This window comes from Pongo abelii, chromosome 15, assembly GCF_028885655.2.
Source record: "Pongo abelii isolate AG06213 chromosome 15, NHGRI_mPonAbe1-v2.0_pri, whole genome shotgun sequence".
NCBI classification, from domain to species: Eukaryota; Metazoa; Chordata; class Mammalia; order Primates; family Hominidae; genus Pongo; species Pongo abelii.
In genome coordinates this window covers 68,838,752-69,071,024 of record NC_072000.2, presented here as the reverse complement: position 1 = coordinate 69,071,024, position 232,273 = coordinate 68,838,752, and the positions used below count along the sequence as shown (strand labels likewise).

General features: G+C 47.9%; 2 protein-coding genes across 7 annotated transcripts; one reads left to right on the top strand and one right to left on the bottom strand.

Moving 5' to 3' along the window:
* Window positions 1–27,497: 27,497 nt before the first annotated feature.
* SPTB (spectrin beta, erythrocytic) lies at window positions 27,498–161,415 on the top strand. 2 transcript variants are annotated; one of them, XM_054530214.2, is made up of 36 exons: window positions 27,498–27,593; window positions 84,176–84,374; window positions 102,460–102,611; window positions 103,769–103,942; window positions 105,230–105,321; window positions 105,713–105,793; window positions 106,151–106,266; window positions 106,680–106,792; window positions 107,614–107,801; window positions 109,701–109,818; window positions 110,819–110,977; window positions 111,895–112,197; window positions 112,938–113,088; window positions 113,698–114,568; window positions 115,707–115,844; window positions 120,384–121,140; window positions 121,591–121,793; window positions 121,907–121,997; window positions 123,142–123,288; window positions 124,962–125,225; window positions 127,579–127,785; window positions 128,265–128,354; window positions 132,114–132,392; window positions 132,997–133,127; window positions 134,100–134,304; window positions 134,570–134,944; window positions 136,395–136,639; window positions 137,794–137,932; window positions 138,404–138,488; window positions 139,661–139,857; window positions 140,169–140,218; window positions 140,719–140,794; window positions 153,778–154,034; window positions 157,526–157,699; window positions 157,984–158,026; window positions 158,206–159,871. In XM_054530214.2, exons 2-36 carry the CDS (start codon window positions 84,227–84,229, stop codon window positions 158,371–158,373), a joined length of 6,987 nt encoding a protein of 2,328 aa, XP_054386189.2. In that variant the 5' UTR covers window positions 27,498–27,593; window positions 84,176–84,226; the 3' UTR covers window positions 158,374–159,871. The 2 variants fall into 2 exon arrangements, with proteins under 2 accessions (XP_054386189.2, XP_024087557.3); XM_024231789.3 differs by lacking the exon at window positions 27,498–27,593 and having other exon boundaries at window positions 83,944–84,374; window positions 158,206–161,415.
* Window positions 161,416–163,335: 1,920 nt separating this feature from the next.
* On the bottom strand, window positions 163,336–205,191 carry PLEKHG3 (pleckstrin homology and RhoGEF domain containing G3). 5 transcript variants are annotated; one of them, XM_024231790.3, is made up of 18 exons: window positions 205,064–205,191; window positions 179,696–180,085; window positions 178,572–178,669; window positions 177,375–177,444; window positions 176,975–177,021; window positions 176,714–176,864; window positions 176,494–176,625; window positions 176,119–176,301; window positions 175,856–175,948; window positions 175,482–175,568; window positions 175,199–175,232; window positions 174,758–174,856; window positions 170,731–170,769; window positions 170,254–170,273; window positions 169,459–169,815; window positions 168,828–168,941; window positions 165,227–166,646; window positions 163,336–164,699 (listed from the first exon to the last, which is right to left on the bottom strand). In XM_024231790.3, exons 2-18 carry the CDS (start codon window positions 180,044–180,046, stop codon window positions 163,978–163,980), a joined length of 4,017 nt encoding a protein of 1,338 aa, XP_024087558.3. In that variant the 5' UTR covers window positions 180,047–180,085; window positions 205,064–205,191; the 3' UTR covers window positions 163,336–163,977. The 5 variants fall into 5 exon arrangements, with proteins under 5 accessions (XP_024087558.3, XP_054386190.2, XP_024087560.3 ...); XM_054530215.2 differs by lacking the exon at window positions 205,064–205,191 and adding an exon at window positions 191,419–193,424; XM_024231792.3 differs by lacking the exon at window positions 169,459–169,815.
* Between the last annotated feature and the right edge of the window lie 27,082 nt (window positions 205,192–232,273).

The window sequence follows — 232,273 nt, the reverse complement described above, 5'->3', positions numbered from 1 at the left end:
GGTAACTATATAAAATAAAATTTGCAAAATCAATTTTATCTTCTAATAGAATTTTCTCTGGGGCAATACCCTGCCTCTATGGGTCTCTAATAAATATGTGATGTCCATGATGTATATCAAACAAACCATGTTGCAGTTTACGTATGAGATCATCTCTTGTAAAAGGAATTGATTAAAGAAAATCTAAATGTTAAAATGGCCCTAATTGCTGTCTCAATTACATGTGCTAAACTACATCCCTGTGGTAAGATGAAAATTTTCCCTAAAGAGTGCATTTTGACTCTCCTTTTAACACCTTCTTTCTATTTTTTCTTTTGCCTTATGATGTCTTAAGCCAAGAGGCTGAAAGGACGACACAATGCTGATCATATCCATTCTTTTCATCTTTTGTTGAAAGGAGCAAATAAGTGCCCCAGCCTTTATGGTAGTATACTCAGACCCATTTCACAGACGGAGTAGAGGAAGCTCATCTCCAAGCAGAAGTTCCTCTGCTTGGTGAAGGTATAGGTCATTCATTCCATTGTTTCAGGGAAAGTGTGAAATAAGAGTCTGTGGTTGTCGTCACCTGATGTCACCTGCCTGATATGAATGAATTAGTAGCATTTCTGGGTTAACACAGTGAATACAGGTGAGCCTGGATGAGGACAGGTACAAAAGCACTCCTAGAAGTTCAGGTCAGCAGGTTTTTTCTTAGCTCAATGGGAGAGTTAGACTTTCTTCCCTTTAGGGTTCTCCTGCCCAACTTCAGGCTGCTTCCCCTATTCAGATGATAAACTCAAGCCTTTCAAACACATTTATTTATTTATTTTTTGCTTTTTAAAACTTTATTTCAACATAACTATGCTTACAGAAGTACACTCATATTGGCTAATAGAATGCAATTTAAGTTTAAACTTACCCTGTACAATTTGAATAAAAAACTTGGTACGTGGTTTAGTATTTTAAAAATGATTTGCAGTCTGGTTTATTTTTTATCTATTACAAATGTATAAAAGACACTCCATCAAATTCTGCTAAAGAAGGCAGCAGAAACTTGAGACAATTACCTTTGGTTTGTCTTAGAAAAAAAAACAGGCATTGCACTGCTTAAGTTTGTAAAATTGGTGCAAAAAAAATTGTAATGCTTCAATGCCAGTTTAGAAAGTTCAGCAACCAATGGATATGGAAATGGGTGCGAAGGAGCCTATATACACATGTGAAACTGTAAATATCTGATTTAGGTAATATTGCATGTAGATTATAAATCTACACACACCAAGATTCATATAATTTCTTCAATCTGAATTAACAATATCTGTTCACTTCATCTGCTGAGGTCAATCAGGGAACTGGACACAGTAGTTGTTTTTCTGATGTATGCAAAAAAGAAAATGGAATTTCTTCCTCAGCTTTTCAGTCCAGAAGTCAGTATACTATTGGCAAGGTGTTTCTTCCATTGTCAAGATTCATAGAGTGACACACAATGAGGTCTACTTGGGTTTTAATTTGTATCAGCACTCATATCCAAAATAGTCTCCAAAGTTAATGACCACATGACTTTAGAAGTGACTCCAAAAAATAAAATGGCCCTGCTTAGAAGATTAGAGCAAAGCAGGCGGCAATATTTATAAGAAGTCATATCAAAAAATGCAGCCCCTTGTGAATTACACCTCAGTTTTAAAAAGTAGCCCCCAAATAAGAAGTAGCTCTGAAAAACAAAGAGGAAAAAATGTAACTTAAAATATCTTAAAAACCGGCAGGGCACAGTGGCTCACGCCTGTAATCCCAGCACTTTGGGAAGCCGAGGAGGGCGGATCATGAGGTCATGAGATCGAGACCATCCTGGCTAACACGGTGAAACCCCGTCTCTACTAAAAATACAAAAAAAAAAAACAGCCAGGCGTGGTGGCCGGCGCCCGTAGTCCCAGCTACTCGGGAGGCTGAGGCAGGAGAATGGCGTGAACCCGGGAGGCGGAGCTTGCAGTGAGCCGAGATCGCGCCACTGCACTCCAGCCTGGGCGACAGTGCGAGACTTCAGTCTCAAAAAAAAAAAAAAAAAATTAAAAACCAATGTGAATATAGGTTCAAAAAATGATAGTTAAAAGGGATTCATTTTATTAAGACTACATAGGATTAAGACTTATAATGTATTCTAGTATTTCAAGTTTATCGCTAGTTACTAAACATAAATTTACAAATAACATGTCCATTTTTTCAAACATATAACACTTAAAAGCAAGGGAATAGCCATTATTTCCCTCTGATTCTGTTTTTTTCGCTTTCCTCACTTTTTTTAAAATACAGATTATCATTTCCGTATGAAGTTTTCACCATGTATGTCGAAATCTCAAATTGTAGCTTCTGGGGAAATATTATCTCTGAAATCTTGCATGGTTTGGGGTGGATTTTTTAATATTTTATGTATGTATGTATGCATATAGAGATGAGTCTCACTGTGTTGCCCAGGCTGGTCTCAAGCTCCCGGGCTCAAGCAATCCTCCTGCCTCGGCCTCCCACAGTGCTGGGATTAGAGGCATGAGTCACCACAACTAGCCAGAAGGAATTTAATAATCGAAATGCAGTTGGGTTTCAGATATTTTATTGTGGGTTTTTTTTACCCCAATGTGTGCGTCAAGGACATAGTAAGACTTAGAGCAGACTTTTATTCTCTTCCACCTCTGTGGACTCTGAGAGGTGAAGAAGTTTGGAATTTTTAGAGAAACCAGGGAAGTGAGGAAAGGGAAGTCAATAGACTTCTGTTTTGTCCTGGAGAATGGCTAGCAGATGGAGGGTTTACTTCAAGGTAACCCGGGCACAAAATCCATAGAAATCAAAAAACTTGGGTAGTGTTGAAAAGAGTAGTTTTGACTTGGAATGGAGAAGGGGTATATAGAAGCTGCAAGGAATATTTGGAAAATAACATGGTGATTTAAAGTTAAAACATTAGATTTTAGTCCTCATTGTAACTTAATAACTCAAGGACCCTAAACAAGTTGCTTATTGGCTGGTCTTCAATTTTCTCATCTGTAAAATAATGACAATAATAAATATACCTACCTCATAGGCTTGCTTTATAAAATGATACGCAAATGTTTTCAATATATGTGTTTCTACATATGACTTAAGGGTTTTAAGAAAAGTAACTCTGGCCTTAAACCTGAGGTGGTAGAAGGGAGGATAATAAATTAAGGAAGAGGACTTGCAATAACCAAACTGCCCGATGTGTGAATGTGTGCCTGCTGACGTGGATAATATGAGACTGTGTACTTTAACAAATTTGTACAAGGTGATTTGTGTGTAACTGGAAAAACTGAGTAAGCATGTTGTGTTGGAGAGGATGCTGTGGTAAAAGGGTCGTGTTAGGGAGGGAAACCACTGGAGATGGAGAAGGAGAAAGGCCAGGCTCCTCCAGGAAGTGGATTTGGAAAGTTACCTCAAGGCACAAAGAGAAAGGGAGGCTTCCTTGTAAGTGCTACTTTGGGCTCTACCTCATGACAGATTCCCAACCCTTCTAGTTCTTTGTACTTTTTTCTCTTTACAGTATCTTCTTTGAGAACTAATGAGAGGGCCGGGAGTGGTGGCTCACGCCTGTAATCCCAGCACTTTGAGAGGCCAAGGCTGGCAGATCACTTGAGGTCAGGAGATCGAGACCAGCCTGGCCAATATGGTGAAACCCTCTGTCTACTAAAAACACAAAAAATTAGCAGAGCATGGTGGCGTGTGCCTGTAATCCCAGCTACTCAGGAGGCTGAGGCAGGAGAATCACTTGAATCTGGGAGGTGGAAGTTGCAGTGAGCCGACATTGTCCCATCGCTCCAGCCTGGGCGAGAGAGGGAGGCTCCATCTCAAAAAAAAAAAAAAAGAACTAATGAGAAAGTGCATAGCAAGGTTTGAGAGAACTGAGGTATATTATTAAGCAGCTACAGTAGACAGCGCCAAGAATGTAACAGTTATCATAAATCTCATTATGTCACTACTTTAAAAGCTCCATGATTCCCTATTGACCCCAGGATAAAGACCAAATTCCTTCCTACAGCACCCACGGCTTTTTAAAAGTTGGCCCAGTCTACTTCTGTAGCCCTGTGTCCTGCTGCTCCCTACCTCCCTTCCTGCTGTCATCCCACATTTCCTGTTTCTAGCCTCACCAATTCCTCATGGCCCTCACCACACCAAAGTCTTCTTTCTAGCTTTTTGTGTGCTGCTCCTTCTGCCCAGAATAGCCCTTTCTCTCCTTATTGAATTCATATTCAGGTTCTCAGACATGGCTGAAACAACACCTCTTCCATAAAGACTGCATATTAGTATCCCTTTCCAAGTACCTACAATAACAGTTTATTAATTCCCTATTATAGTATGCACAGTCAGCTCTTGACTGCAAACTTGAGAATCATGCTTGTTTCCCAGGATTTAACATTATACCTGACATATAAGTGCTCAGTAAGTATTTTTTGATTGATTACAAAAGCTGAACACACAGTTTCACCCTTCCCACGACTTTACTCCAAATTCTATAACCGAAGGCAGTTACCATTCCACCTGTCTCATTTGGATTTTGCTTTGTTCACTCCAGGTCTTTGCTTTCAATGGTTTTGAAATTTGAGAAAGAAAACAAACAAACAAAAATTAGGAGAGTTTTGGTTAGAAAATAATACCTTTTCTTCTAATAAATTACCAATAATTTAATTGCTAAATCATGTCTTCATTCTTTGCCCACCAGAGGGAAGATTCTGCCTAAGACATGGGTGACTCAACAAAGAGAAGGACGTGCCCTAATATCAACCAATTTAACACCTCCTTGCTCTCTAGGAAATGACCTATAAACTTAGCAGTTTGCTACTTCATTCCTGGAAGTTTAGCAACAGCTTCCTAACTTCAATTGGTTCTTTTTTTTTTTTTTTTTTTGAGATGGAGTTTCACTCTTGTTGCCCAGGCTGGGGTGCAATGGTGCAATCTCGGCTCACTGCAACCTCTGCTTCCCAGGTTCAAGAGATTCTCCTGCCTCAGCCTCCCAAGTAGCTAGGATTACAGGCATGTGCCACCATGCCCGTCTAATTTTTTACATTTAGTAGAGATGGGGTTTCACCATGTTGGTCAGGCTGGTCTTGAACTCCTGACCTCAGGTGATCCACCTGCCTCAGCCTCCCAAAGTGTTGGGATTACAGGTGTCAGCCATCACACCCGGCCTTCAGTTGGTTCTATACACTACTTTATGTATCTCTTTTATAAATAATTGGATCCAGCCAGGTGTGATGGCTCATGCCTATAATCCCAGCACTTTGGGAGGCCAAGGCAGGAGGATTGCTTGAGCTCAGAAGTTCAGGACCAGCCTGGGCAACATGGCAAGATTCCGTCTCTACAAAAAATACAAAAATTAGCTGGGCAGTGGGTGTGGGGGCGTGTGCCTGTAATCCCAGCTACTTGGGAGGCTGAGGTGGGAGGATCATTTGAGCCTTGGAGGTCAAGACTGCAGTGAGCTTTGATTGCACCATTGCACTCCAGCCTGGACAACAGAGACCTTGCCTCTAAATATATATATACATACATGCATACATACATACATACATACATACATACTTACATACATAATGGTTTTTGTCGACTTGGGCTGAAGGAAGGTAGTGACTCTTCTACAGGCAAGGTGTCTACATCAGAGAGCGTTTCATTTCAAAATTCAGAATGGTGCTCAAAATGTAAATATACCTGGAAGAAGTAATATGATTATATTAAAGCTCAGGAAGTCAATTTCACTCATAATGTTTGGGGTATCTGCCTCATGCCCACCTTTCACAATCAGGGAGAAAGGCAAGAAAAACCAGTGATCACAATACAGTGTAATAACTGCTCTTCGGGATGCTCCTGGGGCCCAGATAAAGGGCAGCCTGGGAGAGGTCAGAGAGAGGAGGGGACACAGTCTCAGCAATGATTTTCCAGAGGCGTTGATCCATCCACAGACTCTTTAAGCTTAGACATTAGGGAATGTTGGGCAGGGTGTTTCCCCGACACAAGGAACAACATGTGCAAAAGTGCAGAAATGCTGAGAAACAAGTTTGGAAGGGGTGGTACATAGGGGAGTTTGCATTAATCTAAGTAATGTCACATCCTTTCATGAAGAGGATAAAGTTTTGACCCTTTAGTCAGGGGATGTTGGCTTCATAGTTATGCCTCGGCTCAGCGCTTGTGAAGGTTGTATAATGGATTTTAAATTGCTCAGTCTTCTTCCTACCATATACCAGGATCACATTTTCTACCAAAGTGGTGGTATGGAGACATACAAATGTGGACTCACAGCCCAGCTCTGTGACTTATTAGCCGTGATGAAACATTGTGGGAAAGGTACTAACTTCTCTGTTCCCTTTCCCTCATTTGCAAAATGGGAATGCACCTTCCTCATGGAGTTGCTGTGAGAATTAAAGGAGAGAATCCACATAACACACAGTCTGACATATGTATTAAGTATTCCATAAATGTTAGCTATGATGAAGATGATTCCAATGGACCTAATAAAGATGTAAGAACAAGTGGCTAGTAATCAAAGGATGGTAATTAACTGCAACCAAATCCCAGAGCTAAGAAAAGTCTTAAGAAGTCACTTAATGTACTCCTTTGCATCTAAGATCAATGCTTAAATCAACACTGTTTGACCCTACCTGCCACCAAGGGCTCTAACTATACTCAAGGAAAGATTGGGAGTAGAGGGAAAGGGTGAAAGAAAATCACAAGTAGAAAGAAGGGAATGAGAGATAAAGGGAAAAGGAAGCAGAATGATAGGACAAATGAGATAGAAAATACACTTTTGTGGCACATCTACTATTTAAGTTGCCTATTCCTGACTTCAGTCTTCCAAGGCAAGTGATGACTTCATTCAAGTTAAAGAGAACCAAAGGAAGAACTGGGAACTCCAAGAGGTCAATATATCCAATAATTCCAGAGAGGTCCAGGTATTAAAAGATCATAAGTAGAAGGAAGTGTTAAGAGTCATCTTTTATCTTTTTTTTTTTTGTTGTTGTTGTTGTTGTTGTTGTTGAGATGGACTTTCACTCTTTTGCTCAGGCTGGAGTGCAGTGGCATGATCTTGGCTCATTGCAACCTCTGCCTCCCAGGTTCAAGCGATTCTCCTGCCTCAGCCTCCCAAGCAGCTGGGATTATAGGCGTGGGCCATCACGCCCAGCTAATTTTTGTATTTTTAGTAGAGACAGGGTTTTGCCATGTTGGCCAGGCTGGTCTCGAACTCCTGACCTCAGGTGATCCACCCACCTCAGTCTCCTAAAGTGCTAGGATTACAGGCGTAAGCCACCGCACCTGGCTATTTTTTATCTTTTCTAATGAGCTGTGTGTGTGTGTGTGTGTGTGATGTTCTCTCACCGTTGCCCAAACTGGAGTGCAGTGGCGTGATCTCGGCGTACTGCAACTTCTGCCTCCCGGGCTCAAGCCATCCTCCAGCCTCAGCCTCCTGAGTAGCTAGGATTACAGGCGCGCACCACTTTGCCTGGCTAATTTTTGTTGTTGTTGTTGTTGTTGTTGTTTTTAGTAGAGATGAAGTCTCATTACGTTGCTCAGACTCTAAGAAGCTCTTTATCAAACTTGAGAATATTTAGAGAATCTCTAGACAGATTATTGTGTGTATTAAGACTATTGATGTTATGAGGGGCTCAGAGACTCTTGCAGATACAAGCAAAAATGCTAGACCAAACATTTACAGGTGAAATCTCTCTGAGAACCAAATTTTAGAGGAGTAGTCAAAGGGAAACATCCTTATATCATCCATGTACAAATCAATGAATGCTACTAGTCATCACCTATTTGATAGGAGGAATTTTAAAAGGGCCCAAACTGTCAGTAGTTTGAACAAAATGGTGTTGCCTTCTGGGGCTTTTCAACATCGACTCACACCCCCATGTGATTCTGACCTGCTACTCTTTTGTTGCATTATTTGTTAAGTATTTACTCCTGAGAGATTATTCTGTCCTAATTATCTCTTACCCACATGTGTTTCATTTTTCAGTTTGTGTTCTAGTTCATTTTCAGAGTGTTCGCTCTCATGACCGCTGTCTTTCTTTTGGTTTTTAGATCTTCTTCCTTCTCTTTCTTTAGTTGCTGGTAGTTGAGCAGGGATAATGCTGAACTGGGGCCAGGTGTTAATTAGGCAAAATAAGTCAAGCAAGTCAAGACTTCCAAGTATTTGGTTTCAGGTGAGTTAGCCACCACAGCATTTTCTTAGATATAATTTTATTTTGATTTGATTTCTGTAAGTCCTCTGGTTGGGGCTGTTATCTTTCTGCTGTGTGACAAAGCAATGCAAAGAGGATGCGTTAAGATACAGACGAATGACATTATTCAGCAACAAGGCAACAGGGCAGAGCCTTGTGCCAGAGGCCTCAATCCAGTCCTCAGCAAAATCTTAAGGACATTTTTTGATGTCACTATCTGTTTCTGGGGACATAGTGGTTTTTGTCTTTTTGCCAGAAGGAAAATTGGGTAGTGAATTTTCTGATTTTGAAAGTTTATTCCTAACCCATGTTTCATTCCTAAATAACAGAGTAAAGACATCATCATGATGAACAAACAACTTTTAGTGTATTTTATGTGTAAGACGCTGGCCAGGCACCAGGAGGACACACAGAGAGAATATATAATTTATACTCAGATGATTTACTATCTTGAGGAGATTCGATATATGCATTTAAATACATACATACATTTTAACAAACAAATAAAAACTACCAGATAACACATACCAAATGCCAAATGGGTAATATATAAGTAGGTTGACCATATGGCCCAGCTTGTCCTGGACAGTCCCAGTTCATACCTGTGGTTTCAGAGTAATTGTGACCCTTTTAACTAGCAAATATTACAATCTGGATGATAAGTTATATGGTCACCGTATGTACAGACCACTAATCTAGGAATCAAGAGGAGGGGGTGATTATCAATGGCTGTGGCAGTTGGTGGTGAGTTCATGGAACTGGTAGAACTTGAGCTGGGCCTTGAAGGAAGAGTTAGAGCAGAGGCAAGGGGCAAGTAGTCTATAGGGAGAAGACCAAGAACAAAGGCACCAGCCAGGCGTGGTGGCTCACACCTGTAATCTCAGCACTTTGGGAGGCTGAGGCGGGCAGATCACCTGAGGTGAGGAGTTTGAGACCAGCCTAGCTAACATGTGAAATCCCGTCTCTACCAAAAAAAAAAAAAAAAATTAGCCAGCTACTCAGGAGGCTGAGGCAGGAGAATCGCTTGAACCCAGGAGGCAGAGGTTGCAGTGAGCTGAGATCGCGCCACTGCACTCCAGCCTAGGCAACAGAGTGAGACTCCATCTCAAAAAAAAAAAAAAAAAAAAAAACAACAAAGGCACCAAAATGGACATGGGAATAAAGTACAGTCACTGCACTACTCCAGGGGACAGTGTTCACATTATATTCTCTGTGAATCGTGTCCTGTGGAATGTGCAAGTGTCAACTCTAAGGGTATGTCATATTTGGGAGCAATTGGAAAATTAGCTGGAGAAGAGAATTTGTGTAAAGGATTTGTGTAAGGTAAGAATAGAAATAAGTATTAGCTGGTTGTGGTGGCGCACGCCTGTAGTCGCAGCTACTTGGGAGGCTGAGGCGGGAGGATCACTTGACCCCAAGAGGTTGAGGCTGCAGTGAGCTAAGATCATGCTACTGCACTCCAGCCTGGGTGACAGAGCAAGTCCCCATCTCAATTAAAAAAAAATTTTAAAGAATGAAAAGAAAACAGATAGTGGAGGATACTAAATCCCAGGTTAAGATATGTAACTTTCATCCTATAGGTGATAGGAATCTAACTGAAGAGTTTTGAATAAGGAAATGATACATACAAGAAAATATTTTTAAAAGAGTAATATTCCCAATGAAACTGTTGAATGTATTAAAAGGAAAAGGAAGACGAAGGAGAAGAACTAGTTTCAAAACTATTGGAAATGCATAGGAGAGAAACGATGAGTCTGAGCTACAGTAGTGGCAGTGGGAAAGAGATAAGAAAAGAGACTTGAGAGAATTTGCAAAGGCAGGATTGATCAGAGTTTGGTAACTGGCCAACTATGCAAGGAGAGGGAACAGTCAAGAATGACTCCAGATTTCAAACCTGAGTCACTGAGAAAATAATGGTATCATTGATAAATGTGGAGAAGTTGAGAGGAGGGAGGACTTAGCTTTGAGGGGAAAGATAAACACTGCTCTAGACATGATGAGTTTCAGACATCCATTTGGAAACATCCAGTAGGAAATATTAAGTTGCAGCTGAGACAGGAGATCATGGCTAGAGATGTGGATTTAGGAATTCTGTGGAGCATTGAATAATTGAATGAAAAAGTGTTTTCCTTCAAGATCATAAGTGGCAGACAGCCCAAGATTATCACTTGGGTTGCAATTTTATTGGTAGAGTAGATAGGAATATAGGTTGGAAAGATAGCAGAAGAGACCCCAGAGGTGGAAGTAAAAAGACAGTGTGGTACGTCAAGACAGCGAAAGGAAAAAAACATTTCAAGCTGGAGAGGTTGGTCTACAGGGCCAAATGCCGGAATGAGGTCAAGGAAGATGAAAATTGAGAAAATTAATAGTTTTTGGTGGTGAGGATGACACTGTGGACTTTAGAGGGTATGATTTTACTGTGGTTATATAGATGTGCTCCATGTTTTAAGGGTGAGGGATGAATAGGTGGCAAGTCAAGGTAGATAATGAATGAAGGCTGATTTTGTGAGAAATTTGGCAGTAAAAGACGAGAAAAATGGGATGAAACTTCAAGGAATAGCCACTATTAAGAAAGAATTTTTTTCCTTTTCCCGAGACTGAGTCTTGCTCTGTCACCCAGGCTGGGGTGCAGTGGCACCATCAAGGCTCACTGCAGCCTCAACCTCCTGGGCTCCAGCGATCCTCTAACCTCAGCCTCCCATGTAGCTGGGACTACAGGTGTGTGCCACCATGACCAGCTAATTAAAAAAATTTTTTTTTAGAGACAGAGTCTTGCCATGTTTCTCAGGCTGGTCTTAAACTCCTGGGTTCAAGTGATCCTCCTGCCTCAGCCTTCCAAAGTGCTGGGATTACAAGTGTGAGCCACTACTCTTGGCCAAGGAAGGATTTTTAAAAATACATATGATAAGGAATTTATGTTATGTGTTGGACTATAGATAGCCCTTTGTTTGCTTAGAATAAATTCTGATTTTTCAAATTGCTCACAGTACCTTTTCCCTCTGAATTCTATGCGAGAAGTTTACTACAGCAAGGGAGGAAGAAAATACAGATAGAACAAGATCTGATAAAAGATTAAATAGCTACTTATCAAAAGATTAAAATGGACTTAATCTCTTTCATGTAGCTGGGGCCCTTTTCTATTCAGGCAGAAATTTAGGTTAGAAGAGGATATCTCTAAAATACTGAAGATTTTTTGCTTGCTTGTTTTTTGTTTGTTTGTTTTTAGAGACAGGATCTTGCTCTATCACCCAGGCTGGAGTACAGTGGTGTCATCTTAGCTCACTGCAGCCTCAAACTCCTGGGCTTAAACAATCCTCCTGGCTTAGCCTCCCAAAGTGCTGGGATTACAGACATGATAAGCCACTGTGCTCGGCCTGTTTGTTTGTTTTTTTTTTTTTGAGAGTTTTCTAAAGCCCCCAGTGCACTCCCCAGTTTAAAAACCTTCAGTGGCCTACAGATTCCCCAGCCTGACATCCTCATGCTTTCCGCTTTCCCAGCCACCATCGTTCAGGCCCGGATTACCTCTCCCCTTGACGACTATAATAGCCTGTCTCCTATCTCTCTTCACTCCAGCCATCCTACATACTGCTGCTAGCTTAATTTTCCTAAAGCACAGTTCTGATCCTATCTGTGCCTTGATAAAAGCCTTCAACAAATTACCATTGTCAACTGAATTAGGCACAGGTTCCTCTACCTGACTGTTAAAGCCAGCCACAATATGGCTGTGGTTCACCTCTTCCGTCTTAATTTCTCTACTTTCCATATATATAAACTGATCTACAAGCATAAAAAATAATGGATCACCTGGTCCTTCTATTCAGAGTGGCCATATGACATTTTCCTATTAAAAAACAAGTAATTTACACACAAAAGAGGGAAAAAGAAGGTGTGAGGGTCATTTTTGCTTGTTTTTTGAGACAGGGTCTCTTTTTTTTGAGACAGTCACTCAGGCTGCAATGCAGCAGCATGAGCATGGCTCACTGCAGCCTCAACCTTCCAGGCTTAAGTGATCCTCCCACCTCAGCCCCCTGAGTAGCTGGGACTGCAGGCATGCACCACCATGCCTGGCTAATTTTTTTGTTGTTGTTGTTAGAGACAGGCTTTCAATATGTTGCCTCAAGCAATCTTTGAGTCTGGACTCAAGCGATCCTTCTGCCTCGACCTCCCAAAGTGCTGGGATTACAAGCATGAGCCACCATGCCTGGCCTTCATTTTTCATTTCCTGTTAAATGTGATCTTGCTGTCTGAACCCTCTCCCCAGAATTTTCTTTGTAATTTTTATATGGCATTTACCAAATGCTGCCTTATATTAGAATCATTTGTTTCCTTCTCCTATCTCCACCCCACTACAGTGAATGCAGCCTGAGGACAAAGACCATATGGACAATGTGAAAGACCTTGCACATGGGGCATTCAATAATTTTTCTAAAATTTCCTGACTATATTGAAAAGAGGTTGTATGTTGCCCTTAAATAACTCTGCCATTGCTTACCATTTCTCAAGATGTTCTTAACCTTTCCTATCGAGACGCATGCTTTTTTTTTCCTTTGATGTAACACATGTATGTCCTTATATGGCTATACAAACATTATTTGTTGCATTTTAGGTAGCTAGAAGACAGGCAGTTTTTACTGTTTAATCTAGTTTATGGAACGCTCAATTGAAAGATTTGCAAATATAAACTCTGACTAAATCTTTTATAATAATAATTTTAATCATAAATCTACTTACAGAAGATTATTTTATAAATCAAGCATTCTTAAACCAGGATGGAACTATATATAAAATTAAGTATTTATGTATAAATGTATATTTTTCTCTGTAGAGAGGGTGCATAGCTTTCATTACATACAGGAGTTTGTTACCCAGAAAGAGTAAGAACCATTCTTATGAATCACTACATCTACAGCAATGTTTTTACTTTGTCCCAACTCATTACTTGCAAAGGAATTTTTTAAAGTATCAGTAGTTTTTTCATAGACAACAGAACCAGTCAAAGAATCATTTAGGATAGTTCCTGACACTACTTCCAAACCTCTACCTTGTCCCCACTTCGCTACCAGTCTTGCCTTCAGCTTAACTGAAGAACAAAATAATGACATCACACACATGATGTACAAAGACCTCACCATCTGCCACATACATCTTCCTCTTCATGCCTTCTTTTGGAGGCCTCTGCTATTTTCACAGGAGATTTTTATCCAGATTCCCACTATCAAAATTCTTAAATGAACCCTTCTTTCTCATGCCAACACTTCTGTCCAATCCTACAGTTTTAGATAAGAGTTTGTTTTAAGACGAATAAAATCTCTTAGCACCAATTTGAGGTGCTAGATCCATTAGCTTTTCCTGATAAACTTTAGAAAAAGGGGATGGGAAGTAAACTTCTGGCTTACTGTTAAAAACCTGCTTCTTGGTCAGTATTCTGCAAAAGCTGTCTCTCTTTCTTCCTCTCTCTGGTGGATTATTAATGATTTTTCTGTATCTTTCTCCTTTCTATCTTACTCCTTTCGGGATTCACTCTTCCCCAGTGATTTAATTTAGTTAATGTTCTAATTAGTGCAACTTCCACTCCAGGAGATTCCCTGACCTTTCACATCAGTGCTTTTCCACATGATAAACTCCATTAACAAGTCTCTGAACATTCAAGAAAAAGGAAGCAGTTGTTTAATGCAATAGTCTCTACCTCATTTGCCCCTGTCTTCTCGTCCAACTTTCTCGGCTATTCTGGAGCTTCATCAGCAGATAATTCAATCAACAGAGAAATAGGGCTGAGCTTTTTCAGTACGTACGGTCCCTATCATCACTGTAAGTAAAAACATATTTTTATACACAAGGAAAACACCATCCCTTAGAATGGCTTTTTTTTTTTTTTTTTTTTTTTTTTTTTTCTGAGACAGAGTGTAGCTCTCTCGCCCAGGCTGCAGTGCAGTGGCTTTCGATCTTGGCTCATTGTAACCTCCACTTCCCAGGTTCAAGTGATTCTCCTGTCTCAGCATCCCAAGTAGCTGGGACCACAGGCACGCACCACCACACCTGGCTGATTTTTTTTGTACTTTTAGTAGAGACAGAGTTTCACCATGTTGGCCAGGCTGGTCTCGAACTCCTGACCTGAGATGATCCACCTGCCTTGGCCTCCCAAAGTGCTGGGATTACAGATGTGAGCCACTGCGCCCAGCTAGAATGGCTTTTTAAAATGCTGTTTTGTTTTGTTTTGTTTTGAGATGGAGTCTCGCTCTGTCGCCCAGGCTGGAGCGCAGTGGTGCAATGTCAGCTCACTGCAACCTCCACCTCCTGGGTTCAAGCGATTCTCCTGCCTCAGCCTCCTGAGTAGCTGGGATGACAGACATGCACCACCACGCCCAGCTAATTTTTGTAGTTTTAGTAGAGATGGGGTTTCACCATGTTGGCTAGGCTGGTCTCAAACTCCTGACCTTAGGTGATCTGCCCGCCTTGACCTCCCAAAGTGCTGGGATTACAGGGGCGAGCCAACATGCCTGGCTGAGATTTGTTCTGATATACTCATCTTTTTCTTCCAGTCTCCAAGGATTCCCAGACATAATTAGGAGTATAGTCTAATCTGGACTGTGAAATCAAATAGCTAAGTGAACCACAACAGACTATTCAATCTGATGTTCTAAGCAACCGTTCTTAACCTTAGTTGCACATTGAAATCAACTGGGGAGCTTAAAAACATTCATGATTGGGTCTCATCCCGAGAGATTCTGATTTACTAGTGTAGGATGCAGCATAGACAGTGGGGATTTTTAAAAGCTAATATAGCAGTAGGCAAAGATGAGAATCCACACTCTAACGTAGTCAGCATGACTAACACAATCAGCTTCACTCAGTGAAGCTGAAACAGTGTCATAATACTGTCATAAGACAGCAGAGGGCAGAGTTGGCTCACATTTACATAGAGATAAACCATCTTACATAGGAAATAGTAAGTAGTTAATAATGTAATTTTAACTTTGTACTTTGTGGTTGTCTTTTGCCATAAAGCTTTCCTTCACTGTTAAAGCAAAATTACTTTTTGTACATTGGAATTTACTGGGAAGCCCCTGGGGGGCAGCTGATCAATAAGGTCATTGTATAATTTATTGTCCAAATCAGTACATTTCTGAAAGTGCCAAGGGAGCACTATTAATGATTATGCCAGGACAACAGGTGCAAACCTGTTTTGGGCAAACTGGAACATATGGTCACCATGTCTTATGTGGGATCCAGGAGATGAGCTAGAATCTGTAACATAGCTTTATTCATTAAAGCAACTAGTAGAAACTATGTACTTATGCTGTGTACTTATGCTTATTAAAATCTTTAGCATTATTTTTGCATATGCCCTATCTATCTATCATTGTTTAGTTTCATACTAGGGATCTTGGGCAATAGAAGAGAAACTTTTTAAAGTATCAAGCATTATATAATTTAGTTGGGAAGAGAAGACTGATACAGAACTTTGTTCTGGTAAATAAATCACAAGAACCCCTTCAAAAATCCTTTCAGTAAGCAGAATATAACAAGTAAAATAAATAATGAGTTAGTGAGAGATAAACTGTAAATTATTTGCATGCTGTTCTTGACTTGTTGTGGCTCCACTTAGAGTTTCTGGTCATGGTCCTTGCATGCCTCCAGCTCTTCCAGTAGGCAGAGACCAGTTGATTTCCTGAGCTGCTCTGGGTCTAAATCTTAGAAATTCTCTTCCTTGTGAGCATAGCTTCTCTATCCTCATAGCTTCTCTATTCTCTATTTTCATAGCTTCTCTATGCCCTCGCTAACTCCTTAGTTAACCTCTATAGCCATTGATCCCCAAATTGAGTCAAGGAATTTGAGTATGAAAGGTATGATACAAATGGCAAAAAGCAAATAATATACTATTAACAATCATTTAAGTCAGCAACAGAAAGATTCCTCAAGTAGAGAAGTTTAGACCCCGTTTGGACACTCAGATCGCCCATCACACATGGAGATCCAGATCCCCCTATTGGGTGTTGCAACCACACACTTTTTGACTGATAACAACCACAGTGGTGACCTGTCTTTATGATCTCCCACAAGATTTTTTTTTTCTACCAATTTTCAACTTCAAAAACTGTTATTCACTATTTTGCTTTTTTTTTTTTTTTGAGATAGAGTCTCACTCCTTCGCCCAGGCTGGAGTGCAGTGGCACGATCTTGGCTTACTGCAACCTCTGCATCCTGGGTTCAAGTGATTCTCCCACCTCAGCCAGGATTATAGGCACACACCACCATGTATTTTATTTTGTATTTTTAGTAGAGATGTAGAGACGGGGTTTCGCCATGTTGGCCAGGCTGGTCTTGAACTCCTGACCTCAAGTGATCCACTGCCTTGGCTTCCCGAAGTGCTGGGATTACAGGTGTGAGCCACTGCACCTGAGCCACCATTTTGCATGTAAGAAGCTTATTCTCAGCTGTGTGCAGTACCTCACACCTGTAGTCCTAGCTGCTTGGGAGGTTGAGATGGCAGGATTCCTTGAGCTCAAGAGTTTGAAACCAGCCTAGGTAACATAACAAGACTCTGTCTCTCAAGAAAAGAAAAGAAAAAAAAAAGCTTATTCTTCTTCTTTTGCTGACTTATCTTGTATGAATTCCTACTTGATATTTAACCTATCTTATAATTTGTTCTGCATTTTTTCATGTTTATTTGAGTAATTAATATAGTTATCAAGGTTAATTAGGCAACCTTAGGAAACTCAAATAATTAAAGCACAGTAGTAAAGAAAACAAAGTTATAAGATCAATCCTGTCATAAAATGGTTAGGGTTTGCTATGGTTTGAATGTGTTCCCCAAAGTTTGTGTGTTGGAGACTTAATCCCCAGTGCAACAGTGTTGACAGGTGGGATTTTTTTTTTTTTTTCGAGACAGTTTTACTCTGTTGCCCAGGTGGGAGTGCAGTGGTGTGATCTTGGCTTGCTGCAGCCTCGGCCTCCCAGGCTCAGGTGATCCTCCCACCCCAGCCTCCTGAGTAGCTGGGACTACAGGCATGTACCACCATGCCCAGCTAATTTTTAATTTTTTTTTGTAGAGACTGGGTTTTGCCATGTTCCCAAGGCTGGTTTTGAATTCCCGAGCTCAAACGATCCGTCCAGACAAATGGGATCTTGAGGGAGTTATTAGGTCATGAGGGCTCTGCCCCCATAAATGCATTCATTATTTTAGGAATTATCTTAGGAGGGCATTCAGTATCAGGAGAGTGGGTTTAATAAGAACAGCCCCTTTTGCCCTCACGCTTGTTCACTCTCTTGCCCTTCCACCTTTCCACCATGAGATGATGCAGCAGGAAGGCCTTCACCACATGTTGGTGCCGTAATCTTGGACTTCCCAGCCTCCAGAACCATGAGCCAAATAAATTTTGTTTATTATAAATTACCCAATCCATAGTATTCTGTTATAGCAGCACAAAACGAAATAAGGATTGTTTCTTTCCATAGCCTCGGGTTGTGTCTAATGGCCAGTGTGATGGCTTGGCAGGTCTTCCCATTGCTCATGGGATGGACTGGTAAGGGGCTGAGCATGAGTCAGGCAACTCCTTCTTCCACACTGGCGATGGGATCCCTGAATGAGCAAAACAGATCAGCTGTGCCGGTTTTGATGCGATCCCTGAATGAGCAAAACAGATCAGCTGTGCCGGTTTTGATGTGATCCCTGAATGAGCAAAACAGATCAGCTGTGCCGGTTTTGTATAAAAAGAATAGTTTTTTTTTTTTTAACCTTTGAGGCACAGTTATTTCATTATCTGAGTTATTGATGAGAATATTCAGACCTTTTTTCCTTTAGTTCACTGCTGTTTTGTTCTTGTTCTCACCATACTCTCTATCAAAGCTTGTTCGCAGGTAAGGATCTCATACCTACTATTTATATTTTACTATATTTTCCCCCACATTGAAAACAACTTTATTATTTATTATAAAATATTCTATGCTTATGAAAGACCCAAACCTCATAGAAAAATAGAGAAGGAAGTAAGAATTACTCTAAATCTCACCATCTAGAAATCACTTAGATCTTTTTGGAGTATCTTTCCTGATATGAAATGTCTTATTTCTTAATCAAATAGAAATTATTTAGAGCCTACTTAAAAAAAATCAACAGTATGTCATGACATCTTTCCCTATCAGTAAATATAAAACCACATCACTTAAATGACTACATAGAATTTATATGTGTGTGTGTGTGTGCATGCGTTCACACCATAATTGGTTTAACCAATCCCATTTTGATGCACATTGAAGTGATTTCCAATTTTTCATTATTATAATGAACATCTACTATGTTCTTAGCATAAGTGTAAAATATAGAAAGCTAAAGCTAAAAGAATCCTTAGAGACTAGCTAGTTCAATGCCATCATTTCGCAGAAGAGAAGCTGAGGTATACAGAGGTTAAGAGGAAGTAGAATCCAGGTATTTTGCCTTTACATCTACTGATCTTCCTGGTTTACCCTGCTACTATCTTAAAAAAAAAAATTACTTGGCTCTTAAAATGTCACTAAGTGGAATTGGCTTTTTTTTTCTTATGCCAATAGCCAAAAGATCCTACGATCCTACCTTAAAAGCTAACTTCTCCCGGGTTCATTGCATTTTAAGATTTGTGTTTTTTTTTTTTTTTTTTTTTTTTTGAGACGGAGTCTTGCTCTGTCGCCCAGGCTGGAGTGCAGTGGCATGATCATGGCTCACTGCAAGCTCCGCCTCCCGGGTTCATGCCATTCTCCTGCCTCAGCCTCCCAAGTAGCTGGGACTACAGGCACCCGCCACCACGCCCGGCTAATTTTTTTTTGTATTTTTTAGTAGAGACGGGGTTTCACCTTGTTAGCCAGGATGGTCTTGATCTCCTGACCTCATGATTTGCCTGCCTTGGCCTCCCAAAGTGCTGGGATTACAGGCGTGAGCCACCACGCCCGGCCTAAGATTTGTTTTTAAGGCTGGGCGTGGTGGCTCACACCTGTAATCCCAGCACTTTGGGAGGCCTAGGCAGGTGGATTACCTGAGGTCAGGAGTTCGAGACCAGCCTGGCCAACATGGTGAAACCCATCTCTACTAAAAATACAACAAAATTAGCTGGGCGTGGTGGCGGGCACCTGTAATCCCAGCTACTTGGGAGGCTGAAGCAGGAGAATTACTTGAATCTGGGAGGCGGAGGTTGCAGTGAGCCAAGATCTCACCATTGCACTCCAGCCTGGGTGACAAGAGCAAAACTCTGTCTCAAAAACAAACAAACAAAAGGTTTGTTTTTAGTTATGAAATAAGTTAGCAAATTCCTGTACAGTCTCTGGAATGAAGGCAGGATAGGGATATGCTGAGTATTTGAAATATATGGGGCTGGTGCCTACCTGTTTATGCCTGGCAGTATTTATTTGAGGAGAAGGGTGAGGGTGGAGAAATAGAGTTAGGCAGCAGTTGGGGTCAGTGATGGAAAACAAACTCCTCCCAAAAGAAGGGTCTACAGCTTTCCTTTGCTTCAGTTTCTGCTATGGAAGGTCAAGAGCTGGGTGCATAAGTGCATTTTGATTACTAAGATGGAGATGGAATAGAACAAGCAGCACAGAGTTGTTACTCTGTACATGCTTAGCATAATGTGGGGCTAAATTCTTGACTTAATTAATGACTTAAAATATTAGGTTATAGTATGAATCGTCTACATTACATATCATGGGATTTGTTAATTTAAAAATCATGAGATACTGCTCCTTGAATAAATGATGGTTTAATAAGCAGAGATTTGGATTTCTATGTGATCTTTGTAAAACTACTTAAACTCTTTCTTAATTTCTTAATATAGCAGTAAGGATAATGATAGCAATTTACTTCAAGAAACTGAATAAAAATGATATAAGGCATTTGGAAGAAAGAAAATGATAAATACACTTTTAAAAATAGAATTTTTCATACCAAAAAAATGAGGAAAATGATATTTCTGAGAAGACCCAGTTATATTCTGTATGAATTCTATAAAACATATCATGTTTGAATTGAATCATAGTTTCTTGTAGACCAGACCTTAAAGCATTGAAGAAATATCCAAACAGAAATTGAGCTGCTGTAGAAATATCCAACAGAAAAGAAAATGAGATGAATTTGCAGAAGTAATGGAGTCTTTTATTGCAATATCTTTCCAAACTTTATTGAAAATTTCCCAAAGGTCTTGGTTAATATTAAGAACAAATATTTGTGAATTTGGAAACTGCTCACTAACAAATAAAAGCAATTAACAAGACCATTTATGCTGGCAGTAATTATCATATAAACACAAAATTGTTTTATTGGTTAAACTGTTAGAATTCCAGCTGTCATTCCATATTAACAAATTTGATTTTTTAAAATTATATTTTCTACCCTTGATTTGAGTTCCTGGCTTGATAAATATTAGTAAAGGAAGAGAACAAAGTTTTCAGGGTTAGTTACTCTCAGTTGTCTACTTGCAGACTACCCACTCTCTGGAGTACTCAAGGTAGAGTGTTAATATCAAAACAACATTAACTCACTCCTTATAATGCGTTTGGATTCATCTTCCTATGTTCTTAATCCCGTGTACTCAAGGCTTTGGCATATTGGAGTATGGGAGTTGGAGCAGGGCCATTGCCCAAGGATGAGGACTGAAAATGACACTGAGAGGGTGGAGCGGACAGAGACAAAAGCTAACTGAATCATCATTATTGTGTTTGCTATCCCTTGTTATAAAGACGTTGGAAGATGGCAGACCCCTGCCTCCATAGATGAGCTCAGTGGTAGCTGTGAGCATAAAACCTACTCAATTGACTCCATTTCTCACCCATAGACAATAAGTTAGGTATGGATACATCAGGGTAGCTGAGGACCTGGTGAAATTCAGGCACGAATATTGCCAGCTATGTTTCAGGTAATGTGAATTTATTTAAATAACCTTATTAGAACATAGATAGGAAAGTTAATCTCCTGAAAAAAATCACAAATATGCATTTTTAAGCCAAATAGAAATGACTTTTTGAATTACCTACTTCTTCGGTTGATCTCCAAGATTGCAACCTCCTTTAATTTCCGTAATGCGTTCATTCATTTATTTACTCATTTGCTCATTAGGCCTTTATTGAGTATATCTTTTGTGTCAGATACTATGCTAAGTGCCGGGAATCTTAAAACTATATCCTGAAAGCAATGGGAAGCCACTGGCTGATTTAAAGAAGCAGAGTGACAGGACTAACCTTCCTTTTTAGAAAGTGTACTTTGGCTACTATGTGGAAGCAGAATTGAAGGAGAGGGAAACTGGAGAACGGATGAACAGGTAAGAGGCTCCAGAAGCAATTCATTGTGAGAAAAGATTAGGCGGTGTGATGGACTAAATTTTATCCCCCTAAATTCACATGTTGAAGTCTTAGATCTCAATGCCTCAGAAAGTGACTGTATTTGGAGATAAGGCTTTACAGAGGTAGTGAAAGTAAAACTGAGGTCATATGGATGGGCCCTAACCAAATATAACTCATGTCCGTATTAAAAAAAAAAGAGATTAGGACATAGGTGCACATAGAGTGGAGACTATGTGAAGACAGAGGGAAAAGACAGCCCTTTACAAGCCAAGGAGAGAGGCTTCAGAAGAAATCAACCCTGCCGAAACCTTGATCTTGGACTTCTAGACCCTAGTACTGTAAGAAAATTAATTTTTGTGTTTGAGCCACCCAGCATATGGTACGTTGTCATGGGAGCCCTAGCAAATCAATACAGCCTTTGGAACAAGGTGAATTAGCACCTACAGACCCCAGTTCATCAGATACCCCAGTGTAAGTCTGCCATTACGTCTACTCAAGCTCATGTGAGGTGACAAAAAACCTAATCCTGTGTGGCAAGGAAAGATCAGGAACTGCAATATAAGAAAAGATGCAGCCAGGCATGGTGGCTCACACCTGTAATCCCAGCACTTTGAGAGGCCAAGGCAGGTGGATCACGAGGTCAGGAGTTCGAGACTAGCCTGACCAACATGGTGAAACCCCATCTCTACTAAAAATGCAAACATTAGCTGGGCATGGTGGCGCATGCCTGTAATCCCAGCTACTCAGGAGGCCGAGGTGGGAGAATCACTTGAACTCAGGAGGTGGAGGTTGCAGTGAGCCACTGCATTCCAGCCTGGGCAACAGAGCGCAACTCCATCTCGAAAAAAAAAAAAAAGAAAAGATGCTCACTAATTTCCAAGCCTGGTTAATGCTTCCGTGGACTAGCAGATGACAGGATGCAAATCTTGTTTTGCTTTTTCCTGTTATTGGTGGAGGGAAATTTGAAATTGGTGTCATCTGCCCCTTCAGAGGATGGTTCATCTGGTATTTGCAAACTTGCTGCAGGCTTTCAGGTTCCTTCCGTAACCATTCTATTTGAGGCACCTGAAGGGCAAGTTTGGTCCCTAATCCTTGAATCCTCCATATTGTAAATGGCAGGCTTTTCCAGTTGGTCCTGCTGCTGCTTCGTCTTTGAAAGTTGTGGAGAATGTGATGCCTCTAGATGTTTCCAACAATGAAATGGAAATTTCACCTTAATTTTATGAAATGCATCTCTTTGCAAAAGGGTAAAGAAGAAGGGAAGTAATGATTTTTGAGCTATGGGCACTATTCTGATGATTTCTGAACACTATCATGAGTTCTTGATACCTCCATTGTTGTTGGTGGGGATTTGAGTTTGAGTTGAGTGGAACTTCAGGTTTGTTTGGTTTGGTATTTACATTTTTCAGTAGCTTTCCTACATATATATTCATTTCTGAATTCAAGTGGTTCATTTATTTCACACAAATAACTTTGGTTATGTGATTCAGTTTTTTGTTTTTGTTTTTATTTTTGTTTTAGATAGGGTCTTGCTCTGTCACCCAAGCTGGAGTACAGTGGCTTGATCATAGCTCACTGCAGCTTTGAACTCCTAGGCTCAGGTGATCCACCCACCTCAGCCTCCCAAAGTGCTGGGATTACAGGCATGAGCCATCGCACCCAGCTCAAAATATTTTTAGGATCAATTTAATTCAAGGCCAAGTAAGTTGGTGTAGCTTATTATAGTTTTTGGTTTATGACTTATTTTTATTCAATGTCTTGGGTTTTATAAATAAAATCATAAACTTTAAAACTGTTCATAAAACTGTGAACTATATTTAAAAATCATCTGGCTGGCAACTCAGTTGGTTTTTATAATCTGAAAATTTATGCTTTTCTTCAACTCTGAGAATTTCTATTCTACTTTCCCATTATTACCTTCTTGTATTCTCTTTTCTTTCCTTTTGTAACTTCTATTAGGCAAATATTGGACCTTGGGGGATTTTGCCTACATGGCTTTCAACCATTTTCACATACTTTCCATCTCCTTTGTCTTTTGCCCAGTGTTTGGGGAAAATTTCTTTGGCTTCTGTTTCCACTAATTTGCCCTTCAAGTAGGTCTGTTCTGCTTCTCAACTAATGAATTTTCAATATCAGAAATGACTTTTTAAATTTCTAAGGTTTCTCACTGATTATTTGTTGTGGATACAATATCCTTTTAAGACTTGCTGATTAAAATTAAATTATTTAACATTTATCTTGTTCCTTTTATTAACTTAGTTTCCTCTGATATTATTTCCTTCTATTAGTTGGGTTTGGTGCTTCTCTTTCATGGTATTGGTTCCCCTTTCCCCATAAGATATTTGGTGGGTGTCCCATCACCCCTTAATGTGGGAATGGGCTTGTCTCCTCTTTCTGCTTATCACAGCCTGTCTTCAGTGGCTGTGAAGAAGGGTCAGGACATGCTATCCCAAGAGAGTGAATGGTTTCCGTCATTTCTTGGGGTCACTAGATCCCTGAGCTCTGCCCCTTGGGTTCCAGGATCCCCATTAACTTTTTTTTAATCCCGCAGGCAAACACCTGATATTTAATGTGAGCAGGACAGAGGAGGCTCCTAAGTGAATTATTCTGTCTCAGGGCCCCTCCTCCTCTTGTATCCTTTAACTCTTGCTTGCAACTTCCCTAAACTATTGCTCCTCCTGAATCTGTTTTGGTTTCCTCTGATTTTGTTGCTCTGTGAATCAGATCTTGCGTCTTTTCTGTATCTCTGGATTTCTTGAACATTGTTGGAACACTGATCCCCTTTTCCTTATTTTCCTGCGCTTTTAGACGCCTGTTTCAGACATATCTTCTAATGAAATTTGGGGTAGAAGAGAAGCTAAATGCATGTATTCAATCCACAATCTCCATCCAACCTTTACTTTTTTATTTATCATCTCTACTTATTATCAAACAATACAAACTTATTGTGAAAAACTCAAAGACTACAGAAATGGAAAGTGAAAGTTCCCTCTTATGTTAGATGACTCTAACATAAGTCTCAACTTATATCTTCTTGGCCTCACCTGTTGGTTTCAGCCAGACCTGAGTAGACAGTTCTGTGAAGGCTTACCCCCCACCCTCTGGCTGTCAACATCTATTCTCAAATGCACACCTTCTCTTCTGGCCCCAGAACTCTTCCAAATCTGCAGACTGCCTGTGTGGAGCTTACTGGGTAGCTCGGAAGTGTAGGTTTTCAACATGGGTGGGAGACCAGTGGGGGCAGTCCCTTGTCCAACCAGGATGAGGGTTAATCTCCAATCCTTCACATAGACAATTCCAAGAGGTATTCTATACTCTTCTGAGGAGGTCCCTCCAGATTTGAACCCTATTGCCCATAATGATGACCTTGATAATGAACCTATGTATGTGTTTCCTTCTCCCTTATTTATTTATTTTTTTTTTTTAGACAGAGTCTTGTTCTGTCACCCAGGTGGGAGTGCAGTGGCGTTATCTTGGCTCACTGCAGGCTATGCCTCCCAGGTTCAAGCGATTCTCCTGCCTCAGCTTCCCAAGTAGCTGGGATTACAGGTGCGCACCACCACATCCAGCTAATTTTTGTGTTTTTAGTAGAGATAGAGTTTTGCCATGTTGACCAGGCTGGTCTTGAGCTCCTGACCTCAAGTGATCCACCTGCCTTGGCCTCCCAAAGTACTGGGATTACAGGTGTGAGCCACCATGCCCAAACTTTCTCCCTTCTTTTATTCTCCTAATTTCTCATTCCTGGCCACAGAGATCTGTTCCCCTTTCCCTATTATTTGACAATGCCCTTTCCTCACTGCAAGCCTAAATTTCCTCTCTCCCTCAGTTCTGATTTATCATTTCACTGTAACTCTATTAGCTGTAAAGCATTTGGGGATGCTGTCAGGATAACACGCTCTGTAGCAAATGAGGTTGTATTGAATTATTTAGCTTTCAGCTAAAGTGGAGATAACTAAAGCAGCTGAGCTGGTTTGTAAAATGTTGGGGTAATCTGTCTGCTGGAGCTTTTATCATATTAATTTTTTCTTATGGTTGAAAATTACAAGTTTTAAGGCTACAAAGAAAAATATGTAGGCAACTATTTAGTTCAGTGCCACAGACCTATAGCTAAGGAATTATCTGGCTTGCATAGTATATAATTACGTAGCGGCAGAACCACCATTCTAGAGAACCATGAATTTATCTAATAAGTTTATTCATACAAGATTTTAAAAAACCATAAATACATAATTTCCTTCCATTTTTTCTATCAAAAATAGATCAAGGATTTCTGCTTGAGATATATAATAGTCTCATCTTTTGAAATTGGCCTGTTTTTCTTGAGCTTTCCTTGCCAGAATTTGACTTTTAAACATTTTTTTCCACAAAACAGAACTTTCTCTTTTTAACTCAGTAATAGACAAATGCATTCTTAAATGTTGTCAGCAAAGGGGAGGAGGGGATCACTGCTAATCTATCGATGACCATGAATGTTTTTGTAACCTCTTTCCCATATTACTAGTGTCTCTTGGAAAATTGAGCTGTAATAAGGGTCCAGCCAAGAGGAGCGCGGAGTGAAGAATTCTGTGGCTTTGTAAGACCTGGGGCGTTTGTCCCACTCAGCACATCTCAGTGTCTAAATGCCCACCCTCAAGAAGTGGGACTGCAGCAGGAAGTGAAGTATCTTTGCATATGTTCAATATATAAACTAAACTCGAACATCTGGCAATTAAACACCCCTTTCCTGGGTGAATTCTGGAAAATAGCACAATTATACTCCCAAGCAAATAACTCAGGAGTAAGACTGTTCCCTTGTTAAGAACACCAGGCAGCATCAGTAAAAGTTAAAACTTCTTCCTGCATCTATGCGCTTTTAATCTCCACGGCCATTTCCATAATACCTGAGATTACCTGCGTTGATAGCTGGTGAGAAATCATCCCAGGCACCGCAGGTGGAAAAAAAGAGATGAAAGCTACCTCAAGGCGTACCCGTAAACCTTACTGAACAATGACCTTGTATCGTTAGAAAGTCAAGAAAATGTACTGCCTTGCAAGCTGCCGGTGTTCTGTTGAGTTTCTCTCCGGGGGCAACTCGGAGATGCCTTTTTGGCACCATCGGTTCTAGTATTTCCTCTGGCCTGCTGCGCCGCGCCTCATCCAGGCTTGTAGTGAGGCACCCCCACTCGCCCGGAGACCCGGGCCGGCCAGGAGGTGCCAGTGGGCAGGTGTGGCAGCCTGCCTGTTGATTACAGTCCCTACAATGTGCGAGCGCCTTGGGACTGCAGGCTGCGCGCCGCCAGCTTTGCCTGGTTCGTCCTGATTACACTAGGTTTTCGGGCAGAAACAGCGACACTGAGCTCGGGCTGGGGGTGGGGGCCTCGGGCCCAGTGCCCGCCCCCTGCCCTCCCACAGCCAGCCGAGAGAAGCCCGCCCGGGAGCGCGCTTTCTAATGCACCAGCCCCCGGGAACAATCTGTCCCTCCCAAACCCGCCACGGCGAGGATTCACCGCCCGGGTACCCGCCGCGCCCACCCTATGGCCTAAATGTCTTTTCATATGTTTTAAAAACCGAACTGTGTGCAGTGGGGATGCAGGGCGGGAAAGGTTGGAGGGCTCATTTTCGCCACCAGGCTTGCCTCTCCGGGCGCACGAATTAGGCCCGAGCTAGAGTCCAACCCCCTTCCCGCCTCAGAGGGCTCGGGGTGGCGCCGGGTTAGGGGCAGTGAACGACGATGGGGGCGCCCCAGGCTCAGCGGCGGGCGGGGAGGCAGAGGCGGGTTCCAGGAGACCGGCTGAGGCCCGGCAGGTGCCCCCAGGCGCGGAGGCTGATTGGCAGGTGCGTGAGTGGGTGGGGAAGGCGGGGGCTGGGCCTGGCGCTGCGGGAGGCTGCGGCCCCGCCTCCCCGCCCCCGCCGCGGGACTATCTGGTCCCGGCAGCAGCGATGTCCCCCGGCAGGAATGTCCCTCCTCAGATAATGTTATTTATATCTCTGGGCGGGTCCGCGGCTCGGCAGCACCAGGCGCCCGGCGGCCGCTGTGCCAGGAGCCCCGCGCTGCCCTCCTCCCCCTGCGCCGCCGCCGCCGCCACCCCCGGGCTCGGGGTGGCCCGCGCTTCAGTCCCAGGGCAGGTGAGTCACAGGAGGGCCCGGCGGCCAAGGGAGCTGGGTGCGGGTGCGCAAGGCTGCGACGCGCGGCGCCAGCTCAGAGGAGCGCTGGGCCCAGGGGGCGCCTGACGCGCAGGGCCCAGAGGACCGGGTGGGAGTCCAGCCCCGGTTGTCGGGCGTGGGGTGGGAGGGGTGCGGGGCCCGGGAGGCCCGGCAGCTGCGGCAAAGATCATCCCGGGACGCGGGAACGCGCGCGGGCGGCCGAGGCACTTGGTGCTAGCTTTGGAGAGCGGGATCCCGGAGAGTCCGTCACCCCGGGACGCAGGGAGAGGGTGACGGGGGTGCGTGTTCTCGTCCGCCTTCTCCAGGACCCCGGCCTGGGAGCGAAGGGGATTGCGCCTCTAGCCCGTCCGACCGCCGCACTGCTCTCTCTACCTTTTTCTATCCGGCTTCTCAGCCTTGTGGCCGTTCATATCCCTCTTCTGGGGAACTTGGCTGCGCTCTCCTCGGGCCACCCAGCGCCCAGGCAGGAAGGACAGGTGAGGGCAGCAGAGGGGGCCGGGCCTCCGGGCGCTGGGAACCACCCAGAGAGTGACCCCGTGTAGACCGAGGGAGGAAAGATCCTAGTGCCCCAAGCCATACTTCAAGGACCCCTAGTCTTCCTCTCCCAAAGAGTTCCTCTCTTCCTCTAAGCTTCTCCAGGCTACTCTACCCTCACCCTCCTCTCCAGTTTCCCCTCTTCCTCTAACTTGGTCTTGAGAAATAGCAGAAAGTGGGAGAAATAACAGAAGCTGTAAAACAATCCCCAACTCCCACCAACTCATCCGTACTTCCCAGGCTGGGGAAGCAGCTGCGGGGCTGGAGTACTGTTTCCCTGACAACGAGCTTCAGGTAGGGCCTTGAGTTATAGCCTATTAATATCCAAACCACTGTTTTCAGTGAGCAATTAGAGGCGCCAGCCAGGAGTAAGGAAAATGAAAAGAAGCCACTGTTTTTTGTACCTCTAAATTTTAGATGCATCAGATTGGGGGGTGGGGTGGGGGGATATAGTGACAGTCTTTTTGTACTGAGAATTTCTGTGGGGAGAGACTAGGCTGTCACCTCCAGGTAGGAGGCAGTCATGCAAAACCCCTGCCTGGAGGTAGTCACGATCCGTATTTTAGTTTCTAAGGAAAGAGATTCAGGCGGTTCCCTAATGAGAGGAGTCTGCGAATCAAAGATTTTTAGGCACAGCTCAACTGTCCACTGTCCTATCCTTAGCTTCCCAGATGGCTCTGAATTTTATTCTAGAATTCCCTCTTTGCCCACCCCTTCCCCCACTATAACCCAAGGCAGGTCATTTCTTATTTCAGGATCCAACTTTTATTCTTTTGCTCTGAGTCTCAGGTTCCAAAATGCAATTGAAAACACCTTTTTTTCCTAAGTGCAAAATGATTGTTAATGTATGCTGAATGTCCAGCACCTGACACAGCTAGGCCTGTGCTTGCCTGGAGGCTTGCAGGCTAGCCAGGAAAGGGAATGTTAAACTTACGTTGAAGAAGAGCCCACCAGCCTTGAAACCCACCAACTCCAGAGGTGGGTCATTTATAAAGAATTTTATCAAAAACTCTAGAGTAAAGCACCATTGAAAGACATAAACGCTCATGAAAATGTGGCTTTCAGACCCCTTAGCTGTTGCTCTTAGCTTTATCAGTGCCCCAGTGGCAATGATTGGGGATGAGCCAGTCCTATTAATCTTGAGTTCTGGGAAGACTCAGAGTCCACTCATGGAATTGTAAGCACCCAAGGACTCCCAGGCATCCAGGATGGGCCTTGTAGCACAGGCATATCAAGTTCTCCTGAGCGGCTTGCCCAGAGGAGAGTTGGGATACCACCTTTGGCTCTGATCAATGCTTCTTCCAAGTGTTCTGAAGGTGTCCTATAGCAGAACGCCTGCTAGATGACTAGTTTTGGGGGTGAAGGTATGACAGGAGCAAGATTCCTACCTGGGATCACATTTGGCAAAATAAAAATGAGTATTTTAGGCAAGCTAGGTGTGAATGAAAGTTTTGAACTAAAGTCAAAGTTTGACAGGTCTGCTGCAGCTCTGGAAACAAACTGTTTTTGGTAAATAAAAATAATAATAGCTTTTATTTATTCTGTCTTTTATGGTGTTGTACCCAGTACTTGGATGGTAGTGGAACCTCAGTTAACCTTTGTTGAATGAATGAGGAAACCAACAAATGAATGCTCAGCGTTTTCTCTATATTATCCAATTTAATTGTCATGGTAACTCTATAAGGTAGCTCATATCAGCATTTTACAAGTCAGGAAACAGGTTCAGGAAGATTAAATAACTTGCCTCATATTACCCAGCTAATGAGAGATGGGTCCAGGATTCAAACTCAGTTTGTTTGGTTCTACCTTCTTTTTAAGGTTAGACACTCAGCAAGGAATATAGAGTACAAATTGGGAAGATTTGACTCTTTGTCTTCCAGCTTCATAATCTTCATTCCTAGGACCTCAGGTAATAGTTCTGCTCATATCAGAGGAGCTTAAAAAATATTATCTGAAGACAATATTGGGCATTTATTTGCTCAGAGGTTTTTAGCCTTACCCGTTATTTTCAGGTCATTGTTTCAAGGACAGAACTATAATTTTGGCAGGAGTCAAAGCATGGATTTTTTTTTTTTTTTTTTTTTTTTTAAAAGAACAGATTTTCCTTTCAGTCCTGGAAGTGGCCAGGAGGGCTTGATGATGCATAGGGACAGTGTGATAGGACAGAGGATGGCTATAAAAAATTCATGAGGCAAACACTATTGGAGAGGGAAGGGATTTTGGAGGTCACTGAACCCAACCTTCCATGTGCATACTTACTTGAAGGCAAGACCTAACTGAATGTACCTGATCATTGATGTGTAGCTATGGCACCCATACTTCTTATTACTCGAGTTCACTTCTTTTCTGTCTCACTCTCAAGGCCAATATGGTTTATTTCCTGAAGTTCTGCCTAACCAAACTACTGAGATTTTATTTCCTTTGGAGGAGATTATGAGAGGATGTGTTTTTAATATCTAGTACTTTTATTTTAGTGCAATCTTAAAGAAAAGGTATTGAGGATAAGCAGGAGAGAAGGCAGTCTCAGGCTTTAAACTCTAAACTGTTCTATAATCTCCTCCCATTGCTTGTAAGGTGTGCACATGTATACATTTTAAAACAATAGTTATACACATTACGATCTAGAGACAAGAAATCTTAAGTAATTATGTCCATTTTTGGGGGGCATGAGGAAGGACTTTAGAGAACTATTGAGACCGTCAGATACGTGTTTTAACCTAAACCCAATCACCAAATTGTTCTTGAAGAGCAGCACTTTAATTTCAAAATCAAACACAAAATTTTACTCTCTGCTCAAGACCTGAAAAGGTAGGAAACATGACCAGTGGGAGATTTAAAGTAGAGAGGGGGTTTCACCATGCTAGTCAGGCTGGTCTCAGGAGTTCGAGACCAGCCTGGCCAAACCTATCTCTACTAAAAATACAAAAATTAGCCAGGTGTGGTGGTGGGCACCTGTAATCCCAGCTACTCGGGAGGCTGAGACAGGAAAATTGCTCGAACCTGGGCGGTAGAGGTTGCAGTGAGCCGAGATCGCGCCACTGCACTCCAGCCTGGACAATAAAGCGAGACTGTGTCTCAAACAAACAAACAAAAAATTGATATAAAAAGCCAGGTATAGTGGCTTATGCCTATAATCCCAGCTACTTGGGAGGCTAAGGGAGGAGGATTGCTTGAGCCCGGGAGTTAGAGAGGCTGAACTATGATTGTGCCACTCTTCTCCAGCCTGGACAACAGAATGAGGTGCCATCTCTAATTCATGAATTAATTAAAAAGTGATTTAAAATATATTTCTTTGTTATGGAATTTTAAAATTACAGAATTTAAATAACCTCAGACCTACAGATTAACATTTATCAGTGAACTTGGGAGGATCAAGAGTGAAAATAACTGTGCTATGTGGGCTGATGAGAAATTTGATTATATAATGAGGACTGGCAAGGAAGTTCATGGATACTGGGTTCTGAAACCATATGGATATCACAAGCCAAAAATGACTGTGGAAAGAAGAATTTTATCTTTGAAGTAGCTTGTATTGACTCAGTTGATTTTACCAGACAGATCATAGGTTACTCCTCTGTTTTAGATAAGAAATCTGAGGAGGAAGAGTAGAGGCAGTGGTCTGTGTGCCAGAATCATCATGTGGCATTTGCTGGGTTTATCACAGAGATGCTTCCTTCTTCACCCCATTAGGTGAAGGTCACCTGTTTTGGAGATGGAGATAGTGATTGAGGAAGAGCGTAGGAGGCAGTCAGGAGAATTCACTGTCAGATTTGGCTCCGCTCACGGATTGCCAACTCCCCTTGGTAAATATTTAGGAAATGCCATAGTGTGTTTCCCTCTGTTGCTGCCTGTATTTCTTAATTCACAGCCAAGTGATCAAAATTCTTCCATTTTCAGCCAGCCTCAGCTGAATATCAAACCACCAGGGGATCCCTAGCCTTTATAGCTCACGTAGTCTTAGAGGTGGTCATAGACAGAAAATGCTTCCTTAATGAATTGTCTGGCTAGCTTATCAAATTCCCAGACCACCTTTCATTTTTCTCTTTCCTTTTTCCTGGTTGCAGGAAATATTACAAAGCCCTCTTCTTCCTACCTCAGCAGGTGCTTCTCAGGCTTTGCCATAATGTTTTATTTCCACATCATACCTGTGCAGACCTGGCTGAGGGTAGAATTACAAGGGCAATTAAAACTCAGACATATATCATGTGAGCAGTGGGGGCAAAAGTGGGCTTCCTTTCTTTCATTTGAATGTTGTAAATTTAGCAAGTGAAAAGGCACAGGACTAGAAAAAAAATAGGCTTTGCGTTGAACCAGGCTCAGATCATCCAGGATATTTGTGAAGAGAATAACAGGGCACCTTGACAGCTAAAGAACAATAATTGCTTTGAATTATAGTCAATTTAGGAGTTTCCACCATTGTGAAAAGGAGAAGAAACTTGAATAATTCAAAAAATGAATACTTTGAAAATATTTTCCATTTGTACCAGACTTAAATATGGCATGTCTCATTTGAGAATGTACAGCAATTCAAATAAAACAGAGCATACTTTAAAGGCATAAATTATGTGGACCAGAAAGAAGTCTGTAACCTTATTCTGTCCCTCTTTCGAGTCCCAGCCTGTTTCTAGAAGAACCCTAGGAGTGGTCAATTAGCTTCATCTTCCAGCATATTTCCAGAAGGGCGGAAAAGCAAGAAAACCCCTTCATAATACTGACTTCGAGTCATAAGTCATAGAGAGTTAGAGGTAGAAAGGCCCGAGAAAGAATTGAGAGGTATTCAAAAAGAGCAGACATTGGGTGTCTACCACGTGTCTTACACTGTTATGTGCTGAAGACACACAAAGAGATCAGATGGAGAATCACTGATCTGGTGCGAAAATGGCCTTGCAAACAAGCAGTGATTCAATAGGATGCCTGAGAGAGAGGGTGTACAGGAGGAAACATCTCATTCAGGTTGGGGAAATGAGAAGACCTTTGAAAGTGCCTAGGATTTCCATAATGGAAGAAGGGAGGATGAGGGGGCCTGCGAGTGGGGGTTTAGGCAATTGCCCAGCACAGACAATAAAGCATGATTAGATTAGGGGATGAAGCGTAGTTCCACATGGCAGAAGTGTGACCAGAAAGGTGGTTGGGGCTCAGCCTGTGAAGAAGTTTGAGCCACTGGAAGTTTTTAAGTCATAAAGGGGTGTGATGAAATCTTTGTTGACAAAGCTCACCAGTGGCGGTGAAGAGAAAGTGAATTAGATCCCAGCCAGTACAAGATGATGATCACAGATAACTATAGTCCACTCAATTTTCAGCATGCCTTTGTCTCCACATCATCTTATTTTATCTTATGATGAGCATGTGAAGGGAAGATCTGATTATTCCTGGTTTCCAGTTACAAAACAGGATTAGAAATGTACATTTATATACTCAAGGTCCCTCTAGTAGTTTATTCCAAAACCTGACTTTGACCCAGTTGCCTAGTTCTGAGGCTGGGGCTGTTTCCAGGTCTTCTCAGTGGAGTAATTGAATATTCTGGGCCTTCTGGTTGAGACCACGGTTGCTTTTTTTCTTCAACAGAATATTCCACATAAGTTCCTTGGTTCTGGAGAGAAGACATTTGTTAATGGTATTACCCTTTACCATAGCCACAGAACCTCAAGAATGGCCCTCCAGAGTATGCACAGATGATGTTCCAAAGCATGAATTAATGGATTCTCAGTAGCATGCTATAGATGAATGAAGGGTTCATCTGCCTGTTAATTGATGTTTTGGCTTTTTCATTCCTTTACCCCAAATTTACTGGGCATTATTGTGCTTATGCTTCATTTTGGACTTCAGCAGCCGCTTTTTGTCCAGTGATCTTGAGGGCCTTGATTTGTATGTCAGTCTTCAACAAATATTTACTGAGTTCTCGTTTAATTTGCCAGACATGCTGTAGGCCCAGGGAATGTAACAGTGAATGTGGCAAAAATGTCTGTTGTCATAGAGTGCACATTGTAGTTGAGGGAGAGAGGAACTAAATGACAAGCAACAGACAAAAATATATATTGTAATTTCAATTGCTGAAAAGAAAAATAAAGCAATATGAAGGGAAAGAAGGGTGGTTCTACTATTTCAGGTAGGGTGGTTGGGAAAACACTATCTGATGGGGCTTGATTTGGGCTGAGACTCAAATGAAGTGGGGAGAGAGGCATGGGATGTTTGGGAGAAGAGATTGAGGTTGAGTGGTAGTCTGTTCTCACACTGCTAATAAAGACATACCAGAGACTGGGTAATTTATAAAGGAAAGAGGTTTAATTGAATCACAGTTCAGCATGGCTGGGGATGCCTCACAATCATGGCAGAAGGCAAAGGAGGAGCAAAGGCATGTCATACACAGTGACAGGCAAGAGAGTGTGTGCAGGGGAACTGCCCTTTATAAAACCATCAGATCTCATGAGACTTATTCACTATCACGAGAACAGCACAGGAAAACCCACCCCCGTGATTCAGTTACCTCCCACCAGGTCCCTCCCACGACATGTGGGGATTATGGGAGCCGCAATTCAAGATGAGATTTGGGTGGGGATGAGATTTGGGTGGGGACACAGACAAACCATACCAAGTGGGAAGCCCCCAACGTGGGGCCACTGCTGTGTCCAAGCAATGGCAAAGAGGCCAGTGTGGCCTGAGTGCAGGGTGTCATGGGGAGAGCTGACCACAGTGCTGGAGAGAAAACCGGGTCTTGATGGTACAGGCTTTGTGACCTTTGAGTTTTAGCCCAAGTGTCATAGGAAGCCACTGGAAGTTGTGGGCAGGGGAGTGACTTGTTCGGATTTGTGTCTCAAGCGGATCTTTCTGGCTGCCCTAAAGAGGATTGATTGTGGGGCACAAGAGTGGAGGCAAGGAGTCCCATGAAAGCTACTGCGGTGGTTCAGGACTGAGAGGATGGATCAGGATGATAGTGCTGGTGAGATGCAGTTGGGTTCTGAGTGTAGAGATTATAAGATTTGGATATAGAGGATGAGAGAAAAAGAATAAGATGATTCCATTGTTTTTGGCCTGAACAACTGGATGAACAAAAAGACCATTTACTGAGATGGTGATGTATTTTATCAAATGTACCATGGGCTATTTTTTTTTTTATTTCTGTTTTTGTCAGGGTGTTGACTTGGAATAGTCTCGGCAGACTTTTCATTTAAATACACCAAAAAGGAGATGTTTTTATTTTGGGATGATTCATGACATCTGTTTGAAGTGAAGCCTTAGATGTGCTGTGTACTTTGTACTGTTACTTTTAGATCAGTCCCACAACGTTTATACTGTGTGATGGAGATTAAGATATGGGAGAAACAAGATTGAAATATATTTCACTTTATTTTTAGAAATGTTTTGAATTGGCTGGTTAAAGCCTAAATATTTTTTGATGCTTCCTGGTTGTCATATTTAAAAAACTTTTTAAATTATAAAATAAATTCATGTACATGGTTAAAACATATATCCATATTATACAAGGGTATACAATGAAGAGTAAAAGTCTTCTCCTAACTTCAGCCCTATTTCTAAGAAGGTACCACTGTCAACAGTTTCTGTGTATGCTTTGAGAAGAATCCCATTCATGTTCAAGCATTTGGCCTGATAACATTTTAAAGTCATAGCTTTAAGCTAGCAGCACCGCGTGTTTTGTTTCAGATTTAGTAGGCTTTGTAGTCACCTTGGTAGCCCTCAAGTTGAGCGACCTGGAGTCCACTTTCTATCAACTAAGGATCTCCCTCTCCAAACCATCCCACACTGAACCACTGTTTTCATCATATAACACCCCTTCTCAAAAGCCACCCGTGGTTCTTCTCTGGGTAGAGGTAGAAATCCAGACTCATAAAGTTGGCTTTTAAGAGCCATTGTATTCTGGCACCAGTCTTTTTTTCTACTCTTTTACCACTTTCCATCACAAACCCTCTACTTAAACTAAGTTTGTCCACTTCTGCTTACTGAGTCCTGAACATTTCTCCCAGATTTGGAGTGTTTTCTATCAGAACCTGGGTTCAAGGCTGTGTCTTCTTCCTGGAACATTCCACTTCACAGTAATCTCTCCCTTCTTCAAACTTGCTAAATTAGGGCTAGATACATGCACCCTATTTGAACATAATCACAAATTCTTTTATTATTATTAACTTTCCTTGTATCTGTGTATTATTTGCTCAAATATATGTGACATAAATTTTACCATTTCAACCATTTTTAAGTGTACATACAGTTCAGTGGCATAAGCACATTCACATTGCTGTGCAGCCATCACCATCATCCCTCCCCATCATCATGAAAAAGGTGGACTTTTTTCATCTTCCAAAACGCAAGCACTGTGTCCACTAAACACTAACTCTCCATTCCCTCTCCCTCCATCTATCTATAGACACTTGGGTTGCTTCTACTCTTGCCTATTGTGAATAATGCTGCTGTGAACATGGGTGGGCAGATATCTCCTTGAGACCTTGCTTTCACTTCTTTTGGACATATACCTCTATGTGAAATTGTGGGATCACATAGTAATTCTATTTATAATCTTTTAAGGAACCCGTCCATGCAATTTTAATATTTCCCCTTGGTATTTAACATCTCCAAAGGAAAGGGAAAAATTTATTAACATCCTCATTTTGGGGGCCAAACTGAACTTGAGAAGTGTTTATTTCAGAACACTGTCTTTGGGTGATAGTTCGTCATCAAAGTTCTTGAATTTGTTCATTTATTAGTGTGCCTATTTTTAGATTGTAGACTTTTAGAGGACAGGCAGGAGATGTTTAATTTGCTTTGTAGAGCATGTAGCCCAAGCTCAGGTGGGGAAGGGTGTAAATATTATGCAATGTTTTATTTCAGCTAAAAAATCTCCTTGAGCTAGATGACAAGAGTCTGGGTTGCTTCCAGCTCCTTTTCTCTTGCTGTTTGCCCTTGGGAAAAGAACTTCCTCCATCTCTGACTTTTTTTTCAGGGCTTTTTGTGTGTGTGATTGTGATGGTGCCTTAACATTTATTACTATCCTTAAAATTTTCCTTGTGGATTCGTCTGTAAAACTTACATGTTGCCTTCTGTTTGTAACCTTGCCTGACAGCCCCTCTTCCTTACCAGGTCCTGGGGGTAACGCTGATTGCTTCCTCCTTGTATTTTTACAGTACCCTTTTCATTCCTTTCTTACAGGTGGATCATCTTGTTTTGTAATTGTCCACTTGCCTTCTACACTGTTAGTTCAAGCTTCTTGCAGTGGGGAACTGAGTCTCACGCTTAAAAACAAAACAAAACAAAACAAAACCTCAGCACCTAGAGCCATGCTTTATACACGGAGGGGAGTGTCTCAGAAATATTTGTTGATTAAAAAATTAGGCTGGACACGTCAGCTCACGCCTATAATCCCAGCACTTTAGGAAGCTGAGGTGGGCAGATCGCTTGAACCCAGGAGTTTGAGACCAGGCTGGGCAACATAGCAAGACCTGTCTCTACAAAAATTAAAAAAAAAAAAAAAAGCTGGGCATCGTGGCAAGTGCCTGTAGTTCCAGCTACTCAGGAGGCTAAGGTGGGAGAATCACGTGAGCCCAGGAAGTTGAGGCTGCAGTGAGCCGTGATTGTGCCACTACATTCCAGCCTGGGTGACAGAGTGAGACCCTGTCTCAAAAAAAAAAAAAAAATTTTAAAAATCTGACCAAGCACAGTGGCTCACACCTGTAGTCCCAGCTGTTTAGGAGGCTGAGGCCAGAGGATTGCTTGAGCCCAGGAGTTCAAGGCTGCAGTGAGCTACGATCATGCCACTGAACTCCAGCCTGGACTACAAAGTGAGACCCCATCTGAAAATAAATAATTAAAAATTTAAAAAAGAATAAAGAATCATGTGGCCAGTTAGCTCAGTTGGTTAGAGTGTGGAGCTCATAAAAAATTAAAGAATGAATGTTTGAAATTACACGTAACTAAGTTCATATAATTTTAACTTGGATACAAGGCATTGTTATGCTAATGAGTTTATTATAACAATAAGTCAACATTTATTGAGAAAGTTATGTGGTAAGCACTATGCTGAGAGTTTTCATGTGTATTTATTATTTACAATCAGACTTGGAAAAGTTAACTTACCCATGAATACCCACTGAGTAAGGTAATAGCTGGACTTGAACCCATGTGTGTCCAATATGAACACTGTGCCTGCTCATATTGGGGTGGAAGCCAACACTACATGACTCTTTATTCTCAGCGTTTCTTTTTTTTTTTTTAATCCTGCATCTTTAATGGTTTGAAATTACAGAGGTAATTAGTTGCATACCTTTATATATTGCTTTATATTTGCAATGACTAAACCTAATAGACTTGAATCCCCTTATTAGCTTTTAATAAATAATTAATGTTCTGAATCCTACTTCCAATGTAGTTATTTGACATCTGAGGATGGAGATGCTAATTAGTACTGCACAATATACCCACTCTCATAAGGCAGCTGTACCAAAACCACTTTAGAGAAGGTCAGAATTATTGTGAAATGCAATAGCCTCCTTCCAGACCCAAGGTTTCCAACTTCTCCACAACATTTGACCACTCTCCCATTGAACCTCTGTCCTCTCTGGGCTTCTGTGACCTGGGCCCTCCTTTTTTCCCTCCTAGCTTGTTTACCACTGCTGCTGCGTTTGTTGTTGTTCCTTCCTCTCTGCCAGCTTTTACTTTTTGGGATTGCCAATAGGTCTGAATCCTTATCTCTAGTCTGACCTCCTCCTCAGTCCCAGATCAGCTTCACAGCAGTCTGCTGCTGTCTTTATTTGCTTCTGTAGAGATGTCTCAAGCTCACCATGTCATCCTGGGACTTCTCGCCTACCTTCTTCACCCCACATCTGCTTTTCTGCCTTGTTCTTTTTTATAGCTAGGTTCATGTTGTCACCATCCCCCCAAGTAAGACTCTCACACCATTTTTGGTCTTTCTTCCCCGCCCCCCCCCCCCAATACTTCCACAGCTGCTTGGCTGCTTGTTTTTCCTCTAAAATTTTCAAATTAGTTTCTTTCTTTTAATTTCCACTGTCACTATTCTTATGTTTGAATAATAATTGGACTTTAGGCCTTCAATCTCTACCTTTCTAACCCATCCCACACCCTGACCTCAGAATTATTTTTAAAAACCTAAGTCTGACTGAGTCATTGTACTGCTTTAAAACCCTCAATGGTTCCCCATTGCCCCAGAATAAAGTGTAAAGGGGCAGGCACGGGCCTCCACAATCTGTTCTGACCTCTCTTCCTAGCTTCATTCCTTCTCCATTACCTTGCCTTGGATGCTTGTGACTTGCTCAACTTCAGGCTCATTTTCCTGCCTCCATGACTTTGCTGCCACTTTTTCTATGCCTAGAATCTTTCTTCTCTTTCCTCAGCCGTGAACTCTTCTTTATTTATTTATTTTTTTTGAGACAGAGTCACCCTGTTGCCCAGGCTGGAGGGCTGGAGTACAGTGGCATGATCTCGGCTTACTACAGCCTCCACCTTCTGGGTTCAAGTGATTCTCCTGAGTAGCTGGGATTACAGGTGCCCACCACCATGCCCGGGTAGTTTTTGTATTTTTAGTAGAGACGGGGTTTCGCCATGTTGGCCAGGCTGGTCTCGAACTCCTGACCTCAGGTGATGTGCCCGCCTCGGTCTCCCAAAGTGCTGGGATTACAGGCATAAGCCTCTGCACCCAGCACAGCCATGAACTCTTACACATATATGCCTTAAGACCCCCATCAGCTATAACCCCTTTTTGAAGCTCTCCTGAAACTTCTTTCCCTCTTCTGTGACCCCAGAAGACACACATTCCTCTTTTGCTGTCCACACTGTAGCCTGGCTGGTCATGGACAGGTCTGACTCACCTCTAGATTATGAGTTCCTTGAGGAAGAGACGGTGTCTGATGTCCCTGGGGACACTCGTGCCCAACTCAGGGCCTGGCTTACGTGCAGTGCTCAAGAAACAAGTTGAATTGGGTGATAGAGGGAGGTTTCAAGAATATTAGGCACTGTAAATAATCCAGAAATTAATGACCTATAGAAGATTATGAAGAGGGGCTAATGGAAGACACTATGGATGGGATGGAGGTGAGGAGGGAAGAGGATTGCTTTGGACTTGAGTGGAGGCTGTCTTCCACCTCTATATTCTCCACTGTTTCCCATTTATCGGAGGAACAAGTAACGGCTGATTTTAACTTACATCGTCAGATATGTCTATTGCTAGAAAAATTTATTCATCCAGAATACAGTCACTCCCACCTCATTTTTCAGTGAATGTTTGAAGCTGACCCTCAGAATGCAGCTATGAAAGGCTCTTTGAGTGGGCGTTTCAGATCCATGGACACAAGATTTGTTTCATAACAATAAAGAGTTAAGAAAAGCACTTCAGAAAAAAAAGACTGAAAATTCCTGTATAGAGGTTTTATTTTTCTGGATACAGTTAATCTGTTTATTGTTTGTCCTTAAGGCATGTCAAAGTAGGAACTACCTTGTAATATATTACAGTATTTTTTGGTTGGCTTGTTCTGCCCTCATTTCTGCCTTACCCAGACAAAAAGTGAGCCTCACCAATGGCTGGACTCACCCGAATTCTGCTTGCTCAGGCCTCTGAGCATGTTTTGTTCCTTTCAACAAAACTCTCTGTCATGGATGCACTCCCACTGCAATCCAGCCGCTCTCTTCTCCTGACTCGTCCTGCACCCAGTGACTGATAGGAGCTGGTATTTAACTTCCAGAGGCGGTGAGTGGAGCTACGAGGCCTCTGAGTATGTGGTGGGGTCTGAGATGAGCTGATAAGCGGAAGGCCCTCAAAGGCCTTGGCAAGATGTACCCGGGATAAAGAAGGGCAGGGGACAAAGTTAGGCCTTGTGAGGGGGACCTAAGGGCAGCGAGACAGAGGAACGGACTCAGCCAAGACAACTGAAGACCCCATTGAGCTCTGACGGGTATCTTGAGGCCAGCGATAAGCAGACAACAGTCAGCAAACTCGATGGAGAGCTGACAGTGAGGGTGGGATAAACAACTAGCAGCTTCTAGAAGCTCTGGAATGTCATGAATGCCAGTGATCATCACCCCATCTCAAGGATGACTAGGTGCCATAGTGAAGGTCACCAGTAGGCTGACTACTAGTTAGTGGCCTCACTGCATGCTCTTCGAGTGAACAGTCTTATTCATTTCATAGATGTTTTACTTTGTGGTGTTTTAGCCACACCATGGTCTCTGTTTTTCTCATTTAAAATCCAGGCTGCTGCTTGTAGAGTCAGTAGAGCAGGCTCTGCCTTTCTCTGCAAGGTGGGTGTTTGCATTCTGTAACCGCTTTCTGGAACTATTGGGAAATCTTGATGCCCAAATGTTCAACCTAAAGTTGACACAGGAGGGTTCTTCACTGTGTGAAGCGACGGGAGGAATGAAGGTGTTTGCAGGTTCGGGGAGTGAAGTAAGATGGTAGAATCAAAGCAGCTGCTCTGGGAGAGGAAGCCAGTACCCTCTGCAAGGCAGAGACCTATACCTGTGAGGGCAAACTGGGTCATTTGCATTTCAAAGCTGTGCGAAGTCACTTTGCCCAGGAGACTGAAAGAGTACTCCTTGGATCCAGGCTAGCCAGGCCCTTCTTACCATGGTCGCTGGTGAGCCCAGTGGGTGCATGGTAGAGCTGGTACTCAGTACGGTGTCCTCAATGTAGCAACTCCATTGGCAGCCTTGGTTTAGCTGCTCTCACTGCATCTGACCCAGAAAACGCTCAGAAAATGACTGCAGTGAAACGCATCTTCAAGGTGAAGCTTTCAGTCCAGGTGGGGGAGGGATGTGGAGTTGATACCAAGGGTTCAGTACTTCTAAATATGCTGGGAGTGAGCTTTGTTTATGCTGTGACCCAGAGGAAGTCACTTTACATTTCACCCTGCTTCTACCAGTGTAGAGTGCCTTCTGCTTGTTTTGCATAAGCTGTGTGCCTCCTCTGCAGAAGAGGCACAGAATGAATTGGGAGCTATAAAACTCCTGGCAGTCATAATTCTTTGTGAGCAGCAGAGTCTGGTGAGCAGTGTATTTGGTTGGCAAGTGATCATTACAGTCTATACTTGGTTTCTCTGTCTGTAAGACGGTGGGAATGTTTTCTCACTGAAATGTGAAGAGGGTCAAAATGAAATCGTGTTTACATTGTCCTTTCTCTAAGACCTGATGCTTAAAGCATCAAGACTTATCAAAGAGAGATGTTCTATAGATAAAATCTACTCCAAGCATCTTGTAAACATTATCTAATGGAAATTGTCCCTGAAGAGCATCTTGTTCAGCTCCCTTATTTTACCAATAAAGGAGATCCAGAGGGGAGTGATTGGCATGAGCTTGCATAGTCAGTGCAGGACTCTTGAGTGAAACCCTGGTCTCCTGATCCGTGGCCCAGACCTTCTTTCCTGCCTGTATCTCTCCTTCCCTCTCCTTCTTCATCTTCTATAACTTTTTAAAACCCAGTTTTTAGAAATTATAACATGAATATGTTATTTTTACCCAGGGTAAAAATAATTCAAACAGTACCAAAGAGTATAAATGGCACTCCTAGACTTATTACTGCAGAAGAGGCACAGGTAACAACTATTAACAATTTCTTGTCTATGCTCTAGAGATTTTCCAGGCACATATAGACATATACACATAGATACAGATATGTGTTTGTATAGGTATATATATGTATCTATGTGTATGCTGTGGTCATTTATTTTTTCATACTACATTGTAACTTGTCCTTTTGACTTAATGATGAAACACCTTGTACGTCTTTCCATATTAGGACATAGAGGTTGACCTCTTTCATTTTTCTGTTTTTGAGATGGGGTCTTGCTCTGTTGCCCAGGCTGAAACGCAGTGATGCAATCATAGCTCACTGCATCCCTGAACTCCTGGGCTCAAGTGATTTTTCTGCCTCAGCCTCTTATGTAGCTAGGACTACAGGCATGCACCACCACACCTGGCCTTTTTTTTTTTTAAGAGATGAAGTCTCACTGTGTTGCCCAGGCTTGTCTTGAACTCCTGGGCTCAAGTGATCCTCCCGCCTTGGCCTCCCAAAGTGTTGGGATTACAGGCATGAGCCACCATGCCTGGCCTGACCTATTTCATTCTTATCAGCTGTGTAATATCTTATGTTCCTTCTATTTCTTCATGTTGAGTTTCAGAATTATAAGCAGCATCATGGAATTTGAGTCCTGAATTCATGATGCCAAAGTAATAATATGAGAAATCTGAGACTCTGCTTCTATTTGCTGATGCTATGTACTTAAGGGCCCCTGTCATATGCCAGCTGCCATACTAGGGCTTCAAATACCTTCACTCATTTAATTTTCACAATAGTCCATTCAGTGTGATATTGTAATTGCCATTTTACTGAAGAGGAGGCTATGGCTAGTCAAGCGAAATTTGCTTTAATTCACACAGTCAATTAAGTGCCTGACTTCAGATTTGTACCCAGATCTATTTGACCCAAAAGCCGATGCTATTCTCACTGTCTGAAATCTAGGACACTAGGGAGAATGGTTATGGTGAATTGAAACCAAGCATTTTTTAATGGCTTTCAAGTTTGGCTAGTTAAGACCTAGAATCTACTATGTGCACAGCAATGACATGGAGGACCAAGTAGCAGTGGAGCAGAGACAGAAATGATGCAGGGAGGTGGGGACAAGAAGCGGCTGCTCCTCAGGACATGTTATTGTCTGTTATATGCCAGGCTGTGTGGAAAGCAAAGAGGTCATTGGCTAAGGCACAGTTCTCTGCTCTTGAGAGGTTTGTAGCATGACACAAAGTGGAGCCAGGTAGGTGCCATTGTGGGGCTGGCTGCAGAATGCTCCAGGGTCTACACAAGCTTGTTTAACCCATGGCCTGTGGGCTGCATATGGCCCAGGGCAACTTTGAATGTGGCCCAACATAAATTCATAAACTTTTAAAAAACGTTATGAGAATCTTTTGCAATTTTTTTGTTTTGTTTTAGCTCATCAGCTATCATTAGTGTTAGTGTATTTTATGTGTAGCCCAAGACAATTATTCCAGTCCAGCCCAGGAAAGCCAAAAGATTGGACACCCCTGGTCTACAAGAAGCCAAGATTTGTTTCGACCAGGGACCCAGATCTTGGGGCACCATCAAAACTTTCTAACAGGGGAGTGACATACAACCAGCTATGTTTTAGGACACCCTGCAGAAATATAACAAAGGACTCAAGAGGGTCTAAACCAGGGCAGTAGGAATGGAAGGGAGGTGGTGAATTCAAGAGCTTCTAAGAAGTCAGAGTATCTGTACTTTCTATGTGAGGTAGGATCCAGCGTCAGTATTTTCAGGCCCTACCATGTAAAGGACCAGAGATATTCAAATTTGCCAATATCCCATATTAAATATCTTGGGGTGTGGTTTTTTTGTTGTTGTTTATTTGTTTTAGCTTTTTGTTTGTTTTGTGACAGAGTCTCACTGCAACCTCCGCCTCCTGCATTCAGGCGATTCTCCTGCCTCAGCCTCTCTAGTAGCTGGGATTACAGGCGCCGACCACCACGCCCAGCTAATTTTTCATATTTTTAGTAGAGACGGGGTTTCACCATGTTGGCCAGGCTGGTCTTGAACTCCTGACCTCAGGTTATCTGCCCACCTCGGCCTCCCAAAGTGCTCGGATTACAGGTGGGAGGCACTGTGCCCAGGCCACCACCTTAAGTGCCAGTGGGCACAAAATTAAGATCATATAATCAAAATTAAGAATAATTCTAAAATCCTTTCAAATATTTCCAAGAACAAAAATGTTTTTACAGAGATGGGGTCTCACTATGTTACCCAGGCTAATAAAACATTTTTGTTCTCAGAAATATTTGAAAAGCTTTTAGAATTATTCTTAATTTTGATTATATAATCTTAATTTTGTACTTATAAGATAGTGTTTTTCAAGTCTTAAAGCATTTTTGCAGGTGCTTAAAAAACTTGTAGATGTGTGGTGCCCACTGGCACTTAAAGGGAGGGAGAGAACCGCTGAGTGTGGCTGGAGTTTTCTAGCTCAGGTACCTGGGAGGTTGCTGTTGCTAATTTACTGAGATTAAAGTCTTAAAAGAAAGAGGCACCCTGGGAGTAGGGAAGAGGTACAAAGAAAGAATTCAGTGTTAACTGTGTTAAGTGGGAAGCAGCTGCAGCGTGTTCTGTGGAGCTGCTGTAGCAAGTTGAGCCCAGGAGGGGCCGGGCTGGGGGTGTCGATTTGACAGCTCTCAGCACAGAAAGGGGAGAGGATCACATGAGAGAAGAGAAGAGAGGCCTTAACTTTGGGTAATGCCAACATTGAAGGGGTGGGTGGAGGAAGAGAATCTAGTAAATGTGATTGTGATATCACAGCACAATGAGGATGAAGAGCCAGGAGAATCCAAGGCCGTGGAAATCCAGCTTTGAGAAAAGGATGGTTAATCGTGTCTAACATTGGAAAGGAGCGCGTGAAGGCTGTTAGCCTTGGAAGAGGCTCAAGTGACCCTCAAGAAAGCAATTTTCGTGGAGGGATGAAACTCGATGATCAGGAACTACAGAGGAAAGCCGTGGCGAGGAGGAGAAGACAATGAATGCAGATTGCTTCTCTGAGAACTTGATGGTTTGAGAGAGAGGTCAAGAGAAGTTTTGTGCAGTGAATAACATGATTTTGAGGCCAAGAGGGTGGGGATTCCTTGGAAAGAAAGTGGGGATGCTGAGGTAGCTAGGGATGGAGAAAGGGTTGGTAGATGCTGGAAGTCATCAAGTGGGTGAGGGAGCCGGTCAGTGCAGCCACGCGTGTGCCCTGCTGTAGATGCACAGTATCATTTCGAGAACACTTCACATACAAAGAACCACGATAGGTGGCCCTGTGGCATTCCCCACTTATATAAGGCTTGAGTGTATGCTCTCAAGGGCAGGGACACTTTTTTTTTCTCCTTTATTTCTTCTAAAAAAAAAATGGGATACATGAACAGAACGTGCAGATTTGTTACATAGGTATACGTGTGCCATGGTGGTTTGCTGCACCTATTGAACTGTCCTCTAAGTTCCCTCCCCTCACCCCCAACCCCCGATAGGCCTCGGTGTGTGTTGTTCCCCTCTCTGTGTCCATGTGTTCTCAATGTTCAATTCCTACTTATGAGTGAGAACATGCGGTGTTTGGTTTTTTCTTCCTGTGTTAGTTTGCTGAGGATGATGGCTTCCAGCTTCATCCATGTCCCTGCAAAGGACATGATCTCATTCCTTTTTATAGCTGCATAGTATTCCATGGTGTATATGTACCACATTTTCACGGGCATTTGGGTTGGTTCCATGTCTTTGCTGTTGTAAATAGTGCTGCAATAAACATACATGTGCATGTGTCTTTATAGAGGAATGATTTATATTCCTATAGGTATACACCCAGTAATGAGATTGCTGGATCAAATGGTATTTCTGGTTCTAGATCCTTTAGGAATCGCCACACTGTCTTCCACAATGGTTGAACTAATTTACATTCCCACCAACATCGTAAAAGCGTTCCTGTTTCTTCAGGGCAGGGACTTTTTGTTCAATGCTTGTTATTTGTGAATAGAGCAGTGTCTGGCACAGAGGGTGTGTTTCTTGACAGACTGATGAACTTATTGCACCTGTCCTAGAATGTCCTGAGGCAGGCTCGATCCTTTTTTCTGTTTTAGTGTCCTACTGTGGGATATATGACATATGGATTAGAATATAAGTCACACACGTGTAAGTTTTGAAGCATAGTTATAAAAAAAAACACAGACCTGGCTTCCACGCATGTGCGCCTACCTGGGTGCTCCTCCCCTTTTCTCAGAGCCCTGCCCTCTCAGGTCCTATTTCTCTTGGAAATGTGGACAACTGAGTTTTTACTGGGACTCCTCCTGTGCCTCTCAGTGCCCCATTCTGGGGCACCAGGATGTTCTGTAGAAGCAGGGAAAGAATATATGACGATCCTTTGGGGGAAACAAAGGGGCTCATTCAATGAGTGGGTGAAAGATGAGACTCCCAGTTGATGGTGATAAGAGGATCTTGTTTCCTGAAAGTTCTCTGGGTGTGAACACACTTTCTTTGCTTGGTTCATGTCACTGGGGGATTTCCTTCTTGCCCAGTGAACAGGAGGACTCTTTGCTAAGAAGTCCAGCTCCTGCCATCCCAAACTATTTTTGGGAAGGTCAGAAGCTCAAGGATCAGGCCATATTTGCTGCAATTCTCTTAGATTCTAGGGAGAAAAAGTATTTTATTCAGTTGGAAGCACCTGACTTCAAGTTTTAGGCAATTTTACCTTTTCTCATTGAGATGTGGTGGGAGATTTAACTTTTTATTCGCAGTCCTTTCAGAAACAATTTTTTTTTCTGATCACAAATGTAATACAAAATTTTACTAATGTAAAATATTACAGAAATACAAACCATAGAAAATGAAAGTTCTTCATCATCTACCTTTCTTAGCCCTTAGATAATCATTGACCATAATTTGATGCATATTCCTCCATATTCTTTCATACATATACTAATACTAATTATATATATAGAGAGAGAGAGAGAGAGAAAGAGAGAGAGAGTCTCCCTCTGTCACCTGGGCTCAAGTGATCCACCCACCTCAGCCTCCCAAATAACTAGGACCACAGATATGGACTACCACAGCTGGCTAATTTTTGAATTTTTAGTAGAGATGGGTTTTCTTATGTTGTCCAGACTGGTCTCAAACTCCTGAGCTCAAGCAATCTGCCTGCCTCAGTCTCCCAAAGTGCTGGGATTACAGGCATGAGCCACCACGGCTGGCCAATTGCTATTTATTTTTACAGAAAATTTTCTATAGTTTACATACTATTTAACAGCTTACCTTGTTTAACTTACCAATATATAAAGATCATCTTTCCGCATATGCATACCTGTAGACTTACCTCATTCAAAATTGTTCCACTATATTTCATGATATGGAAGAACCATATTTTATTTAACCAGTGTTATTTTGTTTTTTTCTTCTGAGACGGAGTCTCGCTCTGTCGCCCAGGCTAGAGTGTAGTGGTGCAATCTTGGCTCACTTCAACCTCCACCTCCCGGGTTCAAGCGATTCTCGTGCCTCAGCCTCTGGAGTAGCTGGGACTATAGGCGCGTGCCACCACGTCTGGCTAATTTTTTTGTGTAGAGATGGGGTTTCGCCATGTTGACCAGGCTGGTCTTGAACTCCTGACCTCAAGTGCTCCATCTGTCTCAACCTCCCAAAGTGCTGGGATTACAGGTGTAAGCCATGGCACCTGGCCTATTTAACCAATTTTAAAATGATGCCTGATTAGCTTGTTTCTGTTTTTTTATTTGGCTTTTGCTCTAACCAGTAATACAGAGCTATTTCTAAACTGCTAGAGGTGGATAGTCTGTTTAAGCTAATGGGGCTGGTAAAATAAGGCCTTTTTTACTGAGGAAAGGGAAGGCTGAGCCCCAAGATTCCCCTGATGCTCTCCTGACATCCTCTCCTAACAGGCAGACAGACCTTTCGTGTAGCCCAGGACATCACCTGCCCCTTCTCCCAGGCAGGGTCCAGGCACCAGCCTTTTATTAGGATGCATACTTAGACCAAATGCCACTGTCATTTGTTTGGCGTTTCCCCCTTCTTCCCTCCTTTCTTGTCTTCTTTTCCTTCCTTCCTTCCCTCCCTGCTTTCTCTTACTCACTTGGTGTCCAGTTGCAGCTTCTGCTGTCTCTCTCCTCTCTCCTTCCAGTCACCTGTGGGTGTCCAGGCTCTGCTCGCTTCCCTTCCCCACAGCAGGGCCTCCTACTGCTCCTGACTGTGATCTCATTTCATACCTGCTCGAACTTCTAGTTTCTCTAGATGGTGCCTTTCTTAGTCTCTGCTGCTTTCACCTATCATCTCTGCAAAATGTATTAAATCTACTGCTTTCCCAAGTACTTGCCCTACCCTTTAAAGGATTTAAATAAGAATCAAGCTTAACACCGCTGCTGCAGCAGCCTCTTTACTCCATGTTACCTAGCTCTTACCTGCACCCTCTGTTTACTGTACCGTGAGTAGTAAATTTCCGTTCCTCGTGAGGTGACTTCATTTGTAGTAGAAACTCCTGCCGTGTGGTGTGGCAGAGACTACATGCTTTGGCTACGGTCTGACCTGGCTTCAAATCCAGGTTCTAACACTTGCTAGCTGTGTGGCCACAGCAGGTAATTTAATCTTTCTGATCTTCATTTTCCTCCTCAGTAAAATAGGGAAGAATAAATAATACCCACCTTGCAGATAGGATTGTGCTATGCTGTGGATAAAAATGTGTGTCAGATGCCTGGCACATGACGGGTGAACAAAAATGCTAGCTACTGTTGTCATTATAGCTCAGTTTCTCTTTTGCAAATTTGTTGATTTTTAGCAGATCTCATTATGTGTTATAAGGGATCAAAGAAGTGATGTATCCAGGGTCCTATTAGAAATGGATCCCATAATGATTTACAGTTTTGAACATAAATATCTTTGCCAGCAGTTCCCATCTTTCTAGCAATAGTAAATAGAGTAATTAATAAAACAACAATTTAGAACAAGAACTTAGATATTTTCTTGAAGTCCCTTGTGCTAGAAATAATTTATATTTTTCAGAGAATGGCTGTTCCCATTCACCCCAAATGATTTCCAAAATCAGGATTTTTTTTTTTTTTTTTTTTTTTTTTTTTGAGACAGTGTCTTGCTCTGTCGCCCAGGCTGGAGTGCAGTGGTATGATTATGGCTCACTGCAGCCTCAACTTCATGGGCTCAAGTGATCCTCCCACTTCAGCCAAGTAGTTGGGACTATAGATGCATACCACCATGCATGGCTAATTTTTAAATGTTTATAAAGATGAGGTCTCACCATATTGCCCAGGCTAGTCTCAAACTCCTGGGCTCAAGTGATATTCCCGCCTCGGCCTCCCAAAGTGTCAGGATTATAAGCGTGAGCCACTGTGTCTGGCCCGGGGTTGTTTTTTCTCTCCTAGATCCAGCAGTTCTGTTGGATGATGCTCTTTGTGGTTTCATTATTGCCACAAATATGCACCAAAGGCTTTCTAATCCAAGACTTGAGCAGTTCATTTGAGGGTTTGCTATAGATTAATTTGGCAATAGTTCTCTGGTACCCTCACTATCAAATTTGTGTATTGCAGTCACATGCTGCATTTTGGGGTTTCATACACAGCATTCTGGGGTTACTTGGTTTGGAGTCCAGTCTTTACTGGTTTCTAGTGCTAATCCCTCAAAGGGTTTCACAGGACCATATGAACAAATGATAAGGAAATTAAAGCATGGACTCGAATTTTCTTTGAGTCTCAGAGGAAAATCAAGAACTTTGTTCCCTTCCCACAGAGGCAGTGAACTTGTCCAAGGTCTCAAGCATGTCAGCAGCAGCTGCCACTTGTGTTTTCTCTGGAGCCATCCTTCCTTGTGGCCTGTAACAGCAGCTCTCCCATGCTTGGGGCTTAGTTGCCCTCCTCTGAGACCAAACAAGGAACAAATTCTTGAGGACTCCCACCCTTCTCCCTTGAGAGTTTCTGAGCTCCATAAACCTTGGGAACCTTTCATTGCCCTAGGGAGGGTACATTCTGCCTGGGAGGAGTTAATGAATGCAAAGGCATTTGATTTGCAAAGTTTGCCCTGGCTAATACATTTGTGGGCAAGTTGGGTAGTATCATCTCTTCCTTTTCAAATGGAAGAAGGCTTGGTGAGGAAGAGAAATGACTTGCCCAGAGCATCCCAAAGTTATTAGCAGGACTGAATTTTCCCTTCCAAACCTTGAAACTCTTGCTTCCTTGCTGAACTTGGCTAAGCATCTTAGGGGCATGATGCTGATGGCTCAGGGGCAGGTCAGCTGTTCTGAGAACGTGGATAGTCTCATGGAAGAAAAGGAACTTGGTGGTGAGCTCCTCTCTCCCTACAGCCGGATCCTCCCTCTCAGGTGGCAGCTGTGAAGAGTCTTGGTGAGGGAGGTTTGGGAAGGACTCTTGGCCTTTAGCATGAGCATTGGGAAGCTCCTTTCTCAGGAAGTGAGCTGCCTTGTGAAACTGAAGCGAGATTCCTGGAGAGACAGGCTTCTGGGCGTTACTGTGCTTTATCTGCTTAAGCCAGCAGGAGCTACAGAACCCAGCATTAGCACATTGTTTTCTTTTCTGAAACCTCCACTTTTTCTTAACCTCTTTTTCTCCCATTTCTTCCCTCCCCTGAACCAGGCAAGGAGGCTTGGGGCCAGCTGGGCTGTGTGTGTCCTTGCCATCTGCCAGGCCTCACTCCTCGGGCCGGAGCCTGGGCTTCAGCCAGTGCTTCCGCAGCTCTGCCCTGCAGCCCAGCCCTGCGAGCCTCTCAGTGGCACTGAGCAGGTGTCCTACCAGAGTGCCTGGTGCTGTGATGCCAGCCTCCTGCTCCAGCTCTACAGGAAGGGGTGGAGGCTTGAGAGAGGCTCCTCTAAGGCAATCTGGTGGAGAAGGGGCAGACCGCATGCCTGGAGCACCTCCCCTGCTGGTGCTCTCAGGCACTCTGGCCCCAGCCCTCCAGTTTCTTTCTCTGCTGTATATTTATTTTTCATGAATTTTGTGGTTCCAATAGCAACAAGAGGAATTGAGTGGAAAATCCAAATCCAGAAGCACTTACAAAGAAGATCCACATTTCTCTCAGGCAATTACATTGTGTTTTTCAGGAGGCCAAGGTGGGAGGTTTGCTTGAGCCTAGGAGTTCAAGACCAGCCTGGTCAACATAGCAAGACCCTGTCTTATGAAAAGATTTAAAAATAATAATAATAATAAATATTATGTCATGTTAGAACACAAGGGATGATGAATATTTGGTGTCTTGTGATGGAAATATTTTATCTAATACGGTTTCTCTTTTTTCATTTCCCCGAGCCATAAAGAATAACTTCTTAGAGTGTCATTTTCCTATTTCATAAAGAATGGTGTTTTGAGTGCATTCTCCTCTGGGAATGGGTCAGGATCTCTAGGCCGGCGTCTTCTGCTGATCCACCCTGTGGTGAGAGGAATAGTTCTTGCTAGACATTTTGTCTTCACATGGACACCTTGTTGACTGTCTTTCCTTCCCTTTCATTCTGTTTTTGCTTTTCTTAGCTTTGCTGCTTTTTCATTTTGTCTATCACTCCTCACTTGTTGGGAGGCCCTTTGCCTGGTAACTGGCGCATTGGGCACCCTTCTCTTCCAGAGAGCCAAGTGGTTCCAGGTGTCTCTGCTGTCATTTGACCACAGAGTGGTTGTCAAAGGCACTTGTTTTCTGGCAAGTTGCCGTAAATTAAGGGCAAGGGCCCCAAGGATGATCTCATTCAGGCGCCACTTCCTGAAAGGGGTGATCATGGAGCCTGGCCCATCGGAGGGGCATCAGCAGCCCTTCCAGCCAGCCTCTCTGTGCACAGAGAACTCATTTGTAGGGGAGTTTCTGGGGTGAGGTAGCACTACTACTTTGTTCACCAGGAAATAATACCAAGTTTCTCAGTTTTCCCCTCAATGGAGGGCAAGGCCTTGGAGGCCTTGGCCTGCCGGCATCCTGGAGGATGGGATGGGGTGTAATCCGAGGAGGTTTCCCCTCACCCATGTGGTTTTCTGGGCCTGGCTTGGCCCAGCAAATGGAAATCCTACACGACTAGCTGAGGCAGAACTAATATAGAGAGTCCAGAGTTGGACCATCTAGTGGAGAGAGAGCTGTCTCCAATCAACAGTCCGGAAAACTGGCCGGGCGCGGTGGTTCATGCCTGTAATCCCAGCACTTTGGGAGGCGGAGGTGGGCGGATCACAAGGTCAGGAGATTGAGACCATCCTGGCTAACACAGTGAAACCCCATCTCTACTAAAAATACAAAAAATTAGCGGGGCGTGGTGGTGGGTGCCTGTAGTCTCAGCTACTCAGGAGGCTGAGGCAGGAGAATGGCGTGAACCTGGGAGGCGGAGGCTGCAGTGAGCCAAGATCACACCACTGCACTCCAGCCTGGACAACAGAGTGAGACTTCCTCTCAAAAAAAAAAAAAAGAGTCTGGAAAACTATTGACTGTTTTTTTGGCCCAGTGATAAGGTTGTTTGTTTGTTTGTTTGTTTTCTTTTTTTTTTTTTTTGAGGCGGAGTCTCGCTCTGTCGCCCAAGCTGGAGTGCAGTGGCACGATCTTGGCTCGCTGCAACCTCTGCCCTCCGGGTTCAAGTGATTCTCATGCCTCAGCCTCCTAAGTAGCTGAGATTACAGTCACCCGCCACCACGCCCGGCTAATTTTTGTATTTTTAGTAGAGACGGGGTTTCGCCATTTTGGCCAGGCTGTTCTTGAACTCCTGACCTCAGGTGATCCACCCGCCTCGGCCTCCCAAAGTACTCGGGTTATAGGCATGAGCCACTGTGGCCGGCCAGTGATAAGTATCTAAAAAAAATTTTTAATAAATGTCTCGAGTCATACCAATGATAAGTGTTAAATATTACTAAGCTCCTGATATGTGTGAGATCCTAGGCCAGTAGACACAAGAAATGTTCCCAAACACTTCAGGGCTGCACAGAACATCTGAATCTTCAATCCTTCCCTCTGTCTTGCTATTTCACTCTTGCCTATAGACAAGTTCAGGTCTTTCCCATTGACTACAATTGTCCCTCTGCCCTGCATGCCTGTCTGCTTACCCTCAAATCCCCATACCCTCTCCCATCAAACATTTTGAAGGAATGGGCTACATTCATCATTGTACTCTGATTTATTCCACTCCCTGCTGCCATGGGTTCTTGTCCCCATGCTCTACTGAAACTGTTCTCCCTGTGGTCACCAGCTGTGAATCACTAAGGCTCTCTGGGATATGGGACAGTGTTGTTTGCTCCTTGCTTCTGGAAATTTCCTCCCCTGAGGCTTCCTGATATGGTTATCTCCTAAATTGCTTTGTTCTTTGATGGCTTCCTGGGCATATCCTGAGGAAGGGGTTCTCCAGGGTTCACCCTCAGCTCCTATTCTGGGCAGCCTAAACCCTCTTTGGGGACAACCTTGGCCCCTTTTGGTGTTCCTGCTACCACCTATTTACTGCTAATGACTCTAAATATCTCTGGTCTCCAGCCATTCATTTCCACAGGTTCAGGACTTGGGTACCCAGCTTCAGGTTAAGCATTTCCACCCAGATATCCCATCGGATATCCAGGACTTTTACTGCTGGCCTTGCACGTGCTCTTTCCCCATTCTTTGCCTGTCTCTTATTTGTCCCATTGCCTGTCTCTTATTTGTCCCATAGGTATCCATTCAAAGGCTACTTCCTCAGGGAAGCCTCCCCACATCCCCCAGGCTAGTGGAAACCTCCCTGTTAATGCTTGCCTAGTACCTATACGTCTCCTCGGCAGTGCTCTGCAATGTGTAAATTATAATTATTTGTAATAATTTGCTGGCTATTTGTCTTCCTCGCTGGACTGAAAGCACCATGAGAGCAGAAAGCCTATCTATTTTGCTTCATTATTGCATCCCAACACCTAACATTATGGTGAGCACAGGGTGAGGGCTTGCTATGAAATTTTGACCCATTGAACTCGTCCTTTATCCCTGCTAAACTTCCTCCTTGTCTTGTAATCACTGCCTTGGTTGATAGGACCATCATCCACTTGAGAAATCATTCTTGGCTCTTCCCTTTCTCTCACTTGCTGTTTCCACTCACCTACCAGTATCCTACACAGTTTTGTAAGCTGATTGCTCCTCACCATCTTGGCTACCAAAGTCCTGAGTTCTTGCCCACACTATCTCATGTCTCAATTACTGCAGTGACATCCTAATCAGTTCCCTGCCTGTAATCTTGTCCCTTCCCCTTTGAATCCATCCCTCCATATGCCTGCCAAAGGGATCTTTCTAGAAGGCAAACCTAGCCACGCTGTTCCATTTAGCACCCTTCACTGACTCCCCACTGCTCAGGTTCCCCTTATCTGGCCCCTAGCCTTATCTCTCACCCCTCTCTGAACTGGTAGCAGTTTCCCAGGATCTCCAGGCTGTTTCTTCCATCCTTCCATGCCTCCACGTATGCTTTCCTCTTACTTCCCTGTTGTGCCTGCCTCCACTTCTCTGTTGCCCCCAAGTGTGCCTGGATAACTCCCGTTCCTCCCAAAGGCTCAGCTCTGATCCCCACTCATCCTTCACCCTTGCAGAAGGCCTTCTGTGTGTCTACTCTGCTCCCATAAAACCCCAGGTACTTCCGTTTTCTCGTTGTCACCTAGCCTGTTTTTACAACTTTTCAAATACTCAACTGCAAGCTACTGGGGGCTTTTAAAATATTTTTATTTTAAGTTCCGGGGTACATGTGCAAGATGTGTAGTTTTGTTACATAGGTAAATGTGTGCCCTGGTGGTTTTCTGCATGTATCAATCAACCCATCACCTAGGTATTAAGCCCAGCACGCATTAGCTATTTTTCCTTTAGCTCTCCCTCCCCCCTCCACCCCCCACAACAGGCCCTAGTGTGTGTTGTTCCCCTCCTTGTGTCCATATATTCTCATTGTTCAGCTCCCACTTACAAGTGTTAACACGCGGTGTTTGGTTTTCTATTCCTGCATTAGTTTGCTGAGGATAATGGCTTCCAGCTCCATCTATGTCCCTGCAAAGGACATGATCTCATTCCTTTTTATGGCTGCATAGTATTCCATGGTGTATATATACCACATTTTCTTTATCCAGCAGGTTTATATCATCTTTGTAACCCTCATGCCTAGCAAAGGGCCTGGCACACAACATGCCTTTTAAGGGAAAGAGGGAATGAGCCCAAATAATGGGATTGAGGGACAAACTCATACTGCTGCTGCTACTACTACTACTACTGCTACTGATATTAACTCTTTCTAGGTGCTAGGCATTGTTCTGGGTATTTTCCATATATGAAGTCTTTAATATTCACAACAACTCCATAAAGTAGATAATGTTAGTATCCTTGTTTTATAGGTGAAGAAATGAAGGCACAGAGAGGCTATTTTGTCCAAGATTACACAGCCAGTAAGTGGCAGAGCTGGAATTTGAACCCAGGACACAGGAAATCTGCTCATAGCCCTGCCTCTTAATCCTTGTACTGCGTTTCCACTAGCAGAAATAACATACTTGAACATTTTAAAACTATGCATCTGTTTTTTTCTTTGTGTTGCTCACTGGGTCTGTAGTGTTCTCTGTCCTTGGAAAGTAAAAAGAATCTAAAAGTGGCTAACAGGGCAAGCAGTGGGTCTCTCTGGACATTTCTGTATAATCTGGGCTGTTACCTGGGAAGTTGTGTCAGGTTCATAAAGAATATGACATGTACATAGACAGAAAGAAGACCTGGATTGGGGCCAGCTTAGTCCTTCTATTTCTCTAATGTCTCAAAGACTGCGTGCAATGAGCTGGTCCTTCAGTTGTCACCCTGTTGAATGAGAATGGGAGCACATCAAACTCTGGCTGTCACTGGTACTTCAGAAGAACAGAGTTTGACAGAATGAAAAGGAAGGGGAAGAGTGAGCAGGAAGAATTGTGGAATCATTGGGAATGGAGATCACGAAGAAAGGAAGGCTGGAGTCACCATAAATCACATCACTTACTGCACCATTTTCACGATGACAAGTAACCCAAATCATGGGAAGAAAATAGGAATTATTGGCATTCTACTTATTTCACTTCTCCCAAGAATTGAACTCTTCATTGTTGGGGGGACAGGAGGCAGGGGACTCATGCCTTAGCCCAGGCCATGATGACAGCACAGGTCTGGGCTCTGAAAGAAGCCAGGGTTTGTGAGGGAGCCCTTGTGAGAGGCTGGAAACTTGAGTATATTGGCCAATATGTCTGTCTGGATGTAATGGGAGGAAAGGAACTATCAGAAAACTTGGGCTTTTTGAAAAATCAAGGCTGAGGTTGAATCAACTACAGTGGTTCTGAAATCCTTCTGGAGAGTCTCATGGTGGGATTCTGAAGAAGCCATCCACAGGTATGTGTGGACAGCCTCTGGGGAGGCCCTTATCCTACCACTCCTTTGGAGGTCACTCATTTACCCACCTGACGTCCCCTGTCCTGTGTCCCAGTGGTGATGCACTGAGTAAGGCATCCGATGCTTAGTAGGCATTTGAACAGTCAGTCCTTCTTCTTGTCCTCTTCACAGGTAAAAAGCAGAAGTCAGAAAGCTTTTTCTATAAAGGGCTAGGCAGTTTCTATTTTCAGCTTTGCGGCTGCATATGGTAGTCTCTGTCACATATCCTAGTTTGTTTTACAGTCCTTAAAAATGTGGATTGTAGCCATGCAAAACATACTGGGGGCTATCCTTTGACCCCTCCTGGTCTATAGTAATAATCCTGCAGCTTCAAGCTCTGCCACAGGTGGAATGATGCTCAAAAGGCCCCAGGATATGTTGAACTTTGTCTTTGAAGAGTACAGCCCATGTGGCATAAGATGGGTTAATACTCTAGACCAAGGGTCTGCAGACGAGAGCACACAGGTACTCCTTGCTGTAGTTAAGGCGAGTAGAGTGTTAGTAGCCACATAGCCCCTCTTACAGCCTCCTGATTATAGTGACGACAAAGGTGACTTTTGGTGGATTAAAACAAAAAATGTCCTTACTTTACTCTGAGGGTGACTTCATACTAGGAATGGCCCTCATCTCAGTGAGTGAGATGGGAATCCCTGACATTGGAGTTGGAGAAATGACCTGAAATGAGGAAGATTCTATTCAGGAGGTGAAAATGCAAAATTCTGCTCTGAAAGAGGAGATGCACAAATATTGTTTTGTCTGAGTTGAGTTAGGATGAAGTGTCCAAGGTTTAGTAAAACGGGGCCAGAATATCCAATTATATTGTTGCCATTGTCCCTATCTTTTTTCGAAGGGACTAGGTTAATTTAAACATTGCTGTGACACATTTGCTACCTATAAAGTAGTTTTTTGCGTTGAGAACTAATACAGTAACAGGGCTAACCCACCTCTTGCCTAGTCCCCCACTCAGGCAGTGGGGAAACTTTGGCTTGTGCCGTTTCCCTTTTCATGTCATTTTCAGGTCCATGGTTCCTTGTTTGAAGCCAGTTGAGGATATGTGTTTTCAAATTCAGAACGTTTTAGATTTGGAAACATTATACAGTGTTTAGGACAGCATCCCATAATCAAACATGTTATTATTTATGCAGCAAAACTTATGAATATCTACACAAAGGAGGATAAATAAAGGCTGTAACTTAACCTACTTAACCTATTCAGGGCATATTTTACTGCCAAATTAATTATTTAAAAAACCTTCTTTCAGAGCTTTTGGAAAGAATTGTTGCAAATAAGGGATTATGATCCATATGATGTCTCTGAACTTAGACTCAAAGCTCTGTGATTGTAGGGGATGTATCCTCCTCAATGCTTAGCGTAGGACATGCACATAGTAGGTGCTCATTAAAAGTCAATTGATTTTTTATTAATATAAATATGATTACATAAGTCAAGAGTATTATGTGGCTATTAAACAACTAGTCCTTATCTTTCCATTTTTCTAATTTCATAATGTATTTTTGAAAATGTTGGAATTCCCCTATAAGCTATAATTAAACCAAAAGCTACCTTGATGGAGCATAAATTGGAAAGTAGTAAATAAGGTAAAAGCTATTGGACTGTCTGTGTGTTAGTGGGTGAATGAGTGATAAATTAGTTAACTTGTGGAGCTGTCTTGCAGTTTTGTAATTCAGCAATGTAATATGCACAATAATTAACTTATCAACAATAACGATGAAAATTGAATATCAGAGAAGGTTTATTGTGCCCCAGTACCGACTACTTATTTCAACCATGAGCTGAAAATGACTAAGTGATGTAATAGCAATATTGAAAATGGTACTATCAGCAAGAGAGAAATGATGAGGTCATCCTCTCAGAACATCTGGCCAGCTCTCTACACAGGCCCGAGTCTCATTTGGGAGCTCCTATTAGAAACAAATGAGGAGAATTTGGAGTGGGTGTTAATGAGAACAAAGAAAATTAATGTGATTTTTAAAAATGGTCTCCACAATAAAAAGCAAAAGAGATTTGGATCATGACACCAGAAAGCAAAAAGAATGGGAGTGTCCTCTCTAAGTGTATGCCTCTAACCAGATTTCTACCTTTGTGGAAGGTAAAATGGGAGGAACCATCATGTGGTGGTGTTTCTTAAAAAGTAGATTTAAATGGCAGGGAAGGAATGAAAGCGAAACATAAAACTTCTAAATGTGAAGATGGTGAGTCGCTGGAAGAGATAATCAAAGAGGGCCATGGACTCCCCTATTCTCAGGAGACAGTGAAAAGCAGCTTTGTATGATTGATCAGCATAAATATGAGGATACAGATGAGAGGGATGAAGGCATTCACAGGTGAAGGATGCATGCGATCACCTGGCCACGGATGGTGGAGGAAGTGGAGGTGTGGAGTGCCTCCCTTTGTCTCACTCCGGATGGGGTTTGCGGTGGGGGGCACGTGGAGCACCGAGGAAATAAGGCATGCTTCCCAAGAGCTGCTCTGTGCTGGCTGACACGACAGCAGAGGGTGGCATGCTGTGTTAGGCATGAACTCTGCAATGAGTTTCAAGTGGTCTATTTAGAATCTGGCTGGAAAAGGAAGGGAATATAACAGGTCAGCACTTCCCACCAGCTGGCTGGTATCTCATGGTAGTCAGTGCTCTCATCTCAGACTTTCTGGAGTCCTGCTTGCTGTTCTGGCTTAGGAGTGTGGTGGTTGCTCCCAGGCCCTGGATTTCTTCTTCTGAGTTGACGTTCTGATACAAAGCCAATGTGGCTTGAAAGGAGCTAGCACCAACCTGGGAAGGTACCTGAAGGATAGATAAATAGGCTTTTCCCTACACATCTACCCCCTCCTCCAATTCCCACTGGACACAGGTTGGAAAGTTCTCCCCTAGATGCCCACATCAGGGTCGTCTTAGCCTGAGACATGATACGACACTTGGAAGAGGGCTGTCTGATTTGTTCCGCCCATTCTTTTTCATGTGGATGGAGCATGTGTTCTCACATGGCCAGGATTTTGGCCTTTGATGTGTTTTAGGAAAGAAGACCGCAGCCCAGTTGGGCTCTCTTCGCTGGCCTTTGGGATCCTGTTTCCTAGTGATATTCTGTTTTAATTTTTGGAGCTTTGAAGATTAGGTCCCGGACCAAGAGCCGACTGAGGCTTGAGGCTTCTACGCCAGTGAACAACAGAGGAAATCACACCCCGAGGTGGAGCTACACATAGACAAGGGGCTTTTATGACTGTTGAGAAACATGAGGATGGAGGCACTATGGGTGGGTGACTGGCTCCTGATAGCTTAGTGGGCTGGCTGTGGACCACTCTCAAGCTTGACACCGTGTTGCTGGTGAGTACCTTCCCTTCCCACATGAACCACTCCTCTGCTCTGAGGCCGTGGATGGAGCTCCTGATGTTCTCTCTCACCTTAACAGCTAAACTGTAGAGCAGATTGGAATCCGATAGTTCAGTTGACTTCTTCTACTGTTAGCATCCAAGAATGTGAAGGATCAGTGGGACAAAGGTCCTTTCTGACATATATTTAGACCTAATTTAAACAAGCCATGAATGTATATGATCCAGACAGTACCTGAATATACTCAGTTATATCATCTCCCAGTGACAGTAACTCATTGTCTTACTGTAATGAGATCATGAATTCCTTGAAGGTGGGAGACACTGTCTTTCTTGCCCACAGTATGCTGCCATGAGTCCTGCAGGTGCTCAATAAATATTAATTGAATTAATCAGCTGCCACAACACAGGTGCATACATTTATCTGCCTCATGCTGTCATCCAGGTACAAATACTGACGACCTATGCGTTCTGCTGCCCTTTCAGACGCCTTGGTGCTCTCTCTCTATATCTGTGCAGGCTTTCTGCAGCTGTGTGCTGTCTTAGCCCCTTTAGCTGAGCACATTCTGCAAAGTGTGAGGCCCTGTTAGCCTTGTACATGCAGCCTATATAATATATAACCCAGCTTTGGGGTCTTTGCAATCTCCCGTGTCCCTCCTACCCCTCCTGATGTTTTCTGACCCTGTCAGAGGGTTTAAGGTGCATGAGTCCACTCTACTTCTGGGGCAGGGTTTTTCATTACCGTGTAGTCTTCGTTCTGTTGTTGAGATCGGGCTTTTATGTGTAGGGAGAAGGGAATTCCAGTCATCCTGATGCGTTATAATCAAGTTACTCACCGCAAGTCAGGAGTAGCAGTTCTCTGCTTTCATCCTGATCACAGAGGTGATACAGGAATGTAGCTTCTAGTGTTTCACTGGGTGCATTAGGCTGCGGTTGCAACAGTGCTTCACACTGGTGATTTTCAGTCTTTTAAGGACCATGAAGTCATTACAAATTTCATCTGAACTCCATAGTCTACCTACTTTATGCATAAAATGTAGAGTGGGTTTTTTTTAGAAAATCGATATTGGCCCGAAATGCCTGACCATGAAATGTATTTCATAAATAACATACACACACATTAAAAATTAAAATGATAACATTTTAAAAGAGTCGAAAATAATTTGACTCAACAATGAAGAGAATAGACGAGCCCATGGCAGAACTCATTTCACAAAGTTGGGGAAACACACAGGGAAACTTCTGATCCCTAAAACATGATAATTTCAAGCTGTACCAAGGCTGGTACAGCTTGGCAGCTTTGTAAGTTGGGTGATCCTGCTGTCTCCTGATACTGGTGTCACAACCTTTTGCTTTTCATCTCTACAGTCCTATAGTTTGGTAAAACTTTAAGTTTGAGAGTTCAACACAGTGCTTAGAAGATATTTGTGGGATGAATTCATCACTCATACTCCAGTTTGGTTCTCTTTTTCTAATTGATGGGGATGAGGAGACTGGCAGGTATTTTCATCAAAGGGCTAAGACTATAACTTGTAAATAGGCTTATAGTTTCCAAAGACACACAGCCACTTGTGCCACACAGCCAGTATCTGCTCTGTATTCATGAGCTTTACATCTGTGTTTATAATGTTTGTACCAATGGGCACACACAGAACTACCAATCTTTTGGCGGGCTAAGCGGCTACTTCTGTTCAAAGGAAAAAACTTGCTAAGTGGCTATTTTCTGATAAGGATGTCCACATGCAATGGGTGTAGCAAACTGTGTAGGGCGCAAAAGAGATAATGACAGGGAGCAGGCTAGTTCTGCCATGCCCAGATAGTGAGGATAGGAGGAGCTGATTCTGTATAGCCAGTCTAGCCTGGTTTGGTTATGGATTACTTTGGATCTTTCATTTCTCAGTGCTTTGCTTGTTTTCCATGTCCATCTCTCTCTTTAACAAGGGAGTATTGTATGCAGCGAGAGCAAGAGCTCAAAGACTTGGGATTCTGGGTCTTATTTCTGGTCAGGTTAACGACATGAAATGCTCAGAGGTTTTAGGAAGATCATCTTCTCCTCCATCTCCAAAGTTGCATGCTGCGATCACAAAGGGAATGGGAGGCAGACATCTTTCCAAACACTGAGATCAGGTGGAATCTCCGGAATGTGATTTGGATGTATTTTGGAAATGTTGGGCTATTTTTAGTAGAAATGGGGTAGGGAGTTGGGGAGAATAGTAAATCTGACTTGCAAAGAGTAGGTGTTTGTGGGAAGTCATAGCCTCTTCTTCATGTTATTTTTCAATTAAAGCCCTGCTAAATGTTAATGTGAATTACTGGACTGTTATTAACAAAGCTGAAATTTATCATTGGAGACAATTTATCCTAAAGTTCTGCTGTCAGACCAGGGTCAGGCTTCTCACAGTTGTGTGACTTTGGGCAAGTAGCTTAACTTCTGTGAGCTTCAGTTTCTTCATTTATAAAATGGAGAAGTGAAAATCACTCACAGGAGAGCACTGATGATGAAAGGAGGTATGTATGTCAGGCACTTAGCATGGTGCCTCACATGTTCTAAGTACTCACTAAACATGGTTGTTTCATTCTTGGGGGTGATGGTATTCTACAAATGTCTGTTGTTGGGGATATAAATTCCTATTGTGTGTTGGGACCTGGTCCCTTCACACACAGGTGGGTAATTCACAACTGAGGACATGCGTTCGCTGGCAGTCCAGGGTAACTATAATAATAAAGACAGGCTGGGCTTTCTAGCTCTCTTTTTTTTTTTTCTCCGTGACTCCTGCTAAGCACTCTTGGAGATCATGGTCATCACATTCTTCATGAAGATTCTCTACCCAGCCTGGATGTACCATTTTGAGGATGGGTAGGTCCACTCTTGTTGGATCTCAACTGTAGCCTTTTTTTGTTGGGACTTGCTAAAGACCTGGCATATGTCACTTTCATAATTAAAAACAATTTAATAAACAGATTAATGTGGCTGAAAGGAAATATCCCAAATTAACAATGGTCCTGTGTGAACATAGGCTAATACACAGCTCTGTGCTGGGATGGGAGGCTGGTGGTGGTGATGGTGCTTAGAGAGTCCAGTCAGGAGAATGGGTAAATTCTGCATTGAGCACAGAATGGTTCAGGGCAAGGCACATGGGCTAATGCTCGGAGCAGGCGGTGACTATTGCTGTGCTTCAAGCCTGGCGAGGGGTGTTGCCAAGGTGAGCAGGCAGCATTCCTGTCTATTCACACCCACTCTTCTCATCCAGTCCTGGTCCTCAGGTTGGCTTGACAGCTGATGGCCTTTATTCAAAGAAAGCAGCTGCTGGAGCAAGACTAAAGCCTGTCCTAACTCTTGACAAAATGTCACACTTATGCCTTTTTTCCTAGTACCGGAGACTAAGGGTTGTGATGGAAACAAGGGAGCTGCGATGGGGCTGTGACCAAGGAGAGAGTAAGGAATTTACTGCTTTGCTTGTTGTGAAGAATGGTGGCAAACATTCAAACGTTGGTTTGGGTTTTTCTCCTCCAATGAAGTATAAAAACGTCTTTTCCCCTTTTTATGGAGGGAAAGGAGGGGGCAACAAAGTGACAGACCTTGAGTAGTAACTGTGTGACCGCTCTGCATCCTGCCCTGAGCATCTCTACTGTAGACGTGTCTCAGGCATCACAGAAGAGATGTGGTTGCCTCTGCGTGTCTTCTGCTGGCCCTGTAAAAGCCTTGAGAAGCACAAAATATAGGCTATTTGTTTTCATCAGAAACCTGTCATCCAGGATTTACAGAATCTACACAGATGCCCAAAAAGGGCAAGATGGCCAGTACCCATGTAAACGCTGGATAGCCTATGTCTGATGATAAAAAGTTTCTGCTTCTACATGTCTTCCCTCCCTCTCTTTTTTTTGAGACAGGGTCTCATTCTGTCACACAGGCTGGAGTGCAGTGGTGTGATCACAGCTCGCTGCAGCCTCAACCCCAGGCTCAAGTGATCCTCCCACCCCAGCCTCTCAAATAGCTAGGACTATAGGTGTGTGCCACCATGCCTGGCTAATTTTTTATTTTTTAGAGACAGGGTGTCTCTCTATTTCCCAGGCTGGTCTCAAACTCCTGGGTTCAAGTGATCCTCCTGCCTTAGCCTCCGAAAGTGTTGGGAGCCACTGCATCCAGCCTATATGTCCCCATTTTTAAGTGCCACAAGTAGAGGGGGGTGTAGTTGCTGTTTTATAATTGGAGAAACTGAGGCACAAAAGGGGCTAACAATTTGTTCTTCTGAGCTGTGGAGATAGCAGCAGCCTTAGAGCAATGTTCGTAGACCACACAGATTCAGAGCCTGTATACTCCGTGTCTGACACGCTATTAAGGACTTTAAATACATTATCTCATTTGATCCAAACAGCAGTGCTGTGAGGTGATGACTATTATTAACTTCATCTTATAGATGAAGAAATAGAGGCTTACGGACTTTAAGTAAATGGCCTAGGGCCTCCCAGCTACTAAGTGGCTAAGTCCAGAGACATCCCCAGGCATTCTAACTCCAGATATACCTAACCACTACCCCGTACTGCCTGGTTCACGTCCCCAGATCAAAGTCACCTTAGTCTACTATTTCTGCCATGAAATCCCCTGCCTGCTACCCTCTGGCTCTTTCTGGAAACTGGCTCCAGCCCTTGCTGAATGAAGGAGTACTGCTACCACATACTAGGAAACGAACGAGGTGTGGCAAGTGTTTCAGAGTTGCTTACAGACTATTTTAGCAGTGACCACTCACTTCTCTGCACCTTTCAAATGACCTATGCTGGCTTATGTGTCCACCACTGTGGCCCCACACATGCGCCTTCCTGGGAATGGCAGGCACTTGGCAGCTCTTCTGCCCCTTGCTCTAGGCAAGCTCTTTGGAATCAGGCCACTTTAAGAGAGGAATGTGGTGGCAGTTACTTTGCAAGCAGCTCAGTGTGACTATTGGTAAGGCACTGACATGCCATTCAGTGGAACTTCTGAGTAGCCCAGTTACTGTGTTCAGAACTGGGGGTGCTCTTGTCCTGGGTGCTTCCAGATAACATTTGCCACGCTCTTTAACAGATATGAAGAGAGCATTATCAAACTGCAACACCTTGGGGCACCTTCTGCAAGAAACCCTCTTCTAGTTCCATACGCGGGGGTTTCCCTTCTTCTGCAAGTGGGTAAATGTGTGCTGTGTTAAAAAAAGACCCTAAAAAAAAAAAGGGGGATGTCAGAGGGCGGCTGGGAGATTAGACGTAGACATTTCCCTCTGACTCTGCCACTGGTCTGTCCTGGGAACGTTACCCACAATGCTTTCCTATCTTCTCCATGTCTGTGTCGATTTGGGGGAAAAGGTGCTTGGCAATCCTCACAAGAAATGTGGATCTGACGCAGGCTAGAGACCCAGTGCATTCTGTGTTTTGAAATCTCGGGGTGTGGATTAGCTGTGACCCTGAAGAGCCTCCTGGGCCTCCAGTGCAGATCATCTTTCTTTCCTGTTGCCTTTCTTGATGCTCTTGTTGCCTGGTGTTGAGCTAGATGTGGAAGAATTCGTCTCAGATGATTTAAAAACTGTTTATAACCTTCCCGCTCCTTTGATCTCCACATTCCTTCCTGCAGAGGGCTTGGGTCTGGCTGGGTTGACAGGGCGGTGATCACAGGAGGTAAGGGGCAGGGGCTCTGACCCAGACTGCCTGCATTTGAATCCTGGCTCTGTCATTTACAGGCTGATGTACTGGGGCAAGTCACTGAACCCTCTAAGCCTCAGTTTCCCGACCTATAAAATGGGGATAAGGAGAGTGGCTTGCACTCAGCATTGTTCTGAGGAGTCAATATAATGGAGTTTGCAAAATCCAGTGCCAGGCACAAGGTAAACTCTCAATAAATATACAATGACAATGGCTTCATAGCTGGAGAAATTTACTTTTAACTGGGTGAGGAAACTGGAGCACAGAGAAATGCAGTTTTTCCAGCTGTGCCAATAAGAAGTGTTTAAATTACCTTCCTGACTATAAGCTCCTTGAGGATAAGGAACACATATATAACATCCCTTTGGGAAATATTTGGTTAATTAAATTGATGTTTATAATGGTACTGTCTTGTATGGCAATAGCAGCAAGTTGTACAGGCCCTACCCACCTCTCTGTCCTGTGGTCTCCTCCCCAGAGGACTCTGCTCTACTGCTGATCTCCCTTCTGTGTAGCCCAGTGTTGATCACATCGACAGACTCCAGAAGTAAGGAGCTCAGTAAGTGTGTGGGGATGGTGAAGAAAGGGCTCTGTGGATCACAGCTCAGCCAGGTGAGGTGTGTGAATAGGTTCGCTCCTTCAGGTAGCAAGAGGCTTCTTAGAATAGCCTCATAGTTCTTTTTGGGAACTGGTCCACTGCAATAATGAGTGCAACTTTAATAATTCACTCCACAAGTTCTGAGGTTGCATCTTACATGATTTCAGGATTACGTATTTGACCATGCATTTGCAGCAGTCCTTGTAACTTTCTAGACTTTTGCTTTTTTAGTATTTATAAAAGATGCTTTGAGACCTTTAAAGCATGAATCTAAACAAATGGCACAAAAAGTCTTTACTCTCTTGGCTTTTGCTTTCATAAGCAGGAAAGACTCAAATAAGGATGTTAGCCTCATGGGGTATTCTCAATGGCCAGGAGAAAGGTGAGAAGTAGCTGATTCACTTGGAGGGATCCTAAGGTGGAAATGGACCATTAGCAGTCTTTCCCCGCCTTCTGAAAACGCAGAGCTTTTCTTCTGAATGGGTACGTCATGGAGCAGAGCACATAACAAACTCTCAGGAGACATGAGTTCAAGCGTTGGTTCTGCCAAGAAAGGAACTTGATCTCTAAGTCTTAGTTTGTTTAACTGAAACTGAAATTAATAGTACCTTTCCCACCTGTCTCACAGGGTCATAAGAGGATCAGAGAGAAATTGCAGGAGATAACTTTCTGATAGACATTGTTTACATAGACAGTAAAGATCATTATTCCCTTTTATCAGCACCCAACTCAGATGCCATCTCTTCCATGTAGGCTTCTTTAATTTCTATAGCTTAAAGTATTCTCTCTGCCTCTGAAATTCTATGGCACTTATTTATGCCTCTCTCTTGACACTTGCATAGGTCTATCTTGTTGTATCATTATTTATACCACATGTTAGTCTACCTCAGGAAAGAATTCATAAACTTCCATTATAGCACCTTGCTCAAGAAAACTCTTGCAGTATTTAAAAATAAATTATAATAATTATTCTACATTTTTCTCATCAGAGCAGTTTATGGCAATGGGACCGCCAGGTGCTCCATAATTATTTGCTTTTAATCTTTTCACTTATGTTTATTTATATTTTTAGTTTTAATATGTTGCTTTTAGGTCTAACAAAGCATAATTTACATACAGTAAAATTCACTGTTTTTAGTGTAAATTTCTGTAGGTTTTGACAAATATATGTAGTTGTATCACCACCATCAAAATCAGCCTCCAAAATTCCCTCATGCTCCTTTCTGTCAACTCATTTCCCCAACCCCACAATCCTAACCCCTGGCAACCACTGATTTGTTTCCTGTCCCTATAGTTTTGCCTTTTCTAGGACAGCGTATGCATTTAATCAGACAGTGAGCAGCCTGTTGAGTCCAGCTTCTTTTGCTTAGCAGAATGCATTTGTGATACATTCATGTTGTGCATATATCAATTCTTATCTTTTTACCACTGAGTAGTAGTCCATTTTGTAAGTGTACCACAATTGGTTTATCTATTTTTTCCAATTTTTAGTCAGTATAAATAAAGCCACTATAAATATTTGCATACAGGCTTTTATTTGTTGACAGAGTTTCACTCATGTCGCCCAGGCTGGAGTGCAATGGTGCGATCTCGGCTCACTGCAACCTCCGCCTCCCGGGTTCAAGCAATTCTCCACCTCAGCCTCCCCAGTAGCTAGGATTACAGGCACCTGCCACTACCGCAGGCTAATTTTTGTATTTTTAGTAGAGATGGGGTTCCACCATTTTGGTCAGGCTGGTCTCAAACTTTTTACCTGAGGTGACCCACCTGCCTCGGCCTCCCAAGTGTTGAGATTACAGACGTGAGTCATCACGCCCAGCCCTAAATGTTTGCATAGAGGCTTTTGTGTGAACATGTTTTCATTTCTCTCAGGTAATACCTGTCAATGGAATTGCTGATTCATATGGTAAATATGGTATGTGTAATTTTATAAGAAACTGCAGAACTGTTTTGTTTTTTTTTAAAAAAGCCATTCTAATAGGTATAGAGTGGTGTCTAATTGTGGTTTTAATTTACATTTTCCTAATGACAAATGAATTTGAGCACACTTTCGTGTGTTTATTTGCTATTATATTTCTTTTTTTTGGTAAAGCGTCTGTACAAATCTTTTGCTCATTTTAAATTGAGATTTTTTTATTGATGAGTTTTGAGTTTTTTATAATTCTGAATACAACTACTTTGTCAGATACATGTTTTGCAAACATTCCAGCTAGTCTATGGCTTGTATTTTCATACATTTTTAATTTTGATGGTCAAATTGATCAAATCTTTATGATACCTGATCTTTTATGGATTATACTTTTAGTGTTTAAAATGTTTTGCTTAACCCAATGCCACAAAGATTTTCTTCTGATTCTTTTTCTGGAAATTTTATGGTTGTAGGTTTTATATTTAGATCAATAATCCATTTTGAATTAATTTCTGTATATGGTATGAGGTATGGGTCAAGGTTCACTTTTTTTGCATATGGATGTCCAGTTGTTCCAGATGAATTTGTTAAACAGACTACCCTTTCTCCATCAAGTTGTTTTTGTACCTCTGTTGGAAATAATTGGCCGTATATGTCAATCTATCTCTGGACTCTATTCCATTGATATATATGTCTATCTTCTTGCCATACTATTCTGTCTTGATGACTGTAGCTTTGTGGTAAGTCTTGAAATCATGTAATGTAAGTCCTCCAGTTTTGTTCTTCTTTCAAAATGGCTTCGTCTATTCTATTTTCTTTGCCTTTCCATAGAAATTTTAAAAATCAGCTTGTTGGCCGGGCACGGTGGCTCACACTTGTAACCCCAGCACTTTGGGAGGCCAAGGCAGGTGGATCACCAGAGGTGATCCAGAGGTCAGGAGTTTGAGATCTGCCTGGCCAACATGGTGAAACTCCATCTCTACTAAAAATACAAAAATTAGCCGGGCGTGGTGACAGGCACCTGTAATTCCGCTACTTGGGAGGCTGAGGCAGGAGAATCGCTTGAACCTGGGAGGCAGAGGTTGCAGTGAGCCGAGATCGCACCACTGCACTCCAGCCTGGGCAACAAGAGCAAAACTCCGTCTCAAAAAAGTAAAAATAAAATAAAATAAATCAGCTTGTTGATTTCTCAAAAAAAGTTCTCCTGGGATTTTGACTGGCATTGCTTTGAATTTATAGATCAGTTTAGAGAGAAGTGACATCTTAACAACATTGATTCTTCCAATCCCTAGGCATGGTATATTTCCCATTTATTTAGATCTTTGGTTTCTTTCTTTAATGTTTTTAGATCTTGCCCATATTGTCTTATATTTATAGGTAAGGATGTAATAGGCTGTAGGGTGCTGTTGTTGAGTAAATAGTTGAATTCATGAATAGATAAAAGTGTCAACCTACTTGTGAGTACTTGCGTTGGTTCCATAATTAAATATAAGATGCTAGAATAGGGTTGGAAAATTTATCAAATCTCTTGGTTATGAAGAGGCCAGCAGTGAAACTAAGAGGTCTGAGCCTCCAAGAGACAGGAAATCTGGGCTTCGTTCTGACACCCTCCCCACCACTTTCTTGAACCTTGGACAGCTTCTTCCCCCTGCCAAGGGTCTGCCTCTTAGCACAAGTTGTACATTGAGAAGTCTGCATCTTTCAGGGATTCTCTGGGCGGAGCTCATTATCTCTGCAGCTGCAATAGACAGTTGCCTTTCTTGCATGATTTGAAGGTGCTGAATAGCCTGTCTGACCAGCCATTTCTCACCCATTGGCCTGGTTTGGCTCCTAAATTTCCTCTTTCAAAAGACATCCCTCCTTTGAGTAATGTATTATATTTCCATAGGCCTTTATTCAGATGTGTTCCCTGAAAGGGATACTCTGGCTCCTTAGGAAGGTGGATAGTTACATCTGTTCCATCCAATTAACATGTACTAATTGAGTACCTACCAAGTGCAAGGCACTTTTAAGACCTCCAGGGTGAGAATGGCATCCTTCCCTTCAAGGAGTTTACAATGGAAGGAAATTAGGTTGTCAAAGTCAATTTTGTTTAGAAGTAGGATGGCCGCTAGGTCTGAAGGAGCAGTGTTTGGGTCATTCAACTTGGAGGTTAGGAGGGCAAGGATGCTTGAGGCAGGGATGAAGGAGAACGAGGGTCACAGAAGCGGCAGTGGGGAAATGACAATAAACCCCACCTACCGTACCCTTTTTTTTGTTTTGCCATGACAGCATATTGAGCAGACCCACAAACTCAATACCGAGGAACACTGCATGTTATTTGTAAATAATACCCTGAGGCAATCTGGTACTATACAGTTTATACATTATTTTCATATAACTTCATTTAATCTGTGCAGCAGCTTTGTGTGTTAGGTGGTGAGTGTATTAATTAGGGCACCCTAACTGCTCCAGTAAAGAACTCCAAAGTGAAATTTTATTTTTTGCCCAAATCATAGGTTAGTAAATCAATGTAAATAGAGGGGGAGGCTTTGCTCCTGACAGTCATCCAGGAAATTTGGTTCCTTCCATCTTATGGCCCCATCCTCTAGGTCCTAGGAATTTAGAGCAAAGAGTAAGAATTATGGGGAAGATTTTATGGCTAAGACCTTGAAGTGATGCCCATCATTTCTGCTCATTCGACCTCACAGCCTCACCTAACCACAAAGGCAACTGGAAGGTGTCTCCAAGCTGTGCATGCAGAAAGCAGAATATTGATACTGGTAGACCCCACCAGCCTCTGCCACAGTAGCACGGGATGTTTTCCTCCTTTTACAGGTAGGGAAACTGAGATACAGAGTCGTTAAGTGAGCTATAGAAGAACACATCACTGCTAAGTAGGACAGGATTTCAATTTAGGTCTTCTGTTTAGATAGAATGGGAATAATAATGGCAGTAATAACAATAATAATGTCTAACAGTTTGTGAGTGTTGGTGGGTATTCAATGGAACAATATACATAAAGGACTTAGTATGTTCCAAATTCCCTTTCTAGCTCTGAGCTCTGCCACACGATCCTATAAAGAGCCAAGTATCTCTCCTGAGCAGCAGAGTGACAGCAGGAGCTGGTAGCTGGTGGCTGCCTGTCAGCAGAGCCCAGCACAGGGCTGAATCGACTCTAGTGATGGAGTGCTGCTCTCCCTGCAGACCTGGGAGATTATGCATACCAAGAACTGACTCTGGGCTGGGTGAAGTGGCTCACTCCTGTATTCCCAGCACTTTGGGAGGCCAAGGTGGGCAGATCATCTGAGGTCAGGAGTTTGAGACCAGCCTGGCCAACATAGTGAAACCCCGTCTCTATTAAAAATACAAAAACTACCCAGGCAAGGTGGCGAGTGCCTGTAATCCCAGCTACTCAGGAGGCTGAGGCAGAAGAATCGTTTGAACCCAGAGGTGGAGGTTTTAGTGAGCAGAGATCGCACCACTGCACTCCAGCCTGGGTGACAGGGCAAGACTCTGTCTCAAAAAAAGAGAATGGACTCTGCAGGGCCTGAAGAAGCTGGACTTAATTTTGCTCAATACCAAAGCTGCCTCTTGCAGGCACCTTCCCAAATGTTCCCAGAGGACAGCCCCACTGAGTCAGGCTAGGCATGCTGGCCAGGGATGAGAAAACCTCTAGCCAACACCTGTTCCCTCAGAAGTCCTTGTGGGCCCAAGCAACTTTTAAAAGATGAATTTTCACTTAATTCTTTTGAAAGCTCTAACATGAATGAATAAGTAAATTGGCACCCATAACTTATATATTATTTATAGGTTAGACTTCTAAAATAGCTCTTTTTGTTTGTGAGGCAGAGATGTATGGATGGAAACCATTCTAAGACTGACATTTCTGTGACATGAGAAAGAAGCTATAAAAGACTTCTCAACTAAGTAAGGTAGGGCTTCCCTGTCTAGAAGAGTTCTGTGTGTGAAGCTGCTGCTTTTATCAATTTTTTGGGTGAGGAAATTGAGGCGTGGGTTGAGTCAAAACTGTTGTAAGGGATTTCAAGATTTGTAGAGATTCGGGCCAGGCACGGTGGCTCATGCCTGTAATCCCAGCACTTTGGGAGGCCAAGGTGGGTGGATTGATTGAGTCAGGAATTCCAGACCAGCCTGGCCAACATGGTGAAACACCGCCTCTACAAAACATACAAAAATTAGCTGAGTGTAGTGGCATGTACCTGTAGTCCCAGATGCTTGGGAGGCTGAGGTGAGAAAACTGTTTGAGCCTGGGAGGCAGGGATTGCAGTAAGTAGAGATCATGCCACTGCACTCCAGCCTGGGCAATGGGATTGAAACGATGTCTAAAAAAAAAAGATTTGTAGAGTTGGTAGGAGTTTGGGCCCTGTTGCCACTGCCCATCCCTTTTGCCACACAGTCTAGCAGGAGAGGAAGAGGTGGTTAACAATGTGAGGTTGAGCCTGGCACGGTGGCTCACAACTGTAATCCCAGCACTTTGGGAGGCTGAGGCAGGTGGATCATCTGAGGTCAGGAGTTTGAGACCAGCCTGACCAATATGGTGAAACCCCATCTCTACTAAAAATACAAAAATTAGCCAGGAATGGTGGCGTGCACCTGTAGTCCCAGCTACTTGGGAGGCTGAGACAAGAGAATCGCTTGAACCCGGGAGGCGGAGGTTGCAGTGAGCTGAGATAGTGCCACTGCACTCCAGCCTGGGTGACAGAGTGAGACTCCGTTTCAAAAAAGAAACAAAAAAACAAAAAACAATGTGTGATTGAGGCAGAAGGAGTGACAGGGACAATGTCAGGGCATTGATGATGAATCCACAGTGCTACTGCGACATGCTATGCTTCCAACCTTCTCACCACCTTGACCTCCAAATTGGCCTCCACATGGTGTGTCCTCTGTGGGAAGTGCTTTTATCCTCTTAAGGAGCAGCACTCTGCATTTCTCAGTTCTCATCCATTTATTCAACAAACGATCTTTAGCTTATTTCATGTATCTGGCATTATGCTGGGCTGTTGGGATAAGAAGAATGAATATGGATGGTCCCTGACCTCAGGTAGCTTACAGTCTGGGAGAGACAGAGAACTAGATTATGATGCTACAGTGTGGCAAGTGCATTGATGAAGATGAGCACAAGTGTGATGGGAACACAAAAGAAACACCCCACCTCCGCCTACTGCAGGGGATGGTGGTAGAGGTGGGAGGTTTCTTTTTTTTTGAGATGGACTCTTGCTCTGTCACCCAGGCTGGAGTGCAATGGCCTAATCTTGGCTCACTGCAACCTCTGCCTCCCGGGTTCAAATAATTCTCCCACCTCTGCCTTCCTGAGTAGCTGGGACTACAGGTGTGCGCCACCATGCCCAGCTAATTTTTGTATTTTTAGTAGAGCCTCTGTTTCACCATGTTGTCCAGGCTGGTCTCGAACTGCCAACCTCAGGTGATCCACCCGCCTTGGACTCCCAAAGTGCTGGGATTATGGGCGTGAGCCACCGCGCCCAGCAGAGGTGGGAGGTTTCTTGAAGGAAATGAGGCTGGGCTGAGTTCTGACACAGAAGAAGTTATTCTGTAAAGGAGCGAGGATTTTTCGGGCTTAGGAAACAGCATGTGCAAAGAACGTGTCCAGAGAGAGCCGGGGACCTGAATGGAGTTCCTATGGCTAGATGTAGTATTGGAGAAGTTGGGGGGTAGGATTAGATGGAAATAGTAATCAGGGAGGGACTAGATCACAAAGGGCTTTGTCTGTGATTTATTATGGGTTTTAAACTTCCTTCTGAGATAGAGAAGAGCTGTTAAAGTACGTAAGTGATGTCGTCTTTGTATTCTAGGATGGCCTTTCTGGCTTCAGTGTAGAAAATGGGCTAGTTTGGTAGGCCAAAGAGCAAATATAGATACAAAGACCAGCAGAAACCACTAGACTTAAGAAGGCAGTGGCCAGAAGTGTGGGGAGCGGTGGAGTTAGAGAAGAACAGAGATTGGAGAGATAGCAAAGGGGCAGGTGTGATGAGAGGGAAGAAGGGCATGGAGCATGATCTGAGGTTTTGGTTCGGGCCACTGGGATGTTGACAGACAGGAAGCATGGCAGGAAAAATGGGAAAAGGATGAGGATAGATTCCACTGGGGGTTATGGTGAACATGAGGGGCTTGTGGGCCTTCTTAGGTGGATGTTCTGAAGGCAATTGGACATGATGGGTTCAGAAGATTTGAAAGTCATTAGCATAAGATGGTAATTCAAGTCATGGGAGTGAAGGAAATAGCCTAGGAACAGTGTGTAGACAGAGGAAGAAGTGGAGGGGCCCAGGAGATAACTTGGGAGCATCACTATTTAAGAGGCAGGCCAAGGAAGAGTAGCCCACAGAGCAGGCCAAGGAGGACGGGCCACAAAGTTAAGAAGGGAACAAGGAACATGTCCTGGAAGACAAAGGAAATGATTTCAGAAGATTTTGGAATGGCCAACAGAGCCTAATGCTGCTAAGGAAGATAAGACCTGAAAAGCATCTCCTGCTTTAAGTAACAAGGAAGGGAGGTATCAGTGACTTTTGGCAAGAATAGCTTCATGGAGTGAGGGCGGAAGCCAGATTTCAGTGAGTTGAGGAGTGACTTGAGGATGGGATGAAGAAGCTAGAAGCTACCATGAATATAGATAAGTACACTGTATCTATGTTTACCTCTGGAGTGGAGGGCTGAGGTCATCATACTTCTCAGTTCATCATCATTTTCCAGCCAAGGCCCTTCTCTGTGGTTGGTTGATTGGTTGATTTCGTTTTATTTCCATTTTCCTTTTCTATTCCCTTCACTCCACCTAAAGACAACCATTTTTATGTGTTTAAGAGTTTTCCTTTAATTTGTATATGTCCTTGTATGGGTATTGGCTTATATGCACATACTTTTAAATTATGTAAATGATGTTATAGATCTCATTCTGTTTCCTGTGTATTTTGTTCAGCACTGTTTCTATGATCCTCCAGCATTGCCATGTGCCCTCCATTTGTTCATTCACTGCATTTTACCTGTCCCTGGCCCAGTGGTGGATGCACAGGTTATTTCCACCTCCCCGCCACCACAATCAATGCCTCAGTAAACATTCTTGCATATGTCCCCTTCTAGGCCTGTGTGAGTAGAGTCACACTTAGCCTGCCTGAGTCCTGGCAGACAGCCTGCCAGAATGGCTGGGCCAGTCTGCACTCCCACCAGCAGTGCACAAGGCAGCCCCTTTCCACATCAGCATCTATATTCAGCATGACCCAGCTTGCTAATGTTTGCCTGTGGGGTCTCCTTGTTTTAATCTGCATTTCTCAGGTTACTCATGGGCTTGAGTATCTCTTCTTAGGGTTTTAGCTTTTTAGGTTTTCACTTCTATGAATTACCCATTCATGTCCTTGGCAACTTTGTCAAGAATTTTGGCTCTGAAAGAAAGGAGAGAGAAGATGGCAAGAAGGAGTTTTGCTGAAGATAAAATGAAGGCGGAAGAGAGAAAAACCTAGAGATTCATGTTTCTCCCAGGATTTGAGGAATGGGCAGCAGAAAGGAATGCAAAGATCTGACCTCCCTTGGCAGTGGCAGTAAGGTTGGTGGGGAGGAAGTGGCAGTGAGGTTGGTGGGGAGGAAGTGGCAGTGAGGTTGGTGGGGAGGAAGTGGCAGTGAGGTTGGTGGGGAGGAAGTGAGACTGAGGAGGGGGAGTTGGTGCATGGGTCACCACCAGCTTTCCCTGAGCCCATCTTGCCTGCCCCCTCCACTTGAGGGGGAGAAGAAGCAGTGGGGGATCCGTGGGGTTGGATAGGCGGGAAAAGGCAACCTCACTCAGATTCTGAGAACATGCTATACATGTGTTTCTAAATGTTTGAAATTGTATTTGTTTTAAATTTTAAGGGGATGGGAGAGGTAGCTAAATATCAGGGTATGGGATGTGACATAAAGTTGTCAAGGCACATGACACCATGGTGGGGACAGGGGCCATGTGAACCCTCCTGACTAGAGCAGAGTTCACATAAAGGAGAGTGTGAGCTCAGCACCAAATGGTGCAGGGCTTAGAACTGGACTGCACTGCTGAAAGCTTACAGGGTAGGGGTGTGTCAGCATGAGGGACCGTGCAGGAGGGACTGTGAAAGGGCTGAGCACAGACAGAGATGGACCAAGTGGGAAGAGATGAGGGCATGAGTGAAGTAGAGCTTTAAAACATAAAGAAATGATGAACGAAAGACCCTTTCAGAGGCTTAGTGACTGGCCTTGGTGATGAATAAATATTGAATAAACACTCAATACATGTACATGGGATAACTGAGTGCATGGGTCAGGGAATATGGTGGGATAGAGGGCTTTAAAAAGGCTCCAGAAGGCAGAGGTTGCAGTGAGCCGAGATCGTGCCACTGCACTCCAGCATGAGCAACAAGAGTGAAACTCCATCTCAAAAAATAAAATAAAATAAAATAATAATAATAATAATAATAATAATAACAAGACTCCAGAGTTTGAGATCAGGTCTGTAGGAACAGGATAATATTTATTGAGTAACTACTAAGTCCCAGGCCCAGTACTAGGCACTGGAGTAGAATAAAGAAAAAGACAGACATGGCTGATGCCTATAAGGAGCCTATGGTCTAGGCACTGAGAGGAAAAGAAAAAAAAAAAGAGGAAACAGACAGATACATGAATAATTACAATTATGATAAGTTCTGTAGAGTTAAGCAGAGTGTCAAAAAGATTGAGGCTAACAGAGCAGGGAGCTACCTTAGAGAGGGTGACCAGGGAGGACTTCCACAAGGAAGCGACGTCTGAGAAGAGACCTGAGGAATGAGAAGGAGCCAGACATGCAGAGATGCTCCAGGAAGTGTCTGGGGCAGAGGGCACGGCATGCACAAGAGCCCTGAGCTGGGGAGGACATTTCAAGTTTGAAGAACTGAAAGAAGGCTGGCAGGTTACCTGTAGGGGGTGTGGGGAGATGATCTTGGAGAAAATGGGAAGGGCATTAGGACCATGGGAAGGGGTTGACTTTTATTCTAGGTTCTAGTTGTGCCTAAGGCATATGACTGTATTTTACAAATTTAATTTATTATTAACTGCCAATTTTATCAAAGTTTTTATTATACAAAATTTCAAGGATGTATAAAAGTAGAGAGAATAGAATCAAGAACCCCCATAAGTAGATCACTCCAAGTCAATAACCTGCTTCTTATTTTGCTGAAGCACATTTAAGCAAATCCCAGACATCATGTCATGTCCCCCACTACATTTTTGAGCATTGCAAAAAAAAATTCATTTTCTTACTTAACCATAATGCCATGATCACATCTAACACAATTGACTAATTCCTAGATACCAATCAATATTGAGTCTGTAATTCAGATACCCTGATTGCCTCAAAAATGTGGTTTTTTTTAATTCAAGATCCAAACAAGGTGCATTATATTTGATTATTTCATCCCCTGAGTCTCTTTTGATCTACAGCAGTCCTCATTCCCTGCCTCTTTTTTGTCTGTTTTAAAGCCTCTAACTTGTTGAAGAAGCTGAGTCAGTTGTCTGCAGAATGCCCTACATTCTGGGTTTGTTTCTTTGCTTCCTCGTGTTGTTATTTATCTTGATTTCCTATAATTCCTATAAATGGGAAGTTAGCTCTAAAGCTTAATTATTAATAAATTCAGGTTCAACTTTTTTGGCAAGAACGTCATAGGTCATGATGTCCTTCATGTTGCACCATGTCAGGAGACACACGTGTCTAATTGTCCTGTTCTTGGTGATACTAAGATTCATCAGTGAGTTCAGGTGTTGAAAACTTGATCCCTCCTTTGTAAAGTTCACCGATCAACCCATTATCTGATGGGTTTTTAAAATCTTTTCTGAATTAGTTATTACATTATAAATATCACTTCAACGATGATGTCAAATAAATTATTCCAATCTATTCTTGACTATTTCCAATGCTGAGACCTCACTACAATGTTGAGACCTCTACCTACCTCCTGCAGTTTTCATCAGAGAAGAGAGAAGTTACTATAGATATTCTACAAAAGTCCTCATGGAAGAAGGGAAATTGGGCATCCAGCTTTTCAACTCAACTGCCATAAAATGTTACTTATTCTGAGAGAGGAGGCCAGTGGCTATCTTGAAAGAAGTGAGTTGAGAGAGATAAGAGGAGGTAGGACTGGGTCACAAGTTTCTGTAAATGTAGATATTAAGCCCAAGAATCCCAATAGAGGATAATGTTCGAAAACTATTAGGTTGGTGCAAAAGTAATTGTGGTTTTTACCATTAAAAGTAATGGCAAAACCCACAATTACTTTTGCACCAACCTAATATGTATATAAGAGTATCATCTCTCCCCTCTCCTTTAATGGTTCCCAGTGGACATTTGCCTCTGTGCAGGATATGAAGTGCTGATAGATACTGTTGTTATGATAGAAGGCTGATGGGCCAGTCCCTACATCAGAGCTGAGCAGCACCTGTTCCCCAAGCAAATCCTGTAAGAACTATTGGAGCTATGATCCCATCCACCCCCACCCCTATTCCAGCAGCTGCAGCATAACTGGAGCCAGTTCTTGGTAGGAGATTTTTCCATGATGAGGGTGGACAAGTTGCGACATGTAAAGCCCCTGCTGGGTGACAGAAACTAGAGAAGTATCTGGTAAAGGCCTCACCAAACAGCAGTGGACCAGAATGACCAGGATGTTGCAGATGCATGGAGATCCCTAAGTAGCAACCATGGGTGGTAATCTTGGGACTTTAAGCACCCCAAACCACAGTCCATCAGTGATGCACTAATAGCCAGACTTGGTTGGGATGGGAACTGCAGCGTGAAAAAGCAGAATGTGCTCTGGGGAGGGGAAGTGGCTTGTCCAGGAACTGCTGGTGGTGTCCATTGACTGGAAAGGTCACCCATAGGTGGCATGCTTATCTGGGCCACACCGTTACCCCATGATACTGAAACTCTCTGGTTCTGCTGTCCTGGTAGCCCCGTGCTCAGTCTTAGCCATATTGAGACTGAGCTGTAATTTCTAGGTGGAGATATCTGGTAGGCAGATGCAAGTGCCAGACTAGAGCTTGAGAGTAGGGAGGAGGTTAGGGCTGCAAATAGACTTAGAGTAAGTATTCTGCACTGCACGTCTTATTGCTTCTCATTCTAGTGAGTGTGTGCACGTGTGTTTTTGTGTATTTGACTATTCTTTAAGGTACCTGTGAATATGCAATGCGATTATGATCAGAGGGAGAGGAAGGATGTTCCTTTTTTGGTGATGGATTGACAGAAAAATTACCAGAGAAACTTCAGGATTTAATCTCCTGACCAGGTTGCCACAATACCAAATTATGTTAAAAGCAGGTTTGAGGTAGCATAAGGGGGCAGGACAAACTAGAAAACAGGTGAGGGGGTCAAACCTTACAGGTAGAGAGAAGATAACAACACAGTGGAAGGAGCAATACTGTTTAAGAAAGACAGTGTCCTTGCTATTGCAACAGCCTGCTCCTCAGCCCTGCATTATCCTGTATTCCCCCGGTTTCCCACTTCGGAAGTAGATCTTTGTGCTTTGTTGCTTCTCACTTTTGTATGACCCAGGGAAGAGGAGAGGATGCTGTTTACTTTGTTGGGGGACTAGAGGATGGAGAAAAGAGAAGAGCTGCCTCTTCTGCTCGGGGCTTCAGCGAGGGCTGACATGAGGCCTAGCTTGGGCTCCGTCAGCACCCTGCAGGCTGAGAGAGGAGCTGCTACCACTGCTTTCTCAGTTCTTAACCAACCCAGGGAGTAACTGGATATAGCACATGAGGTTGAGGCTCTGAGCCTAGCATCTGACCTCAAAGGCGGATGTGAAGTTTGGAGCTGTGGGTTGCATCAGTGGTATTGTGAAATGCATTAATAAGTACACGTTCCTTCTGTGAGCTGAGTCCTCTGTGTGATCCCATGAGCTTCTCAGTGCTGAGCTGTGGGCAAGCCTTCACAGGTCCCATCCCACTCAAAATATAGCCTGGGGTCGGGGCAGGTAAGGATGACTCTAGACTGTGCATTTAGAGCTGCTAGACGGGCAGGTGGATGGACGGATGGGGCAGGTGGACCTCTCTGGGCAGAGTCACGGAGACCAGAGAAGACCCACCTACACTTTGACGAGGGTCAGGTGGGTTCAGAGAAGGAATTTTGGGGGACTTGTGGGTGAGTCGGGGAATGAATGGACAAGGAAGTACTTATGCCTTTTTTCCTGGGTTTACTGATGGGCCTGAAGTGCAATTTAAGATCTAATTTTAGCCATGTATTTGCGGTCCTCCGTGACTCATGGAAGGCCACTCTAGATGCGCAGATGACTTATATCTTTGAAAATGAGACCAGATCATCTCATCTCCAAGTTCCTCCCAGGTAGCAACTTAAATGTCATTTCCATGACTCCCCATTCGATTAGGTGTCCCCACCATGAGCCCCAGCGTATGCTGTTTTTTTCAGTCATGGTCGTCCCTTTATAGCCAGGCCTTTGAAGGGCCATTGTAACAGTATGGAAAGAGACATGGTGACGCCGAGAATGGGTTAAATCTGGTTTTGGACAGGCATATCTTCGTGTTTGCTTTTTGTTAACTATCTGTAGCTTTCCTCTTCTCTTATTTATTTCCTTCCTGCCTCTTAACACTTGATTCTCCGAGAGCTTCCCTTCCTGCATGGACTGGCCCCTCCCATGACCCCCTTGACTTTGATGGAATGCCATCTGGGCAGGGCCTGGGGTGGGCATGGCAGGGGAAGAGGGGAACAAGGAAAGGGGCCTCACTTTCATTTCTGAATCATCTTTCCTTGGTGTTTGTTTTCAGGGACCTGACTCTTTCCAAAACAAAAACAAAAAAAACCCTCCAGCTGTATATTTAGACACACATATACATCTCTTCCCATTCCTGGCAGAGCTGCTGCCCGGCTGCTGCCTTCTCTGAGCCATGGCCGCAGGAGGGATGGCGTTTTTAAGCAGGATGAATTGCTGTCGAGCCGCTGCTCTTCTGCACCCGGGGCCATCAATCTTGTCTTGAATGCCGGGCCTGCTGGTCGGCCTGCTCAGGCTCATCTTTCTGGGGCAGACTTATTTACGGAGCCATGGCAAAGGTAATCTCACTCTCCAGCCCCACGGCCCGGGCCTCTCTCGGCCACTCTTAAAAATAGCCCAGGACGAATCAGGAGAGCCAGGGTCCGGTTACTTCCTGCACTCAGGGTCTGATCTCACCTCACCTCCTGCGTCTGGCAGCTCAGCCCTTCTCAGGGGCTGCTGGACAGGCTTGTGGCCCTGCAGGAGGTGGTCAGCCTGTCAGTCCCTCTCTGGCTCAGAGACCAAGTCAGTGGTAGTTTCCCTTAAGGGAAGTAGGGAAAGGTGTGGGGCCGGGGGTGGGGGGTATCTTTCCCGGCTATTGTTGCCCAGCCAGTTGGGTGCGAAATCTCAGCCCTGGAAGCAGCAAGTCCATCTGCAGAAAAGGACAAGCTGTTCAAAGGGACAAGGGTGGTCTTGGGCACAGGTCTGGCATCATGGGGTGTCCTGTGTTCGGGATAATGACGGTTTTCCCACCTTGCACCTTCCCTTCTCTTGAGTGGCAAACACTTTTGCCAAGCCCTGGCTGGGAAATGCCCTCTGTCCCCATGCACTGTGTCCTTTCCCCACCTGCCCTCCTGAAACCCGTCTGATCGAGGGGGACAAACTGTGCTCCAGTCCTTTCCCCCACCTGCCCTCCTGAAACCTGTCCGGTCGAGGGGGATAAACTGCGTTCCAGTCCTTTCCCCACCTGCCCTCCTGAAACCCGTCTGGTTGAGGGGGATAAACTGCACTCCAGTTTGGCCTTTGGTCCCAGCCGCAGTCATTCCACCGGATGACCCTGGGGAGGCCTCCTCCTGCAGCAGGCCTTGGTTTTTCTCCCAAGGCAATTAGGGTGGGTAATCCTGGCTCCTGTCTTACCTCACAAGGATGTGGTGGGATGGATTCATCAGGTTGGGGAAAATGCAGTCTGAAGTGAGTCTGTATCTGAAAAATAAGGCTGTAGCCCTGCCGCCATCTCACACTTGGGCTGGTGAATGTGCTTCAGTGCCTCCGCAAGCGTGTACCTGGTGGATGTACATGTGTGTACTGGTGTGTGTCAGCGTGTCGGATGTGAGCCTGTGTGTGTGCTGTGGGTGCACACACCCACAGAGGGAGTGGTCTCCCTCACAGCTCACTGGCTGTCAACCCCCATCACAGGTCTGCCTCACAGCCTCCCTGCCTCCCGCTTTGCTCTCTTGGTTGTGAAGGCTCTGGGTCCCCTATTCTCTTACAGACTTGATCTTGGAGTCCCTTAAGATCCCTAGAAAGAGGACCAAATGTCAGGTACAGATGAAGAAAGCTAATAGTTTTCCTAGGGCCCAGGGCATTGAAGACCGAGCCTGGCTCCCCTGGCCCCCTCCTCACTTTTCTTCCCTGACTCCACCCCTGCCTTCCCATTACTTCTTAAAGTTCTCAAAGCTTGCTGTGTTCTTTCTTACCTTCAGGACTTTACACCTGCTCTTTATTCCCTTTGCTTGGACTCTTGTCCTTTCCCACCTGTCCCTTCATGGGTACCTCCAAGCTTCCTTTAGGAATAAGCTTCAACTTCCCCTCCCTGACACCAGTCCCCGCCGAGTCCCCACCTAAGCCAGCCATGACACACATCACACCTTCTTGTAGTTGCTTGTTTAATTGTGTGTCTCTGCCACCAGAGTCCAAGCTCTATGAGGACATGACCTTTCCTGTCTTACTTGCCCCTGCCTAGTACAGTGCCTGCCACCTAGTTGGAGCTTGGTACATATTTGAATTAACTGTGAATGAATGAATGAGTGAGTAGGAATGATTGATGACGGGTGAGGGAGGACCCAGTGCTCCTGATGCGCTGGTTCATTGCATGGACTCGCAATGCACGGTTCCATTGTCCATGGGATGCCCCAACTGCCACGTGCTTGATGGGACTGCAGGCTCCTCTGGGTTGTTAAATCTGTCCTGGAATTCAACAGGAGACCTCATCTGAGCACCTGGTCATGCTCCAAAGAAGCCCTAAAATGCAAGGTCAGCTTTCTGAATACCAACTGCTAGGAAGGAACTCAGAGGGCTCTCGGAAAGCCTCCAGGAGGAGCAAAGTCCCCCCAGTGCAGCTGCCCCAGGCTGGTGGCGTCAGTGGTGGCTTAACTATCTCATCCATCTCTCCCCATGGTTCCCATATGGGTCAGACTCAGCCTGTTTCCAGCCTCTCCCTTCCCCTGGCCTGTCCCCATATCCCCCACCGGGTTAGGTCCTGGCCCAGTCCTCAGGGTGAAGGTTGCTTTCCCCAGCTCGTGCCCTGCTGCCTCTGGCTCCCAGGAGAGCTTCCTCTCTCCCGGGGTGCTCCCCGCGGCGGGGCGGCGGGTCTGGAGGAAGCAGCTGGCTGCGACTGACGTCTCCACCTGCTGGCCGTCCTGACCCTTGCTACATGCAGCTCTCCATCCCCGCCACCGCTGTCGGTACTGTTGCTGCTGCTGCTGCAATATTTTATAACAAACGACCCAGAGACCCCGGTAGGAAGCATGCCCAGGCAGATGACACGGTGTTCTGCTCCCGCCAGGATCTACTCACGTTGGATGCTCCGAATAAGTTTCCCCTGAGAAAAAGTCTGAGGGGGCAGAGAGATAACCCTCTGACTGTGTTGCTGTCCCCCAGGGATCCTTCCATGAAGACTGAGGCAGGCGGAGCTGCTAAGAGCCTGCTGACATGACATCGGCCACAGAGTTTGAAAATGTGGGCAACCAGCCACCTTACAGCCGGATCAGTGCCCGCTGGGATGCCCCAGACGACGAGCTGGATAATGACAACAGCTCAGCCAGGCTCTTTGAGAGGTCCCGGATCAAGGCCTTGGCAGGTACTGTTTGGGGCCACAAGGGTTGGAGGGCATTCTCTCAGTCACAAGGTTCACAGCCCTCCCCACCTAGTGTGAATCCTCTGTGTGTGTTGGGTGAGCCCTGGCATGGCAGTGATGGAGACGTGTTTGCCGGGCTCAGGGAGGTGGGGGTCCCCTTGGGAGGGAGCTCAGGCAGCCTCTGCCCCCAAGGGCCTCTGAGAAGCAAGAAGGTGCTGGAGCTGGGACCAGGTGGGGCCTGCCCTCTGCCTCTGTCCTGAGTGACCTGCGGCCAAGTGAGAAGTACGAGAGTCTGGGCAAAGCAGTGTCTGAGGGCTGGACAGCCGGGTGTAGGTGCGCAGGGCCTCCTGGTTAACCCCAATTTCCTGCCTGGGCCTGGAGAGAGGAATTATCATCATCCTCTCTGTGGTCCCAAAAGGAGTGGTTGGATAGGAAATCGAGAGCAGATAACATCCTCCCCACTGCCTCAGGAAGGATTTTCTTGATGAAACCTTTCATCCTTAAAGTGGAATTAGATTTTTGCTTAGCAGGTTCATAACAGATCTCTCTCTCTCTCTCTCTCTCTCTGTGTCTCTGTGTGTGTGTGTGTGTGTGTGTGTCTGTGTGTCTGTGTGTATCCCAAGAATCAGACCTCAGCCAGCAGGGGGAGGAGAAGCCATTTCTACTAGAGATTTAAGATATTCTCCACCCCCACCCTCTCTCTCTCTTGCTGTGTGTGTGTTTGTGTGTGTGTGTGTGAGAGAGAGAGAGAGAGAGAGAGGGAAGGTGGGGGTGGAGAATGTCTTAAATCTCTAGTAGAAATGACTTCTCCTCCCCCTGTTGGCTGATATCTGATTCTTGGGATTTTTTTTTTTTTTTTTTTCCCAACTCCTGTGACTATTGCCTCCCTGAACTTGACCCAGGGTAACTATATTCCGACCCTAAGTCTTCGGCCAATAAGAAAGTTTGAGTTACATGGGGTTGTGTGTGTATGTGTGGGGGGTGGGTTCCTTCACCTGATCCACCAGTCAGCAGCCCACACTGGACCTGTTTCCCTATCATTGACTGTTCCCGTCTTCCACCTCCTAAGAAGAGTACAACCTTCCCCATAAACACTTTCTGGAGTGATTCTCCCACTGCCCCCATACCTTATGGCCCAAATTGAAGGTTGTAGTAATCCTCTTCCCCACTCCCTCCCTGTACTCAGCTCCCAGATACCACAGTCCCTGGCTGACCTTGAAGCCTGAGCAGGGCCCTGGACCCCTCTGGGACCGTAATGACCTCACACCTTGGGAGTGTCTGGGCTTCTCATGCCGGGAAAGGAATGCTGCGGTGTCTCATCTCCCTTGTCATGACAAGGAATCCACTTGGGTCTCAGTCATTACCCCTGGTGTCCTTGCTCTTTACAGGAAACTCTCTTTCTTCTTCCTTCATCTCCTTCTCACCCTCCTTGACCCCACAAAATTCTCCCTTGGTTTCCCTTGGGGACGGACCATAATGGTGACCCATTGCTTTTGTGTATGTTAATTTAAGCCAACCAAACTTGGAACCATTGGCTTTGTCAGTCTGCTTTTACCTTCTTATATCTCTGTGCTGGCTGGATCTAGCTGCAGTGACCCTGGTGATCCAGGTGGAGGGAGAGGGGTACCATATTCCATAAGATTTGCCAAAGCAAGGTAAGAGTGGGGACTGGCCTTCGTGCAGAGATCCTTTTATCTTTTTTAAGAAACCAAGGTAAATTCTATTTTAACAGTTGCTTGTTGTACTCCTACTATGTTTAAAGCTAAACCCCTGGCCAAACATGAAAGGGGAGAAGGGGAACCACAGAGATGAATTCAATACGGCATCTGTCTCTCAGGAGTTCACAATCTGTTAGGGAAAAATGAACTATGTTCACAATTAATTAACATGAGTGGAATTAGAGAAGAACTGTAGGAAGGGCACATAAATTAAACAGCAATGAGAGAGCCAAGAAGAGATGCAAGGAAAATCAGGGAACAGTTCATGGAGGAGGCAGCCTTTGAGCTGGGAATTGAAGGGTGTGTGTGATTCTGGCAGGCAGAAGGGCCCCGGATTTCTCCAGTTGGCCTGTGTGTGTTGTCACCAGGTCTGATGAGCTGCTTGGGAAGTTGGTGGAGACAGGTTAAAGAGCCAAGCACAAAGCTGGGCGTGGTAGTTCATGCCCATAATCCCAGCACTTTGGGATCCTGAGGTGAGTGTATGGCTTGAGACCAGGAGTTCGAGACCAGCCTGGCCAACAGGGAGAAACTCCATCTCTACTAAAATACAAAAAAAAAGAAATAGCTGGGCGTGGTGGTGCATGCCTGTAATCCCAGCTACTCAAGAAGCTGAGGCACGAGAATTGCTTGAACCCAGGAGGCGGAGATTGCAGTGACCCAAGATCATGCCACTGCACTCCAGCCTGGGTGACAGAGCAAGACTCTGCTTAGTGGTCAGTCCTAGGTTGATCAGGAAAGAGGCTTTGCTGACCTTGGCTGTGCCTAGGTGAGCCTACTCCTCACCAGGAGCATGCATCTGACTTACCAGAGAATCTGAATGCCCCCAAGGGAGAGGAAAAGCCACAGAGCATAGAATTGTATGCCTGGGCCTTAACGATTCAGAACATCTGGCCAACAAGTAAACATGCAAGTTTGAGGTCCTTTCAAGATTTTCAAAAACAAACAACCTAAGTGGTTTACTGGCTTCCTTCTCCTGAGAGTCCACTCTAAGTGACCTGGGCTTGAGCCTAAAGCATTGGAAAGGTCTGAATAGGGTGGCCAGATGTGCCCATTCTGCTGGGTAGGCAGAATGAAGAAAGGGAGCGTGTCAGCCTTCCTAGTCTCAACGTCTTGACTTTTTTTCCCTTCAGTACTGTCGTTGGGGCCACCTTAGCAGCCTAGGCAGGGGTCAGTCTTTCAAAAGAAACATTAGGGAGCAGGAGCGCTCAGCCACTCTCCCACTCACAGGAATATTAAGGCAAGGAGGGCATTCAGCCCTGATTTGCTTATAAGATAGCAGTGATCTGCTTTATAGGTATATGTGGCAAGGTTGGGGAGACTGGCCTGCCATCCTCTTCTGAAACTGAAGGTCCTGGGGTGAGGAGGAACATGTCACAAGATCCAGATTCAAGTCCTGATTCTGCTTCTAATGCCACCGCAGTGGAGGATCACTGACTCCTTTTCCATTTGTATAAAATGGGGATGATAGTATTTTCTCAAGGTTGTTGTGAAGAGCAAATAAGATAAAGTTTATGAAAGTTTTTATTTATAATAAAATGCTAGGTGAATGTTAGATAATGTTAGTACTAAGAAAATTTCCCATCGGTGTTTTCTGTCCTTTCTCTTTTCCCAACTTTAGACATTCAAGATCATGAGCTTGGTCTTTTTCCTTGCCTGTTGTACCTTGGCCTGTTCCGGGACCTGTTTCTTCCTTCTTAACCCCCACCCTCCTTTGCCTTGGAAGTCTGAGTTGGAAGGAAAAGCCAGGGACCAAGGAAACCAGGCTAATGTTTGTGCTTGGAGCTCTGGGCTCTTTCCCCTTCCCCCAGACCTGATGCCCGTGAGATGAAGCCCCATGCCATGCAGGTCTCTCTCTCTCCGTAAGACTATCCAGTCCACGACACTGGCTGTGTCTCCGCCATCTGGCTGGGTGACATGGGAGGCCCAAGAAACCGAAGGATGATGGGTCTTGTCAAATGCTTTTCCAGATGAGACAGTTTCTCTAGGTCCATCTCCATTTAATGACCTATGGTTGGAAGACCTGAATTGGGGTGACTGGACGTAATCTTTTCTGCTTCTTAAGTAAAATTCCTCTCAACTCCAAAGGAAATACTCCCTATTCTGCCTTTCATACCACTCCCAGGTCTTCCTTCCTGGACCTAAAGAAACAAGCCATCTGGCTAATCTGTCCTAGTACATAAAAACCTGACCTCTCTCCAGAATGAATGACTTTCTTTATGAAACTGGGAGGCAGCCTAACTAAAGTGAAAAGGAAGAAGGGTAGGAAAATGTTGCAGAAGTCTCCTGTAAGGGGGTGGATTTGACCTTGGCAATTCCAAGGGGAGGGCTGGGATCCCAGCAGGAATATTTGCCCTGTAGATCCCTGAGCAGGTTTTAGCTTTTTAACATCAGTCTCTAAGTTGGCCGCCTGTCATGAGGTTAAGTAGCAGGTAGCCCTGAGGCTTCTTCCTGGACTGGAGACCATGCTTCTCTCTTTTGATGACTGCCTCTGGCACCTTCCTACTTTCTGGACCTGTTTTGAGGGATTGCAGGAAGAGCAGCAGCTGAAAAGCTCAAGTTCCTATCCTTCCAAAAGGTTCCAGCCTTCATGTTTCAATAGAAAGGCTCCCCCCATCTCCTAGAGTCCCCCTAATTGTCACACAGCCCCATTTCTTCTCCTTCCCCTTTTCATACTGGGAGCTGCCAGATGAGCATTCGTGGCCATCTGGATGAAGAATGAAACACTGCAGGCTGCAGGGAACTTACCAGTCAGAATGCCCGTCCTCTGTCTCCCTCTCCTCACCCCAGAGGAGGCATCTACCTGCCTGCACACTCCTCCCCTCCCCTGCACCTGGGTACAGACTCCAGTGACTCCAGTGAGGATGCTGCCTCAGGGTAGATGTGGCCCAGAAGGGAGAGCAGGGAGTGGAGGAACCCCATAGAAAGATGCCCCAAAAAGAGAAGCCCTGTGCATGAGACTGACTCCCCTTTTCTCTCTTCCCTTCCCTCCCTCCTTCCACTCCCCTGCCTTACCCATGCACACAGCTTGGCATCCGGCATCCCATGTGCCACCCACTGCATGATTTACAGCTCCTCGGCTCACAGAGGCATCTCGGAGGCATCTTGCAGTGCAGGGAGCAGTCCAGAGCCTCCTGCGAAGGGCCTGTGGGAAAGAGATGGCCTTCGTGTTCTCTCTCAGTCTTCCTCCTGTTCTTTGGCCTGTGGAGCAATCACCAAAGGATAGACTAAGCAGGGCCTCTCATTTTAAAACCAGGTGCACAGAATTGTGTTGCCCGCTCAGGTTTTGCCTTTACATTCAAATCCAAGTGATGCTGCAAGCTAGAGATGACCTTCTTTCCTGCATTGTCTCTTTGTAGCCTTCTTCCTGGAAGTGATATGAGGCTGAGGGGTGAGGTTGGTTGTGGACAATTCCGAGACTGCTGCGGGACAGCAGGTGCACTACAGCCTGTGTCTCTGCACTCTGAAGCACATAGTTGCTGCCACTCTGAACCTTAACTGTCTTCTGGACCCACTGCGTGCGGGTCCCGAGGTTAAGTTCTGTGGCTGGCAGACATTCCTCGGATGCTGCTGCTCCCCGTCCACCTCCTTGGCTGCCAGGAACTCCCCAGGGAGGGTGGTACAGGCCTCTTCCTGACTCTGCTGCTGAAAGGCCCTGAGAGTGTCCTCAGGACATGTTTGGCCTCTCCCTCGGGCCCCTTTCCCCTTGTGTACAGGAGGATGCTGATCTCAGGTGCCCCGGTTGCCTAGGAGGGCTTCGTGTCCAGAGGGCAAGTGATTTCTTAGGGAGCAGGGCCTCACCCCCGTGGACGGGCATCAGTAGCTTCTCTGTTAAGTTGACAGATTCAGGTGCAGCTGCTGGAGAATAAGGCGCCAGTTGTCCATGGTCCCCCTATGTCTGTCTCCGGGTACCCGTAACCAACAAAGATGGTGGTGTCATTAATGGGAGGTTTGTAATGTTTTTTTCTTCTCAGATTTCAAAACATAAAATGGAGTTTTATTTAGAGACTACATATTGGGAAAACATACTGTCCACAGAAATATCTATCATTGTCAGCAACCATTTTAATGTCAGAGGGAAAAAAATTGGATCAGCCGCTTTCTCTGGGAGGTCAGCCATGGTGAGATTGTCCCCCTGCCCCCAGGCAGGACAGAGTGTAGATAAACCTGCCAGTTACCTGTGCAGATAAACCTGCAAGAGAGGTCAGCATGCCACCTGCACTGTGTGGCCCAGGGCAGGTTTCTCCTGCCCAGGACATAATGCCTTCCATTGTCCCCTTACCACTCTTGATAAAAGCTATTATTCTTCTCTCAGAACTCTTTACAGAACCAAGGCTGCTTCCCTTCTGTGGGTGACTGCTATCTATCATTGTGAAGATGCTTTATCAAATATTAATACACTGAGGTTAATAATAAGACTCTGTTCTCTCCCCGGGCAGTGCAGTCTGAGTGAACTATGTTAATAGCCTCCTCCATCTTTGGGACATTTCTGTGGGATTTGTTCCCAACGGCAAGCTCTGACCCCAGGCCTTGACTGTGTTTATGGCTCTCAGGAGCAGCCAGCACCCATTCTTCCTGCCCCATGTGTCCCCCACATGCTGCTTGGCTGAGGAGGTGCCAAGGGTGTTGTTTTCAGAGCATCTGTAGCAATTTTCCATTTTCCCTTTATAACATGTCACTGAGACAGAGTGACAAGGAGGCTAGTAGCAGTCGAGTCTCTGGGAGCATTTTGCCTCCAAACCCTTTGGCCTTCAGACTCGGGAAAGTAGATCAACCAGAGAATCTCATTTTACAGTCTAGTGAGACAGAGGTAGATCAAATAATCCCACACGTGTCTATGTGCATAGACACATGTGCATAGCAAATTATGACAAATTTGCTATGAAGATTTGCTGGGAACTGTAAAGTTTGTAACATAAACTGCAGCTCAGTTCAGAGGATAAGCATGTTTGAGTCAGAGTGCAGGGTCGGTGGTGGTGATAGGAGGGCAGGCAGGGGCCACCTCACAGGCCTGATAGGCCACTGCTATTGCCAAGGTCCTGGGCAGGAAGCAGAGGAAAACTCAAAAGGGGTGGCTGTGGAGTTTAAGGAGAGAATATATATTGATTTAGGGTAAATTGATATCTTGATGATGTGGAGTTTTTTATTCAAGACCTTAGCGTGTCTTTGCATACAGTGGCGGGGTCGAAGGGTCTGAGAGAGGGAGCATTAGCTGTGGGCTTCAGGACAGGAGCTGAGCCTTCAGTAGAAGGTGGAGGGCAGGAGCTGCTGCCAGCCCATCAAGGTACTTTCAGCAGGGAAATGACACGGTTAGATTTGGGTTTTTAGGGCTTGCTCTGACTACTAAGGATCACCCTCTGTAGGGAGAACAGGTTGTGGGGAGGCTGTGCAGAAGTCCGGTAAAGAGAAGATGCTGTTTGAGCTAGCTTGTTACCCATAGGTGAGGAGAAAATGGTCTACCTGGCACTATCACTCTTCCGTCCTCCTGCCGCTATTGTTAGGGGACCTTGATCAAGTCACTCTTCTGCTCCTCGGGGCCTCTTTATCCTCACCTGTAACACCAGGGGCTTGAACTAGATGATGCCCAAAGCCCTTCTAGTTCTGACAGTTTGAGCAGAAGCCACCTATGGAGTGGTGTTGACAATGTGCCTCTTTACCCTGAACCATGTAGCTTTGGTTCCTGGCTTGGGGAAGGGAACTGATCCTTTTCAGCAAATCGGTGCTTCTCCAGAAACTCTCTCTGTTCACTAAAGGCATCACCCAGGCTGAGGTCAAGTCCTGGACCGTCTTGAATTTTGCATCCCCATGTTCTCAGTGAGTAATCTCTCTATGCAGCCACTACCTGCATGCGAGACAACAATGCCTGATATTGGTGCAGCTGCTTCATGTTCTAGGTGCTTTTGTCCAGGTCATCTCCGTGACCCTTCACCCACTCTGCGAAGTGGGCAGGGTATAGCTGTTGTCATCTCCCTAGAGATGAGGGAGGTCACAATGCCAGGAAGTGGCCAGGACAGGACTAGGATCCTAAGGTTTTAAAGTCATCACAGCGCTGCTTGGGCTGCAGCCCTCGGGCCCCTGTTGAATGTTCTTCATTCTTACCTCACGTGCTCCTTCGCGCCTCACGGGAGATGCCCCTTCCCATTTTTCCTTCCAACACCAGCCTTTTGAGCCTCTCGGCTCCTGCCTCTCCTCTGTCCCCTTAGGATCTTTGTCTTCCAGCACGCTTTTGGGAGGTGCTGCTTTACTTAAGAACCTACAGGCTGTTCTGTACCTGGACTATAATGTTCACATTCCCTAGACTGTTCTGCAGCTGCCTGGCTCTGGATAAATTCACTGCTTGTCACCCCCACTCCCAAAACCTGCATACATGCACACACATGCACACACACACATACACACTTGCCAGTTGCCACCTGAGGGGCTGTGAATATGACCTCCTTTTTCTTCCCTGTCATTCTAAAACCATTATCATCTTCAAACTCCAGATGAAAACTAGCCTTCTTCAAAAATAAAAAAAAACTTTTTGATTTAAACTGGTCTACGATAACTTGTTTTCTTTTGCAATAATATATAAAGATCCTATTTTATCTAAAAATGCAATAGGAGCTGGACGCAGTGGCTCATGCCTGTAATCCCAGCACTTTGGGAGGCTGAGTGGAGAGGCCAGGAGCTCGAGACCAGCCTGGCCAACATGGCGAAACCCTTTCTCTACTAAAAATACAAAAAATTAGCTGGGTGTGGTGGCACATGCCTGTGATCCCAGCTACTTGGGAGGCTGAGGCACAAGATTTGCTTGAACCCAGGAGGCAGAGGTTATAGTGAGCTGAGATCACACCACTGCACTCCAGCCTGAGCGACAGAGGGAGACGCTGCCTCAAAAATAAATAAATAAGCAATAAGATAATTACTTTGATATCTTTTTAACATTTTTATTAACAAGAATATATATTTAATATAGAAAATATGAGAAAAACAGATAAAGAAAACCAGAGATTTTGTTAATGTCTCATATAGACATTTTAATGTCTATAGATGTATGACTATAGGTCTGTGTATATATTGTGTCATCTATAATATTATAATCTTAGACCCTCTTTCATGTAACAATATGCTATGAATATCTTTTCACGTCAGCAAACATGCAAATTATTTTAATGGCTATATTGTCTCCCTTTGAATTACTATACCCCAAGCTCAGCCTCCCAAGTACCTGGGACTATAGGCATGTACTACCACGCCAGGCTTCTGACCACTTTAAAATCAGTCTTATGGGCTTTGTTCTTGCATTTGCATTTTAAGATATGTAGTAAGCATCCTAAAGTTCCATCTTAGAATCACCCCTAGCTATATCGCAAATCCTTAAGGGTTGGGGAAATAGCTGTTCACAAAACCAGTGTGATGAAAGTTGGTTGAAAGGAAAATTCCTCCCCAAACTGGTTAAACAGAAACCGTAGAATTTGTGCCACCATCATTTATGATGTGTCCCTGAGGGTCTGCCCCATGCTAGGCTTTATTATGGATTGGCGTCTGTGTCATTGAGGTTCATCACAAGTTCATGGCAGTTAAAGTATGGCTCACTTGGCCAGGCACGGTGGCTCACGCCTATAATCCAGGCACTTTTGGAGGCCAAGGCAGGCGGAGCACCTGAGGTCAAGAGTTTGAAACCAGCCTGGCCAACATGGTGAAACCTCATCTCCACTAAAAATACAAAAAAATTTAGCTGGGCATGGTGGTGCTTGCCTGTAGTCCCAGCTACTTGGGGAGGCTGAGGCAGGAGAATTGCTTGAACCCAGGAGGCAGAGGTTGCAGTGAGCCAAGATCGAGCCACTGCACTCCGGCCTGGGTGACAGAGGGAGACTCCATCTCGAAAAACAAACAAACAGAAAACAACAACAACAAAACAAAGCATGGCTCACTCTGGTTCCCCAAGCTCTTGGCTTCCTGGCATGAGAAGGAGAGAAATCCCAAGTTGTGAACCTGCAAAGAGCTCAGCATGAAATGATTGTTTTCAGAAGGTTCATGGTCCATGGGCCTCCCATGGTGCCTTTGCTCCTGCTTATCTTTCTGACCTCCTAGTTTTACCTGTAGCTTAAGGCTGTGAGCAACTGAAAATGCAGACTTCCTCGAGAAAGAAACTTTTTTGACTTTTCATCTATTAGTCCTCAGGGTTTATGAACTTTATATCCTGTTTTTCTTTATGACATCTGTTGTTTCATATTATAAAACCAATGTATGCACACTGCAAATATTTTAGAAAACAGAGAAAAGCAAAAAAGAAGAAAAAGTTACCCACAATCTTACCATCCAGCTATAACAACACCCAGCATTAGGATATAGGTTTGAAAATCTGAATTTTCCCCCAAAATGCATTATAATATCCTTTCCTGTCATTGAAATTTATTCAACAACCGTAATAGTATCCTCATTAATATACCAAAATATTAAATCATCCCTTGTTTTCTATTATTTAGGTTGCTATTTTCTATTGTTGAAAGCAAATTTTTTTTAACAGAAAAAGGAGGGAGAGGCACAAAGCCCTCAAGGAATGTGATAGAAAGCTATGGAAGCAATAAATAGATGGACCCAGAAATGGGAGATGAAGCTTCCAAAGATAAGATACTTCAACTTTACCGTTTGGTTTAAGGACAGCTCCTATTTTTAAAACAGCCCCACTAGGGACTTTTGATGGTGAACTTCCCAGATGCCCGTGACATCAGGAGGAGAAGCAGGTGCTGCAGTGGGTGGGGCTGGAAGCTGGTGTGCTGCTCACCAAGAAGGGAGGAGGGAGGAGCCACAGGGAAGCCTGGAGAAGGAGTAACACAAGAAAGAGACTGAGCCGCGACCCTGTGGGGAGACATGTATGCTTTAAACCCCCATAGGGAGTATTCAGAGGGCAGAACCTCAGACAGTAGCTTTGTGGGTGTCAAGAAGGTAGAGCGTTCCTTGCTCCTTACAGACCTCACTCCCCTTTTGCATCCAGGGGCCAATGCTCCTGCCATCAGCCTTGCTCTCTCCTTTTCACTTCTCTTATGGGCTCAGATGGTTAAATATGCTTATGATTTTGGCCTGGTGAAAAATCCCTAAGGCAGGAAAGCACACAAAAGAAACTAGGCTATCTTGGAAAAAGGAAGAAAATAAAAACATGTTAATATTTTCTTTAGGCTGGGTGCGGTGGCTCAAGCCTATAATCCCAGCACCTTGGGAGGCTGAGGTGGGCAGATCACCTGAGGTCAGGAGTTTGAGACCAGCCTGGCCAACATGGTGAAATGCTGTCTCTAATAAAAATACAAAAATTAGCTGGGTGTGTTGGCACATGCCTGTAATCCCAGCTACTCAAATTTTTTTTTAATTAAAAAAAATTTGTCAAAAGATTTTAAAATTTAAAAATGCAATGAGTTTCCAACTTCTATGTAGATTTTTTTTTACCAGTGTATGAATAGATCTGTAGGATAAATTCCTAGAAGTGGAATTACTGGGTCCAAAAGCACGTGCATTTGTAATTCTGATGGGCCTTGCCAAATTGCCTTTAATAGAAGTTGAGCCAGTTATACCCTCTCCAGCAACACATGAATGTTTTTTCCCCACATCCTTGCCAACACAAGTATTTTATCAGACTTCTTGATCTTTGCCCAACTGCTAAGTGAAACATAGTATGTTCGTGTACTTTCATTTTATTTTTTGGCTTTTATTATGGAAAATTACAAACTGGTAAAAAAAGAGAGACAAAAGTATAATAGGGTCATTACATTATCACCTAAATTTAACAATTGTTGATATTTTGTTATATTTGCTTATCTATTTTGGGGGTTGAAGCATTGTTAAAGTAAATTAAAGATCATCATACTTTGCCCCTAATTACTCTAGTATGTATCTCTGAAAAACATGAAAATTTTCCACCTAACCATGATACCATTATTACACCTCATAAAATTAACAGTAATTCCCTAAAAATATAACCTAATATGTACTGGATATTCAGATTTTCCAAGTTGTCTCAAAAATGTCTTTATGATTAGTTTGTTCAAACAAATTAAGGACCATTATTAGATTGTGTGTTTGCCTGTGTGTGTGTGTGTGTGTGTGTGTGTGTGTGCACGTGCATGTGGGCTTTTAATTTGGACTTCTATTATGAGTGACTTGTACAATTTTTTATACATTTAAGAGACTTGTTATTTTTTCTGTTAACTCTTTGTTCACATTATTGGTCTTTTTCCTTCTTAATATGTAGGTGCTTTTTGTATATTAAGTAAATTAGCCCTTTATAATGTATGTTAGATATATTTTTGCTCATTTGTTTGACTTTGCTTGTGGTGTTTTATCCAATACAAACTTTTTTTTTTGAGGTGGGTCTCAATCTTTCACCCAGGCTGGAGTGCGGTGACACAATCATAGCTCACGACAGCCTCAAACTGAGCTCAAGTGATCCTCCTGCCTCAGCCTCCTGAATAGCTAGGATTACAGGTGCATGCCACCACACCCCTCTAATTTTTAAATTTTTTTGTAGAGATGCAATCTTGTTATATTGCCAGGCTAGTCTTAAACTCCTGGCCTCAAGTGATCCTCCTACCTTGGCCTCCCAAAGCTCTGGGATTATAGGTGTGAGCCACAATGCCTGGTCCAACACAAACATTATTTTAATGTAGTTGAACTTTCAATTTTTTATTTTATAGTTTTTGGATTTTGTGTTATATTTTGAAAGCCCTTCCCTACACTAACATTGTAGAAAGCATTTACCATGATTGATTTTTTGTTGTTGTTATTGTTGTTTTGAGACAGGGTCTCGTTCTGTCACCCAGGCTGGAGCACAATGGTGGGATCTCGGCTCACTGCAACCTTCAACTCCCAAGTTCAAGCGATTCTCATGCCTCAGTCTCTTGAGTAGCTGGGATTACAGGCGTGCACTGCCATGCCCGGCTAATTTTTATATTTTTAGTAGAGACAGAGTTTCATCATATTGGCCAGGCTGGTCTCGAACTCCTGACCCAAAGTGATCCACCTGCTTTAGCCTCCCAAAAGTGCTGAAATTACAGGCGTGAGCCACCATGCCCAGCCTGATTTGGGTATTTTTATAGTTTCATTTTTTACATTTCAATTTTTGACCCACATGAAATTTATCCTGGAGTATGAGGTATGAATATAACTAACTTTTCCCGCTTGGCCATCCAGTTTTGCCAATACTCCTTATTGAGTAATTCATCTTTCCCCTTCCTATTAGAAATGCCACCTCTATCAGCCATTAAATGCCTGTATGTACTGGGACTATTTCTGTCCCATTGGTATATCCATCTTTTCATATGCTAGTACAACATAGTTTTACTATAAGTTTACACTATTCTTTGATAGACAAAACATCTAGAAAGGTTGGTAGCCCTTTATTACTCTTATTTTTTGGAATATTCCTATTTTTGGTTGCATGTTTTTTCAGTGAAGTTTTTAATCATTTATCTTTTTTTCCCCACAAATTCAAATTGTATAATTTAAATATATTTAAAACACTATTAAATATATATTGATTTAGGGTAAATTGATATCTTGATGATGTTGAGTTTTTTATTCAAGACCTCAGCATGCCTTTCCATTTGTCCAGATTTTCTTGTGCATGCCTCAGGAGCCTTTTAAGGTTTTCTTCGTATGCATTTTGCATACTTCCTTTGAGATGTAATCTGAAACATTTTGTGTCTTTATTAACATTGGGGGCCTTACAAATTCATATTTCAGGAAATGACCCTGTCACACCTTCAGTGCTTCCTTTTGCCTCTAGGATTAAATCTGACCTTCTTAGCCTCTCATTCAAAGCTTTCCACATCCTGTTTAAAACCTGCTTTCCACTGTAATCCCAGCACTTTGGGAGGCCAAGGTGGGCGGATCACAAGGTCAGGAGTTTGAGACCAGCCTGGCCAATATAGTGAAACCCCATCTCTACTAAAAATATAAAAAATTAGCTGGGTGTGGTGGTGCATGCCTGTACTCCCAGCTACTTGGGAGGCTGAGGCAAGAGAATCGCTTGAACTCGGGAGGCAGAGGTTGCAGTGAGCCGAGATCACACCACTGCACTCCAGTCTGGGCAACAGAGCGAGACTCCGTCTCAAAATAAATAAATAAATAAACCAAAAACCTGCTTTTCTCTAACCTGTAGCTATTCCCTGGCCCCTGAATAAGCTTTGGCCTTTTTTTTTTTTTTTTTTTTTTTTTGATACAAAGTTTCGCTCTTGTTGCCCAGGCCCAGGCTGGAGTACGGTGGTGGGATCTCGGCTCACTGCAACCTCTGCCTCCTGGATTCAAACGATTCTCCTGCCTCAACCTCCTGAGTAGCTGGGATTACAGGTTCTTGCCACCGTGCCTGGCTAATTTTTTGTATTTTTAATAGAGATGAGGTTTCACCATGTTGGCCAAGCCGGTCTCAAACTTCTGACCTCAGGTAATCCACCTGCCTCAGCTTCCCAAAGTGCTGGGATTACAGGCGTGAGCCACCCTGCCCGGCCTAGCTTTGGCCTTTTATGCCTGTCTGCTTGGACTTACTCTGTCTCCCTGGCTCCCCTCCCCTTCTGATGATCCAAAGTAGCTTTCTTCACCAGGTCCCCCCTCGACCACTCCAATTGGAAATGACCTCTCTCTTCTTGGAACCCTCGAGCATTGACCATATGTGTCATGTACCTGATATGGAATTCAGTATTACCCTGTGATGGCTTTTGTGTTATTAAAGTGAACTGCCACTTATTTATTATGTGCTTGCAAAAGTTAATTGGTGGGTTTGAGTATTGTTTCCTCAACTGTATCTTAAGGCCTTGGAGAGAGTGAGCTGCCCAATGCCCCTGCAGCACCTAGGACAGGGCCCACTAGTAATAGCAGCAGTAGTAATGACGATAACAATGAGCGTTCACATGACGGCAAGCTTTCTCTGTGCCAGCCCATTCCATGTACGAACTCACTTATTACTGGATATATTTGAGGGTTTTAGTGTCATGGGCGTATTTGACCTGAAACTAAACCTTTGAAGGGTTTTAGGTCACCCAGTCTCAATACTCAGACAATAATTCTGGGTCAGAGCTGATCAGGGAGGAAGATGAGTTTTCTAGGCAAAGACCCAACACATAGCAGGGAATGAGGATGGCCACAACCCGGGAAGGAAAGGGAAAGAAAGAGGAACAGAGAGGGCCGTGCACTGTGGCTCATGCCTATAATCCCAGCACTTTGAGAGGTCGAGACAGGCACATCATGAGGTCAAGAGATCAAGACCATCCTGGCCAACATGGTGAAACCCCGTCTGTACTAAAAAATACAAAAAATATCCAGGCGTGGTGGCACACACCTGTAGTCCCAGCTACTCAGGAGGCTGAGGCAAGAGAATTGCTTGAACCCAGAAGGCAGAAGTTGCAGTGAGCCAAGATTGCGCCGCTGCACTCCAGCCTGGCAACAGAGTGAGACTCCGTCAAAAAGAAAAGAAAAGCGAAGAGGAACAGAGAGGAATGAGATGCCGGGGTTTGATGGCAGCAGAGGCTGTGAGCCAGTCCATGCTGGTGGACTCACCCCCTTCCTGCACTGGCAGGGTTAGTGCTCTGGAAATAAGGCCTGGCTCCTGGCAGGGCTGTGCTGAGGCCTCCTTCCCATGGTGGGTACCAGTAGGATGGCCTGGGTCCCCTGGGGACAGCAGGCCCAGTGCACAGCCACCTCTCTTCCTGTCCACACTACCGGGGGTCCCAACCTAGCTGGCTCCAGGCCACTGCCTCTCCTGCCCTTGGAAGGCTTGGGATGAGCGTCTGGGCTGTGCGGGAGTGAATGTGCTGAGCATGCCAATGCCAGGCGGCCGGAGCCAGCCAGCTCATGGAAATGCCTCTCACCTTGGGGCCTTTTCTCCCCCTCTGATCATCATTAGCCTCTCGAAATCTTTCCGTGTCTCAACATTGCAAAGCGTTTCGGGGCTCTGGGGATTCTGGGTGATTTCACTCCAGCCTTCAAATAAAAGGCAGCTAGGAGGCCACCTGCCTGTGCTCAAAACCTGTGGCTCCCATGTTTGAGGGTCCAGGGGGCATCATTCATGTGGTGAAAACTGGGGAGATCTAAGGGTGCTTTCAGATATTTCTGCACCAATAAATGCACCAGCCCAGTGGCCTAGAATTAATCCATGTTCCCAGCTAGAAGCACTCCCTTACCCTTTGCCAAGCACAGATAAATAGGTCTCAGCACCCATGTAATGAAATGTTTGCATTCTTAAAGACAGGAAAAGGAGGATGAAATACTTTCACTTTGGGGGACACCTACCTCTAAAGGGGCTAAAACTTTCATCTCCCTTAGTCAGAGGCTCCGCACCTGACCTGAAGGGTTAGCTACTTAAAGAATAGATCTGGTTTCTAGGGAAAGAACTGTGGGAATGTGACTGGTCTGTTGAATCTAAAAATGCCCCAAAATAAATGCTATTGCTTTCCGTCCAGTATGGCATCAAACCCCCTTTAGTTACATTTTGCTGAAGCAGCATTTGAAATCAGGAAAATGGTTTGATTTGCTGTTGACAAAAGGGTAAGGGGAGTTTTCTCGCTGAAACTTTGCACAGAGGCCCAGAATAAATGAATGCCGTTTAAATTTTACATGTATTTAGGATTCACACAGTCAGTAGTAGTACTTTTCCTCTTCTTGGAAGTCTTATTTAGATGGCTGCTGTAGAATTCTTCATGTATGACTCAAGCCCTCGTCATATTTATAATAGAGTCTGTCTGCCTCAAGGATAGGGACCATCAGTCTTGTCCTTGAGTTCCCCACCACCACCCAGGGCCTGGCACCTGACGGTTATATGGTAAACATTTGCTCAATGAGTGCACAGAAGAATCAAGGGTCTGAGTTCCTAATACCAAAATAGCCATGAAGCAGGAAGGCATCTGATGCAGCAAGCCTCAGGAACTGCCAGGATTCTACCCTTGAGGCAGAACTGGCTGAGCTCCTCTTTTTGTTATTGTTGAATCATATATTTAATAATTTAAAAAGCCAGCCCTTTCACGGTTGAGGCTCAGTCGAGCACACAGCCTGCTCCAACCAGGCAGACCCTGCTCCTGGCTAGGCCACGCCAGGTATGTCCTGGCTGTGATCTCCCCCTCCACTGCCATGTACCCTCCCCAGGGATCCTCCACAACCCCCAGGCCCAGCCTCACTGCCAAGTCACCTCCTGCCCTGAATCTTCAAACCTAAGTGCCCAGAAGCCAATTGCCACCAAACTGTTCATAAATCCAGAGAGGGCTCACCCCTCTCTTCTCACCTTCAATTCTATCTTATTTGTTTTTCTTCTTTTCTGCTACTTTTCTTTTTTTCTCCTTCTCTCCTCCTCTATCCTTTTCCCTTTTTTTTGTGCCATCCCAGTCTTCTGTCCTCTCTCCAGCATCTTGTCCGAGCTTCCCCAGGTAATGCTGGTGCCTAACTTGGACAGACCACCAGCATTATTTGTACAGAGGCAGTAAGAAGTACCCCACCTGAACGGGTACAGCATGGGCCAGGGGCTTGGATTGGGCTGATGCTGATTTAGGGTGGGGGTGTCATGTCACCTTCCCAGGTGTGAGAAAGATAGCATAATGCCACAGAGAGCCCTCAGCCCAGACCTTCATTATCCTTACCCCTACATGAGTCATACATTCTACATATCCTGTTCCCTTGCTCATCATTTTCCTCCGCCTATCAGGAACTCCTTGAGGGCAGGAAATTTGTTTTACCTCTGTGTGTCCTCAGGCCTAGCACAGCGCTGCCACATAATAGGAACAGAATCAATGTTTGTACAGACAGCCACAATACAGCTATGGAGTACTGATGGTGCACCAGGCTCCAGGCCCCGGAGACAGAGAAGTGACCAAGACAGATTTCCCTGGGCTCAGGGAGCATCTAGGAGAGAGAAGGAAATGTAAATGCAGGGAGCAGGGCACATGAAGGGAGACCCAACCCAAGCGCCACTTATACCAGCTCTTAAAGGATGAATTAGTGTCAAGTGAAGGAGGTGGGGTGGAGTGGAGGGGCTGAGAGAGAGCATTCTAGGCAGAGCGAATATTTGATGGGTTGATGGGTAAGCCTGGCATTGAAATCTGAATTCAGTGGCACAACAGTACAGAGTAGTCTGACTGATACAGGGAAACAGATGCTGAATTAGAGGTGTCCTGATACTGTGCATAGAATATGGTGGCAGTGGGAGTGATCTCCTTATTGCCTCTGTTCTGGTGGCATGTGGACCGGTATTGCTATGCCTTGATGGCAAATGCTCCCAGGAAGGGAGTGGAATGAATACATCGACTTCCTCTGCCAAGCATGGGGGTACCCTGGGCTTAAGGTAAAACCCCCTGGCCCCATGTCACACTGACCCTGCCAACCTCAGTCACCTCACCAAGGTTCTTCTCTCCACCTAGATGAGCGAGAAGTTGTTCAGAAAAAGACCTTCACTAAATGGGTGAACTCGCACCTGGCTCGAGTGTCCTGCCGCATCACGGATCTCTACAAGGACCTGCGAGATGGGCGCATGCTCATCAAGCTGCTGGAGGTGCTTTCTGGAGAGATGCTGGTAAAGCCCCTTCCTTGGGCCCCGGGGCTGCTGCCATTCGCCCCTCTTCAGCAAAGGCATGGTTTGGGGGCATCTCAAGTTCTCCTGGCCTTCCTAGTTTTCTCTCTGCTCCTTTGGGAGGCTCTAATACTTAGAATGGGAAGCGTCCGTGTGACTGACTGGTTTCTCTGAATTCTTCCCACAACTTATTGCCTCCTCTGACCACTCCCACCCCTTTATGCTTCTCCCAGAAGCCATGCAGAGCTCCTGACTTTGGGCTCTGGGCATCTGTAGCTGGCCTGTGATGGCCTGGCCCTCAGTCTCCCCATCGGGCTAAGATGCATCCCTCTTGGAACCAAGAAGAAAGCGTGGAAGCCATTTTACTGTGTGTTTTACCACCCTTGCAAGTGGAAATTTATTAGAGGCTGTCTCAGTTGTAACCCACCAGCAATACTGTTGACCCCAAAGAAGAAGTAGATGAAGGTTTATGTTTTGCTCAGCACAGAGTAAGCTTTGTGTCCTTGGGCCTATCAGGCAGGACCCTCTTTTCCTCCATTTCCCCCATGTGTAAAATGAGGGCAATGATACCTGTACCTGATGAAGTTATTCTGAGATCCTCAGAGTTTGAATGAAAAGGCTTGAATGAAATATTGCCTTTTCAACTCCATGCTGAAGTTCTGCCTCTCACCTTGCATTGAAATTCCACTAGAGAGAGTTACCATGGGGAACCCATCAGATGATGCAGTTATCATCAGGGGAGAGGAGAAGGTTGATTGGCAGGGATGAACCCATTATCAATCACCAAGCTAAAAATTACTCTTAACACTGGCTGGCAGTAAACAGTTCTTAGAACTGTGCCTGGCACATAGTAAGTGATCAATTAACCATATGTTATGTTATCATAAGCAAATGCCACTTATCGCCCACTCAGAGGGCTTTGTTCAGCCCCAGAAGGGCACCGATGCAGCTGGTTGCTGATCTCTGGGTGCTTGTTGGAGGGAACCTCTGAGCTTTGCTAAAAGGAAAGCATTGAATAGTGTCAATGAATGACCATGGGACTTGGAGTTTGGCCAAGAGGGTGGAGGGTGGGTGCTTATGACAGGAGCTGGTCCAGGCTGCAGCCTCTGGGATGACTGTGCAGTCCCTCCATGCCCACGGGGGCCACTGCTCTCCCCCAGCCAAAGCCCACCAAGGGGAAGATGCGCATCCACTGCCTGGAGAACGTGGACAAGGCTCTCCAGTTCCTCAAGGAGCAACGTGTACACCTGGAGAACATGGGCTCCCATGACATTGTAGACGGCAACCACCGCCTGGTCCTGGGCCTCATCTGGACCATCATCCTCCGCTTCCAGGTGGGTTCCTGGGGGGCAGAGGAAGTCGAGGGAGCCCTCAAGGCTGCCCAGGGCCTGGGAATCTTATAAAATGGTGAACAGAGTGTGGGTGTTAGTGCACATTCTGGGAGGCTGTAAATCTGCCATATGGGACAGTGCTTGTAGGAAGGAGTAACCATCTTCTGTATCACCCCAAGTCATTGAAGCTCAGGGGGAGCTGCTCACTCAGTAGTATGGTCTTTTCAGGGAGAATATAGAAATTAATTGGTAGCTGGGTTGATATCTGGCTGGAAGATTAGCTTTTTAGCCTCCTCCCCCTACACAAGTAACTTCTTGGTTTTTGAAATAGATATAGAAATTGCAAAAATTGTATAGAAGATCTGTGTGTATATTTTCCAATCTGAAACTTTTCTCTTCTCACCCTGAAATTCAAAGTCCAGATTATTTGTAAGGAAATTTAGAAAGGGGAAGGGGAGAAAAACAGGGTCTTGCACCTGCTGGTTTGGGGACAGAAAGAACCTTGCCCGAGGAGGTGAGGACAGGAGAAAGAAGACAGCATACAACTCGCGGACTAAAGACCTCAACCAAGTGATCCCGCATGTCCAATCTCACTCTCCATGGGTGCATAACATTGAACAACAATAGCAGCAGAGTTCAGGAGAATGGAAAGGCAAGAGGAGCTGCTAATGAAAGTATAGTACTCACCAGCATTCATGTTGTTCCACAGCCTCAAGGGGCATTGCACCTCCAGAGGAGGAATCGGGGCATCTCGTCACTGATTCTCTGCATTCTATTAGAGTTATCCAATTACAGCTGTCTCATCCCTGTGCCGTTTTGGCTGACTGAGGCAGGGAAGCAGGCTGCTGGGGCACAGGGCCTCAGGATGTGGTGTTGCTGTGGGGCTGGCGGCTACTCCTTGAGGGCAGGAAATTTGTTTTACCTCTGTGTGTCCTCAGGCCTAGCACAGCACTGCCACATAATAGGAACAGAATCAATGTCTGTACAGACAGCCACAATACAACTATGGAGTACTGAGGGTGCACCAGGCTCCAGGCCCTGGAGACAGAGAAGTGACCAAGACAGATTTCCCTGGGCTCAGGGAGCATCTAGGAGAGAGAAGGAAATGTAAATGCAGGGAGCAGGGCACATGAAGGGAGACCCAACCCAAGCGCCATTTATACCAGCTCTTAAAGGATGAATTAGTGTTAAGAGAAGGAGGGACGAGGGAGGGAGCCTCCTAGGGACAGCTGGAAAGCACAGATCCAGATGCAAATCCTCTTCAAATCTCTCTTGTTCTGCTACCCTCAGATTCAGGACATTGTTGTCCAAACTCAGGAAGGTCGTGAAACACGCTCAGCCAAGGATGCGTTGCTGTTGTGGTGTCAGATGAAGACAGCAGGGTATGCCCTGGGAACCAGCTGTTAGCACATCCACCACCAGCCCCTTGCTCCCCACAAGCACTGCCATCTCCAGAGGGACATTAGACATCATCACCCAGAACTACAGCTGCCTCCCTGTAATTGATGCAAAGTCTGTCCTGACCTGATTCTTTGAGGCCTGGAATACAGGATTCTTTTCCAAAGTTGCCTGCAGGCAGACTGGGGGGTCTGTGTGGTGTTCACATCTGATGGGGGAGCCTCTGTGTGTGGTTAGCTGCTGCCCCCTCTTGGTGACCTGGCTCAAGAAAGGACAGTTCCATTTCTCTCCTGGTATATTGGCCCTCAGTTTGTACACTTGTTTGGGACTACAAAAAATCTAATTCTTAGCTCTTACTGTTTCTCTTGGATGCAGCTACCCTCATGTCAATGTCACCAACTTTACCTCCAGCTGGAAGGATGGCTTGGCCTTTAATGCCCTGATACACAAGCACCGGTAAGAGGGAGGGAGGGGACAGCCATGGGGACTGACTGAGACAGCCTCCCTGGGAATATTTGGACACATTGCACTTAACATGGAGTCACAGAAATGTGACCTCCGCTGTTCCTTCTCCTCTCCCCTTCAGCACCCCATAGCACCCTCGCTTTCCTTAAATCCCAGCATGCCTGCCGCCCACTCCCCTCATGTGCCAAGGCTCACACCTGCCGCCTCTCCTCTGCTCCCGTCTCCTCCTTTCACTCCTCCTGCCTGACCACCTCCCTGCCTCTGTACAGTGTCTGCTTCACGCTAGGGCTGCCCTGCTGGCGGGGATGCTGTGGCCACTCCCTTTTCACAGTTCAGTTTTGTCCCCAGGCCCGACCTGATCGACTTTGATAAGCTGAAGGACTCCAATGCCCGGCACAACCTGGAGCACGCATTCGATGTGGCCGAGCGCCAGCTGGGCATCATCCCGCTCCTCGACCCCGAAGGTGAGCCACACCCACCCCTGCCAGCCTTTGCTGCAGCGATGGGGGATGCACTTGCTGTGCTAGAGGAGCTCAGCCGCCAGGGCTTCTGGAGGCCAGCCCAGGTGCTGGGTAAGCTGTGGGCACAGTGAGGGGCAGTGGCCAGGCCAGGCTCTGCTCTGGGCCTGCTTCTCTGCTCCGTGCTGGTTCCCATGCCTCCCTGGTCTGTTTGGAGATGGACTTTGGATCCTTCTTTTCTTCTTTTGTAATTTGTGGTTCTAAAATGGATTTCATCACACTCTTCCATTCTTGCTCTGTTGGTTGTCACTTGGTGCCTGTAGTTGAACTTGATGCTGGAGGAATGGGGAATAAATCCTCTGAGCCTGACTTTCCTGGCTTCCAGTTTGGTCCTGAGAGTACACCCTTTTCCCTAACAGATGTCTTTACGGAAAACCCTGATGAGAAATCCATCATCACCTATGTGGTGGCGTTTTACCACTACTTCTCCAAGATGAAGGTGCTGGCAGTGGAGGGCAAGCGTGTCGGCAAGGTACAAGCTGTTTTGGAACCAAAGTGTCACTCTTCCCCTGTTTGTCAGGTCCAGACAGAATGGCCCCCTTTCCAACCAAAGAAAGGGTGAAGAGTACAGCTCACCCACCCCCCAACTTCCTCTAAAGCTGACCTTGGCAGCACTGATGGCTCCTGAGCTGAATTCCAAAGCAGGTTGATGGTCTGTCCTGAAAGGTACCATAGCCGGCTGCTCTGTACCTGGCGAACACCTGGTCCACCTGAGACCCATGTCTCATGGACATCCCCACAGGAACCCTCCAGGCTTTTCTGTGGTTTGTTTATTGTGATTGCAGACCTCTTAGGCACCCACATTGTACCAGAAACTCACCCATCGGTATAGACCCTCATGCCAGATTCCTTTCCTCTGCTAGATCCTTAGCTCCTAGAGTATAGGTACTGTTTCTCATTCATCTCTGTGCCTCGTGTTTAGTAAAGACAATGGCTGGCAGCCTTTGAATTCTCATGAACATTTAAAAATAAACAAAACCCTGGCTCCCTAGTGGCTGGCATCCTGGCACAGCAAGCTTACCAATCTTCTCTAGCACTGGGGAAGGGAGCTGCTCCCAATCCTTAACAGGCCAGCTCACTGCCGATTGGCAAGAGGAAGGCTTCACCCACTTCCAGTCCACTCCTTCTGCCCTACCAACACACTTGGGCTCAGGGAACAAACCCAGCCTAGAGCACTCCAGGGCTTAGGAGGTGGGAGCCCCATTTCGGGGCACCTTGATTGTGGTCCTCATTGGTATCCTCAGTGGTGGCATTGCCCTTCTGATGAGAATAAGTAAGAAGGTGATTCCTTAGGTTATTGACCATGCCATTGAGACTGAGAAGATGATTGAAAAGTATAGTGGGCTAGCCTCGGACCTGCTCATCTGGATCGAGCAGACCATCACTGTCCTGAACAGCCGCAAGTTTGCCAACTCGCTGACGGGCGTCCAGCAGCAGCTGCAGGCCTTCAGCACCTACCGCACCGTGGAGAAGCCGCCCAAGTAAGGTCCCTGGCACATGGGAGGGTGGTCCTCAGTGGCTGGTAAACTGACCACCAAAAGGTAGAGCCAGGTTCTGGGCCTTATGAAGTGTGTCCACGAGGCACACCCTCAAGATTAGAGAGCTGCACATGTGTCACCTGAGTCGTGCCCTTCTTCACCACTCTTCTGCCAAGCCATCAGCTTAGAGAAACCAGCATTGATGAGAAACCTCGACTCACGACCAAAGACAGTGGCTTCTCCCAGATATCCCTGAGGAGGAACAGGGGGGAAATCATAGGCTTCTGAGTCTCTTTGAAGAACCCAGGCTGGAAAGCTCCTCTCTGGTCTGCCACTGAGCTGTGGGCTTGTTTTCTGATGATGACTTCTGTGCTCTCAGCCCCTGAGCTGTCTGCATGGGGCCTTATGGATCATCAAGCTCATCCTTCTTTTTCTCTCCCATCTGTCACTGCTCAGCAACAGAGCGCTTAGCCTGTTTCTCAGGACCTCTGCCCCACCCTAGTGTGTGCAGAGCCTGTGTGCATATGCTTACACACATGTGCATGCAAACAACCATGCACACACATGCATACCTGCATACACATAACCATGCATACACACAACTGTGCACCCATGAACATGCGTGCACACACAACCATACACACACAACCGTGCACTCAAACACATACACATAACTATACATGCATTTGTGTGTGCACACAACTATGCACCCATGCACATATATATGCACACACAACCACATGTACAAATGCACATACATATATACAACCATGCATGTGCACACACACACACAAACATGCACACATACACACAGGGCATTCCAGCTTATCTGTCATTAGCTTGTCCAGATCCTCTGAAAACAGGCTTCTAGCTCATTGGTGGTACCTTCTGCTCTGCTCTTCCCCCCCCCCCATCCCCCACACTCTCTATTCATGACTCTCAAATGGGGAAAGGAGAAATGCTGAGTCTAGGATACACTATAAACAAGTATCTGGTTTCTAGTCTGACAGTAACCCATTTCTGAAGCCCTAAATCCAATACAGTTAGCATCCTCTATGAGTCTACCAGTCACTGCACACAGAGGTGTTATCTCTTGGCTGTGTAGACAGTGCTTCATGATCACAGTTCTCTTAAGTGCCTGTGAGCACTGAGATCCATTAGGCTGGGCTCAGGGTGGGGACCTTGCATATAGCTGATCCTTGACTGCCAGGTCAAGGATGCAGAAATGGGTGAACACTTAGGTACATGCAGAAATGTGGAAGTACCTGATACCTGGAGCCTGTACCCCATATGCTAGACACCGATCCTGCTGCCAATTCTTGTCTCCTACACCTACAAGCCTCTCAGAGCCCAGCCTTTCCTGCCTTCTGGGAAGCATCTGGCCTGTAGGACTTGTCAGGAGATCAGGCTCATTAGGACCTGGGTGAAAGCTGTTTTCAGTGCAGGATGCTCTCCCACGGAAAATGGTGCTTCTGGGGTTTTATTGACTCACTCAATAAGAAACTGACCAGAGAGCTAGTAAGAAGCCCTCATCACTTTCAGAACAGAGAAAGGTTTTTACAGTTTTTTTTTTTATGGATCCGTACAACTTGATATTTACAGGAATTACCAGAATACCTCAGCTTCCCATGTAGAAGCAAATGATAAATGCTGTGGTGGCCATTGTGTTTTCTCTGGTTTATATTGTAAAGACCCAAACCCCTATTAGATCTCAGTTGGTGAAAAGGATAGCTGTTTTAACAGGTAAGCAGACCTATAGATTCTCTTTGGTTTTTCTGTTTTTAAGGGAAATATGCTTTGCTATCTACGCTTCAAGATGCCACAGTTCCGTGTTGACTTCAGCAAAAAAAATTTGTCCATGAGATCTTAACACCAGTCTTCCTACTTCTGTTTTCTTGACAGGTTTCAAGAGAAGGGGAATCTGGAAGTTCTACTTTTTACCATCCAGTCCCGGATGAGAGCCAACAATCAGAAAGTGTACACACCCCACGATGGGAAACTAGTGTCTGACATCAACAGGGTACCACAGCATTTTCCATTATGCATTGACAGTGGATTGATTGAATTCCCGATAAGGACACAGTGAATGGTCATTGGACCAGATTAAACCAAGCCACTTTCTTTGATGTTATTAATCCACATGTTGACTATTTGGAGGAGTTATCTGAACCTGGTTCTGAGGGGTCAGACTCTACTCCCCCACCCTCCATCAATCCCCCTGTTCAGATGCCCTGCATCCTTGAGTCCTTTTTTTTTTTTTGGAGACAGGGTCTCACTCTGTCACCTAGGTGGCAGTGCAGTGGCACAATCACAGCTCACTGCAGCCTCATCCTCCCGGGCTCAAGTGATCCTCCCACCTCAGCCTCAGGAGCTGGGACTACAGGCATGTACCACCACACCTGGCTAAATGTTATATTTTTTATAGAGACAGAGTCTGGCGATGTTGCCTAGGCTGGTTTTGAACTGGGCTCAAACAGTCCTCCCACCTTGGCCTCCGGCCTCCCAAAGTGCTGAGATTACACGTGTGAGCCACCACACCCAGCCTCCGAGTCCATTTTTTTGGAGCCAGTTTTGTAGCCTATCCTCTGTAGAACCTTGAGTTTGTCTTTGAAGATGGAATATTAACTACTTATAACCAAAGGGAAATGCCTATGACATTTCAGAGGCTTGGAGGCTTACTACCACCTGGCAGTTCATATTGAACGGAGGTAGCCATTAGTCAATAAGAACTTACTGAACATCCAGAGAGGTGAAAAACATTATTTTGGGCCAAGAGTCTGAGGCAGGTTTAGGGGAAGAGGGAAGTGAGACTCATGAGCAGTGCCCTCTGAATCTTTGATGGGCCCAGACACGAAAGCCAAAAGGCTTTTATTGATCTTTAATCTGCTACCACGTCACCCAAGAGCATCAGGCTGTACCTTGATTCCAGAAATCACTCATTGTTGGGTGAAAGAGGTGGAGCCCCCAAACTGAGGTGTTTCTCCTGTGCCCCAAGAATTCTCATTCCACCCTTCGTGCAGGCCTGGGAAAGCCTGGAGGAAGCTGAGTATCGGCGGGAGTTGGCCCTGAGAAATGAGCTCATTCGGCAGGAGAAGCTAGAGCAACTGGCCCGGCGCTTTGACCGGAAGGCCGCAATGAGAGAGACCTGGCTCAATGAAAACCAGCGCCTCGTGGCCCAGGTAATGAGGCACATGCTTTGGGTGACAGGAGAGGGGACATTCTTCAGAGCCCCCAGCTCTTGGCTGGGCTGGAGTCCAAGCTGGCTTCTCACAGCCTCTCCTCGTGCCTTGCAGCACAGCTCCTCCGTGATCTGGTGGATCAAGATTTGCATCTGGGGAGGAGCTTTCCAGGATTTATTAAATCTCATTTTTAGGAAAGAGCCTTGGAGTCTAGAACTGGCCACTGAAGTTGTCTTATGTGGGCCTGTAGCGTCAACTACAGCTGGGGAATGAGTTGATGTTAAATCGTGGTTCTTGGGGGATATGGTGAAGTCACAGACTGCACCTTGTCTGTGTCGGACATGCCTTTTGGACTCTGGCCTCTGGTGCTGTGACATAATTCTAGCTAAGAATCGACCCCAGGGCTTACTCTTCATCAGAGCATCTGTTCCCTCTCACTTAAAGCTTGGAATCAAATTAGATTCTGTCCAGAAAGCGGGCAACAAGTATTCTGAGAGCACTGGAGAGTGTATGCGCACCCCAGATAGCATGTGGATAAACCATCTGTTTGCTGGTGCGTGGGTTTCTGAGTGAGAAACAGCCCCTTCCTGCCCAAAATCCAACAGGTCCACTCGAGGCATGTGGGGAGTGCCAGCGGGCCACCAAGGGGCTCCATTAGTAACACGCAGGCTGCATCTCCCACGCGGGTGTCACGGGGAGTAAAATCATGAACTTCTCTTAGAGGCTCTTGTGAGACATTACTTTTTGGAACTTGGGTCTGATAAGACAGGCTGCAAAAGGAAGGCAGAACTAGCTGCTTCTTGGGAATGTGCTTTCCCATCTAGCACTGGTTCTGAAGGGAGCTGCCCTTTCCCTGAGTTTGGGGATGAGCCCCTGGGTGTCTGACTGAGCTGCCTGTTTTTCTCCCCATGGGGCAGGATAACTTTGGGTATGACCTGGCAGCTGTGGAGGCCGCCAAGAAGAAGCACGAGGCCATCGAGACCGACACGGCTGCCTACGAGGAGCGGGTGAGAGCCCTGGAGGACCTGGCTCAGGAGCTGGAGAAAGAGAACTACCATGACCAGAAGCGTATCACGGCCCGCAAGGACAATATACTGCGCCTGTGGAGCTACCTGCAGGAGCTGCTGCGGTCCCGGCGCCAGAGGCTCGAGACCACCCTGGCGCTGCAGAAGCTCTTCCAGGACATGCTGCACAGCATCGACTGGATGGATGAGATCAAGGTGGGCCCTGGGGGCCGCCCCCTGCCATACCCTGCAGTGCTCACCTTGGGTCTCAGTGGCCCTGCAGTTAGCATAGGCTTCCTTAGACACCTCCCAGCCAGTCATATCTCTGAGTCAAAATAGAGAAACTGAGGCAGCAGAGTGTCTAGCTGCACCTGCCTCTCTGCCTCTTGGTCCACTCTGCTCCAGCAGGTGATACCAGCCCAGGTCTATGGTACCCTGGTGACCGAGAAATCTTGGGTTTGTGGCAGCGCCGGTGCCAACCTTCAGGGCCTTGAAGAGACAGACGTTAATCAGGAACCTGGAGAATCAAGCTCTTAGTAATTACAATTTGACTCTGGTTAGAATCCAGACCTCCCAGCATAAGGGCAACCTCTCCTCTCTCTCTGCCGCAGTGGGTCTCAGCTGAGGACACACATCAGACTGCCCCTGGAGCTTTGTGAAAATACACATGGCCAGACCCCAACCCTGAGACCGATGCAGTAGATGAGTGTGGGGCTTGAGCATCTGTAAGATGTTCTATGGATGATGCTGATGGGCACCCCCAGTAGGCACTCCCCCTCTGGAGCTTCTTCCATCCTCAGCAGCAGCCCTTTTCTGGCTGCATTCGGCTCGCCCTTTCTCAGATACTAGAGACATGCCCTTTGCAGGGGTCTCTTCTCCTAAGGTGTAGGTCTCTTCTCCTAAGGTGTAGGTCTCTTCACTTCTCCTCGTTTCCTTTCTGCTCTTCTCTTTGCAAGGCTCACCTCTTGTCTGCTGAGTTTGGGAAGCACTTGTTGGAGGTTGAAGACCTGCTACAGAAGCACAAGTTGATGGAAGCTGACATCGCCATCCAAGGGGACAAAGTGAAGGCCATCACCGCAGCCACCCTGAAGTTCACCGAGGGGAAAGGTGAGACCAAGTCTGTCTCCCCTTTTGAGGCTTCCAATGCCAGAGCCTCACCTCTGGCCTAACACCCCAACTTGGATAAATCTCCTGGAACCAACTTTAGAGTTCTGTTACTTTCATCAAGTAATGGTCCAAGAAAGAAGCTTCAGGGACCAGCCAAATTCTCTAGAGAGCAGGCAACTGCTTCGGTAACCTATAATCCCCAAGGAGGCACCCTCTATCCTTCATTCTCCTTGCTAGTTCAAGTTATGGCTGAGATAATTTAGGTTTCCAGATTCTTGTTTTAAATAAGAGACCTCACTGCCTCTTTCAAGAATGACCTTGAAATTTTTTTTAATTAATTAAAAAAATAATTTTATGTTGTATATTTCTATTAAGAACTAACCCCACTTTTTATCTTCCTTAACCCTGAAGTTCAGTGGGAAATAATTATAAAGAATCTGTCCACCCTCTGAACAACTGGGACCCCCCTGCCTCCAACGCCCCTGCATCCATGCCCCAGTGACATGGCAGCTTCAGGGTTGTGTAGTTCCAACCTGGCAGCTTATTTGAAGCGTGCCCATAAATGAAGCCCATCCCCCACTTTGTCCTCCTTCCCCCTATTTCTTCCAGGGTACCAGCCTTGTGACCCCCAGGTCATCCAGGACCGCATCAGCCACTTGGAGCAGTGCTTTGAGGAGCTGAGCAACATGGCAGCTGGGCGGAAGGCCCAACTGGAGCAGTCCAAACGACTCTGGAAGTTCTTCTGGGAGATGGATGAGGCTGAGAGCTGGATCAAGGAGAAGGAGCAGATCTATTCTTCCCTGGACTATGGCAAAGACCTGACCAGTGTGCTCATCTTACAGCGCAAGCACAAGGCCTTTGAGGATGAGCTCCGTGGGCTGGATGCTCACCTGGAGCAGATCTTCCAGGAGGCTCATGGCATGGTTGCACGCAAGCAGTTTGGGCACCCACAGATCGAGGCCCGCATCAAGGAGGTGTCGGCTCAGTGGGACCAGCTGAAGGACCTGGCTGCCTTCTGCAAGAAGAACCTCCAGGATGCTGAGAACTTTTTCCAGTTCCAGGGCGATGCGGATGACCTGAAGGCTTGGCTGCAAGACGCCCACCGGCTGCTCTCTGGTGAAGATGTGGGGCAGGACGAAGGGGCCACACGGGCCCTGGGGAAAAAGCACAAGGACTTCCTGGAGGAGCTGGAGGAGAGCCGTGGGGTGATGGAGCACCTGGAGCAGCAGGCCCAGGGATTCCCCGAAGAGTTTCGGGATTCCCCAGATGTGACCCATCGGCTGCAGGCCCTGCGGGAGCTCTACCAACAGGTGGTGGCCCAGGCGGAGCTGCGTCAACAGAGGCTGCAGGAAGCCCTGGACCTGTACACGGTGTTCGGGGAGACAGACGCCTGTGAGCTGTGGATGGGAGAGAAGGAGAAGTGGCTGGCCGAGATGGAAATGCCAGACACCCTGGAGGACCTGGAGGTCGTGCAGCACAGGTCAGAGTTAACTCATCTTTTCCTCACCTCCCTGTACCCAGGCCTGGGCACCATCTCCCACCTAGTTTGGTAATAGTCTCTGGATCAGCAAAGGTCTCTTTGAGAGGTTCTAGGATGCCCTTTGTTGCAAAGTCCTGGCATTGGGAGTCATAAGTTCTATTCTGGCTCTGTGGCCTGGGGTACTTCACCCTTTGGGGCCTTGTGTTCCTCAAACAAAGGGAATTTATCTAGTCCAGTTATTCAATTACTTTTCAGCAATAGCAGTCTTTGCTCAGATGAATTGTGTATGGAACCCCCAGGTCACACAGAGGAAAAATGGAGCTACTCTGGAGAAGGAGGTTGAGAGGCCAGGACCCTGCCAGCTCTAGCTTTCTGTGGCAGTCCTTAAGCCAGGAGACTCTGAGGGGCCACAGAGAGAATTTGCAAACCCCCTGTCTACAAGGCCACTCTCACCCCTGGTGTTCTGATTTTATCAGCACCCCAGACGATGAGGCATGCCCCAGTCTGTGCAGCATCTCAGCAGCTGAAGCACAGAATTCAGGGAGTCAGGAGGAGAGGCTGCTCTCTAGAACAGTGCCAAGGTGGTGCTGCACGGATGCTGGAGAGTCCTGGGCGCTTACCCTAGAAGGATCGGCCTTCAGAACCACAAATTCCCCCCCGACCACCACCCCAGCAGCTTTTCCTTATCTTACCCAGGAATGGAGCACCTGGCTGGAAAGGGTATCTTTTGGGTTGAGATGTCAAGGCATTGGACTCAGAGTCCAAAAGCAACAGCCGGAAGAGCAGAGGCCTGGAAGGTGGCCCTTGTGACAATTGACATCCCCCACACAAATACACAGTAACCTCTCTTCAGCCCTCCCTCCCCTTCATATGTCTCTGTTGAGCCAGAAGGCCATGTAGGAAATAACTGGCTGTCTCCTGGCCTGTTCCAGGCGATGCTAACTCATGAAATCCAACCCACGAACCAGAAAGGAGGGCCAGCATATCTGTTTTCTTCCTCCTGCCTCACCTGGGCAAATGGTTTAGGCAGTGGAAGGAGAAAGCAAGAGCTACATGTTCTGGAGACTGGGGGTGCCACTGGCAAGGAAATGTCTGCTGCCGCCTCACCCATCTTCATATTTTCCTCTGCCCATATCAGGTTCGACATCCTGGACCAGGAGATGAAGACTTTGATGACTCAGATTGATGGTGTGAACCTCGCTGCCAACAGCTTGGTAGAGAGTGGCCACCCACGCAGCAGGGAGGTGAAGCAGTACCAGGACCATCTGAACACCAGGTGGGGTGTGGGTAGGGCATGGGGCGGGGGGCATTGTCTCTCAACATCTGACACACTGCTGGGGGCCAGGCCCAAAATTTAGTCCACCTAGTATGCACCAACACTTCTGTACCCTCAACATTCCTGTCTTTTTTTTTTGAGACAGAGCCTCGCTCTTTTACCCAGGCTGGAGTGCAATGGTGCGATCTCGGCTCACTGCAACTTCCAACTTCCGGGTTCAAGCTATTCTTGTGCCTCAGCCTCCCAAGTAGCTGGGATTACAGGCATGCGATACGATGCCTGGCTAGTTTTTGTATTTTTAGTAGAGACGGGGTTTCACCACGTTGGCCAGGCTGGTCTCATTCCTGGCCTCAAGCGATCTGCCCACCTCAGCCTCCCAAAGTGCTGGGATTACAGGCATAAGCCACCGCGCCCCCACCGACATTCCTGTCTGTCTCAGCCAGGTACCCTTCCCAGTAGTACTGGAGCTGTAGCAGCAAGGAGGAGTGATCGAGGTGGTGAACAGCCCAGGGAGAGAGAGAGACGAGTCCTGGGAGGCTCAAATGCTGTGCCTGGGGAGGGCGGGTGTGTGTATGTGTGATGGAGGGCACATCCCAAGTGTGCCCAAACTTAGAATCAGGCCATATGCTTCTCATGCTATATTTCCCTGGACATTCTTGGGCAGAGAAAATTGCTTTCTGAGAGCTCTTAAGTACTGTCCATAAAATAATGCTCCTGCCTCTGCCAAATGCAGTATCGAGAATGAGGCTGGCTCGAATGAAGAGGAGAATTAACAGGGAGCCTTAAGCAAGCTTTGTGGCCAGAACAAAAAACAGGCCCCGAGGAGCCTTTAGAGAGGGGGTGCTTTCAGTGTGGGGTGAAATTGCCCATGAGTTCCTGGAGGATCTTTGAGGACACCGCAAATGCCTGCATTCCCTGTCTTTACCCTGGGCCCTGCACATGTAATGCCACGTGTTCACCACCTCCCCATTACCCCAGCCCCTTCCCCACACTTGTGCCTGAGCGTTGCTCTGCCTGAGGCAATCTGGGAGGTGGGCCTAGGGAAGACTCCATTGTAAAGAAAGGGATCAGCATAGTGGAGACTTCACTGGGGGGCTAAGGGGAGGCAGCGATGACCAGAATTCTTTAGAGCCACTAGAATGGGATGATTGTTGTAGCAGCCCAAGCTGGAGAGTGCGGTTCAGGAGATTCCTTTGTCAATCTGATGTTTTACAAAGGAAGAGAATACCTCTTCCCTCTTCTTTCGCCTTGTAGGTAATGAGTTTGTGTGTGTTGGTGGGCAGCAGGTGGTAGAGATTATTGCAATTGCTGCATAATTGAGGAAACTAGAGCAGGTCTAAACCAGAGAAACTTCCTGAGAGGAAGAACTCATCAGCTCAACAATGAACTAGAGGCTGAGAATGTTGATCTTTACAGACCCCTAAAACAGGCCCCATCCCCAAGTGAAAAATATCAAGGTACCTGCCATCCTTAAGTGAGAAAAAAACCTGAGGCATGAAATTAAATTTGAGAGTTGAAAGGGACCTGAGAAGTCACCCAGTCTAGCCAGTGATGGGGAACTCACTCCCTCATCCTGCAGCCTATCTCATTTTTGGGCAACTCTTTTTGGTTAAAAAGTTTGCTCTTCCATTGAGTGGAAACCTGCCTCCTTGAAATGTGTACATATTGATTCTGGCTCTGCCCTTGAGAGATATCAAACTTACCCTGCTTCCTCTTCCGTGTATAGCTCTTCAATTATTTTTCAGAACAATGCCCATTCTATACCTCCACCCCCAGTGTCGCCTCATGCCTCTGCGGTTCTTTCTCTCAGGGTGCATTCTCCCTCCCTCTACATATTCCAAATCCTGTCTCTGCACAGGCCAGTCCAAGTCATTTGCTTTCCAGTTTTCCGGATGAAAAGCCATCTTTTCCTCCTTTGTACTAGTTTTGAGCTTCACATCCTATCTTATATTCGAATTATTTTTGTCCCCAAGGTTTCCTACTAGACTATGTAAGCAAATGAAGACCTGTATCTGTTTATATTGCCCAAGGGCTTTGCACACCTAACACATTTTTGGAGTTCCTGCTGTTTGGAATATTATTTTCCTAGCTATGCCCTTGGCTTACTCTTTTTATTCAGGTCTCAGCTCAAATGTCAGCTTATTGGCGTGGCCCCCACTGACCACCCCATTGAAAGCAGCACATCCTCCCTCTCACTGACCCCCTTGGCCTCTATATTGTTACCTTCTTTTATTTTTTCTTTGCACTTATCACCACTTGATGGATTACAGACTTGTTTATGTCTCTAACCACTTGAATAAAAGCAAGGACTTTGCATTGTTCTTTATTAATTAATTAATTAATTAATTTTTTATAGAGACAGAATCTCACTCCATTACCCAGGCTGGAGTGCAGTGGTGCAATTTTGGCTCACTGCAGCCTCAGCCTCCCAGGCTCAAGTGATTCTCCCATCTCAGTCTCCTGAGTAGCTAATGCTACAGATGCACACTACTATACCCAGCTAATTTTTTGTTTTTTTGTAGAGATGAGGTCTCACTATGTTGCTCAGGCTGATCTTGAACTCCTGGGCTCAAGAGATCCTTCGGCCTCAGCCTCCCAAATTGCTGTGATTTACAGGTGTGAGCCACTGAGCCCAACCTGCATAGTTCTTTGCCATATCCCTAGTGCCTAGGTCAGTGTCTGCCACAAGGCAACTGACAATTGCTTGATAAACGCTTAGTACATGAGTGAACTGGGAAAAAACTAAAATTTTTCTGCCAAGCTTATGTGTGAGTCATTCAAACACTTGATGAATGTGTGATCATCTTTCACCATATGCATTCCAGTTGAAGAAAAACCTGGCCCAGGACCCAGCCTGGACTGTTGATGTTGCCTGACCAGTGCTAACTAGAGTGGCTCTATCAACCTCCTCCATCTCAAAGACAATGCAGTGGAGGGGGCAAGTCTAGGTTTGGGAAGCAGACTAGACCCAAGCTCCAGTGCATCTTCGTGTGGCCTCCACCCAATATCTACAGTGAGGCCACTCCAGGAAAGGCCTGGAAAATCACTATGGGGCCTCTTGCCTGGGGACACAGCCAGACCCTCTCCCAAGAACACTTCTCTGTCGATTCCAGGGGTTTCAAACAAACTTGGAGAAAACCCCTTGATTTCCCAGCCTCAGAGCACCATCTGTGTGCCGGACAGGCATGGAATTCCCAGAGCACGGGTCTTCATGGTCTAGGATGGGAGCCAAGAAATCTGCAGGCTCTCTCTCCTCTCTTGTGTCCCTGGTCTCTCCCAGCCTGTCTCATATCTCTCTGCAGAGCTTTCAAATCACACTGGCTGCTGTTGTCACACCTTGGGAATGCACAACAGCACCCTCTGCCCCAGTCCATCTCCTAGTCCCTCAGCCTCCATCCCCTGAGGCAGGGGACAAAGACGAATGAGAGACTTGGTCCCGTCTTTTGATTGGTCACTCCAGTGGAGGCACTGGGGGTGTGTTCACTGACTGGGGCTTTGTGTCCAGTGATGTGTTGTATGGAGGTCACGTGAGCAACTGTCACCCCGTTGCTCCTTCCAGCTCCCTTAATGCTCCTCTCTGCCTGTTAGGTGCTGTGTACATGAAACTTTATGCTGTGTTATTTGTGAGCTTGTCTGACTATTTCTCTAAATCATACACCCTACAGGGCAAGGTCTGTTTATGTCTGTATTCTCCCAAAGGCCAACAAAATGCCTTATACCCCTGTGGGTGTTTGAGAAAGATGGGTTCGATTAGAGAATGAGCATTCAGCCTGCATATTACAGTGATGCAGAATGAGTGAACCTAGGCCCAAAGGCAGTGTCCCTAGTGGTCTGGCCCGGCTGATGGGCAGCTCTTTGAAAGAGGCTTATTGTGTACTACAGACTGACCCCAGCCCCCGAGGCATCCGCCAGACCTTAGCACATTTCCGTATTTCATAGCAACACTGCACTCGAAGGTTAAGATTATGTTAGTCATTTAAATTATCATCACAGCTTATTCCTCCTCATTCTCTTCTTCCCTCTCCTCTTCTTCCTCTTCTTTTTCACCAGGGTGTCTTTTCTCTTAGATCCAAGGTGATCTTTTTCAGGCCCTAGGAGACTTTGCATGTGGCCTTGGGCATTTACTTGGTTCCTCTAGGGCAGCTGGGGACCCTATGTCCTGAAGCATTCTTGAAGTTAATGTGAGCCTTTTAATTATTTTGATATTTCATAAACTCTGGGGAAATTATATATTTGCCTGAAATTCAACTACATGCATAGCCTTTGCTTTCATGTTCTTTTACTTATGGTTGGAATCACATCGTTAATTGCCCCCTGCTGATCAAAAGATCTGATTGACAGTTATATATGTCTTGAGTAAAATTGGATAAGTGAATTTTGCTCATCTACACTTTGTTAGGTAGATTTTTTTTTTCTTTTTATCATACAAAGTCTGTGGGGGGAGACTTGTGGGAAATGTGGGAAGGGGTCAGGGTCTCCTATGGGAAGAGCTAAGGGAGGAGGTGTATGTCTCCTCCCGGCTGTGTCCCCATCCGGCAGGTGGCAGGCATTCCAGACCCTGGTGTCAAAGCGGCGGGAGGCTGTGGACTCAGCCCTCCGAGTGCGCAACTACTGCGTGGATTGCGAGGAGACCAGCAAGTGGATCACGGACAAGACAAAGGTAGTGGAGTCCACAAAAGACCTGGGGCGGGACCTGGCAGGTGTCATCGCCATCCAGCGGAAGTTGTCAGGGCTGGAGCGTGACGTGGCCGCCATCCAGGCCCGTGTGGATGCCCTGGAGCATGAGTCCCAGCAGCTGATGGACTCGCACCCTGAGCAGAAGGAGGACATTGGTCAGCGGCAAAAACACTTGGAGGAGCTGTGGCAGGGCCTGCAGCAAGCCCTGCAGGGCCAGGAGGAGTTGCTGGGGGAAGTCAGCCAGCTGCAGGCCTTCCTGCAGGATCTGGATGACTTCCAGGCCTGGCTCTCCATCACCCAGAAGGCTGTGGCCTCTGAGGACATGCCCGAATCCCTCCCGGAGGCCGAGCAGCTCCTGCAGCAGCATGCAGGTATCAAGGATGAGATTGACGGGCACCAAGACAGCTACCAGCGTGTTAAGGAGTCTGGGGAGAAAGTGATCCAAGGCCAGACGGACCCAGAGTATCTGCTTCTGGGCCAGCGGCTGGAGGGCCTAGATACTGGCTGGGATGCCCTGGGCAGGATGTGGGAGAGCCGCAGCCACACCCTCGCTCAGTGCCTTGGCTTCCAGGAGTTCCAGAAAGATGCCAAGCAGGCCGAAGCCATCCTCAGCAACCAGGTAGAGAGGCATTCAGGGCTGGGACAGGCGGGTCTCTCAGGGCAGTAGCTCTTGTGGTGAGTCCACAAATGTGCTGTAAGGCTCAGGGACAAGTACTCTTGTCTTGTACTCTGTATTCACTCATGGGGGAAATCTTTGTTTCTCATTAGGTGCCTTTTCCAGCCTTGTGTCCCAAACTACGCCTTGTTCTTGGGTCTATGAGAGGCTAGAGAAGCGCATTTTGCCCTGGGTGGTTAGCCTTCCATGTGGCTTTAGGCGCACTGTTTATTGTGTGCCCCTGGGGTAGGGGTGGGGGCAAGGCCTGGGGAGTAGTGCCTCCTCCCTGTACTACTCTAGGGGGCTCATTCATACCGTGGCCTGTGTGGCTGCACGTGGTGCTCCCGCTTGGTATGTGTGCTCATCACCTCCTCCGTGTGTCTTCATGCCTTGTCTGGAAATTTGTTCCAACAGGAATACACTCTGGCTCACTTGGAGCCCCCAGACTCCCTGGAAGCTGCAGAGGCTGGGATCCGGAAGTTTGAGGATTTCTTGGGGTCTATGGAGAACAACCGGGATAAGGTCTTGAGTCCTGTGGACTCTGGAAACAAGCTGGTAGCTGAGGGAAACCTATACTCAGACAAGATCAAGGAGAAGGTGCAGCTGATTGAGGACAGGTACTCCCGGGCCCCAGGGCCACGAGGCCCCCAGAGCCACACGGGGGTAGTGGTACCATGCGAGGACCCCAAGCTCGGCACTAATGTGACTGTGCTTTTGGCTTCCTTTCCAGGCACAGGAAGAACAACGAGAAGGCCCAGGAGGCCTCTGTTCTACTGAGAGACAACCTGGAGCTACAGAACTTCCTCCAGAACTGCCAGGAGGTGAGGCTCCAGCAAGGAGTGGCTGCTTTCCTGGAGATTCCTTTCTAGAAGCAGAGTGCCCTCAAGGCAGGAAGTCCACAGGGATCCTTTCTAGCTCAAGAGCTGTGGGATTCCATGAGCGGGGACCTCTGGGTACTTAATTGGGTCATCCTCTAGAATGTTCAGTTGCACTATTTTTTTTTTTTCAAATCTGAAAAGTCATCCTTAACCTGTCAAGTCTAGGCCAGAGTTTCTTAAGAGTAGCCTAGGGACAGTCTATTTTAGAATCACCTAGGACCCAGTCCGGGCCAGCTTCGAGGATGTGTGACCTGTGTCACACCCTGTGCTTAGCTTAGAAGGGCCCTGGGCTCAGGTTAATGCTCTACTCTTGCCATCTTGAAATTCTTCATGCTTTTGAACAACTCCATTTTGTACTGGGCCCTGCAAATTATGGAGCCAGTCCTGGTCCTAGTTAAAGCAGACCCCTGGGTCCCACTCAAGCCAGATGAATCAGAACTTTTAGGGGTGAGACAGAGAAAGAACATTTTAAACAAACCTGCCAGTTGGAAAACTGCTGGCTCAGAAGGTCCTTGCTCAACCTGGGGCCAGCTGTACAAGGAAGGTCTTTAATCCGCCTTCCCAGGTCCCTCCATTGACAGTACTTTCTACATGGAATGGGGTTTTCCCTGACTTCTTTCTTGTCATACTCCTTTTCTCTCAGCCCAGACAACTTTGTTTTCATTGACCTCTGTCCTTGGCTTCTTCCTCAAATAACATTTTTTCCTGTGTTTATCAAGGATCTCTCACCCTACTGCCAAAGGACGGATTTATCCACCTATCCAGTATACACTCGTTGGGTTCCTAGAATATGCTAGGCCCTGTCTTAGGTCCTCAAAATACGGAGAGAAGAGTAAAGTATCCCTGGTCTCACACCAGACACACTCCAGTGGGGAAGATGCACCTGTGCCCACATTTTAGCCCTGGCCTGTCGTGGGTAAAGTTGCCTGTACTGGTACAGAGGGATCCGGAACTGCAGATGGGTTCTCTTCTGTGCTTACACTTCCTCCCCATGGACTTCTTCTTCTGCAGCCAGGGATGGGCAGCAGGTTCTGCCCTGCCAAAGAAATATACTCAGGGATAGTCAGCCCACTCTTTATGCACACAGCTCACTCTTTGGATCAACGACAAGCTGCTGACATCTCAGGATGTCTCCTATGATGAAGCACGAAACCTTCACAATAAATGGCTAAAGCACCAGGCATTTGTGGCAGAGCTGGCTTCCCATGAAGGGTGGCTAGAGAACATCGATGCGGTAAGTAAAGTGATTGGGCGGCGGGGGGTGCTCTGCTCAGATAGGCTTGCCTGGATGGGCTTCACCCAGGGTGTGGACCCTGCCCTAAAGCTTGCTGACAGTACAGAACGTGGCAGCGAACAACTTTTCTAAATAGTAGCTAAACCTTCAGAGCTCCTGATATAGTACACCTGGTCAGAATCAGTGCCTCTTCTGGGTCACCTGAATCTGGGGAAGCCCAGGACACTGAGGACATCTAGTTAGAGCTTCAGTGTCTAGTGCCAGGACAGCAGTTATTGTTTGCTTTCCATTGCCCTCACCAGGGCTCCAGCACTGTCCTGCACAGGGCTGGAGGAATAGGCAAGATGATCACAGTGGTCCAGGGGAGCCATTAATCCTCATCATTTGGATGGGCAGAACCACTGGGGAGTGGTCATTTCCACTCCTTATAGATGGCGAACCAAGGGACCCCTCTGTAGTGAGTTTGCCCAGTGGACAAGTCCAAATGTGGCTGGAATTAGATGTGGAAATCACTACCTTTGCTCGTCTCTACCATGGCTGTCCATGAAAAAGCAGCCCTAGGATCAGACTGACTTCTTAACCTCCCTGTGCCTCAGTTTCTTCCTCTATGAAATGAGAGTAATAATAAGACCTTCCCAGTGGAGTTGTGAGCACTAAAATACTTAAAGACAAATGAAACATTTAGCATAGTACTTGGCAATTATGAGACACTCAATAAATATTAACTATTAGGCCAGGCATGGTGGCTCACAGCTGTAATCCCAGCACTTTGGGAGGCCGAGGTGGGCGGATCACCTGAGGTCCGGAGTTCGAGACCAGCCTAGCCAACACGGCGAAATCCCATCTCTACTAAAAATACAAAAATTAGCTGGGCATGGTGGCATACGCCTGTAATCCCAGCTACTCAGGAGACTGAGACACAAAAGGGCTTAAACTGGGGGGCGGAGGTTGCAGTGAGCCAAGATTGCGCCACTATACTCCAGCCTGGGCAACAGAGACAGACTCTGTCTCAAAAAAAAAAAAAAAATTAACTGTTATTAGTGATATAGGTTCCTAAGTCCAATTTATATCACACTGTGCCCACCCAAAAATGATACATCTATGCAGATGAAAACCAGGTAAGGCAACCTCAGTAACCGAAGGAGGTCAGCGAAGGTTAGTGTACAACCTCGGGAACTCACGGGGCAGTTTCTGCACTCACTGTACCTGGATGGGTCTGGAATCCTTTTTCTCACAGCAGCTGACCCTTGTCTGCAACTCCCATGCTGCAGTCTCCCTGAGTCATTGCCCCCAGCACTGCTCTCCCTGCCCAGCTTCCCCTACCAGCCATGTCTAACCCTTTGAATATGAGGACTTTTTCCTTATCTGTGGTGGTGCATATCATGAAAATTATGCACAGACTTTTTTTTTTTAACTCATCAACTATTGTGTTAATGTATTTTATGTGTGTCTCAAGACAATTCTTCCAAAGTGTCCCAGGGAAACCAAAAGGTTGGACACCCCTGCTAATGCTGGGGATTCAGAGTTCATTTCAGTTGAGTCTTACCCATGTTCTATGAAGATTCTTTGCCTTACTGACCTCCTCTTGGGTAGCCTCTTGCAACTATCAGGAGCAGGGCTGATGCAAGGCCCAGTCAGCCCAGAATGTGAGCTTTCCTCCTTCTTGCCCCTAGGAGGGAAAGCAGCTGATGGATGAGAAGCCCCAGTTTACAGCCCTGGTGTCCCAAAAGCTGGAAGCCCTGCACCGGCTCTGGGACGAGCTGCAGGCCACCACAAAGGAGAAGACCCAGCACCTCTCGGCTGCCAGGAGCTCCGACCTGCGCTTGCAGACCCATGCGGACCTCAACAAGTGGATCAGCGCCATGGAGGACCAGCTGCGGTCAGACGACCCGGGCAAGGACCTGACCAGTGTCAATCGGATGTTGGCTAAGCTGAAGGCACGTGAGTGGGTTGTAGACTCAGAGTATTAGGATAGAAGGGATTGTGGAAGCCAATCTGACACCTTTATTTTTAATTTTAGGTTTGGGGGTAGATGTGAAGGTTTGTCACATAGATAAACACATGTCATGGGGGTTTATTGCACATATTATTACATCACCCAGGTTTTAAGCTCAATACCCAACAGTTATCTTTTCTGCTCCTCTCCCTTCTCCTACCCTCCCCCATCAAGGACACCCTAGTGTCTGTTGTTTCCTTGTGTTCATAAGTTCTTCTCACTTAGCTCCCACTTATAAGTGAGAACATGTGGTATTTGGTTTTCTGTTCCTGCATCAGTTTGCTAAGGATAATGGCCTCCAGCTCAAGCCATGTTCCCACAAAAGACATGATCTCGTTCTTTTTTCATGGCTGCGAAATATTCCATGGTATATACGTATCATATTTTCTTTATCCAGTCTGTCATTGATGGGCATTTAGGTTGAGTCCATGTCTTTGGTATTGTGAACAGTGCTGCAGTGAACATAAGTGTACATGTGTATTTATGGTAGAATGCTTCACATTCCTCTGGGTATATACCCAGTAATGGGAATGCTGGGTCAAATAGTAGTTCTGCTTTTAGCTCTTTGAGGAATTGCCATACCACTTTCCACAATGGTTGAACTAATTTACACTCCCACCAACGATGTATAAGGGTTCCCTTTTCTCTGCAACCTCACCAGCATCTGTTATTTTTTGACTTTTTAATAATAGCCATTCTGACTGATGTGAGATGGTATCTCACTGTGGTTGTGATTTGCATTTCTCTAATGATCAGTGATATTAAGCTTTTTTTCATATGTTGTTGCCTGCATGTGTGTCTTTTGCGAAGTGTCTGTTCATGTCCTTTGCCCACTTTTTAATGGCATTGTTTGTTTTCCTCTTGTAAATTTAAGTTTCTTATAGATGCAGGATATTAGACCCTTGTCAGATACATAGTTTGCAAATATTTTCTCTCATTTTGCAGGCTGTTTACTCTGTTGATAGTTTTTTTTGCTGTGCAGAAGCTCTTAAGTTTAATTAGATCTCATTTGCCAATTTTTGCTTTTGTTGCAATTGCTTTGTCATGAAATCTTTCCCCATTCCTATGTCCAGGATGATATTGCCTAGGTTGCTTCCAGGCTTTTTATAGTTTTGGGTTTTACATTTAAGTCTGTAATCCATCTTGAGTTTATTTTTGCATATGGTCTAATGAAAGGGCCCAGCCTCAATGTTCTGCATATGGCTAGCCAGTTCTCCCAGCACCATTTATTGAATAGGGAGTCTTTTCCTCATTGTTTGTTTTTGTCAGCTTTGTCAAAGATCAGATGGTGGTAGGTGTGTGGCCTTATTTCTGGACTCTCTATTCTGTTCCATTGGTTGATATACCGGTTTTTGTACCAATACTATGCTGTTTTTGTCACTGTAGCCTTGTAGTATAATTTGAATTCAGGTAATGTGATTCCTCCAGCTTTGTCCTTTTTGCTTAGGATTGCCTTGGCCATTCAGGCTCTTTTTTGGTTTCATGTAAATTTTTAAATAATTTTTCTAGGCCAGGCATGGTGGCTCACGCCTGTAATCCCAGCACTTTGGGAGGCCAAGGCGGGCAGATCACCTGAGGTCAGGAGTTCGAGACCAGCCTGACCAACGTGGAGAAACCCTGTCTCTACTAAAAGTACAAAACTAGCTGAGTGTGGTGGCACACGCCTATGATCCCAGCTACTCTGGAGGCTGAGGCAGGAGAATCACTTGAACCCAGCAGGAGGAGGTTGCAGTGAGCCAAGATTGCACCATTGCACTCCAGCCTGGGCAACAAGAGCAAAACTCCATCTCAGAAATAATAATAATAATAATTTTTCTAGTTCTTTGAAGAATGTCATTAGTAGTTTGATAGGAATAGCATTGAATCTGTAAATTGCTTTGAGCAGTATAGCCATTTTAATGATATTAATTCTTCCTATCACATGAGCATGAGATGTTTTTCCATTTGTTTGTGGCTTCTCTGATTTCTTTGAGCACAATCTGAAACTTTAAAGTAAGCACTCCTACTCTTCCTCTTAACTGGACTTGCTTTTATCTTGCAAAAATGTCTCCTGGTTTCTAATCCTTCTCCAACCCCTTTTGCAGTGGGTAGGCCAGAGACCCAAAAGGATGCATGAGAAACAGAACAGGCACTCAGAGGAGGGAAAGATGACTGGGAGCATCCAAGGAGACTCCTTGGAGGAAGTTGAGCTCAAATTGGGCCTTAAAGGATGGGTGGGATGCAGATGAATGAAGAAGATGGAGGGGCTGTGCAGGTGCCAAGGCTGGTGCTGACACCGTCCCCTTGTGTCTCAGCGAGTGGAGGACCAAGTGAATGTGCGGAAAGAGGAGCTGGGGGAGCTGTTTGCCCAGGTGCATTCAATGGGAGAGGAGGGAGGAGACGCAGACTTGAGCATCGAGAAGCGGTTCCTGGACCTCCTGGAACCCCTGGGGAGGAGGAAGAAGCAGCTGGAATCATCCAGAGCCAAGCTGCAGATCAGCCGGGACTTAGAGGATGAGACGGTGCGTGGGCCACAGCTTCTCCTTACCCCTGAGGCTGAGCCACCAGCTGCCATCAGAGTAGCTGGCTGCCACCCAGAGCAATTTTTGGCAGCAGATGACTGGTCACCTCACCCCTTATCTCATAGGGTTATTGTGAGGATTACATTAAATGGAAAGCTCAAGCCAGTGCTTTTGTTGGGAATGCTCTGTTCACTTGCTAGTATTGCTCGGTGAAGAGCATGGACTTTGGGGTCAGACAGACTTGGGTTCGAGATCCAGCTACGTTACCTTCCCACTGTCTGACTAGGAGCAAGTTATTTGGAACCTCAGTTTAAAATCCCCAAATATTCTTATTTATAAAATGGGGGCAAAACCCTGATGGGGTGTTGGGAGGAACTGGGGAGACACTGCCAGCAAAGCTCTGCCCCACCCATGGTGAGCACTCGGGAAAGGTTGGCCGCGATTGTCATCAGTTCTCCCCTGCCTCCTGATCTCTGCAGCTCTGGGTGGAGGAGAGGCTGCCTCTGGCTCAGTCAGCCGACTATGGCACTAATCTGCAAACTGTGCAACTGTTCATGAAGAAGAACCAGGTGAGTCCTGCCTCACCTCACCAGCCCCACCCACCCCTCCTCACCCCCACCTGGCCCCACGGGGGTAGGCCCAGCCCTGACCTGCAAAAGGCTAGCAACAGCAGATTATTGTTCTTGTTGGTAGCTTTGAGGTCTCCAAACCGTATTGGTAATCTTATAGCAGAAAGAGCAGGTTTTTGTGATTACAGAGCAAATTCTGGGAGGATCACAGAGGAGGGAGGAATCCTGGTACTTGGGGATTCAGGGCCATTCAGCCTCCATCAGGCACAGGTGAGTGCAGGATCTCGGGGGCCTGGCCTGGAGGTTGATGTGCTTCAGTAGCTGTATATTCAGTGTATCCAGTGGTCTGCCTGAGAGGGCAGTAACTCCTGGTCTGTCTCCCACAACACTGCGTTGCCCCTCTTCCAGGGCTGAGCTTGGCGTGTGTGGTGTCCTTGGGGTAAGTAGGCCCCATTTCTCTCGACATATGAGGATACTTGTGGGGCTCAAATTCCATTAGGAAGCCACTAACTTTGGACTCTGAGCCCTTGGAGCAAACATCCCTTTGCTTTTTGGTGCTCGCTTAGCCTTGATTGGGAACTCCTGTGGCCCTGGTCAGGATCCTGGATGTGAGCAGATGCCAAGCACTCCCTCTTGGGTCAGGGCTGCAGTTGGAGCCTGAATCATGTAAGGAAGCCGGCTGTGTGGGGTCGCAGCGGCCAGGGGAATGACCATAGACCCTTCTTGGACAGAGAGACCCTCCCTCTGCATGCTCTCTGGGTCAGCAAGGAGAGCCCAGGAACTTAGATCCCAGATAAAAGTGACATGTCCCAGAGTGCCCGGTTAGTATTGCAGCTCCTTGAGGAAGGAAGGTCATGGCAGACAGCACTCCCTTCCCCCAAGTTGGCAGCAGCTGACATCTGCTCACATGACCATGTGAGCCCAGCAGCAGTGCAGAGGCCTAGATTATATTCAGAGAGGTTTCTTCAAAGCTGCCTTAGGCCCTTTGCTTCTGGTTGACACGATCTAGTCGCAGAGGCTCCAGAAGCCACACGCAGTGACCTGGGCTAGAAGATGATAGAAATCTAGCCTCAGTTAATGCCACAACCTTCAGCTAAAGGTGGAAGGCTGGTAGGACACGGTATCCTTGGGACCTCAGTTTCCTTAATTGTAAAATGAGCCAACTCTAGTCTTTCCAACACTAGGATTTTTGATTCTATGCAGCCTCTATAAGTGTTATTGTTCAAAGGTTTTTAACTCCCCTGGCTGGCAGTTGCTATTTCGGGAAAAGGGCAAGACAAATATGGATGGGGTTCCCCTAACCAAGAAGGGAAAGGCAGCCTCTTGGGAGAGCGTGACTGCCCTAATGAAGACTCTTTTAGGCTCACCTGGCTAAACCATAAATCCAATTTTATCATTTCCTCACTTAAAACCCTCTATTGCAATGGTTCTCAAACTCCAATATGCAACTCCTTTAACAAGCCCTCTGGGTGAGTTTACACAACTTAACCAGATGAAACCCCCAGATCCACTGCATCAAGCTCTGGGGATAGAGCCTGATAATTTGCATTTCCAACAAGATCCTAGGTGATGCTGATGCTGCTGGTTCAGGACTCCACTTTGGGGACCACTGTTCCCGGGGCTATTCATTGCAATTAGAACAAATTCCGCAAGGTACTACATGAAGGGTTCTCACCCCTGGCTGTACACTCAAATCACCTAGGGAACTTTTAGACAGATGAATGCCCAGGCCTCACCTCACATCAGTTAGGATCTCTGGGCGTAGGCCCCTAGCTGCATCTATTTCCCTGGATTATTCAGTGGGCAATCAGGATTAAGAACCAGTCTTGCCTGATCTGGCCCCTGCCTGCTTCTGAATCTCAGCTCTTCTCACTTTGCCCTCCTTCACAGTATTCCAGCTCTTCTGGCCCTCTCTGTGTCCTCAGACGGTGCCAGCTCATGTCCACCCCAGAGTCTTTGCACTTGCTCAGTCCTCTTGCCAGGAACACTCACCCCTAGATCTCTGTGTGGTCGCCTCCCTCCTGTCATTCATGTCATGGTCAAGTGTCGTCTCCTCAGAGACACTCTCCCTCACTCCCTTAGCTAAAGTGGCTCCTGCCACATCACAGCAGACATTCTTCATCCTACTGTTGTCTTTTCCTCGTAGCCCCCAGGGAGGAAGGTCCAGCCTTTGTTTATTCATTTATTTGCATGTTTACCTTCTATTTCCTCTACCAGGTTGTAAGCTTTAGAGTGCAGGGATTTTCATTTCTCTTGTTTCTATATTGTCCCTATTACCTAGACCAGGGTCTGGTACATAGAAAAGAACTTAATACATAGTTGTTGAATGAATGAAGATAGGGAAGAAGACTTTAAATGTAAGTACCCTGCACAGATACTAGAAAGTAATTGCTTAAAAGAAAGAAATACCCTTTTAGGCCGGGCACACTGGTTCACACCCATAATCCCAGCACTATGGGAGGCCGAAGCGGGTGGATTGCCTGAGCCCAGGAGTTTGAGACCAGCCTGGGCAACATGGCAAAACCCCATCTCTACAAAAAATACAAAAAATTAGCCAGATATGGTAGTACATACCTGTAGTCCAAGCTACTTGGGAGGCTGAGGTGGGAGAATCATCTGAGCCTGGGAAGTTGAGGCTCAGTGAGCTGTGATTTTGCCACTGCACTCCAGCCTGGGTGACTAGAGTGAGACCCTATCTTAAAAAAAAGAAAGAAATTAATTTTTAGGGCACCATGCAGAGGTCATAAGACCTCAGAGTAAACAAGCAAATGGAGCTGAAAACATGGGTTGTTTGAATGCAACTGCAGAGACTACAGGAAATTGTAAAAATTGAGGTTCTGAGCATAAAGTGTAAAAATGCATTTCAGCAGGTTATGTGACTTGTTATTTTGTATATATTTTAAATGCTGGCCATCATTCTGCTGCTCATGTGGGCTGCTCATGCCCCTGCCTTCCAATTTTAAAGGCCACGGGAAAATTATATGGAGAGGGAAGAAACAGGTAGTGAGGTATATGGAGCTCAGGAGCCCACACTCCAGCAGCAGCTAGCCCAGTCTCTAGGACCCAGAAGACAAGTAGCACGTGTCAGGGCCTCCTGAAGAAAAAGGTGACCAGCCACCAGGGTGAGAGGAAGAGGCCATGTTCATGACCAAAGGCTCAAACAGGGACTAATGCAAAGCTCACAAAGGATTTGAGAAATAGAAGTAGGGAAAAACAAAAACAAAAGCTGAGACTGTAAGCAAGGGGCTGCTGTCACCTGTTCTTTTAGATGGAAGGCAAAAACTGTGCCCACCTGAGCTGCTGGGTTGGGCGGATCCTGCGTAAATGATCCTGCATAAATCCTGCCAAAGCTGTTAGAATAAGGTATCAAAAAGGCCATTTTTCTTTTCCTTCCAACACATACACCTAAGGAATCAAGCTCTGCTGAAGCATAGGAAGATAGGGGACAGTCAAGAGCACAGGCTTCCAGGTCAGGTGGAGCTGTGTTCAAATCCGGCTCTGCCACTGAGTGACTTCACTGCTGCATGCCGGTTTCCACATGCTTATCTCAGCAGGCCACCTGAGGGTGCAAGAATGGTGCACGTGAGGTGCTTAGCAGCCCGCAAGAGGTCATTGGTAGTTCTTACCGCCATCACCTGCTCTGCTCTAGCAACAGGGGGTGAGAGGGTCGAAGGGTGTCAGAGCTGTGCTGCCACTGCTGAAGCAGCCTCCCCCGCATGGTGGGAAGGCCCTGCCCCGAGCCCTTCCTTCTGGCCACAGACACTGCAGAATGAGATTCTGGGCCATACGCCGCGGGTTGAGGATGTGCTGCAGAGAGGGCAGCAGCTGGTGGAGGCGGCGGAGATCGACTGCCAGGACCTTGAGGAGCGCCTGGGGCACCTGCAGAGCTCCTGGGACAGGCTGCGGGAGGCAGCGGCCGGGAGGCTGCAGCGACTGAGGGACGCCAACGAGGCACAGCAGTACTACCTGGATGCGGACGAGGCCGAGGCCTGGATTGGCGAGCAGGAGCTCTACGTCATCTCCGATGAGATCCCCAAGGTCTGTTTGGGCAGGGGATAGCAGCCAGGGTGCGCAGGCAGAGAGGAAGAGTTGAGGCTGGCTGTCGGTGGAGAGCCTTGTGAGTCCAACTGTGTGAGGAGTGAGGCCAGGGGAGGGGCACAAGGAACCCACAGACTCCCTGCCCTCCCTTGGTGCCTCCTTGAACACACCCCTGCAGGGCACACACTGAAGCCAGGTGCCTCCTGTTTACCCACTTAGGTTTGCTCTAACCCAAGGGTTCTCTACTTTTCTTTACCATGGATTCTGTACTGGTGAACTGCTATGAAAGAGATGGGGTGAGAGGTGACAGGTGGGGGTCTCTCAAAGCTGAAATGATATAGGATGTTTTCATGGGGACAGGGGTTAGGGCACGAAAGGAAGGGTATATGTCAGATACGAATCAGGAGAGTCCAGAGAGGAAGCTAGGGCATGGGCATTGCTGGGAAATCAGAAAGGCAGGAAGGAAACGTGTGGCTATCCTGCGGGTGTCCCACAAGCCTGCTCCCCTCCTCCCTCGGGCACCTCCAGGAGCGGGAGCACAACTTGCCTAGGGAGGGATCATGGCCAGGCTGAGCTCTGGCGCTGACCGTCTGCTGCCCCCTAGGATGAAGAGGGCGCCATCGTGATGCTGAAGCGGCATTTGCGGCAGCAGCGCGCAGTGGAGGACTATGGCCGGAACATCAAGCAGCTGGCCAGCCGGGCCCAGGGCCTGCTGTCTGCAGGCCACCCTGAGGGGTGCGTGTGCCCCCTGGGGTGACTCGGTCAGGAGATGGGGATTGAGCCAGGGGCCCACCAGCCAATGTTCCTTCAGATTTAAGAGGAAAATGGAAACAGTTTTCCCATCAAATAGGGCTGGAGAAAATTGCTGCGGGACTAGTGATGGATCCAATTTCATTTTATGCATCGGTTTTGTGTGAGTCACTTCCAGCTGGGCCAACGAGGCCCTGGTTGGCAAAATGATCAGAGAAGAGGTTAGCAAAACTACCCTCTTGGTGACCTGAGAGCACCAATTTTCCAAAGGGTTACAATATGCTAAGGGACACTGAAGACGACTTTAGCTTTTATTTTTATGGTCCAGAAGGTCTCCAGGACTTCACAGTCCGGACAGAACCATGATGTAGGAGTGCAGGTGGAAACCTGTGCCCACCTGGGCTGCGAGGTTTTGTGGATCCTGCGTAAATGGAAGCCCACTGGGCCACAGACCACACACTGCCCCCAGCCATGGCCCTGTCCTCAGCTGCCATTAGGGTGCCCACCACTGTGGGTCCTCAGCAGCCACCCCAGACGTTTCCCTGGGAGCCACATTGTCTGGGCCCCTAGTACGTCTTCTCCCTCCCTGGAGGGCTGAGCAGAACTGTTGCTGCAGGAGCCCCACTCAGGTAGTGCTGCTCCCCCAGCCTCTCTGGAAGAACAATGGAGGCATTCCCCATTTGCACTTGTCCCTGTAAGCTTGCCAGAGTGAGGGGCACCATGGGAAGCACCCCTCCAGGAGAGAATTCCGGGACACAGTGTGTCATCCCCTGAGGCTAGGGTGTGGCCCCTTCTCTCCCCAGCTCTTCCCTGGCAAAGCCCCTGTCATTTCTCCAGAGCTTCACTCCCTACTTATCCCTGCCAGGGGGCTGTGGTCGGCATATGTTGGCTCCCCCGAGCCACTGCTCTGGGTTTGTGGCTGCTGTCTCTGAGGGCCTTCTTGGTTTTGAATTCCAGGGAACAGATCATCAGGCTTCAGGGGCAAGTGGACAAGCACTACGCAGGGCTGAAGGACGTGGCAGAAGAGCGCAAGCGCAAGCTGGAGAACATGTACCACCTGTTCCAGCTCAAGCGGGAGACTGACGACCTGGAGCAGTGGATTTCAGAAAAGGAGCTGGTGGCCTCTTCTCCGGAAATGGGGCAAGACTTTGACCACGTGACTGTGAGTAGCCACAGCTCCTGCTGTCTTTATCTTTCTCTAATGCGGTAGACGCAGCCAGCCGTCACTCAAGACACACAGAGTGCTGCATAGGATGTAACCTCCCCAGTGTGAGGCAGGACCGGCGGATGCAGGCCTGCCCTGGGGAAGGTGTGACAGCGCAGCTCCCGGAGCTGCAGTCGCTGCCTGGGAAAGTCTTTGGCTAAGCTGGTGACACCTGTAACCCCTGTGTCCCCCACAACCACATTTCTGTCTGCCCCATGCCTAGCTTCTGCGGGACAAGTTCCGGGACTTTGCCCGGGAGACCGGAGCGATTGGGCAGGAGCGGGTGGACAACGTGAATGCCTTCATCGAGCGACTCATCGACGCAGGCCACAGCGAGGCGGCTACCATCGCCGAGTGGAAGGACGGGCTGAACGAGATGTGGGCAGACCTGCTGGAGCTCATTGACACGCGCATGCAGCTGCTGGCCGCCTCCTATGACCTGCATCGCTACTTCTACACGGGTGCAGAGATCCTCAGCCTCATCGACGAGAAGCACCGCGAGCTGCCCGAGGACGTGGGGCTGGACGCCAGCACGGCCGAGTCCTTCCACCGGGTGCACACAGCCTTCGAGCGGGAGCTCCACCTGCTGGGTGTCCAGGTACCTTCAGCCCCCTGCCGCCCACCTTCTACCGATTTCCAGGAGCCCCGGGTGTCAGTCCCCACCTGGCTGTCAGCGGGGAAACCTCTAGGATGGGTGCCAGGAGGTTTTGCCTCCTTAGACAGCCAGGAGCTCAGGGCTGGGAGCAGTGGCTTTCAGATGTTCCTTAGCTTCAGAAGTCATTATTTAAACTGAATCCTCACAAAAGGCCAATGAATACAATACTGTACGGTGCAGTTTCTCCAGTTGTGCAGTATTATTAGTGAACACATGCACAGCACTTTTCTAGCACCAGGTGCTCTTCTGAGCAATGTATGTAGCCGCTGGACCCTCATGGCCGTCGTCTGAGGTAGCTACTAATATTCCCTGCACTTTGTAGATGAGAAAAGGGAGAGGTAGAAGACCCATAAGTTTCCCAGGAACATGTATGTACGAAGTGGAGCCAGGGTTCAGACCCTGGCAGTCTAGCTATAGACTCCACATACTTAGCCACCGGGCACTTCAGCCTTTCCACATGGGAGCTGGAGAGCCCCCAAGTTCTACTGTTCAGACCCCTGCCCCATCACTGGAGTGCCCTCCGCAGATCTGTAGGGTCCCCCAGAGCTTGGTGTGATAGAAAGGGCAAATGCAAGGGGGCCCCTGTTGCTGAGGGCTCCCCCAGCTTCCAGTGCAGCAGGGAGAGGTAGGCTGGCTGTGCAATCCCAGGCCAGCCCAGCAGGGCTTGGGGACAGAACAACAGGGTAGGCTGGGCCCCTGGTTCATCCAAAAGGGGTCCTCTTAGGGATGTGTCCTCCAGCTGGAGTGGAGGGCCTGGTATGTGGCTGTTGCATTTGGGGATGCCAGGGCCCCTGAGATAGGTGTAGCCCCACTAAGGTCTTAGGAGTGAGGTTTCACTGTCCCCGGGACCAGCCTCAATCAGGGGATCTGGTGCAATCGCTTCCTAGGAGAGGCAGCACACAGAGTGGTTAAGAACAGGGATTCAGGAGCACGGTGCAAATCCCACCTGTGCCCCTTTACTAGTGTGAAGGACCCTGGACCAGTTACTTAGTTTCCCTGTGCCTCGTTTTCCCCATCTCAGAAACAGCAATAGTAATAGTACCTCCTTCATGGGTTTGTTGGAAAGACGAAGAGAGTTCATCAATAGAAAGTGTTTAGAACAGTGCCTGGTATGTAGTTCCTCTCATTAGTGTATTGTTGAGGAGATCAAAGGGCATGGATTTCCTCTCACTCCCAAACCTTCACAAAGTTCAAGAGGTATCTTGGGTAGGCAGAGGTGTCAAAGCAAGGAGCCTTCTCCTACAGCACCCCCTGGGTGGAGGCTGAAGATCCTACCTTCCAGCAGTGCCCTGGGCAGGGAGGCCAGGAGGAGGTAGCTGCCCTTCCAGTCCTAGGCCCACAGCACCTAGGGAGCAATGTCCAGGGAACAATGTCTGATTTTACCTGACCACAGGTGCAGCAGTTCCAGGACGTGGCCACCCGTCTGCAGACAGCATATGCTGGGGAGAAGGCAGAGGCCATCCAGAACAAGGAGCAGGAGGTGTCTGCCGCGTGGCAGGCGCTACTCGATGCCTGTGCCGGGCGCCGGACCCAGCTAGTGGACACAGCGGATAAATTCCGCTTCTTCAGCATGGCCCGTGACCTCCTCTCCTGGATGGAGAGTATCATCCGGCAGATCGAGACCCAGGAGAGGCCCAGGTGAGGGGAGTGTCCTCAAGGCAGAGGCAGCTTCTCTCTAGGCCAGAGGAGCCCGGCCAACCAGCGTGCTGCACTGTGGCTCCTCTGTGAAGGGACAGTCCTGGACTATCGGTCCATGAAAATCCCTGGGGGACACTTGAGGCCTGAGGCTGGATCCAGGCAGAAATGGCCTGGCTCAGCTTCCGCTGGGAGGACCAATCGCTGCAGAGTCAGGAGAGTCCTGAGTGTAGAGAGAAAGAGATATCTGTCATTCAGGTTCTCTGATGGGAACAGTGACCATTGTTGTCAGTGAAAATAAGCAACTCACATGTCCAAAGCTGGGCAGGTCTAAGACTGCGCATTCTTCTCCCAGCCCTGGGATGTGAGGGGGCCCTTCCCCCAAAACTCAGGAAGAAGCTCATTGTCCATGAGAGGAGGAGTCAGGCATGTGGGCAGTGAGAGTCCCTGCAGAGATCAGACCACTCTGCCCAGTCTGTGTCACTTCATCAGTTATTGCTGATCCATCTCCATCTTATTGCCCCTAGGGTGTCTGTCCTGATGATCTTACTTTTAACATCCTTATGGAGATATAATTCACATACCACACTTCATCCATTTAGGGTGTATCATTCAATGGGTTTTAATATATTCGCTGTTACACAGCTATCCCCACAATCTAAGGTTAGAAGATTTTCATCACTCCACCCCTATTAGCAGTCACGATACCCCTCTCTTCCCAGTCCCTGGAAACCACTACTCGACTTTCTGTCTCTCTAGATTTGCCTGTTCTGGACATTTCATATAAATGGAATCATACAGTATGTGGTCTTTTGTGACTGGCTTCTTTCCCTTAGTATAATGTTTTCAAGATGCATCCCTATTGTAGCATCAATCAGTACCCCATTCCTTTTTATTGCCCAATAATATTCCCAGGCTTCTTTGGGGATTTCTGTACCCACTGCCCATGCTCTGGCCACTGAGCAATGGAAGATACCAGGGCATCTGTGTTCCTGCTGGGGCTGGGCTGGCGGAGGACCCCCTGGCTGGCCAGAGAGAGAGGAGGGAGCAGGGTCAGACTCCCACAGGAAGGGGGAGGTGGGCCCCTCTGGTTGGGACACAGAGGCAGGCCAGAGTGACCCAGAGTTCCCTTCTTCCCTTGTCCTCCTGTGCCCCAGGGATGTCTCTTCTGTGGAACTGCTCATGAAGTATCACCAGGGTATCAATGCAGAGATTGAAACCCGGAGCAAGAACTTCAGTGCCTGCCTGGAGCTTGGCGAGTCCCTGCTGCAGCGGCAGCACCAGGCTTCAGAGGAGGTGAGGGGATTGCAAGGATGGAAGCGAGCCCTTCCATCTCCGTCCCCACTGTGCCAGCCAGGCAGCCTCCTGGGAGGGAGATGAGAGCTGCAGCTTTTCTGAGGAGCTTGTCTTGCTCTCACTTATGGAGATCGGGGCTACACACAGGCCCGGGGTTTGGAGCCCCAGCAAGCGCACTCCCAGCCTTAAGGAGCTGGCCACTCAGTAAAGGAGAGCAGGCTCATAACCTGCCTAACACCCACAGGTGCACACACTTTGGAGTTGGTGACCTCCTTTAATAGGAGAGGCGCATGGGCCTCAGAGAGGTTAAATAACTTGCCCCAGGCCACACAGCTGGCAAGTAGTTGGGCCAAGACTTAAAGCCAGGACTGTAGGACCAAACCTGGCATTCTTTGCAGGATCCATCTGCGCACTGCCTCAGATGGGGAAGGGTGAGCCAAGCCTGAGCTTTTATCCCTTTCCTCCCCATAGATCCGTGAGAAACTGCAGCAGGTGATGTCCAGGAGGAAAGAGATGAATGAGAAGTGGGAGGCCCGCTGGGAGCGGCTCCGCATGTGTGAGTACAGCCCTGGAGCCAGGGCCCAGGGGCAGGAGTACCCCCCGTGGGAGTAGGGGAATGGGGAGGTGCCACAATGGGTGGATTTTCACTACTGCCTAGAGAAGAGCCCCCCACAGCACTGCTCTTCAGCAAAGCTCTGGGGCCAGGGGCCTCAGCGGTCCAGGCAGAAGGTCAGAGTGGACACGCTGCTGGAAGCCTCACTCTAACCAGCCAGCGTGCCCCTACTCCCTGCCCATCCTCTACCCCTCTTGCCCCCAGCCTCATTCCCGGGCTGGTATGCCTGCAGAGCTATGGCCTGGGGAAGGGGCTGGGGGCCTCGGGGAGGGGCTGGGGGCCTGGGGGAGGGGTTGATCGGGGGAGGGGTTGGGGGTCTGGGGGAGGGGTTGAGGTAAGGCTGTTATGAATCCCAGACATTCCTCATGAGGAATGTCAAGCACAAAACGGGCTCTTCCTCCTTCAGCTGGGTGCTGATGAGAGGTAGGGAAAAGCCACCACTCAGGGAGGAGCTATGAGCCTCCTGAAGGGCCAACTGGTCCCCTGGCCACTCATCCAGCATCATGTGAGACAGCCAAGGGCTGGAAAGAATGTTCAAGGCAGAAGACTCCTTCTCAGAGACATCTAAAATACATTTTGTTTTCAAAATAGAGTTCTAATTAGTGAAAAATATAGTTTAAAAAATATAACTATTGGGCCAGGCATGGTAGGTGACATCTATAATCCCAGCACTTTGGGAGGCCAAGGCAGGAGGACTGCTTGAGCTCAGGAGTTTGAGACCAGCCTGGGCAACATAGGGAGACCCCATCTACAACAACAACAAAAATTAGCTGGGCATGGTGGTGCACACCTATAGTCCCAGCCCCATGGGAGGCTGAGATGGGAGGATCACTTGAACCCAGGAGGCTGAGGCTGCCATGAGCCACAATCACGTCACTGCACTCCAGCCTGGGTGACAGATTGAAGCCCTCCCTCTAAAAAAATATAACTATTGTGAAGATGGGTTAGGGGCCCAGTGTGGAATGGGGTGGCTGCGGGCAGCAAGGGTATCCATGTGGCCTAGGGACACCTATTCAGGCCACCTGCCTGACCACTGGCCCCAATCAGGAGTGAACGATTGGGTGCTAACAGGCCCTGGGCCTTGTGGGGGGTCTGTGTCCTGTTCCCCCTGGCAGTGCTGGAGGTGTGCCAGTTCTCGAGGGATGCCTCTGTGGCCGAGGCGTGGCTGATTGCCCAGGAGCCCTACCTGGCCAGCGGGGACTTTGGACACACAGTGGACAGTGTGGAGAAGCTCATCAAGAGGCATGAGGCTTTTGAGAAGTCCACGGCCAGCTGGGCAGAGCGCTTTGCTGCCCTGGAGAAGCCCACCACGGTGAGCAGGGAACAGTGCTGGGAGGCTCAGGAGGGTGGCAGCTGTGCCCCCAGGGGTCTCATGTCAAGAACTCCAGGCCAGTTGTTAGGTACTTAGAATGGTGTGACAGGCTTGGCCAGCAGGGACAATGGGAAGGAAAGACAAGTAGCAGGAAGTACTGACCTCCGAATGCAAAAGACAGAAGGGGCTGACTCTAGAAGGAACAAGTGCCAGGGCGTGTGGGGGTGCAGGGCTACGTCCAGAGGGAGATCATCTGAGAACACAACTCGCCTCTGTGGCTGCTCTGACCCCTGGGCCTTCTCCTCCTCTAGCTTGAGCTGAAAGAACGCCAGATTGCAGAGAGACCCGCAGAGGAGACTGGGTGAGTGGTGGCTGTGTGTCCAGGGAGCTGAATGCTCTGCCAACTGGGAGTAGGGGGTGCCTTTCATCAGAAACCTGACATTGGGACCAGTTGCATTTGACCTCTCACACTGGGCACCCTTGTCAGGAAGGCCCAGAGTGCCTGAGCATGAGGGCAGAGGAGCTTTTGCTTCCCCAGTCACGGGCGGGCTGAAGGCCTGGTGCGGGAGGAGGGGGCTGGGAGCAGTGGCTGCCAGGCGAGGCCCCGCCTCGGAGCCACCTGAACACGGGCCCCACAGGCCATTCTGCCTGGAACCTGGCTCCCTTCTGAAGAATCTGCCTTGGCTTTTCCGAAGAAGTCTCTGGGCGGCTCCTTGCCGAGCACCATCCAGGCTGCCGGCTGACTGGAGGGGGAGCTATTTGGTGCTACTCCCTGTGGGCGCGGGTGAAAAGCCAGGCCTCGCAGGAGGCACTGGCCTCAGAGGGGTGCTTGTTTCTAAAGAGAGACTGTGCCTTCCTTAGGCCTCAAGAGGAGGAAGGCGAGACAGCAGGAGAGGCTCCGGTTTCCCACCATGCGGCTACCGAGAGAACGTCCCCGGTCAGTCTCTGGTCTCGTTTGTCTAGTTCCTGGGAGTCACTGCAGCCAGAGCCCTCTCACCCCTACTAGAGCCCAGGCGAAGGCGAGATGAGCTGGCGCAGCCCCGCCCTCCATCCTCCCCACATCCCTGCAGCCACCTCCCAGCAGAGCAGGCTATGTCCTCATTGAGGTGTTCTTCATGAGAGCACTAGCCTTCTCCACTCCTCCCCTCAGCGCAGAGGAAACAGGCCAGCCCAGTGACATGACGTTATTAGTTTTGTTTTATCTAATCTAATAAATTTTATTGTATAAATATATCACCATTTACATGAGGGGAAACACTAGCCAGAGATGATTAGTGCATTTCTGTACACTGTCCTTTTCCCCATTTTCCAACTCCTTCCTCTAGGCAGTACTCATCCCCTGCACCCACACCTACACATATGCACACACCCACACACACATGCATGCACACACAAATACCCACATGCACACACACCACACACCCCATATATACATACACCTCACGCACAACCACACACCCACATACACACTCATACACACAAATACACATACAAACACACCACACCCACCCACATGCACCACCCACACCACATCCCCATACACGCATCCACACACCCACACACACATACTCATAAACACACACCACACCCCCATACACACACACCTCACACACACCCACACACACACATACACACTCAGACACATACGCACACACACCACACCCCACACACACCACACCCCACACACACGCATCCACACACTCACACCGACACACACGTACACACTCATACGCACACCACACCCCCACACACCCACATGCACACACAACCTCCCCACACACACACACACACACTCGCACACACACCACACCCCCCACACACCACACCCCCACACACACACCCACACTCACACACACACACGTACAGCAACTACTCGGCTGTCCCATCCCACCTGCCCCACTGCAGGCATCTTCGGTGGTGAAATGGGGGTGCCTATCCATGTAGGCGATTCTTTCCCCCTATGCAGAGCCCTCTCCTCTTTCCACCGACCTGGCCTGAGGCCTGTGGGTCAGCGAGTCTGGATATGGAGCTGGTTCTGGGACAAGAACAGACTTGAAGGAAGCCTGCAAAATTGAGGAGAATCCCAGGGCTTTGAGTAACAGAGGTCAGCCCCCCAACCTGTAGGAAAGGAGGATGAACCAGAGGCCTGGCTCAAGGGACAGGGAGAGCCCAAGACAGCAGCTGCCAGAGGCCCAGGGCATGCACCTCAGGACCTTACCTGGAGCAGGCCCCTTAAGACCCCGTGGGGTCAGTGCAGGGAGCCTGGGAGGCTGTCACCCAGGCTTAGGGAACTGCTCTGGGGAGCAGCTGACTGAGAAGAAAGCAAGAATTCAGCACATGGCTTGCATGACTTCCCCCTGCATGTCCCCGCTGTGGCAGGCTGCACTGGGGGTCAAGGGAGCCACAGATCCTTCCTGCAGCCCACTTCTCCAGGTGTCCCGTGAGCCCGCCTGAACCTGGGGGTGAGGTTAGGAAGACTGGCATTCCAGATGGAAGTTTCTGGTACACCAGTCACCCCCAGAAACATGTACAGATAGTGAGGCCTCCCTTTTTCAGCCCCTCTCACCCTCTGAGAGAGACAGATGCCCTCCCCGCCCCCCCCACCCGCCACATGCGCGCGCACGCACACACACCCACACACACACCCACACACCCACACACACACCCACACACGCACACACACACCCCTCTGTGGCCTCCAGTCTGGCCAGAGGCCTCCCTTTCCTAGCTGCACCAGCCCACCATGCCCAGCAGAGGGCACTGCTGGACTCCTGCTGAAGGGTCTCTCCCAGAAGTTCCCTCCGAAGCTCCCGTCGTCGCATGTGGGGTCGCCTCCCTGTCTGTGGTGGACTGTGTCCCAGCCCCTTTTTCCCAACAACAGCCCCTGCCAGAAGGAGAGCAAACTCTGGGGGCCCGGCACAGACTGCAGACACGGGCTGGGGCCATCCCTGCACCCTGCGCCCTGCGCCCTGCCCCCGCCTGCTTCTGCCGTGCGTCCCTGTGTGTCTGCATGTGGCGGTGTCCTGGTGTGCGGGCTCCTCTGTGAGCACCAGAGCGACTCCATCCATTGTCTGTGTCGTGTGTGTCTGTGCAAATGTAATTACTTGTGCATCAGAGCCGCCTCCAGCCAACACCTGAATGTCACTGGGTTGGGGGGAATAAAATCTGTTTGCACCTGATGATCTCTTTGGGGGAAGAAGTGAGCCCACATTTGAGACCCTTTCCGGAGAGCCAGCCACTCCAGCAGATGGGAAGACTGGCCTGTGCCCGGTACCAGAAAGAAACCAGATGGTGACTCAAATGAACACCAGACCCAAGGCCTCGCGCACAGATTTCCTGCTGCTGCTCCCTTCTGAGCCTTTTGTTAAGTTCTCATGGGGATCCACAAACCTCAGAGGGAGGGCCTAATACCCCATCCGCCTTCGATGCAAGAAAGAGGACAGAGCCTGTCGGGAAAGCCCAACCTGGCTCTAGAAGGCTCCTCGCAAGCCCAGCGGCTGGTGCCTCCAGCCTGCCTGGGACTACCCCTTCACAGAACCGCAGGCCTTTCCCAAGGAGGGATGGCCAATGGCTGCGCCTCCCCTCTGGGATAGTCCTGGGGGACGGTGGCTCTCCTGCTGGTCCTCTGTGTGTGGTCTGGTGTCGGTGCCCTACAGAATAGATCCATGCAGTGTTGCTTCATGTACAACCCCTCACTGTGCATGTCGGCTTCCTGCTGGGGGGAACTGATGGGAGTGGACCAGGCACCCCTGCTCCTGTCTGGACAGCTGCACACCACAGGGCGGCACCCCACCCCAGTCCTCCCCTTCCCTGCGTGTGTGTGCACGTGGTGACTGGAGCTGCCATCCCACACATCAGCCTCTTAAGCACATCACTGCACAGTCCCACCGCCTTCCCTCACCTCTTGCCTTTTCACATTAGAGCACGTTCTGGTAAAGGCCAATCCATTCATACAGGTAAGTGCATGGGAGGCCAGGCAGAAGAAACAAGACCTCACTCACAAAAGACAAAACTGCTGGAGGGGAAGTCAGGACATCTGGGTTCTAGTCCTCAATTCTGTTGGAAATTTCCCGCATGATTTTAGATAAAAACCACCTAATCCCCTGAGTCTCCACACTCTTATAAAGCCTTCTCTGGAGAATTACCGAAAGTCTGGAACATTCCTGTATGTCAGCAATTTAGCAAATTACAGGGAGGGGCTGGGAGAGGTGGTTTTCACCACTTTCCTCTTGCCTGGTGCTTAGTGCTATGGTACCTGGTTGGTCTCAGGTACCCACTGGTGTGAGACAGGAGATGGGAAAGAAGTAGTAAAGGTCTGGGGTGTTTGCCTTTGTCCCTGTGGGGTACTAGAGGTGGGGCTGCACCTCTGTTACGGTAAGGATAGTGCCCTGAAGGAGGCCCAGGTCTGCAAGGGAGCCCTCGGCAGTGGGCAGGCAGACCTGCTCCAGACTAAGCGTCTCCGCTTCACCTGGGGCTGTGGCCCTGGGAAGGACTTGGGGGTCCTGCTGAACATCCCCCACCTCCCAGGCTCTGGGTGCCTCAGAAGCCCCAGTATAACATGTGTGGTGAGAGGCTGTTTTCTCCTGGGAGAGAAGGAAGCAGATTGCATGGAGAAGAAATGGTATTGATGATGCTGCAAGTGCCCCCAGGCTAAAGGTCCCCAGTGCACAGCCCTGCGCATCTTCCTGTCCACTGTGCCTGAATCTGGTTTTGGGAAGTGAAGTGTGAACTTCTCTGAGAACTCCCTCAGCAGGGCTGCGGTGATGCCATGTGTGACGTCCCTGAAAGGGATTGGTGCTCCTAATCGCCTTTGCTAGGGCTCACTGTGTGGGATAAACATACCCTGCCTGCCTCCAAGCCCCAAGGCTAGATCCAGGCTGTAGTGCAGAGGGGACCCTGGGATGCCAGGTCACTCCAGAAAGCAGCTGCTGGGTGCCCCTCGTTATCAGCCTTCTCGTCAGGAAGCCAGGGAAAGCTCTCTTCCCCAAGGGCAGCTCACAGATGCCTTTCTTGCGCGTAGACTTCCAGCACTGCCTGTGCAGCCAGCAGCCCTGGAGAAAGGGACTGAGCATCTCGCTAGGGCTGAACATGGGAGCTGAGACTCCTAGGTCCCTTGCCTCTCCATTTCCATAGGATTAAAGGTTTATGTGGCTTCAGGGAAGTAGCCAGCACTTACGAACATGAGGGGCTGAGCAGGCACTGGACTTGCAGCCAAGACCACTTCTTGGCCGGTGTCTGGCTGGCTCCAGCTGCTGCTGCCCCTTGGCAACCTGAGCACCTCCCCCAGCAGCAGCCTCCCTGGCAGGCAGCCAGGAGCTTTAATCAGCAGCCAGTGGTGGGGCTCTGACATCCTTGGATGGAAGAGATGTGGGTGTGGAGACAGCAGCTGTGTTTCTTCTCGCCCGAACAAGCTCTCCCAGTCTTTCCTTCTCCTCCTGCTACTCTTTCAGACATTTTGCAGCAAATGCAAATCCTATGTTTGTTGGTAATAGGCAGACCCAGCTGGAAACAACGTCAGTTTTCCCCAAAACCTGGGCGTGTTCCTGTCTACCCAGTATGCCTGAGTCAGTGTGGCAGGGGTGTGTCTGCCTATACTCTGGCACTGCGCCTGGCTCCCTGGAGAAACCTGCTGTAGGCTCTTTCTGGACACCTGCCCGCTCCTGGGCATGTCCCTTTCTCCTTGCTGTGGTCAGATTTAATATTCCTGGCCCCTCTGCTCTGACGACTCTTCCTAAGTTCTTCCTTTCAAGCTGTGTTTCAGAACATCCTAGATACTGATGGCCTCAGGATGAGACTCAGTTAACATTGGAGGCGTCTCAGAAATGGGTTTGAAGCGGACGATGTGACCACTGGATGGCAGATCTGGATGGGGGAGTCAGTGTCTTCTAACTCTCTCTCATCTTTCAAATGCTGAGTGGCTGGCTCAGGGCCACTGAGTGACTAAGCAGCCAGCAGCTCCTTCAGGGCAGGGACCTGAACAGGCCACGCAGGTGGTAGGCGTGGTGAAGGCAGCTCCCGAGGAAGCCTCATTCTCTTCTCATGCCCTGGTGACAGTGGACCAGGTTTCTCCTCCCCTGCACACTGCCATTCCCCTTCTCCTCCATTCATTTTACCAGGTGCCCTTCTGCCCTGCATCCCCTCCTGTCATCTTGGCCAGGCCCCCCAGTTGCCATCTCAGACAGCTGGACTCTGGGGTGCAGTGTTGCACTGGACTGCTCCCCTACCCCACTTCTCATAAGAGCCTTTCCCCATCCCTTGCCCTGCAATCCAGGGGACTCCTCACCATGTATCCCAGCCTCAGCTCCCCACCTTGGCTCTTTCCCCCTGTTCAGCAACAGCTTCTGCTTTCTCCTTTAAGGCATCTGTCTCTGCCCACCTTCAGTTGCCATCTCTTCATCTCTTTGGCTGCCCTCAGCTCAACAAACCATTTCTTTTTCTTCTCTTGCAAACAACTGTCTTCTGAACAGCCTTTCCAACCCACCCAGTGACAGCCCTTCTCACCCAAAGGACAAGAGCTGAGATATCAGACATCGGGCGAGGGCAACACTTCTTGGCTGCCAGAGCCACTTCTTGGCTACTGGCTCCCCACACCCCACAGTCACCAGCACTCTTTGGTTGCCTAAGGCATCTAGCAGGGGGTCTTGTTTGACCCCAAGCCCCTCTTCCAGCTCTGGCATGATTATGCTGCCTCCGTCAATCAGCCATGTGTTTTGCATAAGCCAGGATCATCTCATTTAGACTGTGAACCCCATCAGACAGGTGCTTTCCTCTGGAGTGAGGATACAGGTCTCCCCTCTTGCAGGAGAATTAGTAAGAACACAGAGTTTGGTGCCAGACAGACCTGCGTCCTCAACATTCCTCACTAATGTGTGACTATGGACAGGTCACTCATTCTGTATGACCCCCAGTTTCCCTCATTTGTAACACAGGTATAATAACAGTACCTGCCTTGCAGAGAGGCTGGGATGATTGGAAGAGACAATGTAGGTAGAGCAGCTGGCACCGAGTAGGTGATCATTTAAGTCCCTTCATTTTTCTCCATCCCCCACCTCAGTCCTTCATCTCTTAAAAGCAGCATACTCCATGTGAATTCTAACATGACTTCAGTCGTGGCACGATGCATCCCGTTGCTGCAGTCAGTCTGTTTCTGGGGTGCATCCTCAGGCCCTGGTTCTCACTGGCATTACCTTTAGAGAGAAGACCTTGTCGTCTGTGTTCTTTGCTTGTAAATGCATCCGGGTTCGCTGAGCATCTTCAGAACCTCTGAAACACCCTGTGGTCCCGAGCCAGGCTGTGTTTCTCCTGGGAGCCTGAGGAGTTTGTCGTCTGTGTGCAGTCCCCTGCGCCACCTGCTGGTTGAGCCTGGACATACACCTTCACCTCCTTTGGCCCGGAGAAGACATTTACCCACCTGCCCATGTCCCTGGCCTGTTTTGCACATCCTCTGTGAAGACCCCGACCCCTGCCTCCCCCACCCAAGCCAGTTTCCTAGCAAGGCAGGACCCTAAAAAGTCAAGCTTACACAGACTCCTGCTTGACTTTGCAAGACTGCAAAGACCCAGAGATGGCCATCCCCCACCCACTGGGAGCCTGTGGCCTCTCCCTGGTGGTTTGACTACAATCCTGTGAGACCCCAAAAGGGCTGTGCCCTCTTCTCCACTGATCCCTGTCAACCAGCAACCAATGCTGCTTGTCCCCTGCCCTCTTCTGATGTCATGATCCCACAGCCAGTACACACAGCTCCTCAGACACCTCCCCCTGCCTCTTCCCCAAACCAGAGGACTAAAGGCAGTGCCTTCCCTTATTCGGCCCACTCTCCAATTCTCCTTCACCTCCACTTATGGTCTAGACTCCCTTGCTGCCCCCAGCTGGACACTCAGAATTTCTTCCAAGCAGCAGGACTCTCTTCCTTCAGAGTGTCCCCTGCCCCGGTGGGTGGCAGCCCTCTGGTACAGGTGGAATCTGCATCTTCCTGATGACCTGAGGACTTCAGCAGCAGCCCCTGCCTTACAGCACAGAGGTGGAAGAGAATCTCAGATCAGCTCCTCCATATGTGGCACCTTGGGGCAGAACCTGCCGGTCCCTTAGTCACACCTCAGCCACATGAGTAGCCAGCATCGCCCCTCCTGGTGCTCTCTGTCCATAGATCTCGCCTCCTGTCAGGTAAGGCCGTCCTCACCTCAGACCATGGCCTGCTTACGGGGGGCAGCCTCACCTCATCCCCTCTTATTAGCCTTGAGGCTCAGGGGAGGTGGGTCCTCCTGCCAAACCATGCTGCTAGCCTGACCCAGGGCCCACAGTTGGCATGGGTGGATGGTTCAGCTGGTGAGCTGGGAGGTCCTTGATGGATCTGGCCTAGAAAGAGGCGGGACTGATCCAACAGGACCACAGGCCTCCCACTGAAGGTTCGCAGCCAGGGGGTCATGGGTGGGTCCCTGCCCAGCTACTTGGCTCCCTGCCTCCCTGCCTTCCCACACCACCTGCAGTGCCCTTTCCAATTTGAGAGGCATTGTGTGGATAGGAAGCAGGGCCATGGATTCTTGTCCCAGCTCTGCTACTAACTTGCTGCGTGCTCTGATCTCGGCCTGTCACTGAGCTTTTCCGGAACCCAGTTTTCCCATCTGAGATAGGAGGTGCTGAGTCCCATGACCCCAAGGCCCCTTTCCAACTCTAGAATTCTGAGAATCTCTTTTCTCACATCAGCTTCATCTACCCCATCTCCAGCCTCCCCCACCCCCTTCCCTGATAAGGGCCCCATAGTTGATTCTACCTACATACCCCTCCCAGAGGCATGGCTAGAAATAAAAGGCCCCAGATAAATTCCTTATCTCTTATGAATTGCAAAAGATCTTTACATACACATACACACTCACATGCTTGCAGGGCTGTGTCAGGCTCCCACACCCCTCCTCCCCCGTGAGCAAGGAGCCTGCCAGCAGCATCTGGCCATCCCTCCAGCCTGCTCTCTGCTGTTTGTGTACTTTCCCTGGGCAGATGGGAACCCCAAGAGTAACTTTTTAAAAAATGGTTCTGCTTCAGAAAAGGATTTGACCTCTTGGATATATATCTAGACACAATCTTCCTCAAGGTCTTTTCTTGACAAAGTTGTGAGCTCTTTGTAAAATCCGCTTGTGAATTACCAGAGCCCTCCACTCAGCAGCACGCTGTTGTCTTTGGCCGGACCTGGGGACCTCTGCCTTTGGCTTCTGGGGCCCCTCCACCTCAGTGCCCCTCCACCTCAGTGCCCCACTCCAAGCATTGAGGCAGGGCCTCAGGCTGCTTCTGCACTGCCCTAAAGGGGTGGGGCCTCAGGCCCTCCTGCACTGCTTACCTGTTCACATGGCTTCCCCCTTCCTGTCTCAAGCCTCAGAATGTTCCAACTGAAAATGGCCGAGAAAGGAGGGGCTGAGGCCTTGCCTGCCAATGGCTGAGATTCCTCTTCCCCATTTCTCAGTCGTGAGCATCCGCTACTCCAGGAACAAGAGGGTTTTTGAGATCCTTACACTAGCCCCACAGGACACTGGCCACAATAATTGCTCAGCAAAGCCCCAGGGAGGCAGGGGTGGATAGGGAGGGGTGAAGGATCATAAGAAAGCCAACATTTACAGACATGACCTCACTTTAAAAGGCTGCAAACCACCTGTGAAGTAGGTCATGGGCTCACTCCCACTAACTGAGTCAGGAAGGTTCTCTCCCTTCCCCCAAATGGAATTCCAGGGACTCTCACTCCAGGCCTGTCTGACCCAACACCTGGGAAGGGGTGGGCTTCTCAGGAGGCCCTCTGCTGTTGGTCCCAGATGGGAAAGCAGGAAGAGGGCTAAGGGAAGGGGCCAGCTCCATCTGAGAGCTCATCGGTGTCTCTGCTCACAGGGCCTTCTAGAAATCCCTGTCCTCCTTATTCCCTCACTCCAGCTCCTCTTGGTTCCTCCTCCTTGTCCCCCTCCAGGGAGTTGGCCAGCCTCCTGGGAGCTGAGGAGGGGAAGAAAGGATTGTTCCCAAAGCCCCTTCCCCCTCTCCTGTACCCACCTTCATTACACCCCACCTTTCTCACCTGTGTCCGCTCCCCCCTCCCAGAGAGGAAGGGAAGCCCTGCCAAAGCCCAGTGTCATCTCTCACCCTCATCCTTGGCCTTGGCCTTCAGGGTGGAGGGGACAAGATGCATTTTAAATTGTCTCTACAGGAGCAGTCAGGAACGCCAAAGAAATCTTCACATACATTGGAAAACGCCCATTTTCCAAAGCCAACCTGTGACCTGGCCATATAATTTTTGATCGCACTGGCATAGCCTCTGAATGTCCCTGCCAAGGAATGTGGGCCAGGCACCCATTAAGAGGAAGCAGAAGAAAGGTGGGATTAAGTTGGGAGTCAGTCCTGGCAAAATCCATCTCTATTTTCAGAGGACAGTCTTCTAAAGGAAGGAAAATGGAATGGAAGTATAGGAAGAAAATGTAGACACAGAGGTATCTAGTAAAACCAATCCCAGGAGAGCAGAGGCTGGGTAAGAGGGGCAAACACGGCTGAGAGGGTCTGGCAAGCTTCCCTCCCTATATCTGCCATGGCTGCTTCTCTGAGACCCAAGGGCAGGGAGAGCACTGATGGTAGCAGGAGCAGCAGTGCAGTCCATGTTCCCTCCTCTGGAACCTACTCCCGCCCCTCTTGGAGGAAAAGCAGGCCCTCCCCAGATGTATACCCAAGTCAGAGCGCAGGATCCACAGAAAGACCCCAAGCCCAGGCTTCCAGTCCCATCTCTGCCTCTCCTGCTCTTCCTCCCTACTACGGTGATCCAGGCAGGGCTTTGGGGCCTCCAGATCCTCGTGGCCAATGCTGGCTCATTGCAGACACTCTAGGGTCCAAAGGCTGCCAGATGCATAGAGAGAAGAGTGGCCTGGCCACAACCCTCAGGGGCACTAAGGTGGGAAAAGATGAACACCATAAAGATGGGATAAAAGCTCAGGTCTGTCCATTTTGGGAGTGCATGCTCCAAACTGCCTCCTACACCTATCAGCTTTGTTGTCACCGGGAAATGTAGAGTCCTCAATTCTTAGTCTTACTTGGGAGAATTCGGCCAAGAGACCAAGTAGTAATGTAAGCAAAAGGTTTACTGAAGGAAAATAAAGAGCAGGGATTGTATTTATTTATTTATTTATTTTGTGACAGAGTCTCACTCTGTCTCCCAGGCTGGAGTGCAGTGGTGCGATCTCGGCTCACTGCAACCTCCAATCCACCTCCCGGGTCCAAGCGATTCTCCTGCCTCAGCCTTTCAAGTAGCTGGGACTACAGGCATGTGCCACCACGCCCAGCTAATTTTTTGTATTTTTAGTAGAGACGGGGTTTCACTGTGTTAGCCAGGATGATCTCGATCTCCTGACTTCATGATCCATCTGCCTCGGCCTCCCAAAGTGTTAGGATTACAGGTGTGAGCCACCGCGCCTGGCCTGGGAGTTTATTGAAGTAGACTCCAAGAGAGGAGCTAGCAGGTCTGCCTGGGAAGCAGCAGTATTCACAGCAAGAGTGAGGTAGCAGCAGAGACAGTACACTCTGAAAGATGAGGCAGAGCAGGCTGCTCGAAAGATGAGCCAGCAGCTAGAGAGTTCTGCCTTGCGGTTTTTATTAGGTCACACTCTCTTTAAGTTCCTGCCTCTGTCTCAAGTCTCCACCTTTGTCTAATTTCCTGCCTCTATCTTATGTCTCCATCTTTTCGCCCCACCTAGTTCCCACCCCAGGTTTGTGGGACTCTCCCTTACTGTCAGCTGATGAACCTGCAGGGGCGGGTGTCGGATATGAATCCTACCGAATGGTGACGTTGCTAATTACTGCCACTCCAGGAAGGGTGTATATTGGTATTTATTGCACCTGCATATCTCGTAGGAATTTCTCCTTTGCTTTCTTTCCCTAGCATGCAGCTGGCTACATTCCCACAGGTTAACTGTAGAGTGATGAATGGGCATCTTAAGGGGTGTCTTGGGGTGTTCCTTCCTGCGTAGATATTTCCCCTCCTCTCTGCTCATATCTAGGGTGAATGTTTTGGGTGGTCTCTGGGTTGTGAGACTTTCCAGACCTCCCTTTCTCAGGGGCTCCCCCACCTGTTCATATCTATCTGCCTACTCTGACAGTATAACCTTGGGCAAGTCACTTGACCTCTCTGAGCATTGGTTTTCTCATTACAGATCGAAAGCATTAGACTAAGTCAGTGGTTTCCAAACTTTCCCAGCCACATAACCCTTTCTTTAAATGAAATCTTACTGGAATCCTACCATGTAACCTGTTTACTGAACAGTCCTAATTTGATGAGATACAAACATGACCAGTTTTATCTTTCTTGCAACCACTGCCTTCCAACGTCTCCATTGAGCCCCCCTTCCCATTCCTAAGGCCACCTCAGGCAGACCCTGGTCACTTTCAGTGGATAAAAAGTCTGCCCAGTCGTTTCAATTTAAAGCTTCAATCTGATGTCCAACATGGGGCCCACATCCTCCCATCCTCCATCCTCTGTTTCCAGTTTGCCCCATGGTCTAAAGGACTCAGACCAGGGAGGAGAACATGGTCTGCTCTCTCCTGGCTCCTTCCCTCTCCTCCCCAGCACTCTTCTGGACCTCTGTCTTCAGCTGTTGGGGCAGGGAGGAGGGAGCAAAAAAAGGACATTTTCTGACCTCCTGGCTGAAGATGTCCTTGGTGCTTCAGGCATCCAGCTGCTTGGTGGCCTTCCTACCTCTTGCTGAAAGGTGTTTAGCAGTCAGGCCTTTGGGACCGGGTCCTGGCCAGATGGCTCCAGCGAGGCTGCCTTCCTTGGTGCTCACTTGGCACGGAGGAGACCCACCCATTCTTGCCCCACCTGGCAATAGGAGGCCACCCCCTGCTGCCCCAATCTGTCCTGCCCTCTCTTTCTTCTGCCCCAACAGGCAAAAGGGCAGATCAGCAAGGTCTAGCATAAGGAGATGCCCAGCCAGGGAATGGCAGGTCAGCTTCCCTTTCTCGTGGGCACCTGTATGTCATACAGTGAGTGGCACCATTGGAGGCCCCTCCCTTGACTTGGGCAGGGGCCAGGCATCCCCAAGTCTCCACAGGGAGGTGCAGGGAGGTAAAGACCACAGCAGTTCCCCAAGGCAGTGCCTCCTTACGAGGGGGATTCTCAACTCCTGCTGCGCATTAGATCCCATGAAATGCTCAGTAAGAGATACCAACGTGCTGACCCCCGGGGCCAGTTAACTCAGCATCTTGAGATACAGCCTGAGAATGTTTCTTCTGAAAGCACCTGAGGTGATTGCGGAAGGCAGCCAGGGTTGGGAACCACTGCCCTGTCCAAAAAGTTCCCATCAAATGATGGAGAAAGCACCTGTTAGACCTGCTGATGGCCAGGGAGGGTCTGGGTTCTCCTTTTGTAAGGTGGCAGGGGCAGACTTAGGACCTGGTACCCTTAGTTTTAGGGCTTTAGACACAATTTGAAAGTACCAGAAGAGTTCCCATTCAACATTCTAGTATAAGTGGTTGTCGAACTTGTCTTAGCAGCAGAACTTTCCTCATACGAGTCTGGCTGCAGCAAGGGGAGGGGCCAGAGCTTTGCTAGCAGCATTGGAACCTGCCCCCCCTCACACCCCTTTAATGAAATAATCACTCAGGCCCCTTTGGCTCACTCTGAGAACCTTCCGTTGCTATGTTACATTGGAGAGAGGGGGCCACCCTGCAGCTCTCTGAAGGGAGAATGGGATGGAAATGGAGCCAGAAGCACAGGCAGAGTAGAGAAGCAAGTGGGCACCCATAGCAGGTTGTGGGGGAGCCAGGGTGGGCCAGGAGGTGGGAGGAGAAAGGAAGTAGGCTTGGGGGTGTGGGGAGGGTGGCTGCTGACCTCCCAGTTTTGCTGAGAACAGCCATCTCTAGGCCAGAGTCCCCAGAAAGTTGTGCTCCTCCCTATGCCCTGAGCAGGGGGAAGAAGAGGGAACGTGGCCTCAGAACCTGCAGCAGCCACCACCGCCGGGGCAGCACGAGGATGGGCAGAAATCCGCTGGAGATGAGAGGCCCGCCACGGAGCCCCTCTTTAAGATCCTAGATACGCCTCTGAGCGAGGGTGATGAGCCCACAACACTGCTGGCCCCGCGGGACCATGGGCAGAGCGTGCAGATGGAAGGCTACCTGGGCCGCAAGCATGACCTGGAGGGGCCCAACAAGAAGGCTTCCAACAGGTGAGTGCGGGAGAGGCTGCTGGCTGAGGGTAGGTTGGGCAGTTCCCAGGGACCTCTCTGCTAGCAGAGCCTTGGTGACATGGGCATGTGCTGGGGGAGGGGTGCCTTCTGCCTCAGCCTGTGAGAACTCCTGGGCACCCCTCTGGGCCAGCCCCGAGGGCTACTTGGCATGATGGGAAAGCCCATCTCCAGTTCTGGTCCTGAATTCAAATCCTGTGTCTTCATGCAAGTTACTCAACCTCTTTAAATCAGTTTCCTCATTTGGAAGGAGAGGATGATGAGAACAGTATGTCTTTTCACTACAGATACTGTTCCTGGCACACAGTAGGCACTTGGTGAACACTAGCTGTTATTATCCTATCATCCCAGGGCTAGGGATAGGTAGCTCTAAAGGTTAGGTAGGTCTTGGTGCTAACAACATCCTTGTTCGAGTCCCGCTTTTTACCAGTCTAGGCCTCGGTGTCCTCAGCTGTAAAATGGGAGTGATGGGGATGGGGCATGGCCTAGTCGCCCCCCAGAGGTCCCTTCCAGTGCTGTCATCTGGTGACTCTATGACCCCGAGAACTGACTCAAAGGCTGCATCTTTTCCTGACCCTGAAACAGTCATGTCCTCGGGTTTGGTCTATCTAGGGCTGTCTCTGCCTGGGGCCCCCGGGGGCCTCCTCTTTCTAGCAGCAGTCCAGGGTCCCAGGAAAATAGGGCAGCGCCAGGAGGTTGAAGCCAGCCATATTCCCAGGGACAGCTGGCAGCATGAGCATGCAGGATGTGTCTGGGGGACCCATGAAAGGGATTCCAAATTCCAAAAAGGAACCATTTGGGGGCCCAATTGCCCTGAAGAGGTTTATTTATTGCTTAAATGGAGAGTCTACCCGGAAAGGGGAAACTAACATGTACTGAGCATCTACTATGTGTCGGGCATTATGTTAAGACTGATAAAATCTTCCCAACAATCCTGTAACACTGATGTTTCTATTTTCCAAGGGGAAAACAGAGTCTCAGAAAGGTTAAGTCATTAGTTCAAGGCAAGCTCTTTCTCCAAAGACCCAGCTCCTTCTTAGTAACTGCCTTTCTGCTAGAGGAAAGATCCCTGAGCGCAGAGTCAGAAATGGGGCTTCGTAAAATGGCTTTGCAGCCAGCTTTGTATGGGTCAGTTTCTCTCTCTGACCTTCCAGAACTTCCTCCCTATGTGTCCTACTAGTTTCCCCACCTTCCTGCCCTCAAAAGTAAGGGAGGAGAAGAGGGAGAGGAGAGGAGGGAGACAGAGGAGGAGGATGAAGAGGAGGAGGAAACAGAGTCTGTTGCTGTAGAAATGCAGGAACATGCTTCCCATGTGTGAGTGAAGCGGCTCGGGCTAGCCCACCTGTTCAGTTATCAGTTTGATGCTCTCACCAAACATGCCAGTTGACATGAGCCCTATTTGTCTTTTTTTGTTTTTTTGTTTTGTTTTGTTATTTTAGACAGAGTCTCACTCTGTCACCCCGGTTGGAGTGAACTGGTTCAATTTTGGCTCACTGCAACCTCCGCCTCCCAGGTTCAAGTGATTCTCCTGCCTCAGCCTCCTGAGTAGCTGGGATTACAGGCATGTGCCACCATGCCTGGCTAATTTTTTTTTTTTTTTTTTTTTTGCATTTTTAGTAGAGATGGGGTTTCACCTTGTTGGTCAGGCTGGTCTCGAACTCCTGACCTCATGATCCGCCCGCCTCAGCCTCCCAAAGTGCTGGGATTACAGGTGTGAGCCACCACGCCCGGCCGACATGAGCCCTATTTGTAAAATTTGTTCCTTTAAAAAGTTTGGTATACTTGGCACATCTCATCAAAACAAAAAACAATCACTGAAACAAAACCCTGTTCATTCCTTCACAGTTCTATAGTGAGAATCAAATACACTAATGGATGTAGAAATACTGTAAAAAGTTAATTTTTTACTGTTGGTCTTAAGACGTGATAGTTCTATAAGTGTACTTCAAGGTAAGATCAGAATTATAGGCACATATTTATGTGTAAGAATGTTCATCACATTGCTATTTAAATTATGGGCACATTTTCGAGTATTATAAGGTTCATCAATAAAGGGATTGTGATAGTCTTCCACATAGCTATTCAAAATTATTTTAAGAAATATTTGAGGATAGGGGCTGGGCGTGGTGGCTCAGGACTGTAATCCCAGCACCTTGGGAAGCTGAGGTGGGTGGATCGCCTGAGGTCAGGAGTTTGATACCAGCCGGCCAACGTGGTGAAACCCCGTCCCTACTAAAAATACAAAAATTAGCCGGGTGTGTTGGCTTGTGCCTTTAGTCCCAGCTACTCGGGAGGCTGAGGCAAGAAAATCGCTTGAACCTGGGAGGCAGAGGTTGCAGTGAGCTGAGGTTGCACCACTGCATTCTAGCCTGAGTGACAGAGGCTCGGTCTAAATATATATATATATGAAATATATACATATTTTATATATATTATGTACAATATATAAATGTTATATAATATATATTATATACAAAATATGTTATATAATATATATTATATACAAAATATGTTATATAATATATATTATATACAAAATATGTTATATAATATATGTTATATGATATATAATTGCTACATATTATATAATGTATAATATATAATGTATTATATATAATGTATTATATATAATGTATAAAATATACATTATATAATATATAAAATATAATGTATTATATAGTGTGATATATAATGTAATATACATTATATATTATATATTTTATATATTTATATATTTCATATATTTTATATATGTATTATATAATAAATATATAAATATTATATGATATAAATTATATAATAAATAAAAGTATAAATATTTATATATTTTATATATATACTTTTTTTTTGAGACAAAGTCTCGTCTCTGTCAGCCAGGCTGAAGTGCAGTGGCTCAATCTCGGCTCACTACAACCTCTGCCTCCTGGGTTCAAGCGATTCTCCTGTCTCAGTCTCCTGAGTAGCTGAGACTGCAGGCATGCGCCACCAAGCCCGGCTAATTTTTGTATTTTTAGTAGAGACGGGGTTTTACCATGTTTGCCAGGCTGGTCTTGAACTCCTGACCTCAGGCGGTCCGCCCGCCTCGGCCTCCCAAAGTGCTGGGATTACAAGTGTTAGCCATCGTGCCTGGCAAAAAAAGAAATATTTGAGGATATGGAGAAATACTCATGATTTAGTGTTATGCTTAGAAACAGGATATAAAATGGAATATATACATAACCCAGTTTTAGCTATCTGTGAATAGTAGAAAAAAAAATGTGAAAATGTGAAGACTAGAAGGAATACATAAAATGTTAATAATAGCTAATTTTTTGTAATGAAATTACATGCAGATGATTTTTTAACAATAAAACATGTTACTATGTATCAGAACAAACATGGCGTAATTTTTTTTTTAATGGTGAAGCTATAGGAATTGACTCTAGAGATGCCATATCAGGATGTGGGTGACCTGCCTGTCTGCATCTTTGCAGGTCCTGGAACAACCTGTACTGTGTGCTCAGGAACAGTGAGCTAACCTTCTACAAGGATGCCAAGAACCTGGCCCTGGGGATGCCCTACCATGGGGAGGAACCCCTGGCCCTGAGACATGCCATCTGTGAGATTGCTGCCAACTACAAGAAGAAGAAGCACGTCTTTAAGCTGAGGTGAGGCCTTCCCGGCCTTTGAAAGCTCGGGTTGATGGCTTGATTTGGCATTAGTGGCAGGGCAGAGGCCCTCTGTATGGGAGCAGCTCCAGGCCTGAGCTGCTCCTCAGGGGTTTTTCAAATCAAAGAGGCTGATGGTCCAGACTTTGACCTCTCAGAAAGTGCTGGGCTGCCTGAGAGGGGTCTGGATGTTCGGCTCAGGGTTTTGTGGGATCAGAGCCAGCCCTCTGCCCAGCGCCCCCTCCAGAGGTGTCTCCATGACAGGAAACCCTTTGTCCTCCTAGGCTGAGTAATGGCAGCGAGTGGCTCTTCCATGGCAAGGATGAGGTAAGCGCGGGCAGCCTAGCCCAGACCTGGCTAAGAAAGCGGTAGGTGGAGGACCCCAGGCCGCTTGCCCTGGAGGCCCCCTCAGAAGGGGCAGTCCCAAGAGCCCCCTCATTGTTGCCTGGCCCGGGAGGTGGAGGGCTGTGGGCCTCCAGACTCCACCGTGACCCTCCGCCCCGCAGGAGGAGATGCTGTCCTGGCTGCAGGGCGTGAGCACCGCCATCAACGAGTCCCAGAGCATCCGCGTCAAGGCGCAGAGCCTGCCCCTGCCTTCCCTCTCCGGCCCCGACGCCAGCCTCGGCAAGAAGGACAAGGAGAAGAGATTCAGCTTCTTCCCCAAAAAGAAGTAGCGGGTGGGGCTGGCGGGCGCGGCGGAGTAGGGACACGCAGAGACCGGGCAGCCCAGGCCTTGGCCTCCTCTCGCCGCTGCCCGCCGGTCGAATCGAGACGAGTCGAGTCGCGGGCCGGGCCCCCGGGCCCCACGCTGCACTGCAAAAGCTGCCTTCGCCCGCGTGTCCTGGGCCGACGCCCCCTCCATGCCCTCGCCCGCGCTGGCTCCGCTCCAGGGACAGGGGCTCCCAGCTCCTCTGGCGCCTTTGGGGCCTCCAGGCCTGGGGGCAGGAAACGGTTCTCTGAGGCACACGCCCTCCTCTCCCACCCTGCTCCTGAGCCGAGGGTGCGCAGGCCCCTTACCCCCAACCCAAAAAAAAAAAAAAAAAAAAAAAAGCTGGAGAAGGCTGATGGGGTTCCTCAAACGCTGCCCCTTCCTAAAGCAAGTCTTGCTTGGGGTCACCTCCCACCTGGCGGCAGCCAGGGAAAGGGGAAAGGAAGAAGACACTGGAAATGCACGGCCAGCCCCCTAGGGGCATGAGGAAGGCGCCTTCAGGTGGCCCACAAAGCCCTAGCTCTGGGCCAGGGGCTCAGGGGGACTGAGGGGACCAGACTGGGTGCAGGGCCTTGGGTGCTGCCAGCCTCCTTCCCGCTGGGCTTCCGCAGAACTGGGACTCTCACCTCAGGGGCCACCACATCCCTCCTCTCTGCTTCTCCCCCCAGATCAAAGGGTACCCTCCCACGGTTGACAGGGCCTGGCTGAATGCCTCCAGCACCCTTTGTGCCACCACAGGCAGTCCCAGGAGGGGCAGCAAGGTCAGACCATTCCTCATTGAAAACCGTGGCTAGGGCACAGGGCTCTGATCTGAAGGAGTGACAGGTATGTCACTGCCTAAGGCTCTCCTTCTCAATGCTGGGACCCTCCCCCCACTCCCAGTGGCAGCCAAACCAGCAATATCCGACATAGGCCCCCTAGGGGACAGTGTGGGCCCCAGATATAAGATGGATACCCCCACACCTGCAGTAAAGCATCCCAAAGCCAAATGCTCAATTGCATCCTGTCTGCAGCTGGGACTTCGGAGGGTAATGGCTGGGCAGACAGTAAAGTTGATCACCTATTGTCTTGGGGTGGCAGACGCAGCCATGTCTTTGTATCACCACCCATGTGACAGCTACCCCTGCACAACTGGGACAAATGTCAGGGCCAGAGCCATGAAGGTGTGGTACCCCTTGATCAGCTTCTCCAGGTCCTGGCCCCAGGTCTTGGCGGGGAGGGGGTCACATGAGTACAGAGGTCAAATATCTACCACCCTCCAGCCCTGAGCACCAGAAGCTCCAGAAGCTCCAGAAGCTCTGCAACCTATGTCCCCAGGAATGGCCTTCCCCTTGCTGCTCAGGTCATACTTCTGGAGGGAGAGAAAGCTCATTCCATAAGGATTTTCCCCACCACTCTACTCCAAAAGCAACACAGTCCTGGCCCAGTAGCTAACTAGGGTTAGGTCCAAGAGAGGAGTCAAGCGGGTGGGGGGGGTGGGGCGGTGGCAGCAAGCATTTCCCCCCAGAGAAACCATAAAAGTCCCCAGGGCCTGCAGTCAGTTTCTGTCACCTTCCCCGTGAGAAGGACCTTAGTTCCATGGAGATGAAGTGGGTGAGGTTCAGGTAGAAGCCACAGGGGCAGGCATCCAGAATGAGGCCCCCTGAGGAACCCTGAGTGCTGACCAGTGCCGGCAGAAATCAGTTCCACCCTGTGGCCCTGACATTATGTCAGGGTGACACCATGTCAGGGTGACACCAACTGCAGCAGGCAGGAGCCACAGGAAGGAAGACGTCTTCCGATGGAGCCTGATATCCCCAGGTTCCCGCCCTAGTGGGCAAGGTCTTCATTTGACTTTGGTACATATGACCCTATACAGGGAACCTAGTGTGTATCACTCACCAGCCTCTTTCTGTATCTGGGGAAACCAAGGCAGTGAGGTGACTGCACTCACCTAGCAATAAAGTAGGCCTTTGGTGCACTTGCAGGCATGTCGTCCTCTGCGGCAGAGAGCAGGTTCCTTGCTGAAGGGCAGATGGTGGCAAACATCTCCCTCAACTGTTTCCCTGGGCCAGTCTTTAGGGAGTCAAGGGACAAGGACCTACCGTCCCCCTTCCACGTGTGCCAAATCAGCACCTGAAGTGAGGCATTTCCAGCAAGCAACTCCACAGACCCGAGAAAGGAAGGGCTCCAGTGGAAGAGCTAGCATCTCACCACCCCAGGTCCCCTGGCCTGGTCCAGGGCAGCCAGCTGCATGTGACCATTCTGTTGCCAGCTCCCCACACATCCCTTCTGTCACCCAGGCCCCAAGACATTCGACCAACTAGACTGAAAATGCAGGCATCCAGCTTTGGGAGACCCTGTGTGTGCCACACCAGGGCTAAGCTCTCCCAGTGCTCTAGCAGGTCTTTTTTTTTTCTCTCCTTATTCTACTTTACAGTCTTTTGACAGTATTCCCACACTAGGTTGACACAGCTCCAGTCCACACCAGCATACCAGGCTTCCTCCCCAGGGCAGTTTAGAGGAAGCTCCTTCTGGGCGAGGTCAGGCGGTCCTCCTTCCCTCCCTCCTTCCCCTTTGTCCCAGCCTCAGCTGACTCTGGCTGTGGGAGGTGTGGAGGGTCCTTGGGCTTCCCTCCCCAACCTGGCCTCCACTAACACCCCTAACAGGAGGCCCGTGGAAGGCTCAGCCTCTCCTCCACATCCCTCCTCCTTCCTGCTTATCGGAGGGAACCAGGGTCCCCTAGGCTGACCCTGAATCCTCTTCCTCCTTTCATGGGAGGGGCGCAGGAATCCAGAGGAGGATGAAGCCAGCGGGACCACATGGCTTGGTGGCTTGGACAAACAAGCTCAGGGAGGAAATGAGGAGGTGGCGGCTGCAGAGGAATGCAACCCTGTTGGGCACACACCATGCAATCTGGGGCTGGCCCTGGGGCCAGCTGGGTCCTGTCCTCCACTTGCTCAACCGTGCTTCCACCAACCAGAGGAAACCCATTTACTAGTTTTTCTAATAAACCAATAATGCTCCATATTGCTCTCAGTTTCTTATTTAACTAGCCTCCTCTCCCTTTGAACTGAGCCTAAGAGGGCTGGCACCATGGAGACAGACGGACAGCCAGATTCTCTAGCTTGTCCCTGGGAGCCTTACAGGACGACTGCAAGCACCCAGGTCCTGGGCTTCACCACAAACTCCAAGAAAACCTTGCTCATTCATGCATTTGATCAACTTGAAGGCCTACTGTAGGGCAAAATCATTTCCAAGCAGTGATCAGTCCAGGCCCCTCCCCACAGAGCTCAGGACAGATCTCAGCACTCGCTGGACCGCAGAATCATCAGAATCTCTAAGCCTGGGATTCACCTCCAGAGGGCAGTTTCTGTTGGTCTAGGGAGATGGAATGTAAGCACTGCGTTTCCAAAAGGCTCCCCAATCATTCCAATGGGCAGCCAGTGAGAACCACCGACCTGGTGCAAGGTTCCCAGGCATACCTAGATGGCTGTGTAAGGACTGCCTGGGGAAGGGGTTAACTACAACTTCCTGGGCCCCACCCTCTGAAGAGCCCCAGTCGGGTTCAAGGGAAGATCAGAGGCTAGTGACAACCTCTCTTGAGCAGAAGCAGCGCAGGGCAGAGATAGCCCCTGGTCTGGCAGCTGCCCTGAATCTTCTGTGGTCATTCCACAGTCACTGGCTCCTGCCAGGCCAGTCTCAAGATATGATGCTGAGTAACCACAAGGGCACTGGACAGTGTGAGGATCAGGGAGGCGGAGGTTGCAGTGAGCTGAGATTGCACCACTGCACTCCAGCCTGGGCGACAGAGCAAGACTCCGTTTCAAGGCGGGGGATAAAAAAGAATCTGGGTCCCTCTGATCTTCCCTTGACCTTGTTAAAACTCAGCAGACCCATCTTCAGGTTGAGTCAGAAGGCCCACAGGGCCCTGACCCAGCAGCCCTGCTGAACACTTGTCAGGCAGCTCTACCACCCAGGCCCTGCAGCCTCTACCTCCCAGGCCCCAGCTAGAAAAAAAATTGAGCAAAATGAGTCTGGACCTCCGTGGAGAAAGGGCAGAAAATCCAACTGAAATAGGGAGGCATTCCTAACTCTTCTGAATCAAAAACACTTCTGAGAATGTGATAAAAAGGGAGGAATCATCCCAGAAAAATGCACTTGTACTCCTCATCCAATGTTGCAGACACCTTTAGGACATTTGTAGTCTCCGAGTTTAGGATCCTTGCCTTCAGCCGCATGCAGTGGCTCACCCCTGTAATCCCAGCACTTTGGGAGGCCGAGGTGGGTGGATCACCTGAGGTCAGAAGTTCGAGACCAGCCTGGTCAACACGGCGAAACCCCGTCTCTACTAAAAATACAAAAAATTAGCTGGGTGTGGTGGCTCGTGCCTATAGTCCCAGCGACTTGGGAGGCTGAGACACAAGAATTGCTTGAACCTGGGAGGCGGAGGTTGCAGTAAGCCAAGATCACGCCATTGCACTCCAGCCTGGGTGACAGAATGAGACTCTGTCTCCAAAAAAAAAAATCCTTCTAGGATGTTTCCTGGGGATCGGAGAGAAACGCAAAAGGCACCAGATACTGGAAGCATCTGCTTATGAGAAAAACAGTCTATCCACCTCACCACCTCCCTTTTTTTAGTCCAACTCTGGCCCTTGGGGAAAAGAGCAAAAGGCTGGCATGCGGGACCCCCTACCCTAGACAGGACAGCAGGCTGCTGCTAGACAGAGAAGCCCATGGGAGTCTAGACAGCAGAAAGCAAGCTCCCGCCCTCACATCCTCCTGCCCCACCTTCCCCACCAGTACCCGGGTGCCTTATGTTTCATGAGCCCAGGTGATAATTGAGTATGGAAGGAACAACCTCCATGTCTCCATCTCCCTAAGACATCCCTGGCCCATGAATAACCTTCCCTACCCCAGCCAAGCCTAGGAAGGAGTTCACACATAGTGGGTTGGTCAGCAGTGGTTATTGCACCATTGGCAAATAATGAAATGTGTGTACATCAGCGACAACCACAGGGTCAGCATAACAACCCTCAAAAGTACCTGAACTGAATCCACTTCACTCTTGACAGGAGGGGAATAAACAGGGGCCACACACGCACACACGCACACATCATACCACAGAATGGAAAGCAATAAATTATTGGCTTCATTCCTGCCTGGACTCTAAGAAAAGGCACCATTACAGAACAAAGCCTCTCCAGGCCACTGCCTGGGTCTCCTGGGGGTGGGCTCCTCCATCTGGCTGTGGCCGTGGCCAGCCAACGCTGGAGGCCTGAGCAGAGCTTGCTCTCTCTGGGAAGAAGTGAGCTTAAATATTTGGCTTCTTACCAGAGAACAACTATTTACAAGGGAAGCAGCCACACCGGCCTCACAGGTGAGTGAGAAGTTGTCTCGAGCCCCAGTGGATGGCACAGGCAGGAGACCCCTGCACACGGGAGCATCCTTCCTGAAGGGCAGAGGGGATGGACTTTCCGGCCACCCAAGGGCCCTGGGCAGGGGCTCCATGAGCCCAGGCTTGAGGGGAAGGATGCCCAGGTTCTTCCCCAACCTCCAACATGACTCCTCCCTCCCCCAGGAGTCAGCATCAACCGACAGAGTTCAAGGCCTGGAACTTCTCTCTAAGGTTTCTCACTCTGCCCTGCTGGCTCGGGTCTGCCGGGTCCCTGGAACCCTCTTCCTTCGACTGGCACTCTGCAGACTGCTGGAAGTCCTGAACCTGCCCCCGCAGGGCCACCGGTGAGCTTGGTCCCTGGCCACTGCTCTCCTCCAGCCCTGCAGTGGGGCTGCGACGGGGTCCCTTCTCCATGACAATCACCCGCCGGTTGTCCTCCAGGGTGAGGTCTGCAGTGACATACAGGGTCTCGCCTCCATCCGGCTTGCTCTGGGGCAGAGGCCCAGGGGATCGGGCAGCCTCTCCGCCTCCTCGGCCCCTCTTGGTGCTCAGGCTGCGGCAGCGGCCCATCCTGCCCGACAGAGGTGGCTCCACCATGTTCTCTGGCACCGAGTGGCTCCTGTTGACGGGTGGGCCGCGGGGCCGGCCACCCCCTGCTCGGCGTGCCTCATCGCGGGAGGCATACTTGGAGCAGAGCTCGCGGACATCGGGCCAGCTGAACGTCTCTGTGGGGCTGAGGGGGCTCCGGGCGGAGGGCCGGCCCCCAAGCGAGGTGGTCCTCTGGCTGACAGCAGACGGGTTGAAGGAGAAACGCTGTGGTGACATCTCACCAGCCGAGGAGGGCTTGGGAGGGCTGTGCTCCTGGGCCATCAGCTGCTCATAGTCGAACAGAGACAGCACCGGCTTCCTCTTACCTGTGAGGAGAGAGCAAACTGCCTGAAGCATGGGGCGGGAGGGCAGAGCTGCAAGGGGGTACTCTGAGCAGGCCCCAACTCACTTTCCAGTCAAGGCTGGTTGTTGGGGTTTTGGGTGTGATGGGAGAAATCTCACTTACCATCCACAGCCTCTTTCGCGAAGGGCCATGGGAAGAATGAAGAAAAGGCAGTGGAAAGAGGTCAGGAGTCAAAGGAAGAGGAGAGAGCTTCTGCTCCCATCCTGCTAAAGAAGGGGCCTGGGGCCATGCTTCCTCCAGAAGCCTCTGCTGGATGGGAAGGGCCAGAGCAGAGGGCATCAAAAGGGCTTTATACCAGGAGAGCAAGCTTGGCCTCAGAGCACTGGACTGGCTGCCAGGGCTCATCCTGTGCCCTTAGTACCCAGGATCCAGCTTCTCCCTTTGGTAGAGCCTCCTTAGAGGTCACTTTCCCCGAGGAGCCAAGTGGCTCCTTATTGGCTCTTCAGTTCCTAGACTCGGGGAAGGGCCCACTTGCCGCTCCCGTCATACCTTTGCCACCTAATGGCTCTCCAGCCTCTTCCTGTAGACAGGGCACAGTGGGGCTCTTCCCATCCCTCTCAGGGGCGGCCTTCTCCCACTGTAGTGGTGGCCTGGCCATCACTGGCTTGTTGCTCTTGATCCGGAGGCTGTACTGGCGGGCCAGCTGGTAGACCTTGTTCTTGACGCGCTCGCTCACGTGGCTGTCCATTACGTGGGAGAGCTGCACGATGCGGGGGTGCAGTGGGGCCACCAGCTCCCCCTGGGTACTGCTGCTCAGCTCCTTCACCAGCTCTTTCAGCTCCCGGGCCAGGTGGGCCGGGCTGCGCCCCTCAGTGGGAGAGGAACTTTCCGGGGAGGCGGTGGCCGACTCCTCTGTGATAGCTCCCAGCTCATGCTCCTCCAGGATGAAGAGTGGCTCATGCAGGTCAAAGCCATTGGCCTGGCCCTGGCCTGGCCCCTTCCCAGGGCTCCCCCCGGAAGACTCCATTCCCTCCCAGATCTTCACAATTTCTGAAGACGGGAGGAACTCAGCATCTGAGATGGGAGGTGGGTCCCCTTTGACCGCCTGACTTGGTCCTGGGAGCTCAAACAGGGCCCACGAAGTCGGCCGGGAGCCCACCTGTCTCTTGCGCCCCACTGGAGGTACTGGCTTTGGGTCTGGCCGGGGAAGGCTGTTGAACCTGGAGACGGAGTTTCTTACCAGTCCTTTGGGGATGTAGGAGAGGCTCTCCCGGCGACGGACGCTGAAGCCCGCATCGTGGTGTTCTGCATTTTCATAATAGCTCTTAATCTTGTCTAGCAACAGCCGGTCTCGGGTGGAGAGTGCTGATTCCTTCTTCTTGCAGGAAGACCGGTCGGGCTCCACTGGGCAGCCTGGGCTTGGGGGCTCCATCCCATTGACAGAAGGGCTGTCCTCTGTGGCCACCCCCACACCGATGTCCACTTCTGGGGAGAGCTGACAGCTGAGGGAGTCTGTGGCACTGCCATGCCGGGCCAGGCCCTTCTCGCTGCCCTCCAGGCTGAGCACGCTGCTGCTCCGGCTGACCAGCCGCGGGCTCCCAAAGCCACTGGACTTGCCGTCCTCCTGTGCCACGCTGCTCCGCCGAGAGAAGCTGCTGACAAATCGCTCCGCGATGACACTGGCCTGGTCCAGCACGGAGGGTGGCAGAAGGCTCTCAGGCTCCTGGGCAGCACCCCCCATTTCTTCTTCCTCCTCACTGCTCAGGGCCTTAAGGTCCTCAGTGCTCTCAGCCGCCACGAAGTCCACCATGTCACCCGGGGGGTCCATCCCCAGAAGGCCCTGGTGGGCATCAAGCTGTGTCTCCAGGACTTCTGGAGATTCTGTGTCTGAAGGCATCTCCTCGGCACTGGGCCCTTCCACAGCAGCAAATACCTCTTGCTCGCTCCCAGCCTCAGGGTCCGGCTCAACCTGAAACATAGCAGACAAGGCTCACATGAGTAAAAAGCCTCCTTCATGGGACCTGGGGAACAAGGGGACAGCATGGCCTGCTCAAGGCCCAATGACAGGGACCTGTAGTTTAGGACCCAAGGCAATCAGAATGAGCACGACTTAGGAGTAGGCGATGGGTCCTTAGAGGAACATGACTGTGTCCTTTAGTCACCCTACAGCGGGGATGCTGGGCCCATGTCCTCAAAACCAAAGAAAACAGTAAGAATGCAGATGGGGCAGGATGGCGACACCTTGATGGCAGCCAGCCTAGGAACTACAGGGACAAGGTGGGAACACACAACAGTGGGTTGGGCATGGCCCCAGGTTCCCAGGGGCTGGTTCTCACAGCGTCATGGAACCAGCATGGCTGATGGTGAGGCAGCTCCCCAAAGCCCTAGAGGCTCCTCACTTGGAGGTTCTAGGGTTCAAACCCAGACCTGCGCAACATGAGAGGCCATTTCATTTTCCTCAGGGCACAGGGCCTCCCATGTGGATTAGGGTCTAGACAGCAACACAGCCACATGCTGGAATCCCGTCAGAGGATGAGGACCAGGAATGTGGCTCCTCCCAGCACCTGTGGGCCCAGCACAACTGCATACGCCCAGGAAATGGGCAAGGAAGAAAGCAAACTTGAGAATTCCCTCTTGACCACCTTGAAAGTAATTTGAACCACAAAACTGCGGACATACGCAGCTTTCCAGAGCAATCTTTAGGGAGATAAGAGCAAACACTAAATTCTAAGATCAGACATAATTCCTTCTGTTCTAGTTCAGAATCTGCAGAGCAAGACCCATGAGCTAGACTTGCACTGTTCAACATGGGAGCCACCAGCCCCTGTGGCTTTCTGAGCACCTGAAATGGGGTTAGGCCAAATGGAAAACTGCTCTTGGGATAAAATACACACCAGATTGCAAAGACTCTGTACAAAAAAAGGGATAAAACATATCAGTAACTTTTTATGTTGATTACATGTTACAATAATACTCTGTATACATTGGGTTAAATAAAATATACTACTAAAATTAATTTCATCTGCTTCTTTTAAACTTTGTAATGGGTGGTTCTCATTGTATTATTATTGGACACCCCAATTTGCTCTGCTCTGAATGTCTGTGTATCTCTAAAATTGCCATGTGGAGGCTAACACCCAGTGTGATGGGAATGAGAGGGGCGGCCTTTGGGAAATTAGGTCACGAGGGCTCCATCCTCATGAATGGGGTCAGATCCCTTACAAATGAGGCTCGAGGGAGCTTCCTTGCCCCTTTGCCATGTGAGGACACAGCAAGAAGCCACCATCTACGAAGCAGAGGGCGAGCCCTCCCCAGGGTCTGCTGGCATCTTGACCTTAGAATTTCCAGCCTCCAAAACTGTGAGCAACAACTAAGCCACCCACGTAGCAGTAAGGGATTTTGTTACAGCAGCTCAAGCTAAGACATCATGCTACATTCCTATCCAGTATCATCCAGGCTTCTCAGTCCTGGCTGTGGGGTCCAACATGAGGTCCAGGCCGTAGCTCAGGATCTTCCCCTTATAACTTTGGGAAAGTAAAGGATGCCGCTTCCCACAACCCACAGACAGCATAAGGCAGCAGGACGAGGAGAGTGGGCCTCTGAGTCCCAGACCTAGGTCTGATCTCAGCCCCGCCCCTCAGAAGCTGCTCAGTGTTAGGCACACCATCAACCACTCAGAGCCCTTTTCCTTCTAGAGCTGTTGCGGGGAAGAGAAGGAAGAAATAACACATCAGTTACAGAGGAGGTGTCCAACAGATACCAGTTCGCTATCCTTTGCCCATGTGACCACAGGTGTGATTTCAATGTCTAGCATGCTGGCAGGGACAGGGCCTTATAACCCATACAAGGTGGCCTAACGAAAGGAGCCTAATACCTGGTTCATTTCCACTAGCTGTGTGCCCTTCACATGGGACTGCATCTGCCCAAAGGGGAGCCTTTTTCTAATTCATAGAAAGGGGTGGTCTGCTCACCAAACCATATACTCTAGGCCAAACAGGCTTCATGCAGGGCTGAGAGTCCTGGGAGGTGGGGAATCTCTGTTCCCATGGGCCCAATGGGAGAGCCTATGCCTGAAAGCCCTATTTGCAGACTTGAAAATCTGGACTCCAAGTTCTTCCTACTATCCCCATCCCACCTGCTGGTCGCTCACCTCTGGCAGGGAAGAAATGGACTCGAAGCTCATGCGCTTCTCAGTACTGGTTGGAGACCGGCCACTGGGCCTTCTGCTGCTCCTGGAGCTTTCAGACTCCCTGCGCCCCTTTCCCTGCAGAGGTAGAGGTCAGTCATCAACTCCAAGACAACTGGAAGCTGATCCCTTCTGCATCCCAACACGGGCAGCGCCTCCCACGCCCCAAGGGGCTGGGCTGAGCTGAGAGCCAGTCTTGGACCTGAGCCATTCCAGAGCCAACCTGAACTGCCAGGCCTGGGGCTGCAGAAAGCCTTGTCAGGCATGCAGCTTCAAAAAACCTCAGCCCACCTTTCCGTCCCTCCAAAGTGGACTTGACCCTTCCAGCCCCACTGTGTGCTAGCTTCTCCCTGCCCCCACCACCCCACCCCACTTGTCATGCTTGTTGGGCGTTATATTGATTAGTGCCCAGTACTGGAACAGAGCATGCCAGGGGCTCACCAGGGTGTGACAGCGAGCGAGGGTGTTAAGTGCTGAGGGGAGGAGTAAAACCAGGGCAGGGTGAGGTGAGGAGGGCAGCAGAGGGGGCCCTCGGGTGGGCATGCGCATCCCAGGGAGCATGCAAGGAGGAGGGGAGATCGAAGAGACACCTCACCATAGCGCCCCGGGAGAAAAGTAAAGCGTTGGCCCGATAGTGCCAGCAGTGGAGGGCGGCCAGCAGGGAGCTGGCAAAGTCGGCTACCTGCTCCGCCACCGCCAGGCTCTCCTCCTGCTCCTCCTCCTCCTCCTCTGAGCCTGGGGGCTCCGGCCCAGCCCCCTTCTCGTTGCCTTCATGCCCTGTCAGGTCCTCCAGAGAGACCTGAAAGGCCTGCTCTTCCTCCTCCTCCTCCTCCTCCACCACCTCCTCCTCTTCCTCTTCCTCCTCCTGGGTAGCCCCTTCAGCCTCTGGCTGCAGGCCCCGAGTACGGGAGGGCTGCCCAAAGTCCAGGAGGGTTCCAGCACTGCCTGCATGCTGTTCAGAGCACAAGACCCCCTCGTGACCAGCCTCTTGGGCAACCTCACACAGAAAGCCACACCTAGATGCCCAACTCAGGTCTCCACTGGGGTCCAGGGAGGGGCGGGCGTTCTCATGGTGGAAAGGCTGGGACCTGGTCAAAAATTCAGAAGCCAAACAGGCCTGCCTGCTTGTCTACCCTAGAGAGAGGGAAATCTGAGCAGGTCCACACTGGGCAGGCCCCCAGCCAGGGTGCTGTTCTAGGAAGGGCCCCCAGGGTAAGGCCCATGTCTTATTCATCTCTGTGGCCCTATGCCACACAGCCTGGTACACAGTAGGTGCTTAGTAGGCATTTTTTGAATGAATGAAGACAATGAGGGCTGAAGGGGCTGGGGGCTGACCTGGGCAGTCCCACCCTCCTCTGTCAGCCAGTCCCCTCCTCCCACTGGCCTTTACCTTCATTCCTGCTGCTCGGGCTGCGGACATCACCACCGGGTCCCCCAGCACATGGGTGAGGGGCAGGGGAGGGGAAGAGATCAGTAAGCAGGAAAAAGACCTCTGGACAGCCCCCTGGGGAAGGCCTCACTGGGGGCTCCTGCTCCCAGAACCCTCCCTCACCTAGTCTCCTGGGCTTTCAAAAGAATGACTGACAGAGCAGGGGCCCAGGGGCCACAGAGCAGCGCAGGTCTGTGCCTGTTGCTCGGCTCTCGTTGTTTCCGGAGGAAAGGGCATGAGGCCTGTGCATGCGGGAGAGCTCCAGCCCCTCTCCTCAGCCAGCCAGGGGCGAGGCCCTCTTCCAGGGGGGAATGGAGGCAGAGTTCCCTCTACACTATTCTGACAATCCCCCACCCTCAGGTCACACCCCAGGTTGTCAGCTGCTTCCCCTCCTCCTCCCCCGCTCACTGGGAATGGCTGGCCACCTCACACACTCACCTTTCTCGTTGAGTTGCCTGAGCAGGTGTTTGGTTGGCTCTGAGGAGGAAAGCATGAGCAGAGTCAGCGCAGGCCAGGAAACTGCTGTGCCTGGCTGGGTCCCAAGCTCACAGCGCCACCAGCCCATCACCAGCTCAAAGTCCACTCTGGCTTGGCCCCCTGCAGTCATAGGCCCCAGGGAAGCTGCCTTCCACAGTGTTGCCGAGCCCCTTTGCACCTACGGACAGGGAGGCGGGCCCATCCATCTCCAGGACCCCCCGCTGTGACTACCAGCCCTGCCAGAGCAGTACCACCCATGATGCAATGCATTAGCACACCTGGCCCAGGAGCCATAGGGAGGGGACTGAGTTAGTTCCATGCTGCCCCCTTCAGACCAACTAGCAACATCTCTGGAGGTCCTCCGGAGGCTCCATCTCAAGCCCCTTGCCTCCCTGGCAATGAGCATATCAGCGCATCAGCTACACCCGCTGCCAAGCCCCTCACAGCATCCCAGCCGGAAAGCAGAGGTCGCACCCGACTTTCTACGGCCCTTAAGGCCTGGCATCACGAAGCCTCGCTGCCCGCTGGGGAGAGTTGCCCGGCTGTACGGAGAGTGACCAGGCTCTGGGGACAGGATACAAAACACATCCATTAGGCCAATAGTGTCATCACCTTGTACCCCAGCCTTTTTGGGGATACACCTGAGACTGGAGGGCAGGAATAAGAGGACCTTGTCTCAAGGTCCAGTTCTACAGAGCCTCGGCCTTCGCCTATCCATATCCTTGCCCAGCTAGTGGTAAGTGGGAGGCCCAGGGATCGCCATGATTTGCTACACACCTGTATAGCAGAAGGAAAGTCTACCAAGGTATCTTGCTGTTCCTCAGCAGGTAGGCCTATTGAAGAACCTCTTTTCTGCTGACACACACAACATACATACACTGTCTGTATCAATGTAAGTAAATGCCTAATTGTTTTTAAAGTGAAAGTAGAAAATGTTCTCTTCTTTCATTTTAAAACTTGTCAAGAATAATAAGTGACACATAATTTAAATTAAACAATAGACCTTAATTATCAATAGAATATACTTGTCAGCTCATCTCAGCTCTCTGAGTGGGAAGCAGAAGCAGAAAAAACCTCAAGGAAGTCAGAGTAGATGGCTAAGCCCAGGTAGTAAAGTGCCTGCATGTGGCCCAAGTCCCTCCCTAGTGACTTTCCTTATCTTTTTATGGTCTACAGTTCCCACAAGTTCAACAGATTGATTTCTTTTTTTTTGTTTTTTTGTTTGTTTTTGCAACAAGGTCTCTGTCAGTCAGGCTTGGTGGGTGCAGGGGCACGATATCCATTCACTGCAACCTCTGCCTTCCAGCCTTAAGTGATCATCCCACCTCAGCCTCCAGAGTACCTAGGACTATAGGTGCACACCACCATGCCTAGCTAACTTTTTAATTTTGTAGAGATGAGGCCTCACTATGTTGTCCAGGCTGGTCTTGAACTCCTGGCCTCAAGTGATCCTCCCACCTCGGCCTCCCAAGGTGCTAGGATTACAGGAGTGAGCCACCACACCTGGCCTGAACGATTGCTTTCTAACAGACAGGAGGGGAAGAAGGGCTACTACAGACAAGCATGCTTAGACCGATGAGAACAAACACTTCAGTGTTACAGAAGAACCATGAAGACGGGCACAACACGCCAAACGCAGGCTGTCTCTATGGCAACCCAGAGCCTCTGGGGCCCCTCAAGCATCTGGCAGTTCACACACCCTAAGTGATGCTGTAGCATTAACTCCAGAAAAGGAAAGGTTCAACGGTGGGCAGCACCTTCTGTTTTAAAAGGCTCAAGAGTACAAAACATGCTTTAGAAAGATGTCTATTTTGGCCGGGCGGGGTGGCTCATGCCTGTAATCCCAGCACTCTGGGAGGCCGAGGCGGGTGGATCACCTGAGGTCAGGAGTTCGAGACCAGCCTGACTAACATGGTGAAACCCTGTTTCTACTAAAAATACAAAAAAAAACTAGCTGGGCGTAGTGGCGCATGCCTGTAATCCCAGCTACTCGGGTGGCTGAGGCAGGAGAATCACTTGAACGCAGGAGGCAGAGGTTGCAGTGAGTAGAGATGGTGCCACTGCACTCCAGCCTGGGCGACTGAGAAAGGAAGGCAGGAAGGGAGGGAGGAAGGGAGGGAGGGAGGGAGGGAGGGAGGGAGGGAGGGAGGGAAGGAGTGAGGGAGGGAGGGAGGGAGGGAGGGAGGGAGGGAGGGAAGGAGGGAGGGATGGAGGGAATTTCATAACAGTTAAAACATTTTTAAAATATTTTTTGAAAAAATCCAACTCTTTGTATTTACAGGCTAAAAATCTCAGCCATGTGGAAACTTCAGCTCTTTAAAAATGGCTCATTTCCTGAGTGCCTTGGACACCTGAAGTTTGGGGTTTTTTTTTAACAGCTTTATTGAAATATAATTCAAATACGATTCACCTATTTAGAGTGTACAATTCAACAGCTTTAAGTATATATTCAAAGAGTTGTACATCCATAGCTAAAGTTTCGATGCTAACACTAGGATAGAGCTACTATCACTACCACCACCATTATCACTTGCTGAACACATCAGTGTGCTAGAAGCTTCAAATTTTAAGGTACGGCAAGTTGAGGAGGCCAAGAAGAGAATTACAGGAGAAGAAAAGAAAAGAGAAGAGAAGAGAAAAGAAAGAGGGCTAGAGAGAAGAAAGCAACGCCCCTATTTGGAGCTTTTAACTATAAAAACCATAAAACTTTTGCAACCATAGCAAGGTGGCCTTGGGCTCAAGATCCACCCAGAGCAATACCAACAACATAAAACCACAAAAGCCTTCTATAAGCCACTGCTCCACCTTCTAGAAGGCTAACACCCACATGTCAATCCACACACACATTCAGGGAACCCACAGGTCATCACCAATCAAAACTCAACACACTTGTGGGACCCAAGCCAGGACACTGCTCTCAGTCACTTTAGAATCCTTCTCTCCCGGGGTCTTAAAGACAATTCTCACCCCAACTCCCACCTTGGGTATATGTTTGGCAGACACCTGGCTTAAGCCAGACCTGTCCAAGGGCCTCGCACTAAATAGCAATGAAAAAATCAATGTAGAAAACACACACGCCCATCACCACAGAGTTAAGAATAAAAGCAAGGTTTTCCCTTTTCAAATAGATGATTCATTCCAATAATCCAAGAACACCCTAGCAAGTCCAGGAATGGAAGAAAACTCAAGAGAGGAAAATGGAACTTTTTCCTGAGACCCAAAGTAAATATTTCCTGTCTGGGTTTGGTGCCACTGAACTCGTTTTCTCCGGGTCCTGCTTCTGCTCGGTTGTTCCAGGACTGGGCTGGGGCCATCCCGATGTCCAAGTGTCACTCCTGAATGACTTGGTGTTGGTATTCCCGAGAGGCAAAGAAGGGAGGGGGCTAAGAAGGGGTGCCAAGGCCCGAGCGAGCAAGTATTCCTAGGGCCTTGAAAAAGGTGGGCTGGACGGGTGCAGTGGCTCACACCTATAATCCCAGTACTTTGGGGGGCCGAGACGGGCGGATCGCCTGAGGCCAGGAGTTCGAAACTAGCCTGGCCAACATATAGTGAAACCCCATCTCTACTAAAAAATACAAAAATTAGCTGGGTGTGGTGGTGCACGCTTGTAGTCCCAGCTACTTGGGAAGCTGAGGCAGGAGAATCGCTTGAACCCAGGAGGCAGAGGTTGCAGTGAGCCGAGATCGAGCCACCGCACTCCAGCTTGGGCAACAGAGCAAGAGTCCATCTCTCAAAAAAAAAGAAAAGAAAAAAGTAAGAAAAAGGTGGGCTCCAGACCTGGTAGGCAATGAGGGCCCAGGGGTACCTGGTGTGGGGAGCACCAGCACAGGGAGAGGATGAGCCCCAGGTGTGTGTCCAGCCCCACTCTAGCCTTTCCCAGGGTTTCCGCAGAGGTGAGAGCCACAGCCCTGGACACTGCCGCAGATGGTCCCCAGTCCGGGCAAGGGTGTGAGGGAGAGGCCTCCTGCCTCCACAGCCCTTCTCTTACCAGATTGCCGGCGCCCCTGGCGCACATGGGTGGACACCTCATCCTGGGAGGACCAAGCCTTCTTCAGCCGTTCTGGGCTGCAGCGGTACCGATTGGGATCTGCACCCAGGAGAGAGATGATCAAGCTTTTGATTCCCAATTGGCCTTGGCCTACCCTAGACCCTGTCCATACCCAGCCAGACCTCTACACCCACCCAGCTCCAGGGCCAGGAGCCTCCAGAGCTCCCTCCATCTTCCAGCTGGGAGCTTCAGGCACTGAGAGTCCCACCACTCGGCAGGAGAGCATCCTTAATCATGTAGTTCACCCCCCAGCCCTTAACAGGAGACGCCCGCCCTCCCTGCTCCTGGAATAAAATTATCAGGTAAAGCTTCCCCAGGATGCAGCCTGACCTAGCAATGTGCACAATTAGGGACAAAACAGGCAGAAAAGGGTACACTTACAATAGGAATCCATTTCCAAGATGGCTTCCTTGGCCTGAAGGGGAAGGAAACGCACCTGGTTATTACCTTACCACGTGCCGGCCTTCCCTGCCCATAGGACCCACTGTTGCTGTACGAGGACACCCCACAGTGCTGCACCAAGGCCCGGGGCATCTGCTGTACTGACACTCACTGTCCACTGGAGCCCAAATCCAGAAGGTGAGCCCCCAATGGACCTTGCAGAGCTGGCTGGCTCAGAGGAGCACATTCTCCCTGCACCCAGTCAGGAGCTGGGGGAACTCACCTTCTGGGGAATGGTGGCATGGTGGTTTTCTAGGATGAGCCTCTTGATGTGGTGAGTCCAGTTCCGTTTCTCCTCCACTGTCTTGGCCTGGGAGGACCCAAGGGAAAGGGACCCAGGGGTTATCATTACAGGCTGAAGCTGTCTAGTATGGACAGTGCTTCCACCCGCGGAGAAAAAGTGGGGCTATGCTGGGGCCTCTGTGAGGTTAACCTGACTCCTCACTTTGACCCTGAGGGGTGCCTGCAATGATCCTTGCCTTACAGATGGAGACACCGGGGCTTGGGGCAGCTAGGTGAGCGGAGGAGCCAGGAGTCCCACGCAGGTGTCCCCTGGGCATCTTGTTCCCTAGCCCCTGAGCCCCACCTTCCCCTCACCTGGATGCTGTACTGCTGCTTGCTGTGCTTGTAGTGGGTGACAGTGAAGCACAGGGAGTCTCTGGTGCTTTCGATCAGCATCAGGGAGGAGCACTAGGGGCAGAGGGAAAGGACAGTCAAGCACAAGGTTGACAGCCTGGGGAAGCAGGGAGGGTGATCTCAGAAGCGTGGTGCTGGAGCCCCAAGAAGCAGACAAGAAAGGGAGCCCAGATTCTTTGGGAAGGAGAGAAGATGGCGGAGGAGATAGGGCAGGGCCTGGTTACCGGGATGTTGCCCTTGTAGACAAAGTGATCGCCCCGCTTCTTGGTGATAAGCAGTGTTTTGTCAAAGAGGAAAAAGGTCCTTTCATTGCGCACGCGATGCACGCGGAACGTGCCTTCCAGGACAAGCTCCCCGTAGGTGGTCAGGTCGGGCCCCTTCCAGTTGATGAGGAGTGACTGAATCTCCTGCAGCAGAGGGACCCCAATTCCTAGAGTCAGGCCACTGGGGCCTTAGGAGGCTCTGCAAACCCTGCCACAAAGGCTCCCCCCAATGCCACTGCCCAGCTCATCCCAGCAGGGTGACCATAGTCCCTCTTCCCAGCGGAAGCCTGGCCAACCCAGCCCTGCCCCTCCCCCAGCCTCCCAGCCCCAGAGCACCTGGAGCCGGACCGCGTGCTCATGCCTCCTCTTCATGTCATTGATGTACCAGGCCACACAGGTCATGGTGTCAATGGCATCCTCCACCACCTCAAAGCCATCCTCTTCTTCATCAAAATGCTTGGCAATTTCCTGCACAGAAGATAGACGCTTAGGTGCCCCTGACTCAAAGGCCCTGCCCTCCCCAGGCCCCAGGTGCTTGGGAGGACCGAGGGGCTACCTGGAGCAGCAGGTGGTACTTGAGGATGCGCTGGACTGGCTTCAGCAGGTAGGAGCCCAAGGGCAGTGAGTGCTGTAGCAGCTCCTGCCGGTCCCGAAAGAACTTGGCCTGCTGCTTGTCCCGCATGCATTCTGTCAGGGCGGCCACGGAGCTGGGAGTGGGAGAAGGGCCAGTCACCATCTGGGGAAGGCCTGGATGAGGAAGTGGGGGGCTCTGGACTCACCAGATGGCTCTGCCTTCCCTCTCACCCCAATTACTCACTTGGGGTAATTGTTGCAATATTGGGTGTAGATATCAAACTCTTGGCTCTAAGAAGAGATCAAAAATAGTGATTTCAGGGAGATTCTCATGATTGTAAAGATGGTGGTACCAGATAGGCCCCTGGCCCCCAGAGCATCCTCTGTCCCCTGTTCCCCAGAGCATCCTCTGTCCCCTGTTCCCAAGTGCCTACAGAGCCATCTTTATACCTACTTGTCAAGGACATCCCATCCACCCAGCAGCCCTGGCTCCCCTCAGAACACCCTTCTCATTCAAGACAGAGCACCCAGCACTTTCCCCGGAAAAGGATCCCCAGGACTCAGATGCCCTCTTATGCTGGCAGTTCTTGTCTCTCTGAGCTCTCAGCAAGGTAGGACAGAGGCAAGGGCCCAGCCCTTCTTACCCTTTCCACAAAGCAGCTGGCCACAGCCACGGGGTCACTATTACAGCTGTCCAGGTCTCTGAGGAGCTGGCTGGGTGAGGGGAGAGCAGCCACTGTACCCTCTGCAGTCAGAGGACAATGCCCCTCACTGTTCCCTCCCCAACCTCCCGAACCCTGACTGACAGTCCTATTGCTTTGCTAAAGAACAGGGGCTTCTAGCCTCAGAGGGAGCCCTGCCCCAGGCAGCAATCACAGAAAGTATCCAGCACAAAGCAGCCACAAAGCAGGAAGTCAGGGAGACCTACAGGCTCAGCAAGCAGGAGAGGAAGAGGGGACGACCCCCGTACCCACCTTGGGAGGGGACACAGCTCCTCTGTAGGCAGAAGGAGTCAAACACACAAAAGCAGAGGATTAAAGGGTGAAGGAGAGAGAATGGGGACTAGCAAAGGAGCCAGGGCGCCCAGGATGTGGGCCATGGGGAGAGACAGATGAGGCCTGGCGCCCCTAGAAACACTGCTCCCTGCCTCCTCCCTCTGTGCTCCTCCTCTTTTCCCAACCCCTCACCATTGGCCTAAGTCTTCCCTGCACCCTGCCCTCCCAGACTTCTCCAGCTTACACAGCCAGAACTCCCTCTGCCCATCTTAAGGGGCCTGGGATACGATTCTTCCTGTCCTAGCACCGCTGTTCCCTCAAGCCCTGCCCCTCCAGAGCAGTGCACTTTCCCTGGGGAGTCTGTGGTCCCAGGCAGCAGACCCACAGCCCCTGGCCAGGCCTTGTTTGGCTTCCCACATGTGTCTTGCCTGGGTTGTGCAATTCACTAATAGGTCAGATCATCTCCAGGGAGCCCTTGGGGTCAGTGGAAAGGAGGATAAGAAATTAAGAGATGTGCAAATGGAAAATAAAGATGAGAAGGACGGAGAAGCCACCCACAGGGAAGAGAATCAGTGTGCAAGGAAGGGCCCAGCAGCCTCTTGAGGGGGCGCCAGCTCAGGCTGGACCCAACATGCACACACCCTCAAATTACCTCCCCGTCCGCCTTTGAGAGAAAGCACATCAGCCCAGGGCACAGAGATGGACCACCCTTCCCTGTCCTCAGAGATCAGGCCCCAGGCCCACATGTCACAGGCCCATGAGACCAGGGACATCCAGGGTTCCTCCCTAGGCCCTGAGGTGGGCCGCGCAGGCAGAACATGGTGAGCGTCAGGCCCATTCACACACCTGTTCAGTGCGTAGATGTTTTCGATGTTCCCAAAGAGGGCGCTGACCTGTTCTGGCTTCAGCAGCCCGGGTGTGTCAATGATCTTCAAGAGGTAGTCCTGTGTGGAGGGAGGTGGTCAGAACCTGGCCCCCGGCACAACCCTGCCCACTACCTTCCCTAGCCACACCTCGTTTCGGCCCTGCTATGACACCACTTCACAGACATTGCCTACTGTGAGACAGTGTCCACCCCAAAATTCATGTCCACTTGAAACCCCAGAATGTGACTTTATTTGGAAATAAGGTCTTTGTGGATGCCATTAATTAAGGATCTCAAGATGACTTCAGATAGGATTTAGGGTGGGCCCCAAATCCAGTGGCTGCTGTTCTTACAAGAGGAGAGGGAAGACACAGAGAGACACAAAGAAAAAGGAGATGGGAAGGTGCTGGGCCACATCTCCAGGCCAACGATGTCAAAGACTGCCAGGACCCCGGAAGCTGGATGACAGGCATAGAACACCTACTCCCTCAGAGGCTCTGGAGGGAGCCAACCCAGCCAACACCTTGATTTTTGGACTTCTGGCCTCCTGAACTGAGTGAGAATACATTTGCTGTTTTAAGCCACTCAGTGTGTGGTCATTTGTTAAGGCAGCCCTAGGAAACTAATCCACGCCCCGAGCCAGTGGGGCAGAGGGCTTCCTCAGTGGCAGCCACACACAGCTGCCCTTCCGTGCCCTTCACCTACAGTGGCCCTGCAAGGTAGGTGTCACTTCCTCTTACAGAGGAGGAACCCGAGGCTCCGCACAGCCAGGAAACAACAGGGCAGGGGATGCATGGGGCCAGGCCCAGAGCCCATATCTTCACTCCCTTCGGTTTCTGTGGCACAAGCTCCCTACAGCCATCTTCCCAGACAGGCTGGGGATCCACCCTATCAACGATGCTCACTCTTGTCGGCCCAAGCTACTGATCTGGCCCAAGGTCCTACGGAAGCCTGAGGGGTCAACAGCTTTCACAGTGTAGGCAGCGAGGGTGGGAGACCCCAGTCCTCCAACTACTTTATGGGAAGCGGGTCTTTTGAGAGCTTCCCTCCCAGGGTGAAACAGGCTTCTGCTAGAACACTGTGCCACAGGGCCCCCGGCACACACCTCCACGATGCTGCGCAGGTCCTGCACGTACATGCGCTCTGTCTCCACGATCTCTCGCACCACTCGGCCCAGGTAGCTGAGCTTGTGGTGCGCGGGCCCTGCCGCTGCCCGGCTGTTGAACGGGGAGAGGGGCCCCTTCACGGTCAACCAGCTGCTGGAGTTGTTGTTGCTGTTGGGGAGATGCCGGCTTCTCGGGGAGCCTGCCCCATTCTCAGCGGGAGCCTCGGAGCCACTGGGCTCCTCCATGGCACTGTGACTGTCACGGGAGGAGCCCGAGGAGGAGGTGGTAGAGGTCAGGCTCACCGGCCGCTCCTGGCTGCCATCCTGGTGGAGGGAGGTGGACACAGGCATCCTGGCATTGCTGCCTGGGGAGGGCACCCCAGGGAGATTCTGCAACAAGATAGACAGATGAAGGGTCAACCTCTGAATGCCCACAGAAACAGAACAAAGGGATGGTTGCCAGGGGTGGCGGCAGGTGGGGTGGGAAGGTATTGTTTAGTGGGTCCAGAGTTCAGTTTTAGAAGATGAAAAGGTTCTGTGGATAGACAGTGATGACAGTTGCACAATGATATGAATGTACCTACTGTCACTTAACTATACACTTAAAATGGTGAAGACGGTAAATTTTATGTTATGTGTATTTACATTTAACACAATTAACAAAACAAAACTGAATCCCAAGAAGGGCCCTGCTCTCAGACTCTATGAGCACTGATGAGGGTGCCCAAGTCCACTGCCAGTACAGTGGTCCAGGTACCCTCTAAGGAATTCACAGCCCAGCCCACTGCTGGGGCACAGTACTTAGTCCCTTAGAGCCTCAGCTCCTCACCTGTAAAATGAGGATGGATATAGCCTACCCCATGGCTGTGTCCTCCCGGATGAAGCCACCTGCTGTTCGTAAAGCTCTGAGCATGATGCCTGGCATAGGGTACGTGCTCCATACACCATCAATATGGTGATAATAATGGCAGTTGTCAAGAAGAACTTCCCAAGTGCCCCCCTGTCTGTGGCCTGTGCTGGGGTCACTGTACAGGGATGGACAAAGATCTGGTTCCTACAATGTTAAGACAAGACACATACCAGGGGTAATAATATTCTCCCTAGGATTGCAAAACCTCAGGGGCACCGGCGGCTTCATCACGAACCTAAAACTTTCTGGATACTGACTGGCTGAGCCAGCATTATCCCCCGACTCCGCAGCCCCACCCCAGCACCTGGTACAGGCTGCCACTGACTCATCCCAGGCCCCAGGAAATTCCCCAGGGCTAAGCCATCAGTGAGTCTCTGTAAGTTCCCCTTGGCACAGCTGGGCGGGGGCGGCAGAGAAAGCAGTAAACTGCACCCAGGTGAGGCAAACAGAGCCTCAGGTGGACTTTATTCCCGACGCAGATGGTGTGGCTCACAGGCAGGCCCACCTGGAGCAGCCGGGGGACAGAAGGGTGGAGTAGCCAGACTACTTCAGGCTGTAGCCTTTGGGAAGGACAGGGACACCCATGCAACACCCATGCCCACCCCATAGAGCTCACCAATGCCACTTTCCAGAGTACACATTTCATTGCTATTTCACAGGAAAACAGTAAGTTCCTGGGCATCCCTCTCACCCCTACTGACCTGAGTCTTCTACCCCTAGCTCTAGGGCTCAGAAGTGACTAGACCTCAGACATGACCAAAGGGCAGAGGCTTGAGCAACAAGGAGAAGAATCTAGAAGCTGCCATTACTCTGGGAACCCTTGGCACTGGCCCCTGGTTTTCTGTGCCTATGCCTCAACCTGGAAGCCAACACCCCTGGGTCTCCGGCTTTTGCAAATGTTCTCTCTGCCTCGGCGTTATCTCGTCCCCATCCACCCCATATGGTACCATCCTCCAACCTATGTAATTTACATCCAATCTTTAGGTCTCCGATTAGACATCGCCCCCTCCAGAAACCTTCCAATATCCCCTAAACCTGGGGAACTCTTTCTGTGTTCTCTTACTACCTCCCAGGTTTCTCCTACTGTAGCACTGGCCTGAGACAGTGTGACTAGTTTGAGACCCTCTGCCCTACACCATTAGTTACTAAAAAGCAGGGGTCTTAAGGGCCAATTTAACAAATGAACAACAATGGTGAACAAATTGATGCTTTTACTGAGGTACAGATCAAGCGCCTCAAGACCTACTTAACACCTGCCGCTAACCTGGCCGGGATGCTCTGGAGCACAGCACTTTGTCACTGTGTCTCACTGGAGGGGGTCACCTCCAAGGAGCTCTGTATGAGCCTCTCAATTTGCAGATGGGGACCCAGTGGCAGCCCAGTGCTCCCCTCCGCAGCGCAATGCAATGCCCAGAGGGCTAATTAGCAGGATCATTTTGGTAAAGCTCTTTGAGCTGCTCAGAGGAGAGCCCCCTGGGAATTGTAGGGCTGCTGCTTTTTCCTCCCTCCTCAAAAGGGCCTTTACAATTAATCAGCTATGCCTTTTACAGAACCAGCAGGCAGGGCAACACTGTCATTCCAGCACTGACAGATAAAAACCCAAGCTCCGCCCCAGCCCTTAACCCCCAGCCCTGTGGCACTCTGATGTCCTTCAAAGCGCACTGCAGTCAGGCACCCCACCCAGCCACCACCACCATCCCAGCAGGGAACAAAGGGGCAGGAATTTACAGCCTAAGACCTTTCCCAGATCACATCTGGGGTCAGTCAGCTTCTCTGGGGAAGCTAAATGGAAACGGCCCCACTCCCATATGGATTTCACAGCCAGCCAGTTCACAGCCTTAAAGCAAAAGATTACTCACAGCCCCACCCCTACCCCAACACAAACACAATTAGGGAGATTTGGGGATCCCACTGCAAGAGGATAGCAACATAAGCACACTTCAAACCCAGAAACTAATATGTCTTTTCTACTTAGAGAAGTTTTCTCTCTGATTGATCATAGGCTACCTGTCTGCAAACTAAGCTCATATCGCCTAAGGCTAAAACAAAGCATAACAGCCAACTGCTAAAATGCTCTGAGCGCTCTGTACATATTAAAGTGCAACAACTCCAGAAGGTGGGTTCTATTACTACCCTCATTTTATACATGCACGTACTGAGGCCACAGAAGTAGTAAGTGGTAGAGCCTGGACTTGAACTCAGGCACTGAGGCTCCAGAGTTCACGCTCTCCTGCCCACTGCCTCCCTCATGGACTACACACCAGACAGGGCCACAAGCAAAGGATTGGTCACAGCCCTGGCTGCCATGGCTTTGCTTCAGCATAAGCTGCAGGGGACATATGAAGACCTGAAGGATGGGGGCTTATGGCATGACACTCGGAAGGACTGAGTCAAGATTCCTTAGGGCAGTTTTTGGACCTGCTACTATGTGACCTTTGGCCATTCACTCTCCAGCTGGTACAATATCGTAAAATACAGATTCCTGGTCAAAGGATCACAGGTCATGGGTAAGCAGAAAGGAAAAGGGAGAAAGTATGAGGTCACCAGGATTGGACTATAAACTTCTTGGATGACGAGAGAAGCCCGGTAGTGACCAGGAGACCCACGATCACAAAAGGTTCTCTCTCCTGGGCAGGACGACTTGCTGGAAAAGAGCCAAGAGCCCAAGAAAGGGAGGGCTGAAGAACAAACGAGGCACTGAGTACAAAGCAGGACACTAGTGCAGACTGTCAGGAGGCACCGTTTGATGGTGATGGATAAGAGGCATCACTCTCAATCAGAGTGCATTCTGAGTGCATCGCACTCAGCTGGAGTGCATTCTGGCCCTAAGACACCGGATTGGAACCATTATGTGTGTGTAGCTCAGACTCCCACAGAGACAGTTAAAGTGCCTCCCCTGGTGCTCCCCGGGCGGGGCCAGCCTTTCCTTCCTACCTGAAGAGCACCACTCCATACTGTAAGATTCCCCCCAAGCCAGGATGAGAACTCAGGTCTTCAAACACATCTTGGAAGACCCTGTCTGCTAGGGAAGTAGGAGGCCAGAGAAGGAGGTGATGAGACAGGCAGCAACCAAACCCTCAAACCAGGTACCCACGCCTACCCCATCCTACCACATACGGGTCTCCAGTTCTCTTAAGTATGCCCCAGCCATGACCTCTTCCATCTTGCAACATGAATCAATCCACTCAGTCATCAATCAGTGAATCAGTCTTCTAGAAAACTCACTTTCTCAGCGAGGCATGATGGCTCACGCCTGTAATCCCAGCACTGTGGGAGGCAGAGGCGGGAAGATCACTTGAGGTCAGGAGTTCGAGACTGGCCAGGCCAACATGGTGAAACCCCGTCTCTACTAAAAATACAAAAATTAGCCGGGCATAGTGGCAGGTGCCTGTAATCCCAGCTACTCGGGGGGCTGAGGCAGAAGAATCGCTTGAACCTGGAAGGCAGATGTTTCAGTAAGCTGAGATCGCGCCACTGTACTCCAGCCTGGGTGACAGCACGAGACTACGTCTCAAAAAAAAAGAAAAAAGAAAACTCTCTTTCTCAAGTCCTATACTTGTGAAAACTTCTTTGATCAGGTCCCCAAGACTTTTCTCCTTTTTTGAGACAGGGTCTCCCTCTGTCACCCAGGCTGGAGTGCAGTGGCGCAATCACAGCTCATTGCAGCCTCGACCTCAAGCGATCCTCCTGCCTCAGCCTCCTAAAGCGCTGGGATTAACAGGTTTGAGCTACCACACCCAGCCAGGCTTTCTTTTTGATGGGCCTAAGAAGCAGCTCAGACATACACCTTTAAGGATCCAGGGGCAGAAGAGGGGGAGAGAGGGAGGTTTCTTTTCTTTTTCTTTAAATTTAAGCCTAAACCATACCCTTCCTCCACCCACACCTGCCCTCTGGAGGAGCTTCCCTGAATATTGTAGGTGCAGAGACAGGCAGGCTGCAGCAGGCCCCTGGATTCCCAGCACAACAGACTGGGGCCACATCCTTCCCCTCCCCACTATGCCTCAGCACCATGCCCCATTCTGATCCAACAGAAAAGAAAAAAGGCACACCCTCATAACCCACAACAGCCTCAGTGTTCTGTCCTCAGGTCTCCTGTCACTGAGGCAATGGGACCCTGCTCCTCCCCCATCCCACAGGGTTACGGGGAACCTTCTGGAACTCTGTGTCTCTGGTCTTGGGGGATGCTCAGGAGTCAGCCCACTCCCATTGGCTCTCCCTCCCAGGCCAGTGAGCTGAGGACAAGGCAGGAGAGGGGAAGAAGACACTTGGGGGTGAACCCTCTCGTGGGCACACCAGAGACTCCCCAGAAAACATTCTGGTTCAGAGGCTGATGTCATCATTTCATCCACTGCCCTTCACCCCACACTCAAGAATCAGAAGCCACACCGTACCACAGCTGCTTTGGAGCCAGGCAGAAAACGAGCAAGGAGGAACCCCAGGGGCAGCTGCTCCAAAGGCCCCAGTCAGGGAGGAATCCACATGGCACCTGCACACAGGGAAAGTCCTCGTGGCCAGGCGCAGTGGCTCACGCCTGTAATCCCAGCACTTTGGAAGGCTGAGGTGGGCAGATCACCTTTGGTCAGGAGTTTGAGAGCAGCCTGACCAATATGAGAAAACCCCATCTCTACTAAAAATACAAAAATTAGCCGGGTGTGGTGGCATGCACCTGTAATCCCAGCTACTCGCAAGGCTGAGGCAGGAGAATTGCTCGAACCCAGGAGGTTGCAGTGAGCTGAGATCGCACCACTGCACTCCAGCCTAGGCAATGAGAGCAAAACTCCATCTCAAAAACAAAAAAAGAAAGGAAGAAAGAAAGTCCTCACTCAGGGACGGGGATGGCGCAGCCCTCCTGTGTGGCCTTCATCCCTCAACTACATCATCTGCTAAACATTCCAAGGGCTCTCAAAGCCAGGGTGGCCCAGCGGCTTTTGTCCTTCCCCCAAACAATCCCCAAGACAGCACTTTCGGAATCTCTTCAAAAACGGTGCCAGAAGGAAGCAATAGAGAAAAGCTATAACTTTTCCAGAAAAAACAGTGTGGGAGCAATGTGAACTTCCAGAGAGAGATCTCTCTCAACTAAGATCTCAACTAAGATGGTGAAATCCCTCGGCTGTGCTCTTACCCGCAACTCGGCACCACTCTGGGCCACCCGGCTCCCAAACTGTCCCCAGAGGCCCAGCTCTTGCCTGTGTGTTCCCACTGCTCCCTGCACCCTAGGGGCTCTCCTGGAGGAGGGGAGGACCCCCTCCTAGGGGACCCTTGCCCCCTTTCCCAGCAGTTTCCTCACTCTGACCCCTCCCATCCCTCCTGGAGATTCAACAGCCCTGAGCACTGAGCCCTGAGCCTGAGAGAAGGCTCCCCAGGGAGTGACTTTGTGTGCATGTGAGCAACGTGACTGCCTGCAGAGGCTGTGCCAACAGTGTGACCAAGGTTTCTGGGCCACCCAAACCCAGCCCAGCTGGCTCAAATTCATTTTCTCTCGGGAATGCATTTTCCCACCACCTAAGAGCAGCAGGGCCCATGTAGTCTGGCTGGGTCCCTGCAGCAGGACCACAGCTGCCAGGAAGGAAAAGGATTGTGTGTTGCCAGGGGAGCCCTCCCACGTGGACTCCAGGAGAAAGCCTGGGCCTGCAACTGAAGTCCAGAAAGTTCCCTCGGCCTGGCCTTGGAAGGAAAGGAAAGCCAGGCACCTAGCTCAGAGGGAGGGCTGTTCATCCACACCCTGCTGTCCCCACCTACCCAACATGTGCCCATGTTGTCTCTCAAACCTGGAATGTGTCCCCAGACCCTCTGCCTATACACATTTAGCAATCACCTCCTTCAGAAAGGCCTCCTCAACCATTTCCCAACATACACACTAGTGTAAGCTGAATAACGCCCCCGCCCAAGGATATCTACAGCCTCACCCTCAACCTATAAATGTCACCTTATATGGCAAAAGGGACATAGAAGGCAGATGTGATCAAATCAAGGATCTTAAGATGGGAGATTATCCTGGATTAGCCAGGTGGGCCTGATGTGATCATAAGGGTCCTCATAAGAGGAATCCGGCAGGAGTCAGGGTCAGACAGAAGTTTGACAATAAAAGCAGAGGGACAGAGATAAGGGAACTGGAAGATGCTACACTGCTGGCTTTGAAGATGGAGGAAGGGGCCACAAGCCAAGGATACAGGCAGCCTGGGAAGCTAGGAAGGGCAAGGAAACAAATTCTGCCCTGGATCCTGCAGAAGGAACCCAGCCATGCAAACCCAGTCTGACTTCTTATCTCCAGAACTTTAAGACAACAAATGTGTGTTCATTTAAGCCACTAAGATTGCAGAATTTGTTACAGTGGCAATAGGGAAGTAATATACTCCTCTGAACTCGAAACACCCTATCACTTAAAGCATTGGTCTTGGGGCTTGATATGTACATGCATCTCTTCTGGACAATACAGTAAAACCCAGTGGGCTGGGCCTTCTTTCCCATACCTTCCCTTCAGCCCCAGAGAGCAAGGCACATTAGGTGTTCAATAAATGCCTGCTGGAAGGACTCTGAGATGGTGCCTGGATGAGCTCACCACACACAGTCAAGAGAAAGGTAAACAGTGGGTGAGGTCAAGACCAAAGCCAGTTCCTCCTAGCCTAATGAGTCTCCACATTAGTCACTGCCAGCAAGCTTCCGATCAACCAAGAAGTGCCAGAATTGGTGACTGCTCATTCACCCCGCTAGTCCCATCCTACTTGGCCCCAGACAGGGAGCTAGAGCACGGCATAGCTGCCCCGCTGGGCTACATACTAGGTGACCAACCACAAGAGACTGGGAGGAAGAGGAAAGTGGCCAAGTCTAGAAAAGGGGCTGTGATGATCTGGTCTCCCTGTAAATGTCCCACGAAAAGCAGTCTGCCAGGAAGTTTCATGTAAACATATGCTAAAGCCAAATGGGGGCAAGTATTGTTTATTATAAATTGCTCTTGTTCACAGCCAGTGTAGAGGTAACTTGGCTGCCAGCACAACTTGTCACTATGCAATGTGCCCCAAAAACGGAACAGCCAAAGAAAGCCCTAAAAGGTGTTACTAGAAATTACCCCCTGGAAATCACAGACAGATCCAAAGTTCCCAGAGGCCCCACCTCTCTCAACTTGAGGTCAAAAAGGTTCACAGGACCGCTGCTACTTACCAGCAAAGTTCAAGAACCCAGCCCTGCAAATTCACCATCTTTCGGGCCTCATCCCCATTTCAGGGGCTGCTTGTTTTGAGGCCTCTAGGCTGGAGGGGGGTGGGCAGGTAGGAGGAAGCTGCATTTTACTACTGCCTCAGGTTCAAAGGTACTGGAGAATCTCGGTGGGAACCAAGTGGGTGTGGAGGGACCCCAGCAGAAAAGAGAATATGCACAGATGCAGTGGAGCCCACAGAGGTCAAATGCAGTAAACTCATCCACAGGCTGTGGAGTCAGGCAGACCCCATTTGACCTCCAGGTCCTCCACTTTTCCTGGCTGTATGTGGCCTTGGGCAAGTCACTTCACCTCACCAAGCATCAAGTTCCTCATGAGGAAAATAGGCACAGTAATACTGCCAACCTGACTGGGTTGTCTCCAGGGTTGAGATGATACAAGTAAGTAACCCGTACATGTGACACACAGTAAGCCCACCGAGAATGGTGGTGGTGGTGATGATGATAATGGATAAATCACTTATTTGTTCTGCAAGCATCAAGACAATGAGATTTTTCTGCCTTGTACCTACCATGTTTGACCCACATCTCAAATTAATAATAATGATACAAGTTAAACTTAGTGAACCAGCATGACCTAACCTTCCCCCACCACCCATGTGTTTATCCATCTTCTATGACCTCAACATCCATATAGACCATGGTCTTCTAAGGGCAGACACACAGCAGTTCAGCTGGATAGGAAAAGCAGTCTGACACCCATACCCAACAGGAGGTCAAGCCAAGAAATGAAGTATTAAGAGAGTCCGAATCCCGCAGCTATAGCAGATCCCAGAGGCGCATTCCTCTGGGATCCACACGGAGAGACGGCACGTACTACCGGGAGCTGGAGAGAAACAGGGCCAGGGGGCACCGCAGGCCTGAGCAAGAGCAGAAGTTAAGGCAACTTGAGAGAGCAAAAGCACAAATAAGTGATTAACAAAAACCATCCTTGACACTGGTCCCTGGGTTTTAAACCCATCTGCAGGGTAGACATCTGGGAGGGCCAGGGCATAAGACAAAACAGCAAGGTACTGGGAAAGGCTCTAGTGCAGACCCATTCCTAAGTCACGAGGAATATCAAAAAAAGGAAAAGCAGAAGAATGTGTATGAAAGAGCCCAGGGACTACAGCCACCACTCCTCCAAACTACCCTGGCTCTGCCTAGCCACTGTATGATCAGGAGCAAGTCAGCGGGCTCTTTGTGCCTCAATCTCTCTCTGATTTGAAGATAACCCTAGTAATCTTCCAATCTAAGCTGTTTACCAAGCACCTACTGTGCGCAAAGACATCATGGCAGCCCTGCAGTTAGGACAAGTCACACACAGACCCCACTCTTCAGAGCTTATATGCTATAAGGCAAAACAAGACAAGGCATCTGTAAGAAAAGGAGGGAGAGAATCCAGGCATGAGCAGTATGGGAGTTCAAAACTGCCTCCAGTTTGGGAATTCATTCAACACTCCTGAACATGAATGCCAGGGCCTGGAGATATGACATGAAAAAGACATTGTCCCTGTCTTTGAAGAACTTGAACTTCAGAAGGAAAAATGGCCATATAAACAGAGTATTCACAAAACAATGCCTTGAGTCCTAGTACAAAAGCATGAATAAATAAACTGTGCTAACAGAAGGAGTAGCTCGTGCTACTTGGGAGACCAGGAAGCTTTCTAGGAGAAGGTGACATCTTAGCTGAGTCATAAATGATGAGTAAGCTTTTGCCAGGTGAAGAGATCTGAGTGCAATTGCTGCCAAGAGAGCAGCTGAGTCCTGAGAGGACCCAGACCACCCCCACGCCCCGGGCATCTGGCAACAAGAGGCCAGGCTGCAAGGCAGGCCAAGGACAGATGGAAAGAATCCACGTGGCTTTGTGGGAAAGGACAGATCCAAGCCAGGTCCGGAAGAATAACCACCGAGACACGTGGAAATGGGGTTCCATGAGACGAGGTGTCAGAATGCGCCCTAAAAAGGTCCAAACCATGATATGGGCTGTGGCTGTAGGTGTCCCTAGAGCCAGGGAGTGTTCAAGAAGAATGCAGACGCCCAGGAAGGTGCTGGCTGTTCAGAGACAGCTTCAAGGAGGAGCAAGAGATCAAGGGAACATTAGCTAGAAAGAAGAATGAGACCCATTCCAACCCTTGCAAAGGGGGAAGAAATGAGACCCAATATGAATGTCAAGAGATGAAACTACATTTAAATTAACTGCCTCTAGGAGCAGGAAGAGAACACCTACTCTAGAAAACTGAAATGCCAGTTCTTAAATGGAAGAAATCTCTCAGTGGGATTTCAGGCCAGCAGCTCTCAACTGGGCTGGGGGAGGAGTTTGTGTGCATCTTACTACCCAAGGGTTTTTTCCTTCCCCCAGTTCTCACTTTCCCTTCCCAAGCCCATCAGAATGGTGGCTTGGAGGCAAGGCTGCCAGGGCAATTCCCTAAAACACAACTCCTTTCCCAATTCCAAGCATGAGCGTCCAAACCCAGAAAGTTATAAAGACAACCCCGGCCTTCCCCCTCCCTCAGGCCTCACCTCTTCTTCGAAGGTGATATAGCAAGAAAAGAGCTCCAACACACCCCACTTCTTTGCCCTGGGCTCTGACCTTGAGCTTGGTGCCTGACTCAGAGAAGTTAGGAAAGTGGATTTTCCAAAGCAGACCTTATGGACACACACACACGTGTAAATTCCCAAAGGTGGCCAGTCCTTCAGCCAGCAGGGCCACACACACTTCCCCTATCCTACGGGGCCCAGGGGGCCCCTCTCTACCCATAGCTCCTTCCCCCATCCTCCGTGTTCCCTGCTTCCCCTACTAAGGGGCCTCACCAGAGACGCCTAAGAAACTCATCCAACCAGTTCCTGGGTAGAGGAGGGGCACTTCCTGCCTCAGCTGGGAGCATACATGGACCACAATTCAGACCGGTGGGGCAGTATTACCCAATCCCAATTCTGGGGTGCACACGTGTAGAGACACAGCCCAGGAAGCAGCGTCTACTCCTTGAAAAGTGAGGCCTTGATTTGCGGTCGATCTGCCCCGACCTCCACACTCCTGCTGCTCTGAACTATGAAGTGGTGGGTGCCAGGGTCGGGGTCCGCTGCCCACCAGGGAGACAGGGCAGGGGAATAACCTCCTTTCAACTGCTCTACCAGCTGACGCTTGGTTTGATCCAAAACAACCACCCTGTGGATTCTGGGAAAAGGAAACATCAGGAAAGAAGTGGGAGATTAACTCTGCTCTGTGTGTGTGTGTGTGTGTGTGTGTGTGTGTGTGATTAACTCTGCTGTGTGTGTGTGTGTCTCTACATGACCTTCTCTAACCACCCAACTCCAAATGTTCAAGACTTAAGGTCCCCCTGAAGCCCCCAGCAGAACCATTTACAGCTGCCTCCGAAAGGGCTGTCTTGCTGTCACCCAGCCACATGAGAGTCCACTAAGAAGAGCCGCTCACCTATGCCTGCTCCCTTTATGGTCCTCAGTGTCTAACCCACAAGGGAAAAACCTGCCTTTTACCCCAAAGCGTGTGATTGGCTGGGTTTCCTGGGGGAAGTCCGGCAAGGCTTAGAGGCCCGGAGTTGAAAGAGTCCCCATCCCACCCCATTCCCATCCCCTGGCCTGGCCCCAGCCGGGTACCTACCGCTTTCCTCAGGAGAGCTCCCATCCGGGCACCACAAGGGTGGCGAGGGGCCGGGCAGCCGCATTGTCCCCAGCACCGGCAGCCCAGCAGTTAACAGGCTTGGGGTGAGCAGCGAGCTGCCACCAACAGCCTCGGGAATTAAAGCGCCCGCCGCCTCCTGCAAAACTTCGTCAATAAATGTTCTATTCAGAACCAGTTCCGCGTGTGGGTCATACTTTCTGCATTTCTCTCATTCCTGATTGCTGGGGGGCCCTAGCCCAGGAAATGCAACTTCCCGACACAATTCTGCAGGTCCCCGCTGGGTAGGGACCCAGGCCACAGCCCTGGGAGGTTAGCGCCACAGGGCTGAGGACCTGCACAAACCTCCAGCAATTAAGCACAGGGGATACTAACTGCAGGAATCAAATACTGAAGACTTCAGAACAAAGCCAGATCATTCACCAGCACAACAATGCTCTGTTTATGCAGCACCTCCCCCACCCCAGGCCCTCGAGGCTGAAGGATAATTAACCCTTCTGCCCTCACAATAGTGGGGGCAGAGAGGAAAGGCAGGTGGCCATCCCTATTTTACAGGTCAGGAAACTGAGGCACAAGTGGCTCTCCAAATGCCTGGCTGAAATAACCTCAGCTAGCATTTATTCAAGTATACCAGACATAAGGCAAAACACATTCTCTATATAATCTCCTCACAACACTCTGGTACCCAGGGCCATACAGTCAGGGAAGTAGGGGAGCCAGGGTTTGCTGGAATCCACACTCCCTGTGCCTTTCACCATTCTCTCCACAACCTCCCACATGGCCCGAGAGATGAAGACAAGAAGGCCATCTCTCACCCTACCTCATAGGAATGCTCTCATGCACTTTTTGCTTTTTTACAAGTAACACTTTTTGCTCACAAGTTCCTAGAGTATGGGGCAACCTCAGAAAGGAGCCAAATAGAGTCACCTGGGAATTCATAACTCACCTGTAGATGCCTCCAAAAACGGTATGTAACCAGCAGTAGACAACCCCAAGACACAGGCCTTCCTTCTCCACCCACACACTCTTGCAGTGGGGGTACCAACCTGCATGGGGTCTCAGTGAGTAGCAAGTATCCCAAGCTGTATTCTCTGAGTGTTCTGTTGCCTCAACTCAGTAACAACCTCCTAGAGGTAAGAACCAGGTCTTCCAGCGTTTTGTGCTCTTTTTTCCCCCAGGTCCTCTGGCACTCAAATCCCTACTTTCCATTTTGGCCACTGTGTAAAAACATGCCAGAAGGTGGAAGCACACAGGATGGATGGTATTTTGGGGGCCGTTGCGCTGGGAGAAAAAGGCATCCCCAGTGGGAGCACAGACATTAAGTTTGGGAAGGGAAGGCCAAGCTGTTCACCTCCTCTCTGCTGCCTGGTCATACCCAGCCCAGAAGAAAGCTTCAGAATCATGGCTGAGATGACTTCCTGTGTGAAAAGAAGACTACTCAAATTCACTCACATATATTGACAGTATAAACCATGTGCCACGTGCTAGGGACACAGCAGTGAATAAGACAAATCCTCGTTCTCATGGAACTTACATTCCAGTAAGCAAGACAGCCACAAAAGGTAGACAAATAACTAACACATTTTTGGAAAGTGTAAGTGCTATGAAAAAGATAGAGGAGGAAAAACAGAGTATGACTGAGAGATGGGAATTTCCACTAGCTAAGGAGGCCTGGGAAGGCATTAAAGAGGTGACTCTAGAGCAGAGAGACCTGTATTGTAAGAAGCAGCCAGACATGCGAAGCTTTGGGGGATAAGCCTTCCAACAGTCTTTTCCTCTACCCCACCATAGCCATCCACTCACATGTCTCATATGCCCTAGACCTCATCATCACCAATAAGTGCATGCTTCCAAAACCTTGCTTTGAAGTATCCCATCCTCTGTAACCACTGAAGAGGAAACTGATACAGAAATTTCAAACCACACAAGGAAACAAACCATCATAAGGAAGTCAGAAAATGGAACAAACTGGCACTCAAAGAACTAGAAATTAAAGAATAGGTCTACAAAAGATATTTAAAGATGAATAGTTTAAATGATTGGAAATATAAAAGAGATAAAAATCTTAATAAAAAAAGATGATAGTATAAGGGGGTAAGGAACAGGCCAATTAGAAAAAGCAATACATGAAAATAAAATATTCAATATTGAAATTTAAAACCCAATAGTTAAATAGAAAATTAAACACAGCTAAAGAGAGAATTAGTTAAGTGAAAGATAAACTGAAGAAATCATCCTGAATTTAATTTGAACAAATAAGATAGGAAATATAAACATTAATAGACTTAGAGGTCCACAGAGAAAAAAAAGGAAATGGGGGAAGGTGCAAATTTCAAAGAGATAATGTATATGAACTTTCTAGAACTAAGGATAGACTTTAGTCCTCAGATTGAAGGCACACACCAAGCTAAACTTCAAATAAGCCCACATTCAGACATACTGTATATAGTATACATGCAGAACACCAAAGACAAAAAATATCTTAAAGGATGATAAGGAAATGTCATGAACTATATGCCAATGAATTGGATAACTTTGTTGAAACAGACAAATTTCTAGAAGGGCACAAACCACTGACAGATTTAGAAAGAAAAAGTCTAAACAAGAGATTAAATTAGTAACTTTAAAACTTCCAATAAAGAAAAGCCCAGGACTAGACAGCTTCCCTGGTGAAGTCTACCAAACATTTAAAGAATAATTCATATCAACTCTTCACAAACTCTCACCCCACAAAAAAACAGCAGGAAATACTTCCCAACTCATTCTATGAGGCCAGTATTATCCTGCTATCAGGACCAGACAAGATATCAGAAAAAAGAAACCTACAATCCCACATTCCTTCTGAATACAGACACAAAAATCCTCAACAAAATACTAACAAGTTGAATCTAGCAACCATAAAAAGGAAGATACATTATGACCAAGTGGGATTTATCCCAGAGATGCAAGATTAGGTTAACATCTAAAAATTAATTAAAATAATTCAAGTTGATAATAGGATATAGCGTAAAAATCACCTGATCACTTCAATACACCCAGAAAAAAAATTTGACAAAATCCAACACTCTTCTATGATAAAAACGCTCAACAATCTAGGAAGAGAAGAGAATATCCCCAACCTTACACAGAGCATCCATGAAAAACCCACAGGTACATCACACTTAACGGAGAAAGACAATGCTTTTTCACTAAGATTAGTAAGAAGACAAGGATATCCAGTCTTGCCACTATATTCGATATTGGAGTTCCAGCCAGGGCAATTAGACAAGAAAAAGAAATAGAAGAGATCTGGGTTGAAAAGGAAGAAATAAAACAATCTCTATTCATAGATAACATGAACTTGTATATGGAAAACCCTAAGTAATCTACTATAAAACTATTAGAACCAATAAAATTGTTCAGCAATGTACCAGAATACAAGATCAACACACAAAAATCTATTTTATTCCTGTACACTAGCAACGAGCAATCATAAAATGGAAGTAAGAAAAGACTCCCATTTATAATAGCAGCAAAAAGAATAAAATACTTAGAAATATATTTAACGAAAGAAGTGTAACACTCGTATGCTGAAAACCACAAAACACTGTTGAAAGAAATTAAAGAAGACCTAAAAGACATTCCTTGTTCATGGAGTGGAACATTTAACATTGTTAAGACGGCAATACTCAACAAATCAATCTAAAGATGCAATACAATCTCTATCAAAATATAGTTGATTTTTTTTTTTTTTTGCAGATATTGACAAGCTGATCCCAAAATTCGTATGGAAAAGCAAGGGACCCAGAATACCCAAAACAACCTTGAAAAAGAACCAAGTTGGGGGGTTCACACATCCTGATTTCAAAACTTACTACAAAGCTATACTTATCAAGACTATATGGTACTGGCGTTAAGGGCAGACATATAGATCAATGAAAGAGAATTGAGATTACAGAAATAAAACAACATATTTACTGGCAATTGATTTTCAACAAGGGTGCCAAGACAATTCAATAGAGAAAGAATAGTCTTTTCAACAAAAGGTGCTAGATCTTCACATGCAAAAGAATGAATCTGGACACCTATTTCAAACCATATACAAAAAAGTCAAAATGGGTCATAGACCTAAATGTAAGAGCTAAAACTATCAAAGTCTTAGAAGAAAAGATAGGAGTAAATCTTCATGAACCTGAGTGAGCAATGGTTTCCTAGGTACAACACCAAAAGCACTAGCAACTAAAGAAAAAATAAATTGTACTTCCTCATCAAAATTTTAAAATTTGTGTTTCACAGCACACTACCAAGAAAGTGAAAAGACAAATCACAGGATGGGAAAAAAACATCTGTAAATCGTATACTTGACAATGAACTTATATCCAGAATATATAAAGAACTCTTGGCCGGGCGTGGTGGCTCACACCTATAATCCCAGCACTTTGGGAGGCTGAGGCAGGCGGATCACGAGGTCAGGAGATCGAGACCATCCTGGCTAACAAGGTGAAACCCTGTCTGTACTAAAAATACAAAAATTAGCCAGATGTGGTGGTGGGTGCCTGTAGTCCCAGCTACTCGGGAGGCTGAGGCAGGAGAATGGTGTGAACCCGGGAGGCGGAGCTTGCAGTGAGCTGAGATCACGCCACTGCACTCCAGCCTGGGCAACAGAGTGAGACTCCATCTTTAAAAAAAAAAAAAAAAAAAAAAAAAAGAACTCTTACAACTCAATAATAAAAAGACAATTCAATTTAAAAATGGGCAAGGGATCTGAAGATATTTCTCCAAAGACGCTATACACATGCCCAATAAACACATGCAAAGGTATTCAACATCACTGACTTTGGGAAATGCCCATGGAACCATAATTAATACTGCTTCATACCCACTAGGATGGCTAAAATCAAAATGATGGACAATAACAAGAGTTGGTAAGGATCTGGAGAAATCAGAACTGTTGTACATTGCTGGTAGGAATGTAAAATAGTTAAGCCTATTTGGAAAACAACTTAGCAGTTCCTAAAAAAAAGTTAAACATAGAGTTACCTTATGACCCAGCAATTTTAATGCTACATATACACCTTAGAGAACCGAAAACGTATGTCCACACAAAACTTGTACATCAGTGTTCATATCAGCAGTATTCATAATAGCCAAAGAGTGGAAACAACTCAACAGAACATCAGGTGATGAACAGATAAACAAAATGTATCACACCCATGCAAAGGAATATTATTCAGCAGGAAAAAAGAATGAAGTACTGATACATGCTACAAATGGGTGAACCTTGAAAACATCAGGCTAAATGAAAAAAGACAGTCACAAAAGATTACATATTGTATGATTCCATTTATATGAAATGTCCAGAATAGACAAGTTTGGAGCCAGAAAGCATATTAGTGGTTGCCTAGGACTGGGGGAAGGGGAAAATGAGAAATTACTGCTAATGGGCACAGGGTTTCTTTTGGGGGTGATAAAAATGTTTTAAACTTAGTATGGCTCTGTGGCACAATGGATAGCACATTGAACTTCTAAAAATGTTTTAAACTTACATAGTGGTGATGATTGTACAACAGTGAATATACTAAAAACCAATGAACTATACACCTCACATGGGTGAATTTTAAAATACGTGAAATATATCTCAACAAAGCTATAAATTAAAAAACAAATATATAAATAAATAATGAATATCATAAAAGAAACCAGTCAGTAGGAAATAGTATAGACTATTAAATAACCAGTGCCGGAAAAACTGGCTATTCCTCTGGAAAAAATAAAATCAGTTCCATCTTACAAGGTTAAGTGGTTTTCAACCATGGCTATACATAAAAGTCACCTGGGGCATTTCATAACCATGCCTGGGCCCTACCCCCAAGATATTTTTACTTTATTGGTCCAATCTGGGGTAAGACTCAGGCATCAGTATGTTTTTTAAGCTCCTCATGGGGTTGTATATGAACCAGTGTCACATAAAAAAAAAATACATTCCAGATGAATTTAAAAAGTACGTGTGGGAAGCAGAAGTTAAATTTAGAAGAAGGTTGGGTGTGGTGGCTCATGCCTGGAATCTCAACAATTTGGAAGGCTGAGGCGGGAGGATCTCTTGAGCCCAGGAGTTCAAGACCAGGCTGGGCAACACAGTGAGCTCCTATCTCTACCAAAAAAAAAAAAAAAAATTAGCTGAGCGTGGTGGCAGTGCCTATGATCCCAGCTACTCAGGAGGCTGAGGTGGGAGGATTGCTTGAGCATGGGAGGTCAAGGCTGCAGTGATGCATGATCGCGCCACTGTGATCATGATCAGTGACACATGATCGTGTCACTGGATCGTGCCACTCCAGCCTGGGTGACACAGTGAGACCCTGTCTCGACAAAAAGGAAAAGAAAATCAACACTTGCCCGATCTAGATGGTGGGAACATGGGGTTGGGGTAAGGGTTCCTATGCAGGGACGGACCCCAGCCACCCTGGAGACCAGTTGGAACAACAGGCACCAAGGCTGCACAGCACAGCATCGTTTGCCAGTATCCAGACCCAAACAAAGGAACAAAGCTCCAGATGGAAAGAGCCCTGGGATGTTTGAAATTGCAACTCCTCCCTGTAATTTTCTGGCTTCAGAAAGTGCTGTGTGACACCCAGGTAGGTGCTTACAATGTAAATGTATTAAAAGCACTCTTGGGCCAGGCGTGGTGGCTCATGCCTGTAATCCCAGTACTTTGGGAGGCCGAGGTGGGCGGATCACGAGGTCAGGAGTTCGAGACCAGCCTGGCCAATATGGTGAAACCCCGTCTCTACTAAAAATACAAAAATTAGCTGGACGTGGTGGCGCGCACCTCTAGTCCCAGCTACTCGGGAGGCTGAGGCAGAAGAATCACTTGAACCCGGAAGGCGGAGATTGCAGTGAGCAGAGATCATGCCATTGCACTCCAGCCTGGGCGACAGAGTGAGACTCCGTCTCAAAAAAAAAAAAAAAGGCATTCTTGTTTCAACTGAGGCAAACACCCTTTGGGGTAACTGGCAATCTGCTTGGGTGGAGCCAAATTAAGATTGGACTCATCCAGGCTCTACTGTAATACAGTCAAACCTTAGCCAGCTGGAACCCCTGTGGAGAGAGGGCGTCCAAAAAAGCAGCATTTGCAAGAGCATGCAGAGTTTCAAAACAGTGTGGGGTAGGGCCAAGAGTGGGCTCCAAAAGTTCAAACCCCATCCCTGCCAAGTATTAGCTGAGCGATCCTGAGCAAGTTACCCAACTTGTGGGGACTTGGTTTCCTCATCTGGGGTGGGTGAAGGGGGTAAACCACCTACTTGGTCTTGTTGAAAGGATTAGTGATATTATTACCTAAGTATCAACACTTAAAATTTTAGCCAACCTGACAGGGAATCTTTTAAAAATCTGTTACACACTTCTCTGCCTTCCTAAACAGAGTCAAGGGAACATAATTTAACATTTTCTTGATGACTCTGGGTCACAATTACCAGCAAAGCATAAATTATCAAACTGATGATCCCCAGACACCCAAGGTGTGCCAATCATACCCTCCACACCCCCTCCCTCCAAAAAAAAAGATCCCCGGCACTTCTGCTAGCACTTGCTTTTCCTGGAGTTTTTATCTCAGTGTGCTGTCACTGCCAACTCCGCACTGTAGTCATTTTTCCCCCTCTATGCTGGTTTCTTTATCCTCTTTCGTTTTATTTTTTTAATTTTTTTTGAGACGGAGTTCTGCTCTTGTCGCCCAGGCTGGAGTGCAATGGCGCAATCTCGGCTCACTGCAACCTCCACATCCCAAGTTCAAGTGATTCTCCTGCCTCAGCCTCCCGAGTAGCTGGGATTACGGGTGCCCGCCACCATGCCCAGCTAATTTTTCTTATTTTTAATAGAGATGGGGTTTCACCATGCTGGCCAGGCTGGTCTCAAATTCCCGACCTCAGGTGATCTACCAGCCTCAGCCTCTCAAACTGTTGAGATTACAGGCGTGAGTCACTGTGCCCGGCCTTTATCCTCTTTCATTTGCTGCTTCTTCCCAGCTTGAACACAGCATGACACAGCTTATATGTAGAAGTTAAACAGGGTCTGAGAAGGCTGGTATGAAGAAAAATGTAGGACCTTGAGTCCTTGACCTTCTTGGCTACATGCAAATAAGCAAGGATGCTGGGTGGCTGAGTTCCAAATAAAAGTTTAGGGTAGGAGAGCTGTTATTGGATATTATGGAACATATTATGGGAAGAACTATATCCAACGCTATAAATACACCCTGCTGTCCACTTTGGGGCCAACTTGCATGGGAGCAAAATGTGTAGCAAGCTTTGGAAGACAGGTCCCAATGACTGTAGGTCTCTTTCTTACATGCTGCAGGAACACAGGGCTTCCTGCCCCACTGTCAGAACAGCTGACTACAGGTTAACTTCTTAGAATCTTATGGACATTCTTTGTCAGGAACAGAACATTCATAAAGAGTGTGAGCATTTCCTTAATTCCTAAGGTCTCGTCATACAGTAGGGTTTTACTTACTTATTAGACAAATACTTATTGGAATCCTACTGTACAACAGGCACTGGGGATGTAGCAATGAACTGAAGGAATAGAAGCTATATGAGAATACTAGTTCCTTTCTAATAAATACTACACACACACACACACACACACACAGTCTCACAGCCTAGGAAGGATGTGAGTTTTTAAGAGCTTCCGGCACCTGTAGAAACCATCTCTCCTTTTGGGACCCTGTTCCCAAGGTAAAATCGACTTCATTCCTCCTGCATCTTTCCCTTCCAGTCCCAGCCCCAATTCTGGCAATAATCAGATCAACTTCTAGGACCCTCAAACTGTGTTTCACAAAAGGCTGCATGCACAGCTACCACGGTGCCCATGAGAACCCTATTTGGGTTGTGTTCAGCCCAAGTCTGCTCAGCATAAAAGACAGTGCAAGTCCTTAAAAATCCATTCCTTGAGCTTACATAGGGCTCCCTCCCCGAAGGCCAGCCGCCAGAACTGTATAAAGCCCTCTTCTCCCTAGTGCTTGCATTCCCAGATGGCAACAGCCCACCTAGGGCTGGACTCGACCCTGACACTACCTTCTCCCTAATCCCATGGAACAAAAGCTGCAGCAGATGAGACCACAAGCCCAGATTACTCCAAGGGTGAGACCCCAGCCGAAGCCCATCACTCCCTGTTGATCACACTTTGTACCATTCTCAATGCTGTCTGGGCACAAAGATGAGTCCAGCACCATTCCTGTCCCCAGACAGCAACCCAGTTAGCATGGCCAACCTTTATCCCCAGGCAGCTGACAGACAGAGGGGCTACCAGCAGCTCTAGATGGGCCCCCTGCTGATTAGTTTAGTCTACGTTGTCCAGTTTTCTTTCTCCTGACTTCAGGTCACCCAATACTAACATGCTTGGGGCTGTTCTGGGCCCTTTTTGCAACTTCCTCTGATATCAGATCATCTAGCTTTTACCCGTCTCCAGGCACCAACTGGCAGGCCCAGGAAGTTCCTTCATCACAGGGCCTCCCTGGCTGCCCTGAGTGTGCAGCGACATACTTGGGGGGTGGGGCAGAGGGGGGTGGAACTGGTCATGACCACTTCCCTAGGCCTCCACTGCCCATCCCTCACTTCCTGAACTAGGGCAGGGTCTCCAGGAAGCCACTCACCACAAACTTTGACAGCGGTACTTTAGATTACACCCCTCCCTTTGTAGGCCCGTGGTTCCAGCAGAGAGGGGCGGAGACTCAGCAGATCAGCTGGGTAGAAGTGGCTAGGAGTTAGGCAGCCGACCCTGAGTTCTCATTGTGTCTGTCACTCTGTTACTTTAAATTCTGGTCCATGGCGAACCCGTATTCAAAGTCTTCCGAGCCATCTCAGAGCCTCAACCAGAATCCTCCTGCCACCTTTCTGGGCTTTCCTAGGACAGCTCCACCCACCATCTGCCCCCTCCCTCACTTTCCCTACCCCTTGTCCCCGCCCCACTCCGCTTCCGACCTCCAGGCATAATTTACCTACCGGAGGCTGGGGGAGGGTTGGACAGCCTTCCCAGCTGTGAGGCAGAGTGGGGAGGTCAGGGAAAAGGTGTGATTCATTGAGTCTGGCTGGAAGCAGGGGGAATTCCAGAGCAAGAGGCGGGTGGTCAGGGCTGCCCCTGTCATCCTATCTGTAGGATGGGGGTGGGCATAGGACATACCTGGGAGTCACACGTCCTCAGCCATCTGCAATCTAGGGTAGGGCAGGAAAGCCTCCCTAACTAGAAAGTTTTTGCCGAGGTTTTCTATTTTCCCCTCCAATTCTCCACTCCTGCCCGATACCTAAAATGAAAAGCTTTGCACCTACAGTCCTTAGCAATGACATTAAATATCTCATGCTACCCCTGCAGAATTTGGTTGGAGAAATAATTTATCGAACCTCTCTATAGTCTTTGCTAAGCATTCAACATATGTTATCTCACTGTACATTGCCATGATGCCGCATGTGGTAAGTATGATGACTAACTCCACATTAGGTGAGAAACACAGCTCAAAGGAATTTAGCACCACATCAAAGCCCACAGGGCTGGTGAGCTGTCAAGCCAGGGATTTGAAACCAAGGTGTGTCCAACTCCAAACTCTGTTCCTCAATGCCACAGTGGGATGAACTGGGCTTCAAGGAAGAAAAGGCAGAGATGAAGAAAAATACCTCCTTCAGGCATCACCTCAAAAGTACTTCCTCCTGGAAGCCTCCCTGGCCACCCTATCTAAACTGTCACCTCACCCCTTCCATGCCAATTCACACCTACCTTCCCTATCATATTTTTTATTTCTGTTTATCACTCACACACTTGCTATTTCAATCTTGTTTATTGTCACTTCTGCTAAAGTCAGCTCCATTGGGTCAATAATTATTGTATATTTTCTTCACTGCTGTGTCTTCTGCATCTAGCATTCATACACAGTAGGTGCTAACTCCTTAACTGTTAAATGAATGAAGTACTTTAAAATAGAACTATGGGGCATGAGTATTGGGGGGAAAAGGTGATCCGTCCATTCAGCGGAAGAAAGGAGAGATGAGAAAAGATGGTGTGGGAATCTGGCCAGAGGTGAGTTGGGGGGCCCAGATGAGCCTGACAAGAGGAAATGAGGATCTGCCAGGTCTGCTGGGGGCTCTAGTAGCCCCTTCCTCCTGGCAGTTGTGATTTCCAGCTGCCAGGGCCCCAGCTGGAGGGCTTCTGCTGGGGAGGGAGGATGGAGTAGGGCGGGTTTGCAGCCACGGAACAAAGGCCTGTGGACTTGCAGCTGGCCAGAGAGGCGGGACAGAGCAGTGGCCTGGGCCAGAGGGGCGGCCTGAGATGGGGGAGGGGGCACAGATGAGGAGCTGAAGACAGCCCTCAGTGCAGCTGCAAAAGCAACACCCTCCCAGAGTCCCTGCAACCCCCAACACAACAGAGAATAGCCAGAGGGCTTCACTTTTAACCCTCCAAGGCCAGGGCGGCCTGGGCTTGTGGCAGCACCCCCGGCTTACAGCTAGAGCCTTCACAAGGTTCTGGGAGCTGGGAGAAGAGAACATGCAAGGCATACCTCTGCAACACAGGCGCTTTCCCCCTCCAGCCCTGGTCATCCCACAGGCCGTGTGGCCTTTGGCCTCTTCCAGCATAAACAGTGACCCTGGGATAGCTGCGGATTTGGTAAGGCAAATGTTTACTCTGGAGCTGAGATATTAAGACCAGGGTGTTTTAAACATCCAACAATGGCTCCTGGTATCTAACATCTCCTTGTGGCACACACGTGGGACATAGCCAGCAAATTGTAAAACCCTTGGGAGACTCCCTCCTGAGCCACTGTGAGCCCTTTAGTTTTAATAGGAGTTTATGGAGCACTCTCCACAAATGAGGCTTCCTTTGATCCTCACCACAGCTCCTTTGAGGAAGAGCAGGCAAGTAATCCCACTTTATTTATGTGGAAACTGAGTCAGAAAAGATCAGTGAATTAGCCAGATCATGTTGGAGAAAACACAGATCAGACAATGAGGACATCTGACCTCTGGTTTCTACTTGGCCAATAGGGTCCCAAGCTGAAATCACCTCACCCCTCTGGGCTCTGCTGCCTTCACGAGTAAATGAAGTAGGCTAATCCAAGGGGCCCCCCAGCCCAAGTGACTCGCAGTCTTCAACTCTATCAATCTTCCATGCTATGCAGAAGAGCCAGGTCTAAAACTCAGGCATAAACCCGTGCTGGACTATCAGGCCAGTGCTCTTTCCACTTCCCCTGCCATGCCACTTCTAATAAAAGGCAGTAAAAAAGCCCCCAAAGCAGCTCTTCAACAAATCACTCCCTCAGCAGCTAGGACTTGGCCTCCGGGTACCTCTTCCCCCAACTTCCTGCCCCATCCCCAGGGCAAGTTACCCAGGGAGCTAATGGGTTGTCCCATCTTCCAGGAAGGGAGTGGAGGACAGCAGGTGTCAAAAGGAGAGGTGAGGCCAGTGCATCCAGGGGGCCAGCCCGGAACCACAGGGGAAAGATGAATAACAGAGAGATAAATGTACACTTTTGGTTCTCACTCCCTAGGTTTCCTCCTGGGGAACAGTTGGGGTTTAATCACTCAGGATCCCATCCTTGTCCAACAAAGGATGGCCCGGAAAGCCACATTGCTGAAGGCGAGGTGGCCGATGTGCTCAACGGGGAGCCCCTCCCCCGCTCCGGACTGTCATTGCCCTCCCTGCTTATTATTTCTTGAGCAAGGGCCATGTGACTGGGCTGCGTGCAGAGGCACAGCTGGGGAGACTCTGGGAACCTCCAGCCCAGGGTTCCCTGTAAGGTGAACGCAGTGTGGGTCTCCTGCTGGGGCCCCCAGAGCAGGGGACAGGCACCTACATATGCTAACAGATTAGCGAGTGACCTCGAGGATCAAACTCTTTCGCGGCCTCTAACAACACCCTCCCCAAAAGCCACACCTCTCCAGCCTCCAACCATTCCATTTCCCCCTCCGTTCTTCCTTTTGTGTTCCAAAGGCGCCCCAAAGAGTCAACGTAGCTATTTAACGCTTTAAAAACTTAAGCTTGCACGCTTTATACTGGCTTTCCAAACCAAAGGGCTGGGTGTAGGGGTGCGAAGAACCAAACCGACTTCAGGAGTGGACGAGGTCGAGGCAGCCGGTGGCCGGGCTTTCCGCTCCCCGCTTCTGGCCCCCACTCTCCTCCCTCCCGGACAGGTAGCCGAGATTCCCAACAGCGAGCACCGTGCAGCGCCAACCCGGAACAGGCTGCAGGCGCCTCCGGGGCTGGCAGGAGCCGAGGCTCGGGTCCTCGCGCAGAAGGGTCCACCCGCCAGGGCCACAGCTCCAGCCAAACACCAGCCCTCGGGCGCGCGCGGCCTCGCGGGCTTCCTGGATTTCAAACTGAGCCTCTCTGGAGCCGCCCGGCGCATTTGCCCCTTTTGTTTCCGGAGTGGAGGGAAAAAAAGACAGAAAAAGTCTCCCCATACGACCCTCCTGCGCTCGCGCACTCTGCGGCAGGGTAGCCCGGGCAGGAGCCAACATAGTCCCAGGCCCTCCTCGGTCGCCCCGGTCCTCACCCCGCAGGGGGCTGGCACTGGGGCCGCGAAGGGACTGGGGCCCCAGCGTGACTGCTGGCACCGCCGCTCAGCCGAATGCAGGCAGATAGAGGGGAGAGAGGAGAATCAGGGGACACTCACCGAGCGGTCGCCGCCCCGCGGGCTCGGGACGCGCACGTCGTGCGGGGCTGCCCAGGTGCTGCCGTGACGCGGGCGCGAGTTTGAAAGTCGCTCTCGGAAGGGGCCGAGGCCGCCGGCCGTTCCCGCCCACCGCCAGCCCTTCCGCCGGCCCAGACGCGGCCAGCTGCAAGCGCGGCCCCCGGAGACCCCAGGCAGAGCGCGGCTTGCCAGCGCCCGGCAGGAAGTCGAGCGGAGCGGGAGCTGCAGCGGGAGGGCAGGAGGGAGCGAGGGAGCGAGGGAGCGAGGGAGGGGCGGCCCAGGAATTTTTCCTGTGGGTGGAGACTCCAGCCCGCGGCTGCAGTCCAGCAATTGGCGGCTCTGCGGGGGCCGGGGGAACCTTCGCGGCGCAGCGAGCCAGAGCCGGGGTAAGGCTGCGGCGGCGGCGAGGCCTGGGCGCGGTTAACGATTAACGCCCGCAGGGTGATGAGCGCGCACCCCCGGGCAGCCTAGATGCTCTAGGATACCAAGACGCACGTGGTGGGGTCACCCTGGTGTCACAGACCTGCTATCACCGCCTCCCGAGACAGCATGGACGGCCAGAACGTACCCCTTGTATGGACAGGGAACACCGGGCCCTGAGAAGGGGGTTGAGGGCCTTCCCAAGTGAGTCACCAGCTGGGATCGGATCTGGGGGTCCTAATCCTACCAGAGCCGGCCGTCTCCGCTTTTCCAAGTCAGAAAGGCATGTCTTGAATTCCTCACCATAACTCGGTCCCTGTGACGCTTTACAGTGGTAAATGCAAACCTCAGAGAAGCTGACGGGAAAGAGATAAAGGAGATAACGTGAAGGCAACTCCACAAGGAACTGTTAAATAGGAAAAATAAAACACAGAAACCTGGGTGATAGAGGACCCCGTTTTTATAAAACAAAGAGAACCGTTTGTCTTTATGTCTCGTATATGACCGTGTGTGCATGGAAAGGTACACACCTGGAAACTGGGGGGCAAGGGGTGAGGATGGGGGACAGACACATTCAATACAGGCATGTTGGATTTTGAGCAAGAGCATAAATCCAAAAACCCATAATAATTCATCAATAAAGATCCTGAAGAACAACAAGCCTGGAGAAGGGAAGCCCAGAGTGGGGCCCCGGAAGAGGAACAACGCCCACTGGTTAGACGCTATCACTAGTTCCTTGGGAGGAGGAATAGGACGCTGATATCAGAACCACGGGGTATATTTGTTATCCAGGTGTACAGCAAACGATTTCTAGAGGTATCATTTAAAACAAAACAAGCGCCCGCCCCAAAATGCTGCTCTGGGCAAATGCAAGCTCCAGGTGATCTACTGGGAGGGGAGAGGCGGGGCAGGCGCGGAAGGAAATGGCTTTCAGGTGACTTTGAAACTGAATCCTACCGGAGGGTGGGGTGAAGGCAGCGTCCCGGCTCCTGACTGCGGAGGAAGCGGTAGGCGCTCAGATCTGGCAGGCCCAGAAAGCGGGGCCCACATTCCTTAGGGAGGGAGGGTGTGTTGGAGGCTTGTAGAGCCCCAGACTCGCGGACCGTGAAGGTGAGAGCAGAGATTGCAGAAGAGGGGCTCGGAAATAGATCAACTTAGTTGGGGCTCCCCTAGACCCCTCCGGCCAGGGGAGGTGACAAGTCCCCCTTCTGGCCTTCCAGGACTTGTACTCACCCCTTCCAGCCTCAGGCTTTCACCTTTTTTTGTTTTTGCTTTCCTATCTGATCACCTGAATCTTACGAATGCCTTCCGGTCCGCTTCAAATTCCAGCTTCCAAAGAAGCCCCCTAACTTAACTAAGCCACTTGTGAGCGACCCTTCACTCCTTAGCCAGGACACGTTACAGTGTTAGTGGCAGTCATAATTGTCCTTTAGTGAATGCTTACCATGCAGAGGGCCTGTGCTACACTCTTAACAAACTGTGTCCCTGGATTCTCACAGCCACCTTGCGAGGTAGGAGATATCCTAATCCCCATCTTACAGACAGAACACTGAGGCTTAGGGGCAAGGAGCAACTTGGCAAAGATTACCCAACCAGCAAAAGCAGTGTCGAGCAAGTGCCTAGATGGGTGTGTGCTTACTATGAGTGTGCTTACTATGTATTAGCCGTTCTTCTAAGTGCTTTACAAAAACAATTGCAGTAACAGAAAAGGAAACTGAGGCAAAGTCACACAGCTAGTGGGTGGTAGACCTGGAAGTCATAACAGGGAATTCTGCTCTTCACCATCACTGCTTCCAGTTTCTTTCTGACACTTGTTATACCCAATTCACTTGATTATAATATCTTATATTGTTTCTATTAATAATTGTTTTAATTTATATCACCTACTTCCTAAAAAGATTGTAATCTCCCTATGGTAGAAGTCATATAGGAAGCACTGAGTAAAACAATGCTGAATTCAGCTGAAACAACCTAAAGAGTTTGTGAGAAATCGCACAGTCTCTCCTCGGAGAATAAAACCCTGGGTCCAGGGCCAGGGGCTCCAGGCTGCAGCCCCTCCACAGCTCAGAGCCTCTTCCTTCCTACCAGTTCTTGTTGCAATGGCCTCACCCTGCTATTAAATCATTTATTATTATAATAATACCTTGTGTCACAGCAATGCCTTTAATCCAAGATCTCAAAGTGTTCTAACAAATACAGGTGAACTCACTTTCACAGTACCCCAGCTGAGATGAGGAGATGGAGTTATTCTCCCCACTGTTTGGGTGAGAAAACCAAGACAACAGAGAATTGAGATGACTCACTATGGAAATCAGTGGCAGGGTTTACTCCCCCATCTCTTTCCCTCCTCCTTCCTAATTCTTGGCTGCCAATACTTGCATGAAAATTTCAAATCCCAGAGACAAAAGCCATTGAGTTTTCACAATAAAGGACATTTCCAGACTGTCATTTCAGCTGCTCTATTGTGGCAGACCTCAGGAGAGGGAGGGAACGTAAGCCCAGTGAAGGTTCCCTGGGGCTCTGTGCTCCTGGCTCAGAGGAGCCATGCCTGGCTGGGATGGAGGAATGAAACCTCAAACATGGAGAAAATCCCCCTCAAAGTGACCTGAAAAGCCCCACCAAGCTCTGAGATCTCAAAGCTTCCAGAGTTCCAAGTTGCATTTTAGCAACATTTCTCAAAAATGTGAGCCACATGCAACAAAGGAAAAAAAATAGATAAATTGGACTTCACCAAAATTTAAAACTTGTATGCATTAAAGGACATCAAGAAAGTGAAAAGACAACCCAAAGAATGGGGGAAAATTTTTTCAATTCATATATCTGATAACAAACTTACGGAAATACATAAAGAACTCCTACAATTTAATAAAGGCAAATAACTCAGTTTAAAAATGGACAAAGGATCTGAATATACATTTCTCCAAAGAGAACATACAAATGGCCAATAAGCATGAGAAAAGATGCCCAATAGTATTCGCCATCAGGAAAATGCAAATTAAAAACATAGTGAAATACCATTTCATACCCACTGGGATGCCCATAATCAAAGGCAGGTAATAATAAATGTTGGCCAGGATGTGGAGAAATTGAAACCCGCTTGCGCTGCTGGCAGAAATGTAAAGTGGTGCAGCTGCTTTGGAAAACAGTCTGGCAGTTTCTCAAAAGGTGTTTCTTGTTTTTGTTTTTTTGAGACAGGACCTCACTGTGTCACTCAGACTGGAGTGCAGTGGCACAAATCAAAAGGTTAAACATAGATTTACTATTTGACTCCACAGTTCCACCGCTAGCTATATACCTAGGAGAAACAAAAACACCTGTTCATACAAAAAGTTGTACACAACTGTTCATGGCAGCATTAATTCATGGCTAATACATAAAAACCAAAAAGTAGAAACAACCAGGCCAGGAGTGGTGGCTCACACCTGCAATCCCAGCACTTTGGGAAGCCAAGGTGGGAGGATCCCTTGAGCCCAGGAGTTCGGGTCCAGCCTAGTCAACATAACGAGACCCCACCCCACCTCTACAAAAAAAAAATTTTTTTTAATTAGCTGGGTGTTGTGGTGATTTCCTGCAGTCTCAGTTACTTGGGAGGCTGAGGCTGCAGGACAGCTTGAGCCCAGGTCAGTGCTGCAGTGAGCTACGATCATGCCACTGCACTCTAGCATGGATGACAAGGCAAGACTCTGTCTCAAAAAAACAACCTAAATGTTCATCAACTGATGAATGAATAAACAAAATTTGGTGTATCTGTACAGTGGAATATTATTCAGCCATAAAAAGGAATGAAGTATTGATGCATAGGTGAACCCTGAAAACATTATAATAAGTGAAAGAATCCAGTCACAAAAGGTCAAATGTTGTATACTTCTGTTTATATGAACTCTCCAGAATAGGCAAATCCATACGGACAGAAAGTAGATTCCTGGTTTTCTGGGGCTGGATATGGGATTGAGGAAAGTTAGAAGAAATAGGGAGTGACTGCTGGCAGGTTTAGGGTTCTTTTTAGGAGTGATACAAATCTTGTAAAATATTCTGATGGTTGCACTACTCTGAATATACTAAAAAACTTTAAATGACCAACATAGTGAAACCCTGTCTCTACTAAAAATACAAAATTTAGCCGGGCGTGGTGGAACCCGCCTGTAATCCCAGCTACTCAGGAGGCTGAGGCAGAAGAATTGCTTGAACCCAGGAGGTGGAGGTTGCAGTGAGCCAAGATCGTGCCATTGCACTCCAGCCTGGGCGACAGAGCGAGACTCCCTCGTCTCCAGAAAAAAAAAAAACCTTTAAATGGGAGGATTGTATGGTATGTGAAATATATCTCAATAAAGCATTTTTTTTTTTTTTTTTGAGGAGTTTTGCTCTTGTCGCCCAGGTTGGAGTGCAATGGCATGATCTTGGCTCACTGCAACCTCCGCTTCCCGGGTTCAAGCGATTCTTCCACCTCATCCTCCCAAGTAGCTGAGATTATAGGCACCGCCATTATGCCTGGCTAATTTTTGTATTTTTTCTAGAGGTGGGGTTTCATCATGTTGGCCAGGCTGGTCTTGAACTCCTGACCTCAGGTGATCCTCCTGCCTCAGCCTCCCAAAGTGCTGGGATTACAGGCGTGAGCCACCATGCCCGGCCGCATTTTTTTTTTTTTAATGTGAGCTACTACCCCCTGTTCCTGAGTATTAGGGGCTGCCTATAATCACAATCTATTACAATCTGCTGGAATCTTTGGTGGGCAGGACCCAGCTCTGTGTTTCACCAGAGCACACTGAATTAAGTTTGAGAAGCACTGTAACACAATGTCTCAGAAGACTCAGGGATTCAAAGCTTTAGGGCCCCAGACTCTCTGAAACTAGAAAAAAAAGGAGGGTTTGTAACAAACTTTGAAAGAACTGCGGCCTCTGGGGGAAGGGGATCCCCTTCCTGAAGTTCTGTATTAATAGCTTCTTTCCCCTAGTCTGGACTTCTTAGTGTCAGAAAAATCTGACATCAGAAAGGGGAAGAAGCTGTGGGGGAAGGGAAAAGAAGATTTCTCCCCTCCTTCCCTATATTGTTTACAGCCACTGTAGTGGGGAGCTCTTGAGGAAATGAGCTGTTTGTTTGCATTTGTGTCTACAATAGAAGCATTTGTCAATCTCTTGTGGTTTTTCAAGAACCTGAGGGCCCCATGTGAACGATTTCTGGAAATTGCTTATGTTCACCTTCGTTATCAGTAGATAAACCGGCAGTAGTCAGCATTTACAACACCTGAGACTAGGGAGTTGGCACACAGACGCCTGCCTTTGATGATCTGGGGGTTGATTTCTACACAGGTGTGCTGTTTCTTCACTGGCTTCGGGCTATTAGGCTGCTTTTCTATTTGCATCTCCACCTATAGGGAGATGAGGTATAAACATGGAACCATCATCTGTTTAATGCTAAAGCAAAAGATTTCCTGGGGTAAGTGTAGACGCTATTGGCTGAAGTGGTGTTTTGATTGTCTGTGGACTTCATAGATCAATGTTAATATCCCCAGAAGACTTTCCATACCTACCTGAGATTTTCAGACCTGGATGTTCTGAAGAATCATGTGGAAAATTTCTGACTAGGGACTGATGTGGACCCAGGAATCTGTATTCATAATGGGCAGGTGATTCAGATGCAAAAGAGATTAATCCACAGTCCATACTTTGACAAACACTGGTGTGTATTCTGCGTGTCTATTCCTCTCTTGGTGCGTTCTCTTCCCCCACCGCCACCCGCAGATACAGAGGACTCAGAAACCCTGCAATCCCTCCCAGTGCTCCAACTATAAAAGGGCATTGCTTTTAAGACCTCATGATGTTGAAATAAATCAGGCTATTATATTTAATCAGAGGGAAGAGTTCCGTTTTGATTCGTGTGAAATGCTTCATCTTCAACATCTTGGTGACAAGCAGGGCAGGGCACATCTACCAAGTACTACACTTTAAGCCTCAGAAAACAAACTGAGAGCTTAATTAGCAGGTAATTGCCCAGTTACTTGCAGATGGAGGCACTTCTTCCTGACTGTAATTTTGGTTGTTGATGTTTTCCTCTTAGACTTCTCTAGTTTGTTCAAAGAGGACAGGACAGCTGTGATCCACAGATCTGCACAACCTTCTTTTGGTTTCTGTGTCAGGCCATACAGGAAACATGGGTTGGTTATAACCTGATTAGGGCAACTGGGACCTATTCCATCAGGTTTCCTAAGTCACCAGCAACTCCTCCTGGAAAAATGAGGAACTGGTCCAAGGGAGGATAAAGTAACTTTGTGCTTTCACTCGAGCAGTGACTGAGCTCAGAGACCCCACATGGCCCCATCCTATTCTTGGCCTCCTCCAGGCACTCCTATCAAAACCTCAATTGCCTTCATGAGTGGTACTTTGTGGAGGTCATCCTGGTCCACTATCTTTTCCACCTTCCTGCAACAAAGCTGCCATCTTCTCAGTCTTACAGGATTTCCAGGATCTCTTCTAATCCTGCAAGTCTTGGATTCTACCATCTTAAGAAACCTCAAACTGGATCTTTCTGCTACAACAAGTTCTCTATCCTTGACCTCCAGGTTTATCTAGGGAGAAAAGCCTAGCTTCATAACCCCTCCTTCAGATACCCTCATCCCAGGCCTGTGGCGGTCTTAGGTCTGCTAAGAAAATTAGGGGATAGAATGGTGACAGGAACGGGGCTAAGGGCTTCATAAGTATTCTCACCCCGTCTGCAAAACAATCCTTTGAGGCAGGTGATCATTCTCTCTCATTTTACAGATGAGAACACTGAGACTCAGAGAGGTTAAGTCACAGGTCCCAAGTCATGTGGTCCTTAATGGTAGAGTCAGGACATGACCCAGGACCCACAGCAGCCTAAACCTATGCTCTTAGCCACCATTCTACCACCAAAACACCCCACCCCAGCTCCCAAGGAGCCAACCACTAGGCCAGAGCAGAGAAGCTGGGAGTAACTGAAGCCAAATAAACCCAAAAAAGAAATGCCCCTACCTGGCATGATGGCTCACACCTGTAATCTCAGCACTTTGGAGGCTGAGGCGGATGGATCACAAGGTCAGGAGTTCGAGACCAGCCTGGCCAAGAAGGTGAAACCCTGTCTCTACTAAAAATACAAAAATTAGCCGGGTGTGGTGCCAGGTGCCTGGAATTCCAGCTACTCGGGAGGCTGAGGCAGATAATTGCTTGAACCCGGGAGGCAGAGCTTGCAGTGAGCCGAGATCACGCCAGTACACTCCAGCCTAGGTGACAGAGCAAGACTCTGTCTCAAAAAAAAAAAAAAAAAAAAAGAAGGAAAGAAAGAAATACCCCCACTCTCTGCTCTACCCAACCAATCTGGTTTCAAATAACTTAAAGCTCTTCAGAAAGCCTTCTAGACTCACAAGTGAGTTACAAACTCGGTTCAGGGACTGGTAAATGTGTGACAGAAAGAGAACGAAGAATGTGTTTAGGGTCATAAAGTTGATGAGTAGAGAAAAAAAGCAAAAGTCTCTAAATACTTTTGACATCTCAAGCTAGCTGGCTATAAAAGGTGAAGCACGGTTTGTGCCTGGCAACCACAGACTTTTATGCCCTAATCACAGCTCTGCTGCCTAATAGTCCTGCTGCTAGAACTCAAAGAACATCCTGTCCTACCCTTCTGGGGAGCAAAGCTGAGGTTTACCAAGTGCTGCTGAGTGGAGTGGGGAGTTGGCTTCCTTCTGGGCTCACAGACTCCTGCAGACCTAAAGAGGCTGGATGCCCCGGAATTATCTCCAGAGCCTTCCTCAGCCCCAGCTGCCCTATGTGCCAACCCTCCTGATAGAGGATCCTGCTGTTTCTATGGCAACGTTCCCTCCTCCCCCTCCCCTGCATCCCTGTGGCCCAATGGAAATGCACCTTCTCGGGTATGGAGGGCTTTGGTGTCTTTTTGGGAGCATGGTGGTTAAGACACCATAGCCCTGGATGCTAGCACTGCTTCTTAGACTAGCCACTTAACCTCGTCGTGCCTCACTCTCCCCTTCTAAAAATGGGGTTCGCAGTAGTGCCTATCATATAGTGTTGTTTGGGAATAAATGAGAAAATATTTTTAAGATACCTGGCATAGTTCTTAGCTCACAGAAAGAGGTCGCTAATAATATTATTTATATTTCTGCTTGTAAGTGTTAGGTTCCCAAGCCTCACCACAATATCCTAGTTTCCTTAATGCCACATCAAGTCAGGGCATCTTATGGCTGAAAGAAGCCCTAGAAGTCACCCTAATGTAATTATTTTTTCCCTTTGTGATTTTCACACATATACATCTCTAAGAATGAAATAATAGCAGTAAAGTACTTAGTGTGTGCCTTGAATATAGTAAGTGCTTAATAAATGTTAGGGGGTTTTGTTGTTTGTTTGTCTAGGTAAGTATGCATTCATCCAATAGTCACTTATTGAGCATCATGGTTGCTGGGAGATGTACACTTAGTATAAGACATGATATTTCCCCAGGAGGGAAATTTATAACCAAATCAAAAAGAGAAGAGCCAGAAAACAATTAGAGAACAGTTTAGGGCCTAACTGTGCCACATTTTCAGGTGTGACTATTATCACACCTGAAAGGAGGAGAGAGATTCTCTCCCTTTTTAACGATGACCCAGAATCCATATATTCAAATAGTATTGTTTTCAAAGAACGAGGATATAGGCTTATCTCAAGGATCTTCTTGTCACTCAAAAGTTATTTAAATTATTTTTAATGGCTTCAATGCTGGCAAATCCTGGACTTCTTAATGTTGGGGCAGGATGTATGGGAAATAGCAGAATGCCATTCAGACCCGCGTCCGGTGGAAATGTCATCTCCAGCTGTTTAAACTGGATCCAGAATGAAGAGTGACAGTGGAATGAGGATTCCAGTTTCTCCAGCGTGGCTCCTGAGGCAGTTCTGGAGCTCCAAAGAGGAGCTGATTCAGAGCCACTCCTACCCTCCCGCTCTCCCCACTCTTCCCCTTCCTCCAGCCCCACTCCCTGATATAAAAGAGTTCTCTGGTAAGAGATCAGATAGCCTTAATAGAGGAATGCAACCCACTGTCATCCTGGGCGCTTAAGTTGAGTGCTTATCTCTCAACTAAAAAGAGCTGTATACACATTGCAATAGCTCTCACATGATGAGATCCCAGCTGTTTTCTACCTTAAAATCATGTTTCCACAAATTTTCTAATCCCCAAACATTCAATGAGGTCTGTTATATGCCAGACATTATGCTGGCTCCTGCCAGGAACACAAAAGCATCAGACCCTGTCTCTGACATTGACCTAGTAGGAGAAGGTAGCAAACTGTAAACAGTAAAATTATTAAAGTGCCATGCTACACGATGAAAGCAGACATCCTATAAGACGGTTCACAATTCTTTGATAATCATAATTGGTAATAGAAGGCAAAAGGTAGAGAGTTCACTGCAGGCAGAGATGGTCAGAGAAGGCTTTGGAGGGGGAGGAGTCTAACCAGGGTCTTGACTGATGGGGACGATTTGGGGAGCTGAAGAGAAGGAAATATCCAGAGCAGAAGTTTCAGGAAGGCAAACCTGTGAATAAGATTGGCCTCTGGGTCACTTGTAATTTCAGTCTGGCCACAACCTGAACTTGGTCTTCAAACAAAGGCATCCTCCCCCAAAATTTTCTGGCCTGGTGACCCTAATACTTTCACAGCAAATGACAGAGACTCAACTCAAACTAACTTAAGCAGAAAGGGCATTGATTGTCTCATAACTGCAAAGTCTAGGCATGGAGGTCTATTCATCTGCAAAGTATTACAACACAGTTCGTGCTAGGAGACCTGATAATATTTCAGGGCTCCCTTTTCTCTCCCTTTTGCTACTCTACTGAGATCTACTTCACAGGCTGGGTCTCCTGGTAAGGCAAGGAGGATGGCCTCTGGCCACCCTACACTCATAGTCTCTGAGCTCAGCAACTCAGTAGAAAGAGAGGAAGTTTCTCTCTGGCCTCTCTTCTTAGCTCCTTCTCGATATCCTGGACAAAGCAGGTAAATAGGTTCTCTGGGGAGGCCTGAAGTTGGCTGTCACATGGGGAATAAATGGTGCCATGGGAGTGAACCCAAAAGACTAAAAGGACAACCTCTGGCTGGTCTGGGGAAGAAAGCAAGGCTATGATATCTTGTTCTGGAAAACCTCATCCCTGTTACAGACTCCCCAGAAAGACACAGGTCCCTGTGTCCTCCCAACCCCAGTGGCCAGAATCTTTTCACAGAGTAAAAAGAATTCCCAGGAGAGCCTGTGTACAGACAGCAGCTGCCTACCACAAGGCACTGCAGCAGGGGTGGCCACCAGCATAAACATCCAAGGTCATGTGGTGTTTTAGGAAAGGAACCGAGATCAGAAGACCAGGTTAGGCTGGCACATGCTCACAGCCCAGAAGATGCCTTAAATGGATTTGGTGATGAGCAGGTAAGCAGAACAGAATCCCTGCTGCAGGCCAGAACTCAAAGGGCCTGGGGGGCAGCTTTTAAACTGTAGATGTCACACTCAGAAGACTTCAGAGCCTAACGCTGCCCTGGACTGAATATTAAGTGGATATTGAAGGCATTTCTACCCTGCTCATTCTCTGCTTTTGAATTCTCAATAGGCAGTGAGTTCCGGGCCCCACAGCCTAATGGAGTAGCAGCTTCCAATTCTCCAGGTCAGAATCTTAGAGGAGAAAAGGGAGCAGAGGTTCAGGGCAGCAATGTCCTACAGAACTTTCCACGATGGTGAAATGTTCTACATCTGCAATGTCCATTGCCACATGTGGCTATTGAGCACTTGAAACATGGCTAGTGCAACTGAGGAACTGAATTTTTTATTCTATTTAATTGAAACTGGTTCAAAAATTCAATAGCCAAATGCAGCTAGTGACTATGTGTTAGACACTAAGCCTCAGTGAACATCCTTCCTTTACCTACCTCCAGGGCTTGGAAGGGAAAAAGACAGGATAAATTAGAACAGAACATCCCAATTGGTGATCAAGCCAGGAAAAGCAGATGGTGTAGAATGGGAAACAGGGGAGACCGTAGTGTCAACCTTCTTCCTCGACACAGACACCAGCTGCCTGAACTCTGGCAAGTGTTCAGAATTCTGAGAGTCACTGCCTCGGAAAAGGACTTCAAAAAAGGTCATCTGAGGCTAACAGGTGGCCCCAAAACCATGGTCCAGTGAGGAAGGAAATACCTTCCACACCTTCCAATAGCCCCACAGGAAATCTCCCCCATGATTTTGGAGACCCCACATCCCATACTCTTCCTCCTCTATGGAAAGTATCTCACGCTGTGCCTGAGGACCCAAAGTCACACGTCCATGTCCATCAATAGTCCAGTCCCTCCAGGATTTCAGTTATATGTGTGTTAACTGAGTGCCTCCCAGATCATCAGAGGAAAAGCTGAACTTAAATAATTTCCTGTCCAGGAACAAGCTGTCACCTAACACAGTGGGAAACCATCCAAGCTAGATAGTAGGAGTGATGCTGGGCACCACCCACAGCCTCCAGCCTAGAAAGGGACCTGCTCTATCAGGACAGCCAGGGACTAGATGAATGGGTTCTGCTAACCCAAGAGAGACCTAAACTAGTCCCGAAAAGACTAAAACAAACAGTGAATTTATAAGAAAATAAGATGGTTACTTCCATTAAACTCAGATCCCAGCTGCTCACAGCCACCAGAAGCCAGACCAGGGCACTGGGCTGGTGTGGACAGGGCTGGGAGAACCTGACTGTGGGAAATACTGCAGAGGCTGATGGATGACAAAGAGGACCATGTGCCAGGCTGATGTCAGCTTGGCTCCTTTCTGTGCACCTTCCCTGTCTCACTCTTCCTCCAGCTTACAGGGTCAACCATCCCAAGAGGTAGGACCTTGACCAACTCCCAGCTGTGAGGAGGGTGAAGGCAGGAGCTGAGCTCATGCCCGGGCTTGCACTGGTGCAGGAGGGACTTAACACAAGTTCTGAGCTTTCTCTGACCATAGCTTCCATATCTATTTGGAGGTGTCCTTTTTTAAAAAATAAATTAAGCTTTCACACTCATATTCATTGCAGCATTATTCACAATAGCCAATAAGGGGGAAAAACTCAAATGTCCATGGATGGTTGGATGGAAAAAGAAAATATGGGCCAGGCGCAGTGGCTCACGCCTGTAATCCCAGCGCTTTGGGAGGCCAAGGTGGGCGGATTACAAGGTCAGGAATTTGAGACCAGCCTGGCCAACACGGTAAAACCCCGTCTCTACTAAAAATACAAAAATTAGTTGGGTGTGGTGGCGCACACGTGTAGTCCCAGCTACTAAGGAGGCTGAGGCAGGAGAATCACTTGAACCTGGGATGTGGAGGTTGCAGTGAGCCGAGATCATGCCACTGCACTCCAGCCTGGGCAACAGAACAAGAGTCTGTCTCAAAAAAAAAAAAAATTTAAATTTAAAAATTAAAAGAAAATATGATATATGTATACAATGAAATATTATTCAGCAATATTATTCGAGAAGAATATTCCTGAAACATTATTCAGGAAGAAAAATCCTGTCAATGCTACAACATGGATGACACTTGAGGATAATATGCTACGTGAAATAAGCCAGTCACAAAAGACAAATATTGCAGTATTCCATCTACATAAGGTATCTAAAGTAGTCAAACTCATAGAAACAGAAAGTAGAATGGTGGTTTCCAGAGGCTGAGGGGAAGGGGAAACAGGGACTTAGTCTTTGGTGGATACAGAGTTTCAGTTTTACCAGATGAAAAAATTCCAGAAATCTATTACATAACAATGTGCATATGGTTAACACTACTGAACTAGAGACTTAAAAACTGATAAGATGGTAAGTTTTATGTTTTATCACAATTTAAGTTTTTTTAAATAAAAAATCCAGCCTGGGCAACACGGTGAAACCCTGTCTGTACAAAGAACACAAAAATTGGCTGGGCATGGTGGTGTGCACCCATAGTCCCAGCTACTCGGGAGACTGAGGTGGGAGAATGGCTTGAGCCGGGGAGGCAGAGGTTGCAGTGAGCCTTGATGGTACCACCGCACTCCAGCCTGGATGACAGAGTGAGACCCCGTCTCAAAAAAAAAAAAAATCATCAAGCTTTTCATATATTCTCTTATCATACATGCCCATTATGAAAAATGTGGAAAATTGGAAAAGTACTTCTTGCAAGTTTTTTTTTTTTTTTTTTTTGAGACGGAGTCTCACTCTGTCGCCCAGGCTGGAGTGCAGTGGCGCAATCTTGTCTCCCTGCAACCTCCGTCTCCTGGGTTCAAGCAATTCTCCTGCCTCAGCCTCCCAAGTATCTGGGATTACAGGCACCTGCCACCATGCCCAGCTAATTTTTTGTATTTTTAGTAGAGATGGGGTTACCCCATGTTGGCCAGGCTGGTCTTGAACTCCTGACCTTGTGATGCACCCACCTCAACCTCCTAAAGTGCTGGGATTACAGGTGTGAGCCACTGCACCCAGCCTGCAAGTTTTATGAATATATAACCTGCCCATCATTTAAACATGATATAATAAGAATAGAAAAAAGCCATAATTCTCTGCCCTACTCTGGGCCTCCTCTCCAGAGACAATCAGTTTTACATTTTTCTACTTTTAGATCATCATTACCCTAACACCAAGTAATTTGCTACTAAATTTTTATCTGTCAACTTCAGATATCTACGACTCCTACCTAAGAAAGATGAGGGTGTTTTGTTTTGTTTTGTTTTTGAGATGGAGTCTCGCTCTGTTGCCCAGGCTGGAGTGCAGTGGCGCAATCTCGGCTCACTGCAAGCTCCACCTCCTGGGTTCACGCCATTCTCCTGCCTCAGCCTCCCGAGTAGCTGGGACTACAGGCGCCCACCACCACGCCCGGCTCATTTTTTTTTTGTATTTTTAGTAGAGATGGGGTTTCACCATGTTAGCCAGGATGGTCTCGATCTCCTGACCTCGTAATCCACCCGCCTCGGCCTCCCAAAGTGCTGGGACTACAGGCGTGAGCCACCGTGCCTGGCCAGATGAGGGTGTTTTTTAAATTTAATTTAATTTTATTTTATTTTATTTTATTTTATTTTATTTTTGAGATAGGGTCTCATTGCATCACCCAGGCTAGAGCACAGTGGTGCTATCTCTGCTCATTGCAACGTCTACCTCCTGGGCTCAAGTGATCCTCCCACCTCAGCCTCCCGAGTAGCTGGGACTACAGGCGCCCACCACCACGCCCGGCTCATTTTTTTTTTGTATTTTTAGTAGAGATGGGGTTTCACCATGTTAGCCAGGATGGTCTCGATCTCCTGACCTCGTAATCCACCCGCCTCGGCCTCCCAAAGTGCTGGGACTACAGGCGTGAGCCACCGTGCCTGGCCAGATGAGGGTGTTTTTTAAATTTAATTTAATTTAATTTTATTTTATTTTATTTTATTTTATTTTTGAGATAGGGTCTCATTGCATCACCCAGGCTAGAGCACAGTGGTGCTATCTCTGCTCATTGCAACGTCTACCTCCTGGGCTCAAGTGATCCTCCCACCTCAGCCTCTCACAAGTAGCTGGGACTACAGGTACACACCACCACACTCAGCTAATTAAAAAAAAAATTTTTTGTAGACACAAGGTCTCACTATATTACCCAGGCTGGTCTCAAACTCCTGGCCTCAAAGCAATCCACCCGCCTCAGCCTCCAAAGTGTTGGGATTACAGGCATGAGCCACTGTGCCTAGCCTAAAATCAGGTTTTAGATCAGTCACCCAACCCCCACTTCTCTTTCTAATCCTCTTGTTTTTAATAATTTACAATTTTCAGGTATTCTATTGGTTATCTTTGTACCATTTAACTATGTACTTAAAGCTCGCTTGATTTCTGGTTGGGTCAAATTTCAATAGTCTCCTCTTGTAAAATAAGTTAACTTGAACTCTTATCTGTCTTTCTACCAAGACGTCCCCTCCTATCCCCAACTTCTGTTAGTTTTACTTCTATATTTATATCATTGTGGTTGATAACATTTAATTCGGTCTTTCTTATTTTACCATAGAGTGATTTTAGAGGTTGAAAACCTATACACTATGTTTACATGATTATGACTTTGTCAATATTGTTCACTCAGTGTGACAGCACCACAGTTCCCTCTCTATGGGTCCACTGTCATAAGGGAGATGACCTTTGATCAGCTGTGGGGAATACCTGGTTACAAAGGTGTTTGATGAACACGAGGGCTCAGAATCTCCCACACTTATGCAAATGTTTAATTTCTACAGATTTCTCACAATTAAAACAGCAATAATATCAGGGCACAGATTATGGAGAATATCATCCTAAATGAAGTCAATCATTGCCAATATGGGAAGGTCCCCTGTGATCCACCCAAATAAAGTCTTCCCACCTGCCTGACTTGCCTCTGTAATCAGTAATTCACTCCTTTGCAGTTAAGCAAAGCTCTCCACAAATATCTTCCTGGGAGGGCCACCACATTAAGCAGCTGACACCTTGGTGCAACCCATTTTATCAGATTGCTGCCTTTCTGTATGTCAGGAAGGGTGAGCCAGCTCCTATAAGCACAGGACACCAAGCAGGTGGAGCTGCTGCATGGCCAGAAGGGGAAGGCAGTTCTTCCCTGACTTCCCAGTCGCCAGCCAGCCCGCGCTGGGAAGGGCAGTGGGTAGCAGCTGAAGCTTTCCTCGCTTCCAGCTCCCACTCTCACTGCTGACTAAGGTGTGCGGAGGCTGATGTTGGCAGCACTGCTAAAAGGCTGAGATGCTGCTGCAGCTCCAGAAGTGCCAGGCTGGCAGCAGCTGCCTCCCCAACACAGCCTTGCAGGCTTCCACTTGTCCAGAGCAATTGAGAAAAAGGATGTCAGGAGGTCAAAAGAAAACCAGGGCAAAAGACCCTAGGGAAAGAGCCATAGGCTCTAGGGAAAACCTGAAGGAGCTTCGGGAAAGAGAGCCGAGGGGTGCCACCTTCTGCCTCCATGCTGGGTTGACCTAAGCTGAGGAATGTTCTTTCTCCTCCTGCTTTTCTGTCATAGCTCATATCATGTCTGCTCTGTGCCTGTCTCCATCATATATATGACTGCAGGCTCTATGAGGGCAGAACCTGACTTGACTCCACTGCGTCTTCATGGCCAGCACGGTGCCTGGAAGACTGCAGGTGACTGAATGAAGCACTAGGCACGTGCAGAATTGATATACTCTTTGGTTTGCAAACGCCTTTCTCCTCAGCAGGTCTGTAACTTACTCACCTCAGTCCTTCCACATGCAAGCAGCGTCAGCTCATTACATTTAGACTAAATCCAACTGAAATGCTGAGAATCAAAGGAAAGGATTGTCTCTTCAGCCTCTTCAGCCAAAGCAAGGGCCTTTTGGGTTGGTCTAGGGAACTAGGACAACCCAGGGCCCTCCAGTGTATGCATTAGGTTGTTGCAAAAGTAATTGTGGTTTTTGTCCTTTTTTTTTTTTTTTTTAAATAAGGGCAGAAACCACAGTTACTTTGGCATCAACCTAGTAATGCCCACCAGACTTCTTGCAGTCTGAGTGTACAAGTGAGTGCCTATTAAGGAGGAAGAGAGACTCAGACACCAAGAAAAGCAGCTTTTGGTGTCCATTTTATATATTTACAATATTAGTGGATACACTCACATCTATGAGAAAGGATGTCTATCCAGGGGTTTTCACTCCAGATTTGTTTGAAATAGCAAAATGTTGGAAACAACCTAAATGTCCTGTTTATTGAGTATTGGGTTAAATAAATGATGGTACTTCCATATAATGGAATTCACTATGGCCATAAAACAATGCAGAAGCCCTTTATGTGCTGATGCAGAACATTCTCCAGATGTACTGTTTTTTGTTTTTTGTTTTTTGTTTTTGTCTGTTTTCTTTTCTTTTTTTTTTTTTTTTTGAGATGGAGTCTTGCTCTGTCGCCTAGGCTGGAGTTCAGTGGTGTGATCTCAGCCCACTGCAACCTCCACCTTCTGGGTTAAAGCGATTCTCATGCCTCAGCCACCCGAGTAGCTGGGATTACAGGCCTGTGCCACCACGCCCAGTTAATTTTTGCATGTTTTAGTAGAGATGGGGTTTCACCGTGTTGGCCAGGCTGGTCTCGAACTCCTGGCCTCAAGTGATCTGCCTGCCTCGGCCTCCCAAAGTGCTGGGATTACAGGTGTGAGCCACCACGCCCAGCCAAGATGCGCTGTTAAGTGAGAAAAGTAAGGCACACACAGTATGTTGTGCACATTTGTGAAAAAAAAAAAAAAAGGAACAACAGTACATACATATGTAGTTATTTGTACATGTAAAATTCTCTCCTGATAGAAATAGAAGAATCTGGTAACACTAATTGTGGGGAAGAAAACCACGTGATTTGGAGACTCATACTAGGGAAACCACTTTTCTACTCTTTTTTTTTTTTTTTTTTGAGACAGGGTCTTGCTCTGCCACCCAGGCTGGAGTGCAGTGTTGCTGTCGTAGCTCACTGCAGCCTCAGACTCCTGGGCTCAAGCAATCCTCCCACCTCAGCCTCCTGAGTAGCTGGGACTACAGGCACGTGCCACCACGCCTGACCCTAACTTTTGAATTTTGAATCATGTGATTGTGTGATTGATTGATTGACTGATTTTATTTTTTATTTTTTTGAGACAGAGTCTCACTCTGTCACCCAAGCTGGAATGCAGTGGTGTGATCTCGGCTCACTGCAACCTCTGCTTCCCGGGTTCAAGCGATTCTCCTGTCTCAGCCCCCGAGTAGCTGGGACACTGGCGCGCACCACCATGCCCGGCTGATTGTTTTCTATTTTTAGTAGAGACGGGCTTTCACCATGTTGGCCAGGCTGGTCTCAAACTCCTGACCTCAGGTGATCCGCCCACCTTGGCCTCCCAAAGTGCTGGGATTACAGGCGTGAGCCACTGCACCCGGCCGTATTTTTAAATGTAAATAAAATTGAATTTTGTAATAAATAATAACATATGCCTCATTTATGCCAGTCGATATCTTTCAACTCTCTTTTTCAGTTTAGCAACTCTGTGAAATGGATATGGGAAAATAAATTATCCTCATGTTCCAACTAAGAAAGCAGACTTAGAGAAATAAGGTAAGTACCTAAGTGCATGTGTGCACATGTGTGAGAATGCAGGCCTGTGTGAGCGTGTGTGAACATGTGACTGTGTGTGACTGTGTAACACACGTGTGTGTGAATATGCATGTGTGAGACTATAGAGCATGTGTGTGAATGAGTGTGTGACTATGTAAAGCACACATGTGAGTGTGTCAACACCGTGTATGACTGTGTAAAGTGTATGTGGGTGTGTATGAGCATGTATGTGTGGTTGTGTAAGGCACATGTGTATGAATGTGTGTGAACATGTATGTGTGAGACCATGTGAAATAAAGCATGTGTGGATGTGCACCTGAGGCCTGGGAGGCCTGGCCTGGAAGAAACCAATTGCAGAGGTGGAGGAGCCCCTGAGGAGACAAAAGCGGTGGGAGCAGGAGCAAGGGGAGGAGAGGAGGCGGGGCAGGCCTGGAGTGCGCTGGAGCTGGAGCTTGGAGAGAAGGCCCAAGGTGCTGGTCACTTGAAGAGCACCACCATGCCTGGGTCTGAAGTCCTCAGGGCCAGTACCCACCAGGCCCAGAGCCCAGGTGCGGCATTGCTACCCCTGGAGGAGGCCTTTCCTGGCCCCACCCACAGCAGACAGTAGGGGCTGGTCCGGTGAGCCCCAGCAGGAACAGTCATTAACCATGTAAGCTGATTCGGTGCAGCTGGAGGTGGAGATGGACGCGTCTGCGTCTCACTGGCAAGCTGCTTCCCTCTGCGCTGCATGCTCCACAAGTAGTAACTCCTATGCAAACGCTAGAGCTGCAGAGACACAGCCCCCAGCCTCTCCCACCTCAGAGAGTGGGGAGGGCCCAGGCCTAGGGAAGGGATGGTGGAATGGGCAGGCATCGAGGGAAGGTATGGAGATTGGAGGGGACATGGAGAATATTTTAAGAGTGGGTTTGGTGTGGTCTGGTGCAAACTGCTGTGCTGGGAAGGCGAGTGTCTACACTCCTGGCAGTTTCCTCTTCATCCTGCTGGAGCATCTGGCACCCTCTATGCCTCATCTTGGCCAGATGTTCCACTGTCTCCATGGAATGCTGAGCACTGATGTTCTTGCCAGGCTGCTGAACCTCTGTGTGTGAGTGCATGTGAGTGTGTGTGTGTGTGTGTGTATACTGTGTGAACAAGTGCAAGGAGTCCTGGAAAGGGGCTTATCTTGCCCTTGGAGCTGAGGGTAGCATCACTTCTTTTTTTTTTTTTTTCCTCTGAGACAGAGTCTTGCTCTATTGCCCAGGCTGGAGCATAGTGGCTCGATCTCAGCTCACTGCAACCTCCGCCTCCCGGGTTCAAGCAGTTCTCCTGCCTCCACCTCCTGAGTAGCTGGGATTACAGGCACGTGCCACCACACCCAGCTAATTTTTTGTATTTTTAGCGGGGACGGGGTTTCACCATGTTGGCCAGGCTGGTCTCGAACTCCCGACCTCATGATCTGTCCTCCTCAGCCTCCCAAAGTGCTGGGATTACAAGCATGAGCCATAGCGCCCAGCTGCACCACTTCCTTTTAATGCTCCTAAGAAAGCCCAAGCCACAAAGGTACAAAGCAGGGAAGGGCCCTGTTGTGCGTTGAATTGTATCCCCCCAAAAGATACTGAAGTCCTAACTCCCAGTACCTGTAAGTGTGACTTTATTTGAAAATAGGGTGTTTGCTGATGATCAAGTTAAAATGGGGTTGTTAGGGTGGGCCCTGATCCAATACGATTGATGTCCTAATTTTAGGGGGAAATTGAGACTTCGAGACACGCACATAGGGAGGACACCTTATAAAGATAAGGGCAGATATGGGGTGATGCATCTGCAAGCCACGGAGCAGCAAAGATGGCCAGCAAGCGCCTAAAGCTGGGTCAGAGCATGTATGTGTGGTTGTGTGAGCACATGTGTACAACTGTGTGTAAACATGTATGTGTGTGGCTATGTGAAATAAAATATGTGAATGTGTACCCACAGCCTGGGTCAGATTCTCCTTCACAGCCCTCGGAAGGAACTAACCCTGCCAACACCTTGATCTCAGACTTCAAGCCTCCCGTACTATGGGACAGTAGATGTTCTAAGCCACCCAATGTTGGTGGCCTGTTAGGACGTCCCTGAGAAAGTAACACAAGCACGATAGCACACCGGTCAAGAGCATGGAACTGAGTCTGAATCCAGCTCCACCACCCAGCGTCACCACCCTGGGCAAGTCACTCAATTGCTAGGAGCCTCTGTTTCTTAAAGTGGGACTGGGAAGAGCATCGCCCTCCCAGGCCTGTTGTGAGGATTCCATGGGTTTGGCCCACTGCCAGCCACATGCTAAGGGCTTAGTAAACTGTGGCTGTTATTGTTATTAAGAACACAGCTGTTTTCAGGGTCTCTGTCAAAATTCCTGATGACAAAATTATCTCCAACCTGCACAAAGTCCAAACATGAGAAACCGGAAGAGGAAAACAGAAGAGAAAGCCATGTTGTGGAGGGCATACTGTGCCAGGCATGGTGCTGTGTGCTTTCCCAGAGGAATTTAAATTCTAGGCTGGGCACGGTGGCTCACGCCTGTAATCCCAGCATTTTGGGAGGCCAAAGCAGGCGGATCACTTGAGGTCAGGAGTTTGAGACCAGCCTGGCCAACATGGTGAAACCCTGTCTCTACTAAAAATACAAAAATTAGCTGAGCGTGGTGGCACATGCCTGTAGTCCCAGCTACTGGGGAGGCTGAGGCACAAGAATCACTTGAACCCAGGAGACAGAGGTTGCAGTGAGCCGAGATCATGCCACTGCCCTCCAGCCTGGGTGATAGAGTGAGACCCTCTCACAAGCAAATAAATAAATTCTAGCACTCAAAAGGCTTAGGAGAGGGAGACCTGGGACCCAGGACCTACAGGTGGGGATGGAGGGTGAGGGACAAGTCTGATAGGGGAAGCGAGGCAGGAACCTCCAGGGGAAGGGACACCCAGGCCCTGAGTGCCCCTGTGCCCCTCCCTGCCCAGCCCCTGGCCATGCTTTCCATCGTGGGGAGGTACCTCATGGGAGATGTGGAGACCACAAACATCACAGCCAGTGGAGCCAGAGTCACCCGACCCGCAATAATGCGCCTTTCTGCCCCAGCGGAGACAGAGGGCATTGTGTGTGCGGCTGCGGCCTGAGACTCGCAGCACCGCCTGCCTCTCAGAAAAGCATGATTGTCTTGGGCAACTTCTGCGGCCCGGGGCTGCCGACCAGTACGTCACAACAAACCCAGAGCAGGCGAAGGGACAGCCACCCTCCAGGGACAGAGCCCCTTTGAGACTCCAGTCTTAGAGGCCCCAAGGAGCCAGAGCAGAAACGGGAAGCAGGCTGAGGTGGAGGCTTTGAGACAAACTGGGTAATTCGGAATGGTGGAACTTTTTCAAAACCCTGGAATAGAGCGTCACAGAATCTACAGCCAGGATTTGTCAGGAAAATCAGTGGTTATGAGGAGAGGGTGTGTAGTTCAAATCCCCACTGGGGTATTCGCTGGCTGGGTGATTTATAGTAAAATTGCAGATAAGGCATAGTTTACCTCAACCCATAGATAAGGAGGTTTGGGAGGATTAAAGGAATTGATGTCTGATCCCTGGTAGGCACTCAAGAAATATTAGCTGTCATAATGATTATTAATCTATATTGTTCCAAATAAATTAGAAAAGCAAAATGTTTAGCACAGAGCCTGATACCTAGTAGCTGCCTAATAAATATTAGCCTGTGCTCTGCATCCCTGACTTCTGTCCAAGAAGCTGCAGTTTTGAGGAGGCTAGCAGAATGGCCTCTTTTCTTTAGAGGCATCCTTTCTCCAGCAGAGAAAGGTGTTTGGTGAACCCGCTGACAATCACTCTAGATGAATGATCCTGTTCAGTTTCCTCCTCAGGGCTGGGCCCCAGCCAGCCTGGCGGTAGCTTCTGTTTTGCAGGTAGGAGGCAGTAGCCAAGTGCAGACAAGGAGGCCTTCCTTCGCCTGCCTTTGCTGTGCCTCCCAGTGAATTCACATCCTGTGTTCTGCCTGAGCCTCAGCCTGGCCCAGTTCTTGGGAGATTACCTTTCCTTTATCTCATGTCCAGGCATCTGGAAGAGCCAACACCCTCACCCTAGTCAGCAACCAAATGAGCTTCCAGAGCTCCGGCCAGTCCTGCCCTGCCCACGGCTCGGGACCTTGCAGGAATTGGGAGGGAATGTGCCTCCTGGGCTCATGCCCAGCTCTGACTGAGGCTGGGCAGAGGGCCTCTCCTTGTCCCTCCCCCACAGACACACAGGGCTTTATAGTCAGATTATGCCATGGAAACTATGCACACAGCCTGCCCCGTTCACATGGCCTCAGAAGAAAAAATAACAGTGCCTCCTCTCTCTGCCAAGACCCACAGTCCTTGCAGGCCTGAACTACCAAAGCTACCTCTTATGTGAAACGGGTCCCTGTAAAAATCTCAGGAAGTCGTGCCATTGCACTCCAGCCTGGGCAACAGAGTGAGACGCCATCTCAAAAAAAATCTCAGGAGGACTTGTTTGGGGGTGCCCTTAAATCATTCCCCCTCCCCCTGCCCCCGGCCCTCAGCTTCCCTCTCCTCAGACATCTGGAGGGCTCCTCCCGCCAGGAACAAAGCCTTATATGGCAGTGTCCTTCTGAGACCAGCTCATTTCCCTCTCTAGTATCTTCCTTAGGCCCTGGGAGACCCACTCTGATCCTCCCCCAGCCGCCCTCTTCCTCTTGGGACGAAGTCAGCAGAGCCAACAGGGTGTGTCCATTTGAGCCTCCCCCGCCTTCCAGACCTGTGCTGTCTAATATGGCAGCCACTAGCCACATTTGGTAATTTATTCTTTATTTTTATTTATTTATTTATTTTGAGAGTCTTACTCTGTCGTCCAGGCTGGAGTGCAGTGGCGAGATCACGGCTCACTGAAGCCTCGACTTTCCCAGCTTAAGCGATTCTCCCACCTCAGCCTCCTGAGTAGCTGGGACTACAGGCGCATGCCACTACACCCGGCTAATTTCTCCTATTTTTTTGGTGGATGTAGGGTCTCACTATGTTGCCCTGCCTGGTCTCAAACTCCTGAGCTGAAGTGATCCTCCTGCCTCAGCCTCACAAAGTGCAGGGATTATGGGTATGAGCCACTGTGCTAGCTTTTTTTCTACTCAAGATAGAAATTACACATGTGGCAATTTAAATTTACATGTTACTCAATTACAAATTTTTAAATAAAAAAATCCAGTTCCTGGCCAGGCACCAAGGCTCACGCCTGTAATTCCAGCACTTTGGGAGGCCAAGGCAGGCAGATCACTTGAGCCCAGGAGTTCAAGATCAGCCTGGGGAACATGACGAAACCCCACCTCTACTAAATAATACAAAAATTAGGTGGACATGGTGGTGCATGCCTGTGGTCCTAGCTACTTGAGAGGCTGAGGCGATAGGACCACTTGAGCCCAGGAAGGGGAGGTTGCAGTGAGTAGTGAGTGGGCCACTGTACCCTAGCCCGGGCGACAGAGTGAGACCCTGTCTCAAAAAAAAAAAAAAAAAAAAAAAAGAGACAGGATTTCACTAGGTTGCCCATGCTGATCTCAAACTCCTGGGCTCAAGCAATCCTCCTGCCTCAGCTAGCACTGGGTCAGAGTTCCAGAAGCCGAATTTCTAGACACGGGTATAGCCATGGTGTGGGTGGGATGGAAAGGCAGTGAGTTCTCCATTACAGGGCACTTCACTCAGGGCCTGGAGGACACCCTGCCTGGGATGCTACAATGTGGCCTCTTGCTTCAGATAAGGGAAGAGCCAGCCCAGATGAGTTCTAATGTCTCCTTTATTTCTGAAATCCAGATCCTGGGCCTGGAACGGCTACAGCCAGAAGGGTTTCTACAAGACACAGAAGCAGGATCTACAGATTTTCGCTGTCTTGGTTTTCAGCATCACAAGACTCTGGCTCCTTTTCTAGATTCAGAGTCTGGCCCCTGGCCCCTGTCCCAGGCTGCCTCCCTCTACCAGTTCCAGGGCTGGGGGCTGGGGGCTGGGGCCTCTGAGAGCATAGGGGCGTGTCAGAATGGGGAAAGTGACTGGGGCTGGCATGCAGAGTTGAGAGTCTAGCTAGTGAGCTGGGACTAATGAACCTGAGAAAGAACAGGTCCAAACAGGCCCCAGGGAGGCTTCGGGAGCCAGGGCCCAGGCCACAGAGCTGAACAAATCACCGTGAGTCAAGCCGGGCAGGAGATCACGCTGCCCTGTCCCCGGGCTGGGCTTTCATTCATGCTTCCTGGGGTGTAAGCATGAGGGCTGGAGGTATAAGCACAGGCCTGCTAGGACTGTGGCTCCATTTAAGGGGCCAGAGAGAGTGAAAACGTGGTGACTCCAGTGACAAGCGAGAGTTTACTCATCATTGGCTGTACAGAGAAAAGGGAGGACTTGATTTCTTCAGAAGTATCATAAATTGCTACAGGGTTAGGCTGAAGAGCCTAGGCTAAGGTCCTGTGTATCCACCAGAGGGACGGACAGAATTGGGCTTCTCTGGGAGGGGAAGAAGAAAGGAACTCGTGTGTGTTTAGTGCCTGGCACCATGTTCCATGCTTTCTCCAGCTTACACTAAGGTGATGTTGACTATGTGCCAGGCATTGTCCAAGTACCCCACACACTACTGAAGGAAGCTACGACACAGAGAGGGTTTGTAACCTGTCTGAGGTCACACATCTGGCAAGGAGTGGAATTCAAACTCAGGTGCCCAGGTGTTCTGGCTCCAGAACCAGGCTTTCCCCGCTCTGCTGGCTGCTTCTCTAGGGCCCATCTTCATTTCCAGAACAACCACCGGGAAGAGTATCACGACCCCCATTCTTAAAAATGCAAAGCTCAGGCTCAGCGCAGTTAAATGACTTGCCCTGGGATGTGCCGTTAGCCAGCCGCAGAGCCAAGATTCAGCCCTAGGTCCGTGTGACCCCAGTGCTCTTTCTGCCACCCCACACTGAGTCCCCAGGAGGGAATGAGATGAGGATTTGTTTAGCACAGCTACTTTTAAAGTCACAACATACAAATTTTGTTTTTAAAGAAACAAAGCGGCCGGGTGTGGTGGCTCACGCCTGTAATCCCAACACTTTGGGAGGCCAAGGTGGGTAGATCTCCTAGGGTCAGGAGTTCAAGACCAGCCTGGCCAACATAGCGAAACCCCATCTCTACTAAAAATACAAAAATTAGCTGGGCATGGTGGCACGTGCCTGTCTTCCTGGCTGCTCGGGAGGCTGAGGCAGGAGAATTGCTTGAACCTGGGAGGTGGAGGTTGCAGTCAGCCTAGATCGTGCCACTGCACTCCAGTCTGGGTGACAGAGTGGGACTCTGTCAAAAAAAAAAAAAAAGAAAAAAGAAAAAAAGAGAGAGAGAAAGAAAGAAAAGAAAAGAAGAGGAAATGAAGCAATAAAATCTCTGTGAGAATGCTCATGTAATCAGGCTAGATGAATTGTCTGGGGCTCAAACAAACCAGCAGTAAAAAGAAGCGAGGCTTTTATTGAAATTGATTCCACGCCATTGTTATTGTAACTTCAGGTGTCAGTTGCTGTTGACATAGACTGCATCATCCCAATGGCACAGGTGAGAGGAACAGGGTTTGACAAAAAGAATCCTTTGTGGAGTTGACCCATTTTCCAACTTGAGAATAAGTTCAATCAGCTCTGAGTTAAGTTTCTGCCTCTGGTGTCTTCTCATCATCCCCTGCCCACAGCCTGGGTCCCCACCACTCCCCCTACCTACCTCATCCCTCTCTTGTGTCTAGAGGTCAGAGTAGTAGAAAGAGCTCTGCACTTCGAGTCAAAGGACCAGGTCTAGTTTGTCTGTGTGTGTGGTTTTTTAATATGTTTGTTTGTTTTATTTTTTGAGATGGAGTTTTGCTCTTGTTGCCCAGGCTGGAGTGCAATGGCGCAATCTTGGCTCACCACAACCTCCACCTCCTAGGTTCAAGTGATTCTCCTGTCTCAGCCTCCCGAATAGCTGGGATTACAGGCATGCGCCACCACAACCTCCACCTCCTAGGTTCAAGTGATTCTCCTGTCTCAGCCTCCCGAATAGCTGGGATTACAGGCATGCGCCACCACGCCCAGCTAATTTTGTATTTTTAGTAGAGACGGGGTTTCTCCATATTGGTCAGGCTGGTCGCGAACTCACAACCTCAGGTGATACACCCGCCTTGGCCTCCCAAAGTGCTGGGATTACAGGCATGAGCCACCACGCCTGGCCTGTTTGTTTTGAAACAGAGCCTCGTTCTGTTGCCCAGGCTGGAGAGCACTGGTGCGATCTCAGCCCACTGCAACCTCTACCTCCTAGATTCAAGCAATTCTCCTGCCTCAGCCTCCCAAGTAGCTGGGACTACAGGCACTCGCCACCACGCCTGGCTAATTCTTGTATTTTTAGTAGAGATGGGGTTTCACCATGTTGGCCAGGCTGGTCTCAAACTCCTGACCTCTGGGGATCTTTCCACCTCGACCTCCCAAAGTGCTGGGATTACAGGCGTGAGCCACCATGCCTGGCCCAGGTCTAGTTTTGTCACCAATTAGCTGTGTGAGGTTGAGTGAGTCACTTAACTTCTCTGAGACTCTCTGGAAAGTTGGAACCCAGTGACCTTCAAGGTCTTGACTAGCTCCAGGGCTAGTGCTTGTCATTATTCATTCACTGGGCTGGCTTGAGTCAGGCATTGTGCTAAATGCTGGGGAAACTGAGGTTACTAGTGCCTATCGCTGGCTCCAAAGAGCTCACAGCCTAGCACTGTGACACAATTCCGTGTGACAAG

Excerpts from the sequence above, each read along its gene's own strand:
- PLEKHG3 (XM_054530215.2), bottom strand. The coding sequence starts at position 191,442 with ATGGGAGCTCTCCTGAGGAAAGCG. Across the intron at positions 176,302-176,493 it reads AGCACGCGGTCCGGCTCCAG|GAGATTCAGTCACTCCTCAT; the intron begins GTGCTCTGGGGC and ends CCTCTGCTGCAG. Across the intron at positions 174,857-175,198 it reads CTTGGAAATGGATTCCTATT|ATCCCAATCGGTACCGCTGC; the intron begins GTAAGTGTACCC and ends TCCTGGGTGCAG.
- SPTB (XM_024231789.3), top strand. The coding sequence starts at position 84,227 with ATGACATCGGCCACAGAGTTTGAAAATGTGGGCAACCAGCCACCTTAC. Across the intron at positions 134,945-136,394 it reads TCCACCTGCTGGGTGTCCAG|GTGCAGCAGTTCCAGGACGT; the intron begins GTACCTTCAGCC and ends ACCTGACCACAG. Across the intron at positions 138,489-139,660 it reads CTGGGAGCGGCTCCGCATGT|TGCTGGAGGTGTGCCAGTTC; the intron begins GTGAGTACAGCC and ends TCCCCCTGGCAG.